Genomic DNA, 288,358 nt, shown 5'->3' with positions numbered 1-288,358 from the left:
CCTATCACACAGGAGAATCTGTAAAAGCAGCTGTACCTCTGTGGTTATCATGCAACAGAGTGCAGCCAACATGACCCTGACTGCATGAAAAGAATCCGCCAGAGGGTGTCTCATCCTGAGTCATCAGGGTACTTGCAGGGGGATTTAAGCAACTGGTCTAGCAAGTTAAAGCCTCTTGCAAGAATGTACACCCTTTAGGATCTTACTAATAAAATCAAAGTACCTGCATAACTGGAAGCTTTGCAAACAGGATGTAATTTGTGCTGTAGGAGAATCCAGGTCTTTTCATCAAATCATTAAGCAACTGTCTTGGACTGGGATCAGGGGAACTCTGGTCTCATCCATATTTTGCCACCACTTAGCTTTACTGGAGAAGTGGCCCAGTTTACTGATGAGTAAATAAAGGGGTGAATTAGGCCAGTGAGCCTCAAACTTTAATGTATATAAGAATTAGCTGGACAGTTTATTTTAAATGTAGGCTTTCTGACCTGTAGCTCCCCCCGCAAAATCTGATTCTGTTATTCTGTGGCAACAGGAATTTTCTTTGTTTGCTGATAGCCTGTTGATTGTGATACAGACAATCAAGATGCACCCCCCCACACCCACACACTTTGAGAAAACACTGATGATCTTTAAAATCCTCTCCCTTTCATATCCTGTAAGTCTGTGTTTCTCAGTTTCATGCTAGCAACGTGTGGTATTAGGCCTACATTACTGACCTTCTATCTGCATCAGAATTATTAAAAACAAGCATCTTTTGTTTACTCTAAACACATTGGACCACGCCATTGTGATAAAGCCCAGGAGACAGAGGAAGTTATGATACCTGAGCAGCTTTCATTTCTGCAACCTTCATCCTGTGAGGGCTGGTGATTTTCCACTTTCATTTCTATGTTCAAAATGAGGCCCCAAGGGAAAAGACTTGGAATATTCCTTTAGCACTATCTGCTCTCTTCCTTCTCACTCTACCACCAGCCATGTCCCTGTGAGGTCTTAGAACCTGAATTCCAGTCCTCAAATAAGACACTACGGTCTCCCTGCTGTCCATTATGTCCAATTCCATTTCCAAGGTCACTAATGTGTTTCAGGCCAGATAGGTTCTTTTTAACATTCTATCCTCTTCTAGGACATTCCAAGTCATTTAGAACATCATTTGTATGTCTAGGACATCTTTCTGTGATCAGTATTTCTTTTTCAGTTAATCTGAATAGAACTGAAGATTATTTTCTTGAAGGGAGGGATGGTACACATGGATTGTGTCTTTATGAAAAGACACAGTGAGCACAAAAGCTAGTACTTTGTGAGGAAAGCACTCTGGAAGAGGAATGGAGAAGGACAGCATAAATGCATGGTGTCTGAGTTGTGTAAAGAAACCCGAATTCAATCAATGATCCAGTGGACGGACCAGGGAACTGATTTTTTTTTTTCATAATCCAAGATTTATGGATTATGGAGCTGCTCAGTTTTAGATGGAATCAGTCAAGGAGGGAGAAATAAGGACTTCATTAGGGCATCCTCGTTGGTCCCTTCCACTCTATGAACCCATCTCTAGGCTTAGGATAAGAGTTCACTTACTATGGGTCATCCTCGGAGGGTCACTTGTTGCCTGGTTTTACCCCCACTATTCTAAGCAACTCCATGGAGACAGGTCCCTGAGGAAAGGATTCAGACTGGGGATCCATCAAATACCACTTGCCTTTGACTTTCTGGAGAGAAAGTTAATGAATATAGCTTAGAGTCAGACAAATTAATTTTTTACATTTTCTGTTTATTTTTAAGTTGTGTTCCAAAAACTTAGAGAGCCTGGTGAGAGGGAAACTAGCTGGGCAACCTTTGGAGCCCTAATACAGAAGTGAGGTAAATGGCCCTAAAACTGTGAGGAAAACAGTACAAAGGCTGGCAGGAAGCTTCTCTAATAGCCTTATCATATTGCTTTGTGAAATATATAACTCACTCATTAGACTGGGAGCATCTCTACAGGACAGACCTAGTCTCCAATGATCTAAGTCTAGCAGAGAGCTTCGGTGCATAAAGGTAGTTTGTAGCAGATTCAAGTGAAAGGACTCCTGCTGGATGGAAACTTTCTGCTCAAGTATTTTAAAAGTGTGCAAGATATTTTTGGTGTTTTGGCAACTCAGAAATTTTTGGAAAGGGGGAAAGGAAGTGGCATTTTCAGTATATTTGGGTTTCCTCTCCTCTCTAACAAATATAAAATAATTAAGTGAGAGGAAAATAATTCATGGTTTAAGGCTCAAGCAAACCTATCAGGCTTTATGTTTTTATGACGTTTTTCCTTCTACCAGAATGTAAATGTTTTGACTGCAAGTCCAAAACAGCGTAGTACACAAAATTGGAAATTACATGAAGATGTGGAAAGAACTGCTAAAGAAAAGGGACGTTTGCCAGAAATTGCTAATAACTGTAGCCTTATTGGAAAAACTTTAAAGCACACGTGAGTCTCCAACCTAGTTTGTAGTTTCTCTTCTTTGCCATTAGCTTTTGAACTGAATAAAGAAGTAATGTATTCTGAAGTCTGTGATTCATTATGTGAGTGTGATATTTACTCCACTTAATTCGGGTGAACTTATAATTTATCATCCAATCTGAGACACTTTTGCAAATGAAAGGGGACACTAAACCAGGTCTGTCTCAGACAACCTAACACATATATTTGCTCTACTCTCCATCCACTTAAGGGGCTTCTTTTTATTCTGTGTATTTTGTTCAAAATATTCCATATTTTGCTCAAGGGGAGATCTTAATTGGGCTCCCATGTTATGCCAACCGTAAGTGAACATAAGTCTGCTTCAAACACACCCGTTCATAGCCCAGCTGTGAGGACATGGCCCAGACCAGTGTTTCCCAAGAGGTGGAATACATGACCGAGTGAGAATCTGATCTGGGGTCGCAAAGAACAAAGTACACTGCATAAAATAACATCCCAGCAAGGAGAAAGTTGGATTTAGGTGCTAAATTGTTTTTATCTCCTCTCTTACAGTTATTAGTCTTTCATTGTATTACATAACAGAACTCTAGCTCACAGGTTTTAATGTAGCTTAAATTAAATAGAGTTACTTCGTTTTCATTGTATTTATTTTTAGATTATTTCTTGCAAATGATACTAGTTTTTCATTTATAATAATGCCATTTTCTTTAAAAATAAATTTAAGTATAACGAAGAACCAGTTAAATAATATTATAGGTGGTATGTCAATATGAACAAAATAAATCTTTTAAAAAACAAGATAGAATTTCAAAACAGAACCACTAGCCAAAATGATCAAAGAATTAGAAGTTCTGCCCCAACAAACACACGTTCATTCCTGATGCAAGGAATCATGGGAGGCAAAGGTGGTATAAGACTTTACACATGTCTAGGTCCTTCCCTGAAAGCCAAAAATATGAGTTAGGAAGAAGTAGCCTCACAATGCCTTCATGAAAAGGGAAGAGCTTGAGAATTTGCAAGGGTAAGGAAGGCTATCTGAATACAGCAGGACAAGGAGATCAGATGAAAATTTAGCCAAGGGGAAGCAGAGGTTGAAAACCAAGGGATACTAACCCCCTTGGTTTAGCCACATATGGTTAAAGAAGGGGAAGGAAAGAACATAAACAGCAGAAATAATCCAAAATCTATGGTCAGAAATGAATAATATGACAGAAGAAGGTGATTAAGGGATGAGAATGGATGGCTCAAGAAATGCAATCTGTCATGGTACATCTGCTATGAAATCCATTCATCATGGTCAACTGGCACAAAATGGGATAAAAGCCTTGCCACCTACCCTTCCACCCAGATGTTTCCCACACAACTCACAACTCAAAATCACCTAGTATCTTATCTCTACTCCTATTTTAGAGGAAGATGAATGTATAAGCAAAACTTCCTATGGAATCTTTCAACATTAAATATGATGAGAGAGATATGAGCTGGAAATGGGTTTTTGGAAGTTGTTAGCATATTGGTGGTGACCGAAATCATGACAGTTGATAAAATTGCTCTCTACGCATCCTTCACAGACACCTTACCCATGCTACTATTGTCTGCAAAGGACTTCTCCTCCTATAAACCTTCCCCTGGTCTAGTTAAATTTTACTATTCATTGTTCAGGTCTCAGCTTAAACTCCCCTCTGTCTCCACCTGTGCCCTTGGTGTATGGTCTCACAGCCTCCTCTTTCACAGCTCCCATTGCACCATTGTTATTACTTATTTAATATTCCTAATTAGACTCTAAACTCCCTAAGGGAAGGAATGGGGTTCACAGTGGTATCCCCACCATCTGACCTAGTCTTATAGTAGCCAGCAGTCAATCAATGAATGGATAAGTAAATGAGTGGATGACATGCAGCATGTTATTGTAACCCATGAACGTTCATCTAAGAAGCACATGGACCTGGTCTCTCTGGGCAAGCCATGAGGAGAGGTGAGAACTGGTGAGAAGAGGGAAAACAACAACCAGCTGTGGCTCAGACCAGGAGAATAACATAATGGAAGTGAGCGACTCAGAGAACCTATGGGAGAAGGAGGTGAAGTTAATCTATCCAAAGGGGCCCTCACATGGGTTGGGCTTGGTCATCACTGGCTTAGGAAGTGGGTGAGGCCAGTCTAAAGCTTGGAGACACCCTTGCTAAATAGGACATTACAGCACTCAGATGTCTGCTCATTGTGTTTATAAGAGTGATCTCATCAACACATGTGCTTTTTTATCTCCTCCTATTTGAATGACCCTCTATCCCATGGAAGGAACTGTTGAGCCACATCCCCTCGGTTTGAAAGGGGTGCAGCTCATATAACTGAGATAAGAGGAAGCCAAGCTAAGCCTGCCTTCCCTGCCCAGTTGTGATACTTCTATTAAAAATAGAGCTAGTTATTCAAACAGCTACCTAAATACAAATTAATCACTAGGAAAGCATTTTCTAAAATGATCATAAAGAGAGACAGTTATGTAACTTTGGACAAATTACTTTATCGCTCAGAATCTTAGTTTCCTTATCTGTGACACTGGCATTGCAGCACTTACCTTTGGGCTGATAGGAAGCCCAAATAGATAAAGCACCAAACACAAAGGTTGTCATTATTTGCAGCAATTTACAGTAAACTTTAAGGAGATACAAATACCTCAGCATACTGTGATAACCCTCTCACTAAACATTGACTCTTCTATTCCAAACATTAACCTAAACTGTGTTTTCCTTCAGATCTCCATCGAATATAACCTATTACTTTATCCTGAACATTTTTTATTTCAAGAAGCCTTACAGATTGGTATACATTGGTACCTGGATACCTTGAGTCCCTCGAGACATTCCTCTTTAACCTAATTCTTCTCAATGTAGTAAAAGATAGCTTTTGAAGCTCACTTAAAAGGCAAGACCATATTTGTCCAGAATTCCACCTCTCAATTCCTGTTTCTTTCTTCCCCTGCAGCATCCATTAGACCTACACTCAGAGCACCAGCTCCTTCCCTGCCATCTGACTCCCTCCTGCTACCAACTCCCAAATTGGAAACTACTTTTCCCTTCTCCTGGGTTTTTCAGGCTATCATTCTTCTACCTCTTACATCAGAATCACTAGCTCCCTCACACCAGACCTTCCAAATCAAAGTCTGTAGGAGTGAGGTTGGGAATTCACATTTTAACAAGCTCGTTAGATGATACTTAGGCACATAAAGCTTGAGAATCCTGGCCTTAAACTATGGGCAGCATTTCTGTGGGCTGAGAAAAATGCCTGGGGGTCTTAGAGCAGGCCTCTGCTTTTACCACTTTTCAAGCCCCATTAGAATGTATGTGCATCTTTTCCCATGGCCTGAAAAATACCCTGACTGGATCAACTTTAAACCTGTTTTGAACTTTGAAAAACCTAGCGCAGAAACTGGTACCTAACCAAGTGTAACTGTAGTATTTTGTGATGAGTTTAAAGCTTAACTAACCAATACTTCAAATTAATAGGTAATAGGCTCACATCAATGATTCCCAAAAGGTAAGGCACTTGCTGTTGACAGTGGGAGAGAGGATTTTTTTTTTTTTTTTTGCGTTACGCGGACCTCTCACTGTTGTGGCCTCTCCCGTTGCAGAGCACAGGCTCCGGACACGCAGGCTCAGTGGCCATGGCTCACGGGCCCAGTCGCTCTGTGACATGTGGGATCCTCCCGGACCAGGGCACAAACCTGTGTCCCCTGCATCGGCAGGCGGACTCTCCACCATTGCGCCACCAGAGAAGCCCGGGAGAGAGGATGTTAAATGGCACACTCATGTAGCATGAAATAACAATGAGTCACAAAGTGAGATTCTTTTTTTTTTTAACATCTTTATTGGGGTATAATTGGTTTACAATGGTGTGTTAGTTTCTGCTTTATAACAAAGTGAATCAGTTTTACATATGTTCCCATATCTCTTCCCTCTTGCATCTTTTTTCGATTCTCTTTCAACTTTTCTGATTACATCAAGGAATAAGTCTCAGAATAGTGCTAGGTGTCTTTTAGAACTTCCCAACCTGTTTTTTTTTTTTTAATAAAGAGAGTGTAGGTTTCAGGCTACAATTTTCTCAAGCAACAATATTTAACTAGAATGGAATGAATTTCATGACTTTCTGTGTATTTTTATTGTTTCCTTTGATTTATTTTATACAATGATATAAAATTTCCTTTTGTTAATTTAAATATTAAACAATAACTTGATTTAAAGAAAAATAATGGTCTAGGTAATATATGCTATGGCAAAAATCATGAAGGGTACAAATGAATGACTAAGTTTTAGAAAAACTCTCTAGTATCTAGTTCTAGATAAAGAACTATGAGCAGGTTAGAGCAATCCTTAGAGTAAGATCAGAAAACAGATTTTTGTATTGTGTCCCACGATACTGACTTTGGTCCATCGGTGTCTTATGTGGTTTTATACACAAAAGCAGCAGTTCATTTAGGATTCCTTGGATACATGATATGAATGAGGTTCCATACCAGCTGTCTCATATGTATGGTGGGGGAGGCAAAAGACCTCTTCCTTTTTCTAGGGACCATATGTACAACGGCAAAACCCAAGAGTTGTTTATTGATTAAGGACGTGAGCTACTTTTGCTGCTTATTAATTTGGGACAATTACATATACATAATACATACATACATATGTACATATATATTTAAATATATACATATATTTGAAAACTAAGCACAATGCCCAACACATAGAAAGTGCTTAATGTGGACTTGTTATTCCATTGTTACTTAGAATTAGCATAGTTTCTGCTCTTTACCATTTTTTAGTACTAGAAGTGAATCACTGAGTCATTTAGTACTAGAAGTGAATCATTCTGAGAATGTTTAACCCATTAGAACTCCTTAGTTCCCAACCAGGGATTGAACCCGGGCCCTCGACAGTGAAAGCACTGAGTCCTAACCACTGGACCGCCAGGGAATTCCCAATTCCCACCTTTTAATTCTTTACTCTTCAAATTAGGCCGGAGAACAACTTTGATCCCTTGACCAAAATTCATTTCCCATATTTTCTAGCATTTATATTGTGTCTTTCCAAAATCTTATCTCATAGTCCATTGTATTCAGGATCATGACTCCCCTGGTAGAGGGAGCCCAGCATTAAGAATAGGCTCAGAATATCTGGACTCCTGGGGACCCTGTCTTCTCAAATTTTATAGACACGCTAATAATAACATTGTTTAGCTGACTGAGTTATAAGAATTGATTCAGAATGAGTAGAAAGGATAGTGAATTTTGTCCACTTTATTAGGAATGTCTCTTAGGGGAGAATATAGGCTGGTAATAGATTATTTAAGTTAGTGAGTACACAGCAAACTGAGTTTTATAGATCATTAGGCCTTTATTCCTTCTCTGATGAGCTATTGTGCCTTATTTTTATTTGGTGATTTTTTTTCTCATTTTATACAGTAATGTTCATCTCTGAGATTGAGCTCTTGTGTGAAAGCCTTTGATGGAAAGTGTGGCTCCTGTTAGTACAAGCTGACTCATAGAAATGGGCTTTGGGAAGCCAGTCTTGCTTGAAAAGAAGTAAAAAAATCAACTGTGTGTTTGCTTGTGTTTCTCTTCTGTAAAATATCAGAAAGAAGCGTAGTGGCCTTGCAAATGGAGATATGGTCGCCCCCCCCCCTTTTTTTTGCTGCATGATGCAGAATGTGGGATCTTAGTTCACCAACCAGAGATTGAACCCGTACCCCCCGCATTGGGAGTGTGGCGTCTTAACCACTGGACTGCCAGGGAAGTCCGTTGGAGGCTATATATTAAATAAATGATATAATCTACTTTCTAAACTCAGTACAAATACATTCACAATATATGGTCACATAGTTTTGTTTGTTTTCTTTTGTTTCTTGTTTTACCTTCTCTCCCAATATGGGCTCTTGGTTACTGAGTCCATTTTCTCCCATTAGCATCAACTCTCAAGTCTCCTACTTAACTCCGTTATCCAAGAACTCTAGGGGTTGACTTTAGCCCAAGTGGGTTAGTCTTGCTTCTACCTCTCAGGTAAGAGTCTCATTGGACAACTACAGCCAGGTTTTTTTCAATATCATAGACTTTCACTGTTGAAGGTGGGTCCTACAGAGTCTAACATCTCTTTGTAGTAATGCCCTTGCTAGCTGGAGCTTTGCTAGTGCTACAGTGGTACCCAATAGTAAGGCTCCAATGTTGTAGCTCTTATGTCATATTCCACAAAGCTGACACCAGTCCAGACTAGCTGAATCCCAAGGAAATTCTGGCAACAGCAACATGCTGTGCCAGATCCTTCCTATACATCTTGAACTTTGGTCACTAGACTAGATGCTTTCTTTCCTTAAAGTTCGTTTTATTTTACAGAGCTTGTTGCTTTTCCCTTCCAACGTACCTTTCAATGTTCATGTCCATCCTAGTTCATAATAAAAAATCTTTTTAACTTCAGGCATGTAGAATTTCAACTCATTCTTCTGCAAGAGGATCTGTAAAATCCAGGTTAGATAGCCCATCTGAATTCAAGGCCACATAATCTTTCATGTATTATCATCTGAAGTGGAAGACCTATTTGCATCCTTAATGTATGGCATAGCCAGAGATGTCCCACTACACTGACTGCTTCCCATCAAGGGGACACTGGGTACAGGAGAACTTCATTTCAAATTCTAGTTTGTTTGTTTGTTCTCTTTTGGAGAATTTATGTAGTAGGGAATTTTGAGAAGCTGCTTAAAATGTCCAAAAAGCCAAAGTGGGTGTCCTAGAAACATAATTAGTATACTCTTTATGGACATACTATAATTCCTTTCAGGAAACAAACCCACTATTTTCTCAACCCTTATGTTGTTTATCCTTTAGAATATACCCCACTATCATACCATAGCTCATTCTGATTTTCTTTTATCTGTGTACCTCAAAGATAAACAAACCTCACTGGGGTCTGTGAATTTAATTCTCAAGATGCATCCATATTTCTCAAGTTATTGAGCTGGAAACCAAGCAAAGTTGGTGAGGGCTCAGATCTCATTTAACGACCACATCTGTCATGGTATGAAGTGTGTCTCAGGCCTTAGTGGTTATGAAACTTTGCAGAAAAGCAGTGTCCAAGTAGAAGGTCTAACCAAAAGAAACTTGGACTAAGGTCAAACCATCCTTGCCCTAGTGGCTTGAGGTTGTTCCTCTTTGTTTTTCTTGGGCTCTCTAGAGGAGTCTGACCATATTCTTCTGCCTCTAACCACTACATGTAGAATCAGAGTTGGCAGGGAACTGAGCGATCAGCTAGCCTAAAGCTTTATTTGAGTCACAAATTCCTCTACTGTTTTAATGATTGACACAGATGGCCAAGAGTACAAGTAAATACCCCATGTCTAAACATTGAAAAGTTAAAAACAAAGCTAAAAAAGGGTCAAGAACAAATTCCAGAGTCAGGTAAGATTCTACCTTCAGACCTTAGCAGCCAAAATATGCTAGTTCAGAGAGTAAAATTCCAGAACTAGAGTTTGTACCAATATAGTTCTCCTTCCCTGGAGACCTCCTTCTCTGAAGTTCTAAAGTCCTCCTTCTCTGGAGACCTCAAGGAAAGTCTTCTTTTGGGTCTTACATGGGTCCTTCCAAAGGAAGATGTGTAAAGACTCTGCATTAGGGTTCTCCAGAGAAATAGAACATTTAGAATTTACATATACATGGGGCCCAGCCCTGCCCGCACCTTGCCTCCCAAAAGCACAGTTGTAGGGCTGCCTGGGGAATGCCCACCACAGAGATCTCTCAGGAAACATGCACTGCAAAGAGCCCCAGAACAAGGATTGTCACAGGTTCAGGGAGGGGGCCTGTGGGCCGGTGGTGGAGTTGAGTACCAGTGTGACTGATGTCTATATCACCAGCCAGTTGGGCAAAGTACCATGAAGGAACAGCTACTGGCTTCAAGAGCTCCAACTCATGGCTGGCTGGTGGGTCCTTGAAGAGGAACTTGGCATAAATATATATGATTTATTTTATCATAAAGTAATAAATATATACGATTTATTTTAAGGAATTGGCTCATGTGATTATAGAGGCTGGAAAATTCAAAATCTGCAGGGCAAGCATGCTGGCTGGAGACCCAGGGAAGAACTGATGTTGCAGCTCAAGTCCATAGGCAATCTACTGGCAGAATTTCCTCTTCTTCAGGGGAAGTCTGTCTTTTTTCTCTTAAGGCCTCCAACTGATTAGATGAAGCCCACCAACATTATTGAGAGTAAGCTGCTTTACTCAAACTCTACTCATTTAAATGTTAATCTCTTCTTTAAAAAACACCTTCATGGGCTTCCCTGGTGGCACAGTGGTTGAGAGTCCGCCTGCCGATGCAGGGGACATGGGTTCGTGCCCCGGTCCGGGAGGATCCCACATGCCACGGAGCGGCTGTGCCCGTGAGCCATGGCCGCTGAGCCTGCGAGTCCGGAGCCTGTGCTCCGCAACGGGAGAGGAGGCCACAACAGTGAGAGGCCCGAGTACCGCAAAAAAAAAAAACAAAAAAAAAACACCTTCGTGGTATAAGGAGCATTTCCCGAAATTGGAAAGATGTGGATGGGCATGTCTCAAAGCACAAAGAGAACTGAAGAAACTGGCATATATTTGAAAACAAAAACAAAACCAAAAACACCTTCACATCAACATCCAGACTAGTGTTAACCAAATATGTGGATACTGTGGCCTAGCCAAGTTGAAGCAAAATTAACCATCATAGGCTCCATGACAGCAAATCTGTTCTTAGATACAACAGCAGTAATGATTCTAAAAATAAGCCCTTGTTTGCCAAGTGCTATTACATTCTTTAAAGTTGTATTTGAACATGTCCATCTTACTATTTTACCTAGGAAAATATCAGTAAACCTAGAGGAGGCCCAGTAGGCTGCCTAGTGGTCAAAACCTCTAGATTTTATTTCCATTCTACTGCTGGCAGGCAAAAATGTCAGTACTGAAAAGACATATAACTTCCATGGGCTAACAGCTTTACTAGGCATGACCACATTTCCACAGGAAGAGTTTGAATTTCAGTTGTCAGGAAATCCTATATTTGGCAAATTGAGGTGATATGTCAAGCCTCATAAATAAAAGCAGGCCAGGTTACTTATAACTGTACTGATTACCTTTCCAGTCCCCACTTTTTGAAGACAGAACCTTAAGCAGTAAAGTTCTACTTTGCACTAGAGGGGGAAAAATAGTATCTCCCCCTATATATATATATATAAAAGAGGTGGAGAAACTTTTTTTCTATCTATATAAATAATCTGGATTCACTAAGGATTTTAAGAATCCAGATAAAATTTACCATGCTTTATAGACACTCAAATTAGTAGTCATAGGAACTATGCCATCCATTCAATCGATACATACTAACCAAAGAAGAAAAGAGAAAGAGATTTATAAGATGCAAAGTAGGAATATTAAACATAATAATAATAGCATGGATTCAATACCAACTGTATATGCCAAATACTGCCAGACACATTATGTATACATTATTTCTAGTTCTAAATACTAGGCAGTAAATGTCATTTCTCCCAATTTAAAGGTAAGATTACGATTCAGAAAATTTGAATGACCTGCCTGAGGTACAGTGAAAACAAGTTGTTCTGCCAGGATTCAAGCAGCCGCTTTCTTTGTGGGAAAGTGAAAGGCAGATGTAGAAACGATGCCTCTCAGACTTCTCTCAATTCCAGGAGTGTCAGGAAACTCAGGAACTTTCAGTGGACATATAAAGTAACATCGATTCTCAGGGCTGAAAATCCCTTTGAGCAGTTTCCAAGCCACCTCAAGTTTCTGGAATTTTCTCAGTTCATCTTAAAGAATGGGAATTTATTCAACTGCAGTGAAAATCCAATGAGAAAGACCAAAGTCAAGGTACAGAACCTTTTCCTATGAGCTCTAGGAAAGATTGGCAAGTTGCAGAAGAGGAAGCCTGAGGGGTCAAGTTGATGACCTGAGCTCTTTTCTTACTCTTATCTCTCTTCCTTGGTCCAAATCAGTGACAGGAACCAATACAAAAAGTCACCAAAACTCTTCTTCATTTATTCTTTCCTTCATTAATTGATCACATACTACATACCAGGAAAAGCACTACAAATAGGAGATGACAGACACAGTCCCTGTGTCTTGAGGGACTTGCTGTCTAGCCCTGGAGAAAAACAAACAAATATGCACATAATTAAAATATACCTGGTTAAGTAATACAACAGATTTATATAATGGATAGTATGAGAGCATAGGAAGGGCATCAAGGGAGCAAGCAATTTACTTTCCTGGAAGAAATCTCAGAAATAGTAGTTGTGTCAGATGGTTGAAGGAGCAGCGGTAGTTGTGTTAATAGCATATGGGCTCACCAGGTGGTGCTGGGGTGCTCAAATGGTGTAACTTCCAAAGTAGCCTGTGACCAGGTGGCCTCAGGGACCAGGAGGAAAATGGGAGTTGAGAAAGATCCTGTTCATCTCTTCTGGGCCAGAATTCTTGATTTAAAGAGCTACAATTCCAACAGTTCCCATGGGTGAGGTCGGAATAAGTGTTCTGTAGTTTGCACCCCATTTGTTTGACCCCAGGCTGGTATGCCTGATAGGTTCTTATGTTTTTAGACACTTCCAGATATTAGTTCATCTGAATCAGCTCAACTCAGAAATTTCAAATACAGCAGTGCCATATCACAATGCTTGCAGAAAAGGTACATATCATGGATTGAATTGTGGAATTGTGTGTCTGTAGACAAAAAAGAGCTTAAGACAGAGAATCACTGATCTCAAGAGTCCTCTGTAAAGTAGCCAATCGCTATAACATCTAGAACTGCATGAAGATCTTTCACTAGGATTAGCTCTACACTGACCAAAGTCTGACAGGCTTTCATAAACCTAGCAAAGTCTAGCTGTCTATTTACATCTGCTCAGACAGGTACATTCACAGTAAACTTATTGGAGACAAATGTAAAATCGCGATCAGTATGCATGAATTTTTGGATCTGTAGAATGGCTTAGTCATCATTATGTCATAGAGAATGTGTACTGGGTTCACTTACCATTAATGGGTGTAAAGAAAATGTCTTCTTGATTTCTCTGTGACTGGTCTGATGTTCCTCACCAGTCCCCTTTCCTCTGGGTAGCAGTGTGCGTGGGTATAGTGTAGTGGGTACGTGTGCGTGTGCGTGTGCATGTGCATGTGTGTGTGTGTGTGTGTGTGGTGAGCCAGCAGGGTGAGGTAGGAAAGGGGTTGGAGATTTATGTCAACCCAGTAGTCTCATCTGTCTCTTTAAGTAACTTATTCTCAGCTTAGATTACTCTCAAAAATGCTCAGTCTTTCAGAGCCCCATTTCCTCCTCTTTTAATAGCCAGGATGACATCTGAGTGTAGACGTGTAGCTCAAGGTAGTTAAAGGAGGCATGGTTCTAGGAGCTATGCTGAGCTGCCTGGATCTTCTATGGAGTGGCTGATCTCAGCTGCTCCCTGGACTGACAGTTCTTTTGGCATCTGCTGCTGAAGGCCACAGCTGATGTACTTCATAATTTATGGTGGGTTTTCTCAGTTCATCTGGGCCCAGGAATTTCTCCTGATGACTCAATCCTTCCTTAGTCACCAATGATGCTGCATGTCCCACCTGAGGTCTGACTGTTCTTCCCTAAAGGTTCCCAGGTCAGGTGTTTTGTTCTATGGCCCCCAGCTCCGCGGCCATTTTGCGCTTACTTGGTGATTTTCGGCAAACTTTCCCCACCCCTCCCAGGGTAAGTGGGAGTTTTTGAGTCCGGCCATGCCACTTGGGAACAAAGCTATATTCCAAGCCTGTCTCTATCTAATCTGCCCCACTTTTACTTTCATGTGACCACCTGTTAAGGGTTGAATTGTGTCCCACCCAAAAAGATATTTGAAGTCCTGACCCTCAGTATCTCAGAATGTGATCTTTTTGGGAAATAGGGTTGTTGCAGATGTGATAAGTTAAGATGAGGTCACGCAGTAGTAGGCTGGGCCCTTAATCCAACATGACTGGTGTCCTTCTAAGAAGAGACACAGAGACACAAATGTGTGAGGGGAGGAGGCCCTGTGACGACAGAGGTGGAGATTGAAATGCTGCAGCTGGAAGCCAACGAACAGATGCCAAGGGTTGCCAACAACTGCCGGAAGCTAGCAATAAGCAATGAAGTTTCTCCTGTGCAAGTTTCAGAGGGAGCATGGCCCTGCCAATGCCTTGATTTTGGACTTCTAGCCTCCAGAACTGTGAGACAATAAATACCTATTGTTTTAAGCCCCCGGTTTGTAGTACTTTCTTATAGCAGGTCCAGGAAACTAATACACCACCACAGGATAGAGCTGGAATTTCCTGGGTCCTGTGAGAGAGCCACCTGCCAGCATCCCAAACAGGAAGCAGGACAGACCCTGTGGGTTCTCCTCACTCAGATATTGCCCCACCCCTCCCGCATCTCCATCACCTTGCAGCCTCTGGAAGTCAGCTGACTGCCAGCTTTCCAGACATTTGCCTCTCCCTCTTCTCCCGACAATCCAGTGGGACCGAAAGTGTCCTTCTTTCCTAGCTTCCTTTTCCTACCTGACTCAGATCACCCTTTTCTCAAACACTATGATCAAATCCACCAGGCCTTACCTCTTGGTATGTTGAAGAAAACAAAAGAAAGAAAGAAAGAAAGAAACTTAGAAATTACTTTTCTCTCCCCCCCCAAAAATCTGGCTTTTCAGTCTCTTGCTTTGTTGTAGACTCAAATATCCCATCTGAGATGCCAGAAGCAGGCTATTGACTGTCTCATTGTCTTTACAATTCCAAGTCTTATAACCATCGAAGGCTCATCACATGTAGCTCTGATGCAAAAAACTCAGACTCAAAAGGTATTTGAGAGCAGAGTGGTCAGTCACAGAATTATTACTTACCTTTTTGCAGACAACTTGTAACATGCTCTCTCCTCTCCTTGAGAAATGAAGAAAAAAGAAATCCTTAGCTGTACCATGGGGTCTTGGGGAATCAGGGTCAATACTTCTCCTTAGAAATAGATCTTTTATCTGACTCATTTGGTAGCTTCAACATGCAATCTTACTGTGGGTTAATGGTCATAATGGTTTTAGTACTTACTGTCTGGCCATGTTCCTCCCAGGAACTCTGGAGTGGACATTACCGGTGGCCTACAGCACTCGTTGTCTTTTCTTCCTTTCCAACAGACTATAATAATGTTTAGATATCCACTCCTTCCCGACACAGTCCATGTCCTCAATGGGCTGATAGGTCAAAGGGTTATTACATAACTTTTTCTTGTGATTGGTTCTGAAATGAGCATGTGATCCAAGTTAGACTGATCAACGAGCTTCTGCTAGAGATTTCCAGGGAAAAACCTTCCTTGTCCTTAGGGGATGCTTCAGGAAGCAAGTCTCCTTTACACTGGAAGTGGAAGAAAAAAGCATGTATCCCTGATTGCAGCTGGCAGCTGTCTTGCAGTTATGAGGACAACTGTCCTCAGGGTGAAGCCTGTGTTCAACAGAGCTGAGATGAAACGCATCTGAGTCCATTAACTGATGCCCACTTATCCGAGTCAATGACTTTCTATATGGTTTAAACTACTTTGACAGACTTGGAGTTGAGAGTATCCTAAAAGATTCAAACTTTAGTGGACATTTTAGAGTACGTACAATATGGGGGGAAAAGCCACAGATCAGTGTAACTTTTTTAGTCATTGATGCATAAATTTATTCTGCCTGGATGTTCTTGGAACCATGGAAAATTTGTTCCTTATATTTCTATTTCTAGTTACTTCACCTTTCTGTAGCGTATCTTGATAGACTCATCTGCTCACACTAAGAACTTAACATTCAATGTATGAGTTCAAAGAATGGCTATTCCATGGTGTACTCCCGAGAAGAAGGCTTTTTAGCTTTAACATGATCAATAATGTATAGGTGCGAGAACAGAAATACCAAAAAGGTAAAGACTTGCTTAAGCCCACAGATTTCCATAATCTAGGTAATTGTCACAAACACAGATCAGCGTAGAACAATTCCACAAACATACAAAAGGCCGAGATTTTCTCTGATATGTTGGACCCAGAGTCTTAACTCTGTCAATACATTTCTACTTTAATAATAGACGAAGATTCTTACACCATCTAAAGGAGAGATCTGTAGGGAGACATTAAGATGTTAGTTTCAAGAGATTCTCATCTTTTAGAACGTTTTTCTTTTCTTTTTCTTTTTTTTTCGGGGGGAGGGGGGCTGCACCGCATAGCATGCAGGATCTTAATTCCCCAACCAGGGATCTAACCCGTGCCCTCTGCAGTGGAAATGTGGAGTCTTAACCTATGGGCCTCCCGCCAGGGAGGTCCTAGAACTCTTAATGAAGCCAGGTGTAGTGGGAAATGCTTGTAGTAAAGTTAGATAAATAAGCATTTTCCATGGGAGGGATACACAAACCACATTTCTTTGTAAATAACCCCTGAAATGAAGATTTTTTTTCACTTGAATGTTCTCAGTTTTTAACTCATTTAAATCATTAGTCTATAAGAGAGCTGGAAAAGGAAAGGAAGGTTGAAATTAACTTCTCTTTGGTAGTTTTAAGAAGTTTAATTTAGGAAAGAGTTTCCTGGAATGAAATCTGGGTTATCTTTAAGTTTATCTTTGCCATCTCTCCTTAGTACGTTTAGTATTACTATATTAATACCACATTAAAACTTAATACTTTATTGTCTTATTAAATAGTCTTTTTTTTTAAATTTTTATTTATTTATTTTTGGCTGTGTTGGGTCTTCATTTATATGCGAGGGCTTTCTCTAGTTGCAGCAAGCGGGGGCCACTCTTCATCGCGGTGCATGGGCCTCTCACTATCGTGGCCTCTCTTGTTGCGGAACACAGGCTCCAGACGCACAGGCTCAGTAATTGTGGCTCATGGGCCCAGTTGCTCCGCGGCATGTGGGATCTTCCCAGACCAGGGCTCAAACCCATGTCCCCTGCATTGGCAGGCAGATTCTCAACCACTGCGCCACCAGGGAAGCCCTAAATAGTCTTTTAAATAAAGCCTCAAAACTAAGCCAGGCAAGTAAAACTTTCAACATGGTATTTGCTGGAATTATCCAATTATTCAAAGGGATAAACCTGGCACATTAGGAATAAGTTTACTCACATCCTCTTTATTCATGTCCAGAAAGTGTAGTCTTCTGAGGCGTTTGGGTAAATTTAAATGCCTGCGCCATTTTTCCTTCCTTTGCCTAAGCATTGTGGAATCTTGACAGCTAAAACAAGAATTGGACGCTACATTTTCTCTCAAATTGTTAGAGTCAGAACACAAGAAAGCGTGATAAAAGTAGAACAAAGAGGAACTCCTTAAAGCCCAACAGTAATGCTGTAATTTTGCTCCAGTGCCAGGGGAGGAATGCAGGAACTCTGCCATCCACAGTCTTTTGGCAGTTCTGAGCAGGGAGGTGGGGTCACGTCATGTGGTGAGGAGGTGGGAGTGGGGGCAGGGAGTGAAGATTAGAGGAACCAGAACCCTCACCCTCTGGGAGAGACAGCCTATCATTGGGAGTAAGGCAGGCTACATATCTGCAATTTCTAATTGTAGGCCTGATTCCAGCCAGAACTTGCTGGGTGGTTTGGAAGCACCCTTGTAACTATTACAAGCCCATTCACCAAGGATGACAAGTTGTTCATTATGGCCCTTTGAGGTTTCTGTTTAAAGCTGGGAGGTTTGGGATAAGTAATGCTAACATAAATGATGAAGCACTCACAATCCTGGATAAATAGATAACTAACTTATTTATCTAAGCTAATGCGAAGTGAATGTAAAGCAACACAATCACCTTTAACTTATCAACCTGGGTGGGGAAAAAAAACTAATCCGAAGATTTCCAAGGAATAAAACTAGTAAATGTAAGGTAGTACAATGATTTAATTTAATTAATTTGATGCTTGGGCCCACACAGTGTACTTCCTTTGCTTTCTTTCACTGGATTTATTTATTCTGAAAGCAGATATTGAGGACCTCTGTACAATGGACTGAGCTGTGTTCTGCGCGAGCAAATCTGAATGAGTTATTGATTATAATCCTCCATACTCTTAAAAGGAGTAGTGCATAACACGTGCTAAGTACTTAGTACTTTTTGAATGTTGAATGAATAATCCCTAGCAAGAGATAAACCAGAAATCACTTCACCTACGATATTTTACAGAATATTTTCTTATTTACTTAAAGTTAACATTAAAATTCATTCCGTATATATCTGTTAGATGGTAAGGTGAAGACATTTGACTGTTAAAATTTGGTCAAAAAGGCACTAAATCGGTAATCAATGTACAAATAAAGAGCAATATATTTTGTGATTTCAAAGTATATCACAAACAATTTTCTTGAGCATGATTCTGTTAAATGAGAATGAGCTACTCTGTTTGGAGTGAATTGAAGGTTGACCTAAGGATCCTGTTAGAGCTCTAGTGAGATGCTGTATAAGAAAGCGCTTGGTAAAGTGCTATGAAACTTTTCATAGAGCACAGGGTCATCAGAATGGAAGCTGAAGTCAGACAGGCTGGAAACTGTCAGATAGTCCCAGGTCTGCTGCTGGCTGGCTGTACACCCTGGGGCAAGTTATTTTACCCCTGAAGCCTTAGTTTTCTCATACATAAAATGCAAAAGAATACTATCTACCTTATGCATTTTTAGTGACTACAAAGTGAGCTAATGCACAGAAACATTTTAGCCCAGTGGCAGTTCATAGCAAGGACTTAACGTTAGCAATCATCACCTTCTTTTTCTTCATCATCATCATCATCAGAGCTCTTACTGCTAATCCTACAAAATGTCAAGATTGCCAAAAAAAAAAAAAAAAAAGGAAAGGTAAAACAAAAGTAAGCAAAAGTGCTGCTAAATCACATTCTTAGAGTCTCTCGCCTAGAACAATCTGCAAATTGGTCTCTCCAGGCTTGTCCTCCTCAGACAGATGTTCCCAGCTATCAAAGTGACCTTATGGACAGAAACCTGACCATATCACTCCTCTAATCTCTTTCAAAGTTGCCTGTTACCCGCTGGGCAGAGTCTAGGTTTTTAGGGAGGGTCTTTCAGAACTGAGCCCCTGCCTGCCCCTTCACCCTTAGGTCTGACCAGGTAGACCAGATTTGATCAGGTAAATCAGCTACCGCCTGACCAAATCCTACTGGGTTATGACTCAGTTAAGAAAACACCAAAAAAATGAGCAACTCAGCTTAGACTCCATTACTTCTTGGGAAGCTACGTGCTTACCCATTTGTCAAATTGTTTATAAATACTCTATAATGTGAGCTTCTTATGGGTAGGGTCCCAGGGCTTACCATATATGTACTCGGTATATTTTAGGGGCTCCATAACTATTTCCAAATGAATGGCTGAGTGAATAAATGAATACACCTCAGATAACCAGATGCAAACTATAGATTTGTAGAGTTGCTGGAGCCAGTGTAAGTACCTTATGAGGGACCAAAAAGTAACATTCTTTTCCCAATCAAGTTTGAAAATAATGAAAAGATAGACATGGAAGTCTGGAAGAAGGAGATTAAAATGTCATCCTCATTACTGATAAAGATAATAAAGAAATGCATGGCTTAGGCGCATGACAACAGCGGGCTTCCTAAAAGACTTACCCACCAGCCACAGCACAGCTTCCACTAGAGGACTTGTCTCTGCACAACTTAGGGGCAGAAGGAGCAGACCAAAATGTGTACTTCCTGAGGTCAGCTCGCTCCCAACTACGCAGCGCCAGTTTATTTCTTAAAGGCACTAATGAGACATGCCTCTTCTCTGGGACAAAGTGAGTCAAATAGGGGAGAGAGACCACGAAGTTTACAGCAACTGATGTCAGCTGGACTTGTAAACAGGAGCTAAGGGAAGTTGTTGTGCTCCCATCCCCATTATCCTTACGTGCACTGATTGATTTAGATGCTGGTGATATTTCCCACAAGTGACAGGAAAAGTGGATACCCCCAAATTATATATCAGTCAGTAGATTATCTTTTGACTTCCCCTCTCTAATTCCCCCTTTTCAGTTGATCTATGAACACAGATTGAATGATGTACTTAAACTTTTTATCAAGATTTTAAAATTGTTTTTGTTTCTAAAAGATTATACCTCCTCTTCTACTCAATTAATTCAATTCAATTAATTCAATTTAACAAATATTTATTGAGACCCTGACAAGTGCCAAACACAGTAGAATATAAAGATGAGTGTATCATAGTGATCTTCTGGTGCTTGCAATCTAGTCAGCATCTCCTGGATCTTTTCTCTTAGACAGAGAAAAGGAAACTCAGTTACTTATGAAATCAAAATGAACAGAGAAAAATATTCCTTCTTTTTTTTCTAATTTCCAAATGTTCTGAGTAGTTAAGTGACTGTTTACCCAGAATTTAAGACCTTTCTCTTCTATCATCAGCATTAGAGCCAAGATACTAGGGATAAAGTTCACAGAAACCTCTGGAGAGTCATTTATCTTCTCACATCTCATCCACATTGCCCCATAGCAGAGGCCTGCAATTGGTAAAGAGAGGAACTGGGTGAAAAGGTTTGGACGGATTGTTCGAATCCATCATCACCACTGGAAAACAACTCAAACTAGGGGATGAATGATTTCACCTCCCTGCGTGAAGGCATCAAACTTACTCCTGTCCTCTCTTATCTTCCTGGATCTTCCATTGTCCTTTTGTTTAAAAAAATGTTGATATCTTATATTTCTAAGAATTTTATTTATTTTTTTTATTTAACTAGATTCTAGAAGACTACCCACATTATTTTACTAGATCTTAAACTCACAATAGTTTTTTAAAAATTCTGTTTTATTTTTATCTCATTTTGTCTTACATCTTATCATCAACTGGCAGAACTAGTCAAAAGAAACAGGGATTATAAATGATTCTAATTCCTAAGAGATAGAGTCAGGGTCTACTCTCAACTTCAACTGTTTAGCCAAACCATATGAAGAAATGTGTAATTTGGAGTAGGCCTCCAATTACACAAATGTGTAATTTGATCTCAGGATTGTTCCTTATTGCCAGAAGAGCAGCTTCTTTTCTTTCGCCCACTTCCATATCTCTATTAGATTAATAGCAGGAGCACAAAGTAATTTGTAAAGGAAATTGCATTTTCACTTTGGAGTAGCTTGGCAGCATATACGGCATGAGGACAAGCAGGAAATCCAGGGCTGGTATTTCTGCTTGGAAAAAAAGAGAATGACATAGTTAAAGCAATCAAAAATTCTTTACTTGAGATGCATTTATGAAATAGCATATGGATTCATAGCAGTGATGAAAAATAATAAATAAATAAATAAATAAAAATATATATATAACTTTGGGGGCACATATAAGTCTTTTGTTTCTAAACATCACGAATAAGGAAAATAGCAAAAAGAGGCAACACATCCCAGAGTATAAGATTATCATTGTCTACATGAAGGGCTATAGGATCTTGGGCAACTAATTATACTTCTATGCCTTTTTTCTAGCTTTGTAAAGAAAAACAGAAAAGAAAGTCATCATGACATGGTTTTTTTAATCTCTATGCCTGTTCAGATAGGATAAATATAAGGAAACGGTAGACAGTAGAATCACAAATCTTGTAGGGACGTCTCCAAATCATTTTGCATATGCATTTAAAAAATTTTTAATGTATTATTTAATAATGACCCAATGGAAGGTATATTAAACAGATTTTAAAAGAGGATTTCATGTACTAAAAAAATAGTCATTATTGGGCTAAAAAAAAAGTCAGATAATATTCACTTAATAAAATATACGTGCTTGTTTTTTTTTTGCCAAAGCATTTTGAAGCCGTGAAGGAAAATGGGATATTCCCAGGAATAGTGGTAAGCACATTTCTGGGGTCGATAAGCTAGAAGGGGATCTTTGGCAAAAATTTTCTTAGAGCCGTCAATTTAAATCCATCTGGAGAAGCAATCAGTACTCCTGTAATAAAACCCTGGCTCTATAACATACCACTGTAATGCCCGATGTAATGCTCCATTTTTATAATATGTTTATCCTGTATTTAATATGACCCAATACCTAGTAGTGTTCAAATATAAATTTGAATAAATGCTGATTATTTCACATGAGATATGAGAATATCAGATAGGGATATCTATCTATATCTATCCATCTAGCCAGATATATAGGTAATATAGATGATGTAAATATAGATACAAATATAGACATGTATGTAGGTATAGATGTACCCCAGGTTAAAAACATAATTAAGTTCAAGTTGGGGATAGATAAATTCATAAAGACTAATTCACCAGTAAGATGTTGCATTACCTACCAACATTCATATTAGGTTGGAAGGCCCAGAGTTAATTATTAGGGCATCTCATAGATAGCATGAACAGGCTGTGTCAGGGAGAGTTATTCCCTCCAATTCTGGGATGGACCGAAATAGAGAAGATCTGTGGTGCTGTTTTCCATGATGTTGGCTCAGGAGTCTTGCCTTCGACTGCAGTCTTAGCTGTGAGCTCTGCCCAGGTGGACCACATCTCTTGTCTGCTCCTTGCCAGAGAAGGACCCAGAAGTCTTGCTCACGTACACCTTCAACCACTGCCAACAGCTACCACAACTCCCATCACAATTCAGCTCTTTCTACCAACTACACATTAACCTATGTGGAATCATCTTTCCCCGAATCTTCAACTGTTTCTGTTAATGATACTGTTTGCTTGTATTGGTATGGAATTTGCAAACTTAAAATGTTTTAAAGTTTTTATTAAAGAAAATAAATGAAGAATACCAAAACAGAAAATTATACAAATTATTCAAATATTTTTAAGACCATGCCACCCCACACCCCTACATTCCCAGTCCCCAGAGGAAAACAGCATGAATTTCAGTGTTTCTTTTCTTTTTTTTTTTTTACAGTTTTCATATTTATTATTTATGACATGCATTTTATTACTAAAATGTAATAACATAGATGATCAGCAACTCTGAAAAAATCACATAAGTTCTTCCTAAATAGCCTTTAATTCAGTCTTTCTTTTCTGACACTTAGGCATTTCTTCTGCTTTTAACAAAAGATGACATTATGCATATTGGTTTATAACTTTCTCTTTTCACTTGAAACGTATTCAGGTCAGTTTATTTAGATTTACTCACATGATTCCATTGCATAGACATACCATAGTTTACTTAACCATTACCTAACTGATGGTGATTTCGGTTTTTTAACGTTGTGCTATCACAAACAAGGCTGCAGTAAATATCTTGGCACATATAATTTTAAGTACTTTTGCTATCACTTCTTTATAAGATAGATTTTTAGGCGTGACATTGCTGGATCTTAGGGTATCCCATGTGAATAATTTTTAATAGATGCTCTCACAATATTGTTGTCAGTTTTGGATTCTCTTGTCCTTTATGCTTCTCCTTTGTAGACTCCAACTCAGTCTACGGAAACTTCCTTTGTAATATCATCCTGCCATTTAATCCAGACCTGATATCACCCTGACTACATTTTTAAGATACTATTTAGACCCTAACATGCTTAGGCACTGACTTAGCTTCCTAAGTGATATTTTTCTATCTGGTTTCTCATTCTACACATTAGAGCCATATTAATCTTCTTAAGAATTATCTTATGTATATCACATCTCTATAATCCCCATTGCCTAAAAAATAGACCTTAACCATGCATTCAGTATCCTTCATAATCATGTTTCAAGTTTTCTCATTTTATCCTTATGTCTCCTATTTTAAAATTGGAGAGTGAGGGACGGATTGGGAGAGAGATCTACCATGAACCACAAACTCTTAGACGCTTTACATGCCTTAAGTATTTTAATAGTCATATCAGTTTCAGAAGAAGGGAAACTGAGGATTGGGAAGGCAATTTACTCCCTACCCCAGAGCTGTAGCATCTAGAGTTGTGGTTTGAAATTTAGTATATCTGACAGTAAAATGCATGTTCTTACTATCACACTATATTTGAATTCAATTCAGTAAATATTTATTTGACATATACTCCATGTAAAACACTTTGTTATGTGCTAGAGAGCATTAAACATTTAAAAAACATGGAACATAACTGACATTTAATCATGATGCCTGCCTCTCTGGCAACAACTCCCTCCAGGCAGTGAGCTTCCTGCCAGGGGACCTGGTCCCTGGCAATAGCTGACTGAAACAAAGGTGGGCACCTGTTCTGGTGATCTATTGCTACCTAACAAGCCACCCCAAAATGCAGTGGCTTAAAACAATGACAATATTTACAAACAAATCACAAATCTGCAATTTAGGTAAGTCTCAGAGGGGACATCTTGTCTCTGCTACACTCAGCATCAGCTAGAGTGTATTGAAGGCCAGGAATGGGAAGCATCTGAAAGTTTGCTTACTCCCTAGTCTAGAAGTTGGTGCTAGCTGTCAGCTGGGTCCTCGGTGGAGACTGTCACCTGAAACACCTTCTATGTAGTCTTTCCGGCTTGGAGCCTGGGTTCCAAGCACAAGCATCCCTAAAGGGCCAGGCCAAAGCTGTTTTGCCTGTTAGGACTCAGCCTTGGAAAGTATCACTTAGTATTACTTCCACTGCAGCTATAGGCCCACACAGATCCAAGGGGAGGAAATGTAGACCCCAACTCATGCTGAAGGACTATTGACACCACCTTGTAAGAAGAGCATGTGGGATGCTGCTGCCCTCGTTAGAATACCATCTGCCACAGGACCTATGGATGTGCCAGTGACCTGCTGTAGGAAAATAATCCAGGATAATCAAATTCCCTTTCAAGTGAATATAATTTACAAGTAATTTAGAGACTAAAATAGCTGCTGGAGATTCATCTGGAAGGACATAACAGAGAAAGAGGAGGAGGACATGATAGAGCATGCATTCACTGACATTATGGAGCAGTAGACACTAGGAGTAAAAACCCAAGTCTTATTCACTTTTCTGTGTATCCTCAACAGAGTACAGTACAAACACATAGTAGGGGCTCACATGTGTCACATGAAGACATACATGAATGACTGGAAAGAGGGGACACAAAAGAAGAGGTAAGTTTGGAGACGAAAGATGAGATTCTATTAGAAATAGGTTGAGCTTAAGGTTCCAGCTGTAGCTCCTCCCTGAGATATCTAACAAGCAGTTAAGAAGGTGGGTCTGTGGTTCAAAAGAGAGAGCAAGGAAGCCATGCTTAGGAAGCCATGGCCAAGGTCAAACTTTGGCTGAATGAGACTTTCAGGGAGGAGCATGTAGAGGAAGATGGATGAGTAAAGCTCAAGCAAAATAATGAGTGGTTAATGTGATAGGCTTTAAATCTGAGTCGGATTTAATGTCTGTAATACCTGCTTCACCACTTTCTAACTGTGTATTTTCTTAGGTTTGGCTACTTAATCTCTCTGTTCCTCAGGATCTTCTTTTAAAATTAATTAATTAATTTTATTTTTGGCTGTGTTGGGTTTTCGTTGCTGCATGCAGGCTTTCTCTAGTTGCGGCAAGAGGGGGCTACTCTTCGTTGCAGTGCGCGGGCTTCTCATTGCGGTGGCTTCTCTTGTTGCGGAGCACGGGCTCTAGGTGCATGGGCTTCAGTAGTTGTAGCTCGTGGGCTCAGTAGTTGTGGCTCACGGGCTCTAGAGCGCAGGCTCAGTAGTTGTGGCACACGGGCTTAGTTGTTCCACGGCATGTGAGATCTTCCCGGATCAGGGATCGAACCCATGCTCCCTGCATTGGCAGGTGGATTCTTAACCACTATGCCACCAGGGAAGCCCCTCCCCAGCATCTTATTGAAACATTGTTATAATAATACAAATTACTCACAGGACTGTGGATTACCTGGTATAATGCCTGCAAAGAGCTTAGAAGAGAGCCTGGCACATAGCAATCAATGTATGTTAATTACCATAACTCTTCTCAGTTTTTTGGTTTTTTTTTCATCTAAAGTTCAGGATTAAGCAGAGGAAGAGCCAGAGAATAACACTGGGCATGAAGGCTTTATGAAACCTTGTGTAATAGTCCTAATGAATAGCTGTGGTTACATTTATTACTGAGTTGCCAAGCATCAAAGAGTTGCTGACTGTTAATAGTTAAGAGGGGGTGACAGGGTGAGTCATATTCTCTAGACCAATATTTCACAAAGTCTGTGCTTTTGGGTGTGCTATAGTAATCTATGTTGCATCAAGAAAAAAAAAGTGTGTTCTATACTCAAATAAATTGGAGAAATGCTGTGTTAAGATTAAATAGACTTTTCTTAAATGTATATGCCAATACGAGTTATGGCTGGCTAAGAAGGAGATATAGAGCATCATTTCCCCAACTCTTAGGTTTTTATAGGGATCATTCTGCTAAACCAATGTGTAGAACACAACTTCTCAATGTTAGTCAAGGAAAAATCTCTTGGGAAACTTCTTAAAAATACATATTAGTGGATCCACCTCCATAGATTCTGATTAGAAATTCTGGTGTAGGGTTAAGGAATCTGTATTTTAAAAAAAAACTCCCAGGTGTCGCCTTGCCTCCAGGCAGCCCCGAAGAGTAACTGACCCCTCCCACAACCCCCTTCTCTCTTTCCAACCTATTCTGCCAAAAAATGGCTCCCACAAAGAGGGGTAGCAAAAAAAGGGGGGGGGGGGTAATTCTGCCACCAAGGAGATGACTAGAAAATAGAATATCAACATCCATAAACACTTCCATTGAGTCGACTTAATGAAGCATGGACCCCAGGCACTCAAGGAAATCTAGAATCTGCTGTTTATAAACAAACAAATCAAACCAAACAAAAAAACCTTCTTGGGAACTCTCAATGTCATTATTTACACTAGCTCAAGAAAGCTATCTAGGGCTTCCCTGGTGGCGCAGTGGTTGAGAGTCCGCCTGCAGATGCAGGGGACGCGGGTTCCTGCCCCGGTCCAGGAAGATCCCACATGCCGCGGAGAGGCTGGGCCCGTGAGCCATGGCCGCTGAGCCTGCGCGTCCGGAAAAGAAAGCTATCTGAACTGAAGGAATAAGGACTATCCAATAATATATCTAAGTAAGTTATCCAGGAAACATAATGAGGACAAAGATTCATCAAACAAGCATAGCATACTTTTACCTTCATACCTGTTATGCTTTCAAACACCTTCAGACAGTCGACTGTCAATATGGATGAAAGCTAATGATTTGATTATCATAAAATATAATTAGGCAAAAGTAGTTGTAAGCTCTACGTATAAAGAAATTCAAGGAACTTCCCTGGTGGCGCAGTGGTTAAGAATCCGCCTGCTGATGGAGGGGACACGGGTTCGAGCCCTGATCCGGGTAGATCCCACATGCCGCGGAGCAGCTAAGCCCGTGCACCACAACTACTGAGCCTGCACTCTAGAACCCGAGAGCCACAACTACTGAAGCCCATGTGCCTAGAGCCCGTGCTCCGCAACAAGAGAAGCCACTGCAATGAGAAGCCCGTGCACTGCAACGAAGAGTAGCCCCCGCTTGCCACAACTAGCCCGTGTGCAGCAATGAAGACCCAATGCAGCCAAAAATAAATAAATAAACTTATTTAAAAATATGTAAAATAAAATAAAAACAAAGAGAAGTAATCTAACAAAAAAAAAGAAATTCAAATTTCTTTGGAATTAGTGGTAATCTGACAGATTTCTAAGAATTCCTAACAGAACTTTCAGGCAGTCAGATTAGACTTTTTAAACCTACTTAGGACTCAAATCTAACACAATGGGGATATTTGTGCTCTCTGTGTGCCTGTTTAAAATTTAATCTAGGAAAAAGCTCCCTAACTGAGATTTATTTTAAGATCAAAAGAGACCTGAGAATATGCTGATCTAAGAGATATACTGTTAAATCTAATCTAAGAGAGAGTGTCTGAGACCATTTGGAAACAAGACAGTTTTTTCTTGTGAACATCCTAACTCAGAAGAATTTAGCAAAGAGTGAATGGTTATATATACTTCTACTTTTACAGTCTGCTTTAAAACTTTTATGGTAAAAAATAAAAGAAGATAAAAGCATAACATACCTTCCAGGCATCTCCTTACCCACTCAGGCAGTTAATCATTCTATATGTCTGACAAGATAGCATTTGGTTGCAGTCACTCTCTGCCTTTTCCAGCACCCTTGGTGCAGAGGGGATGCGAGTAAGGATAAATTAGCCTATGAGAGGCCACCCATGCTGCACTCTTCCAGACTGGAAAAAGATAAAGAGACATGACCATTAAATGCAACCCATAGTCCTATGTTAGAGCCTATAATGAATATTATTGGGACAAATGATTAAACTTGAATGGAGTTTGTGAATTCAGTGCTCGTCAGTGATAATTTCCTTATTTTAATCCTTATGTTGTGGTTATCTGGAGAATGTCCTAAGCTATTCAGGAGTGATGGGCACCACCTTCCAAACGTACCCCCAAATGGTTTCAGAAAGAATGTTTTTGTGTTATCCTTGCAGCTTTTCTGAAGTTATTCTGAAATTATTTCTGAAATTGTTTGAAATTATCTTAAAATTAACATTATCTTTAGCATTTAGAAAGACTACATTCATTTTATCGTTTGTGTTAGTTTATCATTGATTTTCTCAGGTTCTCTAGGTAAACTACCAAATCACCTGAAAATAATTTTACTTCTTTTAACTAAATTCCTGTACCCCTTATTGTTTTCTCTTTTTAAATTCTGCTGGTTAATAACTCCAGGACAGTGTTCAATAGTAACAGAGATAGTGGACATTCCTGACTTTTTCCTAATCTTATTTGAAATTCCCCTAATATTGCCCCATTAAACACAATTTTGGCTTTAAGAAATATGCATCATTTCCTATTTTCTTGAGCAATTTTTTTTTTAATCAGGAAGCATCTTTCAAGAGCTTTTTTCTTCATCTAGGGAATAGTCATGTGATTGTTACTCTTACATCTACTAATGTCATGCTCATATTAATAGATTTCCTAATACTGAATCATCCTTGCATTCCAGAAATGAATCCCACTTGTTCATGGTACATTATCTTAATGTGGTATTGTGTCCTGTTTTTAAATGTTTAATCTAGTATTTTTGCATTGATATAGGATGATTGCTTGTAAACATATTTTCATGTTAGAATTGCGTTCCTCTGTACTGTTTTTAGCAGAACAGCCTCCATGAAACGGTGCTTGGTGGTAACAGAAATGATGTGGGAGGAGGTGTCAGGGAGAGATGGAGAGACTTGGCATTAGAGTCACACAGACCTTTGGGAGGTTTCTGGCCCCCTCTCCTTACTGACTGAGTGACCTTGGAGAAATTATTCCTGCTCTTCTACCTTCTATTTCCTCATCTGTCCAATAAGAGAACCATGGGTTGTGTGAGGACAAAACGATGTCTATAAAGACTCCAGTACAAACATACATAGATACAGAGAACAGAGTAGTGGTCACCAGAGGAGAAGGGCACAACGGATGAAGGGGGTCAACTGCATGGTGATGATGGAAACTAGACTTTTAGTGGTGAGCACACTGTAGCATATACAGAAGTCAGACTATAGTGCTGTACGTGAAACTGATATAATGTTATAAACCAATGTTACCTCAATTAAAAAAAAATACCAGTACAATGTCTGGCACAATGTAAGCCCACATAAACATTGGGCTATTTTGCTATAAAGAATTATTTTCCTTCTGCTGCTTCTCACATTATGAAAATAAACGTAGTGTTAGGATATATGTAAACAGATACCATAGTCTCCTCAGGAGCCACTCAGTGCCTCAGCTTAAATGGTCCCCAGGATTCTGCTATGATCACCGAGCCCAGACCGGCTTAGTGAGCCAGTTTTGTATTTTGTCCCTTCTTTTATAGTCACCCCATTCCAGACTAGAGTTTCCACGTAGACAGTAAGTGCCATGTGGGGGACAGGGTGGGGGGCTGTGAAATGAATGGAAAAGGAAGATAAACTTTCTTGAATCCCTACTACATGCCAGGGGCTAATTGAGGTCTATTTGTAGTTAATAGGTGAGGAAAGTTGGCAGGTAGCATCAAGATCTCAAAACCTGAGAGAACCAGCTTAGGGGTAGGGGTGGGTGTCGTCTCTCTATCTAAGAGTTGAGATTAGCTTTTGTTCTTTTCTTCTTACCCTCTCCAAGAAGAGGAGAAGGGAAAGATGCATTATCTCTGAGTTGAGCTCCTGGCTACTTAATCTCTTAGTCAGTGTTCTGAGCCTGGGGAAATCTTTCTGTACGGGGCTATGGTCATGCTTCTAGGACTCCTGAGTGTGGAGAGGGTAAGGAGAGTGCTAATTTATTGATGCATTTATTCTACATCTCTTTATTAACTCAGAGATGAAAAGGCTGTCTACCACTCTAAGTCTGGTAGACAGAGAATTGTGGGTGTGTTGGGGAGAAAGAGGTTGGCCTAAAGACACTGGCATTTGTGCTGAACCTAGAAAGTTGAAGCTAAATAGAAAAGCAAAACCTGTGGGAGACACGTAGTGCAGGTACTAAGAAACAGGCTCCAGACTGACCCAGACCGGGGGCTACATTTTGTCTCTTTCTTGCTGTTGACCTTGAACAAGTTCCTTATGTTTTCTGAGCTTTAATTGTATTGTCTGTAAAATGAGGGAAAAGGACCTAATATATATGGGTTCATGGTGAAATTAAAGGAAATGATGCAGGGAAATCACTTAGCCTAGTGCGAGTCCTCAAAGATAATGACTGTTATTATTATCTGGTCTTCAGTAGTGTTCCTCAGTCTTGCCTTTGTCAATAGTCCTTTCCTCAAGTTTCTTTTTTTTTTTTTTTAAACAGCTTACTGAGATATGATTCCCATAACCATACAATTCATTCATTTAAATTCTGTATTTTTTAAATACATTCATAAAGTTGTCCGCAGTGTATATTAGAACATTTTCATCAACCCCCAGAAGAAACCCCCTGCCCATTAGCAGTCGCTCCCTACCCCTCCTCCACTACTCCCCACAATGAGCTCTAGGCAACCACCAATCTATTTTCTGTCTCTATAGACTTGCCTGTTCTGGACATTTCCTATAAATGGAATCATACAGTATATGATCCTTTGTGACTGGCTTCTTTCACTTAGCATAGTGTTTTCAAGGTCCATCTATGTCAGACCATGTGTCAGTACTTCATTCCTTTATATGGCCAAATAATATTCCATTATACAGACATACCATTTTATTTTACACATTTTATTTTACATTTATTTTTTTTTACACATTTTATTTTACATTTATTTTATATTTATTTTTATTTATCCATTCACCAGTTGAAGGACATCTGAGTTGTTTCTACTTTTTGGCTATTATGAATAATGATGATATGAACATTTGTATTCAAGTTATGTGTGAACATGTTTTCATTTCTTTTGGGTATATACCTATGAGTGGAATTGCTGGGTCTTATTGCAGCTCTGTGTTTAATCTTTTGAAGAACTGAGAGACTGTTTTCCCATGTGGCATTTTACATCCCCACAAGCATGTTATCCTTTCCAACATGTGATATTATCTGTCTTTTACATTATAGCCAGTGTAGTGGGTATGAAGTGGTATCAAATTGTGGTATTGAAGTGCTTTTCCCTAATGAATAATGTTCAGCTTCTTTTCATGTGCTTATTGGTCATGTGTATATCTTCATTGGAGAGATATCTATTCAGATCCTATGAGCATTTTGAATTCTAAGGTTTTTTTAATATTCTAGATACAAGTCCCTTATCAGATATATGATTTGTAAATATTTTCTCCCATTCTGTGGGTTGTGTTTTTTTTCTTTCTTGGTATTATTTGTAGCACAAAAGTTTTTCAAGCTTCTTTTTAATGTAACTTATGGAAGTCTATATTTCAGCATTTAGCTCCTACAAAAATATTCCAGTTGCTAGACTTTCAATGGAATAGTTGGCCTTGTACTTCATTGACAAGACTGAAGCCCTCAGTATGTAAATATCCTGTACTCTTAACTCTTTTCATCACATAGCTCTTGACCTACGTAGGTATCTATCCCCCTCTCTTTTCCTTTATTCATACTCTTGAAATGAGGAATATATATCCTCATCAAGGCCAACCTTCCAAATGTAAGATGACCTCGTCCCCTCCATCTTCTCCCAGGAACTTTAATATTTTAATAAAATATTAAAAAATATATCTGCATCCTCCAAATATACATCTCCAGCCATGGCCATGATCTCTACCCTGCACTTCACTTGGATGATCTACAGATATCCTCCAACTCAACATGTCCAAAATTGAATTCCCCTCCTCAAGCCATATCTTAGAGTCATCGTGAAAATCAAATGAGAAATATTTGGCATAGTAAGTACCAAACAAATGGGAACCCTAACATGATGGTGGGACCACACCATCTCCTGAGGCAGCCCTGAGTCTGCAGAGAAAACTGGACATATGAGAGATGTGGGACTTCTGACTTAAAAGTCAGGAGCTCCGTGGGGAGCTCTTAAGAACAAGGACATTGGCTTCCTTTTCTATAATATGAGATTTTGTAGAACTTAAATGATATAATAAAGACAAAGTACCTAACATGTTGGTAAATAATAAGCATGGGATGAAAAATAGAAAATAAGCAACAGTAAACCCCAAGCAGAAACTATGTGAAAAACTGATTCTTCTCTTTGCCTAAATATTTGCCCATTGATTGTTTGCCAGCATCCATTTTTTAAAAAAATCTCTAATTATTTTATCCAAAAGTGTGCTTTTGTCGGTGGTGGTTGGTGGTGGTTAGTGTTGATAGTGTGAAAGTTTTGTCCTCCTAAAGGATAGTCAGCAGTGGGAATATAGGATGACCCAGGATATCTGTTTTTCAATTTCGACAGCAGTTTGTGTTTCCCAGATGTTAGCTCTGCTGACCTTCAGCTTTCAGAGGTCACCTCAGTTTCCAGCTTCCCACTCATGGTATCTCTCTTTTCTTGCTGAGCACAGGCTGGCATCGATCCCAGTTTCTCCTTTGAGATTCAGCAGAAGATCCTGATGGAGGAGGATAATGCCCAGAGAAAAGAGTCCAAGGAGGACAGAGTTGGTGATGGGCAACATGTCGTGAGATCTCCCTTTGTGTGCACTTCATCCTCAGAGGTTTTCAGTAAATATTTATGAGTACCTACTCTCTGTGATGCATATTGGGAATGACCTGGCATTTCCCAGTATGAACCCGGGAGTCCAGCAAACACCAGGAAGATAGGCTGAGGCTGTCAATTCTAGCCTGGAGCTTTGATCATGTGCTTACTTACCCCACTGAGCACGTGCTGAGGTTTTGTTTGGACCAGATGCTGAGTGACAGGCAGGCCAAAGCAGCCGATGTGGAGAGGTCTTTTCCAGTGGCTCATCAGTCATTCAAAAATCAAGATGCACACAAAAAGGGGTGGGATGGGATGCAGCGGGAAAGGCATGAAGTTTTAGGTGCTCTAGAAGAGCAGCTGATCCTACTGTCTCCTTGCAGGGTCGGGGATGAGGCTCCAACTCAGTAGCTCTCCAATCCACAGGGCTCACATTGTTGGTTGTAATCTTTGTAATGTGTTCCCCAGCATCAACAAAATAAATAGATTCATAAAGTGTGTATTTTCCTTATTATTTTTTAATATGCATCAGATGAGCAAGTTACCAGGGGACGGGGAGCGGGTGCTCAGGGATGTGCTCGGGACCTGGTTTAGTTGACCTCACCAGGATTAGCTGATCATCTCTGCACTGCAAAGTCCTCCTCTAGTAAGGGAGGGTGATTTCAAGCTAGATTTAATTTTTCATTTACTTATTGTGCTACATTTTAGACACAGGAGTTAAAATAGAAAGCTCCTGGGTTAGTGAAGTTTCTCCAGAGAAACAGAACCAACAAGAGAGGTATATGTATATAGAGAAATATATATATATATATATTTATATTTTATATAATAGAGAGACAGAGAGGGAGAGTGCTAGAGATAGAGGTAGAGATAGAGAGACAGAGAGAAAGAAAGAGAGAGGGAGAGGGTGGTTTAAAGACTTGTCTTACATAGTGGGGGCTGGCAGGGCTGAAATCTGCAGGGCAGGCCCAAAGGCTGGAAATTCAGGCAAGATCTGATGCTGTAGTCTTGAACACAGGTTCCGGGGGACACTCTGGAAAGCGATGTAGTGTTTCTATGTTAAAATCTTGAGAATTCCTTCTTCTTTGGGAAACCTCTATCTTTGCTCTTAAGGTCTCAACTATTGGATGATGCCCAGTCATGTTATGAAGGGTAATTTGCTTTACTCAAAGTCCACTGATTTAAATGCTAATCATATCTAAAAACACCTCACAGCAACATCTAGTCTGGTGTTCTACCAAAACACTGGGCACCATAGCCTAGCCGAGTTGCTATAAAATTAACCATCACAGCCCTCTAACCTGAGGGAGTTTATGTCTTGAGCAGAGACAGATGATAAAACAGAAAATTTGCAATCCAATAACATGAAGTACTTTAGCTCCTAACCAAGACCTGGGTGGAGTTAGGAAAAGCTTTCTGGAATGTGTGATTCCTGCACTTACTATTGCTGGTTATGAGGAAAGAGGTGAACGAATATGACACTTGTGAATAACTGCAAGTCATTTATGATGATTGAAATGTCCCCTCCTTGCAGGGAGAGGGCAGAGGAAACAGTGAACTACTAGTTAGGAAAATAACCTGGAGTAACCAGATGACTTGCTTTTTTGTTTATTTGTTTAATACTAAAACAAAGATTCTGGATTTATTTTATCTCACATCTTGAAGGAGTCACTGAAGAATTCTTAAGCGTAGAAGTGATGAAATTAGATTTTCAGTATTCAAGACCAATTTATGTAATTATTCAACAAATAATTTATGGTATCTGTCACATATGAAGTACTGGGGGAGGCACTGGGCATATAATGGTAAACAATGCAGAAGTTCCTTGACCTCACAAAGCTTAGAATTATAGGGGTGGGGGAGGTGAGGGAATGAGGGGAGGAAAAAAAAGACAAATAAAATAATTACAAATTTTAATTTGTGTTATTGAGAACAGAGCCTTGATTCAGAAGCTTATCATTCCAATGTCTGCTTACTCCTGTCATCCCCGGCCATCACATCCCTGCCATAAGTGCAAGCTTCAAATACTGAGTAATCCCTTAGCAACTGCCCTTTACCTCATCCTGTCCCTTCTTGTACTGAAGATGGGAGCAGTTCGAATGGAAAACAAGGGATTGATATTTCCAATAGGATCAAAGCATTCAACTATTTACAAAGTCATAGGGAATTCAACATGGATGCTGATAGCCCATGAGAGATAAAACTTTCTTTTGGAGACTAACTACCAGTGAATTATCCATTAGAGGTAATGTTGCCCTCCACCCATATGGATCCTTGAAAATTGCCTGTGTAAGGAATTCCCCACCTGGATCATCACTTCGATTTACTCAGGAGCCAGATAGGATGAAAGACAAAACTAGCTTGTCAGACAGCAAACCAATAAACCACATCAGGGCTTGTCTTGATAACATTGCCCATCAATGCTCAACAGACCAGAGGAATGAAGAGCATGTAGGTGATTTCCCTCCACCAGCACTCCAGCTGTTGGGGTCCTCAGACCTTATCAGGGCTTTTTGGAGAGGAACCAGCGGGAGAGCCACAGAAACTTCTGCAAGCAGGGGTGGGAGAGAGGGAAGGAAATGCACTCTTTAATCATATCCGCATTTGCCTTCTTGACTAGCAAATTCATTTCAATACCTGTAACTTCCCTCTTGTGAGTTCTCGGGTTCATACACCTTCTATAAAGCTAACTTTTAATATTAACATTAAAGGTAGAGTGTATCTATCTACCCACGTTAAATTTCTGGAGATTCTTATGTCAACGTTATAAATATAACACATACCCTGGAGATCAACCTCTTGAGATGAACAATAAGAGAAGGACCTTTTTTTTTTTTTTTTGCGGTACGCGGGCCTCTCACTGTTGTGGCCTCTCCCGTTGCGGAGCACAGGCTCCGGACACGCAGGCTCAGCGGCCATGGCTCACGGGCTCAGCCGCTCCGCGCGTGGCATGTGGGATCCTCCCAGACCGGGGTACGAACGCGTGTCCCCTGCATCAGCAGGTGGATTCTCAACCACTGCGCCACCAGGGAAGACCCAGAGAAGGACCTTTTGAATAGAATTTCTTTTTGTTCCCATTTGAGAAACACAGTAAATGAATTTCGATTACCTTCTTTAGGCATATTTGTAACTCATAGAAATGCCTAGTTCTTGTGAATAGCCAGACATTCAAATGAGTCTAAAAGAACTGTACCAGTCATAAGCATCACTATCTGTATCTCAGAAATAAATGCTTCAAACAACCACTTAGAACTCTTTGAGCACTGATGCTAAATATCTAGTCAGAGATGGGTGGTATGTAATAATGTTTTACTAGCTCTCTTAACAACTCCCCTGAGAGAAATTACCTCCATAATGTGAAATATTTAAGAAGGTCAAGCACAGAGGAATGGATGAAGAAGATGTGACACATATATACAAAGGAATATTAGCCATAAAAAGAAACGAAATTGAGTTATTTGTAATGAAGTGGATGGACCTAGAGTCTGTCATATAGAATGAAGTAAGTCAGAAAGAGAAAATCAAATACCAGATGCTAACGTGCATATACGGAATCTAAAAAAACAGTACTGATGAACCTAGTGTCAGGGCAGGAATAAAGACGCAGATGTAGAGAACAGACTTGAGGACACCGGGGAGGAAGAGGAAGCTGGGACGAAGTGAGAGAGTAGCATTGACTTAATATACACTACCAAATGTAAAATGGTTGGCTAGTGGGAAGCAGCCGCATAGCACAGGGAGATCAGCTCGAGGCTTTGTGATGATCTAGAGGGGTGGGATAAGGAGGGTGGGAGGGAGGCTCAAGAGGAAGGGGATATAGGGATATATGTATACGTATACCTGATTCACTTTGTTGTACAGCAGAAATTAACACAACATTGTAAAGCAATTATACTCCAATAAAGATATTAAAAAAAATAAAAAGGTCAAGCAAGTAGCCCTAAGTCCCAGGTGACACAATTGGTTCACTGGAATATTGTCACTGAATTTTCAGTTCAACACTTGACCATAATAGTCAAAAGTTACCTGTTTCGTACTTATTTCTGTGAGAACGCAGGATCTGTAACTATGGAGTCATCCAAAGATTAAAAAATGGATGGCAGTCAGGAGTGGGCAGAAATTCAGTATTTTAACTGGGCCCTTAGTGAAAATTCAATTGAGCAGCTTTTTCTTGGACTGAGAGCTTTGTTTAACATATTAGGAAACAGAATCTGGACCACTTTATTGGAGTGTTTAAATTCTGTGGCTGGAGCTCATCTTTCTCTTTCATCCTACTCCTATATAATCAGTTTCCACTTCCCACATAGCCACTGGCTCTTCCTGTATTTGTCAGGCCAGGAGGAGCCAGTGCAAGTTTAGAGCAAGGAAATGACATAATTAAAATGGTATTAGATGTAAAATCTAAAATTCAAGGCCTCATCCCTTCCCTCCCCGCAAGTACCCCCCCAGCTCCCTCGATCTTATCTCCCAAGCCTCCCTCCATGTACTGTAGGTTCAGGCAGGCTGCATTACTCACCACTTCCCTAACCTGCCTTTACCGCCCAGCTGCTTTGTGCATGTTGTCTCCTCTGCTGGAAGGCTGTTCTCTCAATACGAAGGCCACACACATTGTCTTCCCTGATAGACTCATTGGGCAGAGATACTCCTTCTCTGAACTCCTTTGTATCATTTTCTTTAGATTTTGTATTACATGATCACATGAGTAATATGCTAGGCAGTAAATCCCTTATGTATAGACACACAGTAAATGTCTTGTTTTATCTCCACTTCCCACCAATCTAGGCATATTGTGTGGAACAGAGTAGATGCTTAGTAAATCTGCCTCTGTGTTTAACATGCCTCATGGTCTGAATCTTGGCCCCTGCTCTGAGTTGTCAGAAGTCTCTAGTGCATTGAAGTCTGTATCTATCTGGCACGTCAAACACTTATCCCTGTAAGACGTGGCTCCAAAATAAATACACAAATTATAGTATATTATATTATGTTATATTATAGGGGAACTTGAATTCAAGGTATGAGATTACTGGAGGGATGGTGAAAGTCAGATGAAAGAAAAATTAAACAGGATCAACAGAGAAGAGAAACTGAGTTCCCAGCAATATCAAGGATTACCACTGATAGAGCACTGTTTTTTTCTGTGATGAGCAGATAAGCTACAAAGAAAACTCCTTGTTTTAAATCTGCCATGCAGGAAAAGTAGACCAACTCAGGGTCCTCAGATGATTAGAAAAGTAAACCAGATAAACACAGCTGGGATAGGTTAATCTAAAGGGGATACACACACACACACACACACACACACACATACACACACACACACACACACACACAGAGCATCCTTTTCCTGCCTGATTCCAATAAAACTCACAGAAAAAAATGGAGACAGATCAGAAAGAAACATTTTGATGCAGAAATTAATCAGATGCTCCAAATGTATTTAAATTATTCTCATAATTAGAGAGCCAGTCTTTTAATAGTTTGAACGTAAGGAAGCACATGGGGATAAATTTCCACTTTAATTTTGATTAATTTTCTGGTGTTAATTTGATGAGCTAATGTGTTATTTATACTTAATATATTTGAATATATATATGAGAACACAGTGTAAAATCCAAGTATCCAATAAGATTATTGGAATAAGAATGCATTGAAGGCATAAAAAAAGGAGTAGAAATCAAAAATCTTTAGTACAATAATTTAATAACTTAATTTATAGTAGTACAATTCTATTACATTATGCATTATAATATAGTACATTAAATTGTGCTACTATATATTAAAAATTATAATTTATAATAGTACAATAATTTAATAGTAAATTTGACACTGTGCTTCCTTACAAACAGGATACAAAGGGAAACATTGGTTTACACAGTTTTCATTAACCATGATTGCAAATCCAATGTTAAAATAGATGAAGATACCTTTTCTAAGAAATGAAAGTACTTGGATTTTTTTGAGAGAGAAAATTTATCCTAGCACTACATTCTTTTTCTTTTTCTTAATTTAAAAAATTTTATTATATATATATTTTTATTTTGGGCTGCGTTGGGTCTTCGTTGTTTCAGACTTTCTCTAGTTGCGGCAAACGGGGGCTACCCTTCGTTGAGGTGCACAGGCTTCTCATTGCAGTGGCTTCTCTTGCTGCGGAGCACGGGCTCTAGGTGCGTGGACTTCAGTAGTTGCAGCACACGGGCTCAGTAGTTGTGGCTCGTGGAGTTAGCTGCTCAGTGGCATGTGGGGTCTTCCTGGACCAGGGCTCGAACCCGCGTCCCCCGCATTGACAGGCAGATTCTTAACCACTGCGCCACCAGGGAAGTCCCTAGCACTAAATTCTAAAAGGAGTTTATGAAGTGGAACTCAACATCTATAAGGCAGTACAACACAATGGGTGATGTCATTAATAACAGTTCCAGAAAAGGGCAAGTGTGGTTGGAAACTACTCATTTGATGAGGACGTTATGCTAAGTGAAAGCCAGGCACAGAAAGAAAAAAACTGCATGATCTCACTTACATGTGGTACTTAAAAAAGTGGATTACAACACATAGAAGGTAGGTGTGGAAAGGTGGTTACCAGGGGCAAGGAGGCGGGGCTGGGGATGGGGGATGGGATGATGTTTGTCAAAGGGTACAAAGTCGCAGTTAAAGGATAAATAGGTCTAGAGATCTAATGTGACAGCATGACGATACTGTGTTGAATACTGGAAATTTGATGAAAGCAGATATTAGGTGTTCTCATTATACACATAAAAAAGGTAACTGTGAGAAGGTATGTTAATTAGCTTGACTGTTACAATCATTTCATTACGTGTATGTCCATAAAATACTCATGTTGTCTACCTTAAATATATACTATTTTCATTAAAAAAGAAAAGAATAAAAAAAAAAAAGAAACTACACTTTTGAGTAATCCCTGGGTGCTATCTCCTGTGCAAAGAGTGGTGCCTACATTATCACATTAATTCACAAACATATGGGTTGGGTGTTATCAGTCCCATTTACCAGAATAGAAGTATGGTTCTCAGTGAAGGTAAATAACACACTCAAATTACCTGACTGGTAAAGGGGCTGAGTCAGGGTTTAAACCCAGATCTCCCTGACTCTAAAATCAATGATCTTTCCACTGCACTCTGCAAATAAAAAATTCTTGATTCTTTTTATCGGCATAATATTAAAGATAACTTTAGTATAAACAGTTGTTCCACAAATTGGACAAGAGTTGAGAATGACCGAGTTAACAGCTTCAAAGATTTTTTAGGTTATTACTGCCGAGAGAGGAAAAGATGTACAGATTCAGGACATGAGCTAATCAAGTCCAACCAGCCGTTTGGAAAACTAATTCCAAATGAAATAATACATAAATAATTCATCATATTACTGTGTGCAACACTTCACCTTTCCTTAGCTGAGAGGGGTGGCTAAAGAAAAGTACCATCAGGTACTGTAACCACTACAGATCCTAGAGAAGGGAACAGGAAAGGAAGTTCTGCTGTGTAGTTTACAACACGATATCCCTGGTGGACAACAGGGAATGGCAGACAGAGGTAGGTGTGGCAACAGAGGTAGGTGTGGCTGGATCTGTGATTAAATAGGTCACTTTGTTTTAAAGAACCCAGGAAATGGAAGAAGTAGAAGGAAAGTGCTCATTTCTTTTTATTTTTTCTTTCTATTTAAAAAAATACCATCGTAGGGCTTCCCTGGTGGCGCAGTGGTTGAGAGTCCGCCTGCCAATGCAGGGGACGTGGGTTCGTGCCCCGGTCCAGGAAGATCCCACATGCCGCGGAGCAGCTGGGCCCGTGAGCCATGGCCGCTGAGCCTGCGTGTCCAGAGCCTGTGCTCCGTAGTGGGAGAGGCCACAACAGTGAGAGGCCCGCGTACCGCAAAAAAAAAAAAAAACCATCATAACTATAAAAAGTTCTGGTAATAACAATTATTGCAATAATAATAGGTGTTAAACTCTGAGCGCCTTCTATATATTTTAAGATGTTGGGGTCTGCTTTTCACATTTAATATAACCCTTGTACCTTGTTGATCTCTTCTATCTTCAGGTTGCCGTGGCATTATGAAAACTCTTGAAAACCATACTAACTCATTGGAAGTGAGATGTTTTGCTGAGTTTAGTCACTTTACAAAATCACATTAAACGAATACTCTTTGAGCCCCTTCCATGCACCAAGTCTTGGAGTGTGGTTCACGCAAATGTGAATAAAATGACCCCTCTAGCCTTCAAGGAGCTTGGCCATAGTAAAAGAGACAGAGATGTCAACAAATAAAACAAGATGGTGAAGGAAGGTCAATGAGGATCATCTTTTTTCTGGTCTAGTGATTTGGAGTTACTCATTATACAGATGTTTTCTCTGATACCATTCCTATTTAGAGAAGAGGTGGAGGGGAGTACTGAAGAGCATGAACTCTAGAACCAGGTTGCCCTGTGTCCAATTCTGCCTCTACAAACTTATTAGCTGAGTGACCATTTACTTCTCTGTGCCTCATCCTTTTCACTTACAAAATGGAAGTAGTAACAGTACTTACCTCAAAGCGTTGTTATAAGGATTAAACTAACTAAGACTGTAGTATATTTGGACAAACACCTGGCAGATACAGTAACTATTGCTCTCAATAACTGTTAGCTATATTTTCTTAGATATGAATATTGTCAACCTAACTATGGCCATTCTAGGTGTGTTGTGTTGGTAAACATTCTCCTCAGAACCTTAGAGGGAGAACGACTGTCTCTGAGATGTCTGTCTAGTCAGGAATCTTGCTGGTATTGTTCGAGGCCAGGAAATGTTTGCACCCATAGTGCTTTGGGTCAAAGTCATTCATTTTTGAGCACCAACTACATGCCAGGCATCGTTTTAGGAGTACTGTGGCTATATCACTGGAGAGAGCAGACAAAAATCCCTCCCTGCACAGAACTTACATTCTGGTGAGGAGAGTCAGATAATAAGCACAATAGAAAAATACATTTTATTTTTGATCACCAGAAGGTGATCATTCTGTCATTAAAAATAATAAAGAAAGCTCACTAGTATGTGGAACGCCTTTTAAATTTTAAGTAGAGTGGTCAGGGTAGACCTGAGGAACATGGTGACGTTTGAGCAGTCTCTTAAAGGAAGTGAGAGAGTAAGCCATACTGGTACTTGGGGTGGGGGAGGAATTCCAGGCAGAGAGGACAGCTAGCACAAAGGCCCTGGGATGGAAGCATACTGTCTAGGACTCTAGTCCAGGAATATTGAGGAGGCCATTATGGCAGGAGCTAAGTGAGTGAAGTGAAAGAAGTAGGAGCTTAAATCAAAGAATGGCACATCATGTATTGTCCTTCCGGGCCATTCTATAGCTTTTGGCTTTAGCCCTGATTGAGATGGGGACCACTGCAGGGTCTTGAGCAGAGGAATGATATGAGTTGTCTCAATGTTTAAAAACGATCGCTCTGGCAGTGTGTTGAGAACTTCCTTCATGGGGACAAAAATTAGAAACAGGGCAAGGATAAAGTCAAGATGTGATGGTAAATTAGGGTGTTAATTAACAGTGGAGGTGGTTAAGTAGTTGAATTTTGGATTTATTTTAAAAGTAGAGCTGAAAAAAATTTTTCTGATGGATTGGATTTGAAATGTGAGAGAAACAGAAAAGTCAAGGATGACACCAAGCTTTTTGGCCTGATATGAGGAAAACTTCATTTGGGACAGGGTGGTTGGGAGACAGAAGGAGGAATTTCAGGATTTCAGTGTCAGAAATGTTATGTGGGAGTAGCCTAGTAGGCATCTGACTGGGCAATAGCCTGGAGCCTGCAGTTCAAGAAGAGATGGTCAGGCTGGAGTTAAAATTTGGGAGTTATTACCACATATGTGATCTTTAGTGTCGTGAGATCACCAAGGGTGTGAGTGTAGATAGAAAAGAGATCCGAAGTCCGAACTCTGGGGACTCTACTGCTCAGACACTGGGAGAAGAGAAGGGACCAGCAAGCAATCTTCTTCCCAAAGAAGACTAAGAAGGAGCAAGCAATGGAGTAGGAAAAACAAAAAACAAAAAACATGAAAAAGTTGTGGAAGTCCAAATAAAAGTTTTCCAGGAGGAAAAATGTTCCACCATTGATTTCTGCTCATAGTTTGAGTGAGATGAGCCCTGAGAAAATTCTCCAGTTTAGGAGTTTGACCTTGACAGGAGGAGTTCTAGGGGACAGGGTAGAAGCAAAAGCCCAATTGGAATAAATGGGTAGAGAAAACTTGGAGACAGCTTTTCTTAACAAGTCTAAAGGAGTTTTGCTGCGGCTGAGCAGAAAACAAGGAGTAAGAGGCTGGAGGGGGAAGTGGATTCAAGAGAGAGTTTTTTAAGATGGGAGAAATAACATGATTTTATGGTGATGGGATGATCCAATCGGGGAAACTGCTGAAGCAGTTAAGTGTTGGATTGATTCCTTACGTTTCTGTGGGGAAAAGAGCCAAGACAGGGGAAACTAATTCCTATAAAACACCAAGCAGTTCATAGGTGAGCCTTTCCTATAAATTAGAAGTCAGACTTTTACTTGCACAAATGAAAAGTGCATTATAAAATAAGCTATTTGTTGAGTGCCCACTGAGTGCCACCCGTGGTGTCAGGGACTTTGTATACATTATCCGGAAGCTTATTAACCATCCTGAACATCAGCTATCTCTGTCACTACACTGTTAATGACACTGTTGCTAGGAGCTAAAACGACTTGGCCAACCAAAGACATAGTGATCATAAATTAGTCTGCACTTTATTGTGCTCTTTCTTGCTGTTGTGAGTTCCGCGAGGGCCGACGACCTGCCTCTTTGTAAGCCCAGAGATTCACCCAAGAACTTGGAAGAGGTTCACTCACACTCATTCGTGCGGAGATCGACTGAGGCCGCCCTGGGTCCATTTGGTCCCTTTCCGTGGAGACACCCGCCGTTCACATCAGCATTGTTTTCATTGGTTGCAGCAACGAGAAAAACACGTTGGAAAATATAGAAACTTTCAAGAGAAGTAACTGAAAGGAAATCAGTACAAGTTAGTTTAAAATCCTCCGCTGAGGCCGTTCCCCAACCATTTTGCAAAACTTCTTTTCTGACGCATCAGGTACCTGCCCGCGGGCGAACTGTCGGGAGGAGGTGAGGTCACCTGGAGTTTCCCGGTAGAAACCTCACCGTCGGGCGAGGAAATCGTTGCTCGAGGACGTGTACCCACCCGCCCTCTTCCAGCTCATTAGGAAAGCCTGCCACAAGGTTTCTACCACGCGGCTGTAAACGCGGCTCCGAGAAGCTGGCGCCCCGTGATGGGGAGACCAGCCAGACCCCTGCGGCAGCAGTAAAAGCCCCAACTGCAAACTGCCTGGCACCTTCACCGACTTCACTGCTCCGAGTCCCTCGGTGCCCGCCGCGGTGGTTACGAAGGGGGCCGGGGCACAGGACCGAGCCGCGCGGAGCCCACCACCGCGGCCCGAGGGGGACCGCACCCGGCGGCTGGGTGCCTGCAGCGCGCCTTCCCTCCCTCGCCCAGGGGACCCGGCCGCGCCGACGCGCCAGGTGAGGAGGAGGCGACGGCCGGGGGGGTAGAAGGGGCTGCGCAGGCTCCGCGCGTCCGGGCCGCATCCCCCGGGCGCTGCCTCCCCCGCCGCCGAGTTGGTCGCCGCCCGTTTGCGCGGCCGAGGGTTGTGGGCGGAGAGGAGGCAGTGGCCGCCGGGGCCAGGAGGGGCGCGCTGGCTGCGCACAGCGCGTGCTGAGTGGCCGGGCGGCTGCGGCTGGAGCTGCGGCGGGGCCGGGGGTCCGGGGCTGGAGGGAGGGTGGGAGGGAGGCGGGGCGAGGGCCAGGCGAGGGCCGCTGGAGCCGGCGGAGAGCGGCGACGGGGAGAGAAGATGAGACGGTGAGTGGCTGCCGGGGACGCAGAGTTTCTTGCTTCTCTTGTGGGCTGCAGGGACAAAAGCTCGGGCTGGGGTTAGCAGAGCCCGGGCTGAGCAGCCTCTGGGGCCCCGAACCCCAAGAATGGGTGGACCTCGGTTGAGAGGATCCTGGGGAGGGAGTGGCGGGGTGGAAGAGCAGCTCACAGAACTGTTGTAGGAAACGGGCGGGATTTGGGGGAGCCTGAGGCAACTTTTGTCGACAAGACTGGAATACCCAAGGAGAGAGGGATCGGGATCTTGGGGCTAGAGCTGCTTTGTCGCCGTGGGCGGAGGAAAGAGTCCGCTGCTGGATGGTATGGGCGCGGAATTCAGAAAAGACCCCCTCCCCCAAATATCTAGCTAGCTGCCCTCCTGGCTCACTTTGTTTCAAGAGTGGGGCTCACTAGTTTGAACCGCCCAGAGACTCAAATTCCCACTTGGCCTTGGGTGCCCCCCAAAATTTATGGTTGGGGCGGTCTCCGCACCCCTAGAGATAGCAGCTGGAAGTAGAGAATGTTTTGAACCCCTGTTTCACCCGCGCCTGGCACGGCCGAGGCGCAGCTTGAAATGTTTGCTGGTACATTGAATAACTTAGTTCTAGCAGTCATCACTTATTAAAGCGCCGAGGACCTGGCTAACTCCCGCCACCGCCAGGAAATTAAAAGGCTGACAGGCTGTCGCTTCCAGACTTGGGGTTTCCTGTTTGAAAGAGCTTCGGAAGTCGAACCTGCTACCCATCTACCTTTCTCATGTAAAAGCGGGAACTGCGCCCTCAGCCTTTTATGTCGGTAGACTTTCCCGGGGCTGGAAATCCTCTCGCCCGGCCCTGCCCTCATCCCTAGAAGTCTTCCTTCTGCTGCTCTAAAGAAGCTCTCAACAATTCTAGAATGCACAGCTAGTCACAGCCAGACGCAGCTGGGAGTGGAACTAGAAGAAGAGGCATAAAAATGTGGCTAATTACAGATATTTATTATCAAGTATTGGACGCGTAACTTTAAGCTTCCTAGTTTGGCTTAATTTAGGCGTTTGAGATTTGTCTCCGAGATTCTAACATCTGAATTCAGCTGGGAGAGGTCTAAATGAAGTTTACAGTTTCAGAGTGTTAGTTAAACTTTTGCCCTGAGAGCTCTTGAATTCTTGGTTCCTGGTAGGATAGCAACAGAGTAGTTGGATTTGGGATAAATAAACCTTTAGAGCTGCCCACTATTTTAACAGAATGGCTACATCCCTGGTACCATTGCCCTCAATTGTGTAAATATTTGTTTGAATAAAGAGCTAAGGTTCTTTGAAAAGTAATAGTTGTGTCTATTCATGATTCCCTTTTCATATCCTGGGCTTAAGTTATTTAAAAGGTTTTGTGTTTTATTTTATTGTTTTCGTTTTACATATTTAATGTGGAAATTTAAACATTATATGTACTTGAGAAACTCTGTAAAGTCCCAAAAACGTTTATAACTGGGGTTTCCTTTAAAAGTGAGGAGGAATAGAGCTTTTGCTCTTAGTTGACTAGCGTAGCCTTCACCTCTTGAGACCCAGAGGTTTGCAAATCCCAGCCTTTTTCACAAATGAAAAAATGAGATGTTGGGCTAGGAGTAGCCATCATTTCAATTTGCAGGCTTCAGTCTGTTTCATGCAACTGGCAGACGCTGTTCTTTTGGGCTGAGGACTGACTTTAGGGGGTGTCTCCTGGATCCCCATTTGAAGTGAGGGAGGAAAAGATAGCTGGGAAATTCTCCTAAGAGCTTGCTACCTCCTATCTTAAAGAACACCAGACGAAAGCTGGAACTCTTTAGCAACCTTTTCAGAAACATTTTATTTACTGGCTTTTGCACAAGAGAGGGAAGAAAAAACTGAAGTGATTAAACCCACCACTGGAGTTTGCTGTTTTCCTCAAAGCCCTCTTTTGAGGTCTGTACTGTAATGCAGGGGTTGATTCTGGAGTGCACCAGAGGACTTGCTGTGAAAAACGTGATTGCTTTTAAATACTTTTAAAGAGCAGTTGAGGTTATGACTCTGTACGCTAATTCTCAACCCTTAGCAGAAAGGCGGTTGGCTCTATGAATAACTTGGAAAGACAGTGGTTTTGTACATCTTCCAAGTGGAATACATGTGCTTTATAAATCTGACTGTTAGATCTTGATGTACTTTACTTATTAACTGTGGAAATGTCATCTATTTGAAACAAAAACAACTTTTAAGTGATGTGCTTTATTATAAAGCCCTGGTATACACAGCAGCTGTGGTTCTGAATGGAGGCGGGTGGAGTGGGGGTAACTTGCTCCCCAGTGGTTATTGGCCAGTGTCTGCAAACATTTTTGGTTGTCCCAACTCGGGGCAGGGGACAACCCCAGTTGCCAACTGGGGCTGGCCTCTAGTGGGTAAAGGCCTCAGATGATGCTGTGTAATATCCTATAATGCACAGGACACACAAACAATGAATATCTAGCCCCAAACTCTTCACTAGGGTATTACCTTGAGGGCATATGTTAACAAGATTAGGGATCTTAATCTAATTTGGATCTTCTAGAAACTGGCTGTATTTTTGCTCAACACAGAGAGACCTTTTTGTCTGCAGCAGATTCTTTTGTCCTTGGCATTAAGAGTCTTAATATACCATAGATGTGAAGGGACTTGTGTTCACTGACTTTGAGTTGGCTTAAAATTACAGAATTTTGGAGTGCTACAGTGCAAGGGAGCCTCAGAGATCACTGAGCTCAACTTTTTTGTTTTACAGACACAAAAACTGAGATGCCCAGAGATAGTGACTGGTAAAGTCTCAAGTGTGTTAGTGACAGATGTTAGTTTTAGATAAAACCCAGGATTAGAGAAGTTAGAAACTGATATTCAGGCATATGTAAGTTTTTAAAAAATGGACCTGACCCTTTGTGAGAATTTAGAGGTCACATTCTCTGTGAGGAAATAAATAAACTCTTTGATGGGGGAAGGGTAGCATTAGCCATGGTGACTGTGGAGCATATGCCTGGGTGTGTCAGCCCCAAGAAGAACATAATTCTATTGTGCGACCTGTGACACTCCACGTCTGATGCCTGCACCATCCTTCCCATGGCAAAGTGGGCAACAGATGGTTCCACATTCATAGCAGATGCTATGGTACAAAACAGAACATTTGAGATTTTTTGTTCCTCCCTGCCTTATGGGTTAAGAGTAGAGGGCATGAATGGATAGGGTTGTCTTGGAGAGAAGAGAGGATGAGAGAGGCCTCCTGAATACAGAGTTAAAAAAGACATCTGGCATAGAAGGAAATGAGCATTCTTTTGGGCAGTTGTGAGGGATATTCATAAGCTGATGAGTGGATATGTAAGAGAAATGTGATATTTGCGTAGAACTTGGGTTAGGAATCTGAAGACATTTCAAGCTTGGCACTTTGGGGGAATAGGGCAAAATAATAATGGGGGTAAAAGGAATCTCAGAAATCCTCTTATCTGAATCTGCTCACTTGGCTAGTGAGAACCTCCTAACTCCTGTTTCATTGTACTTTCTTGTACAACCCCCAATCTGTATCTTTCCATCTGTTTACTTAGTGGGGAAGAAAATGATAGTAATATAAAGTTTTTGTTCATCTTCTGGGAGAGTGTAAAAAGCATGTATTTGTGAATAGCTCTGCTTACAGAAAGGAGTTATCTCAAAGAGTTTTTGACGATCAGAAAAGTTGTACACATATGGCTGCTCTCACATTTTACATTACTATGATTACCCATTAGTCCTGTGATTATGGATTTTAGTTGTGTGCTAAGTGGTCCTGCCATGGTAGTTATAATCCTCAAATCTGGGAGGTTCTGGAAATATAGGAGAATTTTTTAGTGTGCCTTTCTTGGAAGAGCTCCAAACCTCGCTGTGGTAGGTTCTTATCATTTTGACAACTAGCCAATGGGTGTACCTCAAAGCCGAGTACATAGTAGTATATTTAGAAATGATTCAGAAGTGATGACTTTTTAAAGAGGGCTGCTCTCTGCAGGTGCTGCAGTAAAGGGGTATAGCACCCTTTTCATTATCACCTTTCGGGTAGTCATTCTTTTTTTTTTTTTTTTGTCGTGTAGTCATTCTTGTTACTTATTTTTCAGGTGATGGAAGAGAAGATGAGTTTGTTTTTCTTATAATTGTTGGCTGGAAATATTTGTTGGCATTTGATTAATGTGACTCTTATCTTTTGAAAGTGAATAAAACCAAAAAGGGTAGCTCAGGTTTTCAAATCCCTTCAAAATGAGTATTTGGTAAGGCAGAACTTGTTTCTGCCACCCAGAAATTCTAGCCTTCTAAGGGTTAATTTGCAGAGTTGTTTTCATGATATTTAGGAATGTTTTTAGATGTTGAAAAGAAGGTTTGTGCTGTATCTGCTTTAAAGGCAAGATTGTTATCTATAGCAGCTAATGATCAACAGGGGAAACCCAAATATAAAAATCATTTTTATTGAAATTCAGTGGGAAGGCTAGGGGCTGGAGAAGCTTGCCATACAAAGAAACAGGTAAATAAGGTATAGATTAACAGGCTGAGTTATCTGGAGACTTTTTTGAGAGGTTTTTTTACAAGAGATATTTGTTTTGCTTAGTGTGAGTGGGTTGAGTTTATTAGATGAACTCCTTTTCCTTACTTTGCAAATTAAGGGGAAGAAAAATTTGTTCTTGCCTATATTTAATATTGTTACCTCAAGCAGGGTCAGCTTTTTCCAAGATTTGCTGCTAAATCTAGAGTTCAGTGGAAATCAGTGTTGATCATCTTAGAATATTTTGTTTGCATGCAGCATGTGACCTCTCCAGATGGCGATGTGCTTGTGGAATCAGCATAAGGAATGGCAAAAACGCTAAAAGTTACAATCTTTCTCCTCGATTTGTTTCTTGAGCACCGTATTGCTAAAACAAGGGCAGGTAAAAGCAAAGGAAAGCCAGCTTCTGCGTTCGTTTGTCCAGTTCAGATGCAGCCTGAGCAGTGCTTCATAGTCAAGAGATATTCAGAGGGGACTGGGAAGTGAGGTCTGGCTGCCACACTGCTTACATCATTGCAGAAGTAGGTTTTTGAAAACATATTTAGTAAGGAAATTGCAAGCCATGGGAATGTAGACAAAATATTTCTTATACATCATGCAGAATCAAATAGCCGTATTATATTACACTAACATAACTCTGACCAGGCCTTCTTCCCACTACGTTATGCTGAAATAATTTACCATGCCCTTGGAATGTCATGGGCAACCGCACCGGTGCAATCTTTTCCCAGTTAGGTAGCTGCCACCTTATCACTAAAACATGTTTCTGTTCTGTAGTCATTTCCATTTCCTGCGTTGTATAACTGGCACTCCTGTGTTATTTAACCTGTGTCTATGGGAGCCTAGAAAGTTGGAGCCGAAAGAACATCTAGTTCACCCTCACCATTTTAAATATGGAGAAACCTCTGCTAAAACAAGGTGAAGACGGGCCAAGGGATTTGCTCTGGCTCTTTCTTCTGTTGGTTATTTTGGCAGAACCAGGACGAGGGTCGGGTATCCTGACTCATGTTCCTGGCAGTGTGTCCCGTACTTTTTGCGCTAGATTGGCCATGACAATAAAAATAACATCCTAATGTAACCATTTCCTTTATTAGGGCTTTTGTTCAGATATAAAAAACAGCATTGATTAAATTTAGTGTAGTCAGTTGTTTACTGACCTCTGCTGGTTCAAGTCCTTTTTCCTTTTCCTTACAAGCAAAATAAATGGTTAAAAAAGGTAGGTCGCGGGCTTCCCTGGTGGCGCAGTGGTTGGGAGTCCGCCTGCTGATGCAGAGGGCGTGGGTTCGTGCCCTGGTCCGGGAGGATCCCGCGTGTTGCGGAGCGGCTGGGCCCGTGAGCCGTGGCCGCTGAGCCTGCGTGTCCGGAGCCTGTGCTCTGCAACGGGAGAGGCCACAGCAGTGAGAGGCCCGCGTACCGCCAAAAAAAAAAAAAAAAAAAAAAAAAAAAGGTAGGTCGCAGCAAAGGGAAATATTGTCTATAACACCCACTTCGCATAACCTACAGTTAAGTAATGAAGAGATGGTATCATTATTGTTTTGTTTTGTTTACGTTATAGTATTTTTTAAAAACCCATCCACTCAGTTTTTGAGTTAAAGGGAAAAACACTATGATCATGGGTGATGTGGCCACCTTGTGTTTGTTCCATCCATCCTGAGCCTACTTATCCCCTGACTATTCCCAGTTCACAAGTATTGGGTAAGGGAATGGGAATAGTACGTTTGGATTTGGTGAATGTTACTTTGAAAAAACAGAAGCTGACTCTGAAGAGAATGTATTTTGATCAGTAGTATGGAATGGGGACAGGATGCTGTAAAGATCAGAGTTTGCTCCCACCAACTCTCAGCTTTCAATTCCAGCCCATAGGGGTGGTTTCAGGGTCAAGAGAGAGCATCTTCATCCCCATGTGATCCCAGAGTCAATATTTTTCTTGCATAAATTGGTTTTAGAGGATGCTTTTTCCTGGAGTACCCCTCTGCTTCAGGAAGTAAATCTGAAGCACAGGTGCAAACAGACATTCAAGACCTCCAACTTAGTTATTCCATGACTCTGCTTCTTGGCTTTGTCTCACTGTGGTGATCACATAATACAGGAGGATTGTTCAGAGGCTACAGTCAGAATCACCTAAACACGGGGATGAATTATGCCAATGATCAGGAATAAGAAACATCTGGAAATATTTGCTTTACTTGGGAAAATTTTAGAAACCTTTATCTTCAACTAAAGCTATCTTAGGATTCTATAAAGAACCCTGAAAATATGGGTCTGTAATATCCTACCTAAAGAACTCTCCCACTTTCAGAGAAGCCATCACATAATTTAAGAATCTATAAAGTATGTTGGTCTCTGTCTTAGCATAAATATGGAAGGGTATGTGTGTGTGTTTTAATGGTTTTTTGAGGCTGAAATTCTTCAAGATATGGCAGGTTTGTCAGTTTTTGTGTTTACATTTTAACTTTCTGAAGAGGTGGGTTTTATTTGAATATGCATAGTAGTGAAATTTAGCTATTGTGACCTACCATTATCTTGCAAGTATCCGAAATATTATGGCCTGATACTTGTAATCTAGACAATGCATTTCCTTTCAGATTTCTCCAAGGTACTTAAAAAAAAAAAATCTGCTTTTAGGAGCTTAATTCAATATGACAGAAGGTTAGTATTTCGTACTTTTTAAAAAATCAGCAAGGAGCCACTGTATGAACACATCCTTCTTTGTAAACTGAGCCACTATCATTTTTAAGTCAGTATATATTCATATATTTTTATTCATATTGGTTTTCGGAATGCACACATCTTTTACTTTTTAAATATTTTTATTATGGAAAATTTTAAACATACATAAAAATTAAAAGAATAATGCAGTGAAATCTCATGTACCCATCATTCAGTTTCAACAGTTACCTACATATGCTGATATTGTTTCATCTGTAGACCTTACTTCCCCCCAAACATAGATTGTTATAAAGCAGATTCCAAATACTGTAGTATTTTATTCATAAAAAATTTAAAATATAAATCTAAGAGCTTAGGATTTTTAAAAAATACAGCAAATCATTATCACACCTAAAAACAAAAATGGGAGTAATTAAAATATCTTTTTTCCAGTCAGTGTTCAGATTCTCTGATTGTCACATAAAATTTTTGTTTAATAGTTGGATTGTTCAAAACAGAATCCAAACAAGGTCTACATATTGCATTTAATTGTTAATTGGTGTATCTCCTGGTTCTTTTTAAATCTAGAACTGTTCCCTCTCTTATTTTTTTCCTTGCCATTTGCTGGTTGAAGACATTTGTTATTTTTCTGTAGACTTCCACATGTTTTAGATTTAAGTGATACTTTCTCCATAGTGTTGTTTAATGTATTCCTCTGTTCTTTGTATTTTCTGTAATCGGAGACACCATGTTTTGTTGTTTTTTTTTAATAAATGTATTTATTTATTTATTTTTGGCTGTGTTGGGTCTTCGTTGCTGCACACGGGCTTTCTCTAGTTGTAGCGAGTGGGGGCTACTCTTGGTTGCGGTGCATGGGCTTCTCACTGTGGTGGCTTCTCTTGTCAAGGAGCACGGGCTCTAGGTGCACGGGCTTCAGTAGTTGTGGCACGCAGGCTCAGTAGTTGTGGCTCGCAGGCTCTAGAGCACAGGCTCAGTAGTTGTGGCACAGGGGCTTAGTTGCTCCGCGGCATGTGGGATCTTCCTGGACCAGGGCTTGAACCCGTGTCCCTTGCACTGGCAGGCGGATTCTTAACCACTGCACTACCAGGAAAGTCCGGAGACAGCATGCTTTTAATTTGAGAACTTTCCTACCGCATCATTCTGTTGAACTTAATTTATAACATATATATATATATATATATATATATATATACTTATTACATTCATATTGTGTCTCCTTCAAATATTGCTAAAGCTGTTTTTTAAATTTTATTTATTTATTTATACAGCAGGTTCTTATTAATCTATTTTATACATATCAGTGTATACATGTCAATCCCAATCTCCCAATTCATCCCACCAAATCCCCACCCCCTGCTTTCCCCCCTTGGTGTCCATACGTTTGTTCTCTACATCTGTGTCTCTATTTCTGCCCTGCAAACCGGTTCATGTGTACCATTTTTCTAGATTTCACATATATGCGTTAATATACGATATTTGTTTTTCTCTTTCTGACTTACTTCACTCTGTATGACAGTCGCTAGGTCCATCCACATCTCTACAAATGACCCAATTTCATTCTTTTTATGGTTGAGTAATATTCCATTGTATATATGTACCACATCTTCATCGATTTGTCTGTCGATGGGCATTTAGGTTGCTTCCATGACCTGGCTGTTGCTGCAATGAACATTGGGGTGCATGTGTCTTTTTTCCTTTTTTTTAAAAACATCTTTATTGGAGTATAATTGCTTTATAATGTTGTGTTAGTTTTTGCTGTACAACAAAGTGAATCAGCTATATGTATACATATATCCCCATATCCTCTCCCTCTTGCCTCTCCCTCCCAGCCTCCCTATGCCACCCCTCTAGGTAGTCACAAAGCACCGAGCTGATCTCCCTGTGCTATGCAGCTGCTTCCCACTAGCTATCTATTTTACATTTGGTAGTGTATATATGTCCATGCCACTCTCTCACTTCGTCCCAGCTTACCCTTCCCCCTCCCCGTGTCCTCAAGTCCATTCTCTATGTCTGCGTCTTTATTCCTGTCCTGCTCCTAGGTTCATCACAACCATTTTTTTTTAATTCCATGTATATGTGTTAGCATACAGTATTTGTTTTTCTCTTTCTGACTTACTTCAATCTGTATGACAGACTCTAGGTCCATCCACCTTGCTACAAATAACTCAGTTTCGTTCCTTTTTATGGCTGAGTAATATTCCATTGTATATATGTACCATGTCTTCTTTATCCATTTGTCTGTCAATGGACATTTAGGTTGCTTCCATGACCCGGCTATTGTACATAGTGCTGCAATGAACATGGGGATGCAAGTGTCTTTTTGAATTATGGTTTTCTCTGGGTATATGCCCAGTAGTGGAATTGCTGGATCATATGGTAATTCTATTTTTAGTTTTTTAAGGAACCTCCATACTGTTCTCCATAGTGGCAGTATCAATTTACATTCCCACCAACAGTACAAGAGGGTTCCCTTTTCTCCACACCCTTCCCAGCATTTGTTTTTTGTAGATTTTCTCATGGTGCCCATTCTAACCAGTGTGAGGTGATACCTCATTGTAGTTTTGATTTGCATTTCTCTAATGATTAGTGATGTTGAGCATTCTTTCATGTGTTTGTTGACAATCTGTATATCTTCTTTGGAGAAATGTCTGTTTAGGTCTTCTGCCCATTTTTTGATTAGGTTGTTTGTTTTTTTAATATTGAGCTGCATGAGCTGTTTATATATTTTGGAGATTAATCCTTTGTCCATTGATTCATTTGCAAATATTTTCTCCCATTCTGAGGGTTGTCTTTTCATCTTGTTTATAGTTTCCTTTGCTATGCAAAAGCTTTTAAGTTTCATTAGGTTCCATTTGTTTTTATTTCCATTACTCTGGGAGGTGGGTCACAAAAGATCTTGCTGTGATTTATGTCAAAGAGTGTTCTTCCTATGTTTTCCTCTAAGAGTTTTATAGTGTCTGGTCTTACATTTAGGTCTCGAATCCATTTTGAGTTTATTTTTGTGTATGGTGTTAGGGAGTGTTCTAATTTCATTCTTTTACATGTAGCTGTCCAGTTTTCCCAGCACCACTTGTTGAAGAGACAGACTTTTCTCCATTGTATATCCTTCCTCCTTTGTCATAGATTAGTTGATCATAGGTGTCTGGGTTTAAATCTGGACTTTCTATCCTGTTCCATTGATCTATATTTCTGTTTTTGTGCCAGTACCTTACTGTCTTGATTACTGTAGCTTAGCAGTATAGTCTCAAGTCAGGGTGTCTGATTCCTCCAGCTCCATTTTTTTCCCTCAAGATTGCTTTGGCTATTCAGGGTCATTTTTATCTCCATACAAATTATGCAGTTTTTTGATCTAGTTCTGTAAAGAATGACATTGGTAATTTGATAGGGATTGCATTGAATCTGTAGATTGCTTTGGGTAGTATAGTCATTTTCACAGTATTGATTCTTCCCATCCAAGTACATGGTATATCTCTCCATCTGTTTGTGTCATCTTTGATTTCTTTCATCAGTGTCTTATAGTTTTCTGAGTACAGGTAGTTTACCTCCTTAAGTAGGTTTATTTCTAGGTTTTTTATTCTTTTTCCTGCAATGGTAAATGGGAGTGTTTCCTTAATTTCCCTTGCAGATTTTTCATCATTAGTGTATAGGAATGCAAGAGATTTCTGTGCATTAATTTTGTATCCTGCAACTTTACTCAATTCATTGATTAGCTCTAGTAGTTTTCTGGCGACATCTTTAGCATGATCTATGTATAGTATCATGTCAACTGCAAACAGTGGCAGTTTTACTTATTCTTTTCCAGTTTGGATTCCTGTTATTTCTTTTTCTTCTCTGATTGCTGTGGCTAGGACTTCCAAAACTGTGTTGAATAATAGTGGCAAGAGTAGACATCCTTGTCTTATTCCTGATCTTAGAGGAAATGCTTTCAGTTTTTCACCATTGAGAATGATGTTTGCTGTGGGTTTTTCATATATGGTCTTTATTATGTTGAGGTATGTTCCCTCTATGCCCACTTTCTGGAGAGTTTTTATCATGAAAGGGTGTTGAATTTTGTCAAAAGGTTTTTCTGCATCTATTGAGATGATCATATGGTTTTTATTCTTCAATTTGTTAATATGGTGTATCACATTGATTGATTTGCGTATATTGAAGAATCATTGCATCCCTGGGATAAACCCCACTTGATCATGTTGTATGATCCTTTTAATGTGTTGTTGGATTCTCTTTGCTAGTATTTTGATGAGGATATTTTCATCTATATTCATCAGTGATACTGGTCTGTAATTTTCTTTCTATGTAGTATCTTTGTCTGGTTTTAGTATCAGGGGGATAGTGATGGTGATGGTGGCCTCATAGAATGAGTTTGGAAGTGTTCCTTCCTCTGCAGTTTTTTGGAAGAGTTTGGGAACGATGGGTGTTAGCTCCTGTCTAAATGTTTGATAGAATTCACCTGTGAAGCCATCTGGTCCTGGACTTCTGTTTGTTGGAAGACTTTTAATCACAGTTTCAATTTCATTCCTTGTGATTGGTCTGTTCATATTTTCTGTTTCTTCCTGGTTCAGTCTTGGAAGGTTATACCTTTCTAAGAATTTGTCCATTTCTTCATGGTTGTCCATTTTATTGGCATAGGTTGCTTGTAGTAGTCTCTTAGGATGCTTTGTATTTCTTCAGTGTCCATTGTAACTTCTCCTTTTTCATTTCTAATTTTATTGACTTGAGTCCTCTCCCTCTTTTCCTTGATGAGTCTGGCTAAAGGTTTATCAATTTTGTTTATCTTCTCAAAGAACCAGCTTTTAGTTTTATTGATCTTTGCTATTGTTTTCTTTGTTTCTATTTCATTTATTTCTGCTCTGATTTTTATGATTTCTTTCCTTCGACTAGCTTTGGATTTTATTTGTTCTTTTTCTGGTTGCATTAGGTGTAAGGTTAGATTGTTTATTTGAGATTTTTCTTGTTTCTTGAGGTAGGATTGTATTGTTATATTCTTCCCTCTTAGAGCTGCTTTTGCTGCATCCCGTAGGTTTTGGATCATCGTGTTTTTGTTGTCATTTGTGTCTAGGTATATTTTGATTTGTTCTTTGATTTCTTCAGTGATCTCTTGTTCCTTTAGTAACGTATTGTTTAGCCTCCATGTGTTTGTGTCTTTTACATTTTTTTCCCTGTAATGGATTTCTAATCTCATAGGGTTGTGGTTGGAAAAGATGCTTGAGATGATTTCAGTTTTCTTAAACTTACTGAGGCTTGATTTGTGACCCAAGATGTGATCTATCCTGGAGAATGTTCTGTGTGCACTTGAGAAGAAAATGTAATCTGCTGTCTTCGGATGGAATGTTCTATAAATATCAATTAAATCTATCTGGTCTATTGTGTCATTTAAAGCTTGTGTTTCCTTATTCATTTTATGTCTGGGTGATCTGTCCATTGGTGTTAGTGAGGTGTTAAGGTCTCCCACTGTTATTGTGTTACTGTTGATTTCCTCCTCTATAGTTGTTAGCGTTTGCCTTATGTATTGAGGTGATCCATGTTGGGTGCATAAATATTTATAATTGTTATATCTTCTTCTTGGATTGATCCCTTGATCATTATGCAATGTCCTTCCTGTCTCTTGTAACATTCTTTATTTTAAAGTCTGTTTTATCTGATATGAATATTGCTACTCCAGCTTTTTTTAATTTTCCATTTGCACGGAATGTCTTTTTCCATCCCCTCACTTTTAGTCTGTATGTGTCCCTAGGTCTGAAGTGGGTTTCTTTTAGACAGCATACAGATTGGTCTTGTTTATGTATCCTTTCAGAGAGCCTGTGTCTTTTGGTTGAAGCATGTAATCCATTTACATTTAAGGTAATTATCAATATGTATGTTCCTATTACCATTTTCTTAAGTTTTGGGGGTTTGTTTTTGTACGTCCTTTTCTTCTCTTGTGTTTCCCACTTAGAGAATTTCCTTTAGCATTTGTTGTAGAGCTGGTTTGGTGGTGCTGAATTCTCTTAGCTTTTGCTTGTCTGTAAAATTTTTGATTTCTCTGTCAAGTCTGAATGAGATCCTTGCTGGGTAGAGTAATCTTGTTTGTAGGTTCTTCCCCTTCGTCACTTTAAATATATCATGCCACTTCCTTCTGGCTTGTAGAGGTTCTGTTGAGAAATCAGTTGTTAACCTTGTGGGAGTTCCCTTGTATGTTATTTGTCGTTTTTCCCTTGTTGCTTTTAATAATTTTTCTTTGTCTTTGATTTTTGCCAATTTATTACTATGTGTCTCAGTTTGTTTTTCCTTGGGTTTATCCTGCCTGGGACTCCCTGCACTTCTTGGGCTTTGGTGGCAATTTACTTTCCCATGTTAGGGAAGTTTTCAATCATAATCTCTTCAAATATTTTCTTGGGTCCTTTCTCTCTCTCTTCTCCTTCTGGGACCCCTATAATGTGAATGTTGTTGCATTTAATGTTGTCCCAGAGGTCTCTTAGGCTGTCTGTTTCTTTTCATTCTTTTTTCTTATTCTGTTCCACAGCTGTGAATTCCACCATTGTGTCTTCCAAGTCAATTATCCATTCTTCTGCCCTAGTTATTCTGCTATTGATTCCTTCTAGTCTATTTTTCATTTCAGTTATTGCATTGTTAATCTCTGTTTGTTCCTCTAGGTGTTTGGTTTTTTATTCTTTTAGGTCTTTGTTAAACATTTCTTGTATCTTCTTGATCTTTGCCTCCATTCTTTTTCTGAGGTCCTGAATCATCTTCACTATCATTATTCTGAATTCTTTTTCTGGAAGGTTGCCTATCTCCACCTCATTTATTTTTCTGTGGGGGGGATTATCTTGTTCATTCATCTGGTACATAGTCCTCTGTCTTTTTATTTTGTCTTTCTTTCTGTGAGTGTGGTTTTCGTTCCACAGGCTGCAGAATTGAAAAGCTGTTTTAATAATGATATAAACACAAATGTGAGTCCAATTGGTAAAAGTCACATCTTGAATATTTAGATAAAAGTCAGGAGTTTGGCAAGTAGGAAGGGAATTTGAATGACCCAAATGTTTTTTGAGGTTTTTCCTGCTTTCTGTCCTTCTTCCCCTGCCTTCCTCACAGGCTGAAAAGAGTTATCACAGGAAGCGAGCAGCCAATTTCCCCGGGTGGTCTAAAGAATATTTTAAAGTTCAGGCAGACAAGTCTTATTCAAGGGACCGGCACAAAATGGTTTAAACATCCCTATTGATGTTTTACCCTCTTTACAAGAGTCCTGTAAGATTCTTAAGAATTCCTCATATAAAACAATCTAGACTTATTTAAAAGGAACCTCTGTCACAGGAGATAAAGATCCTCATTTGAATATGGTTTTTGCTATTGATTGTGATTACCTTTAGGAACCATTGGATGCCATCTGGACTTCTTTTGACAGAGCTTAGACTTCAGTGGGCTGGAGATGACAGAAAGGAATGGTATCATGGGGTAGACTGATTTATTGTGATAGGAAGAAGCCGAAACTTTTTTTTTTTTTTTTTACTTTTTGTCATCACTTCTTCCATCTCCTATTTCCTCCCCCTATTCCCCATCATGCCCCAGTCCCTTCTGTGCTCCTGTCCTCCCTGTGGCATCATCTGATACTTTTGTTCTTTCCTTAATGGTCTCCCTTACCTCTTCTTTTAGTTGTTTTCAGAACATAATAAAGTAAAAATTCAAAAGGGAAAACAAGAAAACCAAGAAAGGAACTGTGTAATCAGTGTCCTGAGATCATATCAGCATTCCAGTGGTCCTCCCTTTCTCTCCAGCCTGCCATGCATCACCCCAACACCTGGCAAATTCTGAGGATGCCTCAACTTGCCTGGGTTCTGAAGAGCCTCCTCTGGGAGTCACAAAGTCTTTGTGCCTTTTAGACTGCTATGGGCATGTGGGCAGTGTATGTCTGTCTCTGTGTGTCTGTGAATGTGTGTCTGTCTGCATACAGTAAGATTTACTGTTGAACAGGCTCAGTCTGAAAGAACAAAACATCCTCCTTATTCTTGGGTCCTTTTGAGAGATAAAAATGCCCTCCTTGGAGATTATCAATGTATCTACATGTATCTAGCAGATAATAATTATTTTGTTCAAAAAGGCTGATCTTTAAATGACAGAGAACATGGCGCAAGGAATGAGGAATGAGAATCCATTTGCTGCTCTGTTTATTTGCAAAAAAACCAATAAGGGCTCAGTGTCCACTAACAGAAGTTTGGTTTTATGGTTTTTGTTTTTTTCTTCCCTGCACTGAGACGTAAAATCTTGAGTGTGGAGGAAGAGTTTAAAGGAACAGAGTTTAGGAGGCCAGGTTGCATGAATGGGAGATGAAGTTCTGTGGGGATGGATGTTGAGACAGTGGGAAGGTCCAGATTTAGGGATGCTTACAAAACCTCTGTATGGGGGCTTCTCTGGTGGTGCAGTGGTTAAGAATCCACCTGCCAATGCAGGGGACATAGGTTTGAGCCCTGGTCTGGGAAGATCCCACATGCCGCGGAGCAACTAAGCCTGTGAGCCACAACTACTGAGCCTGCGCTCTAGAGTCCACGTGCCACAACTACTGAAGCCCATGCGCCTAGAGCCCGTGCTCCACAACAAGAGAAGCCACCGCAATGAGAAGCCCACGCACCACAATGAAAAGTTGCCCCCCTCTCCGCAAGTAGAGAAAGCCGCGCACAGCAACAAAGAACCAAAGCAGTCAAAATAAATAAGTAAAATAAATAAATTAAAAAAAAAAAACCAAACCTGTGCGTAGGAGGGGATATTTGAAGAAGAGAGGATCTGGGAAGGTGTTTGCCAGTGGGTGTGGGGTTGTGTGGAGAGGTGTGGCTTGTGTGTAGAGAAGCAGGAGGCTGAGGATTTAGTGATGAAAGGAAATACTTGTGGAAAAGGAGGGTATATTTGCAAAGGTGGAGTCCAGAGGACTGAGGGTTTGTTTCACTGAGGATGGTGTTTGGGTAACGGAGGGTGGGGAAAACAGGCTGCTTTCCGATGTCTGAAATGAGAATATTGCTAGAGGAGGAAGTGGTTGTTACTGAAGCTTCTAAGTAGTCCCCCTCCCCCTTCATCATGTTTTCATGTTGGGATTAGTGGGAAAAGAGGGAGGTTTTTGTGTCCATTGTTCTCCATTCTTAAGCTTGGAGTTTGGGGCTGAAGTAGATTTCTTAGTTTTTCCTATTCAGTCCTCTAAAAGCTTCTTCCCTCAGGCACCACTGGTCACCACAGAATTCCCCCCCACCTCCCTTCCACCTCCCCAATGGCACTGCTTCTGACAGACTGCTCTAAGCTGGTGTCTGAATTCAATTACGTGTCATCAGTAGGTACTTTAAAACATTGCCATACCGTAAACGTCAGTGCTGAAAGAGGCCAGCCTGTGGACCACCAGTGTGCTGGGAGAGTTTGAAACACCAGGCATCAACCACTGTCTGTGGCAAAATATGCTCCCAGAGCCAGCACCTCAGCTCTAAGGCCCCTCATAAGAACAACAGAGACTCAAACTTTTTCATAAAGTGGAAATTTTAACCTAAACCCTCCTGATTTCTTTGGTAAGATTCTTTTTCTGAATTTGCTTCTGTAATCTACATCCATCCCCTTTCCCCAGCCATATGAAAAGATTTCCACTTTCCTTTCACTTGCTCTTGCACTCCCCCTTTGATTAATTCCTGCTATATTGGGTGATCCTGAGAAGTGTTTGTGCACGGCGATGTAAAATGACAAGTAAAGTGTTGTATAATTTAAGAATCCTCCAAACTCTTGGTATAAATTACCTGGAAAACTGCACTTACATATATAGGCCAGACTTTAAGACTCCTACTTCTAATGCAACACACACAACACAACACAGTAAATACTTCATTTTTATTTGTTCATTTTTTAAAACTTTGCTCCCTGGGTGTGTATTCATTATCTTGAAACCAAGATCCCTACAACTCTGGCCATCACAGTGCTCTGAAGTCACCATTAGTGACTTACAGTTTGGATGGGATTAGCTTCACTGTGGTGTTATTTGGTACAAATGGAGCAGGAGAATTATATTTTAAAACATATACCAGCATTGTGGCAAAGAGGAAAGAATCTACCAAGAAACTTTCAAACATGATCCCTGAGATTAGTTTTTCCAATAATTTTCTTCTTAAGGGAGGATGTACCGTGACTTTCCGTGGTACCTTCCAGAGATCTCTAAATGACTCCTGGCATTTTCTAATCGACAATGAGATGATATACGTTTCAGGTGATAAAATAACAAGAGAGCTCTGGAGGGATTAAATTTATGGATTGGAAAGTAAGCCCAAATGTTTCAACACACATTAACTTCTTTCCTGTTTAGATGACCCGGTGTTGTCTCTTCTTTCAGATGGGCACCAGATGCCTTCTTCCCTCCTCCACACCGGTTCTGTTTCTGTGCGTATGCGTGCAGTATATGGAGCCATTAGTGCCCTTGGGGCTGTTTTACTTCCACAATAACATAATGCAGTGATTTTATAATTTCCATGAGACTTCTTTTTTGTTTACATAAAATGTACAGGAAAGCAAAAAGAAATACACCAGCGGAGATCAAGAAGCCAGGCTAGAAACCTCGGAGAATTCCTCACCTTTCTTACACGTGTTAACATAGACCTCTCTCCGGCCGCCCTCTCTCTTGTGTGTCACTTTGACAACACCTCTTGCAGTGTGCCCTTTCACCTCCCACAGCCCTAGTTCTTCCTCTGCTTTCTTTTCCTAACCTCAGCTGCAGTCTCTAATACATTGTCTGCAGGGCTCCATCGCGTTGCTATCTCCCTCACTGTTGGGGAATTAAACCCAGTCTCTCCCATTGTATCCTCTGCCCTCCTGCCTCTGCTCTCCTTGCCTTAGCTCTCATCCTCATTCAGAGTACATTACTGCTTCCTGTTCTACATTTCCCTATGCTTTTCCCACCTCTAGGCCTCCACTCGTGTGATCTCGTTCGCAATGAAAAGAACACCCTGGAGCTGGGGAAGGAGAGAGAGGTATCATGAACCATTATTGTCACTCCTAGGGTCAGAAAGACCACCTGTGTGATTCTCCACCTTTTGAGTTGAATTGATTTATGGGATTAAGAGATCTCAAATTGACACAAGTATACATACATATGTACTCAGCTATGGTAAACTCAGCTTCAGGAAAATGAGTGAATTACATGTTTATACTTGATGATAAATCTTTAAGTGTACAACTTTTTACACATCCTTAACAGACCCAATAAGGTTGAACTGAAAAACCAGGGTATCAGACATGAATATCTTAAAATATTCTCTGGAATGTTCTTCCCTCCAGATCATCTGTAGCTTTCTTCTGCAATATGTGTGGTGGAGAAATGTTGCATGGCTGTTTCTCAGATGTGGTTTATTATTTGCAAATGTCTTGCTTGTCTCTTCCCTAGAGACTGTAAAGCTGATCGTTCAGCTAGTACTACTGTGGAATATTTTGGTGTTGTATTTTGTTTGGCCAACTAAACTGCATCAATAATTACATTTTTTGGCGGTGGCGAGTTTTGGCTGAGCTGCGAGGCATGAGGAATCTTAGTTACCTGACCAGGGATCGAACCTGTGCCCCCTGTAGTGGAAGCACGGAGTCCTAACTACTGGACCCCCAGGGAATTCCCAATAATTAAATTTTTTGATTAAAAAAAAAAGTGTATGTGAGGAGGAGAGAGGGGCCAAGTGTTGCCACCCTGTAGGGTAGTAAGAATACCCTTTAGTAGTTTGATACTATGTAGTTTTGTTGGAAGAGGGAATGATATTTGGTAATATTTTGTTTGGGTGATTAAGTAGCATTTGCAACTGCAAACCGGTTGAAATACATTAATACATTTTATCATCTGAAATGACATTAATGTCCTATGCTGCTGAGTCAAAAATTAAACTTTTAAGTATCCTTTTTGACATAAACCCTCAATTCTGCGCCGTTAGAGCAAATATTGAAAGTGCAGAGTTTGGGCTCAGTGCTTAGCTTCTGACTTCCATTAAACAGCATCTGCTCTGCCTTGCTTTCTGGATGGCTAACTCTGCACTATCTTAGCTCTGTTTCCTATTTTGTATGCACTACTTTATAACCAAAGTCTTCCTCACTAACTGGCTTTAATTTTTTTCTTGTTATTCTAACATCTCACTTATGGATTTCCCTTTGTATCCTTATCTAAAATATCCTAAATGGTTGGAGGATTGCTGTCCAATTTAAACCACACTTAAGATAGGCATAGACTTGGACCCCAGAGATCATATCTTACATGGTGGTGGAGATGGGAAAGGATTTAGAGAACTATGAGAGAGAAATACATAGTTATTAAATATAGAAAATAACTGTTGCTTTTTTCCTACACAATTTTTGTTATTAATTCTGTCAGAGACAGGATGTTTGCTGGATGTACCAGTAGTCTGACCTTAGATGGGCTTGAGATTTTGTTTATATTTTTAAAACCACAAAATTTTAGGTGTGGAGGTGGCTTTATGCTACCATTGGATAATACCCATCAGATTCCCTTTCTTCAATAGGACTTAACTCCATTGTCATTTCTTTCTATGATAACTTCCCCAGACTACCAGTCTCACTGGGTTAGCCCCTCTCCATGCTCCTTTACCGATCTGTCAATCAATCCTCTAACAAGGCATGCATCACACCATATAGCATTTATTCGTATGTGTGTTTTCCCCTTTGGACTGTGAGCTATGTGAAGGCAGGAAATGGTATCTTTGACCACATATTTTCCAGGGCCTAGCTTAAAGCCTGGTTTATAGTAGGCACTTAATGAAGATTAACACCTCCATAGTAACACACAACTCCCGAATCTCAGTGGCTTAAGACGATCTTGGATTGGCAGAGACCCTGCTCTCTATTGCCCTCACTGAGGGAGGTAGGCTAAGGAAGCCTCTACAGACTTGGATACAAGTGAGTCATCTTAGCAGGGGATGGAGACGGTGAATCATGCTCCAGCTCTTGGTGTTTCAGCTTGGAACTGACATGTCACTTTCTCTCCTGTTTCATTGATCAAAGCAAGGGATGTAGCCACACCTAATGTCATGGGAATGAGGAAGAATAGCACTGCTTTGTTTCTGAAAAGAGAGAACGGGAATAATAGTGAGCAACACTAGTGCCCGTTAAGCCAAAGTCTGATACGTGGTAGGCACTTAATACCTAGTCAATGAATGAGGAACCTGAAACTACCTGTTAGGATTTTAATTTTTTTCTATACAATAAGCAGAATCACTCCAAGTAATGAAATAATCTAATAACTACATTAAAAAATGAGCATACTAAATATATTATCTAAGCCATATTCAGCAAACATCTGGAGACTTTTTTTTTTTTTTTGCGGTACGCAGGCCTCTCACTGTTGTGGCCTCTCCCGTTGCGGAGCACAGGCTCCGGACGCGCAGGCTCAGCGGCCATGGCTCACGGGCCCAGCCGCTCCGCGGCACGTGGGATCTTCCCGTCTTCCCGGACTGGGGCCTGAACCCATGTCCCCTGCATCGGCAGGCAGACTCTCAACCACTGCAACACCAGGGAAGCCCTGGAGACTTTTTTTGTAACCACTCTGTTCACTTTATTCATATTAGGGAAGGTGTTATGTTTGATTTTGCAGTTTTTTCAGATGCATGAAGTGTGGAATGGGTAAATTTGCATAATTGTCATTTTTGCCTGAGTCATTTAGAAGATTTGGAAAAAATGTTGAAGTCTTCAAATATTTACGTATTTAGTCTGATGAAGAAGTTCTTTAAAGTAACCTTTTTTGGAAGAGTTAATATCTGGATCAAAAATTGGGCAAGAGCTTAGGAAAATGAGAGTCTAATCAACTTAGAAATGAAGTATTGCTGCAGATTGTATGCTAATATTTTACACTAATTTTTTTTCTTCATTGTTAAGGTAACCCAAACACATTGTATAAAATGTGGAAAATACAAACTAGTTTGAGAAAGGTGAATTAAAAATCACTGGTGTGATTTCTTTTATTCCATTGTTCTTGTTATAGAATACGCATATGGACAAGGGAAGAGAAGATGTTGGCTTGTAATGGGGGGGTAACAGTAGAAATATCCAGAAATGATCAGATTGAGACTATGGATTAAGGACAATATTGATAGGATTTGTTGATGGATAAAATGAGGAAGGAGGGAATAGAGAAGTGGTAGAGATGGTAGAGGATAGAGGATATAGTGATAGAGGGGATCAGTGATGATTCCCCAGATTTTCGCTTGAACATCTATGTGTAATCCATGTGTATATGTGGATGTATATATAAGACTGCACTCATTGTATGTGTGGTTTTTAAAATTTACTTAACATTATATTAATGTATTTTTAATGCTATAAACATACCTTGAAATAACATTTTAAATGGCTTAATATTCACTCATATGATATGCTATAGCTTTTGATTTTCTCCCTTATTTCGGGGGCAATTAAGGTGTTTTTTCCCCTTTAATAAATAACATGGTAATGTTCTCAGGATCCACCTACTTCCTTGTCTCCTCAATTCAAAAATATTTAACTTGAGGGAATTGACCAAGGTTTGCTGGAATTTCAACATAGCAAACCAACATGTGATAAAGTTAGTCGGGAATAGGAGGAACCAAGACTAGAGGTCATCGTGGTTTCAGTCTTCCAAGGGGGCATGGTGAGATATAGCTCAAACCAGACTGGTGTTGCTTTCGAGGTCAGAATTGGTAGTGGCAGACAATTGCTGAGAGGGACATTTGTCTTGGATGCATTCCCCAGGAATGAAAGACCTGGCAAGAGCCAGATGGCAGGGCCAGATCCCAGCTGGGAGGCAATTCTAAAGGAGAATCTCAAAAATTTTTTTGAGGTCCACTTCAAAAGACAGTCATGCTTTTATCCATCAGGGTAGGGCTTTGGGTTGGAGGATAAGGTACCCAAGGCAGAGCTTCCTGTGGGAAGCTGCAGCTTTGAGGAGTATGAGGACTCAGCCCATCTCTAGGATTTAAGCAGCCAAACTGTTTCTTTGCCCCACTCTCTGGGTAAGAAGCAGTTCCTCATTGGGCTGCCTGCATTTGCCCAGGAAATCTCTGAGGGTGACCAAGCAAGGTGAAGGTCCTCCATCTGTGGCTGGGAGGGAGTGGGGAAGGCTGTGATGGACACTGAAAACTTGCGTTCATTGAGTGTCTCACCTGTGGGGCGATGGGAGTCAGGAGGGGCTGGAGTACGATAGAAATACTAGAAAACCCTCTGCCTTAAACTTGTGTCTTGGTCACACGTTATGATTACTAACCATAAGTAATACTGTTTATATATAGTGCAGAGATGCAGTAACCAGTGTTGGAGGTGCCTAAGGAGTTGGAGGACCGTCTTAGCAGTACCTGAGTTCAAATTTATGTTTAAATTGTGTTTTCACTTTGATGATAACTTAAAGAAAATATTTTTATCCGTTTGAAATATAAGGCTTCACATTTACAGTGATAATTTGTGATTAAAAAGACATTTTCATAGACTAAAACTGTAGTTTCTTAAGTTAATATTGTTCAAACTAGGGTCCAAAACATATTCTTATGGGTACATCCATTAAAAAAATTTTCTTTTCATCGTGGAAAATAGAATCCTAATCTGATCCTGGAAGAATGGGTGGGTTCGGATGGGTGCAAAAGGAGAAAGGTGTTTCCATGAGAGGAGAGAGTTAGATCAAGGATGATCATGGTGCCTCTGGGATGCCTGGGAGCTTGAAGGATGCGTCAGTTTCAGGTTTTTAAATACTCCACCCTGACCCTGATATGTCAGGAATATGGGGAACACTCCTTCCTCTACTATTACCTACCTTTCTCTGGTGGATGCGGGAGCTTTATTAAGTCTTTTTGTTGAGAAGGTAACTCTCATAGCCCCCCTTTAAAGAATCATCTTCTAACCCTCATGTTATTGATCAGCGTCTAACACAAAATTTTCTTTCTCTCCCAGAATGTGAATTTAGTTTCCTCAGGACTTAACTTCTGAGCGGTTAATGATTCTTGCAGAGACATCTAAAGGAAGGCCCATTGCAGCATCCCTTTGGGTTTTGCTAGGTACTCAGGAAGCAGGTGGTCCTCCAGGGACTAGAAAACTAAAGGGACATTGTCTTTTTTAGGTACCAACCTCATCTTGCACTTGTACTTGGTTAGGGATTTGTTCCTCTCAAATTTCATTGACGTCCTCTTGAGTTATTTTTCTTTTGTACAAGAAACATCCCAGATCAGTGGTCTTTATTCATCTTCATTTTGCAGGACAGCTTTTCTAGGTTTATTACTAAAACAGCATTTGTGTTTTTTAATTACAACAGATTGGACTGCAAACCTATTGTAGGATGAAAAATGTGGTTCGTCTTTTTAAATCTTCTTTGTTAAGTAAAGCTTTTTCTTTTTTTTTTTCCTTTACAGATTCCAACAAGATTATGGCAGAGCAGAGCCACATGCAAAAGCAGCTGGATTTACAGAATGGTAGCTTAGAGGTGGGCTTTGTTGCGAATTCCCTCGAAAACGATTCCCAAAACATGATGGAGAGCCTGAGCCCGAAGAAATATTCTTCCAGTCTGAGATTTAAAACCAATGGAGACTATTCTGGTTCCTATTTAACCCTCTCACAACCTGTGCCTGCTAAAAGAAGCCCTTCTCCTTTGGGAACCAGTGTCAGAAGTAGCCCCTCCTTGGCCAAAATCCAGGGAACCAAGCAGTTCTCTTGCGATGGAAATGACAAAAATATTTCCGTGAAACCTCCCACCCCTTTACGCAGCACTTCACCCTCTCTTAGTGGATATCCACTTGGGAGAACAGACTTTGATCATTTTACAGGCCGGGACACTGAAAGGTCCTTGAGGCTTTCAGAGAAGCCTCCCTATTCCAAATACAGCTCAAGGAATAAATCCCATGACAATGTCTACTTTCTCGGAGGGCTGGAAGGCCGAAAAGCATCTGGCTCACTCTTGACCATGTGGAATGGAAGTTCCCTGGGTGATACTGGCTCCTTGTCCATCGGTAGGTCAGGGGCAGCCAGCATGCCTTCAAGCCCAAAGCAAGCCCGGAAAATAAGCATCCAGGACAACCTGACACTTCAGCCCAAGGTGACCAGACACAAGGATCTGGCATCTGAAAACATCAGTTTAAGAACTAGGAAGTACTCGAGCAGCAGCCTCAGTCACATGGGCGCCTACAGCCGATCTCTCCCCAGGCTGCACAGAGCCACAGAGAATCAGCTGGCACCTCTCAGTTTGCCTCCAAGAAGCTCTCTGGGCAATTACAAACGAACGAAACTGGGGGAAAAGGATCTACCTCATAGCATCACAGACAATGACAATTACCTGAATTTTTCTTCTTTGAGCTCAGGAGCTTTACCCTATAAAACCTCTGCCTCTGAGGGCAATCCTTATGTGAGTTCCACCCTCAGCGTCCCTGCCAGTCCTCGAGTGGCTCGGAAGATGCTTCTGGCCTCCACCTCCTCCTGTACCTCTGATGACCTTGATAGGGCTTCCTACTTGGGGACCAGCCCAGGTCATTCATTCCCTCCCGGAGAGCTTGACAGAGCGTTTGCGGCCAGGAGGAACTACTCGTGTGGGTCTGTTGAGTTTGATGATGCCGATCCGGACAGCCTCAGACAGGCCTCAGGAACCCCCCAGCCTGTCCTTCGGGAACGGAAAAGCAGCATTAGCTCCATTTCAGGACGAGACGACCTGATGGATTATCACCGGCGGCAGAGGGAGGAGAGACTCAGGGAGCAGGAGATGGAGCGATTGGTAATCTTCTCATCTGACTTGACCTCACTGTTTCATTGAATAACTTCTTGGAGACAAACCCCAAGGATATATGTGTAGAATTTCCATGTGCACCAGCCACTGGTCCCTTCCTAGATTTCCTCCTGCTAACCTTCCTCTTCCCAGATCACTATTATTAGTCACAAATGGATAGTTTGAAGGCCTACGTGTGCCTAATGTTATATTAAGTTGCTCTGCAGAGGTCTCACAAGTATAAATTCTTGATAAATCTAACAAAGATAGCTGTGAATTTTACTGAATTACTTTAAAAGTCTTACAAACTTCTCTCTTAAGACTATGAGGAAACACTGATTTGTATTATTTATGTCATCAAATTTGCATGTATATGCTATGATGGTAATAATCAGTGAAATGACAACTCATTGGAAATTAGGCAGTAAGTTTCTCTGTATAGCAAGTTGTCTGTAAAGTTGAAAGGTTGCCCCAGTGGTGCTCAACCTTTTTTCTGCACTGTATATAGACACACACACACACCATACTCCCTTCAGCCATATCTTAATACATATAGTGACTCTAAACTACACATGCTCAAAAAAAGTTACTGAGTTGTCTTTTTCTATGGATTTATGATTACTGTAAAAAATATTGAAAATAATAAGAAAAGAGGAAACAGGAGAGTCCCACTAATGAGTAAGAACAAACTGCTGCATTTTTCTATTTTCTTTTAAGCATAATTTTTTAGGGTGAATACCTGTAAGATTATTTTGATTCATTAATGATTAATGATTTCCTTAATGTGGGAAGCTGCAGGATGGTAAAGCTGATTTACAGAAGTGTAGGAGTATCAAAAGTATTTTAGTTACTAAAAGAAAGTATGCTGGAATAAGATTTCTGAATCACATACAAAACTAGTTAATGCCCTACAGGACAATAAAATTATAACTTCTGGATTATAATGAACAGAAACTTTTGCATCTATACAGGACAGAATTTGCTTGAAATTTTAGAAAAATAATTATTCCAATCACTCACAGTTTTTGATAAGTTAATGTCTATCCTTACAGAGTTTCCAAATATCCTAATCACTAATAGTGAATGAAAACAAATGTGTATACCCCTAGAGAATTTGGTATTCTGTGGGTGGATGTTAGATGGTGCTCCAGTATGGCAGTTCCTTTGTTATCATAAATAATCTCCAAAGATTTTTCATGATCACAAAAGGCATTGTATTTGGGCCTGATTCATTGACATAAGCTAGAAAAACCTTTAATTAGCATGTAAAAGCCTTCCTGTATACAGATAGCAAATCTAGTGCTATACTGTGCTGAACAGCTGTCATTGATAAAGCCAGAGAATCAACTTCTATGATTTATTAAGTTACCTAGGAGAGCATTTCAATGGCTTCCACTCCAGAGGTCTTCCTTAAATGCTTTTATTTACTCTTCTGTTCTAAGGGTAGGAAACCAAACTCTTATTTATTTATTTATTTTTATTTTTGGCTGTGTTGGGTCTTTCTTGCTGCACGCGGGCTTTCTCTAGTTGCGGCGAGCGGGGGCTACTCTTTGTTGTGGTGCGCAAGCTTCTCATTGTGGTGGCTTCTCTTGTTGCTGAGCATGGGCTCTAGGCCAGCATGTGGGCTCGGTAGTTGTGGCTTGCAGCCTCTAGAGCGCAGGCTCAGTAGTTGTGGCGCACAGGCTTAGTTGCTCTGCGGCATGTGGGATCTTCCTGGACCAGGGCTTGAACCCGTGTCCCCTGCATTGGCAGGAGGATTCTTAACCACTGCGCCACCAGGGAAGTCCCAAACTGGTTTCACCTTTAGCACTTATAAGAGTTGGTGAATTTTTCTTTCCTCTAGTTTTCCCAAATCTGCTAAGGTTCCTGGCTATCCAGCAAGTGACCTTTTTACTGCCTATAAGGTTGGTGCCCTGTAAGCCACAAACAGGTCCTAGTTCAACTTCTTGGGAGAAGCTTTGGGTATTAACTTCAGATATGAAGTTATAACCCTTTCTCCTTAATAAGGGGCTTGTCGTATCTGATGAAGTGAGGCTAATTTTTAAGTAAGACACTCTACATTTGGCCTCTGTTGTATTGTCTATTTGTCTGATTATATTCCAGTAAAAGGGAGGACAGATTCTTATTGAGCCCATGCAAATAATATTATTGCCATTAAAAAGTCTCAGAAAAAAATGTTTCTTCCTGAATCTGAAGGACCAAGGAGAACAAACTAACATTAAAAGAATGTTTCATTTAGTTTGCAACATCGGAGTCAACTAAATTGATGGTTAGATATAGATCAGCATGAATGCTAAAAGGGTTTTCCCCATCAGAAGATAGAACATTAAGATAATGCCAGTAATTTTCCAAAATACATGTCCACATTCATAAATTAGATTTCCAGTTTCAGTTCAATCTGTTCTATGTAATTAATTCTTATTCCTCTAACCTTGGGTCATTAATTTGATTTTATGAAGTTATCTATTTCTGAGCTAAAAGAAGTCCTGAAAATCTGATTTAGCCTCTAGTACTATCTCATACTTGTCTATGTAATGTCAGCTCTTCTGTCAGCCTCTGACCCTAAGTCCATTCTTTGCATATCAAGAGTGAAGAGTATCTGGTAGAGTTCTGTCCACGAGGCTCTGAGACTGTCTTTCTTTGTTAAAGGCACATCCTCACCTATAACTTAAGCAGAGTCTTTAGGAAAGCATGAGAGGAAATCGTGGACTACTGGGTGAGGGTAAAAGTAAGTGGCTATGGTTAATCTACGGTTAATTTAACAAACAGTTGCAACGAGAAAGAGAATTTAAATCTTCTATTAGGCAATAAGATGTTGATCTTATTTTTTTTAATAAATTTATTTATTTTATTTATTTATTTTTGGCTGCGTTGGGTCTTCGTTGCTCTGCGCGGGCTTTCTCTAGTTGTGGCGAGAGGGGGCTACTCTTCATTGCAGTGCACGGGCTTCTCATTGCGGTGGCTTCTCTTGCTGTGGAGCACGGGCTCTAGGCACGCAGGCTTCAGTAGTTGTGGCATGCAGGCTGAGTAGTTGTGGCTTGTGAGCTCTAGAGCACAGGCTCAGTAGATGTGGCACATGGGCTTAGTTGCTCCATGGTATGTGAGATCTTCCCGGACCAGGGCTCAAACCCATGTCCCTTGCATTGGCAGGTGGATTCTTAACCACTGAACCACCAGGGAAGCCCATGTTGGTCTTATTTAATCAGTGTTTCCTCTGAGGGTGAGAACGTATTACAGAGAGTGAGGACGTTGACATATATCCAGGGCCTTTCTGTAAAGTATGCAATCACTGAACTTTATGTTATAATATTTTGCCTGTACAAAATTAGCCTAGGGAAGGCTGAGCTTCTCATTGGATTTGACAAATCTTCCTATGCATTTCTTGATAGTGTTGAGCTATTTATCAAGAAGGGGCTTAACAAATAAACCTAATTATTTCTAGCATTCTTCTTTTTGTAAGGTTAAGAAAAAAATTCTTTGTCATTGCCCAATAGTCCTCTGGGAAAACTTAAAGACAGTTCAAATGTAGAAGGTATCTTGGAAAAAAATTGTTTTCCTGAATTTAAGGTCTGATCTTGGGAAGGTGAAATCAAATATTAATCAGAGCTTATGTTATTTGAATAATATAGCGTTGTGGATGCCTGAGAAAAATGAATGTTCGCAGTTTGGTTACCTAATAAAGTGAGAATAAGTTATTTATTATAAACAATAAATCTTAAAATAATCAGATGAGGAGCTGTTTTTGGTCATTTTAAATATGCAAGTATATATCCCAGTTAGGACAAGGCACAAAAGATTACTCTTGTGAAATACTGAAACTCTTCTCTCTAGGCAGATTACAAAACAAATAAACTTTTGCTATCTTTTGTAAGCATAGGCTGATTTCTCCAAGAGAAGTAAGTAAGTAATTTCAATAAGAGATAATTGCATTTTAGTTTTACATTAATAGGATACTTCTCATAAAAAATTACTTCATAAATAAACTCATCAATGTTGTTCAAACTTTGCCAAAGTTTTAACATTTTATTACATCTTTACAGAATTAACTATTTGCAGATATTATAAAGTAAGTCAAATAAGCTCCCTTTCTGCAAATCTAAAATTTTTAATGTAACTTTATTTTATTAAAGTACAGTTGATTTACAGTATTGTATAACTTTCAGGTGTACAACATGGTGATTCAACATTTTTATAGATTATACTCTACCTAAAGTTAGTATAAGATATTGGCTGGGGGCTTCCCTGGTGGTACAGTGGTTGAGAGTCCACCTGCCGATGCAGGGGACACGGGTTCGTGCCTCAGTCTGGGAAGACCCCACATGCTGTGGAGCAGCTGGGCCCGTGAGCCATGGCCGCTGAGCCTGCGCGCCTGGAGCCTGTGCTCCACAATGGGAGAGGCCACAATAGTGAGAGGCCCACGTACCACAAAAAAAAAAAAAAAAAAAAGATATTGGCTGTATTCCCTATACTGTACCATATATCCTTATAGTTTATTTATTTTATATATAGTAGTTTGTACCTCTTAATTCCCTACCCTTCTATTGCCTCTCCGTCCCTCTCCCCACATGTTATCACCAGTTTGTTCTCTATATCTGTGAGTCTCTTTCTGTTTTGTTATGTTTATTCATTTGTTTTATTGTTTAGATTCTACATGTAAGTACTAACATACAGTATTTGTCTTTCTCTGGCTGACTTATTTCATTAAGCATAATATCCTCCAGGTCCATCCATGTTGTTGCAAATGGGAAAACTTCATTATTTTTTATGGCTGAGTAATATTCCATTGTCTGTATATACCACATCTTCTTTATCCATCTGTTGATGAACTCTTAGGTTGCTTCCATATCTTGGCTATTGTAAGTAATGCTGCTATGAACATTGGGGTGCATATGTCTTCTCAAATTACTGATTTCTCTTTTCTTTGGGTATGTACCCAGAAGTAGAATTGCTGAATCATATGGTAGTTCTATTTTTAGTATTTTGAAGCATCTCCATACTGTTTTCCATAGTGGCTCTGCCAGTTTACATTCCCACCAACAGTTTACTAGGGTTCCCTTTTCTCCACATCCTCACCAGCATTTGTTATTTGTGGTCTTTTTGATGATCGCCATTTCGACAGGCATGAGGGGCTATCTCACTATAGTTATGGTTTGCATTTTTCTGATGATTAGCAATGTTGAGCATCTTTTCATGTGTCTGTTTACCATCTGTATGTCTTCTTTGGAAAAATGTCTTTTCAGGTCTTCCACCTATTTTTAAATTGAGTTGTATGAGCTGTTTATATATTTTCGATATTAACCCCCTTATTGAATATATCATTTGCAAATATTCTCCCATCCAGTAGGCTGTCTTTTTGTTTTATTGGTGGTTTCCTTTGCTTTGCAAAAGCTGTGAAGTTTAATTAGGTCCCACTTGTTTATTTTTGCTTTTGTTTCCTTTGCCTGGGGAGAAAGATCCAAAAAAATACTGCTACAACTTATGTCAAAGAGTGTTCTGCCTATGTTTTCTTCTAGGAGTTTTATGGTTTCTGGTTTTACATTTAAGTCTTTAATCCATTTTGAGTTTATTTTTGTATATGGTGTTAGAGAATGTTCTAATTTCATTCTTTCACATGTAGTTGTCCAGTTTACCCAGCACCACTTGTTGAAGAGACTGTCTTTTTTCCATTGTATATTCTTGCCTCCTTTGTCACAGAGTAATTGACCATAAGTATATGGGTTTGTTTCTGTGCTCTCTATTCCTTTTTTCATTCCTTTAGATGGCAATTTAAGTTGTTTATTTGAGATTTTTCTTGAGATAGTCCTGTATTGCTATAAACTTCCCTCTTACAACCACTTTTTCTGTGTCCCATAGTTTTTGGAAAGTTGTGTTTTTTTAACTAATTATTTTATTTATTTTTGGCTGTGTTGGGTCTTTGTTGCTGCACATGGGCTTTCTCTAGTTGCAGTCAGCAGGGGCTACTCTTCATTGCAGTGTGCGGGCTTCTCATCGCGGTGGCTTCTCTTGTTGCAGAGCATGGGCTCTAGGTGCATGGGCTTCAGTAGTTATGGCATGTGGGCTCAGTAGTTGTGGCTCGGCTCTAGAGCACAGTCTCAGTAGTTGTGGCACATGAGCTTAGTTGCTTCACGAAATGTGGGATATTCATGGGCCAGGGATTGAACCCATGTCCCCTGCATTGGCAGGCAGATTCTTAACCACTGTGCCACCAGGGAAGTCCCTGTGTATTTATTCTCATTTGTCTCAGGGTATTTTCTGGTTTCCTCTTTGATTTCTTCATTGGTCCACTGGTTTTTTAGTGGCATGTTGTTTAATCTCCACATGTTTGTGTTTTTCCCTGTAATTGATTTTTAGTTTCATACCATGTGGTTGAAAAAGATGCTTGATATAATTTCTAGACTCTTAAATTTGTTGGGATTTGTTTTGTGTCCTAGCATGTGATCTTTCCTGGAGAATGTTCCACGTGCACTTAAAAAGAAATGTGTATTCTGCTGTTTCTGAGCGGAATGTCCTGTAGATATCTGTTAAGTCCAACTGGTCTATATGTCATTTAAGACCATTGCTTTCTCATTGATTTTCTGTTTGGATGATCTGTCAATTGATGTAAGAGGGGTGTTAAAGTCCTCTACTTTTATTGTATTATTGTTAATTTCCCCCTTTATGTCTGTTAATATTTACTTTATATATTCAGGTGCTCCTATATTAGGTATATGTTAACTAATATAGAAGAACCTAAATATGTTAATGAGTGTTATATCCTCTTCTCGTATTGATCCCTTTATCGTCATATAATGCCCTTCTTTGTCTTTGGATATAGACTTTGTTTTAAAGTCTACTTTGTCTGATATGAGTATTACTACCCTAGCTTTCTTACATTTCCATTTTCATGAAATATCTTTTTCCATCCCCTCACTTTCAGTCTGTGTGTGTTTTTAGCTCTGAAGTGAGTCTCTTGTAGGCAGCATATAGATGGGTCTTGTTTTTTTTTTATCCAATCAGGCATCCTGTGTCTTTTTTTTTTTTTTTTTGCGGTACGCGGGCCTCTCACTGTTGTGGCCTCTCACGTTGCGGAGCACAGGCTCTGGACGTGCAGGCTCAGCGGCCATGGCTCACGGGCCCAGCCGCTCTGTGGCATTTGGGATTTTCCTGGACTGGGACACGAACCCGCGTCCCCTGCATCAGCAGGTGGACTCTCAACCACTGCGCCACCAGGGAAGCCCTAAAGTGAGTATTGATAAGTGTGTACTTCTTGCCATTTTGTTACTTGTTTACTGGTTGTTATTGTAGTTCTTCTTGTTTTTTCCTCTTCTTTTAGTTTGTTCCCTTGTGGTTTGATGATTTTCTTCAGTGGTATGCTTGTGTTTCTTTCTCCTTAGTTTTCGTCTATCTATTGTAGGTTTTGATTTGTGGTAACCATGGGGTTCATATGTTGACCTATATCTACTTGTTCTAAACTGATAGTCATTTAAATTCAAACACATTCTAAAAGTTCTACGTTTTTTACTCCCCTCCCCCACTTTTGGGTTTTTGATGTCATATTTTACATCTTCATGTCTATCCCATAACTGTTTATTGTAGTTATAGTTGATTTTACAATTTCTGTCTTTTAATCTTCATGCTCGATTATTTAAGTAGTTGATCCACAGTCTTTACTATATATTTGCCTTTATCTGTGGGATTTTTTCTTTCCTATAAACATTTTGTTGTAGCCTTTTCTTTTCCTCTTAGAGAAGACCCTTTAACACTTCTTTTAGGGTTACTTTAGTATGGCTGAACTCTTAGTTTTTGCTTGTCTGGGAAGTTCTTTATCTCTCCTTCACTTCTGAATAATAACCTTGCTGGGTAGAGTGTCCTAGGTCTTAGGTTTTTCCCTTTCAGCACTTTGAATATATCATGCCACTCCCTTCTGGCCTGCAAAGTTTCTGCAGAAAACTGTATTTTTGGTGTGTTCCTGGGGGGAGATGAGCTCAGCGTCCTCTTTCTCCACTATCTTGATCTCCCTGACATCCAAATATGTAATTTTTTAATTTTTTAATTTCCATCAATTTTTGTTCTTCACGGTCTTCTTTCACTTTCTGGAACAATCAGACACTCCAGACAGAAGCCCTTAACTTAAGATATTGTAAACTGTGTTTAAGCTGACACATCACAGAACTTAATTACTATTGATATAAAAAAGTTTGTCATAGTTATAACTGTTTGGTTGAACACAAATTTTATGTTTTTCTTAATCTTACACTGTATATAGAAGTGTATAGAGAAGCTTATCTTTTCAGTAAACTAGTAAAGAAGTTCAGAGAAAGTAATCTCTTTATAATAAAACTAATCCAAACTTATTTTAAAGATGAAATTAAACTTGTATTATTCTGTACACTGATAAGACAAGGTAAAGACATATAGCTATTTTTTAAACCAAATTATCAAATCAGTGTTTGATAATTTGTGTAAGGATCCACTTTATTCATCTAAACTTGTTTTCTAAGGCAAAGAAAACTGCTTCTGAAGTCAACAGTTTTGAAGAGGAAGGTCTTTTCTAAAGGAGAACACATTTAAATTTTTAGAATTTCCTTTTTATTTTTCTGGAATTTTGGGAATGTTAGATTTACTTAAATGCTTATTAGTCTCTATAAACCCATCATAATAGAGGTCCTTTATTTTAATGTATTATTATCCTCAGGAAGTAGGAAAATATTTCACTCACACACAGTGATTTTTTTTTCTCAGTTACAGAGACTAGGTAAAAAAAATTGTCCTGATTTGAGTTCTCAAATAGAAAAACAACAAACAAGTGAGAAATGATGACAAATAAATGATCAGCCATCTCTCACCAGAGCAAGGGTAGCTTCCAGTTCTACCTGACAGTTCACCAAGTGGTCAGATCATAAAACCAGATTCCCAGTCATTGCACCATCAATGCGGATAACTATCGATTGTGTGCAATCCAAAACCCCGATCAAATGTAGACACGAATCAGAAACCCAGAGCAGGAAAACAAAAATTTCAGAAGATAGTGAGTCAGTGAAGGTAAAGTTCTACTGCCATATGGGGTTTACTCCAGGAGCCAAGAAAAGCTGTGCCTGGGCTTCCAGCCCATGAGCTATTCTTCATGAGCAGTACAGTTTAATTGACTCTACAGGATGAGTCCACTGGGACCTCCAAATTGTCAAAGCATAATTTTCAAAAAATAAACCCAACTCTTAGACAAATATAGAATTAATAGATGCCAAGAATTTATTGAATTCATTAATGAGGAAACCAGACAGGATAAGGTTGATTCACTAAGCATAATTTCTGTAGTATATTTTAGCTGAGTTGTGATCATCCCAGTGTTTCATTTGGATGTCTTTACCTGTGCAATCTTTATTTGAAAACTCAAGGTAATTATATTGAGTGTGAAAGGCTGAACCCTAGTCATGAATCTCTAAGGGCCTACTAATGGGGTACAACTGTCCACACTGAGTCAACATTAAATAGCTTCCAACTGCTGTGCTAGTTGAGTTGTTTTGTTTTTTTATAATTTTTCTTCTTTCTTGCTCTAAGCTGCCAATTTTTCTTTTGTCATTAAGCCAGCCTTCTTTTTTAAATGTATGATTTTTAGAAACCAGATATCAAGACTTGTTTAAAAATACTGCCAACTAAGAGTTACTAGGTGCAAGCGAGGTCTTAAGAGGGTCCTGTGTGCACGAAGTGTGTGCACTTCAGCTCGTAGACCTTGTGACATCCTTCTGGGCTGGCCAGTGGTCATTTAAACTTCCCAGTTCTGAGCTGTTTTCCAAGTAGGGGAATGGATAAGGTACCTCTAGTGGGCTGGGATGCTGATCCTTTGACAAACTAGATGCTTGAAAGGCTAAAGAAATCATTACAAAGTAGACAGGATATTCTTTTATTCATCTCATTTGATACCTGCCTCCCTTCCAGTAATACAGAGGTAGTGATGCCCATCTAGTTCGTCTTACGGTCCAGGGCAGTTAAAGTCATTTTAGGAAGGAAAGGGGAAAATACAAAACTTAAAGCAAACCCTACTGCTATTAAGAGTATTCGTTTGGTTACATCACCAAAAGCATCTGTGTGCTATTGTGGAGAACCCACAAATTGAGTTGTAGCAAATTCCCACAAATTGAGTTGTAGCAATCCATTATTTTCTTTCTGGCTGATGGCAGTCATCTGTGGTACCTTGATAAACAGTATTGTCACTGTTTAGAACTATTTAGGGTCACGCTTGGTGTTCATTTCTCCAGCAAGTTGTAACATGATGCCAGCTCTCATGAGGCACCATGGAATAAGGTTTTCTAACTTTTTACATATTCTGCCGCCCCGGGATGAGGTTGACTTTCTTTCAAGACACGTACTAATACTTCCATGGTATTTATTATGTGAATAGGTGAAATGTCTGCGACAGTGATTCTCTACAATTTAGAAGATGTTTTGTTCTAATAGCGTTTCTGAAAGTGCTTTACAACTAAAGAATTTTAAGTTGCAAAGGGCTGGGACCATGCCTGTCTTGCTCACTGCTGTGCATCCACCTTGTAGCCAGATGAGTAGAGTATGGGAAACATTGTACACATGTTTTTAGAAAGAGTGAATGATATTCATTCTGGCTTTCCTTATTCTGTGGCCATAGGCTGCTCCCCTAGTTCCCAGACATCTCAAACTTAAGTTTACATACTTAGTTCTTGGTAACAGTGAAGCTCTCCACAAAAGAATGCAAATATCTCAGCATAAATGCATTCTTTTTACTTCCAGAAACAGAAAATTCTCTTCCACTTTTCCATTAAAAATAAAAAGATGAGAATGAGTTATTTTTCTTTATGCTGAAAGATTTGTAGCATTCTTTGTAAGAATTGGTGCTCTCCAGAATCATACAAAACCAAGGCTTGTGTACTTTTGAGTAGACAATAGGTCTAATGTTTCTAAAATTAACTAAAAGTATAATTGAGCATATTTAAGGAGTTATATAAAATGGAATTTTATAAAATAAAAGTGTATGTTCTCTAATCTCCTTAAGGTGGTAAGACAGATACTATTTTAAAGACCAGAGAGTAAACAGGCTTTATAATTCAGTTCTATAATTAGGAAAATTTCAGAACTCAAGAAGAGTGAGCATTGTCAGGTGAGAGTTAGTCTACCTGTGGATGTGTTTTGCTTTTATATCTGCTTCTTGCTGCCTTTACTTCCTAGTGACTCCTGACCCCAAAAGACAGTTTGGTCATTCAGACCTTTTTGTACTGTAAATTTGACAACACCTCTTCACTGGAAGCAGAAAGGACAGTGTTATAAGAATGCCTATGGCTTCCTAGCCATCTTCCTTTTTTCCTAAGAAGAATGTGTTTGAAATGTGAAGGCAAACTTAAGTATTGAAAGCTATTTTGCACTCCCATCTGACTTGAAAGGCATCTGCTTCCTGATGTGGCCCTTCCTCTTGCTACATCCTGACTATAGTTTTAATTTAAAAAAAAAAACAAGGGTTGCAGTAGTGGGAAGTGAGTCAGTTAAACTGCAAATGGGGTGACAGGTTGGTTTACTAACCAAATAAATTTGATGGCTCACACTTTTTAAAGGGATATTTAGAAATTATGACTCTCTTCCTGTATTCTGTGTCAGAATGTCCATTCATTAATTAATTGATTTAATCTTCAGGCTTGACATAAGCTTTAGAATGATTTGTTTCTGTGGAGTGTTGCTTTTCCTAGCTCTAATGTTTAAAACAGCCAGTCAGTTCTCTGCCCCCTTTACTTTCATGACTCGTTTGGATGGTTTGTAGAGTCTGACGCAGAAATACAACGTGAGCCATAAATGTGAACCATGTATTTTAAAATTTTCTTACATTGAGAAAAACTACAAAAAAAGACATGAAATTAATTATAATATATTGGATATTGGTCAGCACAGGATTAGATTGGTAATATTGTCTACTTACTAAGTAAGCTATCCATTCTCTAAGACAACTTCTTTAATTTCTTTTCTTTTTTTTTTTTTTTTTTTTTTTTGTGGTATGCGGGCCTCTCACTGCTGTGGCTTCTCCCGCTGCGGAGCACAGGCTCCGGACGCGCAGGCTCAGCGGCCATGGCCCACGGGCCCAGCCGCTCCACGGCATGCGGGATCCTCCCGGACCGGGGCATGAACCCGCGTCTCCCGCATCGGCAGGCGGACTCTCAACCACTGTGCCACCAGGGAAGCCCAACTTCTTTAATTTCTAATAAAATAAGAGTAAGTCTATAACTAGTAGATAATATAAAGTAGACTGTTATCTATGGTCAGATCACCTTGGGTCATTAGAGAATAAAGACTTTATCTTTTAAATAGCAAATTGCTGGCATAAATGTAGATGTTCAGTAAATATTGAAGGAATTAATTCTTAGCAAATTAGAGTTGCCAACTGTCCTCAGTTAACTGAGAATAAAAAGTCTTTTTTTTTTCTTCTTCAGTTGGAGGGCTAGATGGGTAGAAGAGGAATGGGAAGGGAAAAAATAGCATTTAGCAATAATCTAGTGACTCCACATTGGGGAAAAACTGAGCCAAAGTCTTAGTGTAATTTTGTGTTAAAATAGTCCCCTATACTTGAGAGCAAACCCTAGGTTCTTGTTACAGTGACAGTACAAACTCTTGCCTCTTGATGGTGCCACACATTTAAAAATCCCTGCTTAGAACTGAGGGATGTGTACTGTTCATCTTATGTAGCATAATTTAGCATTCTTGGGCTGAATGCTGAAATACAGAATGTAACTTAGACTAAAAGGAGGCCCTGTATGCCACTATGTGTGGGAAAAGTCACATTCTTTTGTAAAAATGATAAATCAATATAGAAAATTGTACAAGCTACATGAACATTGAAAATACAGTATGTCAATACCAACAGGTACATGGGAGAGGGGCGATGAGGGAGGACTATTGATTCTTCATAGGAAAAGTGATCCCCATATTTGTTGTTAAATTACTTAGTATTTCTACATTAAAGCCATTTATTGACCTGCCTTTTAAAAATCTCTCATCAAAGATTAGATTTAGTGACTGTGCTGGCTAATTCTTATAATGAGAAATTTTCTTAGTTCTAGAACAATTTATGGGAATATTTGCTGTGAAGACTGCTTTTAAAGTTTGAAATTGATTCTTCCAAAAAAAAAAAAAAAGAAGAAGTCCAAAATAAGTATTAGAAATCAAACACATTCATCACTTTTTCAATGGAAGAATTTTGATTCAGCCATCTCAATGTGTACGTTAAGACATATTAGAAGGCACTTTTTAAAAAAAGTTAATCTCTATTTTGTGGTAACTGTAGATTCCCATGCAATTAATTATAAGAAATATTGATAATTCAGAGAGGTCCTGTGCACCCTATACCCAGTTTCCTCCAGCGGTAACATCTTGCACACTCGAGTACAGTATCACAAACAGTGTTACCGAGTCTAAACTCACACTGCTTGCCTCATGGCAGGCCAGTAAATCAAGAGACGAGTGGTTGGAGCAAGGAATAGCAACTTTGTTGAGAAAGGCAGCAGACCGAGAAGATGGTGCACTAGTGCCCAGGAGACTCATCTTACCCCAGTTAGAATTCAGGCTTCTTTTATACTAAAAGGGGCAGGGGGTGGTTGGTTGTTGCATACTTCTTGGTGTCGGAATCCTTTGTTCTTGCAGCTGTCCGTGTAGGTCAGTCATGATGTTCCTGTAAACCTCCAGTAAGACAAATGGTATTCAGTGTTCTGCAACTTTGTATCTCTATACGAATGGGAAAGTATTATTTTTTTAAAAGTCAGACCCTTGAGAATGGCCTATCGTGTATTTCAGGCTATAGGCAACATTCTTAACTTGTAGCAAAAGCAATAAAATACAAAGGTTGAAGTAAAAGAAACAGATCTAATATGGAGTCAGATTTCTTCTTCCCTGTTACACCAGGATATTCATGATGATGCAGTCGAGGTACAGAACAGTTTTAACACCACAAGGGTTTCTCCTGTTGCCCTTTTATAGCCACTCCTACTTTCCTCCTACCCTCATCTCCTTCTCAACCCCTGGCAACAACTGATCTGTCTTCCATTTCTATAATTTTGTCATTTCAAGAATGTTACACAAATATAATCACATACTATGTAAACTTTTGCATTTGGCTTTTTTCACTGCATAATTCTCTAGCGATTGAGCCAGGTTGTTGATGTTGTTGCCTCTTCTTCAACTCTAAGTCTGGGACTTATGAGGCAAAAGAAAATCCCAGGGAAACTGTCTCTGTGCTTTTCCTTGAGTCCCTATTTTCCTAACTGATCTGCTGCCTTCTCTCCATTTTTCAGGGTCTTATGCTTGTCTTATATTTAAAATGTCCAAGGTTCTTAGTAGTACTTAGTGAGAAGAATAGGGAAAAGGACCTCTACACCATCTTCCCAAAAGCAGAAATCGGTGAGACTGGTTTTTGAAAGTTCAGAATAGCCAAGAACTTTGCTCTGGTGAAGTCTAATTGACTGCAAGGGGGAAATATTTCTGTGGGGGCATGTTTTACAAAAGAATTTTGGTTTGGAAAAATTGATGTTTTTCTCATTCAAAATGGCTAAGACCCTATCCCAGCTCTGGGATTGTAATTCAGATTTTGAAAAAAGATAATTTTAAGAAAATGCTAAAAGTACAGTTAAAAAGAACAAGTTTCTTCAGACATGTATTATTCTTTCATTTTGATTATAGAATAACAGAGCCAGAACTTTGAAAGTTTGTCTTTTCCATCAGCTCATGAAGACCAAGGCCTAAATCATGTTAGACAGAGATTGCAATTTTTGAAAGTTGTCTCGGGAGAAAGGAAAATATTGTTACTTTCCTAACAGCTCAAATAAAGAAGATATGTCATTGTTTATTTTGAATTTCTATATATAAAACTTGCTAGCATGCTTTTTATTATTTTTTTTTTTGTGGTACGCAGGCCTCTCACTGTTGTGGCATCTTCCGTCGCGGAGCACAGACTCTGGACGCGCAGGCTCAGTGGCCGTGGCTCATGGGCCTCGCCGCTTCACGGCATGTGGGATATTCCTGGACCGGGGCTCGAACCCGTGTCCCCTGCATCGGCAGGCAGACTCTCAACCACTGCACCACCAGGGAAGCCCGCTAGCATGCTTTTTAAATTTTAACACATAGTATTTCCCATGAGATGTATCTCCCATCAATAGTTGCATTGCAGTACTTTCAGTTGATATGTGATAGCCCAGTCTCTTTTTTTCACTTGTTAGACTTTCTTACTTTTTTACTCCACCAACTTGTTTGTGCATTTAAAAAAAAGAGAGTTTATTTTCTTTTAGGATAGATTTTCGAATGTGAAAATTGAGTTTTGATACCTCTCATGAACTGGTTTTGATTGAACAAAATAAAATATTACATAATATTCTAAAAGTATTTCAATGGATTGTATATTGTAAACTGTGGTCTTTCAGGAGAAACAACAAGAACAACAAAACAAAACAAAAAGATCCTCTGGAACTTAGTTAAGCCAAGGTGAAGATGTAAAGAAATGACAGTACTATTGGACTTTTGTCTTGTCATGTTTTCTTTAATGGTATAGAACAATAGCATAATTTCTTTAACAGAAGGGACTCAGACACCATGTAGATTTTCTTCCGAAACCCTGTCCGTGTAAGAGGAAAAATACCTGGCATATTTTTCTTACACACTGTGGAAATTATGATTACATTGATCACATGAATTTCATTTCTTTACAGCCAATGTTTTTCAGTCTATAGGGAGAAGTGTATTATTTTCCCCCTTAAATTTTCTGTTATGTAGTCATTCATAACAGGCATTTTCTTTCAAATGGCATCTTGTAATATTTTAAGAGTAGGTCACCACAAGACTGATATTTTATAAAAGTAAAACTTATCAAAACTTGCATGTCTGTCAGTTGATTTTAAATGGCAAAATGATGCCAAAAAGGCATCAGGAAAGGAGTAAAATACAGAAGATCCTAGTTAGGTGGTCAGAGATTAACTTGAGTCTGCCTAGCAAATGCAAGGAATAGATAGAGGTAGAAAAAGCAAGTTGAGAAAACATTCTTGGATTAAAAAGTAACAGGATTAATTTAATCAAGTGGTAGTATTTTAGGACATCCATGATATAAATGAGAATAAAAATAAACGTTACCTCAGCATACACATGTATTATATGTAATTCATATAATTATATATTAAGCGATGAAACTAATATATTTTATAAATGTGTTAATAATTAAACATGTACTTATATTCATACATATTTTTAAAATATAAGCTCTTTCTAGGAGAGGGACACAGCTAAAAATAATAGTAGAGGCAAGCAGGTTTAAGGGGCTATGAGTAATTAAAAAAAATGATCAGGAGTCTGAGGATACATTTATGAAATGAGATGAAAAGAACTGAATTTCTTTGGGTATGAGCAAAGGCAGGATGTGATAAACTCCTCAGGTATTTGAATGAGACATGTACTCACAGGGCAGGGACTGGGTTTTTTTTTGTTTTGTTTTGTTTTTTTGTGGTACGCGGGCTTCTCACTGTTGTGGCCTCTCCCGTTGCGGAGCACAGGCTCCGGACGCGCAGGCTCAGCGGCCATGGCTCACGGGCCCAGCCGCTCCGCGGCATGTGGGATCTTCCCGGACCGGGGCACGAACCCATGTCCCCTGCATCGGCAGGCGGACTCTCAACCACTGCACCACGAGGGAAGCCCAGGGACTGGGTTTTATGTCAAGGGTGAAGTGTGCACTGGATAGGAGATGGATTTTTTGGAAGGTAGTTCTTTCTAGAAGCTACTCCACTGGACTTATGCTGTAGGGAATATATGTTGCTCTGTAACGGTGGGGATAGAGGGACCAAATGGCAGTGACAGAAAAAATTCCTTCTTCCCTGGGTTACTATGGTGACTGGGCTCAGGCACATGATCTACCATGGGGAGGCATTTTGGGCAATGAGGGCATTCTCTCTCTTTCCAGATTGGCAAAGGAACCCCATAGATTTGTGAATTTTCAGGGAGCCATTTGCCTACATAACATATTTTTCCTGTATTTCCTTTGCCTGAAAACAATTGGATTTGTTTTTCAGGTTTGTTTGTTAACCAGGATTAGAGATGGTTCCCTAGGACCCACAAGACAATTGTCTATTTCACATCATACACATGAAATGGGAACAATGGGAACCATCTCTAATCCTGTTTAACAAACACTGAGGACCTGCTCAGGACCAGTTGTAAACTTTATAGTATAAAGTGTATGAAATGTTCTCATACACAAGCTCTTATCGGTTTCTCCAAGAACTTAAGGGTAGGCGCTAATTTTACAATCTCTGTTTTATAGACCAGGTAATAGACTAGAAAGATTGAGCTTCTGTGTTATGGATCTGGTAAGTCCAGAACTTCAAATCCAAATAAATGTTCTTTCTGCTTAATCCAACTTAACACAGATCCTGCCCTGAAAATCCAGTGGTTCTGTGAGAGGGAAAAGCCATTTTACCCCACAGATCATTAAAATATAAGATGACAGAGAGAGTTACCAAGCTCCCTTCGTGAAAATATCTTTATTTCAAAGCGCTTCTCCTGTTTCTGGTCACTTTACCCCTAATTTTCCTGGAGAAGTGGGAGGTGCCCCCTTCTCTTACCGTGTGTCCAGTCTGCACACATGCAGGACACACTGCCCCAGACTGCAAAGGGCTGGGGTTGATGGGAAGTGACGTGTTCAACATTGGCAACTTCTTTGAGATCGGGAGTGTGGAGTGGTGGGGCATGAAGGAAGGAAGGGAAGTAGAAGGGTAGAGCTACTGCGTCATCTGATAAGGATAATTAGTTGTTTAATTGATAATTTAATTGTTATTGGGGGTGTAGGGAAGGGGTTTGAGTACGTTTTCAGACAGAGGAGAAGGAGTCAATAGAGAGGAAATAAGAGTGTAGGAGGAGAGATAATTAATAGACCAAAGCCACAAACAAGGTGGGAGAGAAATGGATGCAATGGCGCAAGCAGGGGGCTTTGCCTTGGAAAGACTGAGGGACACTCCTTAGGTAATTGAGCTAATTCTTTTATTATGTTTACTGTGTCCCAGACAGCATTCTAAGTGCCAGCTATCTATATATATTTTTTAAAATCTTCACAACCACCCTATAAGGTAGATACTCCAGTAATCCCCTGTTCTATACATGAGGAACTAAGACTCAGAAAAGCTAAATGACTTGCCCAGGGCCACATGAGTAGCTATGGAAGCAGCATTCAAACCCAAGCAGCATGGCTCCAAAGTTCATGCTTTTAACCGCTATGGTACAGTGAGGAAAGGAGGACCAGCTAGATAAAGATGATAGAGGAGGGAAGTTTAGGGAGTTTAAGCAAGATGGCCTTGATCTCCTTAGGCAGTGTTTGTGCATTTGAGTGTACTGAGTATATTTGAGAAACAGGTACTGAAAACTGACTTAGTGGTAAGTGTTGCCTTAGTTATTTGCATATGTCTGAACTCTCCCTCAGTACTGAGTTGTCCATTACTATGGAAGGAGAACAGCTGTATGCAATGCAACGTCCTAATGGTCATCTGTGTATAACAAATGTTTGTTGATCAATTAGTAGCTGTCACATTATTAGTAAGTCTCTAAATAACTTGCAGTTGCCTCCAGAGCAGATACAGTCACACAAAACCATTACTCTTTTGTTTGTCAGATGTGCCTCCTTCCAGCTCAGCCCTTCTGATGGCACACATGCACATCTATTTAAACTCAGGGTGGCAGGATAAAGTACTTTCCTGACCACAACGCTGAAGGTAGACTTCCCGGCCAGTCTATAAAGTAAAATAAAATATTCTTAGCTACACATTAGACTGACTTCCATGAAGATAATTTGTAAAACCAAACAATAAAAACTCCTTACTTATGTATACAGTTTCTTAATCAGATCTTTTGTCCTCAACTGATGAAAACAATACTAGGGCAATGTTTGGGTAAGTGTAAGGCCAATTACAAGGTTAAAAGGCACAGTCTCCAAGACCAGTCCTCACTTCTGACACTAACTGCAAGTTCAAGGTGTTCCCCAGACCACTCTCAGGTTCAATAATTCCATAGAAAGACTGACAGAACCCACTGAAACCCACGATTATTGTTTGTTACAGGGAAAGGCTACAGACAAAGATCAGCCAAAGGAAGAGATGTATAAAGCAGAGTCAGATGTTTCCAGATGTGAAGCTTCCACTGTCCCTTCCCTTTGGCGTCAGGATGCGTTACACTACTTTCATTGGTGTGTGATAGCACACATGGAGTAGGCCACCAAGGAAGCTTACCTGAACTTTGGTGTCCAGAGTTTTTATTGGACTTCATCACACAATCCATAGTTGATTGATTGTCCACGTTGTTAATCTCTGTCTCCAGGTCGATTGATACCACATGACCCGAAGCAACCACGTGAAATCACATGGTTGGTGTTTCTGGAGTGTCCAGTCCCCACCCTAAGATTATCTGGTGTGGCCAAACTTGCCCTAATGAACAAAAACACTCATATCAGGTATGAAATAGTTTACCTTCCAGAAGCCAACAGCAGAGGCAGACTTCTCTTTGGGCAAAGTCAAATTCTTTATTATATAGCAAGTGTATCTCAAAAGCTCAACGCAACATAGATCTGTTTCTCCTTCATACCCCATGGCCAGCTTGGGATGAATGAGGCCTCTGCTCCACAGTTCCTCACTCAGGGCCCAGACTGATGGAACCAACGTCATCTGGAGTGTCACGCTGCCATGACAAAGTCAGGCATGTAATGAATCATGTGCTGGCCGTTCAGGCAGAAGTGACACTTGTTGCTTCTCACATTTCATTGGCTGATGCAAGTTTGACAGTCATATCCAGTTTGGGGGTTGGGAAGAGAAGAACCATTTTATTCTGTGCCCTGAAAGAAGAGGACTGATCTTAAAAGTCCCAGGGACTTATCTCTACCCTAAGGGATTTATCTCTAAAAACAAATAGACCCACAGAAAGGACTTTTAGCCATTGCTTCTGTTTTTCCTCCTTATTGACCTACCTAATTGAGACATCAGAGTTTGATCGTGGAATCCTAGAAATTCTGCTTCCTTGCTGTCAGCTCCAGCTCTTCTCATTCTGCCATCCACTTTTAGACCAAGGTCTCTGACTCTTGCTGGTATACCCGATGAATTTATTCCCAAAGTTTATTTAGGGTATTGGGATCTAACAAGTCCTGATATAAAGAGGAAGAAATTTGGCCCATTTCTTGCATGTACCTCATTCCTCTTCCTCCAAAGAACCCCATCTCTCTAGCCACATAGTAGTTGCTGATCTCTGAGCATACTATGAGAATCCATGACTCTATGCCTTTGATTATATGGTTCCTTTACAGAAATGCCCTGCCCACCTGTCCAACAGACCAGACTATTTATCCTTTAGGACTCAACTCACATTTCTTTTTCTGTAATTTTTGTGCATTGCTTTCCCATAAAAGAATCCATTGGCTTTCAGTAAACCTCTGTTATCACTGTTTCTTTAATCGATTGACTATTTGTGCCTCTTGTTAAAGATTTGAGGGTAGAAATGCTGTCTTTTTTCCTCTTTGTATCCCCAGTATGTTACCGGGCAGAGTAACTTAATAGATTGTTATTGAACTGAAGATGTGGAAACATTGAATCCCTAGAGTTAACAGAAGAGAGAGGTCTTTTTTATCAGTTATAACGGGTCCTCTTAACTAGAGAAAAATCTCCTTTCAACTAAATTATTTCTAACCGTTAAAGGTTAATCCTTTGTTTTATGTAATAAATTACCTAACGTATATAATTATAAAAGAGGGATTTTCTTTTCTTTTTTCTTGAGGTTTTTTTAAATTGAAGTATATTGATTTATAATGTCCTGTTAGTTTCAGATGTACCCAGTGATTCAGCTTTATATATATATATATATATATATATATATATATATATATATGTAATATATGTATTCTTTTTCAGATTCTTTTCCCCTATAGGTTATTACAAAATACTGAGTATAGTTCCCTGTGCTATACAGTAGGTCCTTGTTGGTTATCTATTTTATATAAAGTAGCGTGTATATGTTAATCCCAAACTCCTAATTTATCCCTCTGCCCTCCTTTCCCCTTGGTAACTGTAAGCTTGTTTTCTATGTCTGTGGGTCTATTTCTTTTTTGTAAATATGTTCATTTGTACCTTTTTTTTTCGAGTCCACATATAAGCAATATCATAAGATATTTGTCTTTGTCTGACTTACTTCACTTAATATGATAATTCTAGGTCCATTCATTTTGCTGCAACATGAATTTCATTCTCTTTTATGGTTGAGTAATATTCCATTGTGTATATACACCACACCTTCTTTATCCATTCATCTGTTGATGGACACTTAGGTTGTTTCCATGTCTTGGTCATTGTAAACAGTGCTGCAATGAATATTGGGGTGCATCTTTCTTTCCAAATTATAGTTTTCTCCAGATATATGCCCAGGAGTGGGTTTACAGGATCATATGGTAACTCTATTTTTAGTTTTATAAGGAATCTCTGTACTTTTCTCCATAGTGGCTGTTAAAAGAGGGATTTTAACAAAGATTTCACCTGTGCTTAAGTATCAGCACTTGATTTTCTGCATAATGTATTTCTATATTATATCCACAGTCCTAGGGCCTAGACTGGCTGCTGTTGATTACAAGGGGACTGGATGGGTTCAGGAGATGGAAGAGTTTCCTGACCGAGAACTGTGAACTGAAGTGGGTCAGTGCCAGACATATTCCTCTGAAAAATAAAGAAAGCTCTGAGGTCAAAAGACATACACTCGGCCCACAACATTTTTTTTTAACCAGTAAGGAAAATAATTGTGCAACATTTTCTTCAGGTATATATATATATATATATATATATATATATATATATATATTTAACATCATTATTGGAGTATAATTGCTTTACAATGGTGTGTTAGTTTCTGCTTTAAAACACAGTGAATCAGTTATACATATACATATGTTCTCATATCTCTTCCCTCTTGCGTCTCCCTCCCTCCCACTCTCCCTATCCCACCCCTCTAGGTGGTCACAAACCACCGAGCTGGTCTCCCTGTGCTATGCAGCTGTTTCCCACTAGCTATCTATTTTACGTTTCTTAGTGTATATATGTCCATGCTACTCTCTCACTTTGTCACAGCTTACCCTTCCCCCTCCCCATATCCTCAAGTCCATTCTCTAGTAGGTCTGTGTCTTTATTCCTGTCTTACCCCTAGGTTCTTCATGACCATTTTTTTTTCTTTTTCTTAGATTCCATATATATGTGTTAGCATATGGTATTTGTTTTTCTCTTTCTGACTTACTTCACTCTGTATGACAGACTCTAGGTCCATCCACCTCACTACAAATAACTCAATTTCATTTCTTTTTATGGCTGAGTAATATTCCGTTGTATATATGGGCCACATCTTCTTTATCCATTCATCTGTTGATGGACACTTAGGTTGCTTCCATGTCCTGGCTATTGTAAATAGAGCTGCAATGAACATTTTGGTACATGACTCTTTTTGAATTATGGTTTTCTCAGGGTATATGCCCAGTAGTGGGATTGCTGGGTCATATGGCAGTTCTATTTGTAGTTTTTTAAGGAACCTCCTTACTGTTCTCCACAGTGGCTGTATCAATTTACATTCCCACCAACAGTGCAAGAGGGTTCCCTTTTCTCCACACCCTCTCCAGCATTCATTGTTTCCAGATTTTTTGATGATGGCCATTCTGACTGATGTGAGATGATATCTCATTATAGTTTTGATTTGCATTTCTCTAATGATTAGTGATGTTGAGCATTCTTTCATGTGTGTGTTGGCAGTCTGTATATCTTCTTTGGAGAAATGTCTATTTAGGTCTTCTGCCCATTTTTGGATGGGGTTGTTTGTTTTTTTGTTATTGAGCTGCATGAGCTGCTTGTAAATTTTGCAGATTAATCCTTTGTCAGTTGCTTCATTTGCAAATATTTTCTCCCATTCTGAGGGTTGTCTTTTCATCTTGTTTGTGGTTTCCTTTGCTGTGCAAAAGCTTTTAAGTTTCATTAGGTCCCATTTGTTTATTTTTGTTTTTATTTCCATTACTCTAGGAGGGGGGTCAAAAAGGATCTTGCTGTGATTTATGTCATAGAGTGACCTGCCTATGTTTTCCTCTAAGAGTTTGATAGTTTCTGGCCTTACATTTAGGTCTTTAATCCATTTTGAGCGTATTTTTGTGTATGGTGTTAGGGAGTGATCTAATCTCATACTTTTACATGTACCTGTCCAGTTTTCCCAGCACCACTTATTGAAGAGGCTGTCCTTTCTCCACTGTACTTTCCTGCCTCCTTTATCAAAGATAAGGTGACCATATGTGCGTGTGTTTATTTCTGGGCTTTCTATCCTGTTCCATTGATCTATCTTTCTGTTTTTGTGCCAGTACCATATTGTCTTGATTACTATAGCTTTGTCGTATAGTCTGAAGTCAGGAAGCCTGATTTCTCCAGCTCCATTTTTCGTTCTCAAGATTGCTTTGGCTCTTCGGGGTCTTTTGTGTTTCCATACAAATTGTGAAATTTTTTGTTCTCATTCTGTGAAAAATGCCAGTGGTAGTTTGATAGGGATTGCATTGAATCTGTAGATTGCTTTTGGTAGTAGAGTCATCTTCACAATGTTGATTCTTCCAATCCAAGAACATGGTATATCTCTCCATCTATTTGTATCATCTTTAATTTCTTTCATCAGTGTCTTATAATTTTCTGCATACACGTCTTTTATCTCCTTAGGTAGGTTTATTCCTAGATATTTTATTCTTTTTGTTGCAATGGTAAATGGGAGTGATTTCTTAATTTCACTTTCAAAGTTTTCATCGTTAGTGTATAGCAATGCCAGATATTTCTGTGCATTAATTTTGTATCCTGCTACTTTACCAAATTCATTGATTAACTCTATTTGTTTTCTGCTAGCATCTTTAGGATTCTCTATGTATAGTATCATGTCATCTGCAAACAGTGACAGCTTTACTACTTCTTTTCTGATTTGGATTCCTTTTGTTTCTTTTTTCTTCTCTGATTGCTGTGGCTAAAACTTCCAAAACTATGTTGAATAAGAGTGGTGCAAGTGGGCAACCTTGACGTGTTCCTGATCTTAGTGGGAATGGTTTCAGTTTTTCACCATTGAGGACGATGCTGGCTGTGGGTTTGTCATATATGGCCTTTATTATGTTGAGGAAAGTTCCCTCTATGCCTACTTTCTGCAGGGTTTTTATCATAAATGGGTGTTGAATTTTGTCGAAAGCTTTCTCTGAATCTATTGAGATGATCATATGGTTTTTCTCCTTCAATTTGTTAATATGGTGTATCACATTGATTGATTTGCGTATATTGAAGAATGCTTGCATCCCTGGAATAAACCCCACTTGATCATGGTGTATGATCCTTTTAATGTGCTTTTGGATGCTGTTTGCTAGTATTTTGTTCAGGATTTTTGCATCTATGTTCATCAGTAACATTGGCCTGTAGTTTTCTTTCTTTGTGACATCTTTGTCTGGTTTTAGCATCAGGGTGATGGTAGCCTCGTAGAATGAGTTTGGGAGTGTTCCTCCCTCTGCGATAATTTGGAAGAGTTTGAGAAGGATAGGTGCTAGCTCTTCTCTAAATGTTTGATAAAATTCGCCTGTGAAGCCATCTGGTCCTGGGCTTTTGTTTGTTGGAAGCTTTTTAATCACAGTTTCAATTCCAGTGCTTGTGATTGGTCTGTTCATATTTTCTATTTCTTCTTGGTTCAGTCTCGGCAGGTTGTGCATTTTTTAGAATTTGTCCATTTCTTCCAGGTTGTCCATTTTATTGGCATAGAGTTGCTTGTAGTAATCTCTCATGATCCTTTGTATTTCTGCAGTGTCAGTTGTTACTTCTCCTTTTTCATTTCTAATTCTATTGATTTGAGTCTTCTCCCATTTTTTCTTGATGAGTCTGGCTAAAGGTTTATCAATTTTGTTTATCTTTTAAAGAACCAGCTTTTAGTTTTATTGATCTTTGCTATCGTTTCCTTCATTTCTTTTTCATTTATTTCTGATTTGATCTTTATGATTTCTTTCCTTCTGCTAACTTTGGGGTTTTTTTGTTCTTCTTTCTCTAATTGCTTTAGGTGCAAGGTTAGGTTTGTTTGAGATGTTTCCTGTTTCTTAAGGTAGGATTGTATTGCTAAAAACTTCCCCCTTAGAACTGCTTTTGCTGCATCCCATAGGTTTTGGGTCATCTTGTCTCCATTGTCATTTGTTTCTAGGTATTTTTAGATTTCCTCTTTGATTTCTTCAGTGATCTCTTGGTTATTAAGTAGTGTATTGTTTAGACTCCATGTGTTCGTAGTTTTTACAGATCTTTTCCTGTAATTGATATCTAGTGTCATAGAGTTGTGGTTGGAAAAGATACTTCATACGATTTCAATTTTCTTAAATTTACCAAGGCTTGATTTGTGACCCAAGATATGATCTATCCTGGAGAATGTTCCATGAGCACTTGAGAAAATTGTGTATTCTGTTGCTTTTGGATGGAATGTCCTATAAATATCAAATAAGTCCATCTTGTTTAATGTATCATTTAAAGCTTGTGTTTCCTTATTTATTTTCATTTTGGATGATCTGTCCATTGGTGAAAGTGGGGTGTTATAGCGTGTTACTGTCGATTTCCCCTTTATGTCTGTTAGTATTTGCCTTATGTATTGAGGTGCTCCTATGTTGGGTGCATAAATATTTACGATTGTTATATCTTCTTCTTGGATTTATCCCTTGATCTTTATGTAGTGTCCTTTGTTTCTTGTAATAGTCTTTATTTTAAAGTCTATTTTGTCTGATATGAGAATTGCTACCCCAGCTTTCTTTTGATTTCCATTTGCATGGAATATCTTTTTGCATCCCCTCACTTTCCATCTGTAAGTGTCCCTAGGTTTGAAGTGGGTGTCTTACAGACAGCATATATATGGGTCTTGTTTTTGTATCCATTCAGCCAGTCTGTGTCTTTGGCTGGGAGCATTCAATCCATTTACATTAAGGTAATTATCGATATGTATGTTCCTATTCCCATATTCTTAATTGTTTTGGGTTTGCTATTGGAGGTCTTTTCCTTCTCTTGTGTTTCTTGCCTAGAGAAGTTCCTTTAGCATTTGTTGTAAAGCTGGTTTGATGGTGCTGAACTCTGTCAGCTTTTGCTTGTCTGTAAAGGTTTTAATTTCTCCATCAAATCTGAATGAGATCCTTGCTGGGTAGAGTAATCTTGGTTGTAGGTTTTTCTCCTTCATCAGTTTAAATATGTCCTGCCAGTCCCTCCTGGTTTGCAGAGTTTCTGCTGAAAGATCAGCTGTTAACCTTATGGTGATTCCCTTGTGTGTTATTTTTCCCTTGCTGCTTTTAATATGTTTTCTTTGTATTTAATTTTTGATAGTTTGATTAATATGTGTCTTGGCATGTTTCTCCTTGGATTTATCCTGTGTGGGACTCTCTGTCCTTCCTGAACTTGACTAACTATTTCCTTTCCCATATTAGGGAAGTTTTCAACTATAATCTCTTCAAATATTTTCTCAGTCCCTTTCTTTTTTCTTGTCTTCTTCTGGGACCCCTGTAATTCGAATGTTGGTGCATTTAATGTTGTCCTATAGGTCTCTGAGACTGTCCTCAGTTCTTTCCATTCTTTTTTCTTTATTCTGCTCTGAAGTAATTATTTCCACTATTTTATCTTCCAGGTCACTTATCCGTTCTTCTGCCTCAGTTATTCATCCCTTCTAGAGTATTTTTATTTTATATATTGTGTTGTTCATCATTGCTTGTTTCCTCTTTAGTTCTTCTAGGTCCTTGTTAAATGTTTCTTGCATTTTTTCTACTCTATTTCCAAGATTTTGGGTCATCTTTACTATCATTATTCTGAATTCTTTTTCAGGTAGACTGCCTATTTCCTCTTCATTTTTTAGGTCTGGTGGGTTTTTACTTTGCTCCTTCATCTGCTGTGTGTTTTTCTCATTTTGCTTATTTACTGTGTTTGGGATCTCCTTTTTGCAGGCTGCAGGTTCGTAGTTCCCATTGTTTTTGGTGTCTGTCCCCAGTGGCTAAGGTTGGTTCAGTGGGTTGTGTAGGCTTCCTGGTGGAGGGGACTAGTGCCTGTGTTCTGGTGGATGAGACTGGATCTTGTCTTTCTGGTGGGCAGGTCCACGTCTGGTGGTGTGTTTTGGGGTGTCTGTGGCCTTATTATGATTTTAGGCAGCCTCTCTGCTAATGGACGGGGGCTGTGTTCCTGTCTTGCTAGTTTTTTGGCCATAGGGTGTCCACCACTGTAGCTTGCTGGTCGTTGAGTGAAGCTGGGTGTTGGTGTCAAGATGGAGATCTCTGGGAGATTTTTGCTGTTTGATATTACGTGGAGCTGGGAGGTGTCTTGTGGACCAGTGTCCTGAAGTTGGCTCTCCCACCTCAGAGGCACAGCACTGACTCCTGGCTGGAGCACCAAGAGCCTTTCATCCACACGGCTCAGAATAAAAGGGAGAAAAAATAGAAAGAATGAAAGAAAGAGGATAAAATAAAGTAGGATAAAATAAAATAAAGTTATTAAAAAGAAGAAGAAAAAAAAGAACAGAGGGACAGAATCCTAGGACAAATGGTGAAAGCAAAGCTATACAGACAAAATCTCACCCAGAAGCATACACATACACACTCACAAAAAAGAAGAAAAGGGGAAAATATAATATATCTTGCTCCCAAAGTCCACCTCCTCAATTTGGGATGATTCATTGTCTATTCAGGTATTCCACAGATGCAGGGTACATCAAGTTGATTGTGGAGATTTAATCCGCTGCTTCTGAGGCTGCTGGGAGAGATTTCCCTTTCTCTGTTCGCACAGCTCCCAGGGTTCAGCTTTGGTTTTGGCCCCGCCTCTGCGTGTAGGTCGCCTGAGGGCGTCTGTTCTTCGCTCAGACAGGATGGGGTTAAAGGAGCAGCTGATTCGGGGGCTCTGGCTCACTCAGGCCAGGGGGAGGGAGGGGTACGGAGTGCAGGGCGGGCCTGCGGCGGCAGAGGCCGGCGTGACGTTGCACCAGCCTGAGGCGCGCCGTGCGTTTTCCTGGGGAAGTTGTCCCTGGATCACGGGACCCTGGCAGTGGCGGGCCGCACAGGATCCCGGGAGGGGAGGTGGGGTTAGTGACCTGTTTTTGCTCACAGGCTTCTTGGTGGCGGCAGCAGCAGCCTGAGAGTCTATGCCTGTCTCTGGGGTCCACTCTTTTTAGCCGTGGCTCGTGCCATCTCTGGAGCTCCTTTACGTGGCGCTCTTAATCCCCTCTCCTCGCGCACCAGGAACAAAGAGGGAAGAAAAAGTCTCTTTTCTCTTCGGCAGCTCCAGACTTTACCGGACTCCTTCCCGGCTAGCCGTGGCGCACTAGCCCCCTTCACGCTGTGTTCACGCAGCCAACCCCAGTCCTCTCCCTGCACTCCGACCGAAGTCCGAGCCTCAGCTCCCAGTCCCCGCCCGCCCCGGCGGGTGAGGAGACAAGCCTCTCGGGCTGGTGAGTGCTGGTCAGTGCTGGTCGGCACCGATCTTCTGTGCGGCAGTCTCTCCACTTTGCCCTCCGCACCCCTGTTGCTGTGCTCTCCTCCGTGGCTCTGAAACTTCCCCCCATGCCCACCCCCCCGTCTCCGCCCGCAAAGGGGCTTCTAGTGTGTGGAAACCTTTCCTCCTTCACAGCTCCCTCCCACTGGTGCAGGTCCCGTCCCTATTCTTTGGCCTCTGTTTATTCTTTTTTCTTTTTCCCTACCCAGGTATGTGGGGAGTTTCTTGCCTTTTGGGAGTTCTGAGGTCTTCTTCCAGCGTTCAGTAGGTCTTCTATAGGAGCATTTCCACGTGTAGATATATTTCTGATGTATCTGTGGGGAGGAAGGTGATCTCCGTGTCTTACTCTTCTGCCATCTTCTCCTGGTCCCCCCTTCAGGTATATTTGTTAAGCTCTTTTGTCCCCTTCAAAGCTTTCTTTGATATATGGAGTTGGAGGAAAGGGAAAATGGAGAGAGAGAGAAAAAATTAAAATGTATTTTAAATAATATAATTCAAAGGGACCTACGTTCTACACCCTTAACACCAATGTTTTGGGCCATTTAGATATTTGGGCTCTCTACTGGTGCCTTTTTCATGAGAATGCTGTGTGGATTGCTGGTTTGGAAAGGTGGGTAGGAATTGGAGATGTCAAAGAGGGTAGGCTCCTAATTCAGCAGGTTGTTAGAAAATTGAAATTTAGGAAGAGAGCCACACATCTCAGGTTGCCAGTGCCAGTTTGCGCTTGCTGTCCCAGCGTAATTCTTAATAGTGCCCTATTTGATTCTCAAAAGTGTCCTGTGTGGACTGGCCCCCCTCGTTTTAGGTCATGCAGAGTGGAGAATATTGGCGTGATGAACGGGAAAGATGAAGAGGGCTCAAGGGAGAGTTATGAGGGTAAATTCTGTGCAGGGTTTCCTTAAAAGGCTTCTCGTGCTTTCTGAAATGCCTCGCAGACTTTCTTCTGACGCACTTCTCATCATCAGTTTATTTTTCTTTGATGCAGTTCTTATGGGGCCAGTGTGTCTCAGCACGGCCTGGAATTCTGTTAGACTCGTGGGCAGCAGTGCTGCATCCATGTGTGATTCAAACCTGAACAGATGGGCTGTGAATGGGGTGATAAGAATAGAGAGAAGCACATAGCAGTAGACCAAACTTCCTGTGTACCCGCCTTTGAATACTGTTTCACTGTCTGAAATAGCATTCATCCTTTGGCTGGGATCATTTATTCCCTCTGGAATTAAGCAATGACATTGGCAGCAAAAGAAACTATTTTGGGAAGGAGATGTGGGAGGAATTTTGCGATGTATGACAGGCTGGGCAGAAGTACCTTTCATGCTTTTGAGGACCGCACTGTTCATTAGTGCCCTGGTAAAGAGAAACTGACAACTTTCCGATAATCCCAAGTGTAGTGAATGTTGAGGTGAATGCATACACACTGTCATCTACGAAGATTAGCAAAGACTGAGTTTAGATGCTTCAACTTAATTCACCTACATGGCAGAAAGGTGATTAGCCTCTAATGCAGGTGCTTTTGAGAAGGGGTAAGATATAACATCTTGTTCCTGTCCCCTTCCTCACATACACCCTTGCAGTTGTCTTTGCATATTCACATGCAGACTTTTCTAGATTGTTGGAGTTTAAAATAAGGCAATGAATGCTGTGTGTCCGCCCCCCTCCTTCCCCACGAAGCTGAGGTGGGTAGGGCTTGGCAGCTGGTAGCGGCTACAGAGATAAATAAGCATCAGGGCTCCTGGATGGACAGGGTGCAGAAGCGCCTGGGATGAGGTTGTGCCTTCCGTGGGACGAGGCCATGAGGATGGAGCTGCAGCTGGCGTCCAGAAGTTCAGGCAGTGAAAGGGAGGTGGGGCTTATAAGAACCCATTTAATAGTCCTTTTGATCAAGCTGTTGCATTTTTGGGGTGGGGAGAGTACTTTAGAGGACAGATGAAAGTCATTTCATGCTATTTTGTCATTTAATGGATGTATTTAATGAAAACCAGGGAATTATGTTAGTCTGTTCCTATTTGACTTTTCTATTTGATACTCTTCCGCTAATAAAGAGAACTGCCTTCAGAATTTAGTTTTTACAAATTTTCTGCAATTAGATATTAAAAACAGCAGCCCAGGGCTGCTTAACACTTTTCTATTTTGTTACTGATAACCAGTTTGGAAAACGTTTCTCTTTTTTTTTTTTTAATTAATTTTTATTGGAGTATAGTTGCGTTACAATGTTGCGTTAGCTTCTACTGCACAGCAAAATGAATCAGCCATATATATATATATATATATCCCCTCCCTTTTGGATTTCCCTCCTGTTTAGATGGGAAAACATTTTTCTATGGAAGGCTTTTGAATTCTCTTTTCAATGTGGTAGATGTAATAACCAAAGATGATTTTTGCTCTTTTATTATTTTTTTTCACTTCGGCAGTTGGGCTAATGAGAAAGGTGAAGATGTTGAGATTCCCCACTCCAGAGTGCTGTCTAGGTTTATGATAAGCATTTTGTAAACTATATCTCCTTGTTCACAAAGGTATAGTAAGTTTACTTAAAGTCAAAAATCATAAATACCTACGTGTTTTACATGCGGAGCTTGGTGAAGTGTCAGTGGTACCATTATAGACATCAATGGCCTTATATTAATTTTTTTTAGACAAATAAACTATCATTTTATTTTCCAGCTAAATGATTCAAAGATTGAATGATCTCAGAATTTGAAATATGCTGCTCTCTTTCTATCTGGACATGACATTAAATGTTCTTCATCTTCTTGTGACATTCTCTTTTTTAAAAAATCATTTCAATTTTTCATTTGAGAAATTGGTGGGAAAGACCTTTATATGGTGACAAGACATAAAAAAGAGTTTTAAAAAATTTGAAGCATTTCAAGAAAAAAATTGAAGACCTAGTTATTATGCCTTTCAAATTAAGCCTTTTCTAGAGTAGCATTTTCCTTTTGTGTGTCTAAACAGTAGAATGACATTTCTATAAGGAAGTTAGAGAATTAATTTTTTTTTATAGTTTTTAAAAAAATTTATTTATTTTAGGCTGTGTTAGGTCTTCGTTGCAGGCTTTTTCTCTGGTTGCGGTGAGCGGGGGCTACTCTTCGTTCATTGTGGAGCACGGGCTCTAGGCGCATGGGCTTCAGTAGTTGTGGCACACAGGCTCAGTAGTTGTGGCTCGCGGGCTCCAAAGCGCAGGCTCATTAGTGTGGCGCACTGGCTTAGTTGCTCTGCGGCATGTGGGATCTTCCCGGACCAGGGCTCGAACCCATGTCCCCTGCATTGGCAGGCGGATTCTTAACCACTACGCCACCAGGGAAGCCCTAGAGAATTAATTTTAAACTCAAATATTAACTCTACAGTGATGAATGAGCTAGATATTGTTGCAGGTGGATAGTAGAGGGAGGGAAGGGGATGAAGATTTTAAAAAGGAGATTAAACGAAAACATTTGAAGTGTTTGGAGAATTGATAAATCAAGAAAGGTCTCACTGAGTGCTAGTATGTGCTAGGATCAGCACTGGGATATACAAATAAAGAATTGAATTTGAGAGGAAAATCATGCATTGTTAACCTAGGTTTCATCTGGATTTATAAATGGGCTCATCAAAGATGATGAAAAACATCACCAGCCAAGTATCTGTGGGATTATGTGTGGGTTGAATTCACCAGGGGTCCCAGCCTCTTCCATCTTTTTATTCGGAGTTGTCTCCTTCTCACAAACTCACTGACCTTCCCTCCTCTGTGTTCTAGGAGAGACAGCGTCTGGAGACCATCCTCAGTCTCTGTGCTGAGTACACAAAGCCTGACAGTCACGTGTCCACTGGCACCACTGTGGCAGATGTACAGAAAATCAATAAGGAACTGGAGAAGCTGCAGCTCTCTGACGAGGAGTCCGTGTTTGAAGAAGCCCGGGTGAGCCCTGACACCAGATACAGGTGCCACCAGAAAAGCTCTCTCCACGATGCAGACCTGGCGGGCTTCGGGAGCCTCAGTCAGAGTAGCGCCAGCTTCCTTTCCCTCAGGAGCTCCAGGAATGATGAACTGATCAGGGACCTCACCAGGACTCCCCCACCGCCCTCCTCTGCTTTTCTGAAAGCTTCCAGCGAGTCCGCTTATCTAAGCATCCTACCAAAGGTAAAGCCGGCCACAGACACAGATTAAATTTAAGACCTGAACCACATGCATCTGCACTGGCCTAGACACTAGAGGTTTTATCCTGGTTGTTTTCCAGACTGTTTTCAGTGAAGCTTCAATTTAAGAGGTAATCAGCTAAGCAAGGTGCAGCAGATTAGGGTGTTTACTATAAAGTAACAAATTTGCACTCTAGAAAATGTAGCAGTACAGAAAAGTATAAAGAAAAACAATTTCTCTTCTCCCTGCCCCCTCCAGTTGTACAACTGAGAGAGAAAAACACAAAGTGTCTTACACGCCTTCTCAGTATTTCTGTGCATATATGGCCGTATATTATAAGCATAGACATACATATATAAAAGTATAGTGTTCTGTACGATTTTTTTTTCCCTCACTGAATGTCTGGAGCATCTTTGCATATTACTATACACAGTTCTGCCTCATTCTTTGGTTGACTAGTATTTTATTGTTTGGAACTCCTATTTAAATGGTTTCCAGTATTTTATCAACAAAATATATATGCAACAAATATTCTGGAAAGTATATATCAGCACAATTGTGCAAATCTGTCTGTAGGATCACTTACTAAAAGTGGAATTGGTAGGTCAAAGAGTTTGTATATTATTCATTCTAATCAATATTCCCAAATTATACTCTCAAAAGACTGTCTATTTCCAGGTGACACTGAGTAAGAGTTTATCCGTGCACCTTGTTATTCATACACTTGCCAAAGTTGTGTATTATCGAAAATTTTTAATATGCTAAGTTAATGATGTTTTAATTTTCTTGCCTTTAATTATGCATAAAATTGGACATCTTTTCATATTTTTAGTTGTTCATTTGTATTTTGAGACACTCATGTTCTTCACCCATTTTTTTGTCTTTAGGACACCTTTATTATTATTTATTTAACTTTTTAAAATTAAAGTATTGTTGATTTCCAATATTATATTAGTTTCAGGTGTACAACATAGTGATTCAATATTTTTATGGATTGTACTCCATTTAAAGTTGTTATAAAGTACTGGCAATATTCCCTGCATTGGACAATCTATCCTTATATCTTATTTATTTTATACATAGTTGTTTGTACCTCTTTTTTTTTTTTTTTTCCAGAACACAAATTTATTTGGCATTCGGATGAAACAGTTCTCACAGCATCTTAAGAATTAGTGCCAACCCAACCAAAATAAACCCAAACTTAGTGAAAGGAAAACATAAACAGGCCTTGAGACAATGGCCTATAGACACCCACCCCCACCAAGCAGGTCGGCAGCTCTCACAGGAGCACGAGACTCTCAGCCAGGGCTGGTCGGGATTCGTCTGACCACGGAGCACAACCAGATCTCATGATGGCTGGCCTAGGCAGAAGGCCGACTCCACCTCTCCCCTTGCTCCCCCACCCCCACCCGCAGTGGAGTGCAGCCCCTGGGGCACTAGCTCCTGGGGACACTGCGGGCAGCAGGCAAGGCCTGAAACAGTGCTGCACGTGGGCTGAGCAACCCCGGAGCCCTGGCCTGTCCAGAAGCAGGCCCCCCTCTGTGGCCCCCACAGCCTGCTTCGGGCCACCCCCTTAGTGACTCCCACACGCCCAACTGGCCCAGCAGTCCTTCGGTCCCCAAGGAAGTCCCCAGTCCCACACATCTAGTGCCAGCCGCCCTGCCTTGTACACACGGGTCTGAGGCCTGGGCCAGAGACATGGGGGCTGGGAGGGACCCTGAGCTTTTGGGGCCAGGCCCCTCTGGGGCTCCACGGGGGAGCCCACTCCAAAGCAGGAGTGCTCAGGACCCTCACCTAGCACCAACAAGGCCTGTGACAGCTGCTCAGTGCCCAGAACACAGTGGAGGCAGGAAACGCTTTCTGCTTTGTCTTCAGCAGCCAGTGCAGCCACTCTCCAGTCCCAGTCCTTGGCAGGGGGAGTGCAGGCCTGATCGGCATGCAGCCTGCCCGCGTGGGGCCGCCTGCAGCACTCTGGCTCCTATGGGCCGAGCCCCGGTCTGTGGGCAACTTGAGAAGCTCATGCTGCCCAGGGAAGAACAAAACGGTCCCCAACGGGAGACTGTGAGAACGTGTCCAGAAATAGACTGTGCCAGCGAGGGCTGTCACCACAGAGCACCCACTTCAAGTCATCCCCCACTCACTGCTGGTCTGGGAGGGCACGAGGGGCCAGGGAAAGGCTCCCTGATCTCAGCTGAGGGCCACGCCTTGGGGCTGCCCAGCACGCCATGGCTGGCCCTGGAAAGGGGGGCCCCAGGCCTGTTTGTACCTCTTAATCCCCTACCCCTATCTTACCTCTCTTCCATCCCTTTCGCCATTGGTAACCACTGGCTTGTTCTCTATATCTGTAAGTCTGTTTCTGTTTTGTTACATTTGTTTGGTATTTTTATTTTAGGTTCCACATGTAAGTGCTAATATACAGCATTTGTCTTTCTCTGGCTTACTTATTTCACTAAGCATGATATCCTCCAGGTCCATCTATGTTGTTGCAGATGGGAAAATTTCATTCTTTTTTATGACCGAGTAATATTTCATTGCCTATATATACCACATCCTCTTTATCCATTCATTTGTTGATGGACACTTAGGTTGCTTCCATTTCTTGGCTATTGTAAATAATGCTGCTATGAACATTGGGGTGCATATATCTTTTCAAATTACTGTTTTTTGTTTTCTTCAGATATATGCCCAGGATTGGAGTTGCTGGATCATATGGTAGTTCTGTTTTTAGCTTTTTTGGGGAACCTCCGTGCTGTTTTCCATAGTGACTCTACCAGTTTACATTCCCACCAACAGTGTATTAGGGTTCTCTTTGCTCCACATTCTTCCCAATACTTGTTATTTGTGGACTTTTTGTTGTTTTCTGACAGGTGTGAGGTGATATCTCACTGTGGTTATGATTTGCATTTTTCTGATGACTAGCAATGTTGAGCTTCTTTTCATGTGCCTGTTTGCCATCTGTATGTCTTTTTTGAAAATATGTCTATTGAGGTCTTCTGCCCATTTTTTAATTGAGTTGTTTTTCTGATATTGACTTATATGAGCTGTATATTTTGAATATTAACTCCTTATTGGTCATATCATTGCAAATATTTTCTCCCATTCAGTAGGTTGTCTTTTCATTTTGTTGATGGTTTCCTTTGCTGTGCAAAAGCTTTTAAGTTTAATTAGGTCCCATTTTGGGGGCAGTGGGGGAATCCAATTAAATTTTGGTGGAAACTTCAGGGTTTTGTGTATATGGTCATGTCATCTGCAAATAGTGACAGTTTAACTTATTCTCTTCCAATTTGGATGCCTTTTTATTTCTTTTTCTTGTCTGCTTGCTGTGGCTAGGGCTTCTAATATTATGTTAAATAGATGTTCTGAGAGTGAGCATCCTTGTTCCTGATTGTAGAGGAAAATCTTTCAACTTTTCACGATTGAGTATGTTAGCTGTGTGCTTGTCATAAATGGCCTTTATTATGTTGAGATTTGTTCCCTCTGTATCGACGTTGATGAGAGTTTATCATGAATACATGTTGAATTTTGTCAAATTCTTTTTCTGTGTCTATTGAGGTGATCATGTGATTTTTATCCTTTGTTTTGTGAATGTGGTGTATCACATTGGTTGATTTTCAGATATTGAACCATCTTTGCATCCCTGGAATAAATCCTACTTGATTATGGTGTGTACTTATTGCCATTTTCTTACTTATTTACTGGTTGTTATTGTAGTTCTGCTTTTTTCTCTTTTTTTAGTTTGTTCCCTTGTGGTCTGATGATTTTCTTTAGTGATATGCTTGTGTTCTTTTCTCTTTAGTTTTTGTGTATCTGTTGTAGGCTTTTGATTTGTGGTTACCATGGGGTTCATGTATTGACCTATAGCTATATCTACTTGTTTTAAACTGATAATCACAAGTTCAAACACATTCTAAAAGATCTACATTTTTACTCCCTTTCCCCATGTTTTGTGTTTTTGATGCCATATTTTACATCTTCATGCATATCCCTTAACTGTTTATTGTAGTTATAGTTGATTTTACAATCTTTGTCTTTCAGTCTTCATGCTTACTTATTTAAGTGACTGATCCACAGCCTTTGCTGTATATTTGCCTTTACCTGTGGGATTTTTCCTTTCTTATAAATTCTCACTTCTTGTTTTAGCCTTTTCTTTTCCACTTAAAGAGACCTTTTTCTTTTAGGGTCACTTTAGTATTGATGAACTTTTAGTTTTTGCTTGTCAGAGAAATTCATATTTTCTTCAATTCTGAATGATAACCTTGTTGGATAGAGTATCCTAGGTTGCAGAGTTTTCCCTTTCAAGATTTTGAATATATCATGTTGCTTCCTCCTGGCCTGCAAAGTTCCCACAGAAAAATCAGCTGATAGCTTTATAGGGGTTCCCTTATATGTGACTCTGTTTTTCTTTTGCTGTCTTTAAAATTCTCTTTTTATCTCTAGCCTTTGCCATTTTAATTATGATATGTCTCAATGTGGGTCTCTTTATGTTCATTTGTTTGGGACTACCTGTGCTTTCTGTACTAGAAATCTGTTTCCTTCTTCAACTTCAGGAACTTTTCAGCCATAATTTCATCAAATACATTTTCTATCCCTTTCTGTCTCTTTTCACCCTCTGGGCCCCCTATAATGTGAATGTTATAACACTTGACGTTGTCCCAGAGGTCCCTTAATCATTTTTTAAAATTCGTTTTTCTTTTTGCTGTTCTGATTGGGTGATTTCATTATTCTCTCTCCCAGATTGCTTATGTGTTCTTCTGTATCACCTAATCTGCTATTAATTCCTTCTAGTGTATTTTCCATTTCAGTTATTGTATTTTTGAGCTCCGTTTCTTTCTTTCTTTTTTTTTTATGTTTTCTGGTTCCTTGTTAAAATTCTTCCTGTGTTCATCTATTTTTTTTTAACCAAGTTCAGTTAGCATTCTTATTACTAATGCTTTGAACCCTTTATCTGGTAAGTTATTTATCTCTGTTTCATTAGGGTTTTCTTCAGGTTTATTTCCCTGTTCTTTCATTTGAAACAATTTCTTCTGTCTTCCTATTTGTTTAACTTTCTCTTTCTCTATGAAATTAGGTGAAATAGTTACCTATCCTGGTCTCGAAGGAGTATCCTTGCATGGGAGTGTCCCTATGCAATTTGCATGTGCCCAGTGGCTTTGGTGGGAAAGCTGAAGCTGAAGTGAGCATGGGTCACATCTTCTCCTGGGGTGTGCAGGCGGTTATCACCTTGGTGAGAGGTAGGGCTGGAGATGGAGGGACTAGAGCCAGAGCCAGGTGCAAGCCGGCTTCTCTTATGCTCAGTGGCTGTCACAGCCCTATCTGGGTGTGATCAGAGCTCAACGTGATGGAATAGAAGCCCTGAGGGTCGGGTCCAAGCTGGTTCATTTCCTCTAAGTGTGCACTCCCCCCACCCCCTAAAGCACCTCCATCCTAGTAGAGAGCTGCACAGGAGCAAGAGCAGCTGGGTCAGGCACTTGCTGCAGACAGGAGTAGTTGTGGGAAACCAGCCAGAACCCCACACAGTTTTAAATCTGCTTCCTCCCCCTTGTTCCCTAGAGTAGACAAGCATGTGCACCTGCTCTTCATGAGTAGAGTCTCGGCTTCTTACAACCCTCCTCTAAGTCCCATTGGTCTTCAAACCAGCTAAGGGGACTTGTCTTCCTTGTGTTGGACCCCAGGGCTGGTGTGCCCAAAGGTGGTTCAAACCGCTAACTCTGCAGGGAGGATCTCTGAGCCCATCATATCTCCCTTCTCCTCTGTGTCCTGCTAAATGTGTGGGTCTTGCCTGTTTGCTTCTCCTCTCTTCCTACCTGACGCCATGTGGATCTTTACAGCCTTGTTTGTAGAAGAGCCTTTCTTGCAGACTGCTGTTTGTGCCTGGCAAGAGTAGCTCCACATTTAGATGTATTCTTTTTTTTTATTGGAGTAAAATTACTTCGCAGTGTTGTGTCAGTTTCTGCTGCACAATGAAGCGAATCAGCTATGTGCATACCTACATCCCCTCCCTCTTGGACCTCCCTCCCATCCCTCCATCCCACCCATCTAGGTCATCACAGAGCACCAAGCTGAGCTCCCCACTCTATACAGCAGGTTCCCACTAGCTAGCTATTTTACACATGGTAGTGTATTTATGTCAAACCTAATCTGCCAGTATGTCCCACCCTCCCTGTCCCCTTCTGTGTCCATATGTCCATTCTCTACATCTACGTCTCTATTCCTGCCCTGCAAATAGGTTCATCAGTACCATTTTTCTAGATTCCACATATACGCATTAATATACAATATTCGTTATTCTCTTTCTGGCTTACTTCACTCTGTATGACAGACTCTAGATCCACCACATCTCTATAAATGACCCAATTTTGTTCCTTTTCATGGCTGAGTAATATTCCATTGTGTATATGTACCACATTTTCTTTATCCATTCATCTATTGTTGGACATTTAGGTTGTTTCCATGTCCTGACTATTGTAAATAGTGCTGCAATGAACATTGGGGTACATGTATCCTTTTGAATTAGCTTTTTCAGGGTATATGCCCAGTAGTAGGATTGCTGGGTCATGTGGTAGTTCTATTTTTAGTTTTTTAAGGAACTTCCATACTGTTCTCCATAGTGGCTGTTTCAATTTACATTCCCACCAACAGTGCAAAAGGGTTCACTTTACTCCATACCCTCTCCAGCATTTATTGTTTGTAGATTTTCTGATGATACCCATTCTAACCAGTGTGAGGTGATACCTCACTGTAGTTTCAATTTGCATTTCTCTGATAATTAGTGATGTTGAGCATCTTTTCATATGCCTCTTGGCCATCTGTATATCTTTTTTGGGTGAGATGTCTATTTTTTAATTAAGTTGTTTGTTTTTTTGATATTGAGCTCCATGAGTTGTTTGTATATTTTGGAGATTAATCCTTTGTCCATTGCTTCATTTACAAATATTTTCTCCCATTCTGAGGGTTGTCTTTTCATCTTGTTTATGGTTTCCTTTGCTGTGCAAAAGCTTTTAAGTTTCATTAGGTCCCATTTGTTTATTTTTGTTTTATTTTCATTACTCTAGGAGGTGGGTCAAATAAGATCCTGCTGTGGTTTATGTCAAAGAGCGTTCTTCCTATGTTTTCTGCTAAGAGTTTTATAGTGTCTGGTCTTACATTTAGGTCTTTAATCCATTTGGAGTTTATTTTTGTGTATGGTATTAGGCAGTGTTCTAATTTCATTCTTTTACACGTAGCTGTCCAGTTTTCTAAGCACCACTTATTGAAGAGGCTGTTTTTCTCCATTGTAAGTTCTTGCCTCCTTTGTCGTAAATTAGGTGACCATATTTGTGTGGCTTTATCTCTGGGCTTTCTATCCTGTACCATTGATCTATATTTCTGTTTTTGTGCTGATACCATACTGCGTTAATTACTGTAGCTTTGTAATATAGTTTGAAGTCAGGGAGCCTGATTCCTCCAGCTGCATTTTTCTTTCTCAAGATTGCTTTGGCTATTCGGGGTCTTTTGTGTTTCCATACAAATTGTAACACTTTTTGTTCTAATTCTGTGAAGAATGCCATTGGTGTTTTGATTGGTATTGCATTGAATATGTAGATTGCTTTGGGTAGTGTAGTCATTTTCACAATGTTGATTCTTCCAATCCAAGAACATGGTGTATATCTCCATCTGTTTATATCATCTTTGATTTCTTTCGTCAGTGTTTTATAGTTTTCTGAGTACAATTCTTTTGCCTCCTTAGGTAGGTTTATTCCTAGGTATTTTATGCTTTTTGTTGAGATGGTAAATAGGATTGTTTCCTTAGTTTGTCTTTCTGTTTTTTCGTTGTTAGTGTATAGGAATGTCAGAGATTTCTGTGCATTAATTTTGTTTCCTGCAACTTTACCAAATTCATTGATTAGTTCTAGTAGTTTTCTAGTGGCATCTTTATGATTTTCTACGTATAGTATCATGTCATCTGCAAACAGTGACAGTTTTACTTCTTTTCCAGTTTGTATTCCTTTTAGTTCTTTTTCTTCTCTGATTGCCATGGCTAAGACTTCCAAAACTTTGTTGAATAACAGTGGTGAGAGTGGACATCCTTGTCTTGTTCCTGATCTTAATGGAAATGCTTTCAGTTTTTAACCATTGAGAATGATGTTTGCTTTGGGTTTGTCATATATGGCTTTTATTATTTTGAGGTAGGTTCCCTCTATGCCCATTTTCTGGAGAGTTTTTATCATAAAGCGGTGTTGAATTTTGTCAAAAGCTTTTTCTGAATCTATCGAGATGATCATATGGTTTTTATTCCTAAATTTGTTAATATGGTGTTTCACGCTGATTGATTTGTGTATATTGAAGAATCCTTGCATTCCCGGGATAAATCCCACTTGATCATGGTGTATGATCCTTTCAATGTGCTGTTGGATTCTGTTTGGTAGTATTTTGTTCAGGATTTTTGCATCTATGTTTATCAGTGATATTGGTCTGTAATTTTCTTTTTGTGTGATACCTTTGTCTGGTTTTGGTACGAGTGATGGTGGCCTCATAGAATGAATTTGGGAGTGTTCCTCCCTCAGCAATTTTTGGGAAGAGTTTGAGAAGGATAGGTGTTAGCTCTTCTCTAAATGTGTGATGGAATTTGCCTGTGAAGCTTTCAGGTCCTGGACTTTTGTTTGTTGGGAAATTTTTAGTTACAGTTGCAATGTCATTACTTGTGATAGGTCTGTTTATATTTTCTAATCCTTCCAGGTTCTGTCTTCGAAAATTGTACCTTTCCAAGAGTTTGTCCTTTTCTTTGTGATTGTCCATTTTATTGGCATAGAATTGTTTGTAGTAGTCTCTTGTAATCCTTTGTATTTCTGCAGTGTCAGTTGTGATTTCTCCCTTTTCATATCTAATTTTATTGATTTGAGTCCTCTCCCTTTTTTTCTTGATGTGTCTGGCTAAAGGTTTATCAATTTTGTTTATCTTCTCAAAGAACCAACTTTTAGTTTTATTGATCTTTGCTATTGTTTTCTTCGTTTCTATTTCATTTATTTCTGTTTTGATCTTTATGATTTCTTGCCTTCTACTGACTTTGGGTTTTCTTTGTTCTTCTTTCCTTAGTTGCTTTAGGTGTAAGGTTAGATTGTTTATTTGAGATTTTTCTTGCTTCTTAAAGTGAGATTGAATGGCTATAAACTTCCCTCTTAGAACTGCTTTTGCTGCGTCACATAGGTTTTGGGTCATCATGTTTTTGTTGTCATTTGTTTCTATGTATTTTTTAATGTCTTCTTTGATTTCTTCAGTGATCTCTTGGTAATTTAGTAGCACACCGTTAGCCTCCATGTATTTGTGTTTCTTAGTTTTTTTCCTGTAATTGATTTCCAATCTCATAGCATTGTGGTCAGAAAAGATGCTTGATATGATTTCAATTTTCTTAAATTTTCCGAGGCTTGATTTGTGACCCAAGATGTGATCTATCCTTGAGTATGTTCCATGTGCACTTGAGAAGAAAGTGTATTCTGTTGTTTTTGGATGGAGTGTCCTATAAATATCGATTAAATCTATCTGGTCTATTGTGTCTTTGAAGCTTGTGTTTCCTTATTCATTTTCTGTTTGGATGATCTGTCCATTGGTGTAAGTGAGGTATTAAAGTCCCCTACTATTATTGTGTTACTGTCGATTTCTCCTTTTATGGCTGTTAGTATTTGCCTTATGTATTGAGGTGCTCCTATGTTGGGTACATAAATATATATAATTGTTATGTCTTCTTCTTGGATAGATCCCTTGATCATTAAGTAGTGTCCTTCTTTGTCTCTTGTAATAGTCTTTATTTTAAAGTCTATTTTGTCTGATATGAGAATTGCTACTCCAGCTTTCTTTTGATTTCCATTTGCATGGAATATCTATTTCCATCCCCTCACTTTCAGTCTATAAGTGTCCCTAGGTCTGAAGTGGGTCTCTTGTAGACAGCATATATATGGGTCTTGTTTTTGTATCCATTCATCCAGTCTGTGTCTTTGGTTTGGAGCATTTAATCCATTTACATTCAAGGTTATTATCGATAGTATGTTCCTATTACCATTTTCTTAATTGTTTGGGGTTTATTTTTGTGGGTCTTTTTCTTTTCTTGTGTTTCCTGCCTAGAGAAGTTCCTTTAGCATTTGGTGTAAAGCTGATTTTGTGGTGCTGAATTCTCTTAGCTTTTGCGTGTCTGAAAAGCTTTTGATTTTTCCATCGAATCTGAATGAGATCTTTGCTGGGTAGAGTCATTTGTAGGTTTTTCTCTTTCATCACTTAAACTATATCCTGCCACTTCCTTCTGGCCTGAAGAGTTTCTGCTGAAAAATCAGCTGATAACCTCATGAGGATTCCTTTGTATGTTATTTTTTGCTTTTCCCTTGATGCTTTTAAAATTTTTTCTTTGAGTTTAATTTTTTTTTGTTCGATTAATATGTGTCTTGATGTATTTCTCCTAGGGTTTATCCTATATGGGACTCTCTGTGCTTCCTGGACTTGATTGACTATTTCCTTTCCCATGTTAGGGAAGTTTTCCACTGTAATCTCTTCAAATATTTTCTCAGACCCTTTCTTTTTCTCTTCTTCTTCTGGGACCCTATAATTCGAATGTTGGCGCATTTAGTGTTGTCCCAGAGTTCTCTGAGATTGTCTTAAATTCTTTTCATTCTTTCTTTATTCTGCTCCTTGGCAGTTATTTCCAGCAGTTTGTCTTCCAGTTCACTTATTCGTTTTTCTGCCTCAGTTATTCTGTTATTGATTCCTTCTAGTGTATTTTTCATTTCAGTTATTGTATTGTTCATCACTCTTTGTTTGCTCTTTATTTCTCTAGATCTTTGTGAAACATTTCTTATATTTTCTCAATCCATGCCTCCATTCTATTTCTGAGATTCTGGATCATCTTTACTATCATTACTCTGAATTCTTTTTCAGGTAGGTTGCCTATTTTCTCTTCATTTATTTGGTCTTTTAGGTTTTTACTTTGCTCCTTCATCTGTGACATATTTTTTGTGTCGTCTCATTTTTTTGAGGGGTAGGATTGTGTTCCTGTCTTACTGGTTGTTTGGCCTGAGGCTTCCAGCACTGAGTTTGTAGGCTGGTAGGTAGAACTGGGACTTGGTGCCAAGATGAGGATCTCTGGGAGACCTCACTCAGATGAATATTCCCTGGAATCTGAGGTTCTCTGTTAGTCCAGTGGTTTGTACTCGGTGCTCCCACTGCTGGAGCTCTGGCCCTACCCCCGGCTCATGAACCAAGATCCCACAAACTGTGTGGGGCAGGAAAAAAAAAAAAAGAACAAGGAAAAAAAGGAGAACAATAACAAAGAATAAAAAGTAAAATAAGATTAGAAAAGTAACAAATATGTTAGGAAGAATGAAAAGATAAAAATATAGATGAAACAACAACCTGAATGTAAAACAGAGCACAATAGTAAAAAAGAGGAGAAAAAAAAAAGGAAAGGCCTTAGCTGTGGGGGTCGAGGTTTAGGCAGTGGGCAGGGCATATGCCTAAGACCCACAGGGCCCGAAAAGGCCCTGGGGAGGGGTGGGGCTTAGGCTCAGCAGGAGGGGCCCAGGGGTGCCTCTGGCCTTGGAGGTTGTAAGACCAGGTCCAGGACCACAGCAGGCTCACTGGGCCCGAGTAGGCAGGGGTAACACTAGGCACATTCCCCCCTCATCTTCCAATCCCGGAGGGCCCCTCCCCATTGGCCTCTCTTCTTCTCCCTCTCCCTCCTATGCTCCTAGGAGTCACACGGCAGGAAAGGACCCCAGAAGGCAGGGGACCAGACCTGGAACCCCAACAGGCTTCCTGAGGCTGAAAGGGTGGGGGAAATGCCTTGTGTGCTTCCCTTGGTCCTCTGATCCCTAAGGCCCCCTCCCATCCACCTCTCCTCTTCTCCCCCCACTTCCCTCCTACCCCACTAGGACCAGCGCAGCCCGGAGGGGGCCTCAGAAGGTGGAGGACCTGGCCCGAGAGCCCCGCAGGCTTCCTGGGGCCCGACTGGGCTGGGGAAACGCTAGGTGTGCTCCCCCTGGTCCTCCAAGCCCCTGAGGGTCCCTCCAGGAGTGGGAACCCGTCCCCCCTCCCAGCCACCCCTCAGGGGCACCGATCCTGTCCAGCCTCCACTTCTCCTCCCCCCTCACTCCCCCCATGTCCTACCCAGTCGCTCAGGTGTTCCTCCCATCTCCTTGGGCGTTGAGGTCCTCCACCAGCAACCGGCAGGCACCCTAGTTGTGGGGAGATGCGAACTCCATGTCTTCCCACTAGAAGTATTCTTGATGTGCTCGTCAGGGAGGTGAGCTCAGCGTCCTCCTGCTCTGCCATCTTGATCTCCCTTGTCTTCCTCTTCACCCATTTTTTAAAAATGTTTTGTCTTGTTTTTATTCAGTAGTAGGAGCTATTTGTGGTAAGGAAATTAGTCTTTTATCATGATTTGTCTTCCCCTTGGCTTTATTAATGATTTTTTTTCAATGTATAGGACATTTATATGTAGTCATAATCATTACTTAGTTTTCCAGTTGTTTGCTGATCTAAAAGTGTCTTCCAAATTTGAGGATTTCTTAAAAGGAGTTCAGGGAAGATCTTTTGGTGCTATATTTTTCACACAGGTTAAGAAAGTTTTTTTCTATGAAATAAAAAGAAATTATTCCCCTACCCGTTTTCTAGAAAGGACTTAAGAGACCTTATAATAAAAGACATCAATTTTATTAGAATAAAGTCTGAACACCAAAAACAGTAAATAAGAGAAAAAGCAGGTACCATAGTCACAAGAATTTATTTATTGAAAGATAAATTAGATTTATTAATTTATTTAAGTAACCCTGACCATTAAATTTCTTGGCAGTCATGCCCGAAGAGCCAAAAATTTAAAAAGGTACATTAATTAGATTTTTGTTATAAGAGGACACATACTGATTCTTTAAGAGAAAGATGTTATCATACTAAATTCTGCAGGTGGTTTATCACAGGGAGTATTATTCAGGGAGATTTGTGTCCTTTGGTTTTATTTTTGTTTGTTTGGCTGCAACAGGACTTTCTGACTGAATGTTCCTAGTCAGAAATCCTTATCTACCTATGGAGTTCTCCCATTGTATTCATCAGGACTCTGGACTGTTCAATTCTTCTTTCTTCTAATGACCAGGTTTACCTTACTTATTCTCAAGGGAGAGTAATTCCGATAGGACATCTGTCCCTCTTGCCAGAAAGTTGCAACTGTTAGAAACTAGGATCTGGGGTAGAAATCAAAAGTTGTTGGTTTCAGGCAAAGTAAATGACCCATCATTTGAACATTTGAGCCGTTGTCATCAGCTATTGGGCTTTCTGCACTGCCTTTTTGTGTTAAATTCTTTTCCTTTCTTCCTTCACAGAGATCTACCAGATTTTTGCTGAAGTGGTGAGCTGTGTGCTCTAAGATCTAACTTTTGGGAAATAGGTTTCCTCCTGAAGAGGGCTTTGACAAGAAAGCTGTTGGGTGTAAATGAGTGGATCATGACAGATGTTTTTCATTGCTCCGGTATGCTTTTGTGAAATAGGAGGCCTTTGAAGCTTGGAGCAGCTCCCCTGTGGCACGCAATAGAAGACTGTGCCTCCCTTAGACACAGGGAACATCAAGGGCACCTCTGGGTACCACACGGCAGCTTAGACAGAGTGCAGTTGAGAGGCAATGGGTTTTTCATTTATTACTCTTTGAAGACAGACATATGTTACCTCGAGACAGAAGACGGAAGAATCTTAAAAAAGAAAAAGAAGTCCTGATTATTTGTTTTAGATGCTCTTCTTCTTTGAGTAATCTGCTCACTGGATTAGTTACTTAACAAAGTCCAGTGTTCGTAGGATTAATGGAGAAGAGAGGAATGTGAAAAACACTCTAAGCTGGTTTAATGAAACAAAGATGTTAATGATATTTAGGAAGCCTGAGATTTACCATTCTAGACTTTGCTTTACCTAAGACTTAAAGATGTAGATGACCTTGGAAATACGCTCATTTTAATTGGCTTTTGTGAACCTGTCTACCACCACCTGAGGTGAAAGCCTAGAATACCTCACTCTTCTCTTTTTTTTTTCCCTTGCAGTTTTACTGAGATATAATTGACATACAGCAGTGTATAAATTTAAGGGGTACAACCCAATGACTTGACTTACATATTTTGCAAAATGATTACTGCAATAAATTTAGTTAACATCCATCACCTCATGTGTTTGCCAAAAAATGTTTTTTTCCCTTGTGATGAAAACTTTTCCACTCTTCTCTTCTTGAGTAATCATTCTGTCTGCAGTGGAAAGCCCTCACACTCGTAAACTTCTCTGGTTGCAAGAGGTTTCTAAGAAGAAATCTGCAAAGAAAAAGAAAAAAGGTTGATGCAAACTGTCTTGTCCCTACTGTCTCCCCTTTCTGTGTGTGTGTGTATCAAGTTACCTCAAAGACAGAATATTTGGGGATGCACATATATGTGCTTTCATTAAAACACGTCACTCTCAGTAGTACCCTATACATTACTATTTAAAAAAAAAAAACCCGGATAGATCAAAATTTCACTTTTCTCTGTCACCATAAACTAAAGCTATTCAGTGACTACTACACCCTTGGCTCTCTATTGTTTTTTTGTTTGGATATAAATGATATTACAGTATCCTCATCCCAGTCTATTACAAACCAGAGTTTAGAATGCCTCTTGAAGATTTTGCTTTTTATAAACAACTTAACAATAAAAAAACAGTCATTGCCTAGATAACATTTATTGCTACAGACTCTCAGGTGGTTTATTATTAAACATACCTATTGTGATAAATTTTCTAGAAACTTTGAGCTGTACAGATACTTATAATTGCCACTATTATCTATCTTTATAGTTTTGCAGATTGTTCAGTTTTTGTTTTCTTTTGATGCTTTGCTTCCACCAATGAGAGGAATATTTTTAAACCATGCTGGAAGTTGAAACCTAATATGAAATGTTGACCGGACAGGATACTGGCCTTCTTGAAGCTTTCCTGCTAGGATTACTTGTCAGTGATTTAGGAATGCCATTCACTGTTGTAGGCATTCCTCATGCCCTAAAACAGGCACCCAAGCATTAGGACAATGAGATTCATTGTATGTGAAGAAAGGTCAGCAGTTGTTTTACTAGTTCATAAGATATTGGAATTAAGATGACAATTTAAAAGCTAAATGTCAACAAACAAACAAACAAAAAAACAAACAAAAGCTAAATGTCAAGGCTTGGAAGGCCTGCATACCTTTGTTCTAGTCAACCTGAGATACTTGACTTCTCAATGGTTTAATCTTCAGGAGCAGCGAAGTAGGGTAAAGAATAAAGAATATGAATAAAGAATAAAGAACCCAACATGGTGCCTATCGTGTTACAGTAATTTTTAGGATTGTTAAACACTAAATGAATTTAGTAAGGAACACAAAATGTTAATGGTTTCTTTAGTTAATTTGAATATTCTTTTCGGTGGTTAGTGAGGAATGTTCAATAATTTACTTAACTAGGCTGCTGTTTCCAATTTCCAATTGTGAAATTATATAATTATTGACTTACTGGTGTAAAGAAATTACTTCTTTTTCAAAGAGAGATAAAATTAAATAAATAATATACCAAGACGGGTGCCCCTTCACTTACAGAAAGACTGGTCTCCACGAGGTGATATCCAAAACGACTAGCCTGAAATTCTTAAGAGAAGAAGCTGTTTTCAATTCACTGTATTCTCTTCTTAAAATAATTGGTAGTCATATTTCGGCTGTGTGTATCATCTAAATGTTCCTTTCTTTCCCGGGCATTTGTCATAACTTTGTTTGGGGTATAAGTATGCCCTCTCTCACTTAATTTCTTTCCTGACTTTCTCATTCCTTGTTAAGGATCTCAGTTTTTCCATGAAATAATTTTATGAATAATGGCTAGTGTCCTATTTCATGTCACAAAAGTGCATTGTCCCAGTTAGTGTCTTAATCATTACATAGGATAAAGACCGATAAGTGGTGTGCTAATGCAAAAATTGAAACATGAAGTAATATTAAGTGTGTAGCTTTAAATCATTTGGGGGGTCACTAAAGTAATAAAGCCTTGTGTTGTCCTGGTTATTAACTTTGGGAAACATTTCAGTGAGGTGAGGCCAAATGCCATGTCCCTCTTCTCCACCTTGTGTTGGAAAGGAAATAAATAAGAGTGCTTGCTCATTTGCAGATAACCCTAGCAGTGGGACCCAACAGAGATTCTAGAGACTGTGGTAGGAGATGTACTCACTTGGAGACGGGAGAGAGTATGGAGCTTATGATGAAGGTAGCAGCGTGCCCAAGAGACATCCCTGAGGAGGTTGTTGAAAGTCTAGTCCAGATTCTAGTTCTCTGCTCTGCTGAACTTTGTCTATAACCTGAGAGAAGTCCTGACAATCTCTGTGGACCACAACTTCCTCCTCTGTATAACCTCTTAGTTATTTCGGCTTTAAAAGGACGCGAATTTGTACACTGAAGTTGGTTTGTAGGAGGTAAACTAAGCCCCTATGTACTGAGGGTCTATGGGAAAATGCAGAGTTCCAAATAAACAATCACAAGGATGCTTTTATTATAGAATCCAAATAGACACAGACTGTGAAACGCTAGACTTGTGACTGGTTTATTAACTGGGAAATTCTGGAATTGAAGTGTGACTAGCCCTTTTCTGTGTTGATTAATCACAGACCCCAGAGGGTATAAGTGAAGAACAAAGGATTCAGGAATTGACTGTGATGGAAGAGTCCCGGATAGCAATTCTGAACAACCTCGAGGAACTTGAACAAAAAATCAAAGATATAAATGACCAGATGGAGGAATCTTCCAGAGAGGTATAAACCACAAGTTCACTTATTACCCTCTCTCATTTTTCTTTCTTTCCTTTAGCTTAAATATATCAATGCCTATTAGGGCACAGGCCTTGGGGGGCAGAATACATAGAGGTCAACACCAGCGATTTGTAGCTGTGTAAAATGGGTACGTATGTGGGGTAGAAATGCCTTTTTTAATGTTTCTTTCTGGGTTTTTTTTTTTTCATCCAATGAGGTGAACATATGAAGCCATTTTTAATGTGCGTCATATATAACCGACTTTGTCTTAACTAGTGTATGCTTTCTGAGCTGCTTCAAGGTCTGTCAGCTGAGGTACCATGTATTTAGATGTTTAAGTTCAAATCCAACAGACATTTTCTGAGCATGTTAAGTATGAGTTGGGTATCATCTTGGCACTATGGGGGGATTTACATAATTAAAGAAAGGGGCAATTTTTTAATACCTCCATGGAATGAGAAGAAGCAGCTAACTCTGCCTAAGAAGGATCTGCATGTCTGTACTCACGGATGATGCAGTCAGCCCATGTGTGGAAGGGGACTGCTCACCTGTCATCTTATGCATAGACCCTGGGGAGCCCCTCCTGCTGGCATTGCTAGGAATGCAGCGCTTGCGTGCTGGGCCGAGTATAATTTTCATTTCCCATGCTCTAGGGACAAACAGAGACGTGGCTGCTCCCAAGATGGTTCACACTTGAGCTTGAATCTAAGCGAGTAGGCAAAATATCCTTGAGAAGTAAGCAGAAAAGGGGTTATCATAGAAAAATTAAATGAGAAGATAACTAGTGTTCTTAGCAAATATATTCTGGCCTCTCCACTTTCTCATATAGGAATCCTGAGTCTCACATGGGTTCTCTGGAGTGTTTTCTGGGCTCCATAATCTGACTGATAATGGTAATACTTTTTGCAATTTGTAGCTGTTAAAAATACACCTCTAAAGGGGGCAGCTGAAAATTTCTCTGAAGGTGAAACACCTCTGAGCTTTGTTTTGTGTCCTCAGTTGGATATGGAATGTGCTCTCTTGGATGGAGAACAAAAATCAGAAACAACTGAACTTATGAAAGAGAAGGAGATTTTGGATCATCTAAACCGGAAAATAGCAGAACTGGAAAAGAACATTGTTGGTGAAAAGACCAAGGTAAAAGAAAATTATATTTGATACAAATTTTATGGGCAAAATGGTGCTTCCATTTGATTGAATTTAAATGTTGTATGAATCGCCATGGATTTGGATTTGTGTGTCATGTTCCTGGAGACAGCGGCACTGGAAAAAAGTCTTAAGATGAGGTAAGTAGTTGCAAATTAAGAACTGTCAGGTGCAGAGCAGCTGATGCTGAGATAGTAGAGCCTGTTTAGTTTTTGAGCCAGTATTCGTGGCAGCTTTTTCCGCTTGAGCTGAGTGAATTGCTTTTTTCCAATCAGGCTTTCTGCTCTTCTGATGCTGCTTTGTTTTTAAAGAATCATTTTAGTACTTTGGAACTTCTTTCCAGCATTGCCCTGTAAGGGTGGCTTAAACATATTCAAATATGGTTGCCTCATTTCTTTTCATTTTTCTGTTTATTAAAACGATGAATGGGAACCATGCATTTCATCTGTCTCGCCTTGCCATTGGCTTCAATGCAAGTGCACTGCTCTTTGACAAATGCACTGCAGTTTTCAGGGGATCCTCACACACTGCTGAGTGAAAACTGTGAAACACAGCTGACACTTATTTTGGAAAAGAATATTTTTGAAACGCTTACACATTCAGGCCACAACCTGAATGTTAGCCGATACCTCCTAGGGAGTATGAAGAATTACTTGCAGTTTTTAGAATTCGGGGTGGTAGTTGGGTTTTTTGTTTTTCTGCTTGTCTGTTTTTTGCGGAAAATATTTCACTTACTCTCCTCTCAAATTCTGAGTTAGTTACAACTGAACTAAGCCTAAATTAAAAGTTAAAATTCCAGTTTGAGAAAGAAAAACTAGTGAGCTTGAACACATTCCTTTCTTGCTCCTCACGTTCTCCACTAAGCTGAGAAAAAGAAAAGAAATTCAGTTTGAGTAAACTCCAGTGGTAATATGTGGAAAGGATTTCTGCTCAGTGTGGCTTCCTTTTTAGGCTTCTCTTTGTTTGCATTTGATCTTGGTGCCAGAGAATGAGCTCAAAAAGATATTGTCAGAAATTGAAGTCAGATTAAAAGCTACATATCAATATCTTGGTTGCCTGCTTACCAAGATTTAAATGCACATCTTTTTCATATTAAATTTTATGTATGTGCCTTCGAGCTCTAGACTTTGAAATAGTAAAGAATCCATTTGGGTAATAGTTCTATTTTTCTTTAAAAGCTGAAAACCACATCGAAGGATTGCTTGTCTAGTTCTGCTGTACAGGAGGATCATGGTTTTCAAAGTTTCCGCACTGATACAGCAAGAAACTTTCATTGGAGGCATCAGATGTTTTTGTTTTGGTGCTTACTAGTATTTTACTATTTATGTCATACTGGAAAGCTCGCGGGACATAGGAATGGGGTCTCAGGTTCCCTGTGAACCTGTCTGCCTTCCCCATCCATGTAGTTGTTTATCTTTGTGTAGCCCTCATATGACATGACCTATAAATTCTATTTGTCTACCTGTCATTAGCATCATATTCTACACAAAAGTGAAGCAGGTTGAGTCAATGCTAAATTTCACTTCCCAGGCACAGTTGTGTTATATTCTCCAGACCTAAGTAAGGTAGAGTCAGAACTCCAGGAACATGAGTGGAAACAAGCAAGGAGGAGGCTACTTCCATCCTTCCTATTATTGTTTTGGTGGCTTGATAGAGGCTGTGCATAGGAGAGAGGACGCTGGGGGCTTGAAGTATAGAATCAGCTCATGCAGCTGTTAGGGGATTAGTTGGTCTCGGAAGGTGGGATTATCGTCTGTCATCACATGATATGAAAAATGGCAAAAACTGGCTTTGGGTGAGGGATTCCAGAGGAGAATGAGGGAAGTGAAAGCAGACTGAGCTGGATGATGTTACTGCATATTCTTGACAACCAAACTCAAATAGAGACCCATTACTGCTTGGCAACATCTCTCTGTTTCTCAAGTAAAGTTATTCTACCATTTTATAGCACGGCTATTTCATACTTTCGCTCTGTTCAAACTTCTAGTCCACTTTCATTCCCCTGGCTCTGAGATGATCTCACCACCTACTTCACTGAGAAATTAGAGCATCTCATATTCACAACTAAGGAAGGCTCTCTTCTCCTCAAATACCAGTCCCTTTGGATGTGCTCAGGGTACCGTCCCACCATCTAGAGGTTTACAGTCCTTCTGTTCTGAACTCCCCCCAGCCTCTCCCTCTTTACTGGACCTGTACTGTCAGTATGCCAATATTATTATTTTTTTAAATTATTGTTATTTAAAAATAAAGTTCCTTCCAGCACCTGCCTTAGCTAGTTTCTCTTCAGCATAGCCAAGCTTTTCAAACAGTTTTCTCAGTATACTGTGTGTTCTCCTGCTTAGTTCCCCATTCCTCCCATTCTTGTTCCACTACTCCATCAGATTTGCTCCTGTTAAGACCACTAAAAGCCCTGGTGCTGCCTAACCCACCCACTGGGTGCTTTTCAGCCCTCTTATGAGCAGACTCCTGAGCAGAATTCAAGACAAGGGACAAGTCTTTTCCTTGACACTTCCCCTCCCCCACCCCTTTGCCTTCGTGTACCACACACTTCCCCTCCCCCACCCCTTTGCCTTCGTGTACCACACTCCTCTGGTTTTCCTTCTCTTTCTCTTACTTATCTCTCTGACTTTTCCACCCGAGTTCCCATTCCTTCTTCCTCTGCTTTATCCAGCCAGTTGTTACAGTGTCTCTGATCTGAACCTTCTTCTTCTTTTTTTTTTGAAGCAAGCTCAGACTTCCCCAGAAGTCCACAGAAAAGTTCTGCTTGCTTTCATTGGTCTGAATTAAGATATATGCTTTGAATCATTTACTTTTTTTTAAAATTGAGGTGTAATTAACATATAATATTATATTAGTTTCAGGCGTACAACACGATTCGATATTTGTATACATTGTGAAATGGTCACCACAATATTTCTGGTTAACATCTACCATCTCTTGTTGAGAACTCTCTTCTCTTATGTTCTCACATTCTTTTATAGCCATGGCTTCAAATAACATGTACATGCTGGTGACTGCCAAATGTATGTCTTTAGCCCACAACCCTATTCTGTACTTCTGACTCATATCCTGTAGCCTACCTGATATCTCCACTGAGATATTTCTCAGGTATTTCCAGCTGAACACGATGTAACCGAACTCTTGATCCCATCCCTCCCCTGGCCTTCCATACACTTCCCCTGCCTCTGATCCTGTTCTTCCTCTAGTTTTCCCACCAGGACATAGCATCTCTATCCACCTATATGTCCAAACAGAAACCTGGAAGTAGATCTTGATACTGCTTTCTCTATCACCCCCACTTCTAATTGGTTACAAAGCTATTTTTCAATTACTCTAACTTCTCCGCATCTCCCCTAATAGCATTCTCTTCTAAATCATCAAAATTTCCTTTTGAGTTCCATTTCCATTTACTTCCCTTCAGTCTGTTTGCTTCACAGCAACCAGAGTGATTTTTCTTTTAAAATTTAAATTAGGTCATATCACTCTGGTTTTTGTTCCCCTGTATTTTATATAAATCTAAACTCCGTACCTGTCCTGACCCTTTCTATCACCTTTCTCCCCCTCTTCACACCACTCTCATGGCGGCCTTCCTTCTGTTTGTTTAAAGATCCATCCCACCCTCCACCCCTGCCAAGGTCCCTGGCAGACCAGCGTGCCCTGCCTGGAATTCCCTTTCCTATATTCCATGCCTTGTCGGTTGCCTGTCTTTCAGCGCTTAAGTTCAGTGTTAGTTTTTCAGAAAAACCCTACTAGCCCTTTCCAGCTCAGATTACATTCTCTCGGTTGTTCTTTCAGTCCTTTTACAAATCACATTTTATAATTTATGTTTGTTTTGGGCTTGTTAGATATTTATTTCCCTCCCTAGCCTGTGAAATAGAGGCAGGCACTGTTATCCACTGTTTATCCAGCTCATAATAGGTGCCAGAATACAGCCCAATGTTCTTCGGGAATATGGTACTTGGATCTCCTGCTAACAGTGAGTCCTGGCTGGGTCTGAACAGAAACACTGAGCCAAACACCTGCCTGAGAGCTACGTGCAGCCAAGTTTCAGGACAGCTGGGGTGGTCTGTCCAAGTGCTCATGCCAGGGGCTTGTAATCACGCTGCCCGTCGAGCCAGAGCGTAAGACAGAAGAGGGAAATGCCCTTTGCCCTTTTGGATCTCGTTTCCTTTTCCATACACCTGTTGCTGCTGTCAGATATAAACTGTGGAATGAGAAAACCAAAACCTGAAAAGATATCCCTGTTGGGGAAGCTCCAATTCAGATGTCAATAGCACATCCTGTAAGCCTGGCCCTCATTTTTTGGAGACAAGGCCTGGAGCCATAGGAAGAAAGTTCGGCAGCACCTCAGAGTTCAAATCCTGGTGTGAAGTTAATGACATTGTTTCCTTGGCTCTCAAGACCAGTCTTTAACATTGTTTCTTTTAGCTGATTTGGGAGCTATCATTCTATTTTACATATTTAGTATAAATTAATGTATTTCATAGGTGACCACTATTTATTGTATGCTACCATATAAAATATAAACTATAGACATAATTACATATACAACATAAAATATAGACTGTGTATTTAATTGTGTATTTGTTGAACATTTTTGCAGTGGCTCCCTGCGCTGACCTTTCACCGTCCTTATGGGGACCACTGTCAGGAACATCAGTGCACCTGTTTCCATGAGGCTCTGAGCTAAATGCCACCTGCCTGTTGTGTTCTCAGACGGTAGCCACATCACAAATAGAATCTCTATGAACTTATAAACCCTAAACAAATAGAAGTATCGGGGGGCTTCCCTCCCTGGTGGTGCAGTGGTTGAGAGTCCGCCTGCCGATGCAGGGGACGCGGGTTCGTGCCCCGGTCCGGGAAGATCCCACGTGCCGCGGAGCGGCTGGGCTTGTGAGCCATGGCTGCTGAGCCTGCGCGTCCGGAGCCTGTGCTCCACAACGGGAGAGACCACAACAGTGAGAGGCCTGCGTACCGCAAAAAAAAAAAAAAACTATCAGACTCGAACATAAACCCAGAGGGGATGTTTATTTGAACCAGTAAACAATAATCCATAGTGTTTTCTTAGGGCAAGAGAAAGGAGAGAGACTTGTTAACCTCTGTGCTGGTAGACTGTTTTAGGTTGGTGGGCTTGGTGACTGGGGGTGGGGAAGCCACCAGAACCATGAAGCTCAGTTTGGGCAAAAACTGGAAGCGGCTTCCCTCCCCCTGCACTTCCCCTCTCCAAGGCAAAGCCTGATTTGGGGCAACTGCTGAAAAGTATGAAAGTGTTCCTGCATTTGTTTATGTACATTTTCCTTCTGTCTTTGTCTATTTCTGACTACATAAAAAATTCAGAACTAAAAATAGTTTTTCAGTTCCTCTATTTTTGGATTATCTGTCTCATTCCTGCTCCTTAGCATATGACAATGAAAAGTTAGCTGTACTGAAATTAAATAAAATGGTTAAGGAAAGGCTCTGCTTACCTAGTATTGTTGAAGAGTCTTTCCATCACCTAGACGGTGATCACAAAGCTCAAACCATCCTTCTGTTTAAGGATCTGTCCTCACACAGATAGGTTGTGATATTTTGTAAGCTATACCTGTCTGCACACTTTTATAGCTGAACACACTTAAAGGTGTGAGCTGAAGTTTAAATCATTCTTCGCCATGCAACACGTTCCTGGGTGAAATCTTGAATTAGTTGACTAATTTTTCTGTAATAAGCATATAGCTTTGTGTCTTAAGTGGTTAAATTGTATTCTCCATTATTATCTTGCCAGAGTACCTGTTACTTCCTCCCCATCTTTCCTTCAGAGCCAGGGGAAGAAACAGAGCCTGCCCAGAATTCCTCAGCAAAATGTTAATGCCTCTTGAGTGCAGAGTCTTTGCCAAGTCACAGGCAGTGTTCAGAAGGGACCCAGCCCTTCCCGTGCCTCTTTCTTACATTTCAAAGTTAGCTCCCTGGTTAGAGGAAGTGGAAATATATCATGGGATTTGGGGATTAAATCAACAGGGTTCTAGATTAGTGTGATTTTTTTCTGGTGGTTGTTTGATTATGTAAATCCTTAGTGTTCTGATTTTCCAATGTTTTCTACACTAAACATCCATCAACTGTGCAATTAAAAAGTCAAAGTCAATGGTAAAAAAAAAGCCTAGGAAAGTAACATAAAAATGTGCCTCTTTAGAGGCAGGCAGAGAATGGGTTTTCAGCAATAACCGTCTGGGGACACAGGTCCGTAATCTTTCCTCTGCAATTCTGAAAAGTTTTGTAGAGGAAAAAAACTTTTCATAAGGTTGGCACCAAAACTTAGTTGGTTTCAAAACCTGACTTGGACTGATATTCACACTCAATATGAATATTCATAAGTAGCTGCAGACACAGAAACATGTTTGATTACAGGGTTTTGCCCCAAACCTCAGTGGAAATGCCATACAGTATATGCTATATGAACTGTGTTACCTCTATCAAATGCAGAATATTCTGAAATCTAGAACACATCTGGCCTTAAGAATTTCAGATAAGTGATTTTGGGTCTAAAACAATTGCCTAATGTTGAACCTCTGAGGATGCCTGCCTCTCAAACCACCCCACAGGGCTCAGCAACTGGAAGGAAGGGGACTCTCAGGGTGTATGGAGAGGACTTTGGATGGGCTACCCTTAAAAATGATGGCTTAGGTACTATGAATTTTAACATATCACTGCATCAATTCCAAACTTGACCCAGCGTTTCAATAAACATGGCCTGAGTACCTAGTGCGTGCTGGAGTCTATGCTGTACAGTTTGGAAATTATAAAGATGTATCTTAATTTTTAAGAAAATATTTAGCAAGCTAATGAGGCTGCCAAATTAGGAAAAAATGTATAGGATGCTTGGTTAAATTTAAATTTCAAATAAAGAGAATAATTTTTTGGTATAATTATGTCCCATGCATTATTTAAGACATACTTACATTAAAAAAATCATTTGTTGTTCATCTTAAATTCACGTTTAACTGTGTATCCTCTATTTTATCTGGCAACCCTATAAACTAATGAAGTATGCATCTTTTCAGGGTAACCTTGAACCATCTGCTTACCAAATATTAGTTAAATTATTTTTTATAGGTATTCAGAAATTTTTTGTGTCGTATTGGAATTCAGATAGAGCCAGCAAGTTAAATTTCAGTTCGTTCCTTCGAGAATACAGCTTAAAGAAAATTTATTATTATATTACTCAGCCATAAAAAGAAACAAAATTGAGCTATTTGTAATGATGTGGATAGACCTAGAGTCTGTCATACAGAGTGAAGTAAGTCAGAAAGAGAAAGACAAATACCGTATGCTAACGCATATATATGGAATTTAAGAAAAAAAAATGTCATGAAGAGCCTAGGGGTAAGACAGAAATAAAGACACAGACCTACTAGAGAACGGACTTGGGGATATGGGGAGGGGGAAGGGTGAGCTGTGACAGGGCGAGAGAGAGGCATGGACATATATACACTACCAAACATAGGGTAGATAGCTGGTGGGAAGCAGCCGCATAGCACAGGGAGATCAGCTCGGTGCTTTGTGACCGCCTGGAGGGGTGGGATAGGGAGGGTGGGAGGGAGGGAGACGCAAGGGGGAAGAGATATGGGAACATATGTGTATGTATAACTGATTCACTTTGTTATAAAGCAGAAACTAACACACCGTTGTAAAGCAATTATACCCCAATAAAGATGTTAAAAAAATTATATAGACTTCATAAGATGAATAAAGGAGCATTCTTCAAAAAAAAAAAGGAGAAAATTTATTACTGTCTTTTAACCACGGATCTGGCGAAATCAGTGGTCCTGAGAAAGCCTTAGATTATTAAGTTTATTCAAGATTATTGGCAGTTCTTGTGTACATGTTCAAATTATTTAGGGTAAATTTATAACCACTCCTGATCATCTGTATGATTAGAAGCAAGTGGTTCTGCCCCTGAAAGTGAAATGAATCATTCCTCTCTGAAAGCATATTTGATATTGGAATCTCACAGTTCTTTTTTTCTTTTGGTTTACTTGAGGCATTTAATCTAAAAGTAAAAATTTTACATTTGGGGTGTTACCTGTAAGAGAGGACTTTTATACTATGAAGGAAAGGTGCTAAGGCCAAATGTCTTCAAGTTTTGGTAGATTCTGTATTAATGTCCTATGTCTTCATTACAAAAATCAAATTGTAATTAATTTTGCCTTTGCCTCTCACATTATTCTGGGTGGCTAAATCAGTGATTCTGATTGCATATGAGAACACCTGGAGAGATTTTTAAAAAGCTTGTTCCCTAGCCTTATACCCCCTAGATTTCTAAGTGGAGGCCTGGGAAATAGTATATTTAAAAGCTCACCCAGCTTATTCTAATGTGTTCAGGGCTAAGAACCACTTCATGAGGACGGTGATCAAGTTACCTCGTTTCTCTGTCCTATTCCCCTTATAAATATTTATTCATTGAGTGAATGAACAACTCACCATGGAAGTAGATGTAGGCCCAATTTTATATACTGCTTTTTACTTTCATTTGCTGGTGAAAAATTTACCTTTGGCGTTATATACACTTTAGGAACATCAGTCTTTTCTTTTCTTTTTTGGCCATGCTACATAGTTTGCGGGATCTTAGTTCCCCGACCAGGGATTGAACCCTCCTCAGCAGTGAAAGTGTGGAGTCCTAACCACTGGACCGCCAGGGAATTCCCAGAAACCTCAGTCTTAAATATGCAAAATAGACAGAATCTTGCAATGAACTTGTGACCCAACTGGATTTTTGCTGGCCCATCAAGAGAGGACAAGTCAATTCGAGAATGATGGAGGTGTCTGTGTTTCTAGGGAAGTCATGTTCTGGTCTTTGTTTTATAAATACACCCTTTACATCTGGATCTTCCTGGAGTGTTCCGATTCCTTATAATCTTATTCTTTCCACAAAGTTAAATTTGTTAAATATATTAAAAATGCATTTTAATTCATTTATTTCCTGAAACCAAATTTATGAATCCTAAGAAAAAATCCTAAGAAAAAATATATTAAAAATGCATTTTAATTCATTTATTTCCTGAAACCAAATTTATGAATCCTAAGAAAAAATCCTAAGAAAAAACATCAACCAATTTGATGTTTGGAAAATATTGCTATGCCTATAGTAGTTAGAATAAGTGACTTTAATTTAAATCTGGGGGGAAGAGAATAACACCCAGTGTTCATATTTTACATGTAAAAAGCTAGAATCCCTGAACCCTGGAATGTCATCTAATTTGTCCAACTATCTTACCTTCGCTGTAGAAGGTGATCCTTTCAGCTCTAATTAGCTGCTTGCCTAGAGCTAATTTTTCTTTGAAAACTTCCTGGACAGTAAATAGAAGAGAGGTATATTAATTTCTTTCTGGCTCAGAGGTGGTCTACTTTTGGCTCTTGTAGGAGTGATATCACATCTGTGGCCCCGTGTGGTATATGGCCGGGCCCATCTGCCACTAGTCCCTCTTTCATCCTTCCCCTCACTTCCTTTGCCCTAGCTTCGGCCCCACTGAGCTGTCACTCTGAGACCCAGGTAGTGGTCACAGAATTACAAATAAACCACAGAGAAGCTGCAGAAGGTCCTGATGGTGTCTGCTTGCATAATGGTTCTAACTGCCCCCTTGTATGGAATTGCAAAACGTTTTGAGCACCTCAGAAGGAAGGCACTATGTAAACGTAAGGTACTTTTTATTAGTTGTTTATTTGTGCTTATTATTAGCAATTTAAAAATTGAGAGCATCAGAGGAATAGTTTGGTTATTTCTTCCGAGTTGAGACCTGTGTTTTAGGCCAGTGCCTTTCCATATTATTAAATATCGTATCAGTGTTTTCTATAAAATATTATTTTAAATTTTAAGGCTTTGCATCTTTGCTATTTGATTGGAATGAATAGTTTTCTTATTTATTTAACTTTCTGTTTGAAACTAGAATGGCTGCAAATTCTGGTGATACAACACCTAGAAATAGAACTCTTTGTGGACAAAATTCTTTTGCTGTGTAATAGGGCAACCTTAGATCTGCACGCAAGGGAAATAACACATTTTCTTAGCCAAAGACAACAGGTATTCTGTATTGTTGGTTTTATTAAGGGAAAAAAATTATTAATTCTGAAGCTAAAGACTAAATCTAACTGGCACTAGTATATTCAATTTTACTGTGAGGTAACACTTGAGAATCCTTTATTCTGTGAATGATGCCATCACTTTTTCTCACTCCTACACAGCAGCTGTGCAGAGTGAGCACACTTCACAGTAAAGACTGAGGAAACTTTCTTTCTTTCCTCTTTTTTTTTTTTTGTTTGGCCACATAGCTTGTGGGATCCTAATTCCCTGACGAGGGATTGAACCTGGGCCTTTAGCAGTGAAAGCGCCAAGCTGTAACCGCTGGACCACCAGGGAATTCTCTTTTAGGAAACTTTTGTTACTGTCTGCTAAATTCTAAGATGTAGAATCGTTTTTAGGTTGATATATGGAGTAGGATTCTCAGTTTTCTCACTTCTAGATGTAATCATTTTGAGAAAAAAAAGTGCTTCTAAATCAAAATATACATTTCTAAAATGCCCTTGACATTTTAAAATGTAAGTCAAAAGTGGAGATTCAAGTGTACTTGTGTAAGTATTGATGTCATATAGTTTTAGACTTAAACTCGAACATCTTTTATAAAGAATCTATGTATATGTTTACATAGGAAATCATGACCATTTGGATGAAGAAATGAGAGTAGTATAAATTTATAGGGCTACTTCAAATCTTCATCCTTTAAAAAATTTTTTCTGTGATATGCTTAGAAGCCAGTTTTATTTCTACCAAATCAATAGTGAACATAAGAAAGTCAGGTGATGGTAAATATTTTGCTTATTGAAGGGGTCAAAGGGTGGTGGTGCTTCCATTCCACTAAAATGCTTCAGTTTAGGTTGAGACTGTTACACAAGGAGAGAATTAGGTCTGAAATTTACTTCAAGGGTTCAGAGCATCGTAAACGGAACATAAGATGGGAAAACTGGCACTAAACGCATTGAAGTTTTGTTTCTCAGTTTACGAGGTGGCCTTGGAAGACCGTGTGATACTGTATTATAGTATTTGCCTGTTATACCCTGGAGAATGTCCAGGGTCACTTTGGAGTGTGTGACTTGGGAGGGATTTAGTGTTATCGTCTCCTTTCTTCTATTCTCTGACCCTTTCTTTTTTTTCCACGGTCCATGTTTTGATTATTTTTTATGTCAGTCATTGTAGGAAAGTCCTTATCTCCACAGTAAATGTCACACCTTTGGTGCATCTGAGCTGTCTAATATGCCTTCCTCTTGCTGCTTTGTCAGTCTTGCATTTTTACTGGCTCTCTCAGTGTCTGAATTAGACGCTCTCCCAGGCAGCAGATTTTCTAATTGCTTAAGCTCTGAAGTTTGCCAAAGAGCTAGAACTGTTCCACATGACCAGGGTATCAACTTGTGCACCTAATGTGCCTCTAACCTGAGAACAAAATTTCAATAATTGCCAAAGCTTCCTTAACACATGCCTTCAGCAAACTGGACTCTGACAGTGCTTGAGGTAAAGGCCCCCTATCCTTTGTCTGGTTCCCTGCCGAGTGACTCTTTGCAGGGCTATCTTGGGAATTCGGTTGGCATTTCTTTTGTTCTTTGTTGACCATTGACCAATATGACCGTTGCTTCCCCTGCTTTTGTAACGTGGTGGCAGGAAGGAAGGGAGGAAGGAAGGACAGGGGTCGTTGCCAATACCCGATGGAGTGGACTGGGTTTGGAGAATGTAGAAACGGGGCCCCTTGTCCTTACTTCCACTTATACCCCCTTATCCTAGTCACTAACAAGATATGTTTCTACATTCATAGGATGTCTGGAGTTTGTGTGTGCTTGCTTGTTTGTGTTATCCTTGGGAAATGTTCACTAACGACTGCTTGGGGTGTGAAGGTAATCTCTATTCTTCTATTTTCTGATTTCTGAACTTCAGGAGAAGGTAAAGCTTGATGCTGAAAGGGAAAAACTAGAGAGGCTTCAGGAGCTTTACTCCGAGCAGAAGACCCAGCTGGACAATTGTCCTGAGTCCATGAGGGAACAGTTGCAACAACAACTGAAGAGGGTCAGTAGCAAACAGGAATGTGCTAGTTGTTTTCTGTTTTTTTGTTTTTTTCAATTAAGTTCCACTTACCTATGACTTCCTCCTTCACATAGCATAAATTTGCATAAATTCTGGTCATTAGATACGTTTTAAATAGAAATATGCATGCTGACCATATATATTCCATGCTAATCAGTTGAAAAATTCTTTGTTGGAATCCTTTGCCTCATTAATAATGCAAAAACATTTCCCAAGTCCTTTTTTGTAACAAAAGAGAGCTATTACTGACATGTAACCAACAAGACTGTAGAGTTTAAATCGGCTGATGTCTTTCCCTGCATCCTGTTCTCTGCTGCATCTTGAGTCCTGTTTGCCCTCGAATGTTTCTTTTTTTTTTCCTCCTCTTGATTTTATACTCCTGTCCACAAATTCTTCTATTCTCTGATTTGCTCCCCACCACCACTCATCATTTTGTTTTTCTTTTCCTTTCTTCTTCTTAGTGACCTTGAACTCATTAGCATGATCACAACAATCAAACAAGACCCAAGATGCAGGGCATTCAACATTTTCTCACACAAGCTTCATATTTTTTAAAACTTCGTGAAGCATAGATCTTCTAGTTGAACTTTATCAGGTTATTCTTCGATCTTTAATGTTGGCAGTGTTGAAACGACTTCGATACTTATCTTCCTAGGTAGATAGTTTTGCAGACACTAGCAAGGCCGCTTGATATTTCATAGCCACTTGACAGCTGCGTTATTTGCTCTAAACAGCAGTCCAGACAGACTGTAACTCTGGAGAGGCAGTCGTGAACAGTCTTGGACCTCTAAAGGAGCCTAATAGTAATTAGTCCTAAGTCAACAGCAACTTATGCTTCCACATGAGTAGGAAAGAAGACTAGTTTTATTCATATTGCTATGTCTGTACCTTCTTGGGCAACTGGGAAAAAGTCAGTTAAGATAGCACACCCCTGAAAATGTTTAAGATGACCCTGAATACAAATATGTTTGATATCTCTGAGTATCATTAGGTTATGAAAAATTACAGTTGAAACTTTTCAGTGTATTGTACAGGTTGAAGAAAGAGTACCCAGTACAGACAGGTGAAACGACAGTGTAACGGTTCTAATATTTTTAATTTTTTACAATGTTGGATCAAAAAAAGTTTCAAAAATATTTCTTCCCCTTTACTCATTTTATTGTGTACAGCTTAATTTGCTATAAGAAGATAAAACTTCCTGTCCCTCAGTGTCCCAAGGCTCTGAAAGTCTTAAGATAAAAAATGATTGGAAAAAGAATAGTATTTGTAAAATTATTTTAGCTTGTAATTTTTTTGTGTTTATGCCAGTTCACAAAAGAGATTGGGAAACTGACTTTTTTATATTTGTTTACTGTTTTTCAACTTGCCTTATTGCTAAAGATTTTACATAGTCACCATAATGCTTTATGTAGAGTCAGAAGCATGGTTTATGTATTTTGTTCTTCCCTTCCTTTAGTTATCCAGTTATTGTTTGTATTCTTCATAAATATTGCTTCAAATAAAAATTGATATATTCTGTTAATAACCTGGAGTCAGCATGATATGAATAATTACTTGTAATTTTGTAATTAAGTAGTTACAAATTACTTAATTTGCTTAATCTGTTAGATTCTATAGGGTAACTCATAAATTTGTATATGTTCCAAGAATTTTGACTACAAACGAGGAAAGGAAATGATACAGACAGCCTATTCCACTAACTGAAGGCAAAGACTCCTTCCTCTTCCTTTCCAAGCAGAGTGCAAAATTCTTATCATAAAACCCCTTTCCTTAGGAGAGAAAACTGGTGCGTGCTAGCTTCTGTTCACCTGATACTAAGAGAACTACTAATTCTGTTTTCCAGGGAAGGATGATGACCAAAATAACTCTTCACCAGTCCTTTGGCTTAATCAGTAAAAAGTTCACTTATTTCATGAGAAGTCCATTCATACTGGAACTTCCTGTCTTATCACAACTCATTTCCCTTCAGACTTTGAACACTTCAGAATAGCACTTCATTACAAAGCTTTCCCCAAGGCATTTCAGCTAGATTCAATAAAGTTGATTTTATTACAAGTAACTTCATTAGACAGCAAGTCAGACAAAATAGAAAATACATGAATAGGAAGAAAATCATTTTCTTAAACTGTATCCTGTCTCAAATACTTAAGCCGAAACTGTAGAATGATTTTTTTCCATGCAGCACTATGGATTTATGACTGGGCTTCTGACCCCTAAATCATTGCTTTAAAGCAGAATACAGTTTTCATCCGATGTTGATTTCATGGCCCATGGTTTAATGTAGTTGATAACGGGCTCACCAATCGAATTGTTCCCTGGGATACAAGTAGTGTGAGAAAAAAACCCTGAAGAAAATTGAGCCTTGCATCTGCTGGAGAGGACTGGCTAGGATAGCATTGTGGTGTTTTGGTATTTACTCAGCTGAATGGTTGATTTCGGTCTCTTGATTTTTAAACAATTCTGTTCAGTGATATCTACAATTAGCCTTTTTTTTTTTTCTCACTAGCTCTACAATGAGTTTATCCTTGAACCTTGGACAAGTCATTCAACCTCTGTGGGCCTCAATATCCTCATGTATAAAATGAGAAGATCGTACTACATGATTTCCATTGTCTTTTTCCAAATTCCAAAAGTATGCAAAACAGTGTTTGACTGTAGCACATAAGATGGAGAAATAGTAACAAACCCTAAGCTCCATTTAAATTTGCTTTCAATATTGACCTTGAGCTGTCATAAGATTATTCCTGTAATCTCTCCTGGCCATTCCACGTCTAGTCTCTTCTTTCTGTTCCTCTGCTAGGCAAAGAAAACATAAAGTTGTACATGTAAACTTCTGCCATATACATTCTCAAAAGTTATCGGAAGGAAAAAAGGAATTCCCTTGAATTTTCTTTAGCACAGCTGTCTTATTTCCTTTCACGCCTGGCCTTTGAACTTGCCAGCCAGTAGAGATTTGTCATGTTCTTTTAGTGGAGAAGTTTAGTGAAAATTTTCACTCAACTGGTCATACACTTGACTTTGAGCTTCCTGTATATATTATTCTGTGCTCAATTAAACTACTCCTGCCCCCAAATTCCATCTCTTGAATTCTTATTCTTATCTAAAATCTTGTAAAAGTTTTTCCCCTCCCAAGTTGTTTTTCCTTCACAGTGTAAGTTTATATACACACGTTTTAATGGTTTAGATAACTTGATCAGATGATTACACCAGAGGAATCTGAGTGCTGAGCTAAGCTTTAATTTTCAACTTTCCTGCCTAGTGTGCTATTATTTTCATGTAGTGGTTTAAATATTTACTACAAATAAATTAATGGCTCTGTGACCTTCATGTGGTTAAAATAGCATATGTTGCACAATAACCAGATGTGGAGTAAGCCACTGACTAGCATAGTGTATATATTGTGAGCCATATGCCCACTTTGAATGAAGATTCTTTATAAACTAAAAAAAAAAAAAAAGCCTATTCAAGTTTTTATCTCAATAAGCTTTAGCTGCAAACCAAGTTTAATTGAAAAACCTTAAAAACTTGAGTATGGAGGCCTGTATGAATAAACATATCACTGATGTTTTAAGACTACAGATACTTTGTTTCAAGACATAACACTAGTGTTATGTCTCAGTTCCTTTAGCAGTGACTAGATTTGGTCCACATTCATTAATTCCTGTAGAAGTTATAAGCATGAAATGTCTGATAAACTTGAAATGTCACCCAGTTACTTGAAACCAAGACCACTTTACATTTGGCCAGTTAAAATATAAAGGAGCTTTAAGGAATGCTGAATATGTTTTTCAAATTGTTTTTCCTGTTCTTAGGCTTTGAGAATACACTGTCTGTGTTGACATAATAATCTTGTTGCTATAGTGTTGGTTGTAATTTCATGGTAGCACATAGTCCTTCTGTGAATCATCCCCAGAATAAACTCATTCCAGAAGATAGAAAAATATTCCATTTCATTAGAAGACTTATATATAAGTTTATCACTTATATAAAAACCAGGGGAAGGGGTGGTGTGTTTAAATACTGATATAGATCTAATTTATCATATGTTTATTTATCCAACTCTTTTTAATGTGTCAGTTGAAAAAAATGCCCTGGCACTTTTACCCATGTAGTGCTAAGAGCCATGTAGCCTAGCTGCCTTTTTCTTTTATGGTCATTAATTGTTTATAAATCATATTTTTAAAAAAATCTTCTATACATACCACATTTACAGTTCTGTCAAAGGCTCCCAAAATAAGGAGGTTTATGTGTGTGTGTGTGGTTTTGTTTTTTTGTTTTTTAAGTAGATGGGAGAACAACTCATACAACATACAGCAGTCTCTGCTGAGATACAGATTCACTCCTGTCTTCAGACATCTCATAGGTTGGGGAACGCCTCTTCTAGACTATCTGACTTCTGTCATTTCTGTTTGTTCTTAAATGTCCTGAAGATTATTCCTAGAATAATCTTAACCTTTCAGTTAACCTTTCGAGTGCTTAACCTTTCGAGTCATTCTTTGTGCTTGGTGAATGCTTTGGCTCCTACTGTTTCTAATAAAAAGGTTTGTAAACAATTTTAAGGGATTCACAGAAGCCCAGTTTAAGAACTCCAATCTTCAAATGTTTTTGGTGACTCCTCCCTTCGTTAAAATTATTTGAGGGCTTCCCTGGTGGCGCAGTGGTTGAGAGTCCACCTGCCGATGCATGGGACACGGGTTCGTGCCCCTGTCCGGGAGGATCCCACATGCTGCGGAGCGGCTGGGCCCGTGAGCCATGGCCGCTGAGCCTGTGCGTCCGGAGCCTGTGCTCCGCAACAGGAGAGGCCACGGCAGTGAGAGGACCGCGTACCGCAAAAAAAAAAAAAAAAAAAAAATTATTTGAGCATGCATGCCTACATATACATACATATAGGTCACATTATATTATAAATGTATATATTATATGTATTGCATACATGCTCAAAATATATATATTCTTTTAAAATAATGTACATATACTACTCTACTTGAAAGTACATTAGAGAACATTTATTGAGAATTTGTAAAAGAAGAGGAAAAACTAAAAAAAATATAAAGAAGCTCTAATATTCCTTCCTCACATCCCAGTGCCTTGTGTGGTATGCCATTTGAGGTACATATATTCCTCTTAGAGACCTCTGATCTGTTATGTATGCCAACTTTTTTTTTTTTTTTTTTTTTGCGGTACGCGGGCCTCTCGCTGTTGTGGCCTCTCCCGTTGTGGAGCACAGGCTCCGGACGCGCAGGCTCAGCGGCCATGGCTCACGGGCCCAGCCGCTCGGCGGCATGTGGGATCCTCCCGGACCAGGGCACGAACCCGTGTCCCCTGCATCGGGAGGCGGACTCTCAACCACTGCGCCACCAGGGAAGCCCATGTATGCCAACTTTTGAATCTTTTTTTTTTTATAGTCAACAACTTTGGAATATTGAATTTAATCTTTATACTAAAGTCTCATTTCATTTGAAAATTTGTGGAAAACAGGAATTTTTCTCAAGAGATTATGTCACACCTTTGGTCTGCAGATAGTGTTTAGGTTATTTATGGAATTCTTTTTATATTTCATGATCCATTTTAAAGCCACCTGGTAGATTTAAAGCAAGAATTCCTACAACCACAGAGCAGTCTAAAACCAGTGGTGAAATAGATGCTGCCCTCCCACCCCTACTCCAGTCCCTTTCAATTTCATCGTAAAGTCACTGCTCTGGGGTTTAACTCCAGAGAGAGGATTATCATGTTCTAACCCTGGTCAGTGTTGTAACTGGAAAGATATTTTGGTCTTTTTGCTTTTAATAATTTTTTCTTCACATTAAGAACGCTGCAGCTATTCTGGTGTGTCTTGTTTTCATTCCCTTTTCTCCAAAGGATGCTGATCTGTTGGATGTGGAGAGCAAACACTTTGAAGACCTGGAATTCCAGCAGCTTGAGCGTGAGAGCCGTCTAGATGAGGAAAAGGAGAACCTGACCCAGCAGCTCCTGCGTGAAGTGGCTGAATATCAACGGAACATTGTTACTAGAAAGGTACTTTTGCCAGGTGTTGTTCAATGTGAAAAGTCAAAATATACCCCTTGCTATGTGACAATAATGATTATTAACATAGCTGTAGCGTGTGTCCATCTGTCTGTCTATCTGTTATATCTGAATATCTTTGTGTGTTTAACCACGTGTCACATTTGGCAAATTATGGAGCCTGCCATTTACGTGCCAAATGGTGCTCCCAACTAGATAAACCGAGACTTGTTATACTCATTGTTGCTTGATGCTGTAGATGCATTTATGAATATAAATGTGAAAACCAAGGTAGAGAAAATCAGAAATCTAGATATTTGTTTTAAATTACTTGCTTTTGCAATCATAGTAACTGGATTTAGAATAATTCTACGAACAGTCTCTTTTAGAATTCCTCTGTTCCCATTGCCCAGTAGTTCTCAAAGATGGCTGATAGTTTACTACTACTAGAAGCGGCCTCGTGGAATGCTATGCAGATGACCGCCTCCATCCAGCCCTGAGCACCCGGATGTCCAGTCCAGAATTCAACTCCTGTTCCAGAATGTAGAATCGCACCCCTGTGCTCTGTACTAAACTGATAAAGTTGAGGGAGAGGATGGAGAAGGTGACTTCTTAAGCTTTCGGTTTAAATAAGAAATTCCATTGTTTTTTCTCATGAGGCATCTCCCAAAATGATGCCAAAAATTCATTTATATTCTAACACAAGATTTCCTGTTGACTTCCAGGTTCTTGAAATAGATTTTGAATCACTTGGCCTTAGGTAAAGAAAAGCCTTGAGCTTGTCAGTTCAAAGAAACTGCTCATCGTCTCTGGGTAATAATCACTGCCTACCTACCATCAATGAAATGTGGTCACTGTGCTTCAGGTTATAACACTTTTTCTCCCTTTCCCAGGACAGACTGGAAAACCCTTGAATGTCTAATGTACATCTCTATGGTCGTTTTTTTTTTTCCTCCAGGAAAAAATTTCTGCATTGAAAAAGCAAGCTAATCACATTGTCCAGCAGGCTCAGAGAGAACAAGATCATTTTGTGAAAGAAAAGAATAACTTGATAATGATGTTACAGAGAGTAAGTATTTCCTTTTCAGCATGGTTGCAGTAAAACACAGGTTCCAACTCAGGGAAAGTTGCTTCCATCAAAGTAAGTACCTTTTAATAAAGAATAGTGAATTATAATTTGAGGAAGAATTTTCTATATACATTTTTACTTAATCCTCCACATTAATGAGCTGATACTCTGAATGATTAACTAGAATACAGAAAACAAGCAAAGACATTTTATTCATGCTTTTTCCACAGTGTGAAAATCCAAACTATGAAAAATCTGTATGTTTTCTGATTTTCTTCTTTTAAAAAATATCATATTTTTCATCAGATAGGTAAAACATATTCTGCTCTTTTTTACTGCTCTCAAACATTTTGGCTCAGTTGCTCTGGTGTTTTGAACTCCAATTATTTGCATGTGGGTCTTCCTGGCAAAGGCCCAATAAAAATCCCAACAGATTTTTTTGTAGAAATTGACAAGTTGATGCTAAAATTTGCAGTTGATCTTCATTATTCATGCAGTCTGTATTTGTGAATCCATCTGCTCGCTAAAGTTCATTGGTAACCCTAAAATTAGTACTTGTCATGCAGTCATTGATGGACAGGCACAGAGCAGTGAAAATTTTGAGTCACTCAGTGGATGTGCATGTTCCCAGCTGAGAGTGAACAGGGCACTTCTCTGCCTTCTTGTTTTATTTCTCTTACTGTAAACAAGTGTCCTTTTTGTGGACCGTTTAGTGCCATGTCTTCACATTTTTGTGCTTTTTGGTGATTTTGCTGTTTCAAGTGGCTCACAAGGGCTGAAGTATTGTCTGGTGTTCCTAACGGCAGGAAGGCTGTGATGTGCCTTATGGTGAAAATACATGTGTTAGATAAACAGCTTTCAGGCATGAATTATGGTGCTGTTGGCTATGAATTTAATGTTAATGTATCAACATTGTACATTAAATAAGATGTCTTTAAAAAGAGACACACATAAAACAAAGTTATGCAGTAATCAGTTGCTGAAAATATTGTGACCAGAAACCCAGTGGTTCAATATTCTCTAGTTCAGTGTTCATGGCAACATCATAGAACACAACTACTGCAGATAATGAGAATCGACTGTATGTGAAAATGTAAAGGGCATAGAGTAGCTGAAACAACTTTGAATAGGAAGAACAAAGTTGGAGGATTTATACTATTTGACTGCAAGTTTGACTATAATGCCATAGTATTTAAGAGGGTGTGGTACTGGCATACAAATAGATCAAAGGAACAGAACAGAGTCCAGAAATAGACCCACACATATACTGTCTATTGATTCTTGATAAAGGTTCTAAGACAATCCAGTAGGGAAAGGAAAGTCCAGCATGTGGTGCTGGATCAACTAGGTAAACATGGAAAAAAATGAATCTCAATACCATTCATCCTCACACCATGCATATAAATTAATTTGAGACGGATTATAGACCTAAACATAAAAATTAAGGTGAAAAGGTTTCTAGAAAATACAGGTGTGCAAGTACACCGTCATGGCCTTGGAGTAAGCAAAGATTTCTTAAAGAGGAAATGACAGAAGGCTTGTATCCAGAATACGTTAAAAACTCCTACAAACTCAAAAATAGTAGATAAATAACCAATAAATAAATTTTTAAAAAACAGACAAAAGACTGGAATTGAAACACTTCACGAGAGAAGTTATGTGAAGAGTCAGTAAGTCCCATGAAAGAATACTCAGTCGTTAGTCATCAGGGAAATACAAGGTTGACGCAGTTTAATAGATTTTGTGTTCCTTCAGGAAAAGGAAAATCTTTGTAATTTGGAAAAGAAATATTCCAGCCTCTCTGGGGGCAAAGGGTTTCCTGTCAACCCCAATACTCTAAAAGAGGTAAGCTGTGATTTTTCTTGTCTACTCATATCACCTTAAAACTCAGGAGATGTGCCTCCGTTTTATGCGATTAGCTGACTAGGAAAAACACTAACGGAAGTGACTTATGAAAGCACTCAATGCTTTGATGGTTTTCCTGCCTTTTGTTATTTGTGCTTTGAGAATTTCAGGGATTATCTTTGTGTCTAATGCAGATTCACTCTGTGTGTGTGTGTGTGTGTGTGTGTGTGTGTGTGTGTGTGTGTGTATACTTTGCTTAACAGTGACATTGTGGGTTAACTTGAAGTTTCAAAAAATTTAGGATCCAGACCAAAGCTAGTCTTAAATTCTCTTCTTTCCTTCCTCCATTTTCCTTTCTCAGTTTCTCCTCTTTCCTACTTTCTTCTCTTTCTCCTGTCTTCTAGAACGTGAAAATGTCCCCAAACATCTCTATCTCCTTTTCCCCCCAATGTTGTCTATGCTATTTTTGCCCCTAAGTCGGAAAATCCTGTTTACATTAAGTTGTACACTCTCTTTATCCCAAACATCCATCTTTTCCCAGGTCCCACCGCCACCCTTTCCCAAATATCTTTTTACAGAGCTACGTTGCTATAATGGTTAAATATTTTAACTCTAATTTGGAAAATTAAAACGCTGACTGAGAAAGAAAATAGTTTTATTTTTTTTCAAAAAGCTAAAGAAAAAGCTTGCTTCTGCATAAAATTTTTCATAATAACAAAAAACCCTTTAAAAAGACAGCAGAGTTAGGAATTCCTTCATCGAAAGTAGTGTGTGTGTGTGTATGTGTGTGTGTGTGTAGGTGTGTGAGGTAAATGCTCATCACATAATAGGAGTGAATAATATGTCCCTCGGAAGCATTTTGTGAAACGTTTCCAAAAAACTTTTTTAGACCATTCAGTTTCTAGTTTCCCTCCGTTATTTAGAACACAGATCCGACAGATTCACTGCATAAAGAGTGATTGTGAATGGAGTGTAGTGGAATAAGGTTGTCAGTGAGGTGGGCAGGGGCTGGGTCTTGTGAGTCATGTTAAAGAAATTTGGTTTATTTTATGTGGATGGGAAGCCGCTGAGGGATTTTAAGCAGGGAAGTGACATTATTTGAGGTCCATTTGTTAAAGCTCACTCTGGGCTGCTCTACTGGATTATAAAGAGGAGATGCCGGGAAATCAGTATAGTGGTGATTGCAATAGTATAGGCTGGAGGTGCCGGTGGCTTGGATTTGAACAAATGAAGAGAGATGGAGAAAATTAGCTGGATGCAGAAATACTTTGGAGACAGAGTTGACAGTTCTTGTTGATAGATTGGATGTGGGGATGAAGTAAATTAAGGGTATTGTCAAGAATGCTGCCGTTATTCCAGTTTGAATAATGAGGTTGATGGTGAGTAGCTGTTACTGAGATAGGGAAGACTGGGGAAAGAATAGATTTGAGAGGGAAGTGCGGTTTGACTCTGGACATACTGAGTTTGAAGGGCTTGTGGCTTCCAAATGCATTAGATAAGCTCTAAGGTCACTTCACCTCTTAAAAGAATAAAATCTTTCCCTTTCTATTCAAGAGTTGTTCTTATTCTCTGCAGCCCTCCTGTTGTCAAAATCCAATTTGCCTTTTTGACTGTATTGGTGTGTCTGCAACTCTTGTGTTTGTTGAGTGGCTGTGTGTCCTCCTTCATGTCAAGCAGACTTGGCTCAGAAGATGTTTTGACTGTCTCCTTCCTTCCTTCCTTCCTTCCTTCCTGTCAAGCAGACTTGGCTCAGAAGATGTTTTGGTTTTCTCTTTTCTTCCTCCCTCCCTCCCTCCCTCCCTCCCTTCCTTCTTTCCTTCCTTCCTTCCTTCCTTCCTTCCTTCCTCTCCCTTTCTTTCTCTTTCTCCCTCTTTCCTTCTTTCTCTCTCTCTCTCACTCTCATTCTGTCTCTTTTTTTAAAGAGTGATGAATTTATATCCAACTCTTTTAAACAAGTCCCACTTTTGGAAAATGACGTACATTTTTGAAGCAATTAATTAGGATATATGGTTATGACTCATATAAAGAATCCAACCTTGGTTTTGAAAGATTCTACTATCAACTTAGCAAAAGAATAACTCAAAGTTGTTACTCTTCACTGTCATTCATTATCAAAGATAAAATAAAGTTGACAACCTAGTTGTCAACTTCCATTCTTCAATTTAATCTTATAAAACTTTACGTAGTATCTATTGCCCCTTTCTGAAGTGCAAGACTGAATTCAGCAGCATTTTGATACCTCCAATTTATAAACAGTCAACTCTGGCTTTCTCCACTTTGTCAGAATTATAAATTCTCAGTGAAAACCTTGCTTGCAGCCTGGAATTTTTGCTTCACCAACATAGCAATATCTTGCCTTTCCTGGAGCCACTGTTTGAAAGGATTGATGGGCAAATAGAAGAACCCAAGTGTTAAATTTAACTCAATTTACTTTTAAAAGAGAGATATTGGGCTTCCCTGGTGGCACAGTGGTTGAGTCCCCCAGCCGATGCAGGGGACACGGGTTCGTGCCCCAGTCCGGAAAGATCCCACATGCTGCGGAGCGGCTAGGCCTGTGAGCCATGGCCGCTGAGCCTGAGCGTCCGGAGCCTGTGCTCCACAACGGGAGAGGCCACAACAGTGAGAGGCCCGCGTACCGCAAAAAAAAAAAAAAAAAGAGATATTAATTTATACCCTTTATTCTTTTTTTCATACTGTTTTATTGGTGTGGTGAAAATCATGAATGGTCTGTACAATTACTTTCCATGGTAATTTACAAGTGCCTTTTCCTCAAATATAAATTCAGGAGTTTTGATTCTCATCAACTTTAATTCATGGGTATTTTCTCTAAACTGAAGCCAGAACTGAATAATTGAATTTAGAAGTAACTGGAAATTCTCTGTCCTAGGGGTAGAGTTGGGAGTTGGGCAAGCTGCCTTAAATTGAAACATCCTCAAGCTGCAACTTCATCTTAGGGATTTGTGTGTGTGTGTGTATGCACATGTGTATACACGTTTCTCTTGCTAAGGAAGGCTCACAAGAGAACAGTGTCCTTTTTATTTTCATTTTGTTGAGACACCTAAAAGCAAGATTCCATTATGAATAAATTACTGCTTTATAAACGTCTTAGTGCAAAAACCAGTAGCCTTTAGTCTACATTTATTCACTCTCTAATTTGTCAGGAAACAGAAGAAGAAGGGAAAATCTAAAAATAAAGATTTATGGAAAAGGCTCTTGAATTAGAGAGTGATTGCACTGTCGATTTTATGTCTCATATTTATTTTTGCTTGCGATGATTTTAAATGCTGTGTAGTGACAACCTATTCAGTCAACAGAATGAATGCCGATATGGATGGATATGTAAATCAAAGGTATTGGGTTATTTATAATAAAGGCATTTTGATTTTATCTGAAAATTTACTTTTAATGTTTGAAATATCATTTCTCAAGAGTAAGCACCATAAATCCATTTTAATAGTTGATGACTGCCTTAATGAAACATCTGATAATACCACAGATATCTGGCTGTGATGCTCTAAGCTAACTCCATTGTACTGGAGCATTAATACTCTCGCATGCCTCAGCTCTTGCTTTCCTTGTGTTTAACTTCTGAATTCCTCCTTTTAGGGCTATATCATTGTAAATGAAATTAATGAGCCATGTGGCAATTCCACGAATCTCTCCCCTTCCACTCAGTTCCCTGCTGACGCTGACGCTGTTGCCACTGGGCCTACCACAGCTGTGCTGGCGAGCCAGCCACAAAATAAAGAGGTGTGTTGGCATGCCATTTCATTCATTCACTGCTTTCCTCATGTCAAGAATTAACCCATGGTTAACTGAAAATAAGGGTGTGTGAGACAAATATTTGTTTGGTTGACCAGAGGACCAAGAGTGATGGTGAGATGAAAAAAACAGACCGATTTGGGGGTAGTGCTCTACCAATGATAATACTAGAAACCATGAAATATATGGTACAGAGTATAGAGTACTAGGAGAAGTAAGTTCAGAAAAATGAACTATACATATATATAAATACACACACACACATATATATCTCTTAGCACTTTAGCCCAACCTACTTTTCTTACAAACCAAAAAGCCTTTCTAAAATTGTTGGTTTGAATCACCTTTCCAGTTTGATTTTGTCTTCTATTTTGTTTTGCAGTATGGATTTCTTTTTAATATTAAGCTGCTTTAAAACATCTGGGGAGGTGTAAATAATAGTAAGTTAAAATACCTCTTACGGATCCAAGTTGCTCACAGCGTGAGATCTTAACAAGAGGCTAAATTGAAAGATACTGCCCATCGTTTATGCCTTCTTGATTAACATATAAGAAAACAAAACAATCAGATTATCGATTTCATTTCTTTGTCTTATTCTTTCATTTCATATGGACACATATATATTTTTTCTTTCTCCTCTAAAGCAAAGAGCACCTGTCTGTTCTGGATTTATGTTTCCTTCCACCCTTTCTCCTCATCCTATCACTCAACCTCCATCGGCCCCTTGGCCTGAAGTCGTGGCTACATCTGTTGATTCTTTTCCTTTAAATGACACACCACCTCCTCTACCAGCTAAGAAACACAGAAGGCAGCAGCAACAGGACCAGCAGGTAATTAGGAGCTGGTGTTTAGAGTTTCACCTTAACAACAAACTTAACTGATGTGAAATCTTTTCTTCAACTTTTCCAAAGGTATTTTTTTGTTTTGTTTTTCCTGATCCCTTTTTATTTATTTACTTTTTTAAAGATATTTTTGATGTGGACCATTTTTAAAGTCTTTATTGAATTCGTTACAATATTGCTTCTCTTTTATGTTTTGGTTTTTTGTCCGTGGGGCATGTGGGATCTTAGCTCCCCAACCAGGGATCGAACCTGCACCCCCTGCATAGGAAGGCGAAGTTAACCACTGGACCACCAGGGAAGTCCCCCTGGTCCCTTTTTAAAAACTCAAAACCTAACAAAGAGGTGGCAGGTGGGTTGCAGAATATGTGCTAGGGTCTTCCAAAGGTATTTTTTATAAAGATAAGATGCATACTCCTGTTTTTTTTAAGGACATTTGTTATGGCCTAAGAGTGTGGGGATTGTTAGAAAGTTTGAGACCTTGATTGTCCTCTCCTGGCTTTTGATATGTTTCAGGTAGTTTCACATCCTCATGCTTCAGTTCCCATTCAACCAAAATATTGCAACTTACTTCAGGTGTTTTTCGAAACCATAATAATTATTTCTATAAAATCCATGGTGTAAAAAGTTGCTGTGTCAACACAAAATATTTTCCTCACACATTACTGAAACCATAATAATAGACATCATTCCTCTGCTATGAGCCAAAATTTCCTCAACATTTTACAAATGTCTCATTTCTTCCTTCTAACAATCCCGTGAAATACGAACTATCTCCATATTGATATTTAGGGAACTGAGGCTCAGCATTGGTGAGTAGCTTGTCCAGGGTAACACCACAGGCAGTGCATTTGGTCCATAGAACAATAGTTTTTTATTGCACTTTTTAAAATAGAGAATTTATTATTCCAGAAGTGTTGCCCTCCTTTTGATACATTCTATGCATACTCATGCTGGGGTATTCAAAAAATCTATTTTGAGACTCCTTTCCACTATAATCAAATCCTTATGTGAATTTGGCCCTAGAAGATCCTAAGGAGTCAGTCAATAGACCCCCCCCCCCCCCCCCCGCCGCAAAGTAGGTGAGCTCTAGTTTCCTATGCCCAGCCCTTACCTTTCTTACAGCTACCTTTACTATCTATTACCTTTGGTTAAAGGACTGTATCTCCTCACTACTTTTAGGTTAATAAATATCTAGTATAAAAAGATAATTGTAAAGTTAAATTGCAGATATTCTTCATGATTGGCGTGTTTGGAGATTGATAGTAAGTTTGATAACCCAAAGTTGCATTAATTTTTACATATTTCAAAAGCTTGAGTTCAGGATAAAAATGATCAAACCTAAAGAACCTCTAATTAGGAAATAAATTTACTATTGAAGACATTTTGGGGGAGGCCAAGAAAAATTTGGATAAGTTTAGGGTTGGCAAAAATTTTGCCTTAGGAATCTGAAAATAAAAATGAAATAGTCAACAGAAGGATTTTTAAATGTGAGGGATTGCTGTAGAGGCTCCTTGGCCAAGATCTTTTTTCAGTCTAGAAGGATGCCTTATATGGAAACATGTGGATTTGGAGTGTGTTTATGTGATTGAAATATGATTCTAACTTTAAACCCACTTCCCTGTTTATGCTTTCTCTTCATTTCTTCCTTCTCCCTTTTCTTATTCTCCTCACACTGGGATCCGTGCCATCACACAGAACTGTCCAGACAGACAAAGGGAGAAACTGCTTACTTGCTTTGTCCACTGGCTGTTCTGCCATCCACATGGCAACCATCATAATAACTTGTAAGTTGTCCTGAGGCCCCAAGGCAGCAGGCACTACTACAGAAATGACAGGTGGATTTTTCTGAATTTTTCTAGGTTCAGTAATAAATTCTTCCAGTGTACCTTACCAAATGCTAGCCCAATTTTCTTACTGAATACAAGTCTAAGTTGAGTAACTTTTAAAAAGTCTGTGTTAAAATTCCAAAGCTTCTTTGTAAATGCATACCTCTTAATTACTTCAGTGACCTGTTTCAGTTAGTCAAGTCTTGCTATTCTGCTTTACATTTGCATTTAAAGCATTTTAGAAGTCTGGAAGAAAGGAAAAAACAGCACCAAGAAGGCCTCTATCTGAGTGACACTTTGCCTCGAAAGAAAACCACACCTTCCATATCCCCTCATTTCAGCAGTGCTACTATGGGGAGAAGCACCGCCCCAAAGGTAGGACATGGGGAGAACCACGGGCTTCACCTTCAGTGAGTCTTTTTGTCCTTATGTTGACTGACATGCAAAGGCCCCTAAAGAAAATGCTAAATAATATACCATTAAGTTTGCTTGTTGGGCAGACGTCATAACTAAATTGCATTTTCTATCCTATTCAGAGGATGTTTGGAATTATACGCTCTGGGACCGAAGCACCTGGTCCAGGGTATTTTCTACCACCACACAAGTGGTGAGTAGCCTTCACTTATGTGACACACTCCCATAGCTGTATCCCAGATATGGAAATTGGAGGACATAAGCTCTGGATTCCAGGAATAATGGCAAAAAATATTTATCGAACCATTTATTGGAGCCTGACACTGGGCTAAGCCTTTGACATGGATTGTTTCTTTGTAAAACCCAACAACACTAGGTAGTAGAGGTACTAATTAGTATCCCCATTGTATACATGGATAAAACTGAGGTGGAAAGAAGCTAGGTGACTGGTCCACCTGGTCACCTGAAGCTGGTCGGCCCTGAAGCTAGCAAGTGGATCCATGTGGTCTGATGCCTGAGCTGCCCTCACGCCTGTCTGCTGCCTTACCAAGGGGTCATGGCAGGAAGAGGGGAAGGGCAAGTGAGAAGGAGGTTTTGAGTGGGGCAGACTTCGGAGTCCTTCCCTTGTCCTTAATCACTTTGTTTTCATCTATTTTATAAACTGGTGTTCCAAGGAATTTGCTATTTTGAAAGTGTGCTAAAACCACCGGGATAGTTAATATTACGTGTCTCCAGTTTTCAGCCCACTCGATCACTTGGAGCAGATGGAAATTGGTGCCCTTGTAACGTGTGTGGATCTCCTCTGTCCTTGTGCATGATGTGCATGCGTTCTTGTCCCTGCATCTGCTCCTCGCGCATGAAGGACTTTGAGTTGTTCTCCAAGGTGGTTTTGGACAGTGTTTTCCCTATCTGTCTTCACTTTTGGAACTGCTGCCACTGGAGGAATGGCTGTGATGTTGAGACTGCTGTGGAGCTCCTGGGGAGGGACAGCGACTGGGCTTTACCATTTAGCATCAACACACGGGGTGCAAAGACCTACCTTCGCTGCCTTCTGCGCTTAGATAGGAGCTAGGAATCAGCGATGTGACCATGTCCAGAAGGACCATTGGGCCTGCAGTTTGCCTGAGTTTTTCCTCCTGTTTCTCACAGGGCCACCTGCCCCTGGGACAGAGCAACAGCTGTGGCAGTGTGCTCCCCCACTCGCTGGCAACCATGACCAAAGACTCAGAATCTCGGAGGATGCTCAGAGGTAGGTACCTTTTAAGCCCAGTGTCATGTCCTTTGTCAAGCATTAGAATTCCTCAGGGAGAGGGAGACCAAACAGAGTTGGGGATCGTTAGGGAGGGGATCAACCTAAGTCCTCAACTTTACTCTTTTCATTTTTTTAAAATTTTATTGAAGTATAGTTGATTTACAATGTTGTGTTAATTTCTGCTGTACAGCAAAGTGATTCAGTCAACTTTACTCTTCATGTGTCCACTTAGGGGAGGGATATATATATGTATACTTCCTTATTGTTGTACTGAGGTAAGTTTTCCTATATGCACATTTGGCTGGTACATAACCATTGTATTTTATAAATTCAGTAGACATCTCCAATCAGAAAGGCCCACAGAGAATACTAACCTTCCCATTTGATTGGGAGAAGGAAAAAAGAGACCCCCTGAGATCCTGAGAGATTACCAAGGCACTTAACCAAGTCAGATCACTCGCCTGGTTTGTGGCTGAGCCGCCCTGTTGAACACGTGCTAAAGACTCATTGAGCTGACACAGAGCACTAGTGGCCTAGGACAGACTTCCCTTAGGCCTTTAAAGTGGGTTGAGCTTTTTTTTTTTTTTTGGCGGTACGCAGGCCTCTCACTGTTGTGGCCTCTCCCGTTGCGGAGCACAGGCTCCGGACGCGCAGGCTCAGCGGCCATGGCTCACGGGCCCAGCCACTCCGCAGCATGTGGGATCTTCCCGGACCGGGGCACGAACCCGTGTCCCCTTCATCGGCAGGCGGACTCTCAACCACTGCGCCACCAGGGAAGCCTGGGTTGAGCTTTTATTCTATGTGGTTGTTAGGTTTCAGGTAGACTTGGACTCTCAGCATGTTCTGTTTCTTTGTAATAATATGTTGCATTTCTAATGGGGTTCTCAAGTAGTCTTTGTGGGGCTAGAAGAAAATACTGTAAGGCAGTTCCAGAGGTGAGCTTCTCGTGCAGATTAGATTTATTGTGTTAACACGGTAGTTTAGGTCAGCTTATATTGGCCCTAACTTTTGAGCAGGCATGGTGCTAGACAGCAAAAATACAAATAAATTACATGATCTTTGCCCTTGAAATGCCTAGAGTCTCATGAGGAAGAGAAAAACAAACAGATGCTTTCAATAAAATGTGGTAAATGCAGTGATGGATGTATGCCCGGGATGTGAATGGGGATGCTGACAGAGTGATGAGCGTCTGGCCTCTCAATGTGTTCATTAGTGGGATTGAAACCCTTCCCTCTAAGCCAGCTTAGAGGCAATTCTGACTGCTCGGCCTCTTTGCTAATGTCACCAGGGAATAATCACTAGTACCATTAGAAATATGTTTATATATTGGTGTATATATATGCATGTATACCTAATGTGTATATGTGTGTGGATAAGTGAGCTATATATATATCACTTGAATGAGGATTTCCTATCATTACCAGAGTGATTTAAGAGTTAATAGAAGCTATGGTGTTCCTAAAAGTGGTTTATAATATATGAGAGGTTTACAGTGTTAACCTTTGAATAAAATACATTTGATTGAACTTCTCTTTTATTTTATCATAATTTCTTAATAAACTAAAAATATCTCTTATGGTATATAAATAATAAACATAAATGAGTATATTTTGGCTCTCATTAATCACTGTTCGCTTGTGGGTCAAGTCTGTTTTCTGTTGATGCATTTCTCTGTGATATTTATAGACTTCTTTTTAAATGGATTTTTCCCACTGGCTGAAGGCATAAAAGTTTGGACTGGACACAGCACCCATGCTTTATGTTGAAAGTTTTTGCCTTAAGATAGAGAGCAAGAAAAACTAGTCCTTTATACCAAACAAACCTGTAAACAATACTGTGTAAGAGGATTCTTGTGAGAATATGGTGAAACTGGAGGGATGTTTGATCTCTATTTTTCTCATCTGTGTTCCCCCCAAATAATGGGAATCCCCATGTTAGGTCCATGAAGAAGAACTGAGCCAGTTCCCTTAGGTCACATTAGGTACCGTCTACAAAATCTATTGTCTTTGACCTGTCTTTTGTGCCCCTGTTCTTCACTGTTGGGTCTTTTGTACATCCCAGAAGTCTGCAGCCTGTCCTTCCCTGCTGCAGCTCTGAGTGGTGTTCCTGTTAAAGAGTTTCATGTGGTGATGATGAGACAGCTTCCAAGGAAATAGAGAAGCCTCATATGTGTGCTGATCCAAGAGGATGTGATGTATCTTGTGAGGCCAGCCTGCCACCCTTGGCTTCCCTGCCCAGAGGAGGAAGGGTCAGGGACTGCAGTTTTTAAAATTGGCAGGATTTTCTACTAAGCCCATACAGGTGGCCCACAAGGACCAGGGAGGATGACTCATAATTTCATTTGGAATTGTGTTTCACTACTACTTGTTGGCTCCATTAAAATAGCAAACACCAAGTAAAAGTCCATGGTTTTGAAAAAATCAGACCTCACACATTTTTCATTAACTCAAATTAAATAGGTCTTATCATTTTTATGACTTACACAAATTAACTTAAATGAACTATTTTTTTGCTGCTTATTCGTAATGGATACATCAAGGACGATGGTGTAAGTATAAGCCTTCCTTCAGTAAGCACTTTTTTAGTAGACCTGACAGCGTGAATCATGCAAACAAAGATCTCTGAGAGCAGAGTTTAAAGCAAAGAGTCCAGGGACTCAGATCCTAAAGTTGTAATGGTTATTGGCTTTTGTACAACTTGTGAACTATTCCTTTGTAAGCTTTAGAATGAATGAAATCTTTGTCCTTTTATCTTCTGTTCCATGCAGGAAAGTCCAAGAAAGGTATGACAACCTCCCTGTGTGGTGTTTTTGTTTCCAGCAAATAATGAAAGGTCATTGTCATCTTTAAGAAGTGATCAGATTTAAAACTGTACAATGGTGGACTTTTAGTCTAATGATTATTCCTTTTTACACATCAGAGGAAAATTGTTGCACATTTGCTAGAAGCAGAATGCTGCGTGCAGCTGCTGTTCGTTGACCGGCAGCTGCATGACCCTCTTTGTTTTGATTTTTTTATTGCAAGGTCAGACCATGCAGGAAACACGAGTGCTTCGGAAGCACCGTTCCGTAAGACTCAGGATCTAGATAAAGAAAAGAGTGGGCCTTGTGATGTGTGTAGGCTAAGTGTAAAATATGATGTTTCCCCTTTATAAAGGCCAGGTATAAATAAGGCAGGCGGCAGGCTATGTGAGGAGATGGAAGGATTTAGGAGGCTCCTACCTATTCATTCCATTTAAGCCTTGAGACTTAGTAAAGAGTGAAGAACAGCCTAAATTGCTGGCTAGAATAAATGATTCTTATGTGGCTGGGAGACAGAAATGTAGGGCATTAAAAGACTGACTTGTTATAAAGTTTGATGGACTGTGCTTCAAATCATTGAATGGCATTTTACAAACCTTAAGTCTTAAAAACTATTTGTTAATGTCTTCTTGGAAAAAAGAATTGTTTCATAGATATAATCTTGTTTTTATTCTCCCTATTTTCTAGTTGAACATGTGTGAAAAATTCTTTTCTCCTGTAACAAATCATTTTTGACTGTGTGCATGTATCAGAAGCTTGTTTTTGTTTTGTTAACTTCTTGAGTTCGTCTCTATAAACTCAAATTTAATCTAAAAATGTGAATATCTTACCTTGTCAAGCTGGTATTGTTACTAACACGGTCAATGACTGCATGTTGGAAGACGTTTATTTTCCCTGGCCCTTTGTCATCCTTTTTGATCTTGTATCTTTTTCCCTTTCTCTATCATTCTCCTCCTCATTCCTGACTTGTCCTGCACCTTCGTCTTCTGGCTGTGGACTATGGTTAGGAAGAATGAATGTCTCAGCAGGTGAGAAATTGTCAGAAATACTGATTAATTTTATCCTCTTAAACCGAGGTTATAATTTTAAGTCATCTCATTTTCTGTATTAAGGCCCAGATAACCATTTTAAGGTATATAACACACATTTGGAAAATATTGGCAAGATTATATATCCCACAATGGTTAACTCACAAAGCACTTTTCAGGTACAATTAGCCAGAATTCATAGAGATTGACATTAAAAATAACGATAACAATAATAATAATAAATGGGCCTTGAACGTCCAACCTATTGGCTCTTCCGGGGCAGTGAAGAGAGTTGAGTTGATTAGGATTCCGGGTATGTGCTATGCTTAGTGATCAGCCTCAGATATTATCAGGTCTTACTTTATAAACTTTATAAAATACCCTATTCAAACAGCCATTTCTATCTGGACAGGAAGGATTTAGAGCATTTACAAGGCCCTTTTTACTTTTCAGATGCTGTCCCACTGCTGAACATTATTCTTGCTACATAATTTAAAACCAAGCAGTCTCAGGGATTTGGGGAAGTCTCATTTTTTCCAGTCCACTTACTTTGCCCCATCCGAAACAGTAGATGCATTCCACTTCCTTATTTAGTCACTAATATATTGGGTTGGCCAAAAAGTTCATTTGGGTTTTTCAGTAACATCTTATGGAAAAACCTGAGCAAACTTTTTTTGGAATTTCTTGAACAAGTGCATTCAGTCAGTGACTCTTTATTTTGTGACATCTGAATGCTAAACAAATGGGGATTCTGTGGTGAACAGGACATATATGACCCCCTCCCTGATAACTTATGCTTGAGCAGTGGCTTAATCCAGCTCACACCTGTTCTGGTGCTGCTTCATGCACAGCAGCTCTTCTTGGGCCTCCTACCAGGAACGCTCCTTCCGTCTCCTGAGCTTCTATGGTGTCCTGTTGAAAGTATCTGAACCTTTAAATGGCCAGGCCAGAGCCTGGATCCTAAAGCCAGCTCTTAGGAATCACGCTGGTGCAATTCTGGGGTCACGAGGGAGAGGTCCATGCCCTCGATTGTAATTGCAGGGGTAACTTGTGTTTTTGGAATTGTTCAGGAGGGAGGAGGCTAAGCCAGGTGACAGCTGAGTTCCCTGAGATCAGTAAAATATTGCCGGTTGCGGGGATAGAAGGGACTGCATGAGATGGGCATTCCCACTCACACTGGATCCACAGGAGACTAAAATCTTGCCTTGGAAGCTACTTGTTAGAAGCAGCCTTTTTCGTTTAAGTTGCCATGAAAATGCAAGGTGCTTATCCTACCACCAGAGTGATGCAAGGTTTTCTCAGACGTCGAGCAAAGAAATAAAATAAAAATAAAACACGTAGTGAGGTGATCTAGGGAATTTACATTCACAGTCCTTAGCACAGCACACATTGTAACACGGCTCTCCCTTATGGCCGCATCTGAAAACTTGGAGCCAGTTTAGTTTACTGTCTGCCTCACCTGAAGGTGGTAAGTTCATTTTCTTATTCTGTGGTACTTTTTGGGGAAAAAAAAAAAATCCTGGAACATCTGAGAAGCAGGGCATACAGTTGCTTTAAGAAGAAATACGTTCCCCCTCTTTTCTGCTTTTCCAAAAAAGTGTTAATTGCATTGTAGGAACTGGCTTTTCCTCATAGCGAAAAACTGAAGGGAAGGGAGGTTGTGGCACCTGTCATCACCAAGGAGATAAGTCTTATATGTTTGAAATGACAGGGCTGTCTTTTAGGGATGTTTTGTTCATACTAAAACAAGGAAATGTCTTCCATGTCGTTGGTGCCAGTGTGAAGGTTTCCTTGCCAACGAACCTTTTTTGAAAGTATAAGGAAAGATATGCGTGTGAGCTTTTCAAATAATTTCTGTTTTTTCTTTTTTTTATCGTCCCCCTTTTTTTTCATAATGAATAATTGGAAACGATTTAACAGGAGCAGTTAGTAATTCCAAAAGTTCAAGTATCAAAGGTAAATATTTGAGTAATGAATTATTTTGCCATTCTTAAGACAAAAAAAAAAAGGCACAAGCTCCATGCTTATGAACGAACTGGCTTTGTGTAATGCTTTTATGCATTAATCATTACAATTAATAATATTCTCTCTCTCTAAAGTCTCATGGTGTGCTATTATGTTTTGCATCTTTCCTTAGCAAAGTGATGTGTAGTTTTTACATACGTGTATATTTATAACTTATAATTACATCTTATATCAAGGAAACTTATCTTCCCAGAAATGCCTTAACCTGAACTAACATATTTTCACTTAGACATCTAAAACTGCTCTAAATACTAACGGCATGCAAACTCCTCATGGAACTCTAATCATTTTACAGATTTAGTTTTGGTCTGTAATGCTTTGTTAAAGCATCATGGATGTGGCTTCCGTTTTTAAATGGAAATATTTAATTAACAGCTGAGGAAGCTGTTTGGAATTACTTGCCTTCTTCTGCCCTCTGGCCTGCTTTTTGCCATTCCATTACTAATTAAAAGCCTCATAGAAAGGTAGGTAAAGTACAAGAAAACAGGGAAAATCCAGATGGTCCAACTGTAAACTCTTCATAGGTCTGGTAAGTAAATTTGATCAAGGAGAAAGTGACTGCAAACTATGGTACTGGTTAAAGAAACATCTTTTTAATGAATTAAGGGATTTGTTTATCACTATGACCCCTGATTCCCGAATACATGCTAAATAGAGAATTGAAAGGAAGAATAACTCGATTTGTGATGCCCAAAATCAACTACCAGAAGAAAGCCATAGAATAACACAAAGTCGAGCCAGTGGCCTAATGTGCCAGCTGACCAGGTACCAGGGTAAGGAAAACCCCTCTTATTAGTGGCAACTTTTGCTCCTGTTGGTGGGATCCCTATGTTTTCATACGGTTGATATCACCAACTAGCTGAAGGCTGACTGTTGAGGCAGAAAAAGAAGAGAGCTATATATACACTAATTAGGAGGAGTACAGCCATTGGAAGGATTGTTGATTCTGAGTATTTTAAATAAGTAACTGGCAGACAAGGGAATTTGAAAAAAAAGGATGAGGAAAATGTCGGTTTGAACATTAACCAGATTAAAAGTGTGAGTGATATGAGTGAGACACAGGTTTCTCAAATCCTACACCTAGATGATCCACCTATTTTATGACCAGATCCAGTACCCTTTAAATTGCAATGCCACTGAAGAAGTGACTGCCCGTAAACCCTGGTGTTGCTTGTCACCAGAGTCGTCTTGCTTCACTTAAACCCAGCTATTATCAGAGGATTCACGGCCTTTAAATGTGTTTCTGTTTTGGTTTTGTGTGTGTGTGTGTGTGTGTGTGTGTGTGTGTGTGTGTGTGTGCGTGCTGATGTGTTCTTCTCGGTTGTGCTGAGATGTAGAAATGGTATAGGAAAGTGTCAAGTGATCTGCTGACAGAAAAGATCATTCCCAAGACCACTTCTTTGAAACTCTTCCTTGCACTGAGCATTATGCCATTTCTTTGATCTTCTTGGCTTCAAAACAAATTAGACCAAGGCCCCAGTTTCATAGGCAGATGTTTTGGGTTCCTGGTTTAAGCCTTAGAAGATCTAAGACTGAAAAAAATGAGGCATACTGACGTATTTATGGCTCTCTCCTTAGGATATAATCACCAACAGATGAGTGAAGGTCAAAGGCAGAAGTCTTCTGAATTTTACAGCCGCACAGCATCTGAATCAAATGTCTACTTGAACAGTTTCCACTACCCAGATCACAGCTACAAGGACCAGGCCTTTGATACTCTGAGCCTAGACAGCTCTGACAGCATGGAGACAAGCATCTCTGCCTGCTCACCTGACAATATCTCTAGGTAAGATGTATTCCTGGGGAAGGTTTCTGGTTTGGAAAAGCACCTGTCGGTTTCAAAAAGTAAAGCCATCAATTTGGGGCCATGTATATGTACAAGCCCAAATTTCTGAAACATAAAGACTCTGCAGTAGAGAAGAGGGCTGGGTGTCATGGTGGTCTTTGAAAGTCGTTTCTTTGTATCCTGTGTGACTGAGCCAGTCACACACCATCTAATCCATTTTCTCCTTTACTCTATTCTTTACATTTGACTTCACGCATATACTGTGCTTCAAAATGGATTTGCCTCTGTTGGTTGACTCCACCTTCATTAGGACTACTTTTGATTCAGTAAAGAAGTAATTTCCAGCAACAGAGTAAGAATTTGAAGGATATCTTACCCTTATGTTTTGTTGCAAGGAAGACATTAGCTGTTCTGCATATTAAAATTTTGTAAGGATTTAACCATTCACATTCGTGTTCATACTTGGAGGCAAGCAAAGGTGGTCTTAGGGGATTATGGCCAAAGGTGCATCTAAAATATGGATCTAGTCAGAGCGCTCTTTCAAAAGCTTGTGATGGGGACTTCCCTGGTGGCACACTGGTTAAGAATCCACCTGCCAATGCCGGGGACACGGGTTCGAGCCCTGGTCCGGGAAGATGCCACATGCTGTGGAGCAGCTAAGCCTGTGCGCCACAATCACTGAAGCCTACGCGCCTAGAGCCCATGTTCTGCAACAAGAGAAGCCACCGCAGTGAGAAACCCGTGCACCACAACGAAGAGTAGCCCCCGCTCGCCACAGGTAGAGAAAGCCCGCGCATAGCAACGAAGACCCAACGCAGCCAAATATTAATTAATTAATTGAAAAAGAAAAAATGCTTGTGATGATGCCCTACTACCTTTTTTTTTTTTTTTTTTTTTTTAATTTGTGGTACGCGGGTCTCTCACTGTTGTGGCCTCTCCCGTTGCGGAACACAGGCTCCAGACGCGCAGGCTTAGCGGCCATGGCTCACGGGCCCAGCCGCTCCGCGGCATGTGGGACCTTCCCGGACCAGGGCACGAACCCGTGTCCCCTGCATCGGCTGGCGGACTCTCAACCACTGCGCCACCAGGGAAGCCCTGCCCTACTACCTGTTGAATAAAGTCAGACTCCAGAGCCTGGCATTCTAGATCCAGCCCAACTCCCTATTCATTCTCTCCTCCTGATACACCTCCCAGAGCTTCTTATTCATTGAGAGGGCGAAGAATTCTCAGATCTCTGTGCCTTTGACCATATTGGTTCTAGCTTTGGGCTCATGTAATCTGTTCTTTCTTTTATTTATATGCTCATTCATTCCACAAATCCTTATAGAATATTCTACAGTTAACAGTGAGCTGGAGTCAGCTCAAACTGGCTGGCAAGAGCCAGAGGTGCACATCTCCTCCTAACTCTGTGATCAGTGATGTCATGTTGGTAGCTTGAAATTGGCCACGGTGGGAGTATTTACTCCACATAAATAGACATTTGCTGCATATCAGGGGTTTTGTTTTTCTCCGGAGAGCTAGTTTACCAGCACACCACTATCTAGAGTCAATTCATCCTCTCATTTGTTTATTCCCTCAACCTGTACTTACTGAGCATTGAGAGTGTCTGGCGTTGCAAAATGTCTTTACCTTCCCCCAAACCCTCCCATTTTAGCCTGGAGAAAGTCTTCTCTTCCTTTAAGCTGAAACTTAAGTTGGAAACTCATGAGAATTTCTCCTTTCAGGGCATTTTTCTTTCATGTTTCCATGGAACTTGATACTTTTTTCTATTATATCACTGATCACATTGCAGCATACAGATTTTTTCTTCAATAATTAATTGGTACATTCCTCAGTGTCAAGGAGGATGTCTAATTATCTTTTGGTTTCCACATTCAGCAGAGATCTGGGCACATAGTAGGCATTCAGTAAGTGTCGGCTGAATAAATACCTCGGGATATTTGATTTTTTTTCTTTGTTTGATCTATTTCAATTGGCTGAGAACCATTATGAGTTCAACCCCCCAAGCATCCAATATTTAATCAGTGTTCATTGAGCAATTGTGTGTCTCAAGTGAAAATGTCTAGTTGAATAATGGCCATCAAAAAAACTTTGCTCTATTGCAATGAAGTCACAGGCTGGGACAGGAGCTTTGGGGGCTCGACCTGACAACTGTTGTGCTACGGCAAGCAGATCACAGAACTCTCTCGGTCCTGATTTGCTCATCTGCTAAGTGGAGGATTGTTTCTCGAATGCAAGAGGATGATGGATTTTAAAATATTTGGGTGGAAAATTACCATCGTGTATATAGCATTTCTTTCTTTACAAAGGTTTGAATCATTTGCTCCTCATCCCCGCCCCCCAAAAAAGGAGTGACAGAGACAGAGGGAAAGTAATATCAGCAAGGTATACTTAGCTTTGGGTTAGTGTCTCATAAATGAAAAGAATATGAGAGACCTCAATCTAACCAGATATTATAGCCGGGAAATCTGGGGAGTGGAAGAAAAGAAGAAAAGGAGAGAGGCTACAGTTTGTGGTAAATAAAATATAGTGTATTTTAATTCTGGCATCATAATGTTTGAAATATTGATATTACTGGATATATCCTGTCAGAGAAGGAAAGGAGTCCCTTGGGAAAAACACTAAAGCAACCGTGAGAATTATAGATATTTCTCCTTGTTACAACAGAAAACTTAATTTAATTTAAATTTAAGTAGGGAGTTATATAATAATAAAGAATAAAGCTAAATTTTTGCTGCCATTATTTTTTAATGTCAGAAGGGTTAGTATTTCACTTCATTCAATATTAGAAGATACGGTATCTCACTTTTTTTTTTTTTTGCGGCACGCGGGCCTCTCACTGTTGTGGCCTCTCCTGTTGCGGAGCACAGGCTCCGGACGCGCAGGCTCAGCGGCCATGGCTCACGGGCCCAGCCGCTCCGCGGCATGTGGGATCCTCCCGGACTGGGGCACAAACCCGCGTCCCCTGCATCGGCAGGCGGACCCTCAACCACTGCGCCACCAGGGAAGCCCGGTATCTCACTTTTTAAAAAATGAAAGACACTTGAGTGTGTGGAACAATTGGGCATCAAACCATCCATCTCTTGCTCTGAAGGAGCTCTCGTAATACCCGCTTATCCCAGGAGGACGTCAGAGAGTCATGCAGGGGTGCCGGGAGCTCATGTTCTCAGGACAGAAAGCCTAGAACTTTGAGTACTTATTCATAAATGCCAGTAAACCGACCGATTAAATGTGTTACTTTTGAATAACAGGACACAAACAAAAGTCAGCAACTCGGCAACTATTGTATAACGATGATGGGAGGAATAAAAGTTGTCAGTGCAGCCGTTTCATTTCCAAGTATAGGGATCTCAGAGGGGTTTCTTAGGCACTCTGCACTTTTGCAAGTTGTTATTTTGAAAACATCGGACTACTTTCCCAAATAATTGTGAACATTTTAAAGCAGTATTCCTGTGGTGAACTCCTGATGGCTTGACCATTTTTTTTTGTCTATTTTTGAGCCATCTTTAATAAATAAATACACTCTATATTATAGTTTTCCTATCTTGGTGGCTTTTTCTGCTCCATTTTCTGCTCCCTGCCTCTTCATCCCCACCAAAAACTGAAAGTAAATATGCATCCCTTCAAATGATCACTCCTCAAACCCCATCTCTCATATTTAAAGGTGGTAACAGCCACAGTGCAGCAGTAAGTACAGGAAATTACCTTAAAGGGAGCCACTTCAGTTAGATTTACCAAGCATTAGAAGTTTAGGTCTAGAGACTTAAGCACAGTGGCCACCAAAATCTTAATTTAATTTTATTTGTTCACCTACTTACTTTTTCTTTAAATGGTTTCCAAAGGTAGAAAATGAGAATTGACTCCACTAAATGTGCCATATTAAGAGGATAGCATTATTGCAGAGTGATCATTCCTGGAAGGTAGCTACATGTGGCCATGATCATTTTCCATAGTTACTTCACAGAGAACTGACCCAGTGCTGCTAGCAGTTATAGATAACTAACCAATCACCATGGTCAGAAATTACTAATAGTAGTTATTTAAATATGCTGTCAGATTCTCTGAATGTCAAAAAATTGAAGCCAAAGTAGAAGATGCCTACAAAAGGTCTTGTATAAATAAAAGGGACAGAGAGAGAAAAAACAATCATTTCTCTTTTGTGCCACCATCTACCTAAAAAAAATTCATGCTGCCCTAAGATAAGCTTGTACCTATTTTTATGAAGGAAAATGATGTGATAAACATCAGGAAAATGGTAATAGGGAACTAATGTTTGGCATGTATAGTATGACAGCACATCCTAAATGGGAACTTTTTGAAGACAGGTAGAAAAAGAAATAAAGAACTAAAAATTTTTCTCTTTTTTTAGATTTTTAAAAAATTATGTATTAAAATATCCTGAAATTATACACATTTTAAAGAGGTAATTCCATGCTGAAGTTCTAGCAACATAAACTTAGTCTTGTGGTTTATTATGTCACAAAAAGCCATTGGTAGAATTATCGAATTACTCAGAGTTGTGGGTACCTTTGCCTTACACTTTTTGTTGAGACATCATTTTCGTGTCCAGCAGAAAGTTCTTTGAGTCAGACAGTGTTTTTGCTTTTACAACATCATTACTTACACTGTACACAAATATAAAGCTAAGAAAACAGGTCTTGGGTCGTAGAAAACAGCAGCTGAAGGTCAGTTCTTCATAAAGTCTGTTTTCTGCTAAAATTATTGAATGAGCTCATAGAGTGTAGTGTTCTGAATACCACCTAAAATTATATGTTCTTATTACTATTGCTAATAAGCCCTGACCTTGTGTTCATGCTTTGAGAAAATGTTAAGGAAGTTGATCTCTCATTATAGTTATTACCCACCAGCGGTGTGTGTATGGAGCGGGGACAAGACTGGGTATGGGGTCGAGGGCATCCAAGGCTGAGCTTGGTTTTAAGAGATACATCAACCAGAATTTCAGATACTTCTAATCCCTTCGTTTCAGGCAAAGGTTTGTATTCTGCTTTCTACCCTAATCAACACCCAGTGTTTGCATTTTATTCTAGGGAATTCTTTCAGAAGAGATACTGAAAACCAGAGGATTTCAGAGGAGGGCAGACAGCTGTCAAAGAGACCAGATAGTCTAATCTTTTTGAATAGAGAAAGATTAGACATTTTATAAGGAGTAATAATTTGCTTAACCTGAAAAAATGCTTGAGATAATGAATTGAAAATAAATATTCTGGGACACTGGCTTTTCATTTAGTGGCAACATTGGTATGCTGAAGGCAGTCTTGGAAAAGTTTTATGTCTTTATGGAGAATTTTATTTTGTGTTTTGCTTATTTATTTATTTGTTGTATGACAATGTTCTTGTTTGCTTTTTTTCCTTCCTTTTCCTGTTTTTGCCTTTGCCCCTAAAGTGAATATTCTAAAAAGCAAATTCAAATGTTGCTGAAAGGTATTATTCACCACTGAAAACTAAATCTGCTATTTAGATTCCTGTACCCTTGACTGAAGTTTCATTTTTCTTTATGAATATGGGTTTTTACCAAAGTTGGTTACATAAAAAAAGTAATCTTCAGTTGATAAAATAGAATATGGCTAAGTAGAGAAAGGAGGCAAAACTAGTCATCTTTTTTTTTTGCGTTATGCAGGCCTCTCTCTGTTGTGGCCTCTCCCGGTGCGGAGCACAGGCTCCGGACGCACAGGCTCAGCGGCCATGGCTCACGGGCCCAGCCGCTCCGCGGCATGTGGGATCTTCCTGGACCGGGGCACGAACCCGTGTCCCCTGCATCGGCAGGCGGACTCCCAACCACTGTGCCACCAGGGAAGCCCAAAACTAGTCATCTTTATACCATTAATGACCAAGTGATTCAGTATTATTCAGTATCATACAGTAATTACATATGAGATCAGAAATGTGCCTGCCTTCTGAAGGTCAGAATTTGGAGCAATGGGAGGAAGCATTGCTCCTCTTGTAATTTAGGTGGGCTGGAGAAACCAATGATGAGTGTCTTGTGCTACAGGTAATGCATTACAAAGTGTATCTTCAGTGACTTCAGGCTCTCCCTTGGCATGACAGGTGCTAGCCAAATGGCATTTCATTTGTTCCATGCCATTGTATTGACAAGTCTTCACCCTAAATTTCTATAGTAATTGCTTTTGCTTTTCACTGCAGGTGCAGTTCTGATCCCCCCAAAAGTATCAGGTAGTGGCAACACAGTATCATAGAGCAGCAAAAATTTTGCTGAATAAAAGTGGTTTACATGTCAAGGAAATATTAAATCAATAGCAAAAGTGTAGCTATAGAGAACAAGTAGGTGTCCATGGATAAAAATTAATTATTTTAAAACAAAATAACCAAAGTAGCTTTTAAAGTATATAAAATATAATTTTTTTTTCTGCCTCCATAGTTTTGTCTTTTCCAGAATGTCATATAGTTGGAGTAATAAAGTATTTAGCGTTTCCGATTGGCTTCTTTCACTCAGTAATATGCATGTATAGTTTCTCCATGTCTTTCCATGGCTTGATAGCTTGTTTCTTTTTAGTACTGAATAATATTCCATAGCCTGGATGTAGTATGGTTTATTTATTCATTTACCTACTAAAGGATATCTTAGTTGCTTCCAAGTTTTGGCATTTATGAATAAAGCTGCTATAAACATGTGTGCACAGTACTGATTTTAAGATAAACCACATGTCCTACATTACTGTGGTCATGTTTCTCTTCAAAAGAACTCTTAGCCCTCAAACATCCTAGGTTTGAGTTGCTCAACAATATGATTTAGGGAGACTATACTAATGATTATCTTATTCATTTTTATATGAATTAATTTTTATATGAATGTGTGTAGCAAACATGAACCCCTACTGTGTGCCAGGCTTTATGCTACAGAGGATACAGGCACAAAAGCCTCTCTATAGCCAAGAGAGTCTAGAAAAGAAGATACATTTAAGTGACTATGCAAATAAACATGCATGAGAAATAGCATTGGTTCTCCATGGCTGGAACATCAAAATAAATAAGTTTTGACTTAGGCCATGGTCCTTTTTTTCCAGAATAGTCAAATAAAATGTAAACAAGGGAAAAATAATATATTTTGTTTAATGTTAAACATTTCTAAGTTCTTCTCCTTCTCTGTTAGTTATCCTATCTGGTCTTGCAGCTTTTGCTCCCTTTGGTTTTTTCCTTCATGTGTTATGTGATGTCTTTCTCAAGGTGCATTACTTTTGAAGCTCTTGAATCCCTTAATGCAGTTTCCTCGTTCGTACGGTGGATGGGCTTTATTGGCAAAACTGGCCACTACCCTTCTATTGCACCTGTAAGAGAATTCATTTTTTTAATTGGCCATCTTAGATCACCATTTAAGAAATAAAATGTCCACAAGCAAAAAGGCATAACAAAAAAGTAGCTGGTGATACATGATCCCAAACCAAATAAAGTGACTTCCAAACTTAGGGGTCATCTACGTAGAACTTTGGTGATATGTTGTTGGTCTGGCATCCCTGAATAATTAAACTAACGGGAAGACTTCCCGCAAGCCAAAATTTTTAGACTTTGGAGGAAACATTTTGAGAACACAGTTTGTAGGAGTTGGTTTTGGTTTATTTATGAGTAAAGCACTTTACTTGGTATTATTTTCCTTGCCTATGTTTTATCTCTTAAAACTGAGGTAAGTTAAGTTTCACCTACAGTTTTCAGAGTTGAATTGACTTGCCTCTTCAGACCAGTGATTCTTGTAAGTAACATCCTTTAAATTGTATCGGATCGTGTCGTGTGTGTGTGTGTGTGTGTGTGTGTGTGTGTGTGTGTGTGTTTGAAGAGACATCAGTAAGAAGCAGTATTCTTGAAAGGCTTTTGTGTTTTCTTCAGTGCCAGCACTTCAAATATTGCCCGAATAGAAGAAATGGAGAGACTTTTGAAGCAGGCTCATGCAGAGAAGACAAGGCTTCTTGAATCCAGGGTAGGCCTAATATCTTTCATGTAGTAGTTCAAGATGCCCTGCACTTGACACTGGGAAACTGTTTTCAGGCTTCAGTAAGCAGCGTGATCTTGGAGTAGTCACTCCACCTTTCTTGGCCTCATTTTCTTTTTTTTTTTTTGGCCGTGCCACATGGCTTGTGGGATCTTAGTTTCCTGGCCAGGGATTGAACCCCAGGTCCTTGTCAGTGAAAGCACAGAGTCCTAACCACTGGACTGCCAGGGAATTCCCACTGGCCCCGTTTCCTTTTCTGAAAAGTGAGGGTGTTAGAGAGATATTCTCTACGGCTCTTTACTGCACTACCATTTTTCATAATGTAAAATGTATATTGTGTGGACATAAACTGAAATGAATGCTTTGTATTACATTTTCCCTTCAATGGCGCCTTTGTTTTGCCTGCCAGGGAACAGGAAGAATGGCAGGTCTTTACGCATTCTCCCTGCCTTGCCAGTTCGTGGTAAAGACACTATTGTAATATTAAAACTCCCATGTTATTGTGACTATATTTCAAGCCAGAATCTGAACTTCCTTAGGAATTCCCCAAATGCCTTTGCATCCTGCCTGAAAGGGCACCTCCTTTCCTCTTCTAACTTCCCTGGGCACTTCCTCTGTGACTGTCGGCCAGGAAGCCACAGAGCAACAACAGGAATTGGAAGGACCTACGGCCATCAAAGAAGGGCCGAAAGTCGTGACTGGTGTTGGGTCACAATTAGTGAGCCTTTTTTATATTAAAAATGGAGAGTTTTTAATATATGGGGTCATTAGTATGAAATGACTGAATAGAGTCACAAGCTGTGTTTCACTTAATATTTCATTTTTAATTAAATGTAGTGGTTGCATTTCTGCACAGGATGCTTTTGAAAGTTCTGTGAATGGTGATTACGGGTGTTTTAGTCTTAGATATATACTGGGCTATAAAATCAGGAATTGTATAGTGAGAAGTATTTGTTTTCGTATTGGAATCATTCAAGTATAACCAGTATGTCTGAAAATTTTTTCTGCATAATGATATTTAGGAACGGGAAATGGAAGCCAAGAAACGAGCTCTGGAAGAAGAAAAACGACGCCGAGAACTCCTGGAAAAACGATTGCAGGAAGAAACCAGCCAGAGGCAGAAGTTAATTGAAAAGGAAGTAAAAATAAGGGAGAAACAAAGAGCACAGGTTGGTTGGTCAATCTGGATGGATTGGAGTAGGTTGCCCCCTGGTGGTCGTTTTTCAGAAGACGGTCATGCTATGTCTGAGGATGCCTTTGGGTGTGCTGCCTATTAGCCCTTGACCTGTAATGGCTGAGAGAAAGACGTGCATTAATGGGCCAAAAAAATGTGTGTTTATTTCAGAACCCACTGGGAACTACTAACAAAATGATATTTTTCTTTAGTTATATGCGGCACATCTTGATTGGAGAGGCACTTTTTCTTCTACCCATTTTTTTTGGAGTATATTTAAAAGGAGAATGTCTTCTTGAGCAGCTTTGAAAATGCAGCTGGATTCATTACTGAAAACAAATACAACACCCAAACTAAGTTGAGAAAGAGAAGGGATTCTATTAAGACATCTTTTGGAAGCGAACACTTCAGAACAGGATACTTTTACCAGCCCGGTTTTTTGGTGGTGGTGTTCATGTTTTGGGTTTTTTTTCCCTAACCACTGTGTTGTCACACGTTTCCCCTTTGCTGCATCAGTCCACACACATGTGCACAGGATTCCTGAACTCAAGCAAAACTCAGGAAAACCATCCACTTTGTTCGATTTCCTGTCTCAGTCAGTAGAGTCTGAGTCTCTGTTCTTGTCACTAGAACTGCTTACATAATGTATGTTTTCTGAGAAACTAAAATAAAATTTTAAGTGCCATGTAATTTAAAGTTCAAATCAGTTTTACCAAAGCTTACTAGAAGTCATGGAAAAAGGTACCAATTCCCTTATTCCTCACAGTTGCTGGCAGTCTGAAGTATAACAGTTGGAGACTCGCCTTAAGACTTCATGTGCTTTGAGGGCTCAGTAAATCTGTGGCATCTGTCTAACATCAAAGTACCACAAAATCAAAGGCAAAATACAAAGTAAAACTTGTTCATTTTATTTCATTATGCCAAACCTCTGTCACATTTTGATTTAGTGTAAAGGTCATCCATGCCTGTTTTATATCTGAAGCCAAAACCAAAAGGCACAATTCTATTTTAATCCCAATTATAACTTTTGCTTCCAAGTGTATGATTAGGTTATTTTCCCCCAGGGCAAAGGGGTGGGGTTATTTAACAGGATAGAATAAAAGACTATTTTAGAAATACTACCCGTGGCAATATATGCTTCCTAGATTCGATGAACCTCTACTCCAGCCATAGTAAAATAAAAGACATCTATGTACATCTCTTCAGTGTCTCGTCCTGGACAGTTCATTGGGTACGGCTTTGATTCCACTTCTTACCTTACTTTAGCTTCACTTTTCAAAACATACATCTCTGCCTTCAATTTCTATCACAGGGTGTATGCAAGCCGACATGTACATACATCCTTGGGGACTGGACTTACTAAATAATGTTCAGTCAATTGTGTAATGTCTGAGGTTATTTAAGGAGAACTATTGTTGAGTTGTGGCAGGGAGAACTCCTGGATACGTTACAGAGGAGGAGGCCTCATCTGTAAGGAGCAGCCCAGATAACTTCATGCCTTATTTCCCTGTGTTTTTAAGTGCTAAGTACCTCTGTTAAAGCTAAGGTAAATGACATGTTTCCATTTTCTCATCGGGCCATTTCAAGGAATAGAATCTGTTGGCCTGAGTTTATCCACATTTCCCCCCCCCCGCATACCATAGCATCCTTCTTAAAATGCCATTCGCTTTTTAGATTCCAAATGACAATGTTTAGCTTAAGTTCTCATAATCACATGGACATTTTAACACTTAGGCTTTTCAGTTCACGTTCACTTCTAAATATCTGTGACCTAAAACAAAACAAATAATTAGCTATAGATGAGATGGGCTTGTGCTTTTCCAGGCTCGACCTCTGACCCGTTATCTGCCTATCCGGAAGGAAGACTTTGATTTGCGCAGCCACGTGGAGACTGCTGGCCACAATATTGATACCTGTTATCATGTGTCAATCACAGAGAAGACCTGCAGAGGATTCCTCATCAAAATGGGTGGAAAAATTAAAACTTGGAAAAAACGTTGGTTTGTTTTTGATCGGAACAAGCGCACCTTCTCTTATTATGCAGGTGGGTGATAAAAAACATCTGAGTGATATATTCAAACCAGGAATTCTCTGTTAAAGAACAAAGGCAATAAAATTCAGAATAAATAATTAGAGTGATAAGTAATAGAATTAATGGCAATATTAGCTTGATAGATGTATATTATTTTCTATTCAGATTATATGGTCCACCTGATATGAATTTCCTCTAGAAATAATAAAAATTATGTTATTTAAAAAGTGTGAGTTAGTCTATTCTAGTTCTGAAATAAGCTCAAGCCCAAATAAATATTAAATGGAATTTATTTTTTAGACCAAAATATTATCTTTTAAACCATGAAATCAGAAAAAAAAGGTTTCTATTTATTTCTCTATGGTCATATGCTCTAAAGTCACACACAATTAGGCAGCTTAACTGACAGTCATTCAACTGTAGTTTATACACTAGAATGACAATTTCAGCACAGAGAGTGAAGCTTATCAGTGAACTAGTGAATAAGTAAGTATTTATTAAGTGACTGGAATATTTTTGGATTCTTTAAATGATGGATTATGAGAACGATACCCTGCTGAATCTTCTATAAATACAGGAGTATTTGTGTAACAGGTTTACTTATTAAGAAGCCCCTTATTTACACATAGATCACATATGAAATATGTCCATTAGCAGCATAAGAATAGCTCTGCCGTCTTTTCAACTGCTGAGTAAGAGGAGAATCAGACTAGAGGTTATGAAGAGACCCTGCCTTGGGGTGACTGTATCAGCATTTATGAGCATTGTTGGGAATTGTTACAAAGTGTATCAAGGTAATAAAAAAATAACAGTCCAGTCATTTAATCTGTAGTGTGAGGTCAGGATATGTTTATGAATAGGGGTGTGAGCAACCAAGAAGCATGTGGAAGAAAGGAAACACTGGCAATGAAGCCCCAGAATCGGTGCGAGGAAAGGGCAGGGGGTGCATGCCTTTCAGTTAGGGGCTTTTTGGGTGGGGTTCCAGTTGCTACAGGGGCGAGTGACCTGAAGTAAATGGTCTACTAACCCTCACAGGTTGCCTCTCTTGGGCTTTCTGACCTTGGGTTTTATAAGAATCCAGAGACAGTCTCTTTAATTACTACAATAGAAAAGATGCCTATGTAATAAATGCCAATTTAGTGTCTGCAAAATGCATAAACAAAACTTTGCTATGTGCTAGTCTCCAAAGACAACCTCAGCCAGAATTTTCCAAAAATAAAATTTTAAAATAACTCAGACAAAACAGCTTCACTCTTTTCTGCTCCTTTTCTCTGGAATTTGTATTTCATTCTTATGCTTGTATTTTTCAGATTCTTTCTCATATCTGAAGTGCCCTACAAACAAAAGTTTTCTTCCCCAGTTTTCTGCCTGCTTTGAAACACTGACAAGGTTTACTTTTATCTCCAGATTTTATTTTACCTCTGTTTCCAAAAAAAAAAGTATTATTGTTTTCCCATGAATTCATTATTGCCGGACCTTTTCCACCAAATGTTTGAGAGACACATTGACCTTCTCTTTCACAGAAACTGGTGGAAACCCACCGAACATGGTATTAATTAAAACAGAGTTTCCCTAGGAGCTAAGTCTATATAATGAAAGTAAGTCTCTTGCCATCACAAAAGTTCTACCTTTTCTAACACTGTTAAGCCTGAAATATCCTTTCAGACTTTCTCCATTCCTTTTCATGTATGTTTCAGTCTATATAGGTATTCTTTCTTCTTCAATACAGTTAGGACCAAATTATGCACTCTGTTCATACCTTTCTTCACATAACAGTATTTCAAGATTTTTCTCTTTGAGCACTTGCAGATTTACCTCAGTCTTTTCAGTGGCTGTGTAGATTGCAGTGTACGGCTGGTCTAGAACTAAATCAGTTCCCTATGAAAGCTCCAGCAGATCTTTTGCAGCTTGTGCTCTAACGGTCCCAAATACATGTGCCCGTGCATGAGTAGGTCTTATACGATACAGTTTTAGAAGCAGAATTGCTGAGTAAGAATTCTGGCATTTTTCATTGTGTATGTTTTACCAAATTGACTTCCAAAAGAGACTTTCTCATTTGCATTTCCACCAACAGGGTATGACAGAGTCTCTTTCTCTGTATCCTCATCCATAATTTTGAGATTCTTTAATGTGCTTGCATGTGTTATCATCCCTGCAGAGTTTAAATTACAAAATGTCTCAAGAACATATTGGTGTTATTAGTCATCACAGAGTGATGCTGTTTGGTCGGTGGTTTGGTTGTTTGTTTTTGTTTTGTTTTATGCTCTGTTTGATTTTTATGGCAAATCTGACGAAATCTTTGGAAGCGGTTTGGAAAACGCTGCACTGAAAGGACATTAAATTATTGACATGAAACTCTGTTGAGAACAGGATAAAATATCAAGTATACTAGACAAGAAATTTGATAGGAAAGAAACATAAGTAGAATATTATTTTAAATTAGAAATCAAAAAACACACTTGTTACAAATTTCATTGCAACAGAGCTGCATATTAATATTTTCATTACAACTACTATCTTGGAGAATGTGGGGAAATAATTTATCTTGATGTCAATGGTGTTTACACTTGGTGTGCTAACCTGACAGTCAGTATTCTGGGTTACCTTTTGACTGCTAATTTGTGAAGAGCCTTGAGTAAAGTCACGTAGTCTCTTTTGTTTAGGGTTGCTAATTCCAACCTTTTTTTTTTTTCTTTTTTCAGGATAGAGTGCGGCTAATGTACTAACCTAGGTTATCTTAATTAATCTTAGATAATTTAAATGCTAGATAAATATTTTAATGATGATAGTTATAATGAAATTATAAGTTTTCCTGTCCATCAGTGGTGATAAAGTATTTGTTTTAACACTCATCTACCATTGCAGACAAGCATGAAGCTAAATTAAAAGGAGTAATATACTTCCAAGCCATTGAAGAAGTATATTATGACCACCTCAAGAATGCTAATAAGGTAAACATTGAATTTCAGATTCCTACGATTTGAATGCATAATTAAGTAGGGGGAAAGGTATTTTTTTGAATTCTAATTAATTTCGATTTGTTATTCTGACATAATGGGTAGATATGATCAGAATGGTGTTGGAAAAGTAAACATGGAAGTAAAGTAATTAATGCAGCTGATCTTTTCGTGAAAAAATAAATCATGACAAAATGAGAAAATATTCTGGATATATTGGTTTGGGAGACCCTGCCAAGTAACTCTTTGCTAGGCTTCTAAGAAGGAGCTACTACCTACTTATGAGGAAGATCATAAGGAAACATCTTAGTAGGGCTAAGAATAACATTTATTGAGCTATTTTTAGAGCACCCACTATCAGCTAGATACCCTGCTGGAGCTTTACAAGTAGCTGCTAAAATGATTGGTGAGCTCACTGTGAGAGATCTTGTGCAGAAAGGCCAGAAATATGGTCAATCTTGAGAAAAGTGTTGAGGGCGAGGGAATAGGTTACATTAGAACAGAAATAATAGCCACATAGAAGCCTTCGCATATCTCTGTGTTATATTTAATGTTATAATTTCAAGATTTTGTTTTATGTTCTTTTCCTTTTTTTTAGAGTCCTAATCCATTACTCACCTTTAGCGTCAAGACGCATGACAGAATCTACTATATGGTGGCCCCATCGCCAGAAGCCATGCGGATCTGGATGGATGTTATAGTTACTGGGGCGGAAGGTTACACTCACTTCTTGTTGTAGTGAACTAACGCAATAGTCCACTTCAGGGCAGACTGCAATAATTTCTTACAAGAATAAAGCCATATTCAACACCAGGTGGAAAGACCCAACAGACCCATCCCTTTAACTATGGATACTCAGAACTGTTTTCATATAAACAGGAAGTCATTTGTAAAAGGGAAAGAAGGGATTTTAATTCAAAGCTTGAGCATAAATAACTCAAAGCTTGAGCATAAATAGCAAAGAATTGAAGCACCTAGGAGAAAGAAAACACTATTTTCGTAAATAGCATCACTTATAGGAACATTTCTTATAAATTCTTTTTTATCAATTGTTGATTTTGGTGAAATAAACTAAACCGTTTACAAATGTCTATATGTACTTGGAAAATATAAAATTATTTTAGCACCCAAATCATTGGCATTGACTTTACTGGTAATCAACTGGCTTTGTTGAAAAAGGAGTATTTTGCTGAATGTTATTTTATAAATATAAGCAAATAAGGGCTTGGAAGGGAATATATTGTATGAGGAGTTTGGCCCTACTTTTAAAGTACTACACCAGAACCAAAGACTTGATATCACCTCTGTTTAACACTAGTAGTTTCAAGTGATGAACTGCAGTTAGTGTTATTCTACATTTTAAAATGGTACTTTGATGCCAACAAGTGCCCAGGAAGTTGACCTTGAAGAATCTACCAGTATAAGCTACTGTACATATATAGCAAACTACTCTTTGTAAAAGAAGAACAAAAAGCTGTGTGTTTTCGGAAGAAGCAGTCTTAGACATTCTGTCACATTGGGCAATTTAAAGTAAAGAGAATACTTAGGAGCTATTTTGATGAAGATTTCTCCATTCCCAGTACTGAGAATAAAGGCAACCAGTAGCTGATTTTCTTTATATTATCTGATTTCTCTTTGTTGCAGCCTCACATGACATAACTATGAAATACAGCTGTTTTCACCAAAGAACAGACCAATTAAAATCCTTATTTACAGAAGTATTGTGATTCCATTAAAAGGCAAATGAAGTTCAACTTAATGTACTCTGTAATGTACTATTTTATTATGTATTTTCTTTACAATTAGCCTTTGTTTTTTAGAGTTAAATTAATTTTTGTTGAATGAAATGACTTCAGGAAAGTCCTTTTATAATGATTTTCAAATGCCATTTATCCTGGTTTGTCATGTTGTGTGCGTTTGTAAGTATGAATGTACTCTTTCTACACATTGGCAAAAGAATAGAAGCAGAAAATAATGACATTACTTATTAGTACAAGCGAAATGATTAGATTAGAAGTGTCTGTAAAATCTTTGTCAGGCCTGCCTGGGTACAATTTTTTTTTTTTTTTTATTTGCAGTGGTTTGTATACATGTTGCCAATAATAAGATTTTGCAACTGGATGACACATGATTTTACTTGAACAGTGAAGGACAAAATCACAATTGCAGAAGACATTTTTATAATCTGTTTTTTCAGAGATCACCCCTAAACCCTGTAATGAGAGTGAAATACAATTGCTAAACTTTTGTTGGTTAATGTAAAGATATAACTTTTCTGAACTGTACTTTACCTTCTTCATCGGACTGTAAAGATATTCTAATCAACTTTATGCCTTGCATGATATAGTAAACCTTTCCAATATGTGTGTTAAAATATGTTGAGTTTGGATTAAAATATTGACCAGATTTCACATTTGAAAATAAACTCATCTCTCATTAGGAAGTCACCCATTGGTTACATGACAGGGGATGGATTAATCAGCAAAAGTCCATTGTAGAATCGACATAAAGGTTGTTGTGTGCTAACATTATGACTTGTAGTTTATAAACTGAAGTAATCAGAAATATCTCTAGACACATTCCTGTTGCTAACAAAATGAGATAACCCCTGAGAAACCTGACATCTTTTTGTCTAATTGCACAGATGCAATTACTACTGGGGATTGAAGGACTGTGTTTACCTATCCTTCTCTCTGATGGGGAAAAAAATCATGCATGTATGAAGTTAAAGCTCTAAGGCTTTACTTGGTGGGGACATCATTTGTTTCCCTGAACAAGGCAGCAGATTTCAGAGGAAGAAACCGCCCTCTACAGTATGTCCTTTCACACCTGTCAATGAAGGCAACATTGATAGTAGGTTAACGGAAACAAATTTGTCTACTTCAGGCCCATTGCTGTCAGTAAAAGCATCTTCACTTGACTCTAGCTACAATTTTTCCTGATTTGTTATACTGATGAAGGTGGATGGAGAAAATGGTCCATGGGTTTCCCTGCTTTTTTTGTGCAGTGCCTTTCCCACTATGAGAACAAGTAAGGTTTTTTTTTTTTCTGCACATAAAATGAAAGAAGACCTGCAAAAATAAAGGGACAGAACAGGGACAGGAATGATTGGGAATATTTGCAAATATCCAGAACCATAGGGAGAAGTGTTTATTGTTAAGATACAAAGGATGCTGAAGTGATGTGCATTGGGCATCACCTTAGTGATTTTAGTCCCTTTAGGGTCTACAACAGGCTTAATGGAGAACTAGCAAAATAGCTCAGCAGCTTTTGGAGAAAGTTGCTAAATCAAGCAGCTGTCAAGGAGGTGTTTCTGGCAATACACCTCTCAAGAAAGAGATCTATTAAGTTTTTATTTATCCAGCTTTTCTGGTGTGTTCTAATAGGACAGGTTCTCAAGACTCCAAAGATAGGCTGGATTCACTGTATCCAGTATTAAACCAGCTACATACAGTAACTTTTAAATAGAAAACAAACAACAACAAAAAAACCTAGTCCGTCCTTGTTGATGCGTGAGGCCTCCAAGAATTGCTTTGAAGGGTGTCAGAGCAGGAATCCAGAAAGCCTTGTACCACAGTTTATTTAACCATTTTTTTAAATTGGCCATTCCATTTTTTTCTTCTGTTTGCCTCTAAAAATGGTGCTCTAGTAGATAATATGCATCCTTATAAACTAGTATTTTCTATAGGATAGTCACAAATTGGGGCCATTGGGTCAAAGGGCATTGAAAATGATGCATATTTTAAATTGCCATAGGTGGTCAGGTTACTTGACAAAAAGAGTTTGTCAGTATACCCTCCCACCAACCATACATGAGTGCCCATTGCCCAGCTTCCTTGCCGGAAAAAAGTTAAAAAGAACAATAGTTGTTCTTTTTAACTTTTGCCAATCTGATGGATAGGAAAAATGGCATGGGTTATTTTTTTAATTCCAATTTTTCAGTTAGTGAGGTTGATCATGATGTTTACATATATGAACTGCCTATCACAGCTGTTGGCCAATTTTATTGGAATTATATATTTATTCTTATCATTTCTAGGAGCAGGGTGAACAGAACTATTCCGGTTTTATTCTTCTGTTGAGACTGTTTATCTACTGGAATTTATTTTTGCGTATAGTATGAGACAGGGGTCAGAGTATTTCAACAGTCAGGCATACAAAGAGCTAAAAGAAACTGAAAAAGGGCGAATGAGCGGCGAATGTTCGATTCCACTCCAGGCGTTTATACAAGCAGGATTAAGGTCAGATCTTCAAACCATTTCCGGTACAGGTCAAAACTGTCAGGGGGTGAGAACTACTTGTAACGCAGCAAGCCTAGCACTTTATGTTTCAGCTCCCTACTGTCATCGGGATGATGAGATGGTTTCCTATCTGGGAACGATGGGTGGGGTTCCTCTCCTCGCTTCCAGTCCTGGGGTATCTACCCACCGAGAAAGCAGCCTACAGATGGCGCTCAAAACATCCTAAACTCACAGACCGCACCTCCCCGACAGAACAGCCCAACAGCGAAAGGCTGGGACGAGCGACGACGCTCCGCGCATGTGCGCTCTCCGGGGGTCGAAACTCGGACAGGCGCTGTTTACCTAAAGTTGCGTCCTCCAGAGGGCGGCGCATGCGCAAGCTCAGTTTCTGGGCGCTGTGCGTGTCTCTGTAGGTCGGCGCGGGGCGCAGGGGCCGTTGGGAAGATGGCGAGGGTGGGTCTGACCTCTTGGGTACCTTGTCGCAGGTGGGGCTGGATGGCCGTCTCCTTCGGCTTCCACCGTGGGCTCAGCACGTTACTTGCACCGAAGGCCGAGCGGGCGCCACGGTGGCTCCCAGGTCAGTGTCCGAAAGGCTGGAGTAGGACGCGTACTTTCGAACATCCCGGATTCCGGCAGTTCCTGTGCCATGCGTTTTTGGCGCCCCGTTCAGAAATGCCCTTCCGCGGTTCTCAGTACCCCAGTTCTAGGCACTTTCGACAATTCTGGTGAAGGCTGTGAGGAGAGCTCTGCCGGACCCTGGGGTATTCTGGACAGCCCGGGCCGTTGGTGGCTTTACGCTCTGCAGTCTAAGGATCCTCTCTGCCCGCCTCCCCTTTGTTAAGCGCCAACATTAGGAAACATTCAGATGTTCATTTAATGCGTTTGATTATTAGTTGCTTTTGCTCTTCTCTGCTAGTTCTAAAGGGTTTACAGATCGTGACTGTTAAGATGCTTAGACCTGCCCTCCCTTGACTTGAGCGATTTTAAAGTATGAACATTTTCTTTGGAAAAGTATAAACGCCGTCATCAAGCCTAATTTCTAGTTTTTTGTTTTGTTTTTTTTTTCCATGATCGCAGCCCAGTAAAAACCGTAGTCATTACTCTACAAAGGAAACTAGAATTTGGACGAAAAATTAGAGCCCCTGAATATTTCCGTTCCTTGTGCTTGATTCTTCTCTGTCCCACCCTACCTCCACTCCCAACCCCCATATATGTAGTCTGTCTTTCTGAATTATGTCTTTTTATTTTTTTGTTTTGTTGTGTTCACACCCTTGCCAGACAGCTGTCGGATGCATAGTGCTTGGAATGGGAATTGTCATGGCAAATACCCTTTGAGTTAAAAATTTTAAGCATATTATCAGTTTAACTTACATTTAATTGTACACAACCAAAAGGCTGTTATATATGTTTTTCTAGCAAAGTATAGTATGTCATTACATTAACTAGAATATGACACTCTTTTACTATTTAGTAAACATTCATTGAACACTTATGCCCCAGGCTTTGAGCTAATCCTTACAGTACGAAGATCATTCACGGATATAATGTTAAGAACCTGGCCACTTATAACTCACCAAGATTAAACAAGTTGTAATTATCTCATGGAGAATTTCCTGTTGGAAAGTAATATCGAAGAGAGGATATGAAGGAATTTTGGAGTGCTAAGGAAATGGGAAATGAACATTTTTGCTGCTGCAATCTGTCAACCAACATAACTGGCTCCTACTAGCCTTGTTTTTCACTAAAAGTTTTAAATTTGGCATATTTCACTATACATTGAAACTCTGAAACAGGATTACATATAAAAGGGATAGCTTTAAGGGCTTCAATTCAGTTTTTTAAAAAATCAACTTCTCAAATCCAAAATGAGGAAAACTTTATTAGCTTACATGGAAGAGACTGAGAAGTTTTAATTAGCCACAATAAAGTAGAGAAAGGTTTCATGTAATAAAAAAGAGATTCCGTTGGTCCAGAAAAAGACTGTTAAGGGAGTACACAAGCCTAGTTTCTTTGGAGGAAGAAAGTGGGATTATAAATGACTTTTTTTTTTTTAATGTCTTTACATTTTTTAAGAGCAAGTATTGATTTTACAGTAGGGAAGGAACTTTAAAAATAATGAAATGGAACAATCTTGTAAGGTTTACCCATTGTGCCTTTGTACTTGAACTAAGATTTGTGTGTACCATTCACAGAAAACCAGGCCAACAAATAAAACACAGTGATTGGGAGTCCTATGAGAAATCTTTTTCCAAAAATGGTATTATCATGCATTTATTCAAGGTTACTTGTAAAGAAACTGCTCATTGAACCTGCCTCAGCAGATATGGAATCACGATTGGCTGTTACCATGGCCCATGATTTTATGGGTGGAGAGGGAATCAGTAATAAAAGGGGCACAGCACCTCTACCTTTGAAACAACTTCCCAAGGGCAGACCAAACTTGTTTCTCCCCCTTCCCACTAAAAAGTAGAGGATGTGAAATCCCTTAAACATTAAAAAAAAATTTAAAGAAGACAAATCTCACAAGAAAGGGTTAAAACTAGTGTAGGTAAATCTTAATGTTGATTGATACTATTTGGGACAGATGATATAGCAGCAACAGAAAAACATTTTTGACAAGTCTCTCTGTCTTTTGTTGCCTTCAAATTTCCTTCTCATTATGTATTTTGGAAGAATCCTGATTGGACCTTGCTCAGAGAAGACACCGATTGTGACATGATTTTAAAAGATAACATGCACAGACTTGTGACTTTAATACTTCACATCTGTATTTTTTTCTATTAAATGGAAATAGTATTTGACATCAATTTGATGAGTTAAGAAAGTTAAGATTAAAAATATGTATGGTTTTCAAAAAACTGTGTTTGCAAACTATGTTTTGTGTATTTTGTTTAGCTTGCAGACAAAAGACATCAATCTCTTTCCTTAGTCGACCAGACCTTCCAAACCTGGCTTATAAGAGGCTAAAAGGCAAAAGTCCAGGAATTATCTTCATCCCTGGCTATATGTCTAATATGAATGGTACAAAAGCATTGGCGATTGAGGAGTTTTGCAAATCTCTAGGTCACGCCTATATAAGGTAGGAACAACACATTTTAGAGAAAATATTACTACCATTTACTATGGCAGTAGAGAATTACTTCTGCTCTAACCAACTGGAACAAATGTCAGCATTTTTATGGATTAATTTATTTTAATGGTCTGTAAACTTTCATCTTGTGATTTAGGGTTCTTGTAAAGTGCAGCCTTTAAAAGGCCTTTTTTATAGGTCTTTGTGGGGAATTCCTTGTCAGTCCAGTGGATAGGACTCCTAGCTCTTACTGCTGAGGGCCCAGTTTCAATCCATGGTCTGGGAACTAAGATCCCACAAGCCACGCTGCCAAAACAAAACAAAAAACAAAAATAAATAAATAAAGGTCTTTGTGCCACACCGACAATGGTGGCAGAAAAAAACTAGTGGTAACTTAGCTCTTTAGAAACAATATTCTAACATGACAACAAACCAGTATACTAATTGGCTTTCTTGTAATCTCGTAATTAAATTGTGGTTTTCCTTTGGGGACTTAAGGACATTTATTTGACCACTGTTTATTTCCTTTTAAAATATGTAGTTTAAAATAATATATGTGTTTAAAAGTATTGTAAAATTAATATTGTATAATTCGCATTTCCACTGAGTTTCTTTTCTTTCACTTCTGTAGCCTGAATATGTATAAGCATAAATAAGGATATGTGTTGTTTACCACTTGATTTCACAGTTCCTAATATTTCATACTGATAATTATTTTACTAAAATCATGTGTTTACATTGTTATTAGATTTGTTTACTTATAACAATCATTTATTTAGTGCCTGATTTGCCAGAAGAGATAGTATGGTTTAGTAAAAAGAACACTGGCCTGGAATTCAGGAAACATGGGCTGTAGAATTAATGCTAGCAATAACTGACAAGATGAGTCAGTTAATAAATGCTGGACCTATTTTCTTCATCATAAAAAGGAGGAGATAGGACGAAAGATAATTTCTGAATTCTTTTCTAGCACTAGCAACCTAAAAATCTATTTATCTAGTTTTTAGAAGAGTTTCACTAACATTCACTCAATAGGTCTAGAAAATACAGCTTTTAGAAATAAAATAAAAAATAATTAGAAATAAAAAATTTTTTAACTTTTAGAATTAAAAATAAGACTTTTATCTATTCAATATGTTAGCAAAAATTATGTCAGTTGTATGAATTTTGTCTTAGTCCTGTTATCAAATTAACTGAATTATTTCATTTTCATGATCAGAACTCTGGAGTATTTTTTACAGGTAGACTTTCCAGCACTATACTGGTGCTGTGAAATATACAAAGAATTATAAAACATGGTCGTTGCCTGTAAGGCTCTTTTAATCAGGGTGGGGAAATGCAAGATAAAATACATATGGGAAATTAGACAGAAATATTCATCAAAATGTGATTATGTCAAAGAGCCGGATACTAAATTGTATAAGGTGAGAGAAAACTAGGAGTCGAAGTAGATAGAAAAAACTTTATAAAGGAACACTGAAAAATAGTTAGGATTTGGGTAAGAAGGAAGAGCTATCCAGGAAGGGGAGGACTACCCTGAGCAAAGCATGATGATATCAGAAAACTTGCCACCATTCTCCTTCTTTGTCCCCAAAAGAATTTGACTCAAGAAATCCCCATTTTATCAGTTCTCGAATTTAAATTGAGACTATGAGAGCTATAACCAGTTCCTAGCTCCCTACAGGACATATAAGGGAGTTTTCTGCATTTTGGATGCATATGAAATAAATTTTCTTTTTAAAGGTATATTAAGTAATGAGGATGAAATTATAATGTATACAGACAATTATGTGATACTGTATTAAAATGTAGCCGAAGTGCATCTTTATAAAACTTTATAAAGTATAGCCCTTCGTTACAATTTTTAATTTGATCAGGTTCCTTTTTATTTGCTTTCATCGCAATCTAATCACTATTAGCTACTGATTGCATTTTAACTTGTTATAAGAGATTTTATCTTCTATTTATACTCCCAATTTCTCAGTTTACCTTTGTTGTGATTTTGTCTGTGAAACTTAGATCTTGAATGAGGAAATGGTTAGTTCTGTATATTACACAAGGAATAGTACATATGGTTCTGTGTAAATGGTTTTTTAATATCCTGCCACCATGCCTAAAATAAGATTGAGTCGGAGCTCAGGAGCACATGGTTTTAGAGCTGGTCTTCTCTCATAATTATTTCTAATAAAATTTAAAATTTTAGATTTGGGAATATGTTCCAGAGTATTGGGGCTGCTAAGACAGAATTGCATTACTGTGTTTAAAAGTTTTAAACTGCTGAATGTTTTTTAATTATCTTTGTCACTTGGTTAGGGTTCAGCAAGAATGAACTATATTGTCACCTATTAGTATCACTGAATGTTTATATTTTCCTTTTTGAAGGCCCTCTACATCTGTTTTGCATTTTCACCATGTAGTTGTAAGGCAACTGTAAACAAAATACAGCAAGTAGAGATGTGTGATTGCCCACGGAGGGGGCTAAAGGAGAAATAGTTGGTGTCTTTATCCCCTCTTCTCCCTGATCTGTCTTCTATATCCCCTGGATTGAGGAGAAATAATAACCGAGATTTAGACTTCAGTAGCTGCCTTGTTACGCTATTTCCCTAGGATCCAAAACCACTTCACTTCATACCTAATTTTAATTTCTTTCTCCATCACTTTTATTTACTTATTTTTAAATTTTATTTTATTTATTTATTTGTGACTGCATTGGGTCCTCATTGCTGCACATGGGCTCTCTAGTTGTGGCGAGCGGGGGCCACTCCTTGTTGCGATTGGCAGGCTTCTCATTGTGGTGTTTTCTCTTGTGGAGCATGGGCTCTAGGTGCACGGGCTTCAGTAGTTGTGGCATGCGGGCTCAGTAGTTGTGGCTCGTGGGCTCTAGAGTGCAGACTCAGCAGTTGTGGCACGCGAGCTTAGTTGCTCTGTGCCATGTGGGATCTTCCCAGATCAGGGATTGAACCTGTGTACCCTGCATTGGCAGGCGGACTCCCAATCACTGCACCACCAGGGAAGTCCCTCCATTACTTTTTAATCCCTTATCTCTAAGAAAATAAGTATACACTATATATCACATATATATTCTTCAAGTACATGAAAAACATTAGGATTTAATAGTTTTCACCAGATTTTAAGAATCAGAAAAATACTGAAAACTTTAAATTTAAATAAAATAGTTCTTTATACTTTTACGTTCTACTTCTATTCATTTAATATATATTATAGTACTCAGTGTGTGAGGTTCACATGCTAGCCACTATGGAGAATGCAGAAACAAAAATAAGATGATGGTAGTTCCCCTCTAGGATTTTTACAGTCTCATAGGAATGATGAGACACAAATACATAAGCTGTCTTATAGAGCAGGATATAATAAAATGATTGTGACTAATAAAAGTGAATTCTATCCAAGTTTCATTAGGTAGAGGTTTCTTTTTTTTTTCAGCTTGTCTGGGAAGTCTTTCCAGCAAAATTTCATTTGGACTAAGCTCTGAGAGGGGATATTAGTAATGAAGGTGATGGGAGAAGATATTCCACTTGAAGGAAATGGGTGAAGCGTAAAAGAGAGACAGAAAACGTAGTCTTTTTTAGGAACAACAAGTTGATCAGTTTGACTAAAGCAGTAGTTTCATCAGAAGAAATAAAAGTTCAATCTGAGATGACTAAAATATGTTCTTTAAAAACAGGCTAAAGCACTAAATTTTTATGTTATATATCACAGGAAGCCATTGAAATTAATGTCATAGCAATACAATGTGTCACACAAAACCTGACAGTATAAAGTAGGTCCATTTGGAGAAAGAATGACACAGTGATGAGGCTGCTGTGATAGGGTAGGTTTAAGATGAGAAAGACCTGCACCAAGACACCAGTCTTACCAAGCTGAGGAGAAAGGGGTGCATGTGAGAAAAAATGAGAGAGTGAGGATAGTACAGGGCAGGCAGTGTTCTATACCCTGCGGAAAAACAAACTTGAAATAAAACAGTCTGCCCTTGAAGAACTGACATTCTAGTCAGAGACATATATTTAAAACTTGATTACAACACGCAATATGAAAAGTGTTAATTGGGGGCTTCCCTGGTGGCGCAGTGGTTGAGAGTCCGCCTGCCGATGCAGGAGACACGGGTTCGTGCCCCAGTCCGGGAATATCCCACGTGCCGTGGAGAGGCTGGGCCTGTGAGCCGTGGCCGCTGAGCCTGCGCATCCGGAGCCTGTGCTCCACAACGGGAGAGGCCACAACAGTGAGAGGCCCGCGTACCACATTAAAAAAAAAAAATAAAGTGTTAATTGGGTACAAAGAAAGTGACCTACTACTACTAAACGACACATTCTGTCAAAGAAAGTTCCTCAAAGGAGGTGACATGACTTAAAGGATGACTAGGAGTTTGGGGAAGGAAGGCTTTTTAGGCAGTGGAACAGCATGCAAAGTCTCAAAGTTAGGAAAGGGCTTATCCAGGAATTGGGAGTAGTTCAGTATGACTAGGGTTTAGGGCAGTCTGCAGGAGTGGTGTGATACTTCATGATTTATTGAATTGAGACCTTGAAGGAGAGGTAAAGTTCACAGATCAAACAGACTTTGAGCCTGGAGAACTAGGAAGTTGGAAGGAAAGAAAACCAAGAGGAGGAGCTAGTGATGATGAATTTGATTCTGGACTTCTCTTTTCCTTCTACTAATTGAGTAAACATAACAGTTAGCACTTACCATGTGCAAGGGACTGATCTAGGCACTGGGAAAGCAGTGTGAACAAAACAATCTGCCCATATGGAGCTTCCATTCTAGTGTGGGAGATAGACCACAAACCAATAATCAAATATGTGTATTGTCAGGTAGCAATATTTGCTATAAAGAGAATAAAGCAGGGTAAGGAACTAGAGAATGCTGAAAGAAGCACAACTTTAGTTTGAATGGTCAGAGAAGACTTACGGAGATGTAACATTTGAGCCAAAGGCCTAAATGAAGTGAGGGAGCAATCTGAGTGGATATCTGGAGTAGAGTAGTCCATGTGGAAGGAGAAGCTGTTGTAAAACTCCTGAGGCAGGAATGTGGGTGGTATATTCCATTAACTTCAAAAAGGAAAGTAAGCATACAACTGGGAGGGAGAGAGAACAGTAAGCAATGAGATCAGAGAGGTAGTTAGGGGCTAGAGGATGGTAAGGACTTTGGATTTTACTTGAAGATTATACAAAGCCTTTGGAGGGTTTGTGCAAGACATGATTTTTGTTTTAAAAGGATCACTGACTACTGTGTGGGGAATAGACTCTGAGAGTGAAAAATGAAAATGGAGATCTACTAGGAGACTGTTGCATTAGTTCAGTCAAGAGAGGATAGTGATTTGGACCAGGCTGGCAGCAGTGGAGGAGGTGAGAAAGTAAGTGGCTATGGGAGATCTTTGAAGGTTAAGACAGTAGGATTTGCTGAAATACATATTGACTTCACTGTTTTACTTTAATATATTTTAGACATTATAATAATGATCAATGTGCTGTCTTCCTTAAAAAAGAGAGAAGCAAATACATAGATATCTAAATATAGATATGTTTTCTCTTTTTCCAGGTTTGATTACTCAGGAGTTGGAAATTCAGATGGTAACTTAGAAGAATGCACAGTGGGAAAATGGAGAAAAGATGTTCTTTCTATAATTGATGACTTAGCTGAAGGACCACAGGTGACTATTTTTGTTAAATATGATGATAATTGTTGACTGCAACCTCATGACATTTGAGCTGTTTCTTTAGATGTGAAAATTTATTTAATATTTTAAATGTCTTAACAATCCATTTTTATATTTCAATATCAAATCAATCAGTTCTATTATTTTCACTTTCTCATAAAACGAAGGTAGCATTTTACTTTTCATTTTACAAATTTTATTTGTCTAGTTTATTCTCTATTATAGACCTAATACTTTAACAAAAAGTAATCATAATCTTAATTTTACTTTGTGCCAAATATTAGAAGTCTGGGAGCCAATGAATGTAGAGAAAGAAAGTATATACATTCTATGAAATTATTCACTTCCTTACAGAAAAGAAAAAGAAATTCCTCTTTAAAACTACATGTTTTTATGTTTAGATACTAGTTGGATCTAGCCTCGGTGGATGGCTTATGCTTCATGCTGCAATCGCACGGCCACAAAAGGTTGTAGCTCTTATTGGCGTAGCAACAGCTGTGGATAGCCTAGTGACACAGTTTAATCAGCTTCCTGTTGAGGTAAGTCCCAGGCAACCTCCGTGTATCCCTCCTGTCGTTCTTTTGCTCCCTCTTTGAATTTTGTTCATGTGTCATCTGTCCTTTGACTTGTTACACTGGCTCATCTTTTGTCTTAACTGCCTTTTTGTATACCATTTCTTTGCCTTCTTTAACTATTTGGTCTCCTGTTTAAGGTTTTCTTTTTTTTCACAGTCACTTCAAATCATTTTGCCAAATATTTGAGCCACATGAATGAAATCACACTTTAAATTTCTTGTTTTAGCAACATTTTATTAACCATGTTTGTTTATTTGGATCATACATCGTGATCTCTTTTTGGATCTCTTAGTCTTATTTTGTGGCTTCTGGGAAATAATACCTATTCTATGACCATGTTAAGACAGCTAATCAATTATGAAACTTTTTTTTTTTTTTTTAGCCTGAAAGCCTCAGATCCACTCTCAGAAGAGTTCTCTGAGCACACACTGTCAGTCATACACAGGAGATGAGACTTGCCATTCCTGGCCTAGACACTAAATTAGCATTCTTTTTCTACTCCTAATTCTCACCTTTAAAAAAAGAAGGTGCTTTTCACCATTAGCATGTTCTTCAGTAACTCATGATAGAAATAAGGTTTCTGGAATAATTGGGAAGGGAATTCGTTTATTATACTTTGTTATTGGACATACGTTTAAGCACTTCAGTTGTCTGCAAGGATAAAAAAAATGGTGGGTAATACCTGTTTATTTTTGTGTGTGTTGTTTTTTTGTTTTGCAATCAATTAAGTTCTCCTTGGGCATATGTTTCCTAGGGCTCTAAATTTCACTTGTGGGACTAAGACCCTAGCAGAAAGAAAACAGTCCGGAGCAGTGGTTCAGAAAGTGTAGGCCCGAGGCCAGCAGCAACAGCATCACCTGAGAACTTGTAGAAATGGATATTCTTGAGCTTCACCAAGACCAGCTGAATCAGAAACTGGGAGTAGGGCCCAGTAATCTGTTTTAACCAAGCCCGCAGGTGAAGTGTGAGAACCACTGCTCTACAGAGTGGGGGAGCAGGAGGGGGAGGAAAAGCAAAAGAAGAAAAAAAGCCTGTGTGGTGTCGAATGGTAGAATGTCATTGAATTTGCCTCAAGTTCTGCATTGAATTCAGTGCCATGTACTCTCTGTTCTAAGTTTATTCTTAGTTCACATTGTTCTTTCCATTTCCTTAAGAATGGCGTTGTCTGCATAGTCAGGTTCTTCATATGATTTCCTATCAGAGCTAAAATTACAAAGCTGATCTTCTTTGCACTTACCTCCTATTTCTGAATTGTTTTCACTTTCTTGATTGTTTCTTATACGTGGTTGCTCCATGTCCTCATGCTGCTAAATTTTCCTGCCATTGTATCCTTCTGCATGTAAACCTTGGACCCCTTACTCTGTTCTCTAACTCAATAATGCAGCGCTTCTCATGGTAAGAAATTATTTCAAGAAGATGGCCTACTGGAAAAGAATTGATTAAACAATTTTGGGAGGTTATTGGTAAATGACAAGATCTGTGTACATTTATTTTTATGTGTGTGTATCCATCACTCAGAGGGAAGATATGGTAGATACCCTGTAAGTGACTGAGAAGATCTATAGCCTGCAAATCAGGGTATATCTTTGCTAATCCTAAATCAGACCAGCAAAAATTCTTAAACAGAAACATGTTGACCCTTATTAACTTAAAAGCATGTGTAAAGAAAGAGCAGGGACCCTAGGACCACTATCTCTTCTTCTCCACATAGGCAGCCAGTACTAGCAGTGTCAAGGGAATGGAGGTGGAGGTTTTTACTATCTTCTTTAGCCCTGGGAATGTTAAGACCCAGCATTACTCTTTATGTAGGAACTTGACTTACCTCTTAACTAACTCTAATCATTGTCTGCTTCTTTGGACAGTAGAGGGCGTCAGGCAGGTTGCACAGCTGTTGGAGTCTAAGCTTCACAGCCACATTGCCTTGTTAGTTTCTTCTTGGTGTAGAAATTATGTATATTGTACATTTTCTCTGATTAATACTGTTTTTGCTATTTCTGTACTTTGTGAGGCTTTGAGACATATAAGATTTTGTAAAGTTAAGTTTGTTCTTCAAATGGACAATATTCATTCAACTCAATAGCAGATAACAGAGCTAGTTGGGGTGGGCAATGATGCTTAAAATGAAACTATTATTAATTATGTCTCAGTAATTAACATAGTTCCCACTTCATCTAATAATCAATGAGACTAAGTTCTTATTACTGAAATTACCAATTCAGGAACAGTCATGAGTAGCTTGAAGGTAACTGAATATCATTTTTACTTTAAATATTTGATTCATATGTTGCTTTAATGCAAAGTACCCCATGATACTAATATAGGTTCATATATTTTATAGTTTTTTAGACTTCCACTAATTTTAAATCATTTGGATATAGATATTTAGAAGTCTAGGTTTCAGATATACAGCTTTTTCACTGAATCAAATCTCTTTGGAATTTTATAAAAGACATTAAAATTCCTAAGTACACAGATTATGTCATACATATTTTACTGTTTAAATTCATTTTTGCCTCTTTGTAATAAGTCAACAATTTTAAATGTGGAAAAATCATAATGTTTTCATTGAAAATGTAAATACAAAATTTTTGAAATATATTGTATGTAGCTTTTCTTTCCTTATATTTTTCTTTATTTTTGATAAGATGTCCATCTGTTTTTATAGACAGAAATGCCCTTCATATTATATGGTTGCAAGAGGCTTAAAGCTATTTACATCTTGATTTACTAGTTCAAGTTGTGATAATCTTTCCAAAGAATTTATTATATGCATATAAACCTTTATGTTCAAAGATGTTCAAAAAGTATTCAGCAGTGTGGGAATGGTCAAGTTAATTATCTTAGATGCATTATAGTGGACAATTATGCAGCCTTTAAAAACTTTTAATAGAATCTTTTAAATCCCAGAAATATATATATTGAATACATAAACCAGCGCTGAAAACTATATATGAATTGTAATAGCTAAGTGTTTTACATACTGTATATATAAAAACCAAACACATGTAGAAAAATACTGGAAGGAAATAAGCCAGAATAATAATGGTTGTTATATCCACGAAATAGGATTATGGTGATTTATTTATTTTTATGCTTTTTTTTTTTAAAAAAGGTAGAGTTTTTTGGTTTTGTTTTTAATAAATTTATTTATTTATTTATTTTTGGCTGCGTTGGGTCTTCATTGCTGTGTACCGGCTTTCTCTAGTTGAGGCGAACGGGGTCTGCTCTTCCCTGCAGTGTGTAGGCTTCTCATTGTTGTGGCTTCTCATTGCGGAGCACGGGCTCTAGGGCGCACGGGCTTAGTTGCTCCGCGGCACGTGGGATCTTCCCGGACCAGGGCTCGAACCGGTGTCTCCTGAACTGGCAGGCAGATTCTTAACCACTGCGCCACCAAGGAGGCCCTGTTTTGTCTTTTATTTATTTAATTTATTTTTGACTGCGTTGGGTCTCGTGTGAGCTTTCTCTAATTGCGGCGAGTGGGGACTACTCTTCTTGCGGCGTGTGTGCTTCTCATTGCCGTGGCTTCTCTTGTTGCGGAGCAGAGGCTCTAGGCATGCGGGCTTCAGTAGTTGTGGCACGAGGGCTCAGTAGTTGTGGCTCATGGGCTCTAGAGCATAGGCTCAGTAGTTGTGGCACACGGGATTAGTTTCTCCGCGGCATGTGAGATCTTCCTGGACCAGGGCTTGAACCCGTGTCCCCTGCATTGGCAGGTGGATTCTTAACCACTGCACCACCAGGGAAGTCCCTTTTTATATTTTCCACGTTTCTATAATAAGTATATGTTACTTTAACTAGAAAAATTGTTTAAGACAAATTATAATCTAAAAAATAGAAATTCTTCAAGAATCAAAGAATACCCAGCGTTTTATTTTAAGGATAGAAATGATACGATGCTCAGTTTTCAGGAAGTATTTGGAAGACTTCTTTGTCATCCACAACAACAAACAAATTTTTTCTCATTCCATAGAACTCTAAAAGGCAAAAACTACATTTTTTTTATATTCAGGATAAAATTGGGTGTGTATGGTTGCCCCAGAATAACCACTGTCTTATTTTTCTTTTTTAGCACTATGCTTTATTCTTCTCCTCCCACCCCATCCCCATTTTAGTAACTTCTCGTATATGCACTTTTAGTTTCATGATTTTTAAATGTAAACAATTTTTATTCCTAAGATTTGATTTTATGTAATATGAATGCCACCTGTACTGATTCCAAGAAATTATTGTACTTTTCTCCCCTTCATTTTCCCTTTCAAGTTGGAATGAAGCAATACCTGATTTTTAAGACGTTACACGTTAAAGTTAGTTAAATCTGTTTGAATCCTAGTTACAGCAGTTAACTACCTTTCAACTTTAAACATATGTATTACTCTAACTTTAATATCCTCTTTTGTAAAAATGAAATAAGAACAGATAGTATCAGGATCGTATGAGATACTATGTGGAAAATACTTGTCACAGCTCCTTGCACATAGTAATTAATTACTGATAATTATCATCATTATATTTTTATCTGTTTTCCCCTTCTTCAAAGACTGCTTTTCTTGAATTGTTTAAGACTATTGTATGTGTTAATGTTGCATAAATACTTTTGTTTTCCTCATTTTTCCCAATAGGCAAAAAAGGAAATAGAGATGAAAGGTGTGTGGTCCATGCCATCAAAATACAGTGAAGAAGGATTTTATCGCATTCAGTACAGTGTCATTAAAGAAGCAGAGCACTACTGCTTGTTACATAGTCCTATTCCTGTGAACTGCCCTATAAGATTGCTCCACGGCATGAAGGATGACATTGTACCATGGCATACGTCCATGCAGGTTGCTGACCGAGTAGTCAGCACAGATGTAGATGTCATCCTCCGAAAGAATAGTGATCACCGAATGAAGGAAAAAGCAGACATTCAGCTGCTGGTTTACACTATTGATGACTTAATTGATAAGCTTTCAACTGTAGTTAAGTAGAATCACAGTTTTAGTTGGAATGTAAAGTAATGGATCCAGAAGATGGAAGCTGGATAACAGATGAAGGACCCTGAAATTTAGAAGGTTTGTTTCTCTTATCTCTACTTTGTAGGTATCATGTGAGTATTTAATGGTGTATTTGCACAAGTGATTCAGATTGTGAAGAAAGTACCAGCTTCTGTTTGAAAAATGTTCTCCTTCCTTCAATCCTTGATTTTTTTCATTAAAATATTTCCTATTTTTTTATTCACGAGGTGTTTACCTTCTAATGCTTATGTTAACTGTGCCAGAATTGCTAATAAAAGTTGATTTTTTTGTTTTTTGTTTGGTATCATTGTATATGGAGATTTGCAAAATTATTTCTGATTTTAAAATGCAGTTTACAAGATATAGGAAAATGTTTATTGAAATAAATCTAAAATGACTAGAGAAATGACTGAAGCATAATAAAGTTCAAAATAAAGCTATTACTTTATGTATTATATTCTGCATGTTATATTTGAACTTAAAATCAAGGTTATTCTTTTTTAAGGGTTCAAAACTTTACAGATATATAAAGGATATATATCATTTTAAATTTTGGCTTATATGTCTTATAGTTAACTGGGGGAATTTCATCTTAAGCGATGATGTAATATTTTCATATTCCAAAGAAGAAATGAATCTATATATTATCACCTACCTGCAGAAACATTCCTGTTTTATTAATATGTGGCTTAAGTACAAATAGCCAAGTGATTGCCATCTAAATCAGAGGGCTTTCTAAAATGTAGAGATAGTAAGAAAATATGAAAGGGAACTACAAAGTTCTTTTTTTTTTTTTTTTTTTTTTTTTTTTGCGGTACATAGGCCTCTCCCGTTGCGGAGCACAGGCTCCGGACACGCAGGCTCAGCGGCCATGGCCCACGGGCCCAGCCGCTCCGCGGCATGTGGAATCCTCCCGGACCGGGGCACGAACCCGCGTCCCCTGCATCAGCAGGCGGACTCCCAACCACTGCGCCACCAGGGAAGCCCCAAAGTCCTTTTTTTAATAACTAAAATAAGCTTGTGCAGTAATCAACCTTGATATTGAATTGGTATCTTTTAGCTTTTCAGTGTGACTGGACTTTATTTAGCTTGCATGTGTCAAAAATTTCTTTAACTCATTAATAAGAGAACCAGCAAATGGCAAACCTGGTTCAAAGGACAATTGAAGAAACATTTATAGGTTCTGAAGAATGTTGGGATAAAATTCCCGTGCTGAAAAGAGTTAACATAGCAGATGACTGCTTCTCCTCAGAGAGACCTGCTTACAAAGTTCGCCCTTGGCTAGCATCTGGGAACTTGGATTTTAGGAGTGTCCCAGCATTCTGTTAGGGAACTGTTGATCAAAACCGCCAGCCTTGGCCAGACACAATGATAACCACTTGCCTGAGTTGTCTCACAACAGGAGGTCCCAATAAAGAACAAGGTGCTGCCACCGAAAACTAACCAGGAAAATTCGGGATGGGCCGAAAGGAGGAGGGAGGAGGTGATATGTCCTGCCTACCTCCCAGAAACCCTCACGCTGAAATCCATCTTGGCTGAGAGGTGCATGTGCCACCAGGAAGGACCCTGAGTCAGAATGATTGGCCAGAGGCAACCCGGAAACTAATCCCATCACAGTAAAACCTATGGGGCTTCCCTGGTGGCGCAGTGGTTGAGAGTCCGCCTGCCGTTGCAGGGGACACGGGTTCGTGCCCCAGTCCGGGAAGATCCCACATGCCGTGGAGCGGCTAGGCCCGCGAGCCATGGCCCTTGAGCCTGCGCGTCCGGAGCCTCTGCTCTGCAACGGGAGAGGCCACAACATGGGAGGCCCACGTACCGCAAAAAAAACAAAAACAAAAAAAACCTATGACTGCGAGCCACGTGGCAGAGCAGTCCTCCTGGGTTCCCTTACCCTCCTGCTCTCCACCCAGGTGCCCCTTTCCAATAAAGTCTCTTGCTTTTTCAGCACGTGTGTCTCCTCGGACAATTCATTTCCGAGTGCTAGTCAAGAGCCCACTCTCGGGCCCTGCAGGGGGTCTGCCTTCCTGCAACAATTCCAGAACTGATCAAAGTGGCTCACTGTGCCTAAATTGTCTGTACAAACAATGTGGTTTGTGCTGGACAAATGCTCTCCTATGAGTCTGGAATTTTGGTAGGTGCCAAGCAGAGGCTACCCAAGTGGCCAGCTCCCAATAAACACTGGGCACTGAGTCTCTGACAAGCTTCCCTGGTGGACATTTCACATGTGCTGTCACAATGCCTTGCTGGGGGAATTAAGCTCAACTTATGTGACTGTACCAGGAGAGGATTCTTAGAAGCTCATGCCTAGTTTCCCCAGACTTCACTTTGTGTGCCTTTTTCCTTTCCTGATTTTGTTTTGTATCTTTTCACTGTAATAAATCATAGCTGTGAGTCCTCCTAAAAAATTGTCAAACCTGGGGGTGGTCTTGGGGACCCCGACACAGATACAAAGCAGATTAATACCCTACAGGGCAATACAATATAGTCTAGGAGGTATCTTTCATACCAAACAAAAATCATTTACAAACCAAAAATACATGAACCATCAGTGTGCCACACTGCCTGGTGCAAGAGTGGGTTATTAGAGGATGGCAGGGTGCCTCTTCCGGGGCCTAAGCTGCCCAGACACTGCTAGGCATGAGGATTAGAAAGATGAGGAAAGGGCCCTGCCCTTTAGAGCTTTCTAGGGTTAAACATAATTATAATAAAATGTGATAAATATGATTGGAGATACATAGTATTTCTGTAGAGGCAGTACATATAGTGGTTAAAGACAGACTCTAGAACTTGGGTTTAAGTCCTGGCTCACCATTTACTAGCCCTGTGACTGAGCCATTTACTTAACCTCCCTGAGGTTTCCTCATCTGTAAAATGTCATAATATAAACCTACTTAATAAAGTGTAAGGGTTGAGCACAACACGTTTAGAACAATGACACATAGGAGTCACTACCATTTCACTTGTACTTTTATATGCACAAAACACAGTCCAGTGAGAAATTGGAGGGCACAATTCTTGGGGATTTAGGAAGGAAAGTGGAGGCAAGGAAGTGAGTAGGTCTTCTGAAACTGAACTGGATTGGAACTTCCTAACCTCAAGATCCCAAATTGGAATGTTAGCTGTATGGTATCCATCAATGGCTAGGAAAAGGGAGGGGGAGGAAACTTGACTATCTAAAGGCATGAAAAGCTGTCTTAAAATTTAATCTAGCTTTGCAGAGGTTAGCATCATAAATACCAAATGAGTTTGAAGCAGTGGGATTTAGTGTATTCTAGTACATTGTTAATTCCTTTAGTGTGCTTTTCTATTTTTCTCCCAAAGCTCTTTTTTTTTTTTTTTTCTAAAACCACTCCATGCCTTGTATTCAGTGACATGGTAAATGCTTGAACAGCCAGCAGGCCGTCAGTGCCTATCCTCTGGAAGCCCTGCACTGATTTAAAAGCAGCGACATGACCCCTCTAAACAATCTCAGTGCATGCAGTGGAAGGGGATAAGGCCAATGCCAATGGAGAGGAAGGCTAATGAGACCACAGAATACATTTGCTTTTGCGGCATCTGTTGAGCTTACGGGTCCTTCCAGACACAAATCTACACGGTAGGCTGTTCTCTGAGCAGCCAATAGAAAGGTCTGTGAGGAGGAGAAAAGGAAAGGAGCTTTGGGCAAGGCTGAATTTTATAAAGCACAGAGATACAGAGCAAAGAGAACATTACTTGCGACATAACCATTCCCAAGGCAGTGCCCAAAGGGGATATGTCGACTTCTCATTACATTTTAAACTGTTAAAAAAAACTAAGGAACTCATTTTCTGAAGGAAGAAAGAAGACCGGTGGAATTTATATATACCTTTTTTTTTTAAAGGAAAGAAGCAGTAAGATTTTCCAACTTGTTTTTTTAATGTAAATGTATGTATTTATTTATTTTTGACTGTTTTGGGTCTCCGTTGCTGCGCGCGGTCTTTCTCTCTAGTTGCGGCGAGCAGGGGCTACTCTTCGTTGCGGTGCGCAGGCTTCTCATTGCGGTGGCTTCTCTTGTTGCGGAGCACGGGCTCTAGAGCGTAGGCTCAGTAGTTGTGGCGCACAGGCTTAGTTGCTCCGCAGTATGTGGGATCTACCGGGACCAGGGCTCAAACCTGTGTCCCCTGCATCGGCAGGCGGATTCCTAACCACTGCACCACCAGGGAAGTCCCAATATACCTTTTTAAGATCCCCTTTCATTACAGACCTAAAGTCACTTTTTAGTTTAGAAACACAATCATGTAATATGCATAACTTGGTTTAATGAAAAAATACGATGCTTTGGTACATTTAGAGAACATACCTAGAAAAATGTAGGTAATTTTTTTAAACGAAATTTGTCTTTTGAAGAAACTGTCCTCTTTATTTTCTTGAGCTTGCAGATTTTTACTGACAGATAAACTTCTACTCGAAAAGAAGCTCAAATCTCAGCTTCTCACTGAAGCCTTTCCTGCCTCATCCTCATCTCTGTGTCCAAGAATTTTAATGATGGGTCCTCTGTGCTCTCTCATGAACAGCACTCCGCTGAGGCCTTTTTGATAGAACTTACTACATGGAAATTCTCCGTTTATATGCCAACCTCCCTCTCTCAAAGGACCATTGAGATCAGGAGCTTCGTTCTGCCACTCTTTAACCCCAGGTGTCCCTGACCATGTCACACCATCTCCTTACGCACTTTGTATTGTTAATATTCCCTTCTGTTCTGACCTTGGCACTCTTCTCATGCAACTTACTTATTCACCTTGAGCAACTTCACGCAGGTTCCTGGTTTTAACTGCTCTCTGCACACAGATGATTCAAGTACTTTCCTTCATTCCAGATTTTTCTCTTTAGCTCCAGATGCATAAAACTGAATGACCGGGATGGATTGCGGTGGCCCTCCCAAATGCAGTAAGTCCAAACGCTATTATCTTCCCCCTTAATGTACCTCCCCACTTATGGTCCCCTTACAATAATTGGTGTAACCATGACCCCTGTTATACAAATCAAACCCTTGGGTCATTCTGACCCTCTCCTTTTCCTGCACCTAAATCAGATCTGATGGTTCTTTTTCTCTATGAAAACACTCAAGCTCATTTGCGTGATACATAAGCCCAGTGGCAAGGCCAGTAAATATTCAACAACTAGCTGAGTGGGAAGGGGACCCCCGATTTGCAGCATTTGCCAACAACCAGCTATACTCTTGTCATAGCTGGTTTAAAGCTACCACTGGGACGTCATTGAATAAAAGGAAGCTGGGAAGGCATGGCCAGTACCAGACTGTTACATAGTATATACCCCATATAGAGGCAATAAGCATAAATATCCTCGAAAACATAAGTAATAGTAAAATGTAGCAAAATAAATTAGGAAGTGATCCATTTTGAGTATTTAAACTTTGCTTTTAATATAACATATTTACGTGTAAGCTTACATAATTTAAGTGGTTACAGCGGCTGAGTTTAACAACTGGCTTTCAAAATTCCTGAAAAGTTAACCATGGACATTTGCAAGCACTCTACTTTGTAATCTGGAGACTGCCTGACATTCCAACTTTATTTCTGTGTCTCTTCCCTTTAACCCTATGCTTTGTTGATATTAGAACATGTTCACCTTCTTAAATAAGCTGCCTTTGCTAGCAACGTTCCCAATCCCTCCTGCCTCATCCCATTCACTAGGCAAACACCTAAGTTTTTAAAACACCTAAGTCTCTTTTGAGACTTAAAGTCATCCCATTCATAAATATTTTCGCTAATTTCCTACCCTCTTCCTCCAGATATAAATGTACCTGAGTACCCTGTGCATATTTTTAGCATGACACCTAGTTGGCATTTATGGTTTACAAGTTTAATGTTGCTGGTAGACCACGTTGCCATATCTCATTCATTTCTTTGTAAATCTCAGATACATAGACCCTTTTAAAAAGTTGTTGAAAAAATTATAATATTTATAAGCACTCAGTAAACAGACGTTTGAGCCAGTTTCCACTGTCACCACCCAGGGGATCAAGTGGTTTTTCTTTAATGATTTCCTATGGATTTCTGGACACTTCTAACCTTCTAGGCCTTGCTTGGACTCTCCTCTTTGCCATTGTATCCTCTCCAGAACCATGATTTCAATCATTCATTTAAAGTGCCCCACATATTTTGTTACAATGGCAAAAAAATCTTCGAGTACAAAAGATCTGCAAAACAGAGTCTGAAAAAAAAAAAAGCAAATGTACATCTTTTAGAATTGTTTCCGTTTTTTTTGTTTTGTTTTTTTTTTTAACAAACCAACATCTTCCTTAGAGCAATTCCAGCCACAGAGGAAATAACGTGCTTCCTGTTTGGGCTTCTGTTTCCTTAGTCCCGGGTTGTAACTGACCTTATTGCTGCCACCAAGATGCAACTGAGTGACTTCCAAAATTCTGCTGACAACTTCCCTGCTCTGAACTCTGCCCCTGAGCTCCAAGTCTCTGGAGCCAGCTCTGCTGCCTTTAAAGCTCCTTCAACTGACGATTCCATGCAGCATCCAGACCTGCATCCGTCAGCCCTTGTCATGCCTTTTTCTAAACCTACTGCTCTCCTCAAAGCTCTGATTCTCTCACAACCGGTTTTCACAGAGCTCTCTCTCCTATGCCTTCAACTACTGACCACTAAGTCTTTTCTCAAGCAAACCACCCACATATCTACTAAGTAATTAAATTTTCAAGAGTCCAGGCCCCAGCTGGCAGGAGATTTTTCTCAATACATGAATTGTTTGAGGTCATTTCCCGCATAGCTTCTAATCAATTTCCCACAGCGACAAAGATCACTATCCCACGTACTAAAATCATTTTATCTAATGTTCTGAGTCAATCGATCAATCTGTTCTAGAGGAAAAATTTATATTTTATTTCTCTCCAGTACAGAACTTGGCACAGTTAAGTGCTCAAAAAAGATATTCGTTGAATGAACCAAAGGACAAAATTTATGGTGTTTTTTTCCCATGAAAAGTACCCAAAGACTTACCCAACACCATCAAGACTTAATCTTTACTCCCAAGTGGCTTACAGTCTAGGAAGACAAACTACCAAGCCCTTCAGTATTTATAAAAATTTCAGGCCAACTTAGGTCTAATGATTTCTCCCGAGGTCTTGTTTGCTCACACCAAATACTCAGTTACCACTGACAGTGTGTCAGTGGTGCCTTTCTGATCCTTAATTAAACAGATGAAATCTTTACACTCTATCAAGACCTTTCACTCCAAGCGTTCTTAGCACGTTGAGCTCCTTGTAATTGATAAAACGTACTCTCAGTGTCTTTCGATTAAAAATGGCATTAAAACGCTACTTTCCTTGAATAAGTCAAACTGAGGCACAAGTTTCCCACCAGGTTGGAAGTTTCAGGATGAAATCTGGCTGACAGCTGAACAAGCTAATGGTTGCAGCTCACAGCCCCGCCCCTCCTGCCCCACCAGACAACTGTTCCCTCCAGGCAGGGGGAAAGTGGTCTGGCAACTCCTGACAGATGGACAGCTGACGGAATGGACCCTCCCACAGGCCTCGTTCCGTGTGCAGCTGTGCGCTGGCCTTGTGTACAACCGGCTGTTCCCCAGAGGAGGGGGAAGAATTGTGCTGCTGAGAAAGCCGCTCTCAGCGGGAGGGAGGCGGGCGGGCTAGACTGACACACGAGAGGGCTGGCTTTTTGGACGGCTCTTAGCAACGGCCCTGGTTTGACCCTCCTCAGCCATGAGAAAATAGAATCAGTGTACCATTCTTCCAGGCGCGATGCAGCATCCGCAGCCCTACGTCAAGGGGGCCTTCCTCCCGGCCTGTTAATTACCTGTTCTTTCCCATCTCAGGGTTCCTGCCTTTGCATAGTGTTCCTGGGAGGAGGGAAGAAACGACCACCCCCCAGCCCCCTTGCTGCCTGGGGGCTTCAGGCTTGATTGTGAGTCATTGTGCATCGTTTCGTCTCATTGATAGACGGGACTGAGAGGGGGGCTTCCAGCCCCCCTGGACCGGCAGGGGCTTTATTCTAAGAGTCACTGGCGCTGCGCTCTTCCTTGCCGTTTGTAGGTGAAACTCCAGTGGCTTCATTGGCTCCTTGATTTAAACCACGCCCGGCTTGCTGCCGGCTTTGCTGCTGCTGGGCCAGGCGGCCCAGCCACATCCCAACCCCGTCTACCGGGAGCCCGGGCTGCTGCTGCTATTGTGTGGATGCCCCGCGTGTCCTCTCTTCTCTTCCAGAGATGGCTAACAGGGGCCCGAGCTACGGCTTAAGCCGAGAGGTGCAGGAGAAGATCGAGCAGAAGTACGACGCGGACCTGGAGAACAAGCTGGTGGACTGGATCATCCTGCAGTGCGCCGAGGACATACAGCACCCGCCCCCTGGCAGGGCCCATTTTCAGAAATGGCTAATGGACGGGACGGTAAGGGCGGGCAGCGATCTCGGAAGCTGGGGCGGTGGGCTGGGAAACCCTCCAGGGTCTCCTCTTTTAACGAGAGGCCACCGGAGGAGCTGCGCCTTGCCAAGCTCCTTCTCGGGGGGAGGGGGAGGGGAATGCCTTTATCTCTTCGGGACTGGAAGGTCTGGGCTCCCTGTACAATTCCCTCGCTGGGTTAGAGGACTCTCCACCCATCCCAGACATCACAGGTTCCTCCTGAGTTGTTGGCAATTTCGAAGTCTTTTTGCTTTTTCCAGTGAGAATAGAGATAAGTATTTCCCTGAGATCTCTCCAGCCTTCTTGGTGCATCAGCTCCTCTGGCGGGTGGGGGTGGGGGGCGCGGCGGCACTCCTTCCCCCAGGAGAATAGGTTGGATACTTAGTAAAACAAAAGAAGGGTTGGAGGGGTAGGACTCACCACCTTCCCATTCTTCCTGGAGCCACACGCCTTGGGGATGCTTAATGCCTGTTTGTCGAATGGATGGATTCTCTTGAAACTGAAGGGAATCCTTATTTGATAACTGCTTTTCTAAGGAGATGCTCCCGTGTGTTTGGTTGGAGACCACAGGCTCTGCTGTTTCCAACAAGCCCGTCTTTTCCCGCAGGCTGTGATTTACTGTTACATAACTGCTATCTCACGCTTCTGTCCGCTTATGCCCAGCGCTTTGTTTATAGAGATCTGGGGGTACCCACCCAGTTCAGCTCCTTTACACGTCATTAATTTTTACTGGATGAGTTATTGAAGCCTGATTCTGATCTGCCTTTTGAAAGAAGAAATAATATTAGAGTCCATCATTTAATCTCTCCGGGAGCCACTAACTCTTCCCTCCATCGAAAGTCTGAAATCGTGGCCTCATCACTGCACATCATTCCCTCTCCATAAACCTTCTTTCGCTCACCCAGCAAAAGGAAAGGAGGGAAGAGGACTCCCGGGCTCTCTGTGGTCAGGAGCAGCCCTGAGAATGGAGTTGCCCGGGTCTTTGAGGTTCGGTATGGGAGCCTGGCCATCTTGCACCTGGGGTGCAAGATGGGCCCATGCTCAAACCCGTGGGCTGTGCCCTGTGAGGCCCAGGATTCACTTTGCATTGGGGGGGGGCGGTAAATACAAAGGGAAATGCTGATTCTACCTCCCCCTTTCCCTCTTCAGGTCTTGTGCAAGCTGATAAACAGTTTATACCCACCCGGACAAGAGCCCATTCCCAAGATCTCAGAGTCAAAGATGGCTTTTAAGCAGATGGAGCAAATCTCCCAGTTCCTAAAAGCTGCGGAGATCTATGGTGTCAGGACCACTGACATTTTTCAGACCGTGGACCTTTGGGAAGGTAAAGCCCTCGTGCCTTTGGGATCATTCTTCCCTCCCCCCCACCCTTTTGCTTTTCTCTTTGTGAAACCTGCCCACAGTGTTCTTCCACGTATCTCCAGGCGTGTGTGTGCGTGAGAGGGGATTATCAGCTGTTACCCGCGAGCACTGTTAGCCTCCCACTTTGTGATGTTCTATATTGAAAGGGTTCCTCCTCTAAGGAGCACACACCCCAGGACACGGCAGGGACCCCAGCAAACTAACTGGTAAACAGAAGCCTCCGTGGAGAGGAAGCTAGAACGGTTACACAGATGCTTCTCCTTCCTCTTACTCCTCCCACAATGTACTTTTTCCCCACAAGTGATAGCTTCTGGAGGAGAGGGGGGCGGCGAGTATGCTTCTGACTCACCAGTAGCCAGGCTTATAGACAAAGCTGCCTGGTGCAAGTTTGTCATTCAATCTGAGAAATAGATAGCACCCCACCCTTTTACTAAACGATTATCTGGAAGCTTTGTGACTATACCTTCCAGATGTGTATTTTCTTAGAGAGGGTGACAAATGATTTTTTTCTTTCATAGTCGTGAATTGATGTAAGAAATCTAACAAGGCATAAAAAGGAAATCAGGTTTCTGGACATATTTAACAATCCACCATGATTAGGGCAAATGATGTGGATGGAGGTACCGCCAGAGAATTTGGGACCCGTGGTCTTAGGGCTTAGTGTCCCCCGGAGCCCAAATGTGCACACCATCCATGCGACTGTTCCACATCGGGCCTGCTGGGGGGACAGACAGGTCCAAGCAGGGCTGCCAGGTTGACTCTGCGCTCTCCTGCTCATTGTCACTAGCTGTCATCAGTGGCCCGACCAAGACGGTGCCCAGGGCAGTGACGTAAGTGGCTCTGTTGACAGTGAGAATGGACTAACTCTCTCCTGTGATCAAGACAATAATAGTTAAAGGGGTATTCAGATGCTGGTTGAAACAGATTTCTAGCCGAGGACCATTCTACTAAACAACTTATAAAGAAGCCATTGCCTCCTTAATCCTCACCCCCTTCTCCATGTCATACACAGAGCAGGCATTTCCTGTTTCCTTCACAGATGAGTAGTTAAAATCCTAAGACGCCAGTCAGTTTATCAGTAATGTTTTGCCATTATTTAGAAACTCAGATATTCAGACCTTCAGGCCAGGCTATTGGACTTCATGGACACTTGCCTCCAAATCCTCACAGAATGTCACAGTTGAGACTTGGTCCCTGCTTTTTAGGTCAAAGCTATGATGACTTTCCCTTGCTAATAAAAATTCCTGCTGCTTATTGATATTTTCCTCTACACTAGACATGGTACTCGTGCCTTTCTGCATAACGCCAATCAATTCTCCTAACAATTCCAGGAGGTGGGTGTTAGGAATTTCCCCATTTTATAGATGATGAAACTGGAGCTCGCCCATTATCGCTCGTATAGATCATATGACTGGCTAGTAATTAGCAGAGCCAGGACTCAAACCCAGGCTCCGTGATGCCAAAGAGTAGGGCCTTAACTAGTCTGCCATGCCATGCTTTGGCCAGGATGCTGTTGCCTTATCCTACACCGTGAGTGTGCTTTTGAGTCAGAACAGTGACTGATGAGATGAAGAGTAGGGGGAGGATGATTCAGGGCTGTGCGGGATGGAAGGTTAGAGACCCAGTACTTGGAGGTTTGTATAAATGGAAGGGGTCCCAGTGAGACCCTCCAAGTACAGGAAGTATATACGAGGAGGAAGAAACTGGGAGGACTATGGGAGATGGGGATCCCAAGGGTGCTTTTCTGTGTTAAGGAAGCTTTGCTTGCCTTTCCCTTTTTTCCAAAGACCACACGGGTGAACTTTACACCCAGGAGGTGCTGGTAGTGAAGGGGAGGAGGAGAGGAAACAAAGGTCCCTGATAAGCAGAGTAGGTGGAAGTCTATACCACCTGCCCCAGCCCTGTGTGTCAGGTACCTCTTAGGGAAGAGGGAAGTTGAGAGGCATCAGTGTGACTGCAGGAGGCTGAGATGGGGTGGTGGACAGATGGGCTCCAGGGCAGGGTGAACAGGCGGAACAAGGCAGACACTGAGGGGTCTCATTCTCAAGGCAAAGAAAGATGGGGCTTTAAAGGAAATAAGGAAGGAGACCACTCCCAGGGTGTTGTGGCTGAGATGCTATAGGCAGGACAGCAGGCAATAGAACAGATGCTTCGGAGGGTCCAAATGGCCTCTAGAGGCACCAGGGCCTGGCGGCCCCCTCCATGGAGAGGCAAGTCAGGATTGAGGTTTGGGAGATTCATTCTATTTGCTGGAGGGGATACTTGACATCCCCCAAGTGCATTGTCTGCAGCTCAGGCTGGAGCTGGTGACCATACAGTGAAGCAAGAGACAGGAAAGTGGGTTGCTTTGAGCAGAGAAACGGGGAGGGACGGCGGCCTTGGGCGAGCCCAGCAGTGAGACCCATGGAACAGCAGCACGGAGAAGTGCGAGGCTGGATCCTTCTGCCAGAGCTGCTTGTCACCCGTGAATTTAGGGATGAGTAAGCTGGAATCAAAGGGCTGCCACTGGGCGGGCTGGCATGTGTTGACGTGCCTGTGCGCGTGTGAGGTTGTCCGTGTTTGTGTGCTCAGCTGTTGGACCGGCCGTCCCCTGAGCTTGGTCTCACATTCTTCCTACTCTTCTGCACCTGGGCTGTGGTCTTAATGCTGTCCTCAAATTTCAGATTCCTCACATTCACTCCTGATCCCGTGCACTGTGGGCATGGTGGCTGCGGCTCTGAGTGGCCAGCCCTCCTTGCCTGGGAACTTCTCCTTCTCCTCTGCAGGCATTTTATGCTCAGCAGCTCTCGGTCTCCCATCTCCCCTGCTTGGCATCTTCCTCAGTAGGGCTCTGCTTGCCCATGGCTGCCCATGACTCTGTGCTGCTCTTATGTTGCAGATGAATAACGCCGCAGGAGCCAGGGCTCGCCAAATGCCTTCTCATTTATCTTCAGTTGTTGAGACAGGCAGGCGCCCCAGATGTACCCTCTCTCCTGAAACCCTTTTTAGATGCAAGGCGAAATGTTTGGAATGGACTCAGGGGCAACCAGAATGAAAGGTTCAAGGCTTTAAGAAGGAACCCAGGGCTGAATGGCCTAAAAAAACAACCCAACCTCAGAGATATAGACAAGGCTCCTGGAGTTCCCCTCAGAGGAAGCTGGGGTGACCAGTTCCCTTCAATGATGGGGGAGAAGTGAGGGCAGCTTAGAGCCGTGGAAGGGGACTGGAGAGGTCTTTCTCATGGAAGAGAGAAGGTAGATGCGGGGCAGGTTACTTTGGAATTCGCCCTGAGAACCTGGAAAGGGTGGGCGGGGCCGTCTCAGCTGTGACTCGGGAGAGCACAACGGAGGTTAGCTTTCAGCATCTCTTTGGTGGAGGGAGAGGGGGAAGGAGAGAAAGGGAGGAGACAGAAAAGGAGGTGTGTGTGTGTGTGTGTGTGTGTGTGTGTGTGTGTGTGTGTGTGTGTGTGTGTGTGTCTCACTCTCGTGAGTGAGTGTACTGGTCAGAAAGCCTGCAAAGAAAGCTTACCCTGAAGGTAGGAGAGTACAGGCTCCTAAGTTAGAAATTAGACCACTCTGTTCAAACCTCTGTTTCACCACCTGTCAATGAACTTTTCTAAGCTTCTGTTTTCTCAGCTGTAAAATGGGGATAATAGTGTCTGTTTCACAGGGTTGATATGGGGTGTAAATGAGATAATGCATTAAAAGTGCTTAAGAGAAAAAAAAAAAAAAGTGCTTAAGACCGTGCTGGAAAGAACAGACCATAATATATGGTAGCCATGTTCAAATTACTATTATCATTGGCTTATTTTTTTTAAGACTAATAGAAAATAAGGGCGGCAGGAGCAAGGTTGGAAGGGCACATATTCTGTCTCAGAACAGACGGACTTCATGAAGCGCCTCACGCAGCAGCTGGTAGGGTTGCCTGAATGACCTTTGCCCTCTCTTGTCATCTGAGGTGCCTTCACCTCATTGACCATTCTCCAAAACGAGGGGCCACCTTTATGGGTCTCCTTATTGACTTTTTTCCGCCTCGTGGTCGTTACCCTTTATGTTTTTCCCCACGATATAGTATTGCTTTGTCAATTCCAGACCCTGGGATCGTGGTACTGTGGAAAGAGCATGAGTTTTGGAAACTAGCTACATACTAGCTACGTGACCTTGGTTAAGCTGCTGAGTTTCTCAGAGCCTCAGTTCCCTTCCCTGTAAACAGCACCTCCCTTGCAGGGGTCTTTCAAGAATCAACTATATAAAATGCCTAGCACAATGCCCAGTTAAGAGACACCTAATAAATGTTGGCTTTTTTCTCCTCTGTTGTTAGTCCATCGGCAACTAGCCTTTTTGGTTCCCATGCCTAACCAGGCAACGAGCATTAGCCACCTAGAATTCTAGAATGTCAGAGCAGGCAAGACTCAAAGATCAATCAACTCTGAGTGCTCTTCTCCATAATCCTGCTGACGAGGATCCGGGACACATGGCCTTGTCCTGCCTCCCTGTTCCCCTCCTTGATGACTGGGTGTTGGAGGCTGATTTATACTGGGGGGGGTGGGCAGAGTGCCTGGAAGGTCCAAATATGTCCTCTGGGAGGTGTCACTGTATGTGTCATTCCTCAATAGCAAGAACAGAAGAGACATTTCACCCAACGTGAGAGCTGTTTTGGGATATTGTACGGTACCTGTAGTGACTCAAGATAGTACAGAAATGCCTGCCGCCTGAAGCCTCCTTTTCTCTCAGTGCAGCCATCACCGCATTTCCTGCAAGCACTGCTCATACCACACTTGAGTTTGGCAGGCTCTTCCTGCAGCGGTGGTCCTCCACCTGCAGTGTGCCAGAATCTACTGGTAGGCTTGTTAAAACACAGATTGCTGGACCCCAGCCCCCAGAGTTTCGGAAGTATTAAGTCTGGGGTAGGGCCTAGGAATTTGCATTTCTTACCAATTCACAGGTGATACTGCTTCTGCTGGCCTGGGAACCCCACTATGAGAACCACTTCCTTACAGATTTTCTCCAGGGAGGCAAGCAACAAAAATTCATAAAGCCCACAGAGCAGCCCAACCTACCCTCTGACATTTCTCCCTTATCCAAAGCAATAATTTTTCTACTCTGAGTGGAGAATTGGGGGCTATGCCTAAGTTGTTACTCAGGGAAATAAGAAGTGGTTTCTTCATCCACTGACCGCTTTCTCTGTAAGTCCCAGAAAGATGAAAAAAAAAAAAAGTATTCTAAGTTACAAGGTTGAGTCAAGACTAATGTATAATAGAAGTAACTCCAAAGCAAAGAGTTTTGAATGTAAGACTGATTTTTAGTATTGAAAGTAGAGTGTCCAACCTGACTTTACCCGCCCAGATGTAACTTCTCTGGCCTTTTCCTTTCTCTTTACCCTTCTTTTTATTTTTTCTTCCCAAAGACATGTATAAGATAGCATGAAAGTAATAAAAAGAAATTAAGGGAACAAAATCCTTGTTCAAGTATCTCTATGGTAAAAGTCTTCAAACTTCATGGGCACTAAGAATTCCTAGGTCGGGGCAAGGGGTACTTATAGTGCAGAACCCCTGGTCCCTCTCCCCAGAGATGACCATTTAGTAGCTGGAGTGTAAGACCGCACTTGGGGAGACACTGCTTTGTGATAATGCAATAAACAGGGAATACAGTACTGTCAAGTCAAAGTGTCAGTTGCTCTCTGAGGTTCTGACAAGGAGAGCTACTGTGCCACCATCTCTTTTTACAACTTCGAGTCTAATATTAGCTTCCCCCCATGATAGAGAGCTAGAAGAGTCCAGGAACCTGATGGAAATCCTGAGCTGTTAGTGTAAATTTGACCCCTCTCTTTCGTGTATCACTTCCTTCTATGGCCAGCAGTCTCATCTGTAGATCACCACTTGGACTCAGTCTCATTCCTGCGTTCCCAGCATCTAGAAAATTCCCAACACCTAGTTGGTACTTCTTTAGAACTCTTCTTCTTCTTCTTGGAAAACTAGCTTGAGCAGCAGTTTTCAAGCTGTCTTGCCCAAGTTTCTGAGGGTACCTTTCAGGGAACAAAGAGATTCCGGGCTGCTGGAGCTCTGAGCAGGCTCCCAACTTGTATCAGAGCCCTTTAACTATTGATGTGACTTCTGACTTTGTGGACGATAGCTCTAAAGCAAGGAATTACTGCTTAACAACTTTTATTTCGTGCCTACCACATGCCAGACGTTGGGATGCTTTTAAAAATTAAAAGCTGAAGTACTGAGGCAGTGCTTCCTTATGCATCAGAATCATTGCAGGATATTGTCCCAGAATCTGAATTTTCAAGAGCCTCAGGTAATTCTTCTGCTCAGTCCAGTTGGGAGTCACCAGGTGAAACCCATGTATCTCAAAGTTGTCTGATGGCATGAAGCACATGGGGAGATTATTAAAAATACAAACTCCCAGGCCCCACCCCAGGACTGCCAAATCAGTCTGTCCAGGGATGACCTCAAATTTCGTATTTTTAAAAAGGCCTTCCAACCCCAGCCCATGAGTAGTCCCAGAAGCTTGGGAAACCATGTTCTGCAGCAGGCTGTGTTCTAGGCAGATGGCACACATTGTTGTGATACAAGAAGTTCAGCTTTTGTTGCTTTATAACTGGTTCGCTTCACAGATCTTCCCTCATCTCACTGCTCCTTCAGACATTTCAAATTTTGACCCTCAGCTACAGGATTCAGTCTCCACAAACCGCCCCCTTCTACCCAACAGCACTTGATCTGGGCTTCTGAACTGGCAAGAGAAATGAGGCTGGAAAGAGACCCTCCTCCCATTTGGTTAGCCCAAAACACTGGAATTCTTTCCAAGGAATGTCTATTAGAAAATGAACTAGACATGAACTGGTTACAGAAGGCAGATTTCTGTTTGTTATGTTATTTAGAATCTTGACAATAATTATTTTAACTTGATGGGCAAACTGATGGGGGACTCTGGGCCCCAACTGCTTTCTTTTGCTTTCATCTTCTTTAGGTTGAGACCTTGAGAAATTATTCCAGACAAAACATAGACTTACGGTCACTTGAAGTTTGTGCCCCAGATTTTGTGGGGCCCAAGAACTATTCCCCATTTGTATCCCTCCAGTGCCTCCCTCTGGCCTGGCACTGAAGCAGCCACTGCCACCCTTCAGGTCATTCCTGATAACTGAGCACCGTGCCTCCCAACCAACCTGTGCTGGGGACCCATGGGAGATGGCAGTGTGGCCTCCTGGACTGATTACAGGCTTTGAGTTCAGACAGACCTGAGCTAGATCTGGGCCCTGATTCACTTGTTGGGTGGCTCTGGGAAATTAATTAACCTCCCTGAGTTAATTTTCCCATCCACACATTGGGAGGAATGATATCAAGTCCACAGGGGCAAGGTCACTTATAATAAAGTGTCTAGCCTAGCATTTATAACAAATCTCTTGTCTCTGGCCCTTTCTTTAAAAAAAAAAAAAGCTTTTCCAGTTTGTTCCTGTCTAATGCCTCCTTCCCCAGCTTCTTCTGCCCCAATGGTGCAATTACTTCCTTTTGCACTCTCCCAGGATGAGGGTGGGGTGAGATTTATAGGTCAGGGGGCCTGGATATCTCACCCTTGCCCCCAACTTAATTCCCTGTGTCCTTTCTGGGTTCCTGCACATCTATATGCTTTAGCCATATGCGGTGGGGACTGGGTCTTTGGTTTAACAGAGTTTGCTTCCCACCCCGGTCTCCAGGGTAGTATCTGTGGCTGGTTGCCAGGTGCCAGGCTCCACATTTCCCCAGATCCTGGACATGCCAGATGCGCGCTGTTTCCAACCACCAGAAACAGATTTCTGGTGTGCTTTACGTACAGAGTAGAGATGAGTGATGTACCTGGACCTTCCTAAGCCTCCGTGTGCTTCATAGTTTCTTGAGGTTCTCTTTAATGACTCACTGCTTGAAAGCAAACCTTCTTCCTACCTCTTCCCACGGTGATCCTTCAAAATATCATCACGCCAGTTCTATCAAAAAAAAAATGTATCCTGTAATACAGTGACAGTTACAGAAATGCTTTTCATCTGCAGAAGAGAAAGATCATTCTCATAACCTCCTCTGCGTTTCCTCTCTCTGCCTTCTCAGTATCCCTTTGCCCTCCTCCTTCCATCTGCTGCCCAGGTCCTCCTTTCTCCACCACCCCAGCTGTTCCTGGCTCCTGGGGGGCTCTTCACTGAGAACCTCACATCCTTGTATCCATCAATCCATCCCCCAGGGCCTCAGGATCCAGGAAATCATCCTGTGGTTAATGTGGGATGGGGGATGGGGAGAGAGCAAGGAAAGAAGGATCTGCTGTCTCTCTCTCCTCTTTGAATAAATGGACATCCTGACCTGGACTTCCTCTGTGGGCCCTAATTGTTTATTTTGTTAGAGTTATGCTCCATTCTCACTTTCTGTCTGCCTTTCCCCTGTAATTCTGTATCCCCCGGTGACCGGGCTGCAGCAGCCCAGCCGGAGATTACAGATGGTTCACTCGGTCTCAAGAGGACCTTCAATGTTTGCCCTTGACTTTCACAGCCCCTGCCAGGCTGAATGCAGCCACCCTCCCCCCACCTAGCCCTTTAGCTTTTGCACTCCACACTCGTGCGTGGACCTTCGATCTGGTTCTAAATTGCGGGGCTAACCACACAGTAGCATCTTTCCCTTTCCTTGTCCAGGACACGTCGGTCCGCTGGAAGGGGGGAGGGGAGAAAGGATGGGAAGAGGAGGCTGCCTTGTAGCCCAGTGGATGAAGGGTGCCTGGGCTCCTCGGGTGACAATGTCCCCCTCCACTGTGTGAGGGAGCACACCACACCTCTCTCTCTCTCTCACACACACACACACACACACAAGCCATTTATTTATTGTCTCCCTTTAGCTCTTCTCAAGCAGCACAAAATGAAGAGCTTCTCATTGTGTCATGTTGGAGTGCTCTGTGTTTATTTGCTTTTCTGCCAAGCCTCCAGCCTAAAAAAGCCAAGTGAAGACTCAATTTGATGCACATGGGTGATTTTAGACCCTTTTAACCCAGATAAAGTGAAAGAAAGAAGCCACCTGGGCTTTGGTGTAGTTGACCCACCAGTAAATTTCTTTCCGGTTTCCTTTTTTCTTTCCAGTCCTTACGAAAATCCTCTTGTGCAGACCTCATGCCAGCTCACCCACAGCACCTCCCCTTACCACCGCCTGCAGAACCCACCGAGGCCGGGGCCTCTGCATAGGGCAGGGACCTATCGCTGTCTGAGCTGCTCAGTGTTTGGAATGTGTTATTCATGTAGCGACTGTGAATGGATTAGAAACTCACTATCCCTGGCATGTACCATATAGAGAATAATTAGCCAGATTTTTTGCTCCTTTCTGAGAAGCTTGGCCGTGGTTGTCTTCAGGCCACTTTGAGGAGTATCTTGTATCCCTCTCCCTTGAATGTGCTCGCCTACAGCCTCCTATGAGAACTTTCTTCCCAGAGGTCCAGCCCCATCCTTCCCTCTTCCTTCGCCCTGACACATGCTTGGCTTTAATCTCTCCTTTGGCTTCCAGGGAAGGACATGGCGGCCGTGCAGAGGACCCTGATGGCTCTAGGCAGCGTTGCAGTCACCAAGGATGATGGCTGCTACCGGGGAGAGCCATCCTGGTTTCACAGGTAAAAATCCCTTCCCAGCCACACACCCTCTCCTCCCCAGGCAAAGGATGAGTTTAACAAGTTCGAGCATCTGAAGCCTTGTAGCTCCCCGGAGGCTGTTTCGACACAAAGTCCAGCCTAGCAACAAGCACTCCCAGCCCCATAACCGAATCCCCTGGAGCAAGGAAAGACGGATGCTGCCTGTTCAGGCCAATATACCACCCAGGGCAGAAGTCGTTGGGCCTTTCCTACTAGATACCTGGATCCTCCAGCTCTGCCCAGGTTATGTCTCTCTTGAGATTTGAACTTGGTTTCACTAAGAGCCAAGTAGCCTTGAATCTACTTATTTATTTAATTATTTTCCTCACGTAATGAAGGGAAAACATGTTTTGTTTGCTAGGAGAGTCCTGAGACAGTCCTGTCACCCCAGTGTATCCATTGATAGTGCTGTCTGTCACTCTCGGAGGAGGCCTGAAGTGGATAATGAGTTATATCGTCATGTCAGTAAAGGGCCTTTCCCTAAAGAGATTATTTGCTTTGTTGCTTGTTTTTTGGGGGGGAGAGGGATAGCAAGGACGCTTAAACTCCACCCCTAGCTCAGTGAGTGATGAAAAGAGCATGTTGTAGCAGGTAATTCACTCTTCGTTCCCCTAATCCCCTCCTCTTCTTGACAGTTAAGAAAAGGTACCAGCTTGTGATATTTTAAATGAACCTGGTCTGAAAAGCTCCTAGATATCGGCCAACTGAAACCCTGGTTTTAGCCCCCATTTTGTTAGTGATCTACCATGGTCTATGTGGCCCATAAAACCAACATTATTTACTATCTGGCTCTTCACCAAAGTTTGTAAACCTCTGGTCTAGAGTAGGAAATTTCCCCTCCTAACACCGACATCCCTCAGCTTTAAAGTGGGACATTAATCCTTGGCCCCACACAGGGAAGGTGGAGTAGGATTAGTGACATGATTTGTAAGAAGAGCTGATTTTAATTTTCACAAGGGCTTGAGGTAACTGTGAGAAGCGGGGACAGGAAAGCTGTCTGAGAGTAAAGTATCCAGAGAGGCAGCACTTGTTCTCTGCTGTGGAAATTCTGGAAAATCACCTGAGCTTCTAAGATGTCGAGAGGTCGTGTTTCATGGCAGGGCCCGTTTGTGGTAGGACCATAGCCCAGAGTAGGGCCATATTTCATAGGATCATAGCCCAGGGTAGGACCATAGCCCAGGGTAGGATCACTGCCCAGGGTAGGGCCAAGGCCAGGGTAGGGCCATAGCCCAGGATAGGATCATAGCTCAGGGTAGGGCCATAGTTCATGGCAGGACTATAGTTCTGTATAAGGCCTGCCTTTCTATTTGGTGACCCCCAGAAGAGCCTGTGTAACTGCATATCTTGGAAAAGTTTTGAAAACAGAATGACATTGTTTCATCTCACTTCCTCTGCCCAGGAAAGCCCAGCAGAATCGGAGAGGATTTTCAGAGGAGCAGCTTCGCCAGGGACAGAACGTCATAGGCCTGCAGATGGGCAGCAACAAGGGGGCCTCCCAGGCAGGCATGACCGGATATGGGATGCCCAGGCAAATCATGTAAGACGCTGCATCCCGCAACCCAGTAGAGAGGACGAACGTGCCACACCATGGTCTCTATGATAAAGAAATAGTTAGTTAGTCACCTTCTGACCTTCTCTTCTCAAAGCCTCCTGTCCCTGGTTTTTGCAAGTGCTGCATTTCTGCCGCGAATCCACGTTGCCTACGGCTGCCACCTTCTGTTCATTTAGAACTATGCAAAGACTCCGCTTCCTTCCTCTTCCTGAGCTCCTTCTTTGCCCTGAAAGCCTTCATGTACCTGATTATTTATTTATTTATTTATTTGCCAAAAATTTCCCTCCTCAACTTATAGAACGCACCTAATAAACAAATTAGTCTTGTGTCTTCAAGTGTAAAGTTCCTTCCTCGTCTTAGGGACTTTGCCGGCAGGGCTGGTCTCCACTTCGTTCAAGAGGCCAGCTAGCTGTGGCAGTAGAAATATAAGTTAACTTTGAGGAAGCCCTTGCAAGGTTGTATCGCTTATCTTGACAATTGCAGTAGAAGTTTAGGAACAGTTTTGCCCACTCTGACAGCCTAAACCCATGAGTTCAAGGACAAGGTCTTTGGCTCCCACATATTTTTTGAGTACCTACCTTGTGCTTATTATGCCAGACTCTGGGGGGGACACAGGAATGAGCAAACTGACGCCCCAACTCTTCAAGAGCTCTGCTGTAGATGCTCAGGAACTATCTGATGGAGGGGTGGTTTTATCGGCTAGACGGGTGATGATTAGTTGAAGGAAAGAACATTTTTCCATTCTGTATCAACAATCTTTATCCCCACAGGCCAGATTCTGGGTCTGATGCAGACATTTATACAGTTTCTTCATTAGCCAAAAGTGAAAGCAATGTAGATTGCTCTCTTACAGTTGTTTACAGGGTCTAACCCCCTAAGACTCTTGGACATTGTCTAAGACTGAGATCTAGCTAAGATGAGAAAGGTTTTAAACATTTTCTCATCCACAGAACACTTAAGTAGGCAAGTACGCCTGGGGACCACCAACTCATCTTACTCTTTCCTACCAGTAGAAACAAGAAAAAAAAAAAAGTGACTCATTTTGGGACTTCCCTGGTGGTGCAGTGGCTAAGAATCTGCCTGCCAGTGTAGGGGACACGGCTTTGAGCCCTGGCTCCGGAAGATACCACATGCCGCGGAGCAACTAAGCCCGTGCACCACAACTACTGAGCCTGCGCTCTAGAGCCCGCACTCCGCAACAAAAGAAGCCACCGCAATGAGAAGCCCGCACACTGCAGTGAAGAGTAGCCCCCGCTTGCTGCAACTAGAGAAAGCCTGCGCGCAGCAATGAAGACCCAAATCACCCAAAAGTAAATAAATTTTTTTTAAAAAGTGATGCATTTAATAAGAAAAGGAATAGTCTTTCACTCATATAATGAATTGTTAATTAACAAGAAAAAAATAAAATAAATGAATATATAGACACTGCCACACTCCAGATGTAGAATGATGATTTTTCAGACTGCATTCTTTGCAGTTCTAGCCTTCCATAGAGAGTTCTGTGGGATTCCCATGGGACCGGGGTGGGGGGGGAGGAGGCTGAATTCTGATCCCCACTCCTGCTTCAATGAGAGCGTTGCTCATTTTATCTATTTTATATATTAGTATCCAGCATAAGATTTTTAAAGACTTTTAATATTAAAAAAAAAACACAGGAGGGGCTTCCCTGGTGGCGCAGTGGTTGACAGTCCACCCGCCGGTGCAGGAGACGCCGGTTCGTGCCCCGGTCCGGGAGGATCCCACATGCCCCAGAGTGGCTGGGCCTGTGAGCCATGGCCGCTGAGCCTGCGCATCCGGAGCCTGTGCTCCACAACGGGAGAGGCCACAACAGTGAGAGGCCCGCGTACCGAAACAAACAAACAAAAAAAAAAAACAGGAATTCATCCTCTAGGATCCCTAGTGACCAATTCAATCACTGGTGAATTGTCCATTCCTGAAAAGATGTTATATTAACATGCAGCTGAACTCCTTTCTCAAACTTTACCTTAGATTTGCCATAAAAGCAAGAGAGAGAGGTTGATGGATCCCTACCCAAAATGAAATAAAACTGGGAGGAAGTTCCTGGTGAGAGGTGGAAGGTGGTTAGTTTCCTGTTAGGGATTGGGAGGTGGAGGGCATGGGAAATCACCTCCACCAGTGGTGTGTGGGACTAGGTGTGAGAGAGTGCTTCCAGGCTATGCCTGTGCTATTCCCCGCATGCCCTGGCTCCACCACTGCTGTACCGGAGACACTAAGAGGCGGAAAAGCAGCCCAATCTAGAGTGGTGCAGAGCCCAGCTGAAGGGAGGAGCAGGTAACACAGCAGGTTGCCAGCACACAGGCGTTTTCTTCTCCCAACATGATCCCACTGGCCCTGGCAGGCTCCCCCACCCCTTCAGTCCCATCTGATGCTCACAGCCTGGAGATGAGGGTGTTGAAAACTGTGAGGCCCCAGGACGGAGGTTTACCTGGAGTGCTTGGGATTGAGATAGGAAGTGACAGAGAATGAGAGAGTCCAGTTTGTAATTCCAAAAACAATTTGCCTCAATATATTTCCAGCTCCATATATATATTCCCAACAGGATCGATCCAAGCTAGGGACTGAGACGTTCTCCCTCTTCCCCAGTTTGCATTTGCAGTCAAGGTAGCAGATAATCTCAGAGCAATGTGAGCTCACGAGCAGCAACTGGAAGACCCCTGAGGAGTGTAAGTACTGTCATCTAAAGACACACTGGAGCACTCTTTCCAGACGAAGTGGAATTTGTGGACCAGAGAGAAGAATCATTTACAATTAGTCTAATAACATACTAAAAATGATAAGGGAAAATATTGGAAACTTGAAGCTATTGCTTCCATTATGAAGAAAAAGCCAATTGGAGATATGAAACATAAAAAAATAAAATAGGGACTTCCCTGGCAGTACAGCAGTTAAGAATCTGCCTGCCAATGCAGGGGATGTGGGTTCGATCCCTGGTCCGAGAAGATCCCACATGCCGCAGAGCAACTAAGCCTGTGCGCCACAGCTACTGAGCCTGAGCTCTAGAGCCCACAAGCCACAGCAAGAGAAGCCACCGCAATGAGAAGCCCGCTTGCCGCAACTAGAGAAGGCCCGTGGGCATCAACAAAGACCCAATGCCCCCCAAAAAATCAAATAAAGTCTCTTAAAAAATAAAAATAAAATAAAACGGAATTCCCAGGCAGTCCAGTAGTTAGGACTCCGTGACTCCACTGCAAAGGGCAAGAGTTCGATCTCTGGTCAGGGAACTAAGACACCACAAGATGCGAGGTGCTGCCAATAAATAAATAAAATAAAATAAAATACAGATTGATAGTAGAATGGATAAAAAGAACAAGTTAATAAATTAGAATATTAAAACAAGACACTCTGTAAAAAGGTACAACAGATGGGAATACAAAAGAAACGTTAAGTGATATGCGCCAAAAATCATATAGCTGAAACCTCAGAAGCAAAGGAAAAAAATCAAGGTAGGGGAGGAAAAATTTGAAGAAATAATTTTGAGAATTTCCCAGAATTAGAAAAGAAAAGACCTAAGAACTCAGTTTTTTTTTTTTTTTTTGCAGTATGGGGGCCTCTCACTGTTGTGGCTTCTCCCGTTGCGGAGCACAGGTTCTGGATGTGCAGGCTCAGCGGCCATGGCTCACGGGCGCAGCCCCTTCACGGCATGTGGGATCTTCCTGGACCGGAGCATGAACCCGTGTCCCCTGCATCGGCAGGCGGACTCTCAACCACTGCGCCACCAGGGAAGCCCAAGAACTCAGTTTTAAAAGACTTACAATGTGCCAAAAAATAAATGATAGGAGCCCTCAGTGGGATACATTATAGTGAAATATATGACCACTGAAAATAAATAGGAAACTCTCAAAGATTTTAAAGAATAAAAGCTCATTACATATAAGAAAAAAGAATCGGATAGACATTGAACTTCTCAATAGTAACCCCAGATGCATAAAGTAATATTTTCAAGATGCTGAAGGGAAAAAAATACAACAGCATCGAACACCTAATTTTCTATATAGCTAACTAATTTTTTAAGCCCCAAAGTGACACAGAAATATTAACAAAGGCCATATTTGAAAACACAGTTGGATTGAATATTCCACTTAGAAAAATATATTACCAGGAAAATGCTATTTGTTGTGGGAAATAAGGATAAATTAGAAAATCTCATTCTTGTTTAAATAAGAAAGAACTAAAAAACAGAGAGAGAAAAATTATATCTATAACAATCCAAAACTAAACTTCTAGACAATACCAGTAGGGCGTGTGTGGAGAAGTGCAGAAAAAGCGATGGGTGAGACTGTGCTAAGGACAATGTTCTGTGTGGAGGAAATACAGAGATATTGATAAGTTTAAGAAATTGTTAGGGAAAGACAAACATATTGAGTCCAACCCACCTCATAAGGCTAATTTAACATTGATTCCAAAGCCCAAGAAGGATAAGAAAAGAAAATTCCCTGGTGGCGCAGTTGTTGAGAGTCCGCCTGCCGATGCAAGGGACACGGGTTCGTGCCCCGCTCTGGGAAGATCCCACGTGCCGCGGAGCGGCTGGGCCCGTGAGCCATGGCCGTTGAGCCTGCACGTCCGGAGCCTGTGCTCCGCAATGGAAGAGACCACAACAGTGAGAGGCCCGCGTACCGCAAAAAAAAAAGAAAAAAAAAAAAAAAAAAGAATGTAGAAAAGAAAATTAGACTGATTTCACTTGGGACCATAGATGTGAAAAATTCTAAATAAAATAATATCTAACAATGTATTTCAAAAGTGTATTAGAATGGGCCACTTTTGAGCCATTTTCTTTATTGAGAGAATTCTTTTTTTTTTTAGCTGGATGGGCTCTATGGGGACCCATTCTTTTGTAGAGCTAGCCCTGAGTAAAACTTGAACTCATATTCCATTCCTTGTTTTTTCTCTTCTAAAGTCCTAGAGAAATCACCTATTCCAAGCCCTGTATTTTCTTTAGAATAATACTGGAGACTAAAGGTGAAATGATTTCTCCAACAGCATTTAGCAAATTAAGTTTTGGAGGAGGATTTAAATCTAGCTTCCTAGGGTCCCAGAGCAGCACTCATTTCTTTCTATTACATGGCCTTTCTGCTAAATCTCTCTCACTAATTCTTCCTAAGGTATTACTAACTAAGGTCCTAATGTCTCATTCTATTATTTCATTTATTTATTTATTCAAAAACTGCCCTGGTAATCAGCAAAAGCCATCTATGTGCTGAATGTAGGAAAATGACTAGAAAACCATCCCTGTAATCAGTCAGTCAACAAGAGTTTACTGAGTTCCTAATATATTTAAGGAATTGTATTATGAACCAGGAGATACAACGAAATATGGACGTGGCTCTTAATTGAATGAATTTGCAGTCTAGCTGAGCAAACAATATACTGGATAGCTCCTCGTATCATTAGTTGTTTGTTTAAGTTTAAGGGCCAAATCACAGCAGTGTTCACTCGGACCCTCTGAAGGAAGAGTTCTCTGACCTGGATGGTCAGGGAATGTTTGCTAGGGGACACTGGACACGGGAACTTCTGCTTTGTGCCATTATGAGAATGTATTGGCCTCTTTACCACTTGTCCTAACCTGCCTGGACCCAAAAGAGTTAAAACAATGAGGAAGCAGCTTGGATTTCAAGACGGATCCTTCCTGGGTGGACTTGAGCAAGGGTGATTTGAGAAATCCCTGTGGTATCCATGTCTCGGAGTCTTATTCAGTCTTAGACCTCTAGGAGACAGGGTTAGAGGTTGAGATTTTTTAAGATTATTATTATTTATGTATTTGTTTACTTCTTTGTTTATTTTGGCTGGTCTGGGACTTAGTTGTGGCACTTGGGATCTTTAGTTGTGGCACGTGGGATCTTTTTAGTTGAGGCATGTGGACTTCTTAGTTGCTTCACGCAGACTTCTTAGTTGCAGCATGCATGTGGGATCTAGTTCCCCAACCAGGGATCAAACCCGGGCCCCCTGCATTGGGAGCAGAGTCTTACCCACTGGACTACCAGGGAAGTCCCGAGATCTTAAAGAAATGCATAAACGTTTGTTTTCAAGTTACTTTTTATTTTAAATTGGAGTATAGTTGATTAACAATGTTGTGTTAGTTTCAGGTATACAGCAAAGTGATTCAGTTATACATACACATGCATCTATTCTTTTTCAATTTCTTTTCCCATTTAGTTTATTACAGAGTAATGAGCTGAGTTCCCTGTGCTATACAGTAAGTCCTTGTTGGCTATCTATTTTAAATATAGCAGTGTGTACATGTCAAGTTACTTTTTAAAAGGCCAAATTTGGTCAGTGTAGTTAGAGCTCACCTTGACGTGGAATGTGCAAAACTTTCCGTGGTGATGGTTGCAGGTCCCCGACAGGACCAAGACACCCAGCTCTCCACTTCACACATCTGTTGCCTCAACCCACGAACCAGAATCAAGGCTCCTTGTTATCACAGAAACAAAAAGATTTGCTAAAAGCTAGTGACATCTGTAGACATGCCATCAATAGGGTTGTACCCGGCTGCAATGTGAATGCAGGTCCCATTTCTGGTTCTCTGATATGTTAAAGAACAGAAAGATGATTTAAGAAAATGTCTGACTCCAGACAGACAAACTAGGCCACAGTTCTCTACTTTTTATATCATTCCTTCCACCAAGAGCCGTGACTAAAGCTGGGTCTTCTGGTAATGGAAACACAAAGCTCACTTTTCATAAGATCTTGTCTTTTTGTTTCCATGCAGGCTGCCATTTTAGTTAACATTTACAGAAAACTTTAATGACATAGTAGGCAGCAGCACTATTGCTGACAGTAAATTTAATTGCCATGGACACAAATTAGCTTAACTGCTGATTAGATCCTCATTGAAATTGACATAATCCTGTTGACTGTGTGTCTTTCACTGCTATGGTAACTGTAGAGCACAAAGATTAAAATGTAAATGATTGTGCTATTGGCAGAAATGAGCACATCATTCCTGCAGGTTGTTTTGTAAACCTAGTTCCCTTGAACATTTTGAAGGCTAAATTTCTCCATTTAAACAGCCCAGCTTCTTGAATGGATTCAAGGCCATCTTCCTCATGTTGTGTCAATGGTGAATAAGCATAAGGCCGCCACACGCCCTGAGCAAGGTAAGATTCTCTGTCCCCAAGCAATGTTTAAGAAATACTTCAAATGGCAGTTGCCAATCCTTGATAGTTTCTTTACCCATTTCAGCTCCACAAAATAATCTAATGGTTTGATTGGATCCAGAGTATAGTCAAGTCCATTTTTTGAAAAGAGCAACCTTTTGGGAACTTCCCCAGTGGTCCCTCTGCACTTCCACTGCAGGGGCATGGGTCCGATCCCTGGTCAGGGAACTAAGACCCCACATGCCACACGGCCAAAAAGAAAAATAAAGAGCAACTTTCTTCTCTCTCAAATGATAGATCTACTTAGAATGCTATGATTCTTTCTAATTACAAGTAGTGGTGATTTAGGCAGAATAAACTCTAAATAGTCATTATGCAAACACTATGTCTCCTCAGGGACACCATTATGCCATCCAAACCACCGGTTAGGAGGCCAACTGAGTTGTTTCCTTCTAGGCCTCTGAGGCTTAGTTTTTCTCCATGTGATGTGACATACTGTAAATTGTAGAAATGGGAATTTCCATGTCAAATCAGTTCTTTGCCATCATGTGCACCCAACAAAGAAAAGAAAGATAATTGAATATTTTCTAACACTAATCCTTTCTGAAATATATGATTAAGTCAAAATTACCTTGTATTGCCAGTAGTTATGACATAACCCATAGTAGATGAGTCTCTGAGGCAATACTCCTTGGAAGCGCACAGTGATTCGAGATGTCGGCTTATAGTTATTATATTATCTTGCTGCTGCTTTATTAATAACACTGATCTCAATTAATGTTTAGCATACTTAATTTACTATCACTCTAGCTTCAAAGTATTTGTGCATTGGACCAGCATAATAACTTTTCCATTTTTAAATTTCAACATAAGCATTTTCCCCCTCTTGATAAAACTTTGTAAAATACCTGAACAATTCAGGGAACGTGAATGACTCTCCTTAATCCCATCATCCAGGATAACCACTGCCCACAGTTTAGTGCCCATCATCATAGAATATTAAAATACATATGTAATCAGCATCACATTTTTAGAGTGTCTCCATCTTCATTATCCTTTTGCAGGAAACTAGTTCCTCTTGGATACAATCTGTTCATCATTAAAGCTTCATAGAAAGCGAAGGGCAAATATCGTCTCAAGAAACAAGAGGATGTGACTCATGAGGATGTCCCAACAAAACAGGAAGAGGAAGTAATCCCTTCTATGTTGAAAGCTCTTCTATATGGAACGACTGGATACTTTCCCATTGAAAATCCATTGAATGGATGTACCACATTTCACTTAATTGATCCTTTATTGTTAAATTTTAGAATGTTTCCAAATTTCACCATTAAAATTAATACTACAAAATTTTTTACAGATGTATCTTTATGATAATTTCCTTAGGATAATTTCCTAGATGCTAAATATCCATTTTTGATTAATATGGCCAAATTTTATCCAGAGTACCAGTTTACACTCACCTGTAAAAGATAAGTGAGGCCATTTCGCTACACTCCATCAGAATTATCACTTTAAAAATCTATTTGTGGGGCTTCCCTGGTGGCGCAGTGGTTGGGAGTCCTCCTGCCGATGCAGGGAACACGGGTTCGTGCCCCGGTCCGGGAAGATCCCACATGCTGCGGAGCGGCTGGGCCCGTGAGCCATGGCCGCTGAGCCTGCGCGTCCGGAGCCTGTGCTCCGCAACGGGAGAGGCCACAGCGGTGAGAGGCCTGCGTACCGCAAAAAAAAAAAAACAAAAAAACCCACAAATCTATTTGTGAATATTCTGAAAGACAACGTCTATCTACTAGGATGTTGGTGGAACTTGATGTTCTTCCTCAGCAGCTGCAAAGGAGTTTTATGATTGTTGGGTCCTTGCTCGAAATCCCAGCATTTTTCATTTCTGCCAAAGAGTACATTAAATCCATGAGCTATTCATGCTTGTTAATGACTCTGAAGTTGACACAGTTGGTAAAAACAGAAGCATCGGCTGTAAAAAAAAAAATTACAAAATATGGGAGCAGAACAGAAATGATTATTTCCAGAATTCAACTTGAATGTCTTAGGCAAGAGAATTAAAGCAAAATGTGGTTAATTGATTTATCATTCAGCAAAATTAAAGTTCTGATGTGGCAATGAGCCTATTATATATTCTCAGAATAAATATGTCAACTTTCATAGCCCTGAGCTGAGAATGTAAAGCCATTTTGAAGGGCAAGGATACAACTCATATGGTTCAAATGGATTTAGGGTGAATATTACCCTACTGACCTTTATTTAATGAAACAGATATCGAAATGGCCTTCTGTCAGATAAAGTTAAAGAGCCATTCTGGTTCCACATTCTTGGAACAATAATTCTTTGGGAGAACATTGCATCGCTCTTGTGATGGGATGAGATTGACTCACATAAACTGCAAAATGAGAAACTCTGTCAAAGAAGGAACTCTGCTTCAGAACAATTGAAGGGAAAAATAATGACCCAGGGGAATTTCACTTGAATGATATTTATTGAGCACCTACTAGATACTGGGCAATCTATATAATTCATGTCCTTTAATGCATATAATGATCCTGCAAGGTGAGTATTGACATAACTTTCCAGATCAGGAAAGTGAGGATTAGACATGTCGAAGGAAGTAGAACAGTTGTAAAAGGGGGAACTAGAATTTGAACTCTGAACATTATGATTCCAAAGTTTTATGAATTCCATCAATACGGCTTTCTCCATCCTAAGCACACTGCTAGGTTCTGGGGGATACACAAGTGAAGACGTTGTCCCTGTACTCAACTAACACTTCATCTTCCCCCAGTGGGAACACACAGTGAAGAGCTCACCTGTTCGTAATTCAGGAAAGCACAGATATGGATGATTTTCTGGATCCTTCTCAATCCTGGAGCACCCTTGTGTATACAAGTAACCAACACTTAAGGTAGCTTGTTTTATGTATGAAAGTTTAACCTATGATTCTTTTTTATTTAACTCGTGATTCTTGATCAGAATTATTCCTACAACGCTGTGTAAATATTATGTAAATCTTTCTTTTTCTTTGGAATCTTTCAATTAGGGTAAGGTGAAAGCGGTATTCTCTCTGGGCACAAAAATTAATTCTGAGAAGCAAACCAGTCTATAATATAATACAAAAGTCTCTAATACTCCTGTGGTAAAAGGAATAAGGATAGAGAAACTAGGTCTTTGGCAATGTTGTATTCATTAATTCATAGTAATTAGTACATGTTGTTAATTAATAATTAATACGTTGGCCAAGATTTACTGAGCACCAGCTATGTATCAGGCCCCATGCTACCCTCAGTGTGTTTGTAAGGAACAGAGACTTCTTCAGCTGATGTGGGTTTATCATAAGGAGAGTCCAGAAGCAGAGCCCCCTACCTGCGTAGTCCTGCCTCGTGGTTCTGGATGACTGTGGAGAATGATGACTCTCCCAGTCTGATGCCAGCCCAGTGGATAGACTCCATCCTTTGCTGGTTTGCTAAGAGACTAAGGCATTCAGTCAGTGAGGCTGAAGAGCCTGTATCTTGAGAAAGGAGATTTGGCAGCTGTGGGTAACTGTCAGGTGTTGCTCTCAAGGATTTCTAGTGACATTCAACTTGTGAAAGTACAAAAATACCATTTAAGATAAAACCCTTTCCGGCCCATTGCCTCAAATTGATGCACTGAGTGATCACTTAGCAGAGACATCCACTCATCTGCCCTTTATGCTTGACGAGAAAGTGAGAGGACGGCGGCAATCATCTCAATAAGTCAGAAGCGCTTAGCCTGTTGGGAAAGGCAATAAAATCCCACAAGAGGCTCCTGCATCCTGGTGAACACTCCCAACCGTATTGTAGCATTCTCAGATGAGATCAAAAACAACATGACAAGGCAGGAGACTTCCTGGCAAATAAACATTTACCTGATGCCCTGAGGTTTTAGGTAGGTCAGCTTAATCAAATTGAGATTAAAAAATTGAATAAAAAAATAATTTAGGAGCTAATGCTACAGAAGTCACACACTAGGTGCTGGCTGGAACAAGACCTTAACCTACAGTTTGTAATTGAAAAAGAGGAAAAAAAAAAAACCCCAAAACCAAAACCCTTCTGCAACACTATGTAACTTCCCTCAGTCAGGGTAGAAAATCTTGGTGAGCCCAACCATTTTTTTAGGAGAAAGTGTCTAATTCAATTCAGAAATACTTCTCTCTTGAGGGTGGAAGGGTGGGAAGGGTAGGATTTTTGTTTTACCACATCACTGATGTTTTCATCTGGATTTTAGCTGTGCTCCCAATCATCTGATCTTTGACAGAAATGACAAGAACATATAATAAGGGATTTCTCATTTGACATTTGTAAATTACATCAAGGCCGTTGGGGTCTGTAATTGCAAATGATTTAGGATAATGAGCAAATAGTTGAACAATATTTATTTCAGATTTCAAAATATGTACACAGCCTACGGGGAAGTTGGAATGACAAGGGGCTAAACTCCAAAGAAGCTTGGAGCATCGAACAGCATGAGAGAGAGGAAATTGGTGAAGAAGTTAACTCTGCAGAAAGCAGTGTAGGACTTGGCTCTGCTACGAAGGAGGATGCTCTCCAGGCCAAATTATGGCATGGAATATACACTTAAAATGAATTAGTTGCTCCTGTCCCTTTGTTTCCTTCTTCTCTTGTTTTTTGTTTTTTTTTTTGCGGTACGCGGGCCTCTCACTGTTGTGGCCTCTCCCGTTGCGGAGCACAGGCTCCGGATGCGCAGGCTCAGCGGCCATGGCTCACGGGCCCAGCCGCTCCGCGGCATGTGGGATCTCCCCGGACCGGGGCACGAACCCGTGTCCCCTGCATCGGCAGGCAGACTCAACCACTGCGCCACCAGGGAAGCCTCTCCTCTTGTTTTTATTCCTCCTTTTCCTCCATGCTGCCCTATGCCGTGTCCATTTTTGATTCATCTGGTTTATTTCATTCTTTCTATCCTAACTGTTCTCATTTTCCCCCATTCTGTCATTTCCCCAATCTTATCCTTTCAATCTGATTCATCTCATTTTTTTTTAAAATAGAAATTTATTTATTTATTATTGGCTGAGTTGGGTCTTCGTTGCTGCGCAGCCTTTCTCTAGTTGCAGCAAGCCAGGGCTCCTCTTTGCTGCTGTGCGCAGGCTTCTCATTGCAGGGGCTTCTCTTGTTCCAGAGCACAGGCTCTAGGCGCACAGGCTTCAGTAGTTGTGGCGCATGGGCTTAGTTGCTCCACGGTGTGTGGGATCTTCCCGGACCAGGGCTCGAAACCCGTGTCTCCTGCATTGGCAGGCAGATTCTTAACCACTGCACCACCAGGGAAGTCCTAATTTACCTGTTTTTTTTTTTTAGATGCCATCTTTTTTTTTTAAATTTTATTTTATTTACTTTTTTAAACAGCAGCTTCTTATTAGTTATCTATTTTATACATATTAGTGCATATATGTCAATCCCAATAGCCCAATTCATCCCACCACCACCACCACCCTGCCACTTTCCCCACTTGGTGTCCATACGTTTGTTCTCTACATCTATGTCTCTATTTCTGTCCTGCAAACCGGTTCATCTGCACCAAGTTTTAGGTTCCACATGTATGTGTTAATATACGATATTTGTTTTTCTTTTTGACTTACTTCACTCTGTATGACAGTCTCTAGATCCATCTACGTCTCTACAAATGACCCAATTTTGTTCTTCTTTATGGCTGAGTAATATTCCATTGTATATATATACCACATATTCTTTATCCATTCAGCTGTCGATGGGCATTTAGGTTTCTTCCATGACCTGGCTATTGTAAATAGTGCTGCAATGAAAATTGGGGTGCAGATGTCTTTTTAAATTATGGTTTTCTCTGGGTATATGCCCAGTAGTGGGATTGATGGATCATATGCTAATTTTATTTTTAGTTTTTTAAGGAACCTCCATACTGTTCTCCATAGTGGCTGCATCAATTTTCATTCCCACCAACAGGGCAAGAGGGTTCCCTTTTCTCCACACCCTCCCCAGCATTTGTTGTTTGTAGATTTTCTGATGATGCCCATTCTAACCAGTGTGAGGTAATACCTCATTGTAGTTTTGATTTGCATTTCTCTAATAATTAGTGATGTTGAGCAGCTTTTCATGTGCTTCTTGGCCATCTGTGTGTCTTCTTTGGAGAAATGTTTGTTTAGGTTTTCTGCCCATTTTTGGATTGGGTTGTTTGTTTTTTTAATATTGAGCTGCCTGAGCTTTTTATATATTTTGGAGATTAATCCTTTGTCCATTGATTCATTTGCAAATATTTTCTCCCATTCTGAGAGTTGTCTTTTTGTCTTGTTTGTGTTGCCTTTGCTGTGCAAAAGCTTTTAAGATTCATTAGGTCCCATTTGTTTATTTTTGTTTTTATTTCCATTTCTCTAGGAGGTGGCTCATAAAAGATCTTGCTGTGATTTATGTCGAAGAGTGTTCTTCCTATGTTTTCCTCTAAGAGTTTTATAGTGTCCGGTCTTACATTTAGGTCTCTAATCCATTCTGAGTTTATTTTTGTGTATGGTGTTAGGGAGTGTTCTCATTTCATTCTTTTACTTGTAGCTGTCTAGTTTTCCCAGCACCATTTATTGAAGAGACTGTCTTTTTTCTATTGTATATCCTTCCTCCTTTCTCATAGATTAGTTGACCATAGGTGTGTGGGTTTATCTCTGGGCTTTCTATCCTGTTCCATTGATAGATATTTCTGTTTTCTTTTGTTTTTTTTTGGTTTTTTTTTACATCTTCATTGGAGCATAATTACTTTACAATGGTGTGTTAGTTTCTGCTTTATAACAAAGTGAATCAGTTATACATATACATATGTTCCCATATCTCTTCTCTCTTGCGTCTCCCTCCCTCCCACCCTCCCTATCCCACCCCTCCAGGCGGTCACAAAGCACCGAGCTGATCTCCCTGTGCTATGCGGCTGCTTCGCACTAGCTATCTACCTTATGTTTGGTAGTGTATATATGTCCATGCCTCTTTCTCGCTTTGTCACAGCTCACCCTTCCGCCTCCCCATATCCTCAAGTCCGTTCTCTAGTAGGTCTGTGTCTTTATCCCTGTCTTACCCCTAGGATCTTCATGACACTTTTTTTCCTTAAATTCCATATGTATGTGTTAGTGTATGGTATTTATCTTTCTGTTCCTGACTTACTTCACTCTGTATGACAGACTCTAGGTCTATCCACCTCATTACAAATAGCTCAATTTCGTTTCTTTTTATGGCTGAATAATATTCCATTGTATATATGTGCCACATCTTCTTTATCAGTTCATCTGACCATGGGCATTTAGGTTGTTTCCATCTCCAGGCTATTGTAAATAGAGCTGCAATGAACATTTTGGTACATGACTCTTTTTGAATTATGGTTTTCTCAGGGTATATGCCCAGTAGTGGGATTGCTGGGTCATATGGTAGTTCTATTTAAAGTTTTTTAAGGAACCTCCATACTGTTCTCCATAGTGGCTGTACCAATTCACATTCCCACCAGCAGTGCAAGAGTGTTCCCTTTTCTCCACATCCTCTCCAGCATTTATTGTTTCTAGATTTTTTGATGATGGCCATTCTGACCCGTGTGAAATGATACCTCATTATAGTTTTGATTTGCATTTCTCTAATGATTAATGATGTTGAGCATTCTTTCATGTGTGTGTTGGCAGTCTGTATATCTTCTTTGGAGAAATGTCTATTTAGGTCTTCTGTGCATTTTTGGATTGGGTTGTTTGTTTTTTTGTTATTGAGCTGCATGAGCTGCTTGTAAATTTTGGAGATTAATCCTTTGTCAGTTGCTTCATTTGCAAATATTTTCTCCCATTCTGAGGGTTGTCTTTTGGTCTTGATTATAGTTTCCTTTGCTATGCAAAAGCTTTGAAGTTTCATTAGGTCCCATTTGTTTATTTTTGTTTTTATTTCCATTTCTCTAGGAGGTGGGTCAGAAAGGATCTTGCTGTGATTTATGTCATAGAGTGTTCTTCCTATGTTTTCCTCTAAGAGTTTGATAGTTTCTGGCCTTACATTTAGGTCTTTAATCCATTTTGAGCTTATTTTTGTGTATGGTGTTATGGAGTGTTCTAATCTCATACTTTTACATGTACCTGTCCAATTTTCCCAGCACCACTTATTGAAGAGGCTGTCCTTTCTCCACTCTACATTCCTGCCTCCTTTATCAAAGATAAGGTGACCATATGTGTGTGGGTTTATCTCTGGGCTTGCTATCCTGTTCCATTGATCTATATTTCTGTTTTTGTGCCAGTACCATATTGTCTTGTTTACTGTAGCTTTGTGGTATAGTCTGAAGTCAGGGAGTCTGATTCCTCCAGCTCTGTTTTTTCCCCTCAAGACTGCTTTGGCTATTTGGGGTCTTTTGTGTCTCCATACAAATTTTCAGATTTTTTGCTCTAGTTCTGTAAAAAATGTCACTGGTAATTTGAAAGGGATTGCACTGAATCTGTAGATTGCTTTGTGTAGTATAGCCATTTTCACAATATTGATTCTTCCAATCCAAGAACATGGTATATCTTTCCATCTGTTTGTGTCATCTTTTATTTCTTTCATCAGTGTCTTATAGCTTTGGTTTTTATAAATATATTTTTATATAATACTTGCAAATTGTTTTTTAAATTTTATTTATTTTATTTTTCTCTGTGTTGTGTCTTCGTTGCTGTGCGCAGGCTTTTCTCTAGTTGCGGTGAGTGGGGGCTACTCTTTGTTGCAGTGCGCGGGTTTCTCATTGTTGGTGGCTTCTCTTGCTGCAGAGCACGGGCTGTAAGTGTGTGGGTTCAGTAGTTGTGGCTCGTGGGCTCTAGAGCACAGGATCAGTAGTTGTGGTGCACAGGCTTACATGCTCCACAGCATGTGGGATTTTCCCGGGCCAGGGCTCTAACCCATGTCCCTTGCACTGGCTGGCGGATTCTTAACTGCTCTGCCACCAGGGAAGCCCCAGTGTCTTATAGTTTTTTGAGTACAGGTCTTTTACCTCCTTAGGTAGGTTTATTCCTAGGTATTTTATTCTTTTTATTGCAATGGTAAATGGGATTGTTTCCTTAATTTCTCTTTCTGATCTTTCATTGTTAGTGTATTGGAATGCAAGAGATTTCTGTGCATTAATTTTGTATCCTGCAACTTTACCAAATTCACTGATTAGCTCTAGTAGTTTTCTGGTGGCATCTTTAGGATTCTGTATGTATAGTATCATGTCATCTGCAAAAGTGACAGTTTTACTTCTTCTTTTCCAATTTGTATTCCTTTTATTTCTTTTTCTTCTCTGATTGCCAAGGCTAGTTCTTCCAAAACTATGTTGAATAATAGTGGCGAGAGTGGACATCCTTGTTGCTTTGTATTTCTGCATTGTCCATTGTAACTTCTCCTTTTTCATTTCTAATTTTATGGATATGAGTCTTTTCCTTCTTTTTCTTGATGAGTCTGGCTACAGGTTTATCAATTTAGTTTACTTCTCAAAGAACCTGTTTTAGTTTTATTGATCTTTGCTATTGTTTTCTTTGTTTCTATTCCATTTATTTCTGCTCGGATCTTTATGATTTCTTTCCTTCTACTAACTTTGGGTTTTGTTTGTTCTTCTTTCTCTAGTTCCTTTAGGTGTAAGGTGAGATTGTTTATTTGAGACTTTTCTTGTTTCTTGAGGTAGGCTTGTATAGCTATAAACTTCCCTCTTAGAACTGCTTTTGCTGCAGTCCATAGATTTTGGATCATCGTGTCTTCATTGTAATTTGTCTCTAGGTATTTTTTGAATTCCTCTTTGATGTCTTCAGTGATCTCTTGGTCCTTTAGTAACGTATTGTTTAGCCTCCATATGTTTGTGTCTTTTATGCTCTTTTCCCTGTAATGGATTTCTAATCTCATAGCATTGTGGTTGGAAAAGATGTTTGATATGATTTCAATTTTCTTAAATTTACCAAGGCTTGACTTGTGACCCAAGATGTGATCTATCCTGGAGCATGTTCCATGTGCACTTGTGAAGAAAGTGTAATCTGCTGTTTTTTGAAGGAATGTGCTATAAATATCAATTAAATCTGTCTGGTCTATTGTGTTATTTAAAGCTTGTGTTTCCTTATTAATTTTCTGTTTGGATGAACTGTCCATTGGTGTAAATGAGGTGTTAAGCTTCCCCAATATTATTGTGTTACTGTCGATTTCCTCTTTTATAGCTGTTAACAGTTGCCTTATGTGTTGATGTGCTCCTATGTTGGATGCATATATGTTTATAATTGTTATATCTTCTTCTTGGATTGATCCCTTGATCATTATATAGTGTCCTTCCTTGTCTCTTGTAACATTCTTTATTTTAAAGTCTCTTTTATCTTATATGAGTATTGCTACTCCAGGTTTCTTTTGATTTCCATTTGCATGGAATATCTTTTTCCATCCCCTCACTTTCAGTCTGTATGTGTCCCTAGGTCTGAAGTGGGTCTCTTGTAGACAGCATATATATGGGTCTTGTTTTTGTATCCATTCCGCAAGCCTGTGTCTTTTGGTTGGAGCACTTAATCCATTCATATTTAAGGTAATTATTGATATGTATGTCCCTATTACCTTTTTCTTAACTGTTATGGATTTGGTTTTGTAGGTCATTTTCTTCTCTTATGTTTCCCATTTAGAGAAGTTGCTTTAGCATATTTTTGTAGAGTTGGTTTGATGGTGCTGAATTCCCTTAGGTTTTGCTTGTCTGTAAAGCTTTTGACTTCTCCATCGAATCTGAATGAGATCCTTGCCGGGTATAGTAATCTTGGTTGTAGGTTCTTCCCTTTCATTACTTTAAACATACCGTGCCACTCCCTTCTGGTTTGTAGAATTTCTACTGAGAAATCAGCTGTTAACCTTATGGTAGTTCCCTTGTATATTATTTGTTGTTTTTCCCTTGTTGTTTTCAATGCTGTTTCTTTGTCTTTCATTTTTGTCAGTTTGATTACTATGTGCCTCGGCATGTTTCTCCTTGGGTTTTCCTGCCTGGGACTCTCTGCACCCCTGGCGTTGGGTGGCTATTTCCTTTCCCATGTTAGGGACGTTTTCAACTGTAGTCTCTTCAAATATTTTCTCAGGTTCTTTTTCTCTCTCTTCTCTTCCTGGGATCCCTATAATGTGAATGTTGTTGCGTTTAATGTTGTCCCAGAAGTCTCTTAGGCTGTCTTCATTTCTTTTCATTTTCTTTATTCTGTTCCATGACAATGAATTCCACCATTCTCTCTTCCATGTCACTTACCCATTCTTCTGCCTCCGTTATTCTGCTATTGATTCCTTCTAGTGTATTTTTCACTTCAGCTATTGTTTTGTTGATCTCTGTTTGTTTTTTCTTTAATTCTTCTAGGTCTTTGTTAAACATTTCTTGCATCTTCTAAATCTTTGCCTCCATTCTTTTTCCGAGGTCCTGGATCATCTTCACTATCATTTTTCTGAATTCTTTTTCTGGAAGGTTGCCTATCTCCATTTAGTTGTTTTTCTGGGGTTTTATCTTGTTCCTTCATCTGGTACAAAGTCTTATGTCTTTTCATTTTGTCTATCTTTCTGTCTGTCTTTCTATCTTTCTGTGAATTTCCTTCCACAGCCTGCAGAATTGTAGTTCTTTTTGCTTCTGCTTTCTGCCCTCTGGTGGATAAGGCCATCTAAGAGGCTTGTGCAAGCTTCCTGATCAGAGGGACTGGTGGTGGGTAGAGTTGGGTGTTTCTCTGATGGGCAGAGCTCAGTAAAATTTTAATCCACTTGTCTGCTGATGGGTGGGGCTGGGTTCCTTCCCTGTGGTTTTTTGGCCTGAGGCACCCCAGCACTGGAGCCTACCTGGCTCTTTGGTGGGGCTAATGGCGGACTCTGGGGGGGCTCACCCCAAGGAGTACTTCCCAGAACTTCTGCTGCCTGTGTCTTTGTTCCCATGGTGAGCCACAGTCACCTCTGTCCCACCTCTGCAGGAGACCCTCCAACACTAGCAAATAGGTCTGACTCAGTCTCCTATGGGGTCACTGCTCCTTCCCCTGGGTCCCAGTGGGCACACTACTCTGTTTGTGTCCTCCAAGAGTGGAGTCTCTATTTCTCCCAGTCCTGTCAAAGCCCTGCAATCAAATCCCACTAGCCTTCAAAGTCTGATTTTCTAGGAATTCCTCCTCCCATTGCCGGACCCCCATGTTGGGAAGTCCAGTGGGTGGACTTCTGTGGTATAAGTGTTCTCCAGTTTGTGAGTCACCCACCCAGCAGTATGGGATTTGATTTTGCTGTGATTGTGCCCCTCCTACCATCTCATTGTGGCTTCTCTTTTGTCTTTGGATGTAGGGTATCTTTTTTGGTGAGTTCTAGTGTCTTCCTGTCAATGATTGTTCAGCAGTAAGTTGTGATTCCAGTGCTGTCGCAAGAGGAAGTGAGCACATGTCCTTCTACTCTGCCGTCTTGAACCCTAGATCTCATCTGGTTTCTAAAGTTGACTTTAAAAAAGTATTCCTTTGTATTCTAGTGACCTTTCCATAATTTCCAAAATCAATACCTTTTAGTGAAGCAGATTCATTCCTTTATCGAACATTGAGTTAATTCAGCACCTACAGTGAGCCAGAACTTTTCCAGCTCTATATATTCAGATCTCTCTGTGACAGTGCTGGTTACCAACTTGGGCCAATCTGACTCTCTAAGGTTTGTCTGGTAAGGGATGTGTTGTAGAATGACTTCTGGATTAGTTTACTCAAGTACTCCTTAGCCCGACCACATGCTTTTACTAAATTAAGTACTCTTTATATTACACACTTAAAAAGGGGAAAGAGGTCTATTTTTTTTTTTAAGTTACAATCTGTGTGACCTGAGAGAAAGGTCACAATTTATTTGTTTATTTATTTATTTATTTATTTAATATAATTTTATTTATTTATTTATTTTTGGTCACATTGTGTCTTTGTTGCTGCATGTGGGTTTTCTCTAGTTGTGGCCAGTGGAGACTACTCTTCGTTGTGGTGTGTGGGTTTCTCATTGTGGTGGCTTCTCTTGTTGCAGAGCACGGGCTCTAGAGCTCAGGCTCAGTAGTTATGGCACACAGGTTTAGTTGCTCCGCAGCATGTGGGGTCTCCCCAGACAAGGGCTCCAACCGGTGTCCCCTGCATTGGCAGGCAGATTCTTAACCACTGCACCACCAGGGAAGTCCAAGAGATCTTTTTAATGTGTCCATTGAACCGGAAAGAGAAGATGCGGTAGCCATCCACCACCTTATTGTCCCGTTACTGGTCTAATGTAAGACAATCTCGTCTGAACATTCATCCCTTGGTATTGATATGGCTGATCATGGATGATGTACTAACAGCTCCTCCTGGACCATGACTCAGTCATACTACACCATCCTTCCCTCTCCTCACCAGGGAGGGAAAAGGAGTCAGAAGAGCATGGTGGGGTTTCAGGATAACATCCAGATAATATGGTTAGAATGCCACCTGCAGCTGCCCCAGACTATGACCACGCTTTAGAATTTTTGCAATACTGTCTATTAAAAGCAAGTTTACTCTGTTGGGAGTGACTACCCTCCAAGAGTCCCTCCCACTCCTACAGAAATTGAGGGTGTTATGGGCTTGTGTCATTTGTTCCAAAGACAAGCTGAAGTTTAAACTCCCACTGTCTTAGAATGTGACCTTATTTGGAAATAGAGTCATTGCAGATATAATTGGTTAATATGAGGTCAAGGAGCTTGGAGATAGAATATTCAGATGACAAGCTAAGTAACTGACAAGACAACATGAGAGATGCTGCAAAGTAATGTTTGATGGATTATTATAACTTTATTTAAGTCTCAAGTACTGATATGTACAATTAAGACTTTGAGTTGAGGGAAGAAGAGAGTGCTGTGGTCTGGGGTTGAAAAGCTGGCAGGAAAGTAGGCTGTTGAAAGTGGTTAGGATTTGAATAAGGTAATGTGGACTGGGGGCACAAGAGTCAAAGGAGAGGGCTGCTAATATCAGCCTCCTCTATGATTCTGTGGCATTTTGTTGACACCTCTTTGATAGCACTTATTACGTAATGCTGTAATCATTGGTTTGCCTGTCTGCCTCCTCTATTGAGAGCTTTTTAAGGGCAGAGATATAGTTTATTCAGTTAAAAAATATTTGGCCTCTGTCTCATAGTAGGCATGCAGTACGTATTGAGTAAACAGAAGGGTAGGTGAACAAATGGATGAATATAGATTGAAACTACATGATTTGACAGAGAAGGTTTAACAGATGTGATGGGAGGACACAGAAAGGTAGCTTGGTACCACACTGAGGAAGACCTTGAATGTCAGGCTAGGGAGCTAAACAAAAGGAGACTGGGCTGCCATTGTCAAGGACGGAGGTGACACTGGAGAGTTATTTTAGGAAGATGTATTTAGTAGTGATGTGTACATGGGAAGGATGAGCCTAGACGAGGAAAAACTGTTAAGGGGATATTACAACAGTCCAGATCTAGGGGCTCTCTAAGACACTCCACGTCATTTCAATTTTAAAAATAATCCATGTGATATGATGTAAATATTAGGATCAAGCTCCCTGTGAGTCAGCAGGAAAAGAGACACTAGGATCACTGTTGTGTCCCTTTATTACAGGACCCCAAGGGTGATAGTGTTAAGTGGCAGGCTGGCTTCCCAGGCTCCTGTGCAACCTTGTGTTTCCTCAGGATTCACTCCCCTCTGCAGAGAGCTTGGTGGTGAGTGGTGATCAGGTGGCAACTTTGCACATGGCTATCTGTCATAACAGAGAGAAGTGGATCCTAAATAGCAGAAAGGAACTTTATCTGTTGCGGGAGAGCCGGTGTCTCCTCTGGTTAGGCAAGGATGGAAGTGTCACTCCCCCCCGCCACTACCCCTTGCTAAGTACCTTCTGTGCCAGAGGCTCAGAACCTTGCTCATGTTAGATGGATGACTTGGCCCTACCCCCAGGCCTTCAGATGTGCTGGGCTCATCTTTGGGCAGAAGGTTGAAGCATTTTGAATACTTTCATGCAATGAATTGATGTATTGGCTAGGTTATGTGCTCTCAGCGATCACTGACGAATCCAATGGCGAGATATTTCTCCTCTGACTGCACACTATTTGCTCACCAGCCAGTGGGCAGACACCTGCCTCCCTTCCCTCAGCACAGGGACCTTTGTTCCTGGGAAAGGAACAGAAACTTCTTCACTGTCTTTCAAGATCTTTATGATGGGAAGCACTAGCTTACATCTGGCCATTGTGATTGTCTTTGGCCATATGTTCTGGGAATTGAAGGGATTTTTACACCAGAACATCCATGCCAGCAAAAGGAGATGAATACAAGCTCATTCACCAAGACTTTCCTGTACCCCAGCTGCCTTTGCTATTGCCTCTCAAAACCAGTGGCTTATCTAGAGTTGACTCCTGGAGATGATAATTTTCTCTCTAACATTTTATCAAGAAAAATTTGAAACATATACCTGAAAAAATTCTGTAGTGTAAATGCATATATCCACACCTAGATTCTACATTAACATTTGCTACACTTACTTTATCATATATCTATCCATCTGGAGGGGATCATTTTTAAACAATCCTTGAGTTGATACAATGAACACATTTTCAGTAATAATCATGGAATAAAGTGAAAAAACAATAACAAAACACAGTAAAAAGTTTTATTCGACTTTGTAAGCATAATTTTGCTAGAAAAAGTAGTTAACAAAATAAGTATTACAGAAAAAATATTACACATAAAATATTATACCTTGCAGTTCACAGTCTGTATACTTGTTTTACATTTTACATATTAATTAATTTTGAATGGTCACATGGAGTAACAGATATGAAATAATTGCAATTCTGTTTCTTCATCTTTACAATCATTGTACTATTATTGCTTATGTTGAATATTCTGTTTAAGTGCAGGAATATGCAGTACCACAGGAGACAAGGATTCTACTCCAAGTAAACTTAAATGATTCCAAACTGTTAGAAACTTACTCTCAAAATGAACATGTGTCATAGAGTCCTCTTGTGCTTGAGACCAACTGTACAAATGGGAGTTTTTCAAATTAACGTCTATATAATATTTCTCCTTTATTAAACAATGAGTTATAAAACTGTGCTCATTTTGAAGCTTAGGTATATGTTATTACAACTCAGTTGTAATGGAAGCAATTGTTTAGAACTTATACCAAAGATTTTTTTCAGAGAAAAGTATTTTATCACTGAAATTATTTAGAATTGCTGGCAAATGGAGATTAAAAAAAAATTAGCCTGTAGTTGGTTTTATGATTGTCTTAAAATTCTGTATATGTAGCTCAGCCTCCTATGATTTGCTGCCCCTTTCCCATTCTTGGTGTCAAAGAGAAACAGAGGCACACTAGTGAAAAGCTGTAAGGACAGATCTTGTTCAGTACTAGTGTAATAGGGGAAAGAGTCTTCAGAATAGAACTTAGCTCAATTCCAAATACAGTAAAGATAGCTGGTCATTTATGGCAAATGAGCAGACTGAGGGGGTCAGTGGATGGGAGATGACTAAGAGGAAACACCAAGGGTAGATAGATTCTTGCTAAAGGCAGGGCAAGGATTTATACATCAAGAATGGAGGATGAAGAACTTGATCAGATATCAAAGTAGGGGGGATTCTCACTAAGCTGATAGCAAGATTCTGATTACAACTGGGTAGGCAGTTGTTGTCAGGACCCAAGAATGAGGCCTGATCACAAAGAGGGCTCAGAGGAGCCTGTCTAAAGTTTGACTCTCAAGAAGAAAGTCTTCTCAGTGCCACTTCCCAGGACATATATTTTACTTATATTGGTGAAATGAGTAATTCTAGAAATAAGGGAAATAATACAAAAAGGATGGGCAATTAAAGACATTTTTAAATTTCCCAATCTTATCATTATAAAGGCTAAAGCATTGTTAGTCATTTCATCACTGTTATTAATAAATAACAAAGCCAGGAGGCGGATTTGTACAGCATGACATAGTTTGTTTGTGAGGCTTTAACTAGTAATTTCCCACCACTTTCAGTAGGCACTTTCTCACTTGCTTCTTTATGACCATCCCCTGAATGAAGCAGAGTTTGTGTCCAAATCAGCAGAGCAGTGCTTCCCCTTTAAAGGGCAATTGATCAGCTTTCCATTGATTCTCAGTGCCTAGAGGGAAGCATGCCTGTGTCACAGGGACAAGGGGTGCAATGTGTCAGCCTTGTTCCACCTGTGTGCTGAGGAAAACCCTGACGGTGCATCTCACGATTACTCTCCGCTTCCTACCCTTGAACCTAATTCAGATCGACATGGGGACGAATGGGAGAGATGGGAAAAGAAGATTTTCATCAGGAAAGTCCTGGGTTTACTGAGGACTGCAAGAGAAGGGGGAGTAAAAAAGGGGAGATCCAACCTCTTGGATAGGGATTTTCAGAGAGTATAGCTGCAAAGCTAAGAGCAGAATTGGACAGTGAGGCTTCTGGAGTTGGCTTGAGATGCCAGCAAGAGAAATGGGTGTGTGTGGGGGGGGGGATTTCTTTTCTTTTTTTCTTATTGAGGTAAAATTGGAATGAAACGTTATATAATTTCAGGTGTACAACATTATAAACTGATATTTATATACACTACAATGTGATCATCACCTTAAGTCTAATCACCATCCATCACCATACAATTCACCCCCTTCACCCATTTTACCCTCCCCTGGGCAGTATGGGGATTTCTAAGAAGCAGCGCTGAGGGTTATACATTAGATCTCATAATATACTTTAGTAGGTGCAGACAAAAATATAAATGACTTGTAAATATTTGGGGGTTGTTGGACTGTATCCTTGTGAGGCAACCTTGCCTTGAGGCTGGGCTCTGAGAGGCCTGACTCATATTAGGGTAACATTAAAACACCTTTAGTTTGGGTTTGCAAGGCTCTCTGCTAGGTCCCTTTAACATTCACTATATAGTAATGAGGCAGCTTCAGTTTCTGAACTGGAGCCGGTGGAGGTAAATTGATTCCTTTCCTCTGAAAGCTAGCTTGAATGTGGCAACCAATTCTTCTCAAGCGGGAATGTAAGGGGCTGAAAACTGGCTTGGAGGTACCTCTGGATGTTCACCTGCAGAACAACTAAAAATGGACAAAGAAAACAGTGATGTTGCATCCAAATCTGCTGATGTGAATGTAAGTACATCGAGAGAAGCCTTCTCTGTTACTTGAATGCCATTTATTGCTGACCCTTTTAGTAAAATGAGACTGAGTTACTTTACAAAAATAAAGGAAACAATAATAAAATACTTAGCTTTCCTTTGGAACTGAATGGATTTTACAAATTTGAGCTTGTTTTAAAGTGCTGTACTTGGCAGTTGATTTGCAGCTGTTTTTCTAAAACTCCAGGGAAATGGTACTGATCTCTACACAAATTCCACTTTAAAATTTAATCAGGGCTAACTGAGACTGCCTATAATGTGTTCCCACACTTAAAGACCAAACCTTGACCTTGTCGGTTCTACATGGGCTAGCATTTCTGTGTGTTTTCTTTTTTTACTTCTTGGGGGGAATATTTGAAAGTAGCTTGACACTATAGTCAAGTCATCCAACAATAGAATATTTTTCTCTTTAGAAACACCATCCTCAGTCCTGCAGGACATCACATTAGATGAGATCTGGTCTAGTTCAGTTTCAGCAGGAGGCATATAAGCTACATTTCACTCCAGGGGTTGACAGGAGTGTTTGGCAAAAAGAATGAGGGAGCCATGAATTATTTAGAATGTTCTTGGCCACATATTATCCCATTAATTGGTAGGATTAAAGACTGGAAGACATGTACTTTGTAGGGAACAGTGAGAGAGAGAGTAAGAGAGAATGAGAGCATTCTTAGAGGAGAGCTCGGAAGATTATTTCTTTGGAACTGGTGCTCCATATTCTTACCTTTAAAAGAATGTGTATTTAAAAGTTATTTTGTCACTGAAGTTTAGTTACCCTGATATGTATAAATCTCTCCGTCAAAGAAGTTAAACTCTCACTTACATTATTAAAGAATTGACAGCATCAAATGACAGAGGATAGAGGAAAAAAAGAGGAGGGGAAAGAGTTAAATAATGTATTTTTTCCTGTTGCACATAACACCTTGCACTAAACCCGGTAATTTTCTAATCTAACATGAGTCCCCTATTTCATTCTTTATTTTTTAATCATTGTTTCATTTGTATTGAAAACCTGAGTCACTGACCAGTTTAGTGGCTGGCTTCGAAGTGCATGCTTGTGAGGCAATGGTAAAACAATCAGTTTGATCCTTGTCCTGCATCCCTACACAAACGAGAGCATCATCCTCACATTTTTCTTCCTACTGAAGCGGAATCCGGCCTCTGTACCCCAACACTGAATTAATTTTTGGAGACAGAGTTTTGGGTGAAGTAGAAAAGAATAGCTTTATTGCTTTGCCAGGCAAAGGGGGCCACAGTGGGTTAATGCCCTCAAAACTGTGTGTTTCAACCTGGAGGGGGTAGTGAGGAGTTTTATAGTAATGGTTCAAAGAGGGCATGATCAGCTCGTGGACAATCTTCTGACTGGTTGGTGGTGAGGTAACTTCTAGTTCCAACCCATCTGGGGTCTACGTGTTTGTGGGCAGCATGCTGTTAATTTCTCCTACCTGATGGGGGTTTCAGTATCTGAAAAACAGCTCACAGATACTGTTATATATATCCCTTGATGGGGAACCAGGACCCTGCCCCAAGGCTGCACTATTGTTTCTTTTGACTTTTCCTCCCTTGTCTCTGCATCCCCTCCCTTCCCTAATTAGCAACTGTTGGAACCAGCTTGTTGGAACTCAGGGAAGGTCAGGGAGGCTGAATGAAACCTATTTCCTGTAATCAAGAAATGGGGGACACAGAAAGGCTTTTGTGCCCAGGAGTCCCACAGGGTCCTGCTCAATATCATTACCACCAGGTCACGAAACCATAATTAAGAAATTAATTAGTTTCTCTGAGGAACTCACTTCTATTCTTACTTTCAATCTGCCTCAGCCCAGAAGACACTGTGGGAGAAAAGCTATATTGTACAAACACACACATCCCCAGAGTGGTGGACAGATGAATCAACCCCCATAGAGTCCTGTCTGACCTTCAGGTCCTCTAGTCTACACTCCATAAAATTCAGGCCTATCCTCTACAGTGTCAGTTTAGCAGAGTTGGAGAGTTGAGGGGACCAGTTGAGGACCTGGGAACCGTTTCACTATACCTACCTTCATATACCTCCTGTTTTCTTCTGATTGGTCTTAACTGTGTGATTCAATGCAAGTCAATGCTTATGTAAATAATTTGGCTTATTTAGGCCTTTTAGCACCAAGATTCTCCTGACTAGGTGGTTGCATTTAAGCTCTAGACTACTTCTAACTGTTAACACCTCTTTCATTCTTTTGAAGATATCAAATATCTCAGTTCAGGTGGTCAGTGTCCAAGGGAAGCTGCCAGGGAGACGACCACCGAGAAAACCCATCAACAAACCCAAACCCAAACCCAAGAAGCAACTCAAGAAGAAAGCTCCCTTTTGGAACATCCAAATCAAAATCATTCTCTTCACAGTATTTTTGTTCATCTTAGCGGTCGTAGCCTGGACACTGCTGTGGCTGTATATCAGTGAGTTGAAATCTGTGTACCTTTGGGGTTAAGGCTTTCCCTGTGAGTTCTGCATCAGCAATGCAGGCCCGATCTGACCTTGGGGGTTTCTGATAGAATTTTCTTATTTCTCAGACTGACAGTCATTTTCAAAACTGTTGAGGTTTTAAGGAAGAAGCCAGAATTGTCTTTCCCTTTTCTTCTTTTACCACCGCTGTTTTCTTCCCAGAGGAGCAGAGATGGGGGAATAGGATGAGAAGAGCTGAGGAGAACGCTCAGGAGCTTCTGACTGGTTCGGAAATGTAATGCATTTTTAGCTTTAAAAAATGAATGGAATGCTAAGCTCTTTTATTTCCTCATCCACCCACTGCCTGTTTCTAGGCAACCTTATATTTCTAGCTCCCCGAGCTTCATTTTACTCACGCGTCTTTCTCTCCTCTGTTTTGTTTTTTTTTTTGCGGTACGCGGGCCTCTCACTGCTGTGGCCTCTCCCGGTGCGGAGCACAGGCTCTGGACGCACAGGCTCAGCGGCCATGGTTCACGGGCCCAGCCGCTCTGTGACATGCAGGATCTTCCCGGACCGGGGCACGAACCCGTGTCCCCTGCATCGGCAGGCGGACTCTCAACCACTGCGCCACCAGGAAAGCCCTTCTCCTCTGTTTTTATGTTTTTGTTTATCCAATTGATTGTTTTTGTCAGTCTTATTGATCCTTTTGGATAGGAGTCATAACTAAGTTCTTCTTTAGAGAGTACTTACCTAAGCAGCTCAGTAACTACAGCATTTATTGATTTATGTTGGACTTCCCACCCTACGCATATTAATATACTTGATACAAGATATGTGTACTCTCAAAGATATTAAAATTTGGTTGGAAAGCTAGATTTATAGGCAAAGAATGAATGAATATTGTCTTGAACAGTTCAGTTCATTTACATATAGAAATTGACCACCTATAATTTGTGTGGCACAATGTAAGATATCAGGCACACCAAGATATATCTCCTACCTTCAAAAAGCTCATGGATGCATTTTTCTACTTTCAAAAAATCTCATAGTTCAGTACTAGAGAGGGAGTGTGAGTTGATTTTTTTTTTTTTTCTCAAGCAATTACTTTGCAATCACAGAAGGGAGACATCCAACAACCTGCCCAGGGATAGAGTCTAGATAAGTCTTCATGAACTGGTTCTTGAAAATTCATTTGACACATCTTGGGAGTGCCCACTATGAGCTGAGCTCTGTGATAAGCATGGAACAGAGTGGTAGAGAGGAAAGAATCTGTCTTTACAGACTAGTGGGGGCGGTCAAGTCAATGAGCAATTAAGAAAAACACAAAAGACACACAACCCCAATCCAGAGCAAACCCGTTTATTTCCCTTCAGCTCTCTGCCAGCCCTAAACTGATATATTTGCATTGCCCTTGCATTTTTGTACAAGGTTTCGGGACATCATTGTGAAGAGTTAATTTGTTGGTTGTGTGAAAATCAGTTAAGGGCATTTCAGCAAAACAGACCAGTACAAGCAAAGGAAAACTGGTATAAATAAGTGAGAATTGTTCAACAAACAACAGGGGTTATTTTGATACATGAAATTTGGGCATGGAGGGTGGCCTTGAGAAATGTTAAAAAAAAAAAATTCAACCAAGTAACTCTGATGATCTAATTGGCTTTATTCAATGGCTCATGAATCTGGCAGCATCCCTTCTAGTAAATAAAAGGGCTCTCTGAGGGGGTGTACAAAATGGAAGGTTTTTATAGGCAGAAGGAGGGTGGGGCAAGGAAGCTATTAGCAAAAGAAAAGAAAGGATTGTTTCAGGCCAGGCCATCAAATTTTGGGGGAAGGGAACAGCAGGGGTCTTTATCATGTAGATTATCACACTAGTGTTGATCAGGAAATTTCTGTTTAAAGGTCACATTCCTGAAGAGCATGTGAAACCGTAATTAAGTCTTGGTTTGCGGTCTTGGGAGCAAAGGATTCCATTTGGGGCTTGTGATTTTTTTTTTTTTTTTAACAGAAATGAGATGGACAGCACATCAGGAAGACCATGTGTTACTGAACATAAGTTTGTGTGCTCAACACACAGTGAGACTAAACGAACCAAAATGGAGCTTGGATCAGAGAAAGGTTTATTGCAGGGCCAAGCAAGGAGAATGGGTAACTCGTGCTCAGAAAAACTGAACTCCCTGATGGTTTTGGAGGAGAAGTTTTTATAGGCAAAATTTGGGGTGAGGACTGCAGGGTGCGTGACTTTCCTCAGATTGGCTGGTGGTGAGGTAACAGGGTGGTATTCCAGGAACCTTGCGCTCATCCTGAAGTTATGATCCTCCACCTGTGTGTGGTCTTAGTTCTTGCAGAAGAACTCAAAGATATTGTTATGTATATTCCTTGAGGAGGAATCAGAATCCTGGACTATAGTTTCTTGATTGTTCCTTTGTTTCTGCATTCCCTTACTTCCCTGATTAGCAGCTGTCTGAATCTGCTCTTTGTATTCAGGAAGGTCTGAGAGGCAGAAGACTTTTTTCTTTTTTTTTTGCAAATAAGAAAAAGGGAGACACAGAAAGGCTTTTGTGCCCAGGACGGCCCCACAAGGTCTTCCTCAGTTTCACATGGAGGGCTTGTATGTTAGGCTGAGCTCAAGAGTTAGACAAATGTAATCTGGTTGAAGGCTAAATTGATTTCTCTTGCATTGCTTATCCCTTGATTACTTACTGATAGAAGAAGAATGTGTGAGCTTCTAGGTAGAAGTCATAGCTTTCATTCAAATTTTAAAGAATCTGCAACAGAAAAAAAAAAAAATCTAAGGACTTTCTTGGTAAAATCAAAGACAAAAACAACTATTGCTTTATACAAGAGGCCTAGTGAGGCAAGGTGATTTGTCCAAGGTTACATTGATCTTGGGTGGCCTCGGCCTGCAGTGGCTTGAAGTAGAGTTTTGGTTCCCATCCAGGGATTGAGCCAGGAGAGCACCAAATCCTAGCCACTAGACTAGTGGTCAGTGACAAGGCCCTGGCCCTATGGCTTTGCAGAAAAAAGAATTCCCACAAAGACAGAAAGTAATGAAACAAGTAAAGTATTTATTAGGGGAAAAAGAAGTACGGTATGTGTGGATAGACACATGGGCAGGCTCAGAGAGAGAGTCGTGAAGTGGCAGTTTGAATCAATTTTATGGGGCATTTCTTCCATGTCTCCTTTGGCCAATCATTTTGATTTGCCTAGTTCAGAGTCCATATTTGGTATATCTCAGGATCTTTCCATGTGTGCGTGTGCATCTCTTAGCCAAGGTGGATTCAACCAAAGAGGCGTATGAGTAGATTTGGCCACTTGAAGGTCTACGCATGTGTAGGTGGAGAGGTCTCCTGACTTTGAGAATAAAATATGTGGTCTCTTATCTTCTATCTGGGCAGAGTCCAGTGTCCTCTCTCAATTGTCCTGTTATTCCCATCTGGAGTATGGTCCACAGGGAATGAACTCAAACTGTTTGCCCTGAGGGCCCATCTATCTCCAGCCTCAACACAACTTTTGTTGAACCTAAGTTCATGTGCCTGATGTACAGTGAGGCCAAACAAATTGAAATGTTGGAGTTTGGAGCAGAGAAAGGTTTATTTTAAGGGCCAAACAAGGAGAATGGACAGTTCATGCTCAAAAGACCCTAACTCTGTGATGGTCTTCAAGGAAGAGTTTTTAAAGGCAAATTTTGTTGGGGAGGGCTATGGGGTGTGTGACTTTCTTCTGATGGTTGGTGGTGAGGTAACAGGATGGTATTTCAGGAATCTCAACCATCAGCCTTCTGGTTCCAACCAGTCTGGGGTCTACGTGATTGTGCTCAGCCTGAAGTCACCATCCTCCACTTGGATAGCTCCTTAGTTCCTATAGAAGAACTCAAAGATATGTATCAGATTATTAGGTTTATCCCTTAAGGAGGAACTAGGACTCTGCACTATTGTTTCTTGACTGCTTTTCCTTTGTTTCTGCATTCCCTCACTTCTAATTAGTAACTGTTTGAATCTGCCTTTTGGAACTCAGGGAAGGTCTGGGAGGCTGAAGCCTTTTTCCTACAAACAAGAAATGGGGAAAATGGAAAGGCTTTTGTACCCAGGAGGGCCTTGAATGGTCCTGCTCTGTTTCAATCCCCCCTTTTCTTTGCTACTCCTTAATCTTGAGGTGAACAAGTACAGGACAAGAAAGGGAGTAAAGTTTTGGATAGAGAGCTTAGACATAAACTTGGCAGAGAAACTCAGTTTTAGGGGGCTCAGTTTCATAACTTCAAAGAACAAATCTAGGACAGGAGCTCAGGCCTCTGGCCCCTTCCCCACTCTCCACAGCCTCACTACACTGCAGGGCTAATGTGAGCCTGGATGGGTCACACAGGGAGGCTGTTCCCTGTCCTTCACAGAGGCTGCACCTTCTTTTTAAGTCAGCCATCACTTATTTAGCATTTCCACGCACTGGGCATTGTGCTAAGAGAGATTATTCCCTCCCTCTCTTCCTCTCTCTCTTCCTTCCCAGGAACATTTACTGAGCTTGAAAGCTAAGCCAGGCACTCGCTACCCTGTGCTAGGGGTTGAAGGACAAGAATTTACTGTTCATCTAGAAAGACAGACATGCAGAAAGAAGCTATGATACCGTGGGGCATGTGTCACAGGAAAGAGAGGTACCACAGCCATGAGAGCCTGGGAGTGATGCCTCATACCCGTAAGACCTTGTAGCAAAAAGGAACGGCTGAAAGGAGAGTCCCTCATCTCCCTAGGCTATTCTCAGGTGCCTGAAGGCATCTCAGACACAGCAATGTCTTTGTCTGTCTTCACAGCAGTTTCTGGCCCACCTGATGCCCAGTCCCATGGTCTTCCCTGGGCAGAGTTTTTGAGCAGGAGTTGATCTCAGGTGGCCTCAACCTGCATCAGCTTGAAGCAGGATTTCAGTTCCCTGGCCAGAGTTTGAAGTCAGGTCACAGCAGTGAGAGCACCGAACCTTAGCCACTAGACCATGAAGGCCAGTGGCCAGTGATAAGACCCTGGCCCATGGCTTTGTAGAAATGAATTTCCACATAGAGACGGAAAGTAGTGAAACAAGTGAAGTGTTTATTAGGAGAAAAAAGAGTAAGCGTAGATAGACACATGGGTGGACTCAGAGAGAGAGACGCACCCTCGTGGTAGTTTGAATCACTTATATGGGGCATTTCTTCTGGGTTTCCTTTGGCCTATCATCTTGCTTTGCCTGGCTCTTCCCACCAGGGAAGTCCAGAAGAGATGTTATTAACTACATTTAGAGCTTCACAGTCTGTAAAATATGAAGCTGTCTAGGACTTCCCTAGTGGCACAGTGGTTAAGGATCTGCCTGCCAACTTCTGCCAATGCAGGGGACACAGGTTCAAGCCCTGGTCCGGGAAGATCCCACATGCTGCGGAGCAACTAAGCCCGTGCACCACAACTACTGAGCCTGCACTCTAGACCCCATGAGCCACAACTACTGAAGCCCGGACACCTAGAGCCTGTGCTCCACAACAAGAGAAGCCACCGGATTGAGAAACACGTGCACCGCAACGAAGAGTATCTCCCGCTCACAGCAACTAGAGAAAGCCTGCACGCAGCAACAAAGACCCAGTGCAGCCACAAATAAATAAATTAAATACAAATAAATTATTTTAAAAAACTGCTTAAAGAAGCTGTCTAAAATAAAATCATTTCAGGAGCCCGATAGTGACATATATCAGACAATGCCTCACTGTCACACAGATGGACAGACTCCTAACCACCTTCTCTCCTCTCTTACAGGTAAGACAGAAAGCAGAGATGCTTTTTACTTTGCTGGGATGTTTCGCATCACCAACATTGAGTTTCTTCCTGAATACCGACAGAAGGAGTCCAGGGAATTTCTATCAGTGGCCCGGACCGTGCAACAAGTGGTGAGGTGATGGGGGGATCTTGAAAGGCTGGGGAAGGTGAGGTCAGGGGGTAAGGGATGAGGGGTTGGAGTTACAGTGTCACAGGTGAGCAGGGTGGATGAAGGAAGAACTCAGGGAAACATGGGATTTAGCTCATCTTGGTTGTAAGATAAAATTGTTTATTTGATAGAATTGCTTTTTTTTTTTTTTCTCCTGAAAGTAAAAAGAAATGGCTCTCTGAGCTTCAGTTTTTCTTATCTCTAAAATAAAAGAATCGGATCAGGTGATATTTAAAATGCCTTCCAGTACAGAAATTACATGCATACTGATTAAATCTGTGATCCATACAGATTTATTTCAACCTTGATGAACTGGCATCTCTTCACTTAAAAAAAAAAAAAAAAAACTTCCCTATTGTAGAACTGATAAGTATTTATTGTAAAAATTTATAAAATTTACAAAAGTACTTTAAAAATATAATCTCCTTTAACATCGTCTCCAGAGATAGAGCCCCTTTTGATTCAGGACCACGTAGACACAGGACATAGGGCAATATTGGAGTATTAGTAGATATTCAGTTTTATAATCTGACTTTTTCCTCTTAACATAAGATTGCATGTCTCTATGCAAGTTCATATTCTTTAAAAAGCATAAGCTTTGATAACTTCAAGTTGGCAAGTCCCTTTTTATTGGATATTTAAGTTGTTTCCAATTTTTGCTATTAACAGATAACACTATAACAAAACTGCCATGTAAATTGTTTGTATCTCTGATTACTTCCTTAGCTGATTTCCTAAAAGTATAATTGGTCACACAGAAGAATATTTATCACGGCTCTTGGTACCTATTACCAATAGAAAGCTTCTGCCAGTTTGCATCTGCGCAGTAATGGAGAGGGTGGCCTAGCAGTGGCGACTCTCCTGCAGTGACAGGCGCTCTGCGGTGTAAAATGAAGAAGGGCTGAGAGAGAGAGAGCAAGCAAAGACGGTAGCAGGCATAGTGGCTTTTGTTGATTGAAGGCCTCCTATATACTGGGTAAAGTGTAAAACCCTTTACCATTTCAATATATCAATTATCCCTCAAATTAGCCCAAGGAGATGGACATTCTTTTAAAATCTCTTTACCATTTTTTCCAATCCCAGGCAGTATTCTTCCTTCAACACCCAAAGCCATTCCTCTCTGCTGCTGAAGTTATCCTTCAAAAATAACATTTCTCCTTTGGCTTAAGGACACAATACTGATTCTTAAGAATAGCCAGATAAAATACTGATTCTTAAGAAGAGCAGGCAAGCACTTTTCTAAATCTGTCCCCTGATTGTCCCAGTCTCATTCCTTACCACTTTCTCCCAACAGAAACCTTGTGATCTAAGGCAGTCATTACTTGTGTTATGAATAATCATTGCATTTACATGTCTGGCAGCCCTGGTTTCTGCTGCTATTCACTCAGGACATAAAGCCATCTGTCCAATTTCTATGGAGTGAAATTCCACCTGTCATTCATGACCCATCAAAAAGCCTCCTTCTCTGTGAAATCCTCCCCGGCCTCCTGCAGAGTCAATGCTGGCTTTGTGTAGACCCCATTTGTATAGTTAGTATTGCACTCAATGCATTTTATTATAGTTATTTAACATCCCACCCAAAGAGGTAGGCATTTTGATCACCACTTTACAGATTAAAAAAGAGAGAGACAGAAAGAGAAAAACAAATACCGTACGCTAACACATACATATGGAATCTAAGGAAAAAAGAAAAAAAATGTCATGAATAACCTAGGGGTAAGACAGGCATAAAGACACAGACCTACTAGAGAATGGACTTGAGGATATGGGGAGGGGGAAGGGTAAGCTGTGACAAAGTGAGAGAATGGCATGAACATATATACACTACCAAACGTAAAATAGATAGCCAGTGGGAAGCAGCCGCATAGCACAGGGAGATCAGCTTGGTGCTTTGTGACCACCTAGAGGGGTGGGATAGGGAGGGTGGGAGGGAGGGAGACGCATGAGGGAAGAGATATGGGAACATATGTATATGTATAGCTGATTCACTTTGTTATAAAGCAGAAACTAGCATACCATTGTAAAGCAATTATACTCCAATAAAGATGTTAAAAATAAAAGAGAGAGAGAGAGAGAGAAAGAAAAAAAGAAGCTCAGCAGGCCTTGGTAATGTGTTCTGTGTTGCACAGTGAATTTAAACTCCATGGCCCATTTTTTTCCACAATACTATATTATTTCTAAGGTTTTTCGTTTTTTGTTTTTTTTTCCTGGGCAATTAATTAGGTGATTTTGCTATTATGTAAAAAGGGGACTACAGGAGAAGATTTGGCAGAAGAAATTGGTTTTAGAAATGCTAAGTAAGGGCAAACAGTCAATTGACTGAAATAGCTCTCTTTTGAAATCCATTTATGGTGTTTTAAAAGATCTGGGTGTGTCCCTGGAAACGAGAGTTCTGCAGTGGGATGTGGAAGTTGGACTGTGGGCACCACGCGCCCTCTAGCGGCTAATATACATTTTCCGTGGCGTGCATTGGTAGAAAAGAGATTGGGCAGAATACCTTGTAAATACGCTTAAAGGAGTTTCGCTTATTCATTGTGGAGAAAATTAACTTTTGGAGTAGGCAGAATGCAGCAGTTAAGCTTGGTTAGGGTGTCTAAAGACAGCAATAAATGAATAAAGGTAGCTGGTTAATCTTCACAGAGAGCAGAATGACAGTAAGTAACCCTGATACAGGAAGTAAGAATTTATTTGAATTCAAGGAATAATGTCTGGGTTTGGCCTTAGAGGCCTTTAGTTTGAGCCTTGCTTTTCACCTTGCTAACTGTCAGAGCTTGGACCTACGGGACACTGGGTATCATGAGAGGAAGCCAATTTGAAAGACTTCAGACATCTTGGTTCTTCTTTTGCAGGTAAACCTGGTTTATACAACATCTGCCTTCTCCAAATTTTACCAGCAGTCAGTAGTTGCAGATGTCAGGTAATGAATGTCCCTTGCTTTGGCACTTTCTATGTTCACTGCTGTAATACCTCAAAAGGCTGTGGAAGGGCTGAAAGAGCGCCATTCTCAAGTAACCACTTGGGGGCAGTTGTGGGTTAATACCCTTCTAGCACAATAGCACCCCAACTCTTTTTTTACCCCTTTTATTTGTGTATTTTAAAGACTTTATGTATGTATGTATGTATGCATCTATTTTTGGCTGCGTTGGGTCTTTGTTGCTGCGCGCGGGCTTTCTCTAGTTGCGGTGAGCAGGGGCTACTCTTCATTGTGGTGCACAGGCTTCTCTTGTTGCGGAGCACCAGCTCTAGGTGCGTGGGCTTCAGTAGTTGTGGCACACGAGACTCAGAAGTTGTGGCTCGGGGGCTCTAGAGCTCCGGCTCATTAGTTGTGGAGCATCGGCTTAGTTGCTCCGTGGCATGTGGGATCTTCCTGGACCAGGACTCGAACCCGTGTGCCCTGCATTGGCAGGCGGATTCTTAACCACTGCGCCACCAGGGAAACCTGCAGCTGAACTCTTTGTCATGCTATCATGCTGAGTTTTTTTTCTTCATTTACCAAAGCCTGCCCTCTTTCCAGAACTGGGATCCTAGGCCTTTGTATTAATGCCACTGGGCAAAATGACCATAAACACGTCCACTATATTGGGTGAGGGCAAACAGAAAACACAGACCAGTCAGTGTCTCGCAAAATATGTTCAGTAAAAAACTGGTCACTAGAGATCTTCTGAGCAAAGAAGGATCCCATGGTCAAATAATTTTTAGGAAACTTTGTGTGCCTTGTACTGTATCCCATCTCCCCCCACCCCTGATATATCTGCAGAGATTCACAATCCGTTTGGGCAGATTAAAGGCACTGAGAAGTCTTGGAGTAAAGCAATTTGTTTCCTCTCCTTCACCTTCCATTTCCCAAATTATGTGCTATAGAACACTATCTTATGTTTTTTTCATAAAATATGACAATATTTGTGCAGGTAGGAGCTCCTACTCCAGGGTCAGATTTAAAACCAAATTAGGCTTGATTCCTGACTTGCTACTCAGTAGCTGTGTGATTTTGAGTTGTAGATGCCCTTAATTTCCTCATCTGTAAAACTGGAAGCATAACAGGACCTTCCTCAAAAGATTAAACGGGATAAAGCAGATTTAGCACTGTGTCTGGACATGGTGAGGTATCAAACATTCTAACTGTTATTATTTGTAATAGCAGTGAATACTGATTGACATCCATAGAAATAGTATATTCTCCATGGAGATGCAAAATATACTAACAGTTCCAGATTTGAACACATACCATGATGCTTTCCTTTCCAAATTCCCATGATAGGAGTCAATGGCTTCCTAAAGAAGGAAGTTAGTTGAAAGATGAACTTGAAAGATGTTGAAAGATGTGTCAGTTGAAAGATGTGTCCATTGGCCTCACCTTGAATTTATCACTTGGGTCACTGGCTCCTTATGAAAGTCTACTTCCTAAGAGGTATCCCTGGACTTCTTTCTCTTTTCACTACAGCAGTAACAACAAAGGTGGCCTCCTTGTTCACTTTTGGCTTGTGTTTGTCATGCCACATGCCAAGGGCCATATCTTCTGTGAGGACTGTGTGGCTGCCATCTTGAAGGACTCCATCCAGACAAGCATCATAAACCGGACCTCCGTGGGGAGCCTGCAGGGTCTGGCTGTGGACATGGACTCTGTGGTACTAAATGGTGATTGTTGGGTAATTCTCCTTCAAGCACTCCTTCCTGCAGCACTCTTGATACTGTCGTTGTCGTAGTCAGTGTTGCCGTGAAGTACAGTCTTCCCTCTATATCCACGGACTTCGCATTCGTGGATTCAGCCAACCATGGATAGAAAACATTTGGAAAAAAAATTCTAGAAAGTTCCAAAAAGCAAAACTTGAATTTGCCACAGGCTGGCAACTATTTACACAGCATTGACACTGTATTAGGTATTAGAAGTAATCTAGAGATGATTTAAAGTATACAGGAGGATGTGCATAGGTTTTATGCAAACACTATGCCATTTTACATAAGGGATTTGAGCATTCATGAATTTTGGTATCCTTGGGTGTCTTGGATCCAATCCCCTGTGGATACTGAGGAATGACTGTATTCTTCTCCACAATCCCAGTGGAACAGGATTAGCTGAAGACATTGGAGCTACATTGATAAAAGAAGTTGCTAAATGTTATATACAGTGATTAGACAATAGAATTGGGGTCAGAATACACATGAAAATGAATTTCTTAAAGGGTACCCTTTTCTATATTTAATTTGGCTTCATGCATCTTCAAAGTAAGGCTCCAAGGGATAAGGTCCTGGAGAAGGAAAATTTTGCTGAGGTTTACCTTCCTTGTTTCTTCCCTTGTTCAGACAGAACTGCATCTGTGTTCTATAGTGTGCCCCAATGCTCTAAAATGGCCTGCCCAAAACACAGAATGCAAATTCCATCATTTGTCTTGACAGTAAAGTGGTTTAATTATTGTCTAACCCAAAATTTATGCAGTTTTCTATTTTGATTTAAATTATATATATATATGTTAGGCATATAGTAGGTTGATAAGTATTTGTAATAAGTAATGAATCAATAAAAAAATCTCTAGTGGAAAATTCTGTACCACATATACTACTTCAGATATAGAACCAATTATTACCATGTTTAGTTGCTTTTTTAACTTCAAAAAATGTTTAAAAGTTGTTACAACAGATGATTTCAAGCACAAAAGTAAAGAGAATTGTTTAATGAACTCTTACACACTTTACTCAGCTTCAACAACTATCAACTCATAGCTGTCCTATTTGATGTCTAAATACCTAAACAACCTCTCTTTTACCCTCTCAGGATTATTTTAAAGCAAATCCCAGATATGTTGGATTGCTTTTAAAGGACAAGATATTTTTACTAAGCAAAATTCTAACAAAATGAAATGCTGGGACTGATAGTGTTTTTTCTATGTGCTTTTTCAATGCAGCTGGGCTTCGGTCAGATTACTCTTCAACCATAGGATCTGGTAAATTATGTCTGTGGTTTCTCCCCTGCCCTCCAACCTCCCCATCCCCAACTGCCTCCAAATCAGTATCCTTTTTGGCTGTAGTTTTCCTGTTCACATGATGGTGTTTGTTAATGTTCTTTCCGTTGCAAGCGACAGATATAGTATATTCAAACTAGCTTAAGCACAAAAGAAACGTGATTGCCTCATATAACTGGGACATACGTGGAATATGCTGGCTGCAGGCATGGTTGGGTCCAGGTTCTAAGATAAAATATTGTCAGGACTCTGCATTTTTGTTTTCTTCTGCTGAGACTTCATCAAGTGGGTTCTTCCAATGTGGTGGCATAAATGGCCACCAGCAGATCCAAGCTTATGATTTATCAGTTTAGCTACCATGGTGGAAAAAAATCTCGCCTGTATTTTGAGAAGTCCTTGGGCTGAGTTTCATTGTCTCAAATTGACTGACGTGCCCACTCCTGAAACAGCTGCTTTGGCTCTGATTGGTCAGTCTGGGTCGTGTGCTCACTTCTGGACCTAGGGTGAGTTTAACCCCAACCAAGCCACATGGACAGGGTAGGTGTAGTTTCTCAAAGTAAAATCTAGGTGCTGTTATCAGAAGAGATGAGAGTGATTCCAGGCTGGCAAAGACAGCAGATATTCTCCATGTGAGCTCTTTTGCTCTTTACTCTTCTATAAAGATTTCTAGAAAAATCATTCGTAAAACAAAACAAAGCAAAATAAAGTGCTGTCTCCACAGACAAAGGCTGCTCTCAGTACTTCTACGCAGATCACCTGTCTCTCCGCTACCCTCTGGAGATTTCGGCAACCTCAGGGAGGCTGATGTGCCACTTCAAGCTGGTGGCCATAGTGGGCCACCTGATCCGTCTCTCAATAGAGTCCGTCCAGATTGAAGCCGACAACTGTGTCACCGACTCCCTGACCATTTACGACTCCCTCATGCCAATCCGGAGCACCATCTTGTATAGGTATTATGCAGGCACTCTGGTTGGCAAGTGAAAAGGATTTTTACAATGTCTTATGCAGGCACTCTGGTTGGCAAGTGAAAAGAATTTTTACAATGTCTCTCTTTTGCAGTATCTGGCTTGCCCTTGGATTTTTTTAAACCATTTTTGTATATACTCATGAGGTCAAAGATTGACCCGTGCCCTGTTTAGTGCCCCCTGTATTAGCCAGAGCCTGTCAGACACAGTGTTTGCTTTTCACTTGTAGCATACAACAGTCAAAATCATTGGGAACTTCAGTCAATAGTTTTGATACATATTTCACATTTTTTTGGGTTTAATTTTACTTTCATTGCAATCACAGTGAAGGCTACTGTTTCAATAGAATGTGAGAATGAATATTCTATTATAATTGCATAGCATTAGTAAAACAATTTATTTTCCTTATAAAGATAACACAATGTTTATTGTGAAAATGAGGTCAATCAGAGAAAACAATGTCAATTATCTTACATTCCCATTACCCAGAATAAATGTCTGTTATATTTTTGCATACATTCTTTCATTCATACATGTACATAATTACACACACGTATACATATACATATCCTAGTACTTCTTACTCACTAGTAGACATCTTTTTATGAGTGCTTAATATTTTGGTAACCTAGTAATGTCAGTTAGGCTTTATTAAGAATTTGCTATTTTTACTCGTTGTGCTGAAGGGCATATGAATTATCTTATCATTTTAAATGGTGTTTATGTATGTATATAATAGTATTTTATGTAAGTATTATTTATTTATATTTTGATGGTGAGTGAACATGTTAAAAATTCAAACAGTGTCTAAAGACTTGTAGTGAAAAGTAAGTTTGTCACTGACGCTCACCCCTCAATCACTGTTTTTGGTTTCTTTTCACTATTCCCAGACATATTTAGTTATTATCTCATTTAATCCTCACCACAATGCTATGAGGAGTATACTGTTATTATTACTACCATTTCAGAGTTGGGAAACCGGCATTTATGAAGAACTAGTTACTTCATTGCCCAGTTAAATGATAGAGCTGAGTTTTGAACCCAGTTTTCCCTGGTGAAGAGCTCATGACTTTAGCTATTAAATACCCTGCCTGTATACCTTGTTTGCTCTCAAGGAGTGTCCAGTGACAGCCATCCAAGAGAATTCTTCATTAGTCACTGGACAAAAATTTCTGCAACTATATCAGCTCCGCTCCATCTGTAGTGCCTTCTGACCGCTAACTGATGAAGACCTGGCTGGTAGAGTCTGATTCACAGGAACTGTGTGGATGGCCCAAGAAATGTGTGAAATTAGTGGTGGATGGAGGTCCGATCCTCAATATATTATTTATGTGCTTTTGTTTTGTTATCTGGTTTCAGAATTTGTGAACCCACAAGAACATTAATGTCATTTGTTTCGACAAATAATCTCATGTTGGTGATATTTAAGTCTCCTCAGATACCAAGGCTATCAGGAATCCGGGCATATTTCGAGGTCATTCCAGAACAAGGTAAGCTTCCCCAATTGAAAAAAAGTCATGAGAAATACTTATTATGATAGATACACCAGTCTTATCTCTCCCAAGGCAGTGTTGTAATACTAGTTGCATTAGTCAGGACCCTGAGTCAGGTTCAAAGAGGGAGATGGTATTAGTTATTCTAACAGAGAACTTAATGTAAAGAACTGTTAACTCAGTACAGAGGTGTTAACTGGGTAACTCAAAAGGCAAAAAAACAGAAACAAAAAAACAAAACACAAAAAAACTGTAAGGTATCATGGATGTAACACATGTAGGAAGCAACTAGCACTGTAGATCTAGAGGAACAAAGGAAAGGAATTGGAACGATTACAATTTAGGGCTTGGAGGAGGGGGAGGTGGTCTGTGTAATGGAACTCAGACCTATGCCCAGCTGGTGTTGGTGTCTATAAATTCGGAGGCAGGTGTTCATGAACCTGGGACCCAGACCTTTGAGGAGAGGATGCCAGACAGCTGAGCTGGCATCTTTTAGGGAGACACAATAAAGCGGAAGTTGGTAAAACTGCTAACAGATTCAACTCTGTTACAGGAAGGAAGAGTAGCTGCAAGGGTGAAGCAGCATTGCTGGGGTGACACTCTCTGGAATAAGAAACAGAGTGAAGTCTTATTCTTCCCTCTCCAGCCTTCTAGTCTCCCTTTAGCACCCCGTACTGGCAGAGCATATCAGGTAGTGAAGGACAGAAGTGGTTTGTATAGTCCAGCCCAGCCTTGCAGAACAGAGTAGAGAGGGGTGGGTTTGGAGCTGAGGGACAATAGCTCAGTAACTAGCACATTCTTTCATGAATTCTCACTTATAGTAATGCACATAAGTGCCATCCTAGAAAGTGCTCATGATGCAAAACCCAGAGGTTTTTTTTTTTTTTTTTTTCCGGTACGCGGGCCTCTCACTGCTGTAGATTCTCCCGTTGCGGAGCACAGGCTGCGGACGCGCAGGCTCAGCAGCCATGGCTCACGGGCCCAGCCGCTCCGCGGCATGTGGGATCTTCCCGGACCGGGGCACGAACCCGTGTCCCCTGCATCAGCAGGAGGACTCTCAACCACTGCGCCACCAGGGAAGCCCAAAACCCAGAGGTTTTAATGGGTTTTTCTAGTGAGCAAAAAGTGACCTCCTCTTTTTGACTTGGGTTGACAAAGTCAAACAAAACAAAATGAAAAGAGCCTTCACTGAAACTCTAATGTTTTTGTAATATTTGTTGCCTTGGAAACTGGTCAGATCTTACAGGTCATGTCTTGGTAACTTCTTTATGAGCATCAACAAAGCTAAAGGGGTCAGAATGGGAGATGGGGGTGAGGAGGGAAGAGAATTGGGCTTAAGTAGATAGTGAGGGCTACAGGTTCATCACTATTTTAGGGCAGTGGCTCATTTTGATAGGTTTTTCTGTGTCAAATTATTACAAAACAAAATGTAAAATGGATTTATTGAACTAGATATTTGAGATAGTGTTAGGTTGAAAATTACCTGTAACTCCAAAGGTTAAAAATAGAATTATAACAGAAATATTATAGTGGAATTTGTCTATCCACCCAACAAATATTTACTGAGCATCTGTTGTATGCCAGCAATGACTGTAGGTGTTAGGGAAGTAGTAAACAAAATAGAAAGAAAATCAGTGCTCTTGGGCTGAAGGATGACCATAACAGTAAAAATAGACATGTAGATTGTCTTATTTAAATAGTATAACACATTATGAAAACTGGATATCTCTTGAACAACAAATACACACTAATTTGAACAAAATTAACTCAGAAGCTTTAAAAATATATATTTACAGTGCTGCATGTCAAAATATACATACAGTGTTAATATGTTAATTATATCTCAATAAAACTAGAAGAAAAAATATATTTAAACCATGTTTTTTAAAGAAAGGAATAGCCTCCTATAGATCTGTAACCAAAATAAATGATTTGAAATAGCCAGGAGATGGAAGCAACCTAAGTGCCCATCATCGGATGAATGGATAAAGAAGATGTGGCACATATATACAATGGAATATTACTCAGCCATAAAAAGAAACGAAATTGAGTTTTTTGTAGTGAGGTGGATGGACCTAGAGTCTGTCATACAGAGTGAAGTAAGTCAGAAAGAGAAAGACAAATACCATATGCTAACACATATATATGGAATCTAAGAAAAAAATGTCATGTAGAACCTAGGGGTAAGACAGGAATAAAGACACAGACCCACTAGAGAATGGACTTGGGATATGGAGAGGGGGAAGGGTGAGCTGTGACAAAGCATGGACATATATACACTACCAAACGTAAAATAGATAGCTAGTGGGAAGCAGCCGCATAGCACAGGGAGATAAGCTCCGTGCTTTGTGACCACCGAGGGGGGTGGGATAGGGAGGGTGGGAGGGAGAGAGATGCAAGAGGGAAGAGATATGGGAACATATGTATATGTATAACTGATTCACTTTGTTATAAAGCAGAAACGAACACACCATTGTAAAGCAATTATACTTCAATAAAGATGTAAAAAAAAAGATTTGAAAACAAGTATAGACTGTGAACAGTATATTAGGTATACATCCATAGGGTACTATTTTTTTTAAATAGCTTAATTTCAAAAATATATAAGCTTATTGACCAAGAAAATGTGCATTTGTAGTTAAAGAAATGTATGCTGTCTATTTCCCATAATCTCACAACTGCAAATCATTGTGTGTTACTGGATATTTTTTTCAGAATGTGAAAACACAGTGTTGGTCAAAGAAATCACTGGCTTTGAAGGGAAAATTTCAAGTCCATATTACCCAAGCTACTACCCTCCAAAATGCAAGTGTACCTGGAAATTTCAGGTAGCCTAGTTTTAACAGTATCTTAGAAAACTATTGCTATCCTATTTTTAGTAGCTATTTATTTTTGAATTTAATTATACTTATTTTTTAAATTACAAAAAGAATGTCAGTTAATTTTATAATATTTAAACCTAATTAAAATATATTATCTAGAACATGAAGATTTGTTGTAATTTCAAGCCGCTGCTCACAATTAACTGCTTTTTGCAGACTGGGGCTTATTTGTCCAGTTTCTTACTTTGTATTAAAAAGAGCAAAGACATTGTTATAGGATCAAACAGTTTATTTTATTATGGTACAGCTCATTTATTAATTTTTAATTACTTCATCAGCATTATAATGAGAATAATAAAGAAATAATAAATTAAATTAGGCAATATATATTTCAGCTTTATAAGCAAATCGGAGTGTAAATTTATATGCAGTACATATGTCTCCCTCTGGCGCTAGACAGGTAGTCCCTGGTTTGTTTTTCAAAATCTCAGTGTCTAACCTATTTTTCTTTCTCCAGCTGTTATATTAATGTGGAGGGAGGTCGCCTTTGCTCTTTAATCATATACATATGAAATCATTTTTGTGGGGCATAGCAGTTAGATGTAAGTGACAAGCAGTATCTAGTTTGTATTCATTCAACATATTATTATTAAATGCCTGCTCCGTGTCAAGCAGTATTCTGAACACTGGGATGCATGAGATCAAAGAAATAAACAAGTAAAATACATACAGTGTGTTCCATGATAGTACAGTGCTATGGAGAATACAGCAGGGGAGGGGCTCTGTAGCTAAGTTGGGTGGGGGGTGGTGTGAAAGGTAGGAAGTCTGGGATTTGTTGTCTCAAGTAGGATGGTCAGGGAAAGCCTCACTGACAAGGGGACATTTGCATAGAAACTTGAGACACGATGGAACTAACCAGGTACGTGCTGAGGGTAAGAGTGTCCCCGGCAAAGGGAAGAGCTGAGGCAAAGGTCCCGAGGAGGCAGGAGTGCTTGCTGCATGTAGGGTTCGTGCACAGTCCTAACAGTTAAATATTGAAATGTTTTTATTACACCCAAATCTCTACCTACTAGTAGGCATCCTTAAATTATTTTTTTATCATTATCCCAAATATTTAAAATATAATTAAGACATAAAGGTTCTAGATTCTTGCTCACTGCCCAATTCTTGGTGCCTTAGAGCAGCAAAAGCTCAGAGCCTCAGGTGACTAGCAAGTCTGAAGGTGGGGAGAGGGGTAGATGGAAAGAGAAGGAAAGAAGCGCTGGGGAAAGAGGAGGGAAAGACATCAAACCTCTGCCTCTTCAACTCTCCAATAAGCAGAGTTATCTTCTTTATAATATCTAGAACAGGAAAGAGCCCATTCCCAGAAGCTCCATCAAGTGTTTGAAAGTCCTTTGAGATAAAACAAATGTTGATCCCATGGTAACTCACAAGATTTAAAAGGAAAATCCCTAAACGTTGCTGTGATTAAGTTTTAGTCAGAGCACAAACAAAAATATCAGATCACTTTCTGTTTCACTGGGTCAAGGGTTAGAAATGCTGAACAATAGGAAATCTTTATAAGGAAAAGAGCATGGGGGTGGGGGATGGGAAAGGGGATACAGGAAACATTGCCGACAGACTTGTGCGATGACATCATTCCCCAGAGGTCAAGGTTGGTTGTTCTCAGTGAGGAGGTTAAATAAAGCTGTTGCTTTCTTGGAAGACTTTGAGCAGCCACTGATAGCTGTGTGACAGCACGTTTCTTTTTATTTTTTTTGAATTTTTGAATGTTATTTAATTTATTTTTTTATAGAGCAGGTTCTTATTTGTCATCCATTTTATACACATCAGTGTATACATGTCCATCCCAATCGCCCAATTCATCACACCACCACCCACACCCCCCGCCGCTTTCCCCGCTTGGTGTCCATACAATTGTTCTCTATATCTGTGTCTCTATTTCTGCCCTGCAAACTGGTTCACCTGTACCATTTTTCTAGGTTCCCCATATATGCATTAATATACAATATTTGTTTTTCTCTTTCTGACTTACTTCACTCTGTATGATTGTCTCTAGATTCATCCACACCTCTACAAATGACCCAATTTCATTCCTTTTTGTGGCTGAATAATATTCCATTGTATATGTACCACATCTTCTTTATCCATTCGTCTGTCATTGGGCATTTAGGTTGCTTCCATGACCTGGCTATTATAAGTAGTGCTGCTATGAACATTGGGGTGCATGTGTCTTTCTGAATTATGGTTTTCTCTGGGTATATGCCCTGTAGTGGGATTGCTGGGTCATATGGTAATTCTATTTTTAGTTTTTTAAGAAACCTCCATACTGTTCTCCATAGTGGCTATATCAATTTATATTCCCACCAACAGTGCAAGAGGGTTCCCTTTTCTCCACACCCTCTCCAGCATTTGTTGTTTTTTTCTTTTTTTTTTATTCAAACAGAAAGTCACAAAAATTATAATCATCCCCATCAGTTCACTCAGTCCCAGGTAATTAATTTTTTTTCATCTTGATCTTTTTTTAGCACTTTTATGAATTCATCAGTTTTCCATTAGAGTTCTCAAAATGCTTATTCATTCAGTTCAGCAGTATAGTCAGTTACCAGAAACCTGTACTTGTCAGAGATTTTTCCATGAATTCCTTGAAGCTGAAACCCTTTTAGAGGAACATTTTTGCAAAAGCATCAGAGTATACCCAGAACTGTCTGTAAATGACGAAATACTTAAAAATGACCACAGATAAAGATTTGATGAAAGTTCATAATAATGCAATTGACAAGGAAATTTAGTTACTTCTGAGATATACATTTTAAAGTAATAACTAGAATTATAACTTATAACATTATACCAGAACATATAAGATTTTTAGAAATTTCATGTAATATCTGAAACATTTATATTAACATATTTCTATACAAATAACCCAAAGAAAGATTAGTATTAGTTGTTTTGTTTTTTTTATACTGCAGGTTCTTATTAGTCATCAATTTTATACACATTAGTGTATACATGTCAATCCCAATTGCCCAATTCAGCACACCACCAACCCCACCCCACTGCGGTTTTCCCCCCTTTGTGTCCATAGGTTTGTTCTCTACATCTGTGTCTCAACTTCTGCCCTGCAAACTGGTTCATCTGTACCATTTTTCTAGGTTCTACATACATGTGTTAATATACGATATTTGTTTTTCTCTTTCTGACTTACTTCACTCTGTATGACAGTCTCTAGATCCGTCCATGTCTCAACAAATGACTCTATTTCGTTCCTTTTAATGGCTGAGTAACATTCCATTGTATATATGTACCACATCTTCTTTATCCATTTGGCTGTTGATGGGCATTTAGGTTGCTTCCATGACCTGGCTATTGTAAAGAGTGCTGCAATGAACATTGGGGTGCATGTGTCTTTTTGAATTATGGTTTTCTCTGGGTATATGCCCAGTAGTGGGATTGCTGGATCATATGGTAATTCTATTTTTAGTTTTTTAAGGAACCTCCATACTGTTCTCCATAGTGGCTGTATCAATTTACATTCCCACCAACAGTGCAAGAGGGTTCCCTTTTCTCCACACCCTCTCCAGGATTTGTTGTTTGTAGATTTTCTGATGATGCCCATTCTAACTGGTGTAAGGTGATACCTCATTGTAGTTTTCATTTGCATTTCTCAAATAATTAGTGATGTTGAGCAGCTTTTCATGTGCTTTTTGGCCATCTATATGTCTTCTTTGCAGAAATGTCTGTTTAGGTTTTCTGCCTATTTTTGGATAGGGTTGTTTGTTTCTTTAATATTGAGCTGCATGAGCTGTTTATATATTTTGGTGATTAATCCTTTGTCCATTGATTCGTTTGCAAATATTTTCTCCCATTATGAGGGTTGTCTTTTCATCTTGTTTATGGTTTCCTTTGCTATGCAAAAGCTTTTAAGTTTCATTAGGTACCACTTGTTTTTTTTGCGTTACGTGGACCTCTCACTGCTGTGGCCTCTCCCGTTGCAGAGCACAGGCTCCGGACACGCAGGCCCAGCGGCCATGGCCCACAGGCCCAGCCGCTCCACGGCATGTGGGATCCTCCCGGACCGGGGCACAAACCCGCGTCCCCTGCATCAGCAGGCGGACTCTCAACCATTGCGCCACCAGGGAAGCCCTATTTTTGTTTTTATTTCCATTACTCTAGGAGGTGGATCAAAAAGAGTTATGATCAAAAATCATAAATCAAAAATATTTATGTCAAAGACTGTTCTTCCTATGTTTTCCTCTAAGAGTTTTATAGTGTCCGGTCTTACAGTTAGGTCTTTAATCCATTTTGAGTTTATTTTTGTGTATGGTGTTAGGGAGTGTTCTCATTTCATTCTTTTACATGTAGCTGTCCAGGTTTCCCAACACCATTTATTGAAGAGACTGTCTTTTCTCCATTGTATATCTTTGCCTCCTTTGTCATAGATTAGTTGACCATAGGTGTGTGGGTTTATCTCTGGGCTTTCTATCTTGTTCCGTTGATCTATGTTTCTGTTTGTGTGCCAGTACCATATTGTCTTGATTACTGTAGCTTTGTAGCATAGTCTGAAGTCAGGGAGTCTGATTCCTCCAGCTCTGTTTATTTCCCTCAAGACAGCTTTGGCTATTCAGGGTCTTTTGTGTCTCGATACAAATTTTAAGATGATTTGTTCTAGTTCCGTAAAAAATGCCATTGGTAATTTGATAGGTATTGCATTGAATCTATAGATTGCTTTGGGTAGTATAGTCATTTTCACAGTATTGATCCTTCCAATCCAAGAACATGGTATATCTCTCCATCTGTTGGTATCATCTTTAATTTCTTTCATCAGTGTCATAGTTTCTGCATACAGGCCTTTTGTCTCCCTAGGTAAGTTTATTCCTAGGTATTTTATTCTTTTTGTTGCAGTGGTAAATGGGAGTGTTTCCTTAATTTCTCTTTCATATTTTTCATCATTAGTGTATAGGAATGCAAGAGATTTCTGTACATTAATTTTGTGCGTTGATCTCTGTGCATTAATTTTGCAACTTTACCAAATTAATTGATTAGCTCTAGTAGTTCTCTGGTGGCATTTTTAGGATTCTCTACGTATAGTATCATGTCATCTGCAAAGAGTGACAGTTTTACTTCTTCTTTTCCAATTTGTATCTCTTTCATTTCTTTTTCTTCTCTGATTGTCATGGCTAGGACTTCCAGAACTATGTTGAATAATAGTGGTGAGAGTGGACATCCTTGTCTTGTTCCTGATCTTAGAGGAAATGCTTTCCGTTTTTCACCATTGAGAATGATGTTTGCTGTGGCTTTGTCATATATGGCCTCTATTATGTTGAGGTAGTTTCCCTCTATGCCCACTTTCTGGAGAGTTTCTATCATAAATGGGTGTTGAATTTTGTCAAAAGCTTTTTCTGCATCTATTGAGATGATCATATCATTTTTATTCCTTAATTTGTTAATGTGGTGTGTCACATCGATTGATTTGCATATATTGAAGAATCCTTGCATCCCTGGGATAAATCCCACTTGATCATGGTGTATGATCCTTTTAATGTGTTGTTGGATTCTGTTTGGTAGTATTTTGTTGAGGATTTTTGCATCCATATTCATCAGTGATATTCGTCTGTAATTTTTTTTTTTTTTGTAGTATCTTTGTTTTTGGTATCAGGGTGATGGTGGCCTCATAGAATGAGTTTGGGAGTGTTCCTTCCTCTGCAATTTTTGGGAAGAGTTTGAGAAGGATGGGTGTTAGCTCTTCTCTAAATCTCTGATAGAATTCACCTATGAAGGCATCTGGTCCTGGACTTTTGTTTGATGGAAGATTTTTAATCACAGTTTCAATTTCATTACTTGTGATTGGTCTGTTCATATTTTCTATTTCTTCCTGCTTCAGTCTTGGAAGGTTATACCTCTCTAAGAATTTGTCCATTTCTTCCAGGTTGTCCATTTTACTGGCATAGAGTTGCTTGCCATAGTCTCTTAGAGTGCTCTGTATTTCTGCAATGTCTGTTGTAACTTCTCCTTTTTCATTTCTAATTTTATTGATTTCAGTCCTCTCCCTCTTTTTCTTGATGAGTCTGGCTAACGATTTACAAATATTTTTTATCTTCTCAAAGAACCAGCTTTTAGTTTTATTGATCTTTGCTCTTGGTTTCTTTGTTTCTATTTCATTTATTTCTGCTCTGATCTTTATGATTTCTCTCCTTCTGCTAACTTTGGGTTTTGTTTGTTCTTCTTTCTGTAGTTCCTTTACGTGTAAGGTGAGATTGTTTATTTGAGATTTTTCTTGTTTCTTGAGGTAGGCTTGTATAGCTATAAACTGCCCTCTTAGAACTGAGTTTTCTGCATCCCATAGGTTTTGGATCATCGTGTTTTCATTGTAATTTGTCTCTATGTATTTTTTTAATATAATCTTTGATTTCTTCTGTGATCTCTTGGTTATTTAGTAATGTATTGTTTAGCATCCGTGTGTTTGTGTTTTTTACTTTTATTTCCCTGTAATTCATTTCTAATCTCATAGCATTGTGGTCAGAAAAGATGCTTGATATGATTTCAATTTTCATAAATTTACTGAGGCTTTATTTGTGGCCCAAGATGTGATCTATCCTGGAGAGTCTTCCATACGCACTTGAGAAGAAAGTGTAATCTGCTGTTTTTGGATGGAATGTCCTATAAATATCAATTAAATCTATCTGGTCTATTGTGTTATTTAAAGCTTGTGTTTCCTTATTTATTTTCATTTTGAATGATCTGTCCATTGGTCTAAGTGAGGTGTTAAAGTTCCCCTAATATTATTGTGTTCCTGTCAATTTCCTCTTTTATAGCTGTTTACAGTTGCCTGTGTGTTGATGTGCTCCTATGTTGTGTGCATATATATTTATAATTGTTATATCTTCTTCTTGGATTGATCCATTGATCATTATGTAGTGTCTTTCCTTGTCTCTTGTAACATTCTTTATTTTAAAGTCTATTTTATATGATATGTTTATTGCTACTCCAGCTTTCTTTTGATTTCTATTTGCATGGAATATCTTTTTCCATCCCCTCACTTTCAGTCTGTATGTGTCCCTAGATCTGAAGTGGGTCTCTTGTAGACAGCATATATATGGGTGTTGTTTTTGTATCCATTCCGCAAGCCTGTGTCTTTTGGTTGGAGCATTTAATCCATTCACGTTTAAGGTAATTATTGATATGTATGTTCCTATGACCATTTTCTTAATTGTTTTAGGTTTGGTTTTGTAGGTCCTTTTTTTCTCTTGTGCTTCCCACTTAGAGAAGTTCCTTTAGTATTTGTTGTAGAGTTAATTTTGTGGTGCTGAATTCTCTTAGCTTTTGCTTGTCTGTAAAGCTTTTGATTTCTCCATTGAATCTGAATGAGATCCTTCCTGGGTAGAGTAATCTTGGTTGTAAGTTCTTCCCTTTCATCTCTTTAAGTATATCATGCCACTCCCTTCTGGCTTGTATAGTTTCTGCTGAGAAATCAGCTGTTAACCTTATGGCAGTTCCCTTGTATATTATTTGTCATTTTTCCCTTGCTGCTTTAAATAATTTTTCTTTGTCTTTAATTTTTGCCAGTTTGATTACTATGTGCATCAGTGTGTTTCTCCTTGGGTTTATCCTGTATGGGACTCTCTGCACTTCCTGGACTTGGGTGGCTATTTCCTTTCCCTTGTTAGGGAAGTTTTCTTCTATAATCTCTTCAAATATTTTCTCGGGTCCTTTCTCTCTCTCTTCTCCTTCTGTAACCCCTATAATGCGAATGTTGTTGTGTTCAATGTTGTCCCAGAGGTCGCTTAGGGTGTCTTCATTTCTTTTCATTCTTTTTTCTTTATTCTGTTCTCCAGCAGTGAATTTCACCATTCTGTCTTCCAGGTCACTTATCCATTCTTCTGCCTCCATTATTCTGCTATTGATTCCTTCTAGTGTAGTTTTCATTTAAGTTATTGTATTGTTCATCTCTGTTTGTTCTTTAATTTTTCTAGATCTTTGTTAAACATTTCTTGCATCTTCTCAATCTTTGCCTCCATTCTTTTTCCGAGGTCCTGGATCATCTTCACTATCATTATTCTGATTTCTTTTTCTGGAAGGTTGCCTATCTCCACTTCATTTAGTTGTTTTTCTGGGGTTTTATCTTGTTCCTTCATCTCTTACATAACCCTCTGCCTTTTCATCTTGTCTGTCTTTCTGTGAATGTGGTTTTTGTTCCACAGGCTGCAGGATTGTAGTTCTTCTTGCTTCTGCTATCTGCCCTCTGGTGGATGAGGCTGTCTAAGAGGCTTGTGCAAGCTTCCTGATCAGAGGGCCTAGTGGTGGGTAGAGCTGGCTGTTGCTCTGGTGGGCAGAGCTCAGTAAAACTTTAATCCACTTGTCTGCTGATGGGTTGGGCTGGGTTCCCTCCCTGTTGGTTCTTTGGCCTGAGGTGACCCAACACTGGAGCCTACCTGGGCTCTTTGGTTGGGCTAATGGTGGACTCTGGGAGGTCTCACCCCAAGGAGTCCTTCCCAGAACTTCTGCTGCCAGTGTCCTATTCCCCGCAGTGTGCCACAGCCACCCCTCTCTTCTGCAGGAGACTCTCCAACACTAGCAGGTAGGTCTGGTTCTGTCTCCTATGGGGTCACTGCTCCTTCCCCTAGCTCCCAGTGTGCAGACTACTTTGTGTGTGCCCTCCACGAGTAGAGTCTCTGTTTCTCCCAGTCTCCTGTCAAAGTCCTGCAATGAAATCCCGCTAACCTTCAAAGTCTGATTCTCTAGGAATTCCTCCTCCCCCAGGTTGGGAAGCCTGACATGACACTCAGAACCTTCACTCCAATGGGTGGACTTCTGTGGTTCTCCATTTTGTGAGTCACCCACCCAGCAGTTATGGGATATGATTTTACTGTGATTGCGCCCCTCCTACTGTCTCATTGTGGCTTCTGCTTTGTCTTTAAAGATCATGTTTCTCAATGGAAATCATGTAAAAAATAATTTGTGACCTGTAAAATATCTTTGCATTTAATAAAAATGACGAAGAACTGCATGACCTAAGTAACAAAAATATTGACTCAAGTCATGATAAAACCTTTTCTGCACAAGAGTTAATTTTATCATCCTCAATCCTTCTTAGTGACTGGTTTGATTTCCAAATCTACTGAAGAACAATCAATTCCCTTCTCAAACTCACTTCTAGCTGAGTTTTTAAGGTCTTATTTATCTGAGAAGGATTAACTCTTGCTCCAACTTAAAGCTCATCTGATTCTTCTCCCAAGCTCTCCTGTCTGTTCAGCAAATGTTTGTTGAATGTCTGCTGCATGTCAGTCACTGTACAGGGATGCCTAGTAGCAAGGTTACCAAAGTCCTTCTCTCACAGAGCTAACAGACTACAGGGCAGGAAGGAGATATTAAATCAATAAAACCAAAAAAGGACTTTGTGGTTATAATATATTGTCTACATTTGTTTAGTACTTCAGTGTTTTCAGCACACATAATTTTATTTGCTCTTCAAAGCATACCTCTGATGTAGGAGCAATATTCTGGTCGTTTTATAGATAAGGAAACAGAAATGGGGACAAAGCATTTGCCAAAGGCCACTCCAATAGTAAGTGACCCATGTAGGATTAAAAGGGATCATGCCCCCTCCATAAATAAATTCAACAGCCTCTCCTTTTCTGGGCTCCTAAAGATGTTCAGCTTCCCTATCTGTCATAACATTCACTTATCTGAACATTCATCTCCCTCTCTCTTCCTTCTTTTTGTTTTCCAAATAATCAGTTTTGTTTTAGAGTCTTAGAAGAAAAAGTAAAGCAGTCCCTTGAGTTGTTTTATCACAGATGTCATCAGCCCAGCACCACCCAGTTAGATCCACCAGACATAAGCAGGGATCACTGTGGGCCATGCAAGTTCACCTTCTCATATCACACAGGAAATAGATGGGATTCCCTAGAAGGGAGCCTCTCTTCCATGCTTCTGTGGCAAGTATATTTGCCAAAGAATTTTCCAGTGCTCATCTGAGGTGGGTTCTTGTGTTGTGTGTACACGTGTACACAACCACTGGCAAGTTAGGGGTGACCAAAAGTAAGGTATGTCCTGCATTTTGTTACCACCACTGACTAGAGAGATATTTAAATACAGCAGGTCCAGATCAGAAGAATTCCTCTCCTTACTTGGTTAAAGCTCCCAAAACAAAGGTACAGCATTGGGCAGTGGAAACAGAGAGTACAGAACATAGAGGGAAATAGCGTACTTAGTAGTTTCACGTTTCTCGTTCATTTGTTGAAATAGCTTGCAATACTTTGTGAAACTGCACCTCATCCATCCATTTATCAAGGATGGTAATATCAGTAGAGTCTCTTGGCCAATCTGAGCACAAAAGTAGAATAGTGTATGATTCTGTGTCAGCGGAATCAGTGTGCAAGGGGACATATTTCCTTTCACTGTGGAGAGGCTTTTTGCGTGGGGTGCATATAAATCCATTTTGTTTCAGCGCTCTGGAACTCAGTGAAAATGCCCAAGCAAGCTTCTTGGTGGAGGATTGCATTGGAATATATTCTCATGCTATAAAATTTAATTGATTCCTTAAATATACTTACTATCTTTCCGTTCACATCTTTTTTTCTTTTTTTTTTAATGTGAAGAAATAACCAAATGACAAGAGTGAAAAAAGTGTGATATGTGTTCTCATGAGCCTGTGAGTCTTATGGTGAATGAAAGACAATCCTGTTCCTCTGGGGTTCCAGACATGGGTTTCCAGGCAGTGCTGAGAAAAGGGAGGCCTTCAGAGAAATGCAGGACTGGTTTGAGTTTCTGGTCTGTGTTGGGAAATTTGCTTGTCTTTGGTTAGTCTAGGTTTCTTCTTCTATAAGATGGGAATCATACTACCTGCCTAAACCATGTTGTTATGTTTAAATCGGTCATAAAGTGCCCAATCCATTTCCTCTCAAAGGTAGACTAAGGCGGGAGAGGAGCTATATTTAAACACAAGTTAGAAGGAAGCACACCATACAGCAAAGAAACTATAACATATAATATGGTGACATAACTGAAAAACCAAATGTCTGTCAGAGCAATAAAAGTCAATGGACAAAACTCATCTGTTAAAGGGATAAGACAGTAGGATTGAATTGCAGAGTATTACCTAAAACTTAACTGTATGTTGTTTTTAAAAGACAAAATGAATTTAAAAAGTGATTTAGTAAAGTTGAAAATAAAAGGATGGGCAATATCATACTAGGCGGATGTAAACAATCAGAAAGCAAGGATCACAACCTTAATGCCAGACAATGCTGGAATTACGGCATTCAGTGGGAAAAGGAAGGCAATCTGCAGTGATAAAGAGGGCGATCCACATGACGATCTAATTACTACAATTATTTATGCACCAGAGGATACAGCGTTAATACTCGCAAAACCTACATGAAGTGCAAAGAGAAATGGAGAGTGCTTCAATAAGAGATTTTCCTTTCTCTTGGTTCATGACAGAGACAGTGGGGGACAATAAATAAGGCTAGGAAGAGTATTAAATCATACAAATAATGAGTTTGGTAATATATATAAACAGAAATTACCCTTTTAAAAAAATGACCTTGGGGCCTTCATAAATTTGATCCCAACAAAATTGTTTGTAAATTAAAAAATTAAAAACTATACTGCAATAAATAATCTGTTATCTAACTCAGATAGAATTTAAAACCTTGAAAATAGGGAAGCCAAAATTCTGCTCCCTGGAAATGTAAGCACTCTCTCTTAAATAATTCCTGGGCTAAAGTGAAAATTAAAACAAAAATTATGGCATATCAGATGTGATGTATGTGCATGTCATACAATGCCACAACAAGGCCAGTTGCATTGTGTGTGTGTATGTGTGAGTGTGTGTGTGTGTATGCGCTCACTTGTGCACGTACCACATAAGTAGCTGCTTCCCTTGTTTGATCTCTTCAGAGAAGATGTAGGGATGACTCAGAAACTTCTGAAATACCAAGGTTTAATATGAAGAGGATGTTGATTCATTCCTCCTTTATCTAAAGAATCAGAATAGTGCCTTAAATAAACTGTCATTATTGTCATCTAAGGAGGAAAGTGTGTAAACTTGCTAACAAGTGGGTGTTTTCAAAGTTAAGCTCACTTACTTGGAGGAAACTGAAACCTAGAGGTGATCTAATGTATCTATCTCAGCTCATCACACTGGGGCATCACAGCTGCTCCTTGAGCACAGGGTGGGCTGGGGAGGCAGCTCACTTCCCTCTCTGTTGTGCTCTCTTCTTCAGGTCAGTTTGTTCAGGGGAGCTGGTCTACCCCACCAAGGGCCACAGGGCACAGAGAAGAAAATGCCCTTAAAATAGCAAGCCCAAGAAATGAGTTCTGAGTAACAAAATCTTAGTCTGAAGCATATTCTTCAATTGAGTCATTTTTCTGACTTACGTTTGTTTTTCATAGACTCCCCTATCAACTCTTGGCATAGCACTGAAATTCCATAACTATTCAATAACCAAGAAGAGTATGAAAGGCTGTGACCATGGATGGTGGGAAATTAATGAGCACATGTAAGTGGTTTCCATATGTGAAGAATCTAATGAAAAGCCTCACCCAGTAGTTCAAAGCCTTGGATTCCTTTCCCCCAGAGAGTCTGCACTTTACTATTTACAGATAGGGGAACTGAGGACTACAGGAGTTAAATAACTTGCTCAAAGTCACTCAGCTCATAAGAGATTAACCCAGGATTCAAGTCCTTATGGCTCCCAAGTCCCTGTTTCCATCACTGCTCTGTACTGCTGGGCTATGGATGTACACGCTCCATACTTTACAAAAGTAATTGGCAGAAAAACCATTGCAGCCATGGAGGAAAATAGTAAATAGAAGTCCTGATGATTACAAAAGCTAGAAACCATTAGCCAATTCTGTTTAGTAGGAGAAAGAAGCTGAGAGAAATTTAGGCACCTGGGCTTCCTGAACTGATCTAGAAGGTCCTTACTCTCTCCCTTAATTCATCCTTTAGCTGTTATTACTGTTTACTTGCTTCTAAAGTTATAATAGGTCTTGTATTAAAAAAAAAATACAGGATGCCCTGTCTTTGCCAAATAGCTTCTCAGTTTACTTTAAGGAAACTTGTGAAGTTAGCCTGAGGGACTTGTCTGCTAATTCTTTGCTCACAGCTATTCCATGAATGAAACCTTCCCTTTCTAAATGATTTTCCTGAACAACCTTCTTTGATTTCATTTAGACTCTTAGATGACTTGCTAAATAGTCATTGATCCTAGAATCAATGACTTGGAATAGAATCTCCCTGATTTAATGGTTTTCTTGGATCCATTATTAACATGTGGCTTGTACTCCTTTTGGGAGTATTTTTGAATCAAGCGTCTATTAAGTAGGAGGCAGAAGACCTAGGTTCAAATTGCAGCCTTGCTGTTTAGTAGCTACATTAACTAGGACAAATTATTTAATCACTTTGTCAGTCTGTAAAATGAGGTAATGAGGTGGGGTTTTTCGGTAAGAATTCAATGAAATGATGCTTACCACACACCAGAACGTCTTAGCTATGATTAATAGGATTGCTAAGGAAATGACATTGGATGCATAAATACTATGGAATGTGCCCCAAAGCTTTAAAGATACTGCATTTTGGTATTTAATTAGAGGTCCAGAAAACAAATCTTTACAAATCTATTGTAAGCTTGTATGCTTAAAATAAAGCAGTGCTTTGAAAATGAGATGCTTTTCCCCCCTAAGTAGCAGCCCCTGCCACCCATGATGTACTGCTGCCAAAATATGAATAGTTTCCTCCTGCAAATACCAGGAAAGCTCTCTGCCCTAAATACTTTCCCTGAAGGACCAGCTCTTCATTTTGTCTTGTGGGTTGGCTGAAATTCTATCAGATTCTTTTGATACTAGTTGTACCCATGGGATTTAAAATGCCAGCCCTTCCCATTATCCGTCCTTTTCATTAGAAAGGCTCTGACGGAACTAATTCCTGGCACCTTGCTGCTAAGGTTAGCCTAAAGGCTTTGGGTCTGTCATGGAGAAGGGAGAAAAAGTAATGCTGAGACCAGGAAGCCTAGTGATCCTGAATTCAGAGAACATAGGGGTGGGGCATGAGTGCTCAGGGCAACTAGAATGCAGTAGACAAACCTGAAGATATGGACAGCCTTCCTAAGCTTTTGTCCAGCAAAGTTCCGGAGGGCAAGGCTATTGGTGCGTTAGAAAGTGCTAGGGTTTAGTATCCGGTGAACTGGGTCCTAATGCTACTTCTGCTTACTAGCTATTTGAACTTTAACAAATTACTTCACCTCTTTATGTCTCAGTTTTCTTACCTGTCACGTGTCTGCCCATGTAAACTAACACTTGCTGGGTTTCTCCAATCTCTCGCTTTATTTTACTTTCATTTCATAAACCACCACTATGCCCCATTACATACTGTCCCCCTGTAAACTCCAGCCCAGGCATGGTTTCATGCTTGACCCCTTTCCTCTTAACTCCTCTTTAATGTCGAAGTGAGGCTAATCTTTGCAAGAAAACTCTAGTAAATATTAACGGAGAATTCCAATAAAAACTATAAGATACAGATAAAAATCATCATGATTTTAGAATGCAGGCTTCTGATCCCAAGATGACCAACTAGAGTAGACTCTGGCCCCAAGAGCTTGACTAGGCTTTCAGGCACCTCTCAGATGCTGGCTTCCGCTTAGCCAGGTGGCCACCTGCAGCTGCTGTCTCTTCTTCGTATCCCAGGAGCTGGTCTATCCGCAGATCAGCTCCTGAACTTCAGCCAATTGCAAAAGATTCATCCTGAAATATACGTGAATGCTTTGAACTGTAAAATGATAGGTTATCCCCATGCTCTTCACACTGAATGCCAACATCTGACCCATGAAATGTGTGGTTCCCAAATGCTCTGGGGACCTGGAGTGATGGGCGTTCACAGATTCCAGTGGAGGACGTCCCCCTTCAAGCCTAGTGTCTACTGTTTCCCTTTGAGAAACAATAGACACCTGGAAAAGTCTTGCTCACACAAGGCAGAAGCCTAACTCACCGTGGGCCCCAGTGTAATTGTACTTCGTGTTCCACTAACGGCAGTGCTCATGCAAGGATTACTAATAGGAGGGACATTTTCTCCTAGGTGATGCAAAGCAAAACCAAGGTAGGGGAATATTGCAGATAGACATCACTATTTTGAAATTTTGCCAAGGACAAGCCCTGAAGTGCATATCAGAGTTCAATTTAGATTGAAAGATTGTTGTCTTTTGCTTTAAGTGTCGCTGGAATTCTCTGCGTGTTTTCAACCTGAGTTCATGGGTTCCACTCTGCCCCACAGAGAGGTTTGTGGCCAGAGTAGGCAATTCTTTTTTTTGTTAGGCAGTTATTTATGTTCAAAGAAGAGAGAGGCCTAGGAGAATTAAACCTGTATTTCTTCTAATTATAAGTATTGGTGAGGAAAGCAACAGGTGACAGTTGGTAGTAACGCTATTGTTTTATTTAGCAGAGGAGAAAATCAAGGGGACAGAAGTGACTCAATGACAATCACTTAGCATAGGATGGATAACTACCATCAGCTCTACCATAAGCATCTCCCTTTATGAAGCTCAAATGACCAAAGTATCAGTGAATTCGCTGTTGACAGAAGACAGGAATGCAGTTGACAGGCCCTCATGCTGTGTGTCCCCCTACCCTTACTCCTCAGGTACTGCGGCTCCTACATGGATCACCAGACGATTTTCCGAGTGCCCAACTCCTTGGTTCACGTTCAGCTTCAGTGCAGTTCAAGGCTTTCGGACAAGCCACTTTTGGTGGAATATGGCAGTTACAACATCAGTCAACGTAAGCCGGGGATCAGCCCCTTAGAAAACCGTAATGAAGGGTTAAACAGAGGCTAACACTTTATGACTCTAAGCGTTGAGAATTTAAGGAATGAAAACTGCTTCTTTATTTCTGCTATTGACTAGTATACTTTTATAATAATATTTAAATAACTACATAGTAGGAACAAACTATATGATAAATGCTACATACAATTATGTATTTATTATGCTGGAGTTTAAATTATAGAAGAAATAATATCGTTGCTTGTTACAACTGAAAAATAGTTTCTTACGTGATTCCTGAAATATAGGACAATTTCTTGATTCATTGTTCTTCTTGCTAGCCATAATGTTTTGTAAATATGAGGTTTACGCCAACATTTGATGGATCGGAGGGCAGCAGCTGCAATTCACTGTGGCTTCTGATGCATAGAAGGACTGGTCTTTCAAGGAGAGTCCAAAGAGCAGCCTGCAGAGTGTTGAACTTCACACTGAGAACTGCTGGAACAGTGGCCAGGAAGCGGTCAGCAGAAAAGGCAATGTCTGAGGGAAGTCATTAGTGCTGGAGAGAGTAGATACTGACTCAGGAAATCCTCAACTCGTTTTTTTTTTTTTTTTTTTTTTTTGTCTTAAACGGTAGCCTCTGTGGTTTAATAATCTAATTGTATTTTTTGTAGTAGAAATTAAAATATATGACAATTCAAATAGGAGACTTTCATCTGTATTCCACCTACAGTCACTTCTCCTGCCACTGGGATGCCACTCTGTGCTTGGAGAAAGAGTGATTGTGTCTCAACCCATTTTAAAAGGGGGAAAGTAAGAGTTGGCCACTTAGGAATCCATGAGGTTAAGTCCTGAGAGAAAGCTCAGTTAGACTCTTCCTTCTTTGCCAATGCTAACATACCTGCTTCTGGATTCAGAATTATTATACTTCTGAATATCAGAATATTATAATTCCCATCAATGATACAGGTAACTAGTAAGCCATCTTATTTTTAACTCTTATTTCAAACCGTGAGTATTTCCTAGGAGCTCATGCTCTCCATCGTGTGCCATTGAGTTAGTGGTTGACCTGACCATGCACCCTCCCCATTCTTTTGCACGAAGCACAGGCTAGGTAGCTAATAAAGAACAGAAATTTATTTCTCACAGTTCTAGAGTCTGGAAGTCCAAGATCAGGGTGCCGGCATGGTTGAGTGAGGGCCGTCTTCCGGTCTCAGACTTCTCGTTGTGCCCTCGCATGGCAGAAGGGGTGAGAGTGCTCTGTGCGGCCTCTTTTTTTTTTTTCTTTTTTTTACATCTTTATTGGAGTATAATTGCTTTACAATGAGGTGTTAGTTTCTGCTTTATAACAAAGTGAATCAGTTATACATATACATATGTTCCCATATCTCTTCCCTCTTGCGTCTCCCTCCCTCCCACCCTCCCTATCCCACCCCTCTAGGTGGTCACAAGGCACCGAGCTGATCTCCCTGTGCTATGCGGCTGCTTCCCACTAGCTATCTATTTTACGTTTGGTAGTGTATATATATCCATGTCACTCTCTTGCTTTGTCACAGCTTACCCTTCCCCCTCCCCATATCCTAAAGTCCATTCTCTAGTAGGTCTGTCTCTTTATTCCTGTCTTACCCCTAGGTTCTTCATGACATTTTTTTTTCTTAAATTCCTTATATATGTGTTAGCATGCGGCCTCTTTTATAAGGCAGGCACTCATTCCATTCACGAGGGCTCTGCCTCCATCACTTATCACCTCCTGAAGGCCCCACTTCCTCCTACCATCACCCTGGGCATTAAGATTTCAACATATGAATCTGGGGGCTAGGGAACACAAATATTCAGGCCACGGCAGAGAGAAAGGATTTATTACTACTATCATGTTTAGCTATAAGCCCAGGATTAAAGATTCCATTCCAGGGAATGGATCTTTGATGAGTAGCCTGGTTGAAGTGCCCTAGGAGTCCTGAGTTTTGAAACCAGTCATTAATCTCTCTAGGTTCAACTTCTAAGATTAGTGGTTATTAATACATTTTGCCATAGAGATCCCTTGAAAATGTAATTAAAGGCACAAACCCTCAGAATAATGCATCTGGTCATAGGGGATTCAGAAACACCAGAAGGCCATTTAAATTCCCCGGGGATCCTAAAGACTGCACACTGAGCATATTGGACTCAAAGGCATCTTCCAACTTTCTCTTTCTTCAAGTCTGTGATAAAGCCAGGTTGCTGAGTCAAGGATGGAGGTGTAGGAGTTTGTACGTGTGACCTGGCTGCAATGTCGACTCAGAGCTTCTGGTGGATTAGTTTGATTTCTTTGTTCTTGAATACTCCTTTTTGGTCTTTCAATTACCAGCTATAGCTTCGCTTTGATGGAGAAATTGTATAATTACTACCGCTATGTTGCCACTCAGACACTTAACAATTCACATTTCTTTGTTAATGTGGTCTGGTGACTTTTAGGGACCCACACAGATTTCCTATGTCTTATTGTCTCTAGCCTGTCCTGTTGGATCTTTTAGATGCTCCTCCGGTTTATGTGTCCCTCAGGCCCAGCGCTGTGATGGAGTAAATGACTGCTTTGATGAAAGTGATGAACTCTTCTGTGGTGGGTATTTAAGCTTTTACTATGACTTTCTTAGGAATAAATAGCTTGTCAGGACCACTGTTGCTGCTAATGCATACCCTGGGTCCTTGTAGCTGTTATCTACTGCCACATAATAAACTATCCCCCAAACTCAGTGGCTTACGGCAATCATTTGTCCTGGATCATTCATCTGTGTGTTGTCTCAGGTGTGACCAATCTAGGCTGGGCTCAGCTGGGTGGCACTGCTTTAAGCTGTGGAGCCTCCTGAGCTTGGTTCTTCTCAGGTTGGGGTTGGTTCTACTCTTCATGGTTCTTTTCCTTGTCGAGCCAATGGCCTGGCCCTTGCAGTGGTAGAAGAAAAGGAGGGGTGACCAAAAATATAAGGTTCCTCTTAAGTCCTGGGCTTGGAGCTGGCACACCATCACTTGTGTCATATTCCATAGGTCAAATAGCTGAGGCCATAGTCAAGGGGCAGGGAAGTTTATTCTGCACGCTTTGGGGCCATGGCAAGGGTGGGGGATGCATAATACTATCATAGAGAATGAGGATCTATGCTTAGTAAATCAATCAGCCACAATCTTAAACATAATCCTATTTTAAAGCATGGATCTTCCCTCTAGAAAGAAGTTCAGAATCTGCAGAGAAGTCAACACTTCCAGCATGCTCATTTATGGAGCACAGGTGTTGAGAATAAAAGAATTGATTTTTTTTTTTAACCTGTATAGTTTTCATCAACATCACATTGGTAATAACTAAGTGGTGGGGTATTGGATAATCTTATTTTGGGCAGAGAGTCTCTGTATTGGTTTTTCATTACTATTTGCACCAAATTCCTGAATCGATCTCCAGTTTCAGGGAGCAAAATGGGGAGAATAGTTCACTGGACCATATGACACCACTGGCAACACTTTCTCCTAAAGATCCAGAGTTTAATTCCAATGCAATTGCAATGATGAAGCTATCTAATCTTTTTCATATTTTGGAGAAATATTAAAGTTAATATAACTAGCTGAAAAATTATGTTCATAAAAAATAACCTGTAACTCTACACCTTTTTTTTTTATTGACAAAACGAATTAAAACCCTCTTAACTTAGGCTTCATTAACAATTTAAATCTATAGGGTCTTCTATTTCTTAAGAAAATAAATACCATTGTATAGTGATTGAGGTTGCTTTTGTTTCTTATGTTATTTTTATTCCCTACTATTATGCTCCAAATGAAAGTGATTACTGTTACTTCGTAACAAGGACTGTTTTTTAGTAATTATCATTTCTCATCATGCCATGTTGGGAGCTATTCTCTAGGAGTTGACTAGGTACTAGATACTCTCAGAGTAAATAAATGAACTATTTCAGGGCAGCAACGTCCTCCCCCCTGCTCCTCACAAGACATACCTCTGAAAAAACAGGAGCAGATAACGAAAATGATAACTTTTCCAACAACCAGAAATGTCTAAGGAATTATACCTTCTAAGAGCTCTTGCTACCGTATTGTGTCTGTCACTGGTCTAAAGGCAATTCCCGAAAATATTCCAAAGAAGAAAAATTGTAACAGATTTACACTGGTATTTCCTAGTTCAGGGACTGAATGTCTCAGGGTAAAATAATTTTAAAGAGAGTTTTCCTTACCAATAGACTACAAGTCCGTTGTTCTTTAAGATCTCACATTCGTTAATCTAGTCAACAAACTTTTAGTGAGCACCTAATATTTGATCAGGCGCCTGAATAACGGAGATGAGTAAAACAAAATCCCCAATCTCAGGACACTCCGTTTTGTTTAGGAAGGTAGACAAGTCCAATTTAGATAACAGTTTATGATTTTTATTTTCCTTAAAATCTTATGATGCATTTAATTGTAATTAAAGAAACAAACCACCAGAGTTTAATGTATTTCTCCACAAGCAAAAGTCATATCTGACAAACTCAAAGTGCTAAGAATTACATCAAAATTTAAACATCTGCTTTCCCTCATGGAGGTGTCCGTTTTGAGAAAACACATGTTTTGTTTTGTTTAAGTCATCTTAACCATTTGCACGTTTTGAGGGGCACTGCTGGTCATCAGGGAGTCCCACTGATATCTCAGGCTCACGAGCTTTCTGCCTGTTCTCCTTCCAGTGACTCTTAGACCTGCCTGCAACTCCAGCTCCTTCAGGCAGCACGGCCCTCTGGTCTGCGACGGCTTCAGGGACTGTGAGGATGGCCGGGATGAGCAGAATTGCACTCAGAGTGAGGAGGAGCCCTCTGCACTTTGCTGTTCTTCTAATCAGACTCTTCTAAGCCCAAATCAAAATATCTCTCTTGGGTTAGGGCAATCGACTTGTCCCAGTTTCCCCATGGGAAATCCCAGGCCCCGGGAATCCTCCTGGGCCCAGACAAAGTGGAAGAGTTGGTCACTCTAACTGGGGTGGAGTGTGTGTGTGTGTGTGTGTGTGTGTGTGTGAGTGAATTCTGGAAGATTTCCCTTGCTGACTTGCTTTTAATGCTGTTCACGACTCAAGGAAACTGAGGATCGGATATAGAGGGATTTGCCAAATACTGTGATCGGGTATGGTCTATTCTAGCCCCTGCAAAAACACACACTGCCAGAGTTGTGAACAAATGTGCAGTAATTCACAAAATCTGTCCATTCCCTCCCACCCCCAATGGTATAAAAGGACTGAGTATGGTGTTGATTTTTGCTCAAAAATTTTCTTGGAGAACGAGGTAAAGTAATGGCAAAGAAGCCATGGCTTAAGCCATGGATATGGCCAACTGCTTGGCATCTCCCCTACAGTGGAAGAAAGGAGAGACTATTGGGTTGATTCTCAACTAGTGCGCCTTCCTTTCAGTGGCTCTGCTGAGATGCAGGGACAGGACAGTGTGGGGTTGCTTCATTTCCCTCTGTCATGTTTCCCAGAGCATCAAACACCGATCCTGTGGCTAAGCGGTCCTTTGTGGATGGAATTCAGTGTCATTCACTCAAATCTGTCTCTGAATAGGAAAAATTCTTTCTTTTTTGCTCACTTTTAGGTATTCCGTGCAATGACAGAACTTTTAAGTGTGGCAATGATATTTGCATTAGGAAACAAAATGCAAAATGTGATGGTGCTGCGGACTGTCCAGATGGAAGTGATGAGGAAGGCTGCAGTGAGTAGAAACATGTTCCTTCTGATCCTTTGTATTTGTTCCTCAGTTGATCTGTTTTTCACTTTTATTCCCTTCTTGGTGTAATGCCCCAGGCAGAAGTTGCCACAGGCCAGGGAAGAATAGTAAACATTGGTGAACTGAATCTGAAATGGTTTCTCAGAATTAAAAATTCTAGAGTGGATTCTGTCTTCTTTCTTGATAATAAGCATTCATGCACTAGATGTTTATACTGAGAACTTTCACTTTCTAATAACGAATCAAGGGATAAGCTCTTAAATAAAAAAAAAAACCTATGAGAAAGGAAATAGGTACTGGAATGCCATGGATGACTTTGTTAATTATGCCTTATGTTGTGATCAATGTCAAGTGCTGGTTCGTTCCTTAGCTATGACCTGAGAACAGTAATCCACCCTATGTTATCATTAGTTGCATGGTTTCTAATTGGTCATGTGCCAACTTGTTAATTATGTATCCTTGTCAATACTATTTATACTGGAAAATAATTGCTCTGATAACTAGTTTTTCTTACCTAGGTTTTTTTTTTTAAATTAATTAATTAATTATTTTACTTTTGGCTGCATTGGGTCTTCATTGCTATGCGCGGGCTTCCTCTGGTTGCGGCGAACGGGGGCTACTCTTCGTTGTGGTGCGCAGGCTTCTCATTGCGGTGGCTTCTCTTGTTGCAGAGCATGGGCTCTAGGCGCGTGGGCTTCAGTAGTTGCAGCACTCAGGCTCAGTAGTTGTGGCTCGCGGGCTCTAGAGCACAGGCTCAGTATTTGTGGTGCACGGGCTTAGTTGCTCCGTGGCATGTGGGATCTTCCCGGACCAGGGCTCGAACCCGTGTCCCCTGCATTGGCAGGCAGATTCTTAATCACTGTGCTACCAGGTAAGTCCAACTAGGTTTTCATTTCTTTGGGACTTACAAATTCTCTCCCAAATCAGCACAACTTCAAGGACACTCTCAATTCTGTTGCATTTGGAAGTAATCTTTTTTCTCTACCTAAGAACCTGAACTCCAGGGCTCCTGTTCTTATCAGTACAGCTGTTACTAATAGGTCCCCTCCTCCCCTCATGTGCGTTATTGTGCAGAGACTCTGTGTCAAGGTCTATTTTCAGGAGGGAGGTAGTGATTTGTTGGTGCTGGTTTCAGACAGACTCCCATCTCGACTCTCTGGATAAGCAGGGGATTTCAAATTGCTTATCTGGTTAGTCAGTTCCCAACCCAGCTCAAAACTTGACTGGATTTCCAGTGTTTCTTCCAAGTCTGCCTTTAATTCGTGTGACCCTTCCTCTCCTAAAGGCTGCAGCAGGAGTCCCTCCACCCTCCACCGCATCATCGGGGGCACCGACACCCAGGAAGGGGGTTGGCCATGGCAAGTCAGCCTCCACTTTGTTGGATCTGCCTACTGTGGAGCCTCAGTCATCTCCAGGGAGTGGCTTCTCTCGGCTGCCCACTGTTTCCATGGAAACAGGTAGGGCATCTCAATTCTTACCCTGAAGTGACCACAGACCACAGACCATACACCTGCCCCCATGTTGTGGGAAGAAGCTCCCTGTTGGACACATTCAATCAATTCAATTGGTGGTTTTTTATTTTGTTTTGTTTTTGTGACATCAATTGTATGCCGAACATTCTTTTTAGGAATTATTGATATAAAGAGAAGAACATAAAAGAATATCAAGAGCGAACAGGCTTTTACCAGACTGAGAAAACAGGATAGGGCTTTCAAGTTAGAAGGAATTCTGTGGGAATGTGTGGAGAACGGGTATTAAGGGATTACTGGGGTACAGGAATCCCTGTTTAGAGCGTGAGGGTAGTGATTCTGCATCCAATTTCCAGTGTAGAGGTGGGGAGGATTCCTACAGTCCCAAGCAATTCTGTGACATTAGCTGGGTGTCCTATAATTCAACTCAATTCTGACTTTGTCTACCCAGATAGACAGACTAAACAGTTTAGGGGGGTTTCCCTGGTGGCGCAGTGGTTGAGAGTCCGCCTGCCGATGCAGGGTACACGGGTTCTTGACCCGGTCCGGGAAGACCCCACATGCCGTGGAGCGGCTGGGCCCGTGAGCCATGGCCGCTGAACCTGCGCATCCGGAGCCTGTGCTCCGCAACGGGAGAGGCCACAACAGTGAGAGGCCCGCGTACCGCAAAGAACAAAACAAAACAAAAAGTTTAGGGGCTCAGTCCTACAAAACTACCCCTCTCCCCCTAATTCAGATGCCAATCCAAAGCCTAGGTTGTCACCTGAGCTTCTGACTGACTGGTTATAGAGTGGAGGTTCTAATGACCCCTTCCTTGGATTTTATTAATTTGCTAGAGCAGCTCACAGAAGTCAGAGAAACATTTTACTTGCTGGCTTACTAGTTTATTATAATAAGATATAACTCAGGAACAGTCTGATGGAAGGCATGCATAGGGCGAGGTATGAGAAAGGGTACAGAATTTTCCATGTCTTCCTGGTGTGCATCATTCTCTCTGAATCTCCATGCTTTCACCAGCTTGGAACCTCTCCAAACCCCGTCCTTTTGGAATTTTATGGAAGCTTCCTTACACATCCATGATTAACTAAATCATTGGTCATTGGCCATGGATTCAACCTCTAGCCCCTCATTCCTCCCTAGAAGTCAGGAGTGTAACTGAAAGTTCTAACCCTCCAATCACATAGTTAGTTCTCCTGGTGACCAGCCCCCAGCCTTAGCTGCAGTCCCAAAGTAACCTCATTAGCATAACAAAAGACACATTTGCCCCTCTCATCACTTAGGAAATTCCAAGGGATTTAGGAGCTCTATGCCAGAAATGGAAGGAAAACCAAGTATATATTTCTTATTATAAATCACAATATCATGGGGGGATCATGAAAGAGTCCATTAGGGTTGTCGTCCGAAGGGCTCTGTCTGCCTTTACTAATGGGGTTATTATGGGGCAGACACTCTACCAGCTAAGGGTGAAAGGGAAGCTCAGAAAACAACTTCACTAAAAAGTAACCTTATTTGGAATCTATTGGAGCTTAGGTACAAAAATATGCCATTCATTTCTCATTCAGAATTTTTTAAAGTGGAGTATTCCAATGAATTTATATAATTAGAGTATTTGTTTCTCCTGGAAGTTACAGGATTCATGTTAATGACTAAAACGGCTACACTTCTGTTCCACCATTAGTCTTTTATGCTAAGAAACTGCTCCAAGTAATACGTGGCCCTCAATACCCCCCTGGGTCCCCAGTGCTGCCCGTGAGATGTCAGCTAAGCAGATAAGGGGCCACACTCTTTGGGATCTGTCCTTATTTTTCTTCCAAAGCTTCCACATTCTTTTCACCCCACCAGAGCAAAGCTGCTGCACCCACGGAGACAGAAACCTCAGGTGGAGGTTACAAGACCCTCGGTGACTTCATGCCAGGCTAGCGGGGTCAGGATTAGAATTCTGGAAGGGCTCATAGGGAGTGAGACCCTGTGAATAGTCAAGTATGAACAGTTAGAGCAGTGATCTTTTTTTGCGGGCCTCTCACTGTTGTGGCCTCTCCCGTTGCAGAGCACAGGCTCCGGACACGCAGGTTCAGCGGCCATGGCTCACGGGCCCAGCCGCTCCATGGCACGTGGGATCTTCCCTGACCGGGGCACGAACCCGAGTGCCCTGCATCGGCAGGCGGATTCCCAACCACTGCGCCACCAGGGAAGCCCTAGAGCAGTGACCTTTAAGGCTTCTGGTAGTTCTCAAGAAGGAGTTTCCTTACATTCCTGCTTGGAATACTTTGATTTCTCATCTATTTTGGTATTCATATCATTTGAATTTGGCAAAAGGATCCCCAGACCACTGTCTTACTGGCCCTGTCTGTCTCCATCGAATACCACTGTCAGCATGAATAGGGAGAAGGTAACAAATGAATTCCCGTCACTAACCATCTTGACCTGTGTGTGATTCCTGAAATACTGGTGGCAAGAAAATCGCCAGCATGTCCTTAGAGTTGAGGAAGTTTTCTGGACCTTAGCTGTCATTCTCCAGCCCTGCTCTACCTTACTTCATCTTTGGTTTTACTGAGGAGACAAGGGAGGCTCAGAGAAGTTGTGCTTCTTGCCGTGCCCATGGACAGAGGCAACGACTAAGATAGGGACTGAAAGTCAGACCTCCCTTCCTGCAGCCCTCTTCCCTCTGTGATGTGCTCTTTTCCAAATCATGTCTGGTTCTTCAGGCCTCTGACTCCGTGCTTCATTCCTTTTGTACCAGACTCTCCGACCCCACACCATGGACTGCTCACCTTGGCATGTACGTGCAGGGGAATGCCAAGTTCGTCTCCCCAGTGAGAAGAATTGTGGTCCATGAGTACTATAACAGCCAGACCTTTGATTATGATATCGCCTTGCTACAGCTCAGTGTCGCCTGGCCTGAGACCCTGAAACAGCTCATTCAGCCAATATGCATTCCTCCTGCTGGCCAGAAAGTGCGCAGTGGAGAGAAGTGCTGGGTGACTGGCTGGGGGCGAAGGCACGAAGCAGGTGTGTGTGTCAGTGAACGCCATGCCCTCCTCTCCAGATCATAGTAACTCGTGTTGATGTGGTGCTTTAGGATTCATGGAGAGGGTTTTTGTATATGATCTCAATGAGCCTTCTAAAAGCTCTGAGAGGTGGAATGGAGGGGAGTATTATAGTTCTTGTTTTATGATGCTTTCCCCTTGCCCCAGAAAGAAGCAGGACCCACTTCTTAAGGGAAGGTCTCTGAGCAAGGGACTGGGTAGATAGTATGGGCTCTTTGCAAACTCAGAGGGGTTTGCTAGTTCCCTTTCATCCAAAAAAAACTGACTCATTTTCATAAAGAAGAGAAGGATACTCTGTCATACACACACACAAACACACACACACCTTACTGTGTCAACTCATAGACAGTTGTCTGGAAGATGATGCGACTATGTCTTTCACAAGGGCAACTAACTGGCCAAGTGAATGAGAGTGAGGGCAGAAATCCAGCCTGCCCTTAGCTTCCCAGACTGCAGATTCAGGCATAGGGGGTTAAATCAGCCTAGAATGGATCCACCCAGAGGGGATGCCTTTTTACAATTCTTCCACCCAGAGGGGGCATCTTTTTTCATATGCACAAAGGTCAGACTTTATAGTAGGGAAGTCCCTACGTCTGTCCTGCCAAGGATTTTATGGTCTAGGATTCTAAATACGCAGTAAGGAGAAGAATCCAAAGTTTTAATCCAAAGGTTAGAGCTAATGCTTTCCTTTGATCTCCCAGTCATCTTGGATTCCCTTGCAGTCATTTCCAAGGGCTTAGGACAGATACATTTTCTGTAAGTCTTGAACCTTATCTTGGCCTTTCTTTGACACTCTCTAAAGATTCACTATGGGCAGCTTCTCCAGTGCTAACTGCCTACATTTAGTTATTGAAATCATGAAATTCACCACCTGTTTGGCCCTGCTGAGGGAAGGCAGATCACTGCTCGAACACCTATAACCTATCAGGACTGTGCTCAGGGCTTTAATTACATCATCATATATCACAAGAGGAAAGAGTCCATTCAAACACCATATCATGGGACATTTTCTTACAAGCATGAGTGTGTGAGTGTTTATTTTTCTGAATCATCTTAGCCACAGAGGTTAGAAAAGGAAGTGAAAGAGCTATATCCACAGTGTTATGTTTTCATGGTTCCGAGGATACTCCCATATGTCAGTTAACATGCTCCACTTAAGGGACCTTCCTGACCAGTGAGCACTGGTAATAACTGTTGCTGATTCACAGTCCTAAAGGCAGGCGGCACTTGGTGAAGGAGTATGGCACAGTAGCTCAGATGGTCGAGTGAGACCTTGGGTCTGAATCCTGCTCTGTTACTAGCTATTCTTGTGCTACTGGTTAAGTCCTTTATCCTCTTAAGTCTCCATTTCTTCATCAGAAGAATGGTTATCATAATAGAATTTACCTAAAAAAATTGTTATGAGGGTAAAAGGAGAAAATGAGTAAATTGTCTAATAAAGTAAATGTAATCATTACTGTGATTTCTACTTCTATGTGTTTTCCAGACAATAAAGGTTCCCCTGTTTTGCAGCAAGCAGAGGTAGAGCTCATTGACCAAACCCTCTGTGTTTCCACCTATGGGATCATCACTTCGAGGATGCTCTGTGCGGGCGTCATGTCAGGCAAGAGAGATGCTTGCAGGGTAAGTCATCTTACGTTTCCCTTGCCTAACATGTTGTACTTTCCATAAATGCCTTCACGTTTAATCTATACAACACTGGGCAATAACTCGGGCAGGGGCCTACCTTCATTCATATATTAATTATAATCCAATAGTCTGAGATCAGGAAAAAGTGATTAAATAGGAATTGGATCTGTAAAGCTCATTTTCTAGTCGCCATGTATTTTCCTCCAACAATTAGGAAATGAAGTCAGCATTTATCATTCTGCTTTTCTTATAACCCAAAACTGAAAAACAAAGCAGAACGCCCACACGCAGTGTTTTAAGATCACTAGCTATTTCTTAGCAGTGGCCATGTACCTTCTAAAGAAACAGTGTTTTATTTACTTACTCCTTTAACGCATAGGCTGGGGGAAAGGAAAGAGGAGTGGGAGAGGTGACAGGGACACTCATTTTTATGCCTCTGGATAGGCCTCCTGACAGTGGTGAAGTTGAAGGTCACCTTTGGGGGGACATTTCTATGAGCCTCAGATTCCAATGTATGCAGATATCTATTTGATTGCCAAAAAGTGAACAGATGCTTTAGAGAATGAGGAGGGCAGGGGAGCTGTTCCCGCATCTTTACATAACCTTAAAAATCATCTTATTATAATACTGTAGTGACTTCTATCTTCTAAGCTCCTATTTTGTGGCAAGAGCTGTACTAGGTCCTTTACATAAATTCATTCAAATTATTCTTTCATCCCCATTTTATAGAAGAAGAAACTGGGGCACAGAGAGCCTAAGTAAATTACCCAAGGTCACACAGCTAGTTGAGCTGGGATTTGAACATTTACCTCTGTAATGCTAAAGCTACTACATTTTGGGTGCTTCCTGCAGCTAGTCGGTTATATAGTCCTGTTCCCCATAGCCACCAGGGTTTAGAGGTTAAATTAGACTTTGTAGAGTTGGTGTGGCAACGGTTAAAATAAAAAGATCCCAGTCTCCTACTAGTTAGAATTCACCTAATCAGGTTTAGAATTGTAAGGGTGACATCCAGGGACACATTCGGAATGCTTTTTTTATCTTTGCCTCTGAGTAAGGTGTAGCTTCAGGTATGCTCCAAAATAAGGAAATAAAAATCCAGATATTATATTTTAAATACTGAGCACAGTAGGAATTCTGTTTAAGCATTGAATTATTTCAGCCTTTGCTTTTGGAGTTAAGATGTCAGAAAGGACTCTCAAGTGAGGGTGATTTCTCTGTGATAATTATCAGCTAGTGATCCTTGGGGTTTCATAATTGGACCTGGCCAGCTAAACAGGGTCTCCTTTTCTTTCTTCCTCAGGGCCATGAGCCAACACTAAAGTTGCATGACCTAGAGGTAGAAGTCAACCTACCTTCCAAGATAACCATGCCTCAAAAGGTTCTTGTGAGGATTAAATGACCCAAAACAGTGCCTAGCACATAGCAGCACTAAATAAATGTTAGCTATTATTATTATTGTCATTATTATTGCTATTGAGGTTTGTTATTTTTTTGGAGGTATGTGAGAATTGTTTCCTCTACAAGAATCTTCTAATGTCACTCTTGGCCTAAAGAATCTAGTTTCTTATGATGAATGCACCTTTTGATTATAGGAAAAATAATTCTAAAATGACATTAGAAGTTTCACATTATTTCTTGTTACTTCCCCAAACTGTATAGTAGTTAGCCAAGCAAGAACCTGTCAGAGTAGGCGTTTGCTCACAATTCATTAGACACCTTAATGCAAAATTGATGATCACGGGACAAATGTGCTTTTTACTTACATTATCTTCTTGTGTAGGGAGATTCGGGTGGACCTTTGTCCTGTCGAAGAAAAAGTGATGGAAAATGGATTTTGACTGGCATTGTTAGCTGGGGACATGGATGTGGAAGACCAAACTTTCCTGGTGTTTATACAAGGGTGTCAAACTTTGTTCCCTGGATTCATAAATATGTCCCTTCTCTTTTGTAATTGTGCAAGTTTGATTTTTGACTGTGTTTTATGTGATAGATTCTTTTAAAAAGAATGCAATAATTATCAGTAAAATGAGATAATTTTTTTCTTCTGGAACTCTCAGATTGCATACATTTGGTATTGAAAGCCAGAAAGATTAATATGTATTTTATTCCCTGAAAAATTGCCTCAAGGATAGAGCTGTATTCATTCTTAAGTGTCAAAGGGCCATTGATTCAGGAATGGAAGAAAACTAATGTCATGAACCAAACCTCTAAAATAAGATAAAAAGTGGGTGAGACGCTCAAGAATCCATACCTTACTTTATGTTCCTATTCAAGGGCAGATATTTATAAGGATCCAGGCAAAACTGATTTATTGAAATAAGTTCCATTAAAATACCATGCCAGATCTTCAGTGTTCTAATGAAATTAAATGCATAAAAATGACTCCTTCACGAAAGCAAACAAAGCTAAACTCAGTTATTGACAGAGGAAGTACCTATATTTTCCTTATTTTCCAATCCAATTTGTCTAACCATATCACAGGACTTTTCTTCAGTTGTAACATGGTAACATTGTGTACAGAGAAACCATCAAACAACTAACAAAACTTATTTGTCAATTGCTAATTAGTAATCTTCACTAAAATGATAGAATGAAACATTGTGGTAGTTGGATTGAAAGCACTTACAGGGGATTTAAGAAAATTGTGGCAATGCTGGTCAGCAGTTGAAAGACAAAGGAATTTTTGGATGACTGTTTTTTTGTTTTGTTTTGTTTTGCGGTACCCGGGTCTCTCACTGTTGTGGCCTCTCCCGTTGCGGAGCACAGGCTCCAGACACGCAGGCTCAGCGACCATGGCTCACGGGCCCAGCCGCTCCGCGGCATGTGGGATATTCCCGGACCGGGGCATGAACCCGTGTCCCCTGCATCAGCAGGCAGACTCTCAACCACTGTGCCACCAGGGAAGCCCTGGATGACTGTTTTGCAAGTGAAAATTTTCAGAATATTATCATCTGACTTCTGATCCCTTTATAAAACTCCAATGGCCAAAACTTTCTTTTATTATCAGAGCCATGCAATACCTAGCATAGTTGTAAACCTATAGTACATGCTCAATACATCATAGTTATTGATTTATTTTGTTTTGATTTGGAGTGTTTCACACATAATCTCAGAATAAACTTTTCATTAATAGAGGCTGTACTTAACAATATCACCAAGTAGGTAAAAACAGCAGAAAGGAGAAGAATGATATTATTTTTTTCCCTGGGACAAAGTTAAAGAAAGTAATAGCAATGTTATTTTTAAGTAGGATCCAAAATAATGAAACTGGATTTTATAGGACCTCGGAAAATCTTAATGTAACAGCAAAAGAAGAGAGAGTAAAAGGTGTCATAACCCAGATCAGATAGTAAGACTGAAACCTGGATATGATTTCCCTGAGATAGTGAATGTTTTCCATTTCACAAAACATATTTTGATTTGCTAAAAGACTGTTTCCTTCAGATAAAGGAAGAATGTTTTAATGATACACCTCTGAATAGGTCCCTGAGGATTCAGTAAACTGGCTGTGGCATAGTACAATTCAGCGGGCCAAGTGTTCTCCTTAATCCACAAAGGGAGCTTTAGCTACTGAACCCATGGCATAGAAGAACAAATTAGGCTGACAGTTCTTAAAACCCAGGTTTATTTTGCCTGGTTTTGCTGTGACTTAGGTACACGGTGAATTGTACTTTTTACTTATGGTGATTTCTAAGGAGATTTGCTATTCAACAAAATACCTCACAACTTTGCATAAGTTTGTGATCTCAGTTAGGAGATGGAGGATGGCTAGCATGATCTGTCAGATTCATCAGAGGGAGTTTTCAAACCACGCATACATGCTACCATTCTAAGCACTTGCTGGTGCTAATGTGAGTGTACCGTGTTCCTCATCAGTGCAGACATGGGGAAAAGGTTGAGAAACACCAGTTTAACTTACTTGGCTACTTCACGCCAAGATGCCTTTAGAACCTGAATGATGTAGGGATATCGACTTTATTTTTGCAAAGGTGTGAGTAGAGGCAAATTCCAAGACTGGTTTAGTTAACAGAGTGGAATGGTCAAAGACAAAGACAGGAGCATTTTCATGTGCTAGACTATTGGGGAGAATTTGTAGGGACTCACCCTTCACAGTGCCTGGAAAACTGCAAAATGAAATACCACAAGCCAACCAACTATTTCTCATTTGTTTTCTGCTTGATTATCCTGAGTGGCTGATCCAATTGCTCTAACTGCTGATGTTCAGCATAGTACTGCTTGCCATCTGTCAACATATGGGTACAAAATGTGGTGTTTTTGTTTGTTTGTTTTTGTGGTACGCCGGCCTCTCACTGTTGTGGCCTCTCCTGTTGCGGAGCACAGGCTCCGGACGCACAGGCTCAGCGGCCATGGCTCACGTGCCCAGCCGCTCCGCAGCACGTGGGATCTTCCCGGACTGGGGCACGAACCCGTGTTCCCTGCATCGGCAGGCGGACTCTCTACCACTGCGCCACCAGGGAAGCCCCCAAAATGTGGTGTTTTGAAGAGGCATAGATCTATTTGAAGCTAATGAGATGCTTTGGTGACCTCACTTTAATGATGTTACTTTATTTTTTGTTTTATATGATAACCATTTAGGAAATTATTTGCTCTTAAAGGAGATGAAGAAAGAAGAGCAAGTACTATGACAAGAAAAGCAAAATTGAAAATCTTATACTGGTCAGCAAGTCTTGGCAAGAAATACGTTCGAATTTTTTAATGTTATTTACATCTGACCCCCTTGAACGAACTAAAGTACTTGACTCAATAATAATTTTTAGATTATATTAAAAAGAACTATTTGTGCAAGAACAGTATACTTTTAAAAGCACATTTAAAGAACTATTTATGAAAGAACAATATCCTTTAAAAAGCTA

At 40.3% G+C, this 288,358-nt stretch overlaps 4 protein-coding genes across 7 annotated transcripts; all 4 read left to right on the top strand.

The window, feature by feature from the left end:
• The first annotated feature begins 68,829 nt into the window (after window positions 1-68,829).
• PHLDB2 (pleckstrin homology like domain family B member 2) lies at window positions 68,830-172,673 on the top strand. 2 transcript variants are annotated; one of them, XM_065876058.1, is made up of 17 exons: window positions 68,830-70,173; window positions 102,406-102,789; window positions 119,428-119,571; window positions 120,568-120,705; window positions 132,665-132,793; window positions 138,671-138,826; window positions 139,773-139,883; window positions 141,639-141,728; window positions 145,335-145,478; window positions 148,393-148,533; window positions 149,722-149,821; window positions 157,256-157,463; window positions 165,321-165,411; window positions 166,446-166,592; window positions 168,422-168,641; window positions 171,495-171,580; window positions 172,185-172,673. In XM_065876058.1, the coding sequence occupies exons 1-17, from the start codon at window positions 68,839-68,841 to the stop codon at window positions 172,323-172,325; spliced, it is 3,765 nt and encodes a 1,254-aa protein (XP_065732130.1). In that variant the 5' UTR covers window positions 68,830-68,838; the 3' UTR covers window positions 172,326-172,673. The 2 variants fall into 2 exon arrangements, with proteins under 2 accessions (XP_065732130.1, XP_065732132.1); XM_065876060.1 differs by lacking the exon at window positions 132,665-132,793 and having other exon boundaries at window positions 68,833-70,173; window positions 172,185-172,325.
• A 3,590-nt stretch (window positions 172,674-176,263) lies between these two features.
• On the top strand, window positions 176,264-190,560 carry ABHD10 (abhydrolase domain containing 10, depalmitoylase). The gene is made up of 5 exons (XM_065876772.1): window positions 176,264-176,404; window positions 178,723-178,906; window positions 184,451-184,562; window positions 184,970-185,107; window positions 189,760-190,560. The coding sequence occupies exons 1-5, from the start codon at window positions 176,272-176,274 to the stop codon at window positions 190,102-190,104; spliced, it is 912 nt and encodes a 303-aa protein (XP_065732844.1). The 5' UTR covers window positions 176,264-176,271; the 3' UTR covers window positions 190,105-190,560.
• A 7,292-nt stretch (window positions 190,561-197,852) lies between these two features.
• TAGLN3 (transgelin 3) lies at window positions 197,853-211,388 on the top strand. 2 transcript variants are annotated; one of them, XM_065876284.1, is made up of 5 exons: window positions 197,853-198,038; window positions 198,338-198,519; window positions 199,681-199,855; window positions 209,381-209,483; window positions 210,901-211,388. In XM_065876284.1, the coding sequence occupies exons 2-5, from the start codon at window positions 198,340-198,342 to the stop codon at window positions 211,040-211,042; spliced, it is 600 nt and encodes a 199-aa protein (XP_065732356.1). In that variant the 5' UTR covers window positions 197,853-198,038; window positions 198,338-198,339; the 3' UTR covers window positions 211,043-211,388. The 2 variants fall into 2 exon arrangements, with proteins under 2 accessions (XP_065732356.1, XP_065732355.1); XM_065876283.1 differs by lacking the exon at window positions 197,853-198,038 and having other exon boundaries at window positions 198,236-198,519.
• Window positions 211,389-236,203: 24,815 nt separating this feature from the next.
• Window positions 236,204-285,534, top strand: TMPRSS7 (transmembrane serine protease 7). 2 transcript variants are annotated; one of them, XM_065876337.1, is made up of 18 exons: window positions 236,204-236,251; window positions 238,491-238,704; window positions 244,453-244,583; window positions 247,471-247,538; window positions 249,063-249,256; window positions 250,522-250,560; window positions 251,300-251,528; window positions 252,903-253,033; window positions 255,752-255,864; window positions 268,258-268,364; window positions 271,499-271,635; window positions 274,111-274,218; window positions 276,314-276,424; window positions 277,208-277,324; window positions 278,625-278,796; window positions 281,549-281,817; window positions 283,342-283,478; window positions 285,265-285,435. In XM_065876337.1, the coding sequence occupies exons 1-18, from the start codon at window positions 236,204-236,206 to the stop codon at window positions 285,433-285,435; spliced, it is 2,496 nt and encodes an 831-aa protein (XP_065732409.1). The 2 variants fall into 2 exon arrangements, with proteins under 2 accessions (XP_065732409.1, XP_065732411.1); XM_065876339.1 differs by lacking the exons at window positions 236,204-236,251; window positions 238,491-238,704; window positions 250,522-250,560 and having other exon boundaries at window positions 244,491-244,583; window positions 249,066-249,256; window positions 285,265-285,534.
• Window positions 285,535-288,358: the final 2,824 nt, after the last annotated feature.

Source organism: Phocoena phocoena, chromosome 4 (assembly GCF_963924675.1).
Source record: "Phocoena phocoena chromosome 4, mPhoPho1.1, whole genome shotgun sequence".
In the NCBI taxonomy this organism is placed as follows: domain Eukaryota; kingdom Metazoa; phylum Chordata; class Mammalia; order Artiodactyla; family Phocoenidae; genus Phocoena; species Phocoena phocoena.
Note: the sequence above shows the minus strand (reverse complement) of the source record. Positions and strands in the feature narration are given on the sequence as shown.

What these genes read in the sequence shown, in the direction of transcription:
- TMPRSS7 (XM_065876337.1), top strand. Translation starts at nt 236,204, where the DNA reads ATGGACAAAGAAAACAGTGATGTTGCATCCAAATCTGCTGATGTGAAT. An exon ending in TCAGTAGTTGCAGATGTCAG is followed by an intron (nt 247,539 to 249,062) that starts GTAATGAATGTC and finishes TTTTCACTACAG; the next exon opens with CAGTAACAACAAAGGTGGCC. An exon ending in AAGTGATGAGGAAGGCTGCA is followed by an intron (nt 277,325 to 278,624) that starts GTGAGTAGAAAC and finishes CCTCTCCTAAAG; the next exon opens with GCTGCAGCAGGAGTCCCTCC.
- ABHD10 (XM_065876772.1), top strand. Translation starts at nt 176,272, where the DNA reads ATGGCGAGGGTGGGTCTGACCTCTTGGGTACCTTGTCGCAGGTGGGGC. An exon ending in ACTTAGCTGAAGGACCACAG is followed by an intron (nt 184,563 to 184,969) that starts GTGACTATTTTT and finishes TTTTATGTTTAG; the next exon opens with ATACTAGTTGGATCTAGCCT. An exon ending in TTAATCAGCTTCCTGTTGAG is followed by an intron (nt 185,108 to 189,759) that starts GTAAGTCCCAGG and finishes TTTTCCCAATAG; the next exon opens with GCAAAAAAGGAAATAGAGAT.
- TAGLN3 (XM_065876284.1), top strand. Translation starts at nt 198,340, where the DNA reads ATGGCTAACAGGGGCCCGAGCTACGGCTTAAGCCGAGAGGTGCAGGAG. An exon ending in AATGGCTAATGGACGGGACG is followed by an intron (nt 198,520 to 199,680) that starts GTAAGGGCGGGC and finishes TTCCCTCTTCAG; the next exon opens with GTCTTGTGCAAGCTGATAAA. An exon ending in GACCGTGGACCTTTGGGAAG is followed by an intron (nt 199,856 to 209,380) that starts GTAAAGCCCTCG and finishes TTTGGCTTCCAG; the next exon opens with GGAAGGACATGGCGGCCGTG.
- PHLDB2 (XM_065876058.1), top strand. Translation starts at nt 68,839, where the DNA reads ATGGCAGAGCAGAGCCACATGCAAAAGCAGCTGGATTTACAGAATGGT. An exon ending in AGCAGGAGATGGAGCGATTG is followed by an intron (nt 70,174 to 102,405) that starts GTAATCTTCTCA and finishes TCTGTGTTCTAG; the next exon opens with GAGAGACAGCGTCTGGAGAC. An exon ending in CAAGGCTTCTTGAATCCAGG is followed by an intron (nt 165,412 to 166,445) that starts GTAGGCCTAATA and finishes AATGATATTTAG; the next exon opens with GAACGGGAAATGGAAGCCAA.